At 41.4% G+C, this 288,358-nt stretch overlaps 2 protein-coding genes across 2 annotated transcripts in view; one reads left to right on the plus strand and one right to left on the minus strand.

The window, feature by feature from the left end:
* Positions 1–16,410: 16,410 nt before the first annotated feature.
* Positions 16,411–138,296, minus strand: MMRN1 (multimerin 1). Its single transcript, XM_075849775.1, has 8 exons — positions 137,803–138,296; positions 95,284–95,403; positions 90,185–90,291; positions 46,114–46,215; positions 44,500–44,676; positions 41,262–43,226; positions 39,472–39,618; positions 16,411–17,740 (listed from the first exon to the last, which is right to left on the minus strand). Exons 1-8 carry the CDS (start codon positions 138,282–138,284, stop codon positions 17,319–17,321), a joined length of 3,522 nt encoding a protein of 1,173 aa, XP_075705890.1. The 5' UTR covers positions 138,285–138,296; the 3' UTR covers positions 16,411–17,318.
* Positions 138,297–195,262: 56,966 nt separating this feature from the next.
* The window catches only part of SNCA (synuclein alpha), a 97,725-nt gene continuing 4,629 nt past the window's right edge, over positions 195,263–288,358 (plus strand). The window contains exons 1-6 of the mRNA XM_075849776.1: positions 195,263–195,295; positions 195,477–195,515; positions 196,526–196,671; positions 200,802–200,843; positions 206,324–206,469; positions 267,390–267,473. Of these exons, the coding sequence (XP_075705891.1) occupies positions 196,551–196,671; positions 200,802–200,843; positions 206,324–206,469; positions 267,390–267,473 (393 nt within the window). The 5' untranslated portion in view covers positions 195,263–195,295; positions 195,477–195,515; positions 196,526–196,550. The remainder of the gene's footprint in view (positions 195,296–195,476; positions 195,516–196,525; positions 196,672–200,801; positions 200,844–206,323; positions 206,470–267,389; positions 267,474–288,358) is intronic.

Below are 288,358 nucleotides of genomic sequence, written 5' to 3' on the forward strand. Positions count from 1 at the left end.
GAAGGAACAGTCTCGGCCATTTCATTGATTTGGTCTGTGAAACAACGGACTGCACACGGAAGTCATCTGTGTACGGTCCATATTTCACGGATCCGTCATTAGCGGCCATACAACGGCCGACGGATGTGTGCATGAGGCCATAAATTGGATATATATACATACACACAGCTTATAAATTGCCCATTAATATAAAAACAAAATACTGAAATGCTGATGAGTGCAGGTCTGACGTCTAGGACACACACTGATCTGGAGAATAGGGCCGGGTGACCCATGTTAGCAGAATTCTCATTGAACGGTATGAAGAGTGCAGAGCTGTCCCATAGACTTCAATAGAAAGGGCTACTAACAAGTGTAGCTACCTCATTATTGAATTGTCTGGAGAGTTCAGAAGCCAGGAATCTTTAAAGAGGATTTACTAGACCCCCTTTCTCCCGATAGATGAGGATCCCAGAGGTGGACCAGCACCTATTAAACATTTTTGTTTAATATGCCATAAATGCTGAAGATGAAAATACCATATAACACAATAATTGGCAAGAGGAGGCAGAGCAATACACGCCCATCTGCATCTTTGAAAATTGTGAAAAGAAATCATCCAGGTCAAACTACGTGAGCAAAAAGAGAGTCATCTTAACAGGACTGCCAAGAATTGCAAGAATACAGGGGAGGTGTGGGCCAGTAGTATGGGCAAAACACAAAATATATTTTAACTATGGCTAAATTTGGACAAAACTCCTTCAATGGCATCTATCAAAAATGTATCATAAAAGCTAATATACAGGGTGGGCCATTTATATGGATACACCTAAATAAAATGGGAATGGTTTGTGATATTAACTTCCTGTTTGTGGCACATTAGTATATGGGAGGGGGGAAACTTTTCAAGCTGGCGGCCAAGTGTTGACCATGGCGGCCATTTTGAAGTCGGCCATTTTGTATCCAACTTTAGTTTTTTCAATGGGAAGAGGGTCATGTGACACATCAAGCTTATCGAGAATTTCACAAGAAAAACAATGGTGTGCTTGGTTTTAACGTTACTTTATTCTTTCATGAGTTATTTACAAGCTTCTCTTTGTTTACAGCCATTGACATATCGCAGAGGTTAACACGTGAGGCGCGGATAGAAATTGTGTTGATGTCTGGTGAACGCAGTACCCGGGTCATTGCAGCAGATATCAATGCAAGACACCCTACGAGACAACCCATCTCCCATGCTACAGTTTGCAAACTGCTTGCCAAGTTTCGTGAAACTGGTTCAGTGTTGTATTTGCCCAAATGTGGACGCATGAAAACTGTCACTAATGAAGAAACATCAGTGGCTGTCCTAGCTTCATTCAGCAAGAGCCCACAGTGTAGCACTCGCTGCATGTCACTGGAGAGTGGCATCAGTCGAACATCCCTTCGGCGGATATTAGCTACTCACAAATGGCACCCTTACAAACTCCAGCTGCTGCAGCATCTCAACGAGGATGACCCGGATCGGCACACTGAATTTGCAGAATGGGCAGAACAAAAATTGGAACAGGACCCTCAGTTTACACAGAACCTTTTGTTCAGTGATGAGGCAAACTTTTATGTGAATGGTGAAGTTAACAAACAAAACCACCGCTATTGGTCTGACACTAACCCACATTGGATAGATCCCTCCAAGACTGTTGGAACACAAAAATTGATGGTATGGTGTGGTATATGGGGTACAAAGATAGTGGGGCCATTCTTCATCAATGGAAACCTCAAGGCCACGGGATATCTGAAATTGCTACATGATGATGTGTTTCCCTCTTTATGCACTGATGCTGGCACGTTCCCTGAGTTTTTCCAGCAAGATGGTGCACCACCACATTATGGGTGTCAGGTCCGAGCATTCCTAGATGAACAGTTTCCTGGAAAGTGGATTGGTCATCGTGGGCGAGTTGAATGGCCCCCTAGGTCTCCCGATCTGACCCCCTTAGACTTTTACCTTTGGGGTCATCTGAAGGCAATTGTCTATGCTGTGAAGATACGAGATGTGCAGCAACTGAAACTACGGATACTGGACGCCTGTGCTAGCATTTCTTCTGCGGTGTTGCTATCAGTGTGTGAAGAGTGACAATCCAACACAATGGGCAGCACTTTGAACACATTTTATAAGTGATCAGAAACTTGTAAATAACTCATGAAAGAATAAAGTAACGTTAAAACCAAGCACACCATTGTTTTTCTTGTGAAATTCTCGATAAGTTTGATGTGTCACATGACCCTCTTCCCATTGAAAAAACTAAAGTTGGATACAAAATGGCCGAATTCAAAATGGCCGCCATGGTCAACACCCAGCTTGAAAAGTTTACCCCCTCCCATATACTAATGTGCCACAAACAGGAAGTTAATATCACCAACCATTCCCATTTTATTTAGGTGTATCCATATAAATGGCCCACCCTGTAGACAAAAAAAATCTGTAAATTGCAAAAAAAAAATAAAAAAAAAATGACATTATATTATATAACATAATAATATTAACATGTTGCTGTTACACCAATCCATGTAATGAGCAATTAAGCTTTTACTTTAAAGATGTAAATTTAAAATAGCAGTGGCAGTCATGATAATATCACAAGACACATGACATCACAGATCACACAGTATCACATGATTTCACAAGGCTCATGACATCATAATTTTTGCAGGGTGTACAAACTTCTAAACCTAAAACCGCTTGCATCAATTAAGTTTGACAGCTTGAAGAGGACAATTCTATAAATGTAGTGCTGCTCCTCACCCAATGCCATTAGGTATAATTCACACATAGTATAAGCCTAGATACACACGAACATGTCCGTTTTGCAAGTGTGAAATACGCACAGTTGTTCATGTGTTGCCAGAAAACACTAAAAGTATGTAAAAAAAGAACACCTGAAAAAAAAATGATGAAAAAACAAGTTTTTGTTTTTTTGTTTTCTTTTTTTCATTCCCAGCCTTCCAGCCTGCCACCGGTCGTGCCCCCCCCCCCCACCCCTAACTGCCGGGGAAAAAAGAAAAATGGCACACGCATGTGCTGTCAGTGTAAGGCAGCTTTTCTGCCTGTAAATAGAAACTAATCAGGGACCCTTATAATTGGTCATTGATCAGATGGTTACTGTGATATACCTATCACAGTGACCATAGTCCCATATTTTCTAAATACAGCACAGGATTTGTGCTCTTTCCCTCCCTCCTCTCACTGTAGTTGATCTGTGAGAGGAGAGAGAGAAATACTATACAAATCTTGTGCTGTATTATACTGAGAAATACACCACATATTTGCCAGTGTTCCTATATTACCTGTAATCACCCCCCCAGATTACCCGTAATCACCGCAGATTACCCGTATTACTTGTTATCTTCGTAATCCATTTTTTTCTTCGCTGATTTCGTTTTAGTTGCTGTTATTAACTGCGGTTTACCGTATTTTTTTTAATTTTTTTCTGTTAGTGTTGTGTCTATATTATATATACAAAAAAATTAAATATACAAAAAAAAAAAAAAATTGTTAGTTTAGTGTTACAAAAAATTGAACCGTAGAAGCCGCAGAATGTTCTCTGCAGAGCATGCATACACCATGCTGTGCTCTAGCAGTTCCGGGAGCGGTACGGACACTGCGTCAGAAGGAGAACTTGGCTCAGAAAGCGACACAAGTTCTGCTTCTGCCACTGGACCCCCCAGCCATATGGTGGTGGACACAGCTGTCACCGGTGAAGGGAAGGAGCAGGGCCTAGTAATGCAGTCCCTCCCGCAATGTGGGATCCTGAAGTTTCTTTCTCCCCCCAAATTCCACCATTTACAGCGACTCCAGGCATCAACACTGATGTCGAAAATTTTACCACCTCTAATTTTTTTAATTTGTTTATAGGCGATCAGGTTTTGGAACCAATTGTCCAGCAGAAAAATGTATACGCCAAGCAATTTGTCACCCAAAATCCCAGGTCTTACTACGCCAGAGGATGGATCCCCACAACCGTCTGTGAGATTAAACATTTTTTGGGAATTACACTAAACATGGGGATAGTAAAAAACCTTCTATCCGCTCCTACTGGGCTACCAGCGCTATCAACAGCACCCCTGTATTTGCTGCTGTCATGGCCCGAACGCGCTATGAGACTCTAATGCGTTTCATGCACTTCTCAGACAACTCCCAAATCCCTCCAAGAAGTGACCCAGGCCATGATCGCCTCAACAAGTTAAGACCTCTCATCTCCCTCCTATCTGAGTCATTTCTAAATTTGTACACCCCAGGCCAAAGAATAGCGGTAGACGAGTCCCTTATGTCCTTCAAGGGCCGTCTACAGTTTTGCCAATACATCCCCTCCAAAAGAGCCCAATACGATGTTAAACTTTATAAGGTGTGCGAGAGCACAACAGGCTACACCTGTGCCTTTTTTTATATATGATGGCAGGGACCGCCACCTTAATCCCCCTGGATGCCCAGAGGATGTTGGCATTAGTGGGAAAATTGTCTGGGAACTCATGGTGCCATTCCTACAGAAAGGGTACCATGTGTACACCGACAATTATTACACAAATGGTCCCTTAGTCGTATCCTGTTCCCAGTGTTCCCGTGCCCTGCAACCCATATCCCGTGCTGTGTTTGTTCCTGAGCCACTTCTAGTTTTGGAGTCGTGTTTTGTCATCTGCCACGTCTGTTGCCATACACCACGTCTGGTGTCATCTGCCACACCAGCTGTCATACACCACGTCTGGTGTCATCTGCCACGCCTGGTATGGTTCGCCATGTTTGGCGCCATGTACCTTCAAGTCAATCTGTGTCTAAGCCTCTGCTACTGTCTAGACTATTACAGGTACTCTTGTGCTAGGACTTTGCATAGAGTTTTGTAGACTGTTGTTTGGCCAGCTGCTACTCCGCTACGACGGTGTGGCTTAGCGGATGCACATACCCACAGATCGTGACAGTACACTCAAGCCATTATATACTGTCCACAGCCAACATCCGTGAATTCCTCTTCCGGTTCCGGCTACATCTTCGTTACCCACAGCTGACTCTGCATTTGGGGACTTTCTACAAATCTGGCAGCAGACCCGGTCCTCTATTCTACTGGCAGTCAATCGCATGAAGCAAAAAGCCTATACACGAAGAAGAGAGCCGTCTCAGTTTCTTCTGTCTCAGGATGGTAAATAAAACTCCTAGTCCTGCAGTTGCTCCCAGGGGTTCTTCTGATGTGTTTGAGGTAAAGGAGATCCTGGAATGCAAGAGAGTAGGAAGAAGGACTCTTCCGGTTCCGGCTACATCTCAGTTACCCACAGCTGACTCTGCATTTGGGGACTTTCTACAAATCTGGCAGGAGACCCGGTCCTCTATTCTGCTGGCAGTCAATCGCATGAAGCGAAAAGCCTATACACGAAGAAGAGAGCCGTCTCAGTTTCTTCCTGAAACCAAAGTCTGGCTGTCCTCAAAGAACATTTGTTTGAAGGTCCCTTCATACAAATTTGCTCCCAGGTTACTCTGACCCTTTGAGATTCTGCAAGAAATAAACCGTGTCTCCTATCCTCAGAATCCCAACTCCTTTTATGTGGTTCTGAACCGCTATGGTAAATAAAACTCCTAATTCTGCAGTTGCTCCCAGCGGTTCTTCTGATGTGTTTGAGGTAAAGGAGATCCTGGACTGCAAGAGAGTAGGAGGAAGGACTTTCTATTTAGTGGACTGAAGAGGGTTTGGCCCTGAGGAGTGGTCTTGGAAACCAGAGGAGAACCTTAGTGTCCCTACCCTCGTTAAAAGGGGGGGGTACTGTAAGGGCCGCGGTCGCGGACCACCGCATTCCCTTACCTGCTGACGGCTGCGATTGCAAAACTCTCTCTTCCTGCCGTCTCCCTCAACGAAGACGCCAGGACATGCATCCGCTGCGCGCTGCAGCAACCACTAGGGTGCGCGCGCTCGTTCGCGCACATGTAAATAATTAATTAATTATTCCCAGATCATCCTGGACTATAAAAAGGGCCCTGCCCTTTCACTCCTTGCCTGAGTGTTGTTTGTATTCCTATGTTAGTCTTGAAAATGGTCCCTTAGTCGTATCCTGTTCCCAGTGTTGCCGTGACCTGCTAACTGTATCCTGTATCCCGTGCTGTATTTGTTCCTATGCCCTCTCTAGTGTTGGAGTTGTGTTGTGTCGTCTGCTATGCCTGAGGTCATACACCACGTCTGGTGTCATCTGCCACACCTAGTACCTCTTGCCACGTTTTGCATCACCTGCCGCCAAAGTACCATCTAAACCTAGCCTTGACACTGTCTGGACTAGTACAGGCACCCTTGTGCTTTGTAGAGACTTGGTACACTGTTGTTTGGCCAGCTGCTACTTCGCTACGGTGGTGCGGCCTAGTGGGTCCAAAAACTCACAGATCGTGACACTGAAGTGTTCAGGGATATACTTTCTGCTCAGATTCAACCAAATGCAGCAAGGTTGATTGGACGTTGCTTCACAGTACAGATGGACAATGACCCAAAACATACTGCGAAAGCAACCCAGGAGTTTTTTAAGGCAAAGAAGTGGAATATTCTGCAATGGCCAAGTCAACCACCAGATCTCAACCCAATCGAGCATGTATTTCACTTGCTTAAGACAAAACTTAAGGCAGAAAGACCCACAAACAAGCAACAACTGAAGACAGCTGCAGTAAATGCCTGGCAAAGCATCACAAAGGATGAAACCCAGCGTTTGGTGATGTCCATGGGTTCCAGACTTCAGGCAGTCATTGCCTGCAAAGAATTCTCTACAAAGTATTAAAAAAAAGAAACATTTTATTTATGGTAATGTTAATTTGTCCAATTATTTTTGAGCCCCTGAAATGAGGAGGCTGTGTAGAAAAATGGTTGCAATTCCTAAACGTTTCACAGGATATTTTTGTTTTAACCCCTTGAATTAAACCTGAAAGTCTACACTTCAATTGCATCTCAGTTATTTTATTTCAAATCCAATGTGGTGGCATGCAGAGCCCAAATCATGAAGATTGTGTCCCTGTCCAAATAATTCTGGACCTAACAATAGATAGATAGATAGATAGATAGCTAGATAGATAGATAGATAGATAGATAGATAGATAGATAGATAGATAGATAGATAGATAGATAGACAGACAGACAGACAGACAGACAGACAGACAGACAGACAGACAGACAGACAGATAGATAGATAGATAGATAGATAGATAGATAGATAGATAGATAGATAGATAGATAGATAGATAGATAGATAGATAGATAGATAGATAGATAGATAGATAGACAGACAGATTTTTAGAAACTAATATAGAAATAATCTCTGGGGACAAGATACATTTTGGTGAGCAGTCCCTGACAGGAGGTGATATTTTACAATCTTTATCTTGGTTTCACCATATGCCATTTGAAAAAAAAAAATCATCTGGAATAGCTGAATAGATGCTTGTCATTGTATCATATTGAATCTTTGTATAAAAGAATGACACAGAGGCTATGTACTTCCAAAAAAATACAAATCAAGCTTCATATTTGATCTGATCATTTTTAATATTTCACAAGAAGAAAATTTGAGCACCCTCAGAAATGATGTTATTAAATACAAGGAGGCAAAGTAAAACCATGGCACATATACAGTGCTGCTTTTACTATAATAAAATATATATATATATATATATATATATATATATATATATATACTATCTTCACATTGAAACTGATTACATGAAATGCAGGAATTATTTTCACAACAGCTGATACACCAGTTTATTGGAACACATTCAAAATAGTCTGTAGTTTGATTAAACAGTTAATGACCATGCATGTAAATGTATGTTGCGAGGCCTCTGCTCCTGCAATCAAGTAGGTGCACGTCTGGTGCCTGGCTATGAGAAACAGCTGGACACCCTGACATTTAAAAAAATAAAATAAATATATATATATATATATATAGCAACAATTCCAAAAGACAAGACAGCACTCCAAATTCAGTGATAGATAGGATCACTTTAATCACCTCTTGCGACGTTTCAACCCTACTCAATGGGGTCTTTCTCCAGCATGATTGCTTGAGAAAGACCCCATTGAGTAGGGTTGAAACGTCGCAAGAGGTGATTAAAGTGATCCTATCTATCACTGAATTTGGAGTGCTGTCTTGTCTTTTGGAATTGTTGCTGGCTATTTGGGACACTGGTCGTGTCTGAACAAGAACCTGTGCACCCGATACTAAAGAAAACGGTGCTGCTTCTATTTTGCTTTATATATATATATATATATATATATATATATATATATATATATATGTGTGTGTGTGTATAATTTTTTGTTATGTGTCAGACATGTAGCCCAATCATAGCCCAAACATAGCCCAAACATAGCCCTTGCTACACATGGGTTTATGCATTACCAAAACTAGTCCTGGATGACCCCATAAACTGCAGCATTGTTTATTCATATATTCATATTTTTAGCTTATGGCTAAACCAGGGGGCAGAGTCTAAGGGATTTTGTGATTTTTGCCTTAAAATTCCACTCGCTGGGGTAGGAACTTTTCACAGGGAATTCCTAGGATGTGTCGCCAGAGTAGTCTGGGTCAAACTCGAAATAGCAAACAAAGTACCTTCACAAATGGACAGGAACCAAGGAACAATGGGGCAGATTTACTATTCAAAATGTGGCAGAATTCTAGCTCATATTGAGCCAGAATTGTGGCACACATGCCATGCGCCACATGTTTGACTGTTCTAGACAGTCAAGGGAGAGTGCTGTAGCCTAATAGACCACATTGTGTAAAACAATTGGTGTAAAGTAAGCCAACCAAGAGGTGGCATAAAGTTAGAAAAAAGTGTCTAAAGAAGTGCCAAATTTATCATACATGAGCCACCATGATAAATTTGGCGCATCTTGTCTAATTCTAAGCTGTCTAAATTTAAGACAGTATTAATTAATCTGCCCCAGGCAAAGTGTGGCAGATCAGAACAGGTTTATATAAGCAGGTGATCAACCACAGGCTGAGACCCAACCAACTGGCATAGGACTCCCCCTGACACTTGGGGTGCCGCTTCGGAGAGCCAAGTAGTGGTGGCGAGACAAGGGGAGGGTCGTGAGCCATAGGTATCCGTGGCGGCTGGCATCAGGTTATTATTTTATTTGCTTACACACCTATCCTTTGACATTCCACTGTCATCAAAAGATGCTTTGAACATGGATTTTTTCCTTTAAATCCAGTTTTGTTTAATATTTGTATTAGGCCATTAGAATTTTACGTTCTGTGATCTCAATGGCTTTGTATTAAAAAATGCTTATAAGGATGTTAAGCGATGAACTCTTTAACATTGGGTTGTCCAAGTCATGGAATAAGTGTTTTTTAATGAATGTGTCTTTAGTTATTAAATGCATTACTATTAGTAAAATTGCACTCAGAATAATGCATTAGAAGCCATTGACTCCAATGATTGCCTAATGAAGGAGAAGGGAACTCACAAATTCATACACAGCGGGAGAGTCTGGATCAAATCAGGTAAAAAGAAGAGATTGCATTTTAAGGGCTTTATTGCTTCAGAAACTGCTGAGCAGTAATTACATTGTAATTAGATGTACAACATATAGCAAACATATAGCAAATGAAACAGATATACTGTACACAACTAAAGACATAAACAAGAAATTCACTGTAGAATTTCTTCTACTTTGTGAGCTTATTGTAAAAGGAAAGAAAAATAGTTTATATTCAGTGTCTTAGGGTCCTTTTACACGGGCCTTTTATCAGGCAAACAAACGTTCACAGACCGGGGCAACAGGGCAACGATCAGCCGATGGAAGAGCAAACGCTCGTCCATCGGCTGATTGTATAGTTTCTGCAGCCGAAAATATTATCGTTGTAGGCAGCACATCTTCCTCGTGCTGCCGACATGATAGAAATGTATGAGGACAAGCGATTGGAGTAACAAGCGCTCGCCCACATACATAGCTCCTTGTGAAAGGAGAAATCGAGCCCACGTTGGGCCGTGTAAGAGGATCTTACTGTAGGGTTTCATTAAAATTTTAATTTCACCTCCAAATGATTTATTGCAACGATTACTGTGAAATTGCTGTGAAATGCTGCAATTTTGCTGCACCTAACTAAAAGACGTCTGACTCAGAAACTGGGCCCAACATGTTAGGGCCTATTCACACGAACTTGGGGAAACTCGGACGTGAAAACGGGCCGTTTTTCACATCCGAGTTTTAACCGTGCGGGACCCGTTTTCACAGATTCCCATAGACTTTGATTCTATCGAGGGATCCGTGAAAATGGAACAAAAAACATGTTCTATTCTTCAACGGGCTCTTCACGCGGTCCATTGAAACAACGGCCATGTGAATGGCCCCATGAAATACATGCGTCCGTGTGACGGCAGCTGTTTTAACGGTGGTCACATGGACGTATTCAATGTTCATGTGAATAAGCCCTTAGTGGTAGTGATAATGTTATGTGATATTGGGCATTTCTAAAAGGCAGTGGAAATTGTTGGCTTTCCATAATGTAAAAAAATATAAAAATCATTGAGTAATACTGCAAGTAAAAAAATAATACTGTAGCGTGAGAGAATAGGACTGACATCTCTGATCTGCCACATTGTCCCATGGGATGGTTAAAGGTCAGAGCAATGAAGAAGCCGATGAGTGAGATATTACTGTCTTTCTTTTATATTGCAATATACAAAGATATAGTAAGGTATTGTCTTTTCTTAAACAGTTACTAGGAAGACGTTTATTAACCTGTTCAGTGAAAAGTCCCAAAAATGTTAGTTATTTGTTAAAAAGTTTAGAATTGTTAACCAATGGTCAGTACTTTGTTTTATACGGACAGGGGTGACGCTATAGGGGTGCAGAGGTATATTTTAATATTATGCACATGAGCAGCGTTCCTGTATAAATCGGCCCCTAATGAGGTACACAACAAAAAAACAAAAAAACATCTGCTGGGTAAAAACGAATCAGATGTAAATCATCTGTATTTCCCAGTCAACTTTACTAAATTGTGAAGATAGATAGATCATGCAGCATTAAAAAGTGTTATGATATGTTCCAATTGTACTTACCTGTACGTAGTGTTCTGTTCTGCCCAATCGGGTGCGCGCCTCTGACGTGTGCGACCGGGACTGGGTGAGGCCACGCCCGTCTCTCCCAGAGTGCGGTGCGCATGTCCGGATCATCTGGTACGCGACCAGAGACCGGATGTGCGCCGCAGCACTGGAGGACGGAAGTGGGGCATGCCACACTTCCGGTTTTGCCGTCGGATGCGCGCCGAGTGCGCATGGACGGGACAGAACGCAGATAGAATACACCTGGGTAGATAGGGTATATAGGGCGCCTTCTGGTCAGACACACTACACCCCCTTGAGGAAGCGGACATTCGCGAAACGCGCGTCGGGGCGCACACAGTGACCACCAGGACTCATCCTAAAGGACTTTTTATGGGTAAGACCATCCTAGGAATCCTTCACACAGGGTCTGTTTCAGACCCATTACCTTCATTCTTTGATGTCTGTTTTCAGGACCATTTATGCCCTTTAAACAGCATCAAAAATTATAAATAGATCTAACTAGTTTCATGCTACACTAGTGTTAGTCTTACTCCAAACCTATACTTCAAAGGTTTATTACACATACCTTGGCTTTCCTGATGTGTCTCTATGTCATTCTGTGATTGAGTTCTCCTACTGTTATACTTCTTTTAAATGTTTGTCCATTATGTATATTTAAATAAAGTTTTGTATTGATACTTTTCGAATATATATTGGCTATAGACTCTGTTCTTCTCATGTTTATATAGGGGTGCAGAGGTAGCAGTTGCACTAGTGCCCCGAATCTTGAGGGGACCCAAAGGCCCCACCAGTATTATGTGGAGTACCAATTCACCTCATTTGTATCTGTATGAACTGGTCCCATGCAGCGGGTTCACACATTTTCACACATTTGAAATATACAAATAAAACCTGAATTATACAAAAAAATAAATCATATTATACCTACATACCCATGGGCACCCTTATGCAATTTTGCATATAAGCAGAACGTTTTGTAAAAAATACATACAAATTCATGTTTGTGGCTAAAAGTTTGACCGAAGCAGAGCCTTAGATACACAATTCCACCTAAAAATACAAAAGTACAAGATGTGCAGAGTTATGCATATGTCTACAATCACATAGCTGCACAAATCACGAGAACTGTGTCCCAGATACCAGTAAACATTTGAGTCAGGGTCGTGACAAAATGCCAGATGGGCACATTAAGTGATTATATGAACAATTGTGCATCTTCACACCTTTTAGAAGAAAAAAGCCCCCCCCCCCCAGTTCCCCCTTAAAAGTGACTGTCAGAGAGCACCTATCCTCTCTTATTGTTAAGGGAGGGTGATAACAATAAGGGCACGTTCACGTGGCGGAATTTTTCCGCTGCAAATGTTGGTGCAGATTTAAGGGCAATTACGCAACGAATCTGCACCAACATTTGCATATTTGACATTTAATTCAGACGTTGCAGATATCACAGTGGACTTGCCACAGATTTCAGTTTTTGCATTGCAAAGGCTGAAATCTGCAATGAAATTCCACTTCTTCTTCGCAACGTCATGAGCATGCTGCGGAGGGAAAATTCGGCACCGCAGCCTGATTTCCGCAGTTATTTTCTGCAACATCTGAACTAACTTTACAGCAATTCCGCCACGCCTGAACGTGCCCTTAGGGTATGTTTACACGGCTTATTTTCGGCCGTTTTTCGGGCCGTAAACGGCCGAAAACTCAGGGGCAGAACACCTCCAAGCATCTGCCCAATGGGAAAAACGGCAGTCTGTTCTGACAGGCCGTTTTTTTACGCAGCCGTTTTGTCACTTCTTGAGCCGTTTTTGGAGCCGATTTTTCATTGACTATATAGAAAAACAGCTCCAAAAACGGTCATAAAAAACGCTACGAAAAACGCGAGTTTGATGAAAAAACAGCTGAAAATCAGGAGCTGTTTTCCCTTCAAAACAGCTCCATATTTTTAGACGTTTTTAATTAAGCATGTGAACATACCCTCAAGAGCCTTTTACACCGGCCGACAATGAGACATCGTTGATCAGCGCTCGTTTGCTCCTGTCACGCGGAGCTTTGGATGGGGACGAGCAGTCGTTACTCCGATCGCTTGTCCCCATACATTATTATGATGTCACAGGGCAATTATCGGCAACGAGTGTTATATGAACAGCGTAAAACCCCCTTAACACAAGTTCCTGTATCCCCCCTGGGTCACTGGAAGGCTCTACAGATGAGAGATTACTATATTAGACTGTACTCTTCCTCCCCCTCTCTTAGGCCAGTGTATCCACTTTTGGCTTTGGCTAAAAAAACTGATCCAAAAAATGCACTAGAAACTGCATTAAAACTGCGTGTGTCACCCTGGCCTAACAAAGACAAAGAACCAGGGAACGTAACTTTTCAACCTGCTACTTCAACTTCAAATGAGAGCTGCACCCCGAATGTTTGCACCTACCGTACAGCTTTGATCCTGGTATTATTTGAATACGAAGCGTCTAAGCTCTATATCTTATATTCTATATTACTGGCAGTGAAAGAGTTAAAATGTATATGGTTTAACGGTGTGCCAGTATTTCTCTCCTGTGCAACAGGTACCACATTCATAAACAGGGCACACACCCTTTTGATTAATGTGGCGCAGGCTAATAGCAACACTAGAGAAGACCTTTATCAAGAAGTGGCAGTTCGCATTCCGTTTTTATCCGACACAATTGCATTTGTTAAGAAAAGTGCTGAAGGGGAAATTGGCCAAACTACATTGATAAGTAAACCCAAGAATGCCTATTTATGGCCCTTTGATACTGAGGTACGTTTGGCTTAGGAAAAATGCATGCAATATCTGCACTGTATGAATAAGGCCTACGAGTTGGGTCTCAGCTGCACCTTTAGTACTAATAAGATTGAAGCCAGAGCTCCAAATAGGAGAAACTTTTTTTTATATGTGAAGCTTACATGCTTTGGCATTTGGCTTTTCTTGTAGTGTATAGTACACCTCCATTTATTTTTTCTAAATATTCTTTAGCTTCCCCAGTCTTTGTTTGCTGAGAGTCTTTTCTAACAGCTTCCTTGTTATTAAAGCTGTTAATAGCACCACCTACTGGCAGATGTGTAAAATGAATGACCACTCTGTAAAAATCACTGCATTAAAATGTAACAATTACCATTTCGTTTTCATTTCGTGGCAAAACCAAGAAAATTTTAATTGTAGAAACTTAGGGTTTAATGAAAATAAATACATGTAATGAGATTATCTTTTTGTAAAAGTTAAATATTATAGTAAATTATATTTGCAAATAACTAAAGAAGTGTTAATAGATGGAGCTGTAAAATATAATTTTCATTAATAATGTTGGGTTTTCTGTTTATTATTTTTCGGCATATATGATCGATTTTTAATTATTATTTTTTTTACTAGGGGGTTCATACTATACATGCAGCTGCCATGTAGGGAGAAAGGGTATCCTAATAGAGGCTGGTAAATGTCGGAAGAGCATTAATTTTTGTTACTACTATTGCTCTCAATACTGAAACATGGAAAATGACATAAAAGGGAACTCAAATCTAATAGAGTTTGTACCTCTTCATCTAGGCACCCTGCATTGCCTTGTTACAAGAGGTGCCAACTCCCTCGGTATAACCAGGAGACATATCAAATGCTTGAGTTGTCATCTCATGAAAAATCATGCACACAGCCATGCATCTCGGTAGCAAACATTGGTAGTAGTATAGGTCGTAATGAAGCGCTCAATTACTTCTGTGAAATTTTGTGGAGAAACGATAATGGTCTGGTGCTGTTTTTCAGGGTAGGCCCCTTATTTCCAGTGAAGGGCAATGTTATTGCTATGGCAAACAAAGACATTTTAGACAATTGTATTCTTCCAACTTTATTATACAATTACCTGTACCAGCATGACTGTGCCCCTGTGCACAAAGCTAGGCCCATAAATACATGGTTTGACAAGTTTAGTGTGGAGGAGCTTGGGTGGCCTGCACAGAGCCCTGACCTCAATCTCATCGAACACCTTTGGGATGAACTAGAACGGAAATTGTGAGTCAGACCTTCTCGACCAACATCAGCTCTCTTTTATATGAATGGGCAAAAATTTCAACAAACACACTCCAAAATCTTGTGAAAAGCCGTTCCAGAAGGGTGGATGCTGGTATAACTGCAAAAAGGTACTCAACTCCATAGAAACACCTGTGGTTTTGGAATGGGATGTCCAACTAGCTCATATAGGTGTGATGGTCAGGTGTCCACATACATTCGGCCAGATAGGATATCCTTCTCAGTCATTTTGTCTGTCCATGATTTCTCATTAAAGAGGCTCTGTCACCAGATTTTGCAGCCCGTATCTGCTATTGCAGCAGATAGGCGCTGCAATGTAGATTACAGTAACGTTTTTATTTTTAAAAAACTAGCATTTTTGGCCAAGTTATGACCATTTTTGTAGTTATGCAAATGAGGCTTGCAAAAGTCCAAGTGGGTGTGTTTAAAAGTAAAAGTCCAAGTGGGCGTGTATTGTGTATGTACATCGGGGCGTTTTTAATACTTTTACTAGCTGGCCGTTCTGATGAGAAGTATCATCCACTTCTCTTCAGAACGCCCAGCTTCTGGCAGTGCAGACACAGCGTGTTCTCGAGAGATCACGCTGTGTCGTCACTCACAGGTCCTGCATCGTGTCAGACGAGCGAGGACACCGGCACCAGAGGCTACAGTTGATTCTGCAGCAGCATCAGCGTTTGCAGGTAAGTAGCTACATCGACTTACCTGCAAATGCCGATACTGCTGCAGAATCAACTGAAGCCTCTGGTGCCGGTGTCCTCGCTCGTCTGACACGATGCAGGACCTGGGGAAGTGACGTCACAGCGTGATCTGCCAGAAGCTGGGCGTTCTGAAGAGAAGTGGATGATACTTCTCATCAGAACACCCAGCTAGTAAAAGTATTAAAAACGCCCCGATGTACGCACATAATACACGCCCACTTGGACTTTTACTTTTAAACACACCCACTTGGACTTTTGCAAGCCTCATTTGCATAACTACAAAAATGGTCATAACTTGGCCAAAAATGCTTGTTTTTTAAAAATAAAACCGTTACTGTAATCTACATTGCAGCGCCTATCTGCTGCAATAGCAGATAGGGGCTGCAAAATCTGGTGACAGAGCCTCTTTAAGTTGTCCCGAAAACACAAAAATGGTCATAATATAATGATCATAATCATGTATATGTATATACTAAATATATGATTGTCTATATTTCTATTATTATATTTTTCTAGAAATGATACAGTTATTGCAACAAAAGAGGTTAAATAATATTTGATCATAAAAAAATTATTGAGAAAATGTTGAATTATTTATTGCAATTTTTCTTTCTGGAAAATGTTGATGTATATGCCTGACCATTTTATTGCAATATTAACATACATTTCATGCAGAGATGTAAAAATGTTATGGAAATTGCATATTGTTATACATATTTGCATTCTGGGACCAGGCACACAAAATCTGACCCCATATTTCATATATTTATTTTTCTGTTTTTGCTAATATTATATAATAAAAGTTATGTTTTAGCTTTATATAGTACCCTTCTATTGTATTACATTAAATCACAGGCCACGGTGGTTTTTTTTCTTCTTAACTTGATATAAACTGCTAATGTACTAAATAAATTAGCAATAACGATAATTTCAATATGAGGAGAGGACCTCCTTCTTAAATTTAGGCTAATTTTGAAAAAATTCGGAGCTCTGGGCAATAAGAAAAGTAGGACAATCTGCTTGCCATTTTTAGACTGTTTTTTTTCCAATTGTTATTACAGCTCACATAATACCACCATACCACCAAATAGTGGCAGGAAAATACTGCCATAGTGGGAAAATAATATGCATTATCCGAATGTTACTCACTTAGCCCACATAATACTGCCATATAGTTCTCATATAATGCTGCAATTCAATTCCCAAATTATACCACTCTATACTACTAAATAATGATTTTACTTTGCTTTTAGGGTCCTGCCCTTTGGGCCCCTAGTAAACAGAGACCCTGGGCAATTGCCCATTTTGCCACCCATTAAAAGCAGCTCTTCTTGCATTGTTAAATGTAGCCTCCATCTGTTCAACTGTTACAACCTATTGTTTTTCCACTGTGACGGATCTGTCCTCCAACAGAATAATCCATATTTTTGGGTATTTTGGCCCTAAGATTTACATTAAAATCCTAATATACTGTACATATACACACACAGTTTCAATTGCGTCAGTAAAGCTGCTGTAATATGCATTATGTACGGTATAACAGGTAGCCACTAAATGTTGTAACAGGCGGGTACTGTGCTGGAATGGAGCCTGATGTTAACCTGAGCCACACTTCCTGCCCATAGTTCAATTCCAACAAAGTATCTCCTGTCACCATCCTATCACTGTACATGTTACTATTAATATTTTCAGATTGAAATGCAATCTTATCTACCCCATCAACCACTAAATAACCAGAAACACGATGACTGTATGATTCAATGGTAAACTTAAAGACATACACTCCAAGGTATGGCACAAGAAACTTCCCAGTGCTGGGTGCATAGGAGGAGCCATAATTTACATATAAATTGTTGAATCGAATTGGACCAGGAGATGTCATCCCGTATGTGTGAGAGGCTGAAAAAGCCACCATTGGTGCGTAGCGGTATGATCCTTTTGAGAAATCTGTGGAAACATACATTCATTCTATTATAGAGAAGTTCTGTCTATATTTTGTCAAATTCTCAAGATTCTTTGTTAAACGCTAACAATAACAACTACTAAGCAAGAATCATTTTTAAGTAATAAGTGCTATTCATTTTTGTAACAATGGAACAGAATTCCATTGGTTCAAAACCAATCATCAGCAAAGTAACCACTAAATCAGTATCATATAAGGAGTTAAATCCTTTACTGTTCCGTTTAAGCACAATGGGAGATATTTATCAAAATTAGTTCAAGGAGAAAGTGGACGCATTGCCCGTATTAACCAATCAGATTTCAAGTCTGACGTTTAAAAAAACATTTGGAGAATGAATGTAGCAGTGTTATTGGTTGCTGCGAGTAGTTGCTCCACTTTTCCTTGCTCTAGTTTTGATAAATTTCCCTGAATATTTTTTAAAATGAAAAAATGATGCCATTGGAAAAGGATGTTGATGGAAGTTGTTAATTTAAAAACATGTTTATGTCATATGTTTAGATTTAGCAAAAGCACTTGCTAGAGCACAGGGAAAAACGCTTTTGTATGGGTGAAAAACTAGCCAGCACATTATACATACCTGTCCCCGGCATCCACGCGTCCTCCCTTTGTCTCCTCATTCGATATCTGGAGGCTGCTCCAGCCACCGACATTCTCCTCTGGGTCTTAGCGCGGGCTGACCCTTTGTATTCTTAAAGGGCTAACGTCACCAATTTTCAAAGTCCATCACCTAACTAGCTTTAAAAGCCTGTCTGCTTTGCTACACATTGCCAGAGCAATTTGGTTCCTAGTGTTCCTGTGTGTTTCTTGCAGTCTTGTCTTATGAAATTCCTGTGTACCTGTCTTTACCCATTTTTGACCATTCGTGCCTGCCGCCTATAAATAGGTGAGCAAGAGAGGGTTTAACCCCTTCCTGTTCCTGGACGAACTATTGGGTCATGGTAAATGCATCGTTCGTGCTCCATGACCTACTAGTACGTCACGAGAGGATCAACCATTTTGGCTGTCCTCGCAACACATACAGGAGCTGTGACCACTGTTGTCTCGTACAGCAGTTGCCGCAGTTCCTTCAGCGGGACTAATCGCGGTGTCCCCGCTGATTAACCCCTTAGATGCCGCGTTCAATAGCGATTGCGGCTTCTTAGGGGTTAAACCACCATTGTCGGCCCACTACATGATAGCGAGCGGCGATTGGTGCTATGGCAACTGGAGGCCTAACAATGGCCTCTGGCTATGCCATCTACGGAAGCCTAGTGGGTCCTGACAAAGTAACCACTAAAGTGGCAAGTAGCTGACAGCTCTAATATGCTGCATTATGCATGTAGTGCAGTGTATTAGAATAGCGATCAGGGCCTCCTGCCTTCAAGTCCCCTAGTGGGACAAAATAAAAAAGTTATAAAATAGTTGTGTAAAAAAATAAAAGATTAAAAGTAATAAACGTAAAAATCCCCCTTTTTCCATTATCAGTCCTTTATTATGAAAATAAATAAACAAATAAACTATACATAATTGGTATTGCCGCGTCCATAATGGCCTGTACTACAAAAGTAATTTGTTATTTACCCTCGCAGTGAACACCATAAAATAAATAAAAGTGAATATATCACTTATAGCGCATGGTGAACGCTGTAAAAAATTTTTTAATAAAAAACAATAGTAGAATTGCTGTTTTTTAGTCACCATGCCGCTTAAAAAATAGAATAAAAATTTATCAAAACGTTGCATGCACCCCATGGAAACTACAATGAATTCCTGAAGGGGTCTAGTTTCCAAAATGGGGTCACTTTTAAGGTGTTTCCCCTGTACTGGTACCTCAGAAGCTCTGCAAATGCGACATGGCGCCCAGAAACCAATCCAGCAAAATCTACATGCCAAATATCACTCCTGCCTTTCTCAGCTCTGCCGTTTGTCCAACCAGCAGTTTATGACCACATATGGGGTATTGCCGTAATCAGGAGAAATTGCTTTACAAATGTTGGGGTGCTTTTTCTCCTTTATTCCTTCTCAAAATTAAAAATTTGTACCTTTTATCGGAAAAAAATTATTTTCAATTGCACAGCCAAATTCTACAAAATTCCGTTAAAAAAAAACCAGTGGGGTCTAAATGCCCACTATACCCCTCGAAAAGCTTCTTGAGGGGGTGTAGTTTGCCAAATTAGGTCACCGTTGGGGGGCTTCGACAGTTTTGGCACCTTAGGACTTCTTCAAACCGGACTTGGTGCCTAATAAAAAGGAGGCCTCGAAATCCACTAGGTGCTGCTTTGCTTCGGAGGCCTGTCCTTCAGTCCATTAACTCACTAGGACCACATGTGGGATATTTCTAAAAACGGCAGAATCTTGGTAATAAGTATTCAGTTGTGTTTCTTTGGTAAAACCTTCTGTTTTACAGAAAAAAATTAATAAAAAGGATTCACCTCTACATTGCTTCAAATTCCTGTGAAACACCTAAAGGGTTAAGAAACTTTCTGAATGCTGTTTTGAATACTTTGAGGAGTCTAGTTTCTATAATGGGGTGTTTTATGGGGGTTTCTAATATATAGGCCCCTTAAAGCAACTTCAGATCTTAACTGGTACTTAAAAAAAAAGAGGTTTTCGAAATTGTATTCAAAATACGAGAAATTGCTGTTTATGTTCTAAGCCTTGTAATGTCCTAGAAAAATAAAATAATGTTCAAAAATTGATGCCAACATATAGTAGACATATGGGAGATGTGAACTAGTAACTATTTGGGTGGTATAACCATTTGTCTTACAAGCAGATACATTTAAATTCAGAAAAATTTAATTTTTTCCAAACTTCCTCTCAATTTTGCTGTTTTTCACAAATAAACACTGAATATATTGACCAAATTTTACCACTAACATAAAGCCCAATTTCTCATGAGAAAACAATCTCAGAATCGCTTGGATAGGTATAATCATTCCGAAGTTATAAAGTGAAATATGTCAGATTTGAAAAATGGGCTCTGAGCCTTAAGACCAAAACTAGGCTGCGTCCTTAAAATATATTAATAAAAGGAATGGAAACATTGGGCTTGTTTAGCCTGTTAAAAAAAGATTCCTTAGAGGTGATCTTAATATATACACCGTTCAGCCATAGCAATAAAAACCATCTGCCTTCTATTGTGTAAGTCCCACTCATGCCTCCAAAACAGCTCTGACTCATCAAGGCATGGACTTCACAAGATCTCTGAAGGTGTCCAGTGGTATCTGGCACTTAGAAGTTAGCAGTAGACCCCTTAAGTCCTGTAAGTTGAAAGGTGAGACCTCAATGGGTGGGACTTGTTTTTTGAGAAAATCCCACAGATTCTCGATCAGAAAAAAAGAAATTGGAAGTCAACACCTTGAAACTCTTTATTATAATCCTCCAACTATTGCAGAACAAGGCTGGGTGCATTATACTGCTGAAAGAGGCCACTGCCATTAGGGAATATTGTTGCCATGAAAGGGTGTACTTGCTCTGGAACAATGTTTATGTAGGTGCTACATGAATGCCAGGACCCAAGGTTTCCCAGCAGAACATTGCCCAGAGCATCAAATTGCCTCCGTCGGCTTGCCTTCTTCCCTTAGATCCTTAGTGCATCCTGGTGCCATCTCATCTCCAGGTAAGTGACGCACACGCACCAAGCCATCCACATGATGTAAAAGAAAATGTGGTTAATCGAGCCAGGTCACCTTATTTCATTGCTTCAAGGTACAGTCCTGATGCTCACAAGCACATGTGTTCACTGCTTTCAGCGGTGGACATGGGTCAGCATGGGCACTCTTATCGATCTGCAGCTTTGCAGTACGAAACACAGCAAGTTACGATGCAGTGTGTGTTCTGACACATTTATATTATAGCAAGCATTAGGTTTTTCAGCAATTTATGCTACAATAGCTCTTAAGTGATTTTGGTCCAGATAGGCTAGCCTTCGCTCCCTGCGTGCATCAATGAGCCTCAGGTGCCCATGATCCTGTCGCTGGTTTACCAGTTGTCCTTCCTTGGACCACTTTTGGTAGGTACTAACTACTGCAAACCAAGAATACCCCACCAGACCTGCTGTTTTGGAGATGCTCTGACCCAGCCATGTCGCCATCACAATTTGGCCCTTATCAAAGTCGCTCAGTGGCACAATATAGTCAAGGTTCCCCTATAACTGAACGGTGTGTGTGTGTGTGTGTGTGTGTGTGTGTGTGTGTGTGTGTGTGTGTGTGTGTGTAAGTTTCTAATGTATACAAACTAAATTTGAGAAATGATTAACTTGGTGGTTAACAGGGCTTGTGTCACGATCTAGGGGTATGTAGACACATTAGGCCGCTACGCCATAGCAGAGAGGCAGCTAGTCAAGTCACAGTCTATGCAAAGTCTATACAAGAGGTTCGTAGCACAAGGGTACCTGAGATATTCCAGATGGTGGCAGAGGCTCTGGCACAGATGGGGCTAGATGTGGCAGGTTGCGTCAGACATGGCGGATGGTACCAGGAGTGGCAGATGACACCAGATGTGGTGTATACCAGCAGGCATGGCAGGTTGCGCCAGACATGACAGATGATACGAGGAGTGGCAGATAACACCAGACGTGGTGTGTAACAGCAGGCGGCACAACACGACTTCAACAATAGACAGGCTCAGGAAATAGACACAGCACTGAATACAGGATACAGGTAGCAAGGCACAGGAACACTGGGAGCAGGATAACACTAAGGGACCATTTGCAATAAGAACATGGGAAAACTACAACAACACCCAGGTAAGGAGTGAAAGGGCAGAGCCCTTTTTATAGTCCATGGTGATTATGGCTAATTAACCATATTTTACATGTGTGCGCACTGGCCCTTTAAGGCCGGGCACGAGCGCACGCGCACTACGGGACACTGCAGAGTGGAGCAGAAGTGAGTGCTGGCGTCTCCTAGGATGGAAATGCCGGCCAGCACTCACAAGTCCATGGTCGCGGCCGTCGAGGGGTAAGTAGGAAGTAGAAAGGTTCTTTTCTGGTTCCCAGGACCTCTCCTCAGGACCAAACCCTCTCCAGTCCACCAAATAGAATGTCCTTCCTCCTACCCTCTTGCAGTCCAGGATCTCCTCCACCTCAAACACATCAGATGAACTGCTGGGAGCAGCTGCAGGGCTAGGAGTTTTACTGTAGTGGTTCAGGACCACAGGTTTCAGGAGGGAGGAAATTTGTATGAGGGCACTTCAAACAAATGTTCCTTGAGGATAGCCAGGCCTTAACTCCAGAAAAGAACTGAGGAGGAACTTTTCTTCTTTTATCAGCATGCTTTTTCATTCGGTCCTCTGCCTGGACGATCGCAGACTTAGTTTGCTGCCAGATATGAATAAAAGTCCCAAATTAGAAATTTGCTGCTGGTACTTTAGTCATGGCTGGCCCAGGAAGAGGAGCTCGAGGATGCTGGCTGTACACAATGTAGAAAGGAGGCGAGGCAGTAGATTCACTTGTGTGATTGTTATACGAGAACTCCGCCCAAGGCAGAAGTTGTACCCAATTGTCGTGTTGGGCGGAAACTAAATGACGAAGATAATTCTCCAAAATTTGATTTATCCTCTGCACTTGACCATTGGACTGTGGGTGATAGGCGGAAGAGAAGTCCAGTTTAACGTCTAGCAGGTTGCACAGGGCTCTCTAAAACTTGGATGTAAACTGTGCACCCCGGTCCGAGACAATATGCAGAGGAAGTCCGTGTAGCCAGAAGATGTGCAGAATAAGCAGATTTGCCAGACGAGGAGCAGAAGTAAGACCGGTCAACTGAATAAAATGTGCCATTTTAGAGAAACGATCCACTACTACCCAGATCGTAGTACATCCAGCTGAGAGGGGAAGGTCAGTGATAAAGTCCATAGCTATATGCTGCCAAGGGGCATCAGGAACAGGCAGGTGTAGTAACGGACCATCAGGTTTGGAGCGGGTAGACTTGTTCGAGGAAACAGTTCATACATGAAGAGACATAGTCCGCAACATCTCCAGGTAGAGTAGGCCACGAATAGTGACAAGCTATTAAGTTTTGTGCCTTACGGACACCAGAGTGCCCAGCAAGTTTAAAGTTGTGTCCCCAGCGGAGAATTCTCTTCGGGTCAGCAAGACGGACAAAAGTTGTTCCAGGAGGAATGTCTCTAATTTGCAGAGGGTTAGCGGCAATAATCCTAGAAGAATCTATGATGTATTGAGGAGTTTCCTTAGCGTCATTGGTTCCAAAGGAGCGAGACAAGGCGTCAGCCTTCACATTCTTGTCTGCAGGACGGAAGTAAAGCAAAAACTGAAATCGGTCGAAGAACAACGACCATCTGGCTTGGCGTGGATTTAAACATTGAGCTGACTGTAGGTACGTGAGGTTCTTGTGGTCAGTATAGGTGATAATAGAATGGATAGCACCCTCCAGCAAGTGTCTCCACTCCTCTAAGGTCAAATTGATGGCCACCAATTCCCGATCCTCGATGGAATAGTCGCGTTCTGCTGGAGAGAATAATTCTGAGAAGTAGCCACAGGCCACCATCTTGCCTTTAGGGTTAATTTGGCATGGTAGTGCTCCTGCACCTACGGAAGAGGTATCCACCTCCAAAAAGAACTGCAGAGAAGCATCAGGGTGATGGAGAACAGATGCTGAGGTGAAAGCGCTCTTGAGATCAGTAAATGCTGATTTTGCCTCCGGAGGCCAAACCTTGGCGTTCACTACCTTCTTGGTGAGGGCCGAGATAGGAGTAGTCAGAGATGAGAAGTTCGGGATGAATTGCCGATAGAAGTTTGCAAATCCCAGAAATCGTTGTATGGAACAAAGACCCTGTGGTCGTGGCCATTCTAAGACGGATCTCACCTTCTCTGGATCCATCTTGAGACCACGGTCAGATACGATGTAGTCCAGGAAGCACAGAGAGTTCCTCTCGAACACACATTTCTCGAATTCAGCATATAGGTGATTCCCCCTTAACCGCGAAAGAACTTGGCAAACATGCTTCCGATGTTTCATCAAATCAGGTGAGTAAATCAGGATGTCGTCCAGATAGACCACCACACAGACATACAGCAGGTCTCGGAAAATGGCATTTACAAACTCCTGGAACACAGCTGGATCGTTACATAGTCCAAAGGGGAACATCACAAGGTATTCGTTAAATGCGGTTTTCCACTCGTCACCTTTGCGGATAGTTATCAAGTTATAAGTCTTGCGTAGATCCAGCTTTGTGAACACCTTGGCCTCACGTATTCTATCGAAAAGTTCTGAGATAAGTGGCAGGGGATACTTATTTTTAACAGTAATTTGGTTCAGGTCCCGGTAGTCGATACATGGACGAAGAGATCCGTCCTTCTTTTTCACAAAGAAGAATCCGGCTCCGGCCTGAGAGGATGACTTCCAGATGAACCGTCTCTCGAGGTTCTCCTTAACATATGCAGACATGGCTAGGGTCTCTGGCAGGGAGAAAAGATAAACTCGACCTCGAGGTGGCGAGGCGTCAGGAAGTAATACAACATGGCAATCGTAGATGCGATGGGGAGGAAGAGTCTCTGCTACCTTCTTACTGAAGACGTCCGACTAGCATAATGTGATGGTAGATTGGAGAGTGACTGATGCAGTGGAGGTGAAAAAGGACGAACCTGTGGCAGGCAACGGCTAAAGCATCTGGGTCCCCATTGGAGGACCTCTCCAGAACTCCAGTCGAGAACCGGATCATGTAGACAAAGCCCAGCAGAACTGGGTTAATTGCATTAGGTAGAACGAGGAAGGTAATCTGTTCCGAGTGGAGAACTCCGATTTGTAGTGTCAGTGGTTTAGTGACGGACACAATAGGATCAGGCAATGCTAGTCCATTTACAGAGGCAACAGCCAGAGGTCTCTCTAGAAGAACTGTAGGTAGATGTAGACAATCCACTAAATCCTGTTGGATGAAATTTGCAGCTGCTACGGACACCAGATAGGCAGAGGAGAAGTGTGATGTCTCTCCGGAGATGATGGTCACAGGAATAGATAACTTGGGAGAGGCTTTGACATTTGGCGTTGTCCCACCTAGGGTTATCTTTCCCACCAAACCTAGGTGCTGGACTTTCCCGACTTTTGTGGAGATTTATGCACGAAATGGCCTTTAAGGCCGCAATACAGACAAGAGGTTCGTAGCACACGGGTACCTGAGATAGTCCAGACAGTGGCAGGGGCTCTGGCATGGATGGGGATAGATATGGCAGACGTGGCGGATGGTGGTGGATGGTACAAGGAGTGGCAGATGACACCAGACGTGGTGTATACCAGCAGGTGTGGCATGTTGCACCAGACGTGGTGGATGATACCAGGAGTGGCAGATAACACCAGATGTGGTGTATAACAGCAGGCAGCACAACACGACTCCAACACTAGAAATGCTCAGGAACTAAACACAGCATGGAATACAGGATACAGGTAGCAGGAACACTGGGAGCAGGTTAACATAATTGAGTAGGAATGACGGTCAGCGGCCATGGACGTTACAGATTGCATTGGGTGTGCAACCTGCACTTGGTTCCTGATCCTATGAAAAGGCAGCTTCATTAGCTAGATTATTAAATTGGTGGTGCTATTTAGGCAACTGACTGACAGTGTTATTTGAGCTCTGTATGAAAGTATTATTTGGATACTCTAAGGTATATCATAAGAGGGAGGATGTCCACAGAAGGTACTGCATTGGTTCACCAACCTAAGTCTCACCCATATAATCATGTGTCTATCAACCAATGTAACTATGATAATTAAATACCTGAAAAAACTAAATATTTGAAGAATTTTACATTTTATGTCCAATTGTTTACAGAGATAGATATATATATATATATATATATATATATATATATATATATATATATATATATATATATATATATATATATTTATTTCATTTTCACGATTTTTATTCTTACAAATAAAGCAACATCCATAGAAAAAAGGAGCTACAAAAAATATACAAAGCAGTATTACACTGTGACTGTCCTTGTGATGTGTAAAACAAGACATTGTGACTCTACTGGAACTTTATCTTAGTAAATTAGTATGTCACCTTGGAATGCTATCTAACCTCTGCTTTTTCAGGCTCAGAAAATTGGATTATATATTGAAAAATCTGTTTCAAAATGTGCTGAGCACAAGTGTCAGCACTGAGAATGAATAGAGGTAATCATAATTAGATTTACTCCTGCCAATTTTGTAGTCAAGATGCAGCAGACAAAATACAATAGTCTGAAAGATCATTATCATATTTCAACACTTCTGGAAACCGGCCATAGAAATCGGTTAAACTCACTTGGGCTTAGATAAATATACATTCTGCTCATGGTGAACAGAATAACTGATACTGCTAGTCAAAATTTCGATAGAACCATCATTGAAAGCCAAAAAGATGCATGTACATTCTTCTGTTGCTAGGAAGCACACTTCCCACATCAGCATTGAAATGGGGTACACTTGGCCTACCAGAAAAAATCATTCTGCTGGTAAAATGCATTCACTATTGCATTGAAGACAGTGGGCTAAATTCTCTGGTGTCCAGGGAGAAGGGAATTTATATTCCTTGGCTTCTTAAGGATATTGGGGCGTTGAAATTCCCTTCGTCATTTGGAGCAGTTGGAAGTTAAAATTCCTCATGGGAATTAGGAAGAGGGAGGTTAAAACTCCTGTTATCTCATGGAAAGATATGTTTGAATTTCCTATTGTCTGGTGAAGAGGGGGTTAATTTAGCTGTTGTCAAGAACAGGATATTCTGGCATTCCAATTCCATAAATCACTGCTTTATCTATTAACATGTGAAATCCACATTGAAGCATTGACACGGTTCAGACTTCTGTTCATAGCTGATATCAAATTATGAAAAGGAAAGTTTAAATTCTGTGGTGTCCAGTGGGGGCCTGGAGAGAGTGGATCAACTTTTCTAGTGTCCAGTGATGTGCGGAAGATAAATTATTTGGTTTAGGAGAGGATGGAGGAAGTATGGTTACATTCCCTGTTGTCCCATGGTGAAAACAGGTTACCTTCACTGGTCACTAAAAAGGGTTGACCAATAGGGTAAGAGAATGTGTTTGTTTCCTAAAAACCGGTGCCAGTACTAGTGGGGAACTTTAACTTCTTGGTACACAAAATAGGAGGATTTGAAGTCTCTGAAATCCTTTGGGAAGGAGGGTGATTTAGTTTACTGAACAGTGGTGTAAGGATTTAAAGTTTCATCAGAAGGAATTTTATTATTGCTCTTAAATTCTCTGATGTTCAATAGTGAACTGGGTGCAGGGCCAGCTTTAGGGGTGTGCAAACCTGTGCGAGTGCACAGGGCACTGCAGCCTCCAAACATGTAGGGGGCACTTGAATTCTGTATCCTCTGCTCCTGCTTACACACACAGAGGAAGCAGGGGCAGAAACAGAAGAGAAGGAAGCTCTTCCCATAGCCTACCCCTGTAAAAAGCTTGTTCAGCGAGGAGAGATGGTAAGTGCAGGGACAGCATCAGCACCCGGCGAACTCAGGCAAGTGCCAAGGCCCACTGCCTTTGGGGTGCCCACTCGGTCGCCGGGTGCTGACGCTGCTGTCATGGCTTTTCCAGAAGTGGAATCCCTGGCCAGAGCGTTGCTGACGCTCTTGCCGGGGATTCTGCTCTTAGTGGGAGCCCCTGATGTCCCTGTCCATATATGTGACCTGAGGGGCTCCTCCAGGACCGGAATCCCCGGCCAGAGCGTTGCCGACAGTCTGCAAGAGAAATCTGTTCCTAGGGTCCCCTGACATCACTATCCATATATTGATAGTGACGGTGGGGGGCTCCCTCAGGCGCGGAATCCCCTGCCAGAGTATTGCTGACGCTGTTGCTGGGAATTCCGCTGCTAAAGGGAGTCCCTGTCTAGGAGTCGAATCCCCAGCCAGAGCATTACCGACGCTCTGGTCCGGAGATTCCACTTCTAGAGGGAGCTCGTGATGTCCCTGTTCATATATGGACAGTGGCACCAGGTGTTTCCCCGGACTGGAATCCCCGGCCAGAGCGTCAGCAACGCTCTAGCTGGGGATTCCACTACTAGGGGAGCACCAATGGTGCTATCTACAGGGTGGGGTGTGTGTGACGCTATCTACAGGGTGGGGTGTGTGTGGAACTATCCACAGGGGGTTGTTTGTGGCACTATCTGCATGGGGGTGTGTGTGGCACTATCTACAGGGTGGGGTGTGTGTGGAACTATCCACAGTGGGTTGTGTGTGGCACTATCTGCAAGGGCGTGTGTGACACTATCTACAAAGGGGTGTGTGAGTTTTCATGGAAAACACAAAATTGTCTGGGTGACCCCAAACTTTTGAACGGTAGTATATATATATATATATATATATATATATATATATATATATATATATATATATATATACATGTATATTTGTGCATGCGTGTGTGTGTGTGTGTGTGTGTGTGTGTGTGCATGTGTGGGTATAGTTATCAGAGTGTGGTATCTGTGGTGTTACATAGGACTGCAGGTAACACTACTACATTATCTGTAATCAGGTAACATCTATTACATTATCTGTACTCAGAGAGTTATCACTGTGTGTTAGCTGTGGTGTTACATAGGATTGCAGATAAGGCCTCATTCACACACAGCGTATAAGATTCACGCGTGTGAAAAACGCGCGTGAATCTGGTTCGTGTGTGTTGCATTATGCATCAGTGTGCTTTGCGAGTGGCATGCATTATTCACGCACTGGCAAAGCACATCTTTTATAAAAAATATATATTTTCAATCGAATTGATGTGCAAATCACCCGTGTGCAGTGCGTGTTTTTCACGCACGCACAGACTTCAATGGACGCGTAGGTGTATAAAAACACACCAATATAGGATATGCAGTGAGTTTCACGCAGTGGACTCTCGCTGCGTGAAAACTCACGCATGTGTGTACGGCCCCATTGAAATCAATGGGTCCGTGTTCTGCTCGTGATTTCCAAGCACATATATATATGTATATGTGTGTGTATATATATATATATATATATATATATATATACATATATACAGTCCAACGGCAGATGAACACAGCACTCCAATGGTTTCCAGAAAATCAGGCCATGTGCTCGTTGCCTGGGGGTGAATCAATTCCCCAACATCAAATAGAAAGAAGCATAGAACACAGCAACGGCACCAGGACTTCAGAGTAGATGAAAGCAAAAGTGGATTTATTCACCTCAGTAAAGCAACGTTTCGGTTCAACAGGAACCTTTCTCAAGCCATAGCAAACTGAACAAAGTGTCAAGTATTTATAGGAGGAGTATACATAAATCGACAATAAAACAATTAAATGCATAATTCCATCAAAACATATACAAAAGTGTATGCCATTATTATAAAAAGACATTCATATATTGCACATAGTTCATGATAGGCTATCACAGTTGAGATTCAGAGTCATTGATTCTGTGCCTCAGCTGAGACGTGGCGGTGACAGGGGTCGGATACTCAAAAGAAAAGAGCTTGAGTGGATTTTTAAATTAGAAACCATGTCTCCTAAGGGATTGAATATAGAATATCCCTGTGGTCCACATATTTGAGATATGGATGGGTCACCTACTCTCTCCCAAAGATCTATAGAGATATGATTGGTTGACGTTCTCAAAGGTGTAATTTGTGTCTTAGATGTATGTTTTATCTGAGGTCCTATTTTGACCTTTTTTGAATATACATATTTTATATTTGTTTTTATATTTCACATATATTGTATATTAATATGTATTTTTTTCTCTCTCTCACATTTTCTTTCTCGCATGCTTTAGACACACAACTGCATGTCAAGCAATTTTTGAGAGATATTGGAAAGCGGCAGAAGTCTCCTTGTTCTAAAAACGTTAATGCCACGTTTGGTATATATATCTACTGAGCTTATATGAGATAGCTTATTGAAAAAATAGCATTGGTCCAAAAGAATTGCATATTTGGACTATATAGTTCTTATGTTGTGGATGTTTGTATTTCCTTTTTGGTATTTTTTAATTTATGTCTATTATTGTCTCTTTCTAAGTGTGGGCTTAGCATTGATATTTAACGCATACTGCCTTATCTTGGCAGATGCGTTTTTCTTTGCAATAACATTTATTGGGAATATTTGATATCCTTGTTGGAGTGTTAATGTTCCCTTTAGTACAATATCTCTATTTTGCCCCATTGGTGACTACAGTCAAATTATATTGAGCTATCATGACATATATATATTTATGTTCCTACCACTAGGGGGTGTCAAACTACACTGATAGCAGTGTTTTTGTATTTTTATTGATTCAATCTCCCGATTCGTGGAAAGTGTGGTCCAAAACCCATGTAATTTTCTGGGGGATGGACCATATAATCCATTATATCATGTGGACTATGTCTAATTATAGATTTGATGCTATTATTAGGAATCTCTGCTCTCTATGTATTCAAATCCCGGCTGGCACGTGCGCAGTAGGGGTGGAACGCAAGTTCCGTCGTGGCGCATGCGCGGTGGTGATTTGTTGCCTGATGCGTTCCACCGGACTCAATATCCGGTGTGGGCGCCATCTTGGGACATGCGCAGTAGACACACACGAGTGTGTCGGGCGCATTTCTCTATCTTCTGTATGACCGAACGTTTTTACAGTAAGTACATTGCTGTTTAAATATAATTAGCTTCTGCCTGCTTCCAATCATCTTAAAGGAACAGTGTCATCACAAATTATTTTTTTATATGTTAAAGATGTTAGTGCTTTATTAAAAACGTTTATATACATTTGTGTGTTTGTGTTTTACTTTTTCTTATTTTTACACTTTTTCTTCCCTATGGGGGCTGCCATTTTTTGTTCCATTTCTGTGTGTGTCGATTAACGACACATACAGACATGGAATACGGCAGCCTAAAATCCACAAGGATTCCACTCGGCCCCCTGGACGTCCCATTGTCTCAGGGAGTGATTCCCTATTTGTCCCAGCGGCAATATTCTTAGACAAAATTCTTAGGCAGTTTGCCATTGGTGCAGACTCCCACGTCAGGGACACCTCGGACTTCCTGGTCAGGATTCAGGATCTTTTGATCCCTGACCGGTCGGTTCTGGTTACCCTTGATGTGGGTAGTCTGTATACCTCAATTGCCCATCAGGAGGGTATTGATGCCTCGCTTTTCTATTTGGGACTGCGAACGGCTCCCGTCCCATTGACTGCAGTGTACGGCGTCTGTGTGGGAACTGCGCATGCGCCGCTCCCACACAGTCCTATTCGAAATTGGCGCCGTCCGGCGCCATTTTCCTGTGGACCGGAAGTCGCAGCCGGACAGTAATATTACTACTTCCGGTCGCGGCTTCCGGATTTGTGCACTTGCACCAGCGGCAGCAAACGGAGCGGACGGGCCGGAGGGAGCCGCGGCGGCAGGAGCAGGTAAGAGATTTCAATGTATGTTCGTGTTTGTGTGTGTTTACTACTGTATGTAAACCTACTACACTGTGGGTTAGCTCAAAAAATGGCGACACACAGTGTAGGAGGTTACACCGTTCAAACCCCTCGTTTATCCCGGCACTAGCCAGTATAAAGGAGGGGGGGATGCTGAGAGCTCACTAGAGCGAGGGCTTTTAACCCAATGTTGCAATGCTGCAATTTTGGGAACAGCTCCATCTAGTGACCAAAAATGGGTAGTATTATAAATTAGAAATAATTTATAATATTTCCTGACTCGTGCAAAAAAAAAAAAAAAAAATTTGAACAATGTTTAATCACCCACACACTAAATGTTTAATTTTTTTAAAAAAAACATGTTTTTCTGGCAACACATTCCCTTTAAATTGCCCCTACTTACAGTGTTTCTTACGATTATCACTACACTTTTTATGCATATTGTATTGCCCTTATATGCCTTACAGTGGAAGAACTATGTGCACTCTATGAATGTCTTTTTATAATAATGGCATACACTTTTGTATATGTTTTGATGGAATTATGCATTTAATTGTTTTATTGTCGATTTATGTATACTCCTCCTATAAATACTTGACACTTTGTTCAGTTTGCTATGGCTTGAGAAAGGTTCCTGTTGAACCGAAACGTTGCTTTACTGAGGTGAATAAATCCACTTTTGCTTTCATCTACTCTGAAGTCCTGGTGCCGTTGCTGTGTTCTATGCTTCTTTCTATTTGATGTTGGGGAATTGATTCACCCCCAGGCAACGAGCACATGGCCTGATTTTCTGGAAACCATTGGAGTGCTGTGTTCATCTGCCGTTGGACTGTGTTTGTTTGAATCGAACGCGTGCACCCATTGCTAATAATGTCTACTGAAGATGAGCTGGATATAGGTGTGATTACATCTCAAGTTTTCACTTACACCAGAGAGGACGCCGACCGTATCCTACAGGGTCTATCGGGAGATGTCACCTTCCTAAGTGTTCCTACCGTTGAAAACGTAAGGAGAAAATGGGAGGCAGACTCTAAAAGATTTATCTCCCTTGAGCTACATCTGTCAACACTTGGCGAGTACTACAGATGTTCCCGTATACCGCGTGGCATGCGCTCACATCTGAGACCCAATCTCTTCCCTGCAAATACAGCATTTAAGGAGAGGTTTGAGGCTATCTCGAATAAATATTCGCAGGATCTTCTGCTGCTGAATTTGGAGTTTCTACAGAAAGAAATCGACCTGGTTAAAATACGTCTGAGCGAAAGAGTGGCTCAGTTGAAAGAGATGATGTCTATATAAGATTTCTCAACCCTGAGAGAAAAAGTTGTTTTATATCTACAGAAGTTTCGTAGCGACATTGAGAAGACCAAACGCCAGAAATGGCAGCGAGATCTAGATGACTACGCTACTGGTAAAATCTACTGCTGGCAGGGTGAAGATGCTGACCCAAGGGGTCCAAGGAGGATCGAAAGAGGACCCAGGAGAAGATACAGAGGAGCTGAACCATACGTCACGGACTCAGAATTCTCTGACGATCAATATAATGTTCCTTTTTTAGGGGACAACACGGACACCCCTATCATAGGAGAAAGCGAACCCGCAGGGGCGAGAGGAAGCATAGGAGGAAGAATGAATGCCAACAGAACCAGAGGCAGGTTGACTCCAGCACGGGGGATACGGCAATATCAGACCAGGAAGAAAAACCCTCAGACCTAGTGGTGAATATTTCGTCATGTATTTTAACTGACCCACAGGTCAAAGTGCTTAACCGTGGTCTGTCTTTTTGTCCAAATAACCCCATAGATTGGTTTAGATTAAATTTAGATCTTGAATGTTTTTTTAGGTCATTGAGACTTAAGGTGCATTTTTCTGAACAGTCTCAATCTGGTAATGATATCTCTATAACTCCAGCTAGTGAAATGTTTCATCTTAGGGATTATGGGCTATGTAACAAGAGTAAATGCCAACCTCCCCAAAATATACATGCTGTTGAAACATATATTTTATTTGTTAAAGAACAGATTAATTCATTGAGGAAAGTGCAGAGTGGCCAATTTAGTCAGAGAAATTTGACACGCATAGAACACATGGCACTTAAAGAATTAATGGATAATAAGGATCTTACAATCAAACTGGCAGATAAGGGAGGTGCCATAGTTGTTATGGACACCTCCCTTTATCTGGAAGAAATGACAAGACAACTAAATGATACTGATGTCTATGCTGTTCTATTGGGTGATCCTAAGTTCACGTATTTACGTGAATTGGATACCCTGATAGGTAATGCGTTCAAGAGTAAAATTATTGATAGAAATCTACATGATTTTTTACAGGTGAAATTCCCTGTGACTCCTGTTCTTTATCTCTTGCCTAAAATCCACAAGGATTCCACTCGGCCCCCTGGACGTCCCATTGTCTCAGGGAGTGATTCCCTATTTGTCCCAGCGGCAATATTCTTAGACAAAATTCTTAGGCAGTTTGCCATTGGTGCAGACTCCCACGTCAGGGACACCTCGGACTTCCTGGTCAGGATTCAGGATCTTTTGATCCCTGACCGGTCGGTTCTGGTTACCCTTGATGTGGGTAGTCTGTATACCTCAATTGCCCATCAGGAGGGTATTGATGCCTCGCTTTTCTATTTGGAAAGGTCTGGCTTCTCTGAGGACAAAATTGGGTTTGTACGATCATTACTGGAATTCATTCTAGAAAAAAATTACTTCTTGGTGGGTGATACATTCTATCTACAGAAGAGAGGAACGGCAATGGGGTCCAATATGGCCCCCACATATGCCAATATTTTTATGCGGCGGATTGAGGAGGGCCTTGTCTATGTGTCCCACCACTTCAGTCATGTACTGCGGTGGTGGAGATACATAGACGATATCTTCCTCATCTGGACCGGCTCAATGAGTCAACTACAGGAATTTGTCACATTTCTTAACGGTTTGAATTCCACAATTCTATTTACTATGTCATTTTCTACAAGTTCTATTGAATTTTTGGATACTCGAATCTCTATTGTCAATAATAGATTGGTTTCTGATCTGTTCTCTAAGAAAACGGACAGAAACAATCTCTTACACTTTACCAGCAGCCATCCAAGAACGCTGTTGAAATCACTGCCCTATAGTCAGCTGATTAGAGTTAAGAGGGTGGTTAGTCAGGAGGATGAAGTATCCCCAAGACTCGACCAAATGTGCAAAAGGTTTTCTGATCGGGGTTATCCGGACTATGTTTTCGATTTTAACAGACGGACGGTTGAACTGCTGGATAGACAGGATCTCCTCGCTGCTCAGGTGGCTGGGAATAAGAATGTCCGTTTACCATTCATCTCCACTTTCTCCTCATTAAGCCCACAGATTGGTGGGATTCTGAGGAGAGATTGGAAGATGTTAGAGAGAGCCTTTCCGAAGGTTATTGAATTTCAGGAGGGGCCCATGATGGCGTATAGGAGAGGTAAAACTATTAAAAATAGTGTAGTTAAGGCCGATATTGGGTCACATCGGAAAAATCAGATGTTTTTGGCACCTCCGAAACATGGGTGTTTGCCATGTCTTGGCTGTAACATCTGTGACAATATGATTAAAGGGGGTGTCTTCAATCACCCACAAATTGGCCAGCCAATCAACATAAAAGGTTTTTTTACGTGTCAGTCTTCTTATGTCATCAATATGTTGAGTTGCCCATGTGGCCTTCACTATGTTGGTGAGACCACTACAGAGGTACGTCTCAGGATGAGAAATCATAGGAAAAAACATAGCCTATTACAGTTGAGATTCAGAGTCATTGATTCTGTGCCTCAGCTGAGACGTGGCGGTGACAGGGGTCGGGTACTCAAAAGAAAAGAGCTTGAGTGGATTTTTAAATTAGAAACCATGTCTCCTAAGGGATTGAATATAGAATATCCCTGTGGTCCACATATTTGAGATAGGGATGGGTCACCTACTCTCTCCCAAAGATCTATAGAGATATGATTGGTTGACATTCTCAAAGGTGTAATTTGTGTCTTAGATGTATGTTTTATCTGAGGTCCTATTTTGACCTTTTTTGAATATACATATTTTATATTTGTTTTTATATTTCACATATATTGTATATTAATATGTATTTTTTTCTCTCTCTCACATTTTCTTTCTCGCATGCTTTAGACACACAACTGCATGTCAAGCAATTTTGGAGAGATATTGGAAAGCGACAGAAGTCTCCTTGTTCTAAAAACGTTAATGCCACGTTTGGAATATATATCTACTGAGCTTATATGAGATAGCTTATTGAAAAAATAGCATTGGTCCAAAAGAATTGCATATTTGGACAATATAGTTCTTATGTTGTGGATGTTTGTATTTCCTTTTTGGTATTTTTTAATTTATGTCTATTATTGTCTCTTTCTAAGTGTGGGCTTAGCATTGATATTTAACGCATACTGCCTTATCTTGGCAGATGCGTTTTTCTTTGCAATAACATTTATTGGGAATATTTGATATCCTTGTTGGAGTGTTAATGTTCCCTTTAGTACAATATCTCTATTTTGCCCCATTGGTGACTACAGTTAAATTATATTGAGCTATCATGACACATATATTTATGTTCCTACCACTAGGGGGTGTCAAACTACACTGATAGCAGTGTTTTTGTATTTTTATTGATTCAATCTCCCGATTCGTGGAAAGTATGATCCAAAAACCATGTAATTTTCTGGGGGATGGACCATATAATCCATTATATCATGTGGACTATGTCTAATTATAGATTTGATGCTATTATTAGGAATCTCTGCTCTCTATGTATTCAAATCCCGGCTGGCGCGTGCGCAGTAGGGGTGGAACGCAAGTTCCGTCGTGGCGCATGCGCGGTGGTGATTTGTTGCCTGATGCGTTCCACCGGACTCAATATCCGGTGTGGGCGCCATCTTGGGACATGCGCAGTAGACACACACGAGTGTGTCGGGCGCATTTCTCTATCTTCTGTATGACCGAACGTTTTTACAGTAAGTACATTGCTGTTTAAGTATAATTAGCTTCTGCCTGCTTCCAATCATCTTAAATTGCCCCTACTTACAGTGTTTCTTACGATTATCACTACACTTTTTATGCATATTGTATTGCCCTTATATGCCTTACAGTGGAAGAACTATGTGCACTCTATGAATGTCTTTTTATAATAATGGCATACACTTTTGTATATGTTTTGATGGAATTATGCATTTAATTGTTTTATTGTCGATTTATGTATACTCCTCCTATAAATACTTGACACTTTGTTCAGTTTGCTATGGCTTGAGAAAGGTTCCTGTTGAACCGAAACGTTGCTTTACTGAGGTGAATAAATCCACTTTTGCTTTCATCTACTCTGAAGTCCTGGTGCCGTTGCTGTGTTCTATGCTTCTTTCTATATATATATATATATATATATATATATATATATATATATATATATATATATATATATATATATATGCGTGTGTATATATATATACACAGTATATATATATATATATGTGCATGTGTGTGTATATATATATATATATATATATGCATGTATGTCTATATTTGTGCCTTTATATATTTGTATATGTTCCGGTATGTGTGTACATATGTGCCTGTGTGTATATATATATATATATATATATATATGTATATATATATATATATATGTATATTTGTGTGTGTATATATATGTGCATGTGTTTATATATATATATAGATATATATATATAGATATATGTATGTGTGTGTATGTATATCTATATATATATATATATATATATATATATATATCTACTGTATATCTATATATATATATATATATATATTGTGAGACAGTGACAGGTAAAGTCATTGAGGGAAGGTATATTTCCCCTAGAATCCTGTCATATGTATCCTAGGCTCCAGGGAATGAGTAGTTCTTGCAATAGAAAGCTCTAGTTTTCCAATCTCGGCTTAAGGAAAAGCCGGAAAAAAGGGCCTGGAGTTGGATTGGAGAAGAGCAGGGCGGGTTCCCCAATCCCTAGTCCATCTCTGTTTGTAGGACAAGGTTGCTGCTCAATTAGCTGCACCTGTAGCCTGTGTATAAAAAGGTGCAGACACAGTGTGTGGGAGTCTCACCCCTGACTCAGACTGGAGACTACTAAGGCTGGAGTAGCCTGTATGCTATGTGAGTAAAGACCTGTGTTACTTTGTGTCCAGTGCCTGGTAGGAAGGCACTTGGTATAGTTAGATAATATCTTGTTTAGTTAGTGCTCAGACGAGCAGGATTTATTTTGTATTTTGCCTTGTTGTACAAGAGGCTGTTTCTTTGACAAGAATAAAAACACAGGCAAAGCCCTGTTATGACTTTTAATGCACGGTGTCCCTGTCTCTGGCTACAAAGAAACCGCTGTACCAACTTCTCCTGATGCTAAACCCTCACAATATATACATATATATTTGCCTGTATGTCTATATTTGTGCCTTTATGTATTTGTATACGTTCCAGTATGTGTTTATATATGTGTTTGTACATATATATATATATATATATATATATAGGTGTGTGTGTGTGTGTGTATGTATGTGTGTGTGTGTGTGTGTGTGTGTGTGTGTGTGTATATATACATATGTGTGTGTGTGTGTGTGTGTGTGTGTGTGTGTGTGCTTGTATATAAATATATGTGTGTGTGTGTGTGTGTGTGTGTGTGTGTATAGAAGGGCCATATGTGTGTGTGCTTTATATATATGTGTGTGTGTGTTTTTATAAATGTGTGTATGTGTGTGTATATATATACATATATATATATATGCTGCGTGTGTATATATATATATATATATGTATGTGTGTGTTCATACATGCCTCGTTTGTGTGTGCGTGTTTATATATATTCCTTCGTGTATGTGTGTTTATATATTTGCCTGTATGTCTAAATATGTTTTTATGTATGTACAGTATATATGTTCCAGTATGTGCGTGTCTATATATGTGGTTAATTTCTATTTGTAGAGGGAAGAAATAGAGAGTCCCGCATAGGGCGCTATCCAACCTAAGAACGACCCTGGCTGGCTGTAAAAAGCAGAACGTCTATTCAAGGAACCTCAACTGTTTCCTTGCTGCTGAAAGTGAGAACTAATCCAGCTCACTGTCAGTTTTTGGTCCTTTAGTCTAGCAACCACTGATAATCCATTGTAAGAGACAACTTAGATACAACTTGGTTACACCAGAAGAACCCATGATTCTCTAATGGACCAGTCCCATCCTGTAAATAGAATAGTGAACTGCAGCTCAAACTTTTGTCCTCATTCATACTTTATATTCTCATCTTTCTCGTCATTATGTACAGTAGGTATCAACAGGGTCATAAATGCATAAAATAATACTTACCTAATGACTGAGTATTGTCATCAGACATCTTTAGACTACAGTTTACTCCTCCGAAAGGATGACGGCAGGCGCATATAAAGCCCTTTAAGTCATTAATGCAGGTTCCACCATTTAAACAAGGTCCACTGTTGCAACTGAAATATTCATCTGTGAAGCAAAGAGCAGATTATTTTTTGTCTTACAGTGTGCAGATGTAGCAATCTTTAACTTGACACTTAACACATTAAATACACTGTGTCAAGAAACTTTACCTTGACTTTTCCAATGGCTAAATAAGGTAATGGCAGCATTAAACCTCATGCACATGATAAAGCCATGTGACGTGTACAGGATGACGGTACAGGGGAGGATATTGTAGGATGTTTTTTTTAAATATGTATTATATATATTTTTAATTCTTATGTTAGTACAGATGTAGTGATCTATAATTTGACTTTTAACACCTTAAATACTCAGTGGCAAGAAACTTTAACTTGGCTTTTTTAATGGCTTTTCAATGAATTTAGTGATAAGTTATCACGCTGCAAGAAATTATCAGTCAAGATAAGGATTGCTACATCTGTATGGTATTTAGAAAAACATATAACAAAACTCTGTGGTGACTTTTAATATTCTTATAACTCACAGGAGGGGATAGATTATCTCATATATATACTTGTATTTGTACTTTGCTTGTCAGTAATATTTGATGATCTTCTACCAATGGGATGCTATTAAAGCCAGTTTAACTGGATGCCGACACAGGATGATAATACTCGTCCTGAGAGGTGGGTGCTTGCCATATTAGGACGAGCATTCTCGTCCTGTGTGACAGCCAGTGTGCGCGTGCGATCAGCAGCGGGTTAATGGCTGTTATACACAGCTACAGCACATCTTTAACGGCGGAAAGAAGAGAAACCTCTTTAATCGGTCGTTAGCCAGATGAATGCCGCGATCAAAGCTGATCGCGGCATTCAAAGTGAATTTGAGAAGGGGGACTGCCCTTTGATCGCGTCATAGGAAATCCAAGTGACAAGATCAAGGCTCATACCTTGTATGGCCAGACAGCCAAGGGTCCATTGAAGGACCCCAGGGCTGTCTGACCATATTCCCTGTTGTTAGGGCATACTGAGGTACAATCAGTACACAGGCTAAGGTGCTGGCATATAGATATATGCCAGTACAATACAGTTAAAAAATGTAAATGAAAAATCCCTCTATGGGATTAAAAAAAAAAGGTACAATTAATTTAAAAATAAGTATTGTTAAATAAAAAAATTTGTAAAAAATACACAGAAATATATATTTTTTACAATTAATAAACTTTTTTTTAAAAATCTGAAAACATGACATAATATAGACATATTTGTTATTGCCACAACCATAAGAACATGTACAACAAATATATAACATTATTTATGGTTAGTGCATTTTGTAAAAAATAAAAATGAAAACTTCAGCGGAACTGCTTTTTTTCTGCATTTTTGCCAAAATAAAAATGTATATCAATTTAATGATAATGTATTTCTACCAAAAAATTGTACCTACATAAAGTACAACTTGTCCCACAAAAAACAAAGTCTCATACAGCTACGTCGTACAAAAAAATAAAAAAGTTATGAGCGCAGGGATGCAAAGAGGGAAATATAAAAAATAGTTCTGTCCTCAAGGCCAAAACTGTCCGTAACCTTAAGGGGTTAAAGGTGTTTTACTGTATAGTTTGGTAATGAAATAGTTGATGACGTGGTGAATTTGGCTGGCCTGAAATCACCTTGTTATCAAGCAGATACTTTAATACGTATATTACTCACCTTGATCTGCTATATCTGTGTTTCTCTGACTACGTCCAATGGCAGATGCAGTTGGATTTATCACCATCTTTTTAGGAGGAACTGTCTTCTTTACAGGAGGCTTCATCTGTTTTTGAAGTTTAGCAATGTTATTTCTTACACCAGAAAAAGAACTGTCAATGTAGGAAGTCAGATTTGACAGAACTGTTTCCATCTTTATTTCCACTAAGAAATGAATCAACTCCTCAAAACCTTTCTGTAAATGTGTAATATTTGGCTGGGCGGCTTTAATTAAACGGGGCACACTGTCGTTGACTTTTTTAACAGTGATGAAAATGGTTTGACACAAGACCTTTGCCTCATTGGCTGTTTTATTTAGTTGCGGTATACCCGATGACATCCGTACAGATTTAAACTCAAGGGCCTTAAGTCTTGAGTTTACGTCCTGCTGGGTATTGACTTTTGAGGCTGCCTCATCCATTCTATTCTTTGGAGAAAGAGTCGGGTTTGCCAGGATCATATTTACTTGGGATTCTATACTTTGCACATGTGATTGACAGCTGTTTGCCATCATTTCTGAAAGTTGCAGTTTTTCCTCCATTTGAGTTATGTTTAGCTCATTTTGCTCTAACCTGACTTGCATGGCATTTATCTTTTGAGAAAGCTCAACATAGGTCAACAAGTTGATATTATTTGCATTTGACTCCTTAGTATAGTGTATGGTATGTCCACCATCCTGTTGACGTGATCCTGATGATCTGACCAGGTTCTGCAAGGTATTATTTAACTGTGGAATGGCTATTATAACCTTTTCCAGGTTCTCTGTTGTTGCATTATAGTAGAGCTCTGCTACATTTTCCATGTCAGATATAGTTGATTTCATTACAAAATTATCATGGATAGAATCAACAGCATTATTTATTATATCCATAGTGCTATTGAGACCATCTTCAACTTCCATGAGACACTCACTAAGGCGCCTTTCGAACATCTCTTCACGAGCTACTGCTTTGCTACGCAGTTCCTCCTGGCCTTTAAGCAGTTCTTTCATTCTAGAACCTAGATCATTAAGGAATTTGGTGATATTCTGAATCTGGTTGTCGACTTCAGCTATATCAGTCCTATGATCATTTTCAGCTGTCATGCTAAATGGTGCCCCCCTTTCTATTAAAGGTTGCAGTATTTCCATGTCATAACACAAATCACTTATTTGCTCATTCATCTTATCGATCTTGTTATCCAGAGGAAGGACTACATCAGAGACAGTTTTGTTTAAGACCTTCATGTTCTCTTCAGCTCCTTTTAATTGTTTCTGAAAATCATTCTTGCAAGAGGAAAATCTGTCTTCACAGGCTTTCTCAATTGATTTCTTCTGAAGATCCAACATTAGGGTAAGGTTATTGATTTTGCCATCTTGTGAATTTATATCATCATACAGTTGAAGCATCATTACATTCTGTTTTTTTAATCTTTCTTTCAAAGCAGTAAGGTATTCATTTATGTTATCATCCATTGGACTATTTACTACTGTGACCGTTGGTTCCTTTGTATGTTCCACAGTTAACATCTGACTATGGATTTCCCTTATTTTGCTCAATGTGTTATTCAAGGACTCAAAATAATCCCTGTTTCTTGATTTCTCATGTTCTAATTCCTTCTCTAGAGCTAAATGCTTATCTTCCATTTCTTTAAAAGAAGTTGTGCAAACAAAAGCTGTATTTTTTAAAGTCTCAACTCGATTTTTGAGTTCTACCACATCTTCCATTGTCGCCTTTTTCTCTTCGTATAGTGCACACTTCTCATGGGTAGAAATGATAGTATGATTCAATGTTTTCACAAATTCCTTAGTCCTTTCAACTTCTAACGATATTTCAGACATACTTTTATACAGTTGAGCTACTGTTTCCTTCATGTCTCCCTGTAGCACTATCAACTGATCCTTAACAATTTCTTTGATTAGTTCTGTAATACTCTTGGATTTCAAATCTATAAAAAAGCAAAATGAAGGAAAATATTTAAGCTTCTTTTATTTGTTGAAATTTCAATCTGAGAATACTGTATGCTTTAGTGTAGTCAACGCAACAGAAAATAGATTTGATGAGGATTTATTTGTTTACTGTTTTTTGGAACAGAATCAAAAAAGAAACTGGCATAGAATAAACTGGCCATAATAACAATATTTTATACCAATAATAACCAATGACCAATAAAGACTCTTCATAATGATACATGTTACATAGTATAAAAACTTTCATATAATCGGTACATTATCAAACATTTCTCCATTTTATTCATACATTTTATTGATGTACTTAGCATTCCGTTGAAATGTGTGTGCATGTCTATCCCTACAAGGCACACTGAAAATATTAATAGGATCTCCTTAACAGACGATCAATCGTGTATAAATAAGAGACTTTTCTTTTTCACAAAACATGCACCTATATGGCTAGTGTAAACAGTAAAAGGAAAATGACTAGGATTTGCTCTAAAAAAAAGGATGAGCATTATATGAAGGGTTGTGTTACAGTAAGATTATCTGCTTAACATACTTCTTCATGCTAACTTTTTTTCACAATGAAGACGTGCATGTTAAAGACATTGTCTGATTTAGAGAACCCATAAAATACCCTATTAGGAAATACTAAATTAATAAAGGGGAGTTCCTCATTCATAAACTCCATAAATTAGAGCAGAAAGCAACAACAAAAAGCATATATTTTGCTCTCTCTCTATAGTACCCAATGGGCATTGTGCAAGGCTTCTACTTTCATGTGGTGGTGGCTACAGGGGATTTAAATACTTGCTGCTTGGTTCCCCTACAGAATACAGCTGGTGGTCCCAGCAATTGGACACCTTGTGATCAACTTTCGGGTCCTTCTAACAAAAAAGATAACCCATAAGGAGATAATCCATTAAAGCCTGCACAATGCCATGGCAGATATTCAACAAGTATGACATTGCTGTAGCCGAAAATAAGGTCTAATTGAGAACTTATGTGGGAGCTGTAATAGTGGTCTTATTAGTTGTCAGCCAGCTTTCCAAAAAATAAAAAGGGATATAGTTAAAACATGGTTTGACAGAATTAAATCAGGGAGAAGATTTAAGGACTTGTATTAAGATGTGAAATAAAATTTTAGGAAATTATCCTTAAATAAAATCTCATACAGAATGCCTAACAGCTGAGATAGAAATAAATAGTTTAAAATCTTCTATCTAGAGGGACATACAATTTTTATGAACTGGTTTGCATATTTACCTTTTAGGAATGATGGCAGATTTTTCTCCTTATCAGCTGCATTGATTTTTTCTTCTAGAGAATACAGTGTTCTATGTACATTGTTCAGACTTGATGAGATATTTTCAGCATTCCGCTGGAGAAGAATTAGCTTCATCTCTTGGTTGTCAATCTGATCAGTCAGTTTTTGCTGCAGAACTTTATATCATGTTGTATAACAATAAAACAAAAGCTATTAGTTTAATTTTATGGCTCTAGAAACTCACCGAATCATTGACAGTAATTTTTTGGCTTTATCTTTAGCTCTTTATCACTTTAGAGGGGTATTCGCCAAAGTGTTTGTGCAGAGATAAGTGACTGATGATCAGGCTCTGCCAAGCAAGATATTTGTAGACACTTTCACTTGAGTTATTGCTAACAAACTACTGGCAGAATCACTAGAAGCAGAGGCATTAAAAAGCACATTGGACCTTATGTATCAAAAGTTGCTGAGAAAATTTTTTTTAAAAAAACCCTTGGATTTTTAATGGCGTACGTAACTTAAAAACAGCACATTTGGCTACTATGAGGCTCCTGGAAAGAGGGAGCTCAGCTGAGATTAGCCTTATAACTTATTTTAATGGGTGGTGAGAATTTGTTCAGGGATCCCCACTCTATAGTCCCTTTAACGTTGGCAAATGAGGGGGTGTGGAATCAACCAAGGATCATGGAAAGATTGGGGAAGATTGGTGCAAACACGCACCGTCCTCAAGTGGGTAGGTGTATAGTGTCATCAACAAGCATCAGAAAAAGGTCCTATTCCAAATTTTTGCTATGGTACCCGCTTTCCTCTATCTTAACTCATGCTTGATATCCATAGCTTCAGCTTTCATTATTTAATTTACTCAGGAAAATAAAAGCTGATTTGTTGTTGCTTGCTGTAAGCAACATGGCCACTTGTTCTCATAAACATTTAAATAATACGTAATTTTCTCTTTTTACATTCCCTTTAATTATTCTGTCACGTCTTCTTTATAAGGGGTAAGTCATTTACTTTGTGAGCAGATTAGTTGATTATTTTCTTTATGTTGAATTTGAGTTTATGGCTTTACTTGTTAAAGGATTTCTTTGGTTATAGTGATTTATTATGCTGCAATAGTGGCGTTTTAAGGGCCAGTTCACACTGAGTTTTGTGACGCATTTTTTGACGCGGGAACAGCGTCGGAATACGCGCCAAAAAATGTCAGAAAATGCCTCCCTTCAATGGGAGGCGGAGGCGTTCTTTTCCCGCGAGTGGAAAAACCGTCTCGCGGGAAAAAGAAGCGACATGCCCTATCTTCGGGCGTTTACATCTCTGACCTCCCATTGACATCAATAGGAGGCAGAGAAAGCGTATTTCGCAGCGTTTTTTTGCCCGCGGCGCTCAATGGTCACGGGAGAAAAACACAGCGAAAAACACGGCAAACGCAAAAAAACTCTGTGTGAACATAGCCTAAAAATAGTTATGTGATTTATACAATGTATGACCTTTTCTCTGAAATGAACCACATAGAAAATAATGTAATTAACTGGTGACCTAAATATGTCAGGGTTTTAGGCAAAATAAATATATCATTATTTATATTTGGAAATCACATTAACAATGTATAAACTTACCTGAGTCATATGTTGATGTTCTCTGATCTCCTTGATCTACCGCATTAACGGCAAGACTGCTCTCCGCTTGGTTCCTATGCATCTGTTTTTGAAGCTGCTGAGCTAAAACCAAAGTAATAGCATTACTCTTAAACCACTTCTGACCTCTGAACATGTATCTAGAGTATGTAACAATATGAATGGAATGGGAAAAGAATAATAAATTGAACATACCCTTTAAATGGGTGGACACACCCTTTTAATAAACTTATGTGGTTCTACACCAAGAGTCTTTAGTTCCTTAGGACTCCAACTAAACATCATATATTTGATCGACTTTCTCCTGTCTAAAACCTCTAAAAGCAATGATGAGATTTTTATGCTCAGGATTGAGCTATTAAGAGAAAACATATCTACAAAAGCTGCAGGCTGATTTGTTGCTATATACAGCAATAAGTTAATGTGTAGTTTCTAGAATTGTTACTTCAGATATTATGACTGTCACAGGGGTTTCATCGTTTTGTAAGCCCTGCAACCTGCTTCAACTAAAGAAACAATGAGACCCTGAACAATCTGAACTTCTTTTTTTTTTTGGGGGGGGGGGGGCACATATCTATCAGTTCCCTGTCTTGCCATTCATCGCTTTAGCAATGATGCAGTCGGCACAATGACGTCATCGTTTCGTCTGTATCATTCCGCTGGATGAGGCCTGGTTTCTGACCAGACCTGCGTTGCTGGAGGACAGCGCGGGAACTGGGTCAGGTGAGCATGTCATGTTTTTTCAGTGGCAGTGTTAAAGGCACTATCTACAGGAGGCATTATCTACAGGAGGCACTATCTACAGGGGGCACTATCTACAGGGGACTCTCTGGGGGCACTAGTTACAGGGGACTCGATATGGAATACTATCGACAGGGGGCTCTATAAGGGGCATGATCTACAGGGGGCTATATATGGGCACCGACCACCGCCTAACTTACAGTGCCGGAGGCAGCCTGACCAGCTGATCAGTGCGGGGTATGTGTGTTGGGCCCCCACCGATCATATACTGATGATCTATCCTGTGGACAGGTCATCTGTATGAAAAACCGCCTTGAAAAACAGAATTTGCAAATAATCTCTGTACTGAGCTATATTTGTGCTGATGTTGTATATAGGTACTGAGCTTTGTTCTGGTGCTGTATATATGTATTGAGCTTGCTTCTGGCGCTGTATTTATGTACTTTGTTTGGTTCTGGTGGTGTATGTATGTATTGTGCTTGGTTCTGGCACTATATCTGTGCATTAGCCAGGAGATTTGTCACGGCTTAGGCTCATGCACACGAACCTAAAAAGCCCGTAATTACGAGCCGTAATTATGGCCCGTAATTACGGGCCCATAGACTTCTATTGGCCACGGGAAGGTGCCCGTGCCATTGGAAAATATGGAACATGTCCTATTTCAGGCTGTAATAACGGCACGAGCAGGCCCATAGAAGTCTATGGGGCTCCCGTAATTACGGGTGGCTACGTGTGTGCACCCGTAATTACGGGAGCGTTACTAGGCGACGTCAGGGGATAGCCACTGTCCAGGTTGCTGAAAGAGTTAACTGATCGGCAGTAACTCTTTCAGCACCCGGGACAGTCACTACCGCTGCAGTTAATAGTATTAAAAGTTAACTTACCTGCTTCTTCCTCCAGTCCGGCCTCCCGGGATGACGTTTCATCCCATGTGACCGCTACAGCCAATCACAGGCTGCAGCGGTCACATGGACTGCCACGTCATTCAGGGAGGTCGGACTGGATGTTAAAAGAGGGATGCGTCACCAAGACAACAGTACGTATGAACTTCTTTTACTTTCAATCGCTGCGGAAACTCTCCCCAAAAGGGCTTCTCTCTGTCCAGGACTGATAGAGAGAAGGGGTGCCGATTAGTGCAGAGAAAATGGGTCTGTAAATACGGGTGGAATACTGGTGACACCGGACCCGTATTTACGGGCACGGGTCCATAAATGCTGGTGGAATACGGGTCGAATACGTGTGACAAAGGACCCGTATTTACGCCAGTAATTACGGGAGGAAAAAAATAAGTTTGTGTGCATGAGGCCTTACTGTGCACGCCGCACTGTCCTCCACCCTTCTCACAGTTCACAGCCTTACTAAATGGGCTGAACACACTTAGGATATTTAATGTGAATATATGGGTCTATACATAATAGGTGAGTTTAATATAATGAGTGTGGGTAGGTAGGTATGTTTGTTATGTAATTATATACCTAGTGTGGTTTTATTTAGCGTCCACTTTAATATAGGGTGTGTTTGGCATATTGTAATCTTATATCGTAATATTTATTTGATCATTAGAATCCTTTTCCATGACGCGATACACCGCGAACCACACCTTCACGGACGCGTCTTTGTTGGCAAAACAGAGAACCTGTTGTTAAAAATTTGAATCCCACCTACATATTTTAACCCCTAGGCACACCACGACGCAACTGTACGTCCATGTGGCCAGAGTCTTAGCGAACAGGGACGTACAGTTACTGTGTGGTTCCAGATGCACACTGTCGGCGACAGTGTGCACCGGGAACGGGAGGCCAGCTGTCCCTGACAGCTGACACTCCACTGTATGCCGATCAGCGGCTTATTTCCGCTGATTTTGGCAATTAACCCCTTAATTGCGGTGATCGATTGCAATCACCGCATTTAAGGGTTTCTAGCACATCGGCAGACCTCACAATTAAATCGTGAGGTTTGCAGATGGCTAGCATGGCGATCGGAGGCCAAGTAATGCCCTCCGTGTCTGCCATGTACGGAAGCCTATGAGGACCAGCCTCCTGATAGACTTCCTGTCAGAGTGACAGGACGTCACTGCCGTTCGCGATGCACACTATCGATGACAGTGTCTGTGAGAGTGTAGGCGACAGTGTGCATCGGGAACCGGGAGGTCAGCTGTCCCTGACAGCTGACACTCCACTGTTGCCGATCAGCGGCTCATTGCCGCTGATTTCAGCAATTAACCCGTTACATGTGGGGCTCGATTGCGATCTCCGCATGTAGGGGGTTTGTAGCAAATCAGCAGCACCTCCATGCAATTGTGGGGGCTGCTGATTCTTGTGATGGCACCCGGGGGCCAGACAACGGCCTCCGGGTCTGCCATGTATGCAAACCTATGAGACCAGCCTCTGCTGGTCCTCATAGATTAACTGTCAGAGTGACTGTGACGTCACACTGACAGTTGGAATACGTTACACTACCTAGGTAGTGTAATGTATTCTAGCAGCGATCAAAGCTGCAGGTAAAAAAAGAAAGTGTAAAAAGTAAAGAAAAAAGTAAAAAAAATGTTAATAAAAATGTTTTACAAAAGTGTAAAAATAAAATATTTTTTTTTCCTATAATAAGTCACTTATTATAGGGAAAAAATGAAATCTTTAAAAAAATAGTACACATATTTGATATCACCGCATTCGTAACGACCCAATCTATAAAACTATAATGTTATTTTTATCACACGGTGAACAAAAACAAACTAAAAACTATGCCAGAATCACTATTTTTTGGTCACCACCCCTCCAAAAATATAGAATAAAAAGTGATCAAAAAGTCACATGTACCCGAAAATAGTACCAATAAAAACTACAGCCCGTCCCGCAAAAAACAAACCCTTAAAATAAATTATTTTATAAAGAAGTGATTTTATTGTGCAAACGCTGAAATACATAAAAAAAACTATATACATATGGTATCGCCGTAATCGTACCGACCCGCAGAATAAAGTAAAATTGTCATTTATAGCGCATTATGAACGCCGTAAGAAATAAAGAATTTAAAATGCCAAAATCACTGTTTTTGGTCACCGAAGCTCTAAATAAAATGTAATAAAAAGTGATCAAAAAGTTGCATGTACCAAAAAATGATACAATCAAAACTACAGCTCGTTCTGCCAAAAATAAGCCTTCACACCGCTCAATTTATGGAAAAATAAAAAAGTTATGGCGTTTGGAAGGCGGGGAGTGAAAAACTAAAATGGAAAAGTAAAAAAGGATTAGTCCTGCAAAGGTTAATTAATTTATATTAAAAAAATATCACATATGGGGTATTGTCATACTCGGGAGAGATTGCGTTACAAATTTAGGGTGACTTATTCTCCTTTACCCCTTGTGAAAATGAAAAAATGCAACATTTTTGTGGACAAAAATGTTTATATTCATTTTCACGGCCTAATTCTACTAAATTCTGCAAAAAACCTGTATGGTATAAATGCTTACTATACCCCTAGAAAAATTCCTTGAGGGGTGTAGTTTCCCAAATGGGGTCACTTTTGGGGAGTTTCCAGTGTTTTGTTCCCTCCGGGGCGTTGCAATCGCGACATGGCACTAAAAAACAATCCAGCAAAATCTGCGCTCAAAAATCCAAATGGCGCTCCCTCCCTTCTGACTGCTGCCGTGGGTCCAAACAGCAGTTTATTACCACATATGGGGTATTTCCGTAATCGGGAGAAAATGTTTTACAAATGTTGGGGTGCATTTTCTTCTTTATTCCTTGTAAATATTAAAACTTTCTATGTTATTTCAGAAAAAAAGTAGATTATCATTTTCACAGACTAACTCCAATAAATATAGCAAAATACCTGTGGGGTCAAAGTGCTAACTATACCCCTAGATAAATTCCTTGAGGGGTCTAGTTTCCAAAATGGGGTCACTTTTGGGGAGTTTCCACTGTTTTTCAAACCCAACATGGTGCCTAAAATATAATCTAAAAATAGGCAGGCCCCCAAATCCAGTAGGTGCTTCTTTCCTTCTGAGGCCGGTGTTTCGGTCCATTAGGGCACTAGGGCCACATGTGGGATATTCCTAAAAACTGCAGGACCTGGACATTAAATATAAAGTTGTATTTCTCTGGTAAAACCTTCTGTGTTACACAATTTTTTTTATTACAAATGAATTTCGGCAAAAAAAAGAGAAATTTGTAAATTTCCCCTCTACTTTGCTTTATTTCCTGTGAAACGCCTAAAGGGTCAAGTAACTTTCTGAATGCTGTTTTGAATACTTTGAGGGGTGCATTTTTAAAATGGGGTGATTTATTGGGGGATTCTAATATATAAGGCCCTCAAAACCACTTCAGAACTAAACTGGTCCCAGTAAAAATAGCCTTTTGAAATTTTCTTGAAAATGTGAGAAATTGCTGCCAAAGTTCTAAGCCTTGTAACGTCCTAGAAAAATAAAAGGATGTTCAAAAAATGATGCATATATAAAGTACACATATGGGAAATAGTAACTAGTGACTATTTTGTGTGGTATTACTATCGGTTTTTCAAGCAGATAGATTTAAATTTAGAAAAATGCACATTTTTGCAAATTTTGGTGTTTTTCACAAATAAACATTGAATTTATCGACCAAATTTTTCCATTATCATAAAGTACAATATGTTACGAGAAAACAATCTCAGAATCGCTTGGATAGGTAAAAGCATTTCGGAGTTATTACCACATAAAGTGACACATGTCAGATTTGAAAAATTCAGCTGTGTCACAAGGCCAAAATAGGCTGCGTCCTAAAGGGGTTAAATACTATTTATTTTAGGGGTTACTATTTATTTGTTTTTAAATTCTGATGGCTACTGTACTCCAGCCATAATAGAATAGCCAGACACAAAAAGACTAGAGTTGGTAGTTCCATGATCTACTATGAGATTTTTATATTGTAGGTCTTTCTTGGTTTTATTGAGTTTTCTTGAAGGCACACATCTGAAATCAAAACTTTTACTTCTATAACCAAAGGGGAATAGCATAGCTGTAAATATAAATAAATATGATAATAATAAATATAAATATACACATGTATATACACACACACAATTTTGACAGCTACTATACTCTATCCATAATAGAATAACCAAACAAAATCACTAAAGCCAGACACAAGAGTTGGTAGTTCCATGATCTACTATGACGTTTTTATACTGTAGTTTTTCTTGGTTTTATTGAGTTTTCTTGAAGGCACACATCTGAAATCAAAACTTTTCCTTCTATAACCAAAGGGGAATAGCATAGCTGTAAATATAAAATAAATATGATAATAATAATAAATAAATAAATATATATATATAAATATATATATATACACACACACATGTATATACACACACACAATTCTGACAGCTACTATACTCTAGCCATAATAGAATAACCAAACAAAATCACTAAAGCCAGACACAAGAGTTGGTAGTGCCACGATCTACTATGACGTTTTTATACTGTCGTTTTTCTTGGTTTTATTGCGTTTTAGGATTCCAATTCCCATAAGAATCGTGATACACATTCTTTTTCAAGAAAAGATCTTATTTAATTTAAAATCAATTTTGTCTTCATAAAAGTTCATAATGTTTTATGTTATTTCATATTCTTCTGCTGCACATTCACACCCTGAAGTCATTACTTTTAAAGCTACTACATCCATCATGTTCACAGGTACAAACTCACTATAAAAAATATAGTGGCCAAGATCCATAATCTTGTAATCCTCTTAGCCATTTTATTAACCATTACCTTATATTCGTTAAAAAAATGGCATTTCTAGGATTAAATACAAGAATAATTCTTAAATATAATGTAATACATTTAGGTATTATGCTCAAAATTATAGCAAATGCAGACCTGTCTGGTCATACAAAGTGAGACATTGTTGACCTCCCTTCCAAGCATTTCGCTAAATGTTTCAGTACACAACAGGGTAAGGCTGTGTTTGCTTTTGATGTATATATGTGGTGTGTGAGCATATATATACACTACCGTTCAAAAGTTTAGGGTCACTTAGAGATTTCCTTATTTTTGAAAGAAAAGCACAGTTTTTTTCAATGAAGATAACATTAACTTAATCAGAAATACACTCTATACATTGTTAGGCTGGGTTCACACGACCTATTTTCAGACGTAAACGAGGCGTATTATGCCTCGTTTTACGTCTGAAAATAAGGCTACAATACGTCGGCAAACATCTGCCCATTCATTTGAATGGGTTTGCCGACGTACTGTGCAGACAACCTGTCATTTACGCGTCGTCGTTTGACAGCTGTCAAACGACGATGCATAAAAATACAGCCTCGTCAAAAGAAGTGCAGGGCACTTCTTTCAGACGTAATTTGAGCTGTTCTTCATTGAACTCAATGAAGCACAGCTCAAAATTTACAGCTGTCAGAGAAGCCTCGCAAAATGCGAGGAGGAGCATTTACGTCTGAAACGAGGCAGCTGTTTTCTCCTGAAAACAGTCTGTCTTTTCAGACGTAAAAGCCTGCTACCGTGTGCACATACCCTAAATGTGCTAAATGACTATTCTAGCTGCAAACGTCTGGTTTTTAATGCAATATCTACATAGGTGTATAGAGGCCCATTTCCAGCAACCATCACGCCAGTGTTCTAATGGTACATTGTGTTTGCTAACTGTGTTAGAAGGCTAATGGATGATTAGAAAACACTTGAAAACCCTTGTGCAATTATGTTAGCACCGCTGTAAACAGTTTTGCTGTTTAGATGAGCTATAAAACTGACCTTCCTTTGAGCTAGTTGAGAATCTGGAGCATTACATTTGTGGGTTCGATTAAACTCTCCAAATGGCTCGAAAAAGAGAGCTTTCATGTGAAACTCGACAGTCTATTCTTGTTCTTAGAAATGAAGGCTATTCCATGCGAGAAATTGCCAAGAAACTGAAGATTTCCTACAACGGTGTGTACTAATCCCTTCAGAGGACAGCACAAACAGGCTCTAACCAGAGTAGAAAGAGAAGTGGGAGGCCCCGCTGCACAACTGAGCAACAAGACAAGTACATTGGAGTCTCTAGTTTGAGAAATAGACGCCTCACAGGTCCTCAACTGGCAGCTTCATTAAATAGTACCCCCAAAACGCCAGTGTCAACGTCTACAGTGAAGAGGTGACTCCGGGATGCTGGCCTTCAGGGCAGAGTGGCAAAGAAAAAGCCATATCTGAGACTGGCTAATAAAAGGAAAAGATTAATATGGGCAAAAGCACACAGAAAATGGACTGAGGAAGATTGGAAAAAAGTGTTATGGACAGACAAATCGAAGTTTGAGGTGTTTGGATCACACAGAAGAACATTTGTGAGACGCAGAACAACTGAAAAGATGCTGGAAGAGTGCCTGACGCCATCTGTCAAGCATGGTGGAGGTAATGTGATGGTCTGGGGTTGCTTTCGTGCTGGTAAAGTGGGAGATTTGTACAAGGTAAAAGGGATTTTGAATAAGGAAGGCTATCACTCCATTTTGCAACGCCATGCCATACCCTGTGGACAGCGCTTGATTGGAGCCAATTTCATCTTACAACAGGACAATGACGCAAAACACACCTCCAAATTATGCAAGGGAAGAAGCAGGCAGCTGGTATTCTATCTGTAATGGAGTGGCCAGCGCAGTCACCAGATCTCAACCACATAGAGCTGTTGTGGGAGCAGCTTGACCGTATGGGACGCAAGAAGTGCCCATCAAGCCAATCCAACTTGTGGGAGGGGCTTCTGGAAGCATGGGGTGAAATTTCTCCCGATTACCTCAGCAAATTAACAGCTAGAATGCCAAAGGTCTGCAATGCTGTAATTGCTGCAAATGGAGCATTCTTTGACAAAAGCAAAGTTTGAAGGAGAAAATTATTATTTGAAATAAAAATCATTATTTCTAACCTTGTCAATGTCTTGACTATATTTTCTAGTCATTTTGCAACTCATTTGATAAATATAAGTGTCAGTTTTCATGGAAAACACAAAATTGTCTGGGTGACTCCAAACTTTTGAACGGTAGTGTATATATATATATATATATATATATATATAGAGTGTGTATATATGGTGTTTACATATATTTGTGCAAATTTGTACATACAACTAGGTGGTAGGGAAGGGGCGGCGCCGCAAAGCAGCAGATGATCGCTGCTGATAGGCGCCCTGTATGTCGGACACCTGCAGCAGCTTTAGGAAAATCACACAGCGGCGCTCTGACTGGGGTCTGTGACGACTAGGGAGTGGACCAGTCCAGTCACTTTACCTGTCACCTGACCTCACGTCAGTGGCATGAGGTCAGATGACTCAGGTCAGGAGACTGGACTGGTCCACTCCCGTGCTGCACCCTCCCAGCATGTAGGGGGCGCCACTGGGCTCTGCCTCTACTCTGTGCTCTGCTGTTACACACACGGAGTAAGTAACAGCCGAGAAGCAGAGGAGGAAGCTCCGCCCACAGCCGGTCCTGAAAGAAACTTGTGATCCTGCCAGCAAGGAGACATGGAGAGTTTCTGTGTGTATAGTGTGTATACAGTGTGTGTCTCTGTGTTCGTGTGTGTGTGTGTGTGTGTGTGTGTGTGTGTGTGTGTGTCTCTGTCTGTCTGTGTCTCTGCATGTGTTTGTCTCTTACATCTACTACATTATATGTACTCAGAGAGTTATCATTGTGTTATATGTGGTGTTATATAGGACTGCAGGTAACATCTACTACATTATCTGTACTTAGAGAGTTATCACTGTGTTATCTGTGGTGTTACATAGGACTGCAGGTAACATCTACATTATCTGTACTCAGAGAGTTATCACTGTGTTATCTGTGGTGTTACATAGGACTGCAGGTAACACTACTACATTATCTGTACTCAGAGAGTTATCACTGTGTTATCTGTGGTGTTACATACTGCATGTAACATCTACTACATTATCTGTACTCAGAGAGTTATCACTGTGTTATCTGTGGTGTTACATAGGACTGCAGGTAACATTGTCAGGGATTATTACCATGTATATTGTTTGAAAAATATTATCCTTACATATATATATATATATATATATATTCAGTATATTACACAAAGAGATTGGATTCATGGAGCACAAAGAGCCTGCATAACACGCCTATGGAAGACACCGCCCCCTGGAATGCAAAGAGGAGTGTGCAGGAGAATGTACTGGAAAACTTACAACAGAGGAGCCAATGGGACTTAAGCAAGTCCCACATCTCGAGGGAGGGGCATGTGTCTCCTCTGTCTGTTTCTTTGTTCTGAATGAAATTCAGTTCTCCTCTTTTCTGATGAAGGGAAAGTGTGTAGCGAACATTTCTGACTTGTTCACTTCTTTCCAGGCATGCCTTCAGCTTTCAATTTACAGAGGTGGTTATTCTGTGTGGGCATGCCTTCTGCTTTCAATTTACAGAGGTGGTTATTCTGTGTGGGCATGCCTTCAGCTTTCAATTTACAGAGGTGGTTATTCGGTGTGAAATGACAGGGAGAAAGGAGCTTCCCTGATATACGGACCTGACATTTGGCGCCCGAACAGGACCTCACTCGAGGAAATATCAAAATTCGGACAACCGACAATCACAGGGTGAAACAGAGGACTCAAAGTTGCCCACTGAAGGAATTTGATCACCTCCGCAATAACACGGTAAGCGAATTGATTTTATAAATCTTCGTCTTATCTGTGTTAGTGGACAGTCTTGTGGCGATCTGTAGAACCCTTTTGTTGATTTCCTGGATTATCTCAGGTGACAGAGGTGATATTTTCCGCTGTGAGGGTAAAAAAACCTGTGAGACCTTAGTCGCGTCCGGCTAACCATCCTCTGGGTAATTAGGGACTAGATAAAAGATTATATAAGAGACCGGAGAGCTAGACTGTGAAATTTTAATATTTCCAGCGAAGCCGGAGAGTCTAAATAAAAATTATATTTCGGCGGACCGGAGGCTGTAGACTGAGGAATTTTAATATTTCCGGCGAGGCCTGGGAGTCGTTGACCGAAAATTGTTATATAAATTACGTGTATAATATAGACTGTTAGGCATATGATTTAATGAAGAGAAGAGAAGGGAAGCAGTATGTGAGTAAAATGAAGAAATTGATGGAAAGTGCTTTAGAGGGATTTGCAGAAGAGGAAGTTAGGAATAAGAAAGGTATTGTATGTATTAGAAAACAGGACCAGCCGACGCCCGGTAATGGCTTCCGTACCTCATGTTGAGTGTGTCCTCATTGTTGGTGGGAAACCCCCCCCTTCACAGCTGCGCACTGTGTTTCCAATTGGAGAGGCTGCCCCCCACCACCCACCCCTGATGTGGCCACGCCCGGCCCAACCAAATCAGTATGAAATAATCGCCTTGTTAATTTTGTCATTTGTAGTGTTTTTTCTATTTACAGAAGTTCCAGTCTAGTTCACTGATGAAACAACACGTCATCATAATATAGAGATGGTGGCCGACAGATTGGATACTGTTACAAATTATGTGGTTGATGTTTTGAACGTAGATAATTCCTATACAATAGTGTGATGAATGATTGCAGATACGTATGTTGTTTTGCCGGCATTGAAAGTGTTAAGATTGTGAGACTAGACGCTGTGAGAAGCTGTGAGTGTGTGACCCCCCTCCCTCCCCCATGTAGTGTGCTGTGTTTGGGTGGAGGAGGGGGGCTGACTGGGTGCAGTCTGCAGGGCTGATGGGACAAAGGGATTACAATATGCACTGCTAGATATATATATCAGTAATGTCTACAAACATAAATAAATTTCTTCTCTTTGCGCATGCGCTGTTGTTTATAAAAGTTACGATATTTATGTGTTATGATGTGATCAGATTTCATGTGTTTTGATAATTCAGATGTATTAAACGACAGATACTGTGAGACACGGGGTTTTGAAAATGTATGTGCCCCCACCGTTCCCTATTTTTATATACAGTTTATTGGTTTGCAGTAATTAATGTTATCAGATATAATATTTTCTGTTTTTATTGAATAACTAACTACAATTGTTTTGTTTTTTTATTTCACACATGAGTTATATCATTGTAAAGATCAAATGTATTTGTCAGGAAAAAGTCATTTTTGTTTCAGGCTGTTGTACATTACAGGGGGTTAAACTAGTGTTATGTTGAGATGTAGTTTTGAACTCTGCTACATTACTTTCGCAGAGCCCACAAAGGGGGGAATGGTGAAGGAACTGATCAGGTACAATTTTGGTTTGTTTTGAGTTAATTAATTTGGTTTCAGGAGATCTAAAATGTGTAAGAGACCATCCCCCTCCAGCAAAGTTACACAGGAGGCAGAGGTGACGTCACTCAAAGATGAGTCTTTACAGATTTAGATGGGGAGAAGGAAAAAAATAAAAAACTTGTCTGGACATTGTTAATTTGATGTAAAGTTTTTAGGAATGTTTTATTTTTATTTGTTTTTGTATTAATCAAGTATTTGCAGAACCTGATAAAAGTGAGATTCTCAAAGTATTCTGGATTATCAGATGAGTGTGGAGAAGTGTATAAAATGTGGTTTTATTTTAGAGGATGAAGACGCCACCCCTTTGAGATGTTATATATATATATATGTGACATGGGTTTCTAATGTAAATTTGTAATAAAGAGATATTTTATTATACAGTATGTACAAGACAGGATACGAGGCACCAGGTAATTTACCCAGAAACCACTCTCACCTTCTTGTTCATCTCAAGGAGCGGAGCTGAAGGTGTTCGCTGAGGCTTGTAACCTGGCAGAAGGTAAGACGGCCGACATTTACACTGACTCTAGGTACGCTTTTGGCATCGCCCACAATTATGGGCCCATTGGTAGTAGGAACTTTATTGGATCATCGGGTAAGCCAATAGAGAGAGCGAGAGAAAACAGACCTGACAACAAGGATATGTGCAGCCAGGTGTCAGTAAATTGGCTTGTCCCTGGATACAATAATGCCACCACTAGGTTTGTAGCAGCCGGCATGATGTGCGCACGGCATGACATAGGTAAAACAACAAAGGTACCTGTGAATAGTGCAGCCCGGCCAGATTAACAGTCCCAGCGACTGCAGAACATACAACTACCCGAGGTAGAAGTGTATGACAATGTGCTCGTGTGTGTAGACCTGTTCTCGGGGGGGGGGGGCCTGAAGCCCGGCCTGTGTTTTCACCACTGCAGACGTTGTGTGTAAGTGACAGGGGAACAATGTTATCCCAAGTATTGACCTGATGTTTGTACAATAAGATGTTAGCAGTTCTCTAGACGTTGTCCCAAAGTTAGTTTGTTTAATAACTGTATTTAAGAAGTGTTGTGGGAATATTAAATTCTGAAGTTAAGTTTTATGTAAAGTTCTAGACCAGCCTTAGCATTGGACTACTAGAGTCATGCGTCAGATAAAAGGTACAGAAGCGGAATATTCCCATTCGAAAACATTTGTATTTGTTTATTTTTGTTGTGAAAGGGAAATTTTAGAGCAGAGAATTCTGTGCAGTGTATATGTGTATGTATAGATATGTATATAAAGAAGAATAATCAGTTTGTAAGTTTTAGTTACTGACCAGTGTGAACGTTTAAAATAAATCTGTCATTGTTAATGTTCTCCTTCAAGTTAATTATCTGATTAAGATCAATTACTGATTAGGCTATGAAAAGCTTGTTCTTCACAGGAAGAGTCCAACTGGGAGCGGAAGGCGTGAGAACCAGATTCTAACAGAATGTGGACGGATAAGGGAAGATGAACCGGTAACACCCAAGGCACTCTTGATGGCACTTGCATTGATGGTGTATGACCTCACATATGCCCCAAGACTGCAAGGATCAACGTGGTAAGATCTAATTGGTATGTCCCAGGCATTACAGCTGATGCTGCTAAATTCTGTTAGAGCTGTTTGATTTGCCTACAGAACAGTCCTGGCAGACCGGTGCCAACCTTATCATACCCGCCTCCCCCGAAGAAAACCGACCTTGAGAGGCCTTCCCAGGTAGAACGAACCAGATTAGAGTAAGAAAAATAGGTTTAAGACACTTGTCAGATAAACATGTGGAATCTGTGTATGTTTCTGTGAGGTGGAGATGTTCTAGGCAATCAGCTGAGATCATGGTACAAATCCTGCTGAAAGGGTATCACCAAGTGCAAATGAAATGTACCCAATAATTACACATCTTCTAGGTGCCCTGTCCATTGTAACAGAGAAGTTTTTCCTTATATAAAGGTGTTTGATGTCATTTAAGGGCCTGACATTATTGTATGTACTTAGAACAACGTTTATAATGTATGCGGATGATGTTATCACCAGATTAGTATTTATTTTAACAATTGAAAAGAGTTGGGGGTCCCCAGCAAGTGCCAGTAAATATGAACTAAAAGACTTTTAACACGATGAACTCCATCACTGAGATGCGGCATGCGCAGCCTGAGCCAGTACAACGCGTTTATCATGAACTGACGGCAGTGTCACAATTCTAAGCAGCCGCCCAGACAAGTAACTTACCGGAGGAAGAGGACAGATACGGAGGGTTTGTGGTAGTTACAATAAAACTCCACTAATCCGTCTACGTGGGATTTCACCCCAGGCTCACAACATGAGGTGCTATGTACAGCCTGATGACGTAAACTAAAGGAGACGGTGTCGGACAGATGAGAAGGACCAAACCAAGTCCTGATGACATCAGCAAAGATCAAAGTAAAGACCAAAGACCTGAGTGAATCTGTCAGCAGGATCAAGTGTTTTGATAAGTAAGTGACTAGGAGGGGGTAATAATAACTCCCCCACTGGACACCAACGTAGTCTGACTCCACAATTGTGTGGGTTACCCTGAGGGTGACAGTCAGTGAAGAGCAGAAGACAGGAGAAGAAGAAGACGATGGTGTACAGGACTGGCAATGAACTGATGGGACCCGAAACCTGAGGGTGATAGCATTATGATTATTAGTTGAGGCCCTATTGTTTATAATGTCTGAGGTTTATAATTATAATGTGTGTAAATATGCCACGGTGCTGCAAATTACAATCTGAGGAGTTTTATGTGGAGGTGTGAGGTGAAGGTCACTGTGCTGCCCATGACCTGTTATATCTGCAGGGGTAAAAGTCCCATTAGGACAGTAAGTGACAGTGCGACAGTTGTTACCATTAATAAAATGTAGACCGGATTAATTATATATATATATATATTACAACCAGCAGCGGTTTGTAGATTATATCAAGACAACCATCCTGTATCCAGAGGAGAATAGGGAAAGTTAGGACCACTCCGACACCTTGGAAGTCCAGGTACAAAGGGGGGTTACTCATCAGGAGTGGCTCGTCTCAAGCTGGTGAAGAAATCCAAAACCCCTACCCGCCTGTTTCGAGTGGTCAGTGGTAGGTTGCTAGGCAAGACTCAGGGATAGAATAATATTTTTAGGGGGGACTGTCAGGGATCATTACCATATATATTGTTTGAAAAATATTATCCTTACATATATATATATATTCAGTATATTACACAAAGAGATTGGATTCATGGAGCACAAAGAGCCTGCATAACACGCCTATGGAAGACACCGCCCCCTGGAATGCAAAGAGGAGTGTGCAGAAGAATGTACTGGAAAACTTACAACAGAGGAGCCAATGGGACTTAAGCAAGTCCCACATCTCGAGGGAGGGGCATGTGTCTCCTCTGTCTGTTTCTTTGTTCTGAATAAAGTTCAGTTCTCCTCTTTTCTGATGAAGGGAAAGTGTGTAGCGAACATTTCTGACTCGTTCACTTCTTTCCAGGCATGCCTTCAGCTTTCAATTTACAGAGGTGGTTATTCTGTGTGGGCATGCCTTCAGCTTTCAATTTACAGAGGTGGTTATTCGGTGTGAAATGACAGGGAGAAAGGAGCTTCCCTGATATACGGACCTGACAACATCTACTACATTATCTGTACTCAGAGAGTTATCACTGTGTTATCTGTGGTGTTGCATAGGACTGCAGGTAACATCTACTACATTATCTTTGCTTAGAGAGTTATCACTGTGTTATCTGTGGTGTTACATAGGACTGCAGGTAACATCTACTACATTATCTGTACTCAGAGAGTTATCACTGTTTTATCTGTGGTGTTACATACTGCATGTAACATCTACTACATTATCTGTACTCAGAGGGTTATCACTGTGTTATCTGTGGTGTTACATAGGACTGCACATGAAATCTACAACAATATATATACTGTGCATATATGTGCCTGTGTGGGTATATATGGGTCTGTTTGTGAATGTGTATTTGTGCTTGTATATTTATGCCTTTTATGTATTTGTATATGTTCCTGTCTGTGTATTTATCTGCCGGTGTGTGTGCGTATATGTGTCTGTACGTCTATATATTTACCTGTATGTATATATTCCAGAATGTGTCTATGTATATTTGCCTGTATGTCTAAATATCTATCTTTATGTATGTACAGTATATATGTTCCAGCGCGTCCATATATGTGGTTAATTTATGGTTTGTGTAGGGGGCGGAAATAGAAAGTTCCAAACAGGGCGCCATCCAAGCTAAGGCCGGCCCTGGCTGTCACCAACCCTAGTCAGAAGCTACCTGCGCCGAATGACCTTCTTGGCTCCTCAGGTAAGTCACACCAGGCAGAGCGAAGAGTGGTAGCGGTAGGCTACCGATCACCGCTCTGTTTACAGTGTGGCACTAAGTACAATGGGGGAGTGTAGCACTATTTAAAAGGGGGGATGTGGCACTATTTACAAGGGGGGAGTGTGGCGCTATTTACAAAGGGGCAGCGGGCTGTATGTGGCACTATCTACAAGGGGGGGAGTGTGCCACTATCTACAAGGGGGGAAGCGGGCTGTGTGTGGCGCTATTTACAAGGGGGACTGTATGGCACTATTTAGAAGGGGGGCTGTGTGTGCGCTATCTACAAGGGGGGATGTGAGTTTAAAATTTAGCAGAATAGAGACATCTGGTGGTTATATGGGCACACGCAGAATACAATAAAACTGATTTACTGCTATTTTGATGTTATTATTTTTTAATCATAGATAGATGATGTATGTAACAAAGAAAAACTTAGTAAGTGTAATGTCGGGGTAAGGAGACGGACAGGTGAGCCCTAATCTACCCGCCACTCAGTCCCTGCCTACTTGCACAGACCGTCCTAGGCCTACGGCATACAACTGGGTGACGGTCCCTACGCTCACTATGTGCACGACAAACAAAACTAGACAAGGGAACACAGAAGCAAGGGAAGAAGGGCAGTTGCCCACGGCAACACCGTGAACAACAGAGTAGTGGACGAGCCGAGTCAAACCAGGAGTGTACAAGGTAACAAATGCAGAGCAGGAGAATAGTCAGTCAAGCCAGGGTCAATATGAAGCAGAGGTCAATGGTAATAGCAGGAACCACAGAGCCAGGAAACACAAGAATCACAGGCAAAGGACAGGCAGTAAATAAAGGTATAAATAGACCAAGGGCAGGAGCTAGAACCGTCTGGCCAGGCTGTGATAGGTTCTCCCACTCCTCAGCCTACCAGCCTGAGTGGTAGCAGATCGAGTCACCCTATCAGACCTAGGGACAGATGCAGACTGATTATCCACGGGCATCGACACAGAAGCTGTGTCTGGCAGATCCTTTATATTACCCCCCCTTTTATGAGGGGCCACTGGACCCTTCCTAGGTGGACCTGGCTTATTGGGGAACCGAAGATGGAACCTCCTGAGCAATAACCCAGCGTGAACATCCCGGGCGGGTACCAAAGTCCTCTCCTCAGGCCCGTATCCTCTCCAATGAACCAGGTACTGGAGGGAGCCTTGGACCATCCTGCAGTCCACAATCTTGGCCACCTTGAATTCTACCCCTTCAGGGGTGAGAACAGGGACCGAGTGTTTCCTTGAGGTAGCCAAGGACGGGAATCAGCGTTTAAGGAGGGAGGCATGAAACACGTCGTGTATTTGAAAGGACGGGGGTAACTCCAGCCGGAAGGAGACAGGGTTTTAGGACCTCAATGACCTTGTACGGCCCTATATACCGGGGAGCAAACTTTTTGGACGGAACTTTAAGGAGCAAGTTTTTTGAAGACAGCCACACCAGATCCCCGACCACAAACAAGGGGTTAGCAGAACATTTTTTTTATCTGCCTGAGTCTTTTGTATGCTCTGGGACGCCTCAAGGTTCTTCTGAACCTGGGCCCAGACTGTGCACAGTTCCCGATGAAAGACATCTACCTCGGGATTGTTGGAACCACCAGGTGAAACGGAGGAGAACCGTGGATTAAACCCAAAATTACAGAAAAAGGGGGAGACCCAGTTATTAAGGGAAAATTCGGCGAGGGGAATGAAGGAGACCCAATCATATTGACAGTCAGAGATAAAACACCTTAAATATTGTTCTAGAGACTGATTTGTCCTCTCAGTTTGGCCATTAGTTTCAGGATGGAAGGCCGAGGAGAAGGACAGATCAATCTCCAACTTCTTACAGAAAGCTCTCCAAAACAATGAAACAAATTGTAACCCTCTGTCAGAAACAATATTGATAGGAACCCCATGGAGACGCAGGATGTGTTTGACAAACAAGGTAGCTAAAGTCTTGGCATTGGGTAGTTTCTTGAGGGGCACAAAGTGGCACATCTTACTGAAACGGTCTACTACAACCCACACCACCGACTTGCCTTGGGATGGAGGCAGATCGGTGATAAAATCCATGGAGATATGGGTCCAAGGTCTCTGAGGAATGGGAAAAGAACATAGTAAGCCCGCTGGTCGGGTCCTGGGAGTCTTGGACCTAGCACAAATTTCACAAGCAGCGACGTAAGCCTTAACGTCTTTAGGCAACCCAGGCCACCAATAGGTTCTAGAAATGAGGTGCTTGGTACCCAGGATGCCAGGATGGCCAAATAGTGCAGAGTCATGATTTTCCCTGAGTACCCTAAGCCGGAATTGCAAGGGAACAAACAGCTTGTTCTCAGGAAGGTTCCCGGGAGCTGAACCTTGATCATCCGCAATTTCGGAGACTAAGTCAGAATCAACAGGATATGATTATACCTGGGGGCAAAACACAAACAGGATCCTCCTCCGAAGGAGGGCTGGCCATGAAGCTACACGACAATGCATCAGCTTTAATATTTTTAGACCCAGCCCTATAGGTGACCACAAAGTTGAATCTAGTAAAAAAACAACGCCCATCGAGGTTTAGCCTCCGGGCAGGTTCTAGGAAGACAAGATTCTTGTGGTCGGTAAGGACCGTTACCTGGTGCCTAGCCCCCTCCAAGAAGTGGCGCAACTCTTGAAATGCCCATTTAATGGCTAAGAGTTCGCGGTTGCCAACATCATAGTTACTCTCAGTGGGCGAGAACTTCCTGGAGAAGTAGACACAGGGACGGAGATGGGTGAGAGAGCTGGTACCCTGGGACAAGACAGCACACACTCCCACCTCGGAGGCGTCAACCTCCACGATGAATGGCTCCATTTGGTTAGGCTGAATCAGCACTGGGGCAGAGATAAAGCACTTCTTAAGGATCACAAAAGCCTGGACCGCCTCCGGAGGCCAGTGGAGGAGATCAGCACCCTTGCGAGTAAGATCCGTAAGAGGCTTAGCGATGACAGAGAAGTTAGCAATAAATCTCCTGTGGTAATTAGCAAACCCCAGGAAGCACTGTAATGCCTTCAGGGAGGCAGGTTGGACCCATTCCGCCACAGCCTGAACCTTGGCAGGGTCCATGCGGAATTCATTAGGAGTGAGGATATGACCCAAAAACGGTTTTTCCTGCACCCCAAACACACATTTTTGGGTTTTAGCAAAGAGTTTGTTTTCCCGAAGGGCCTGGAGCACCTTCCTGACATGCTCAATGTGGGAGGATCAGTCCCTGGAAAACACAAGTATGTCATCAAGGTACACTACAAGAAATACCCCAAGGTAGTCTCTTAAAATCTCATTATTAGAGAAATGCAAATAGAACAAGCGGATCTACAACGGCGCTGCTAATTGATGTGGACGAGATAAATCCCGAAGTCAAGTAGTAAGTTTGAATAAACTCTTTTATTCGCAACGCGTTTCAGCGCCGAACTGGCGCTTTCATCAGGCATAGGGATACAGAAAGCAAGACACAAGTTTATATAGGGCCAGTTCAGATTGAGCAATTGGGTAAAAAACCGCGAAAAACAAATCGGAAGGTCAAAGTTCACATTTAGCAATCCGATCTGCTATAAATAAATGAAAGTTTTAATACATAAGTAAAAGGGTATAATTAATAAGGGACTATACGTCCTATCGGGAAATGATAATAGAACATAGTAAAATACAACTAAGTGCAGTATATAAAAGACAGTTTATCATTCAAAAGTTTAAAACAATAGTTAGGAGTGAGTGAAAACTTGATTTTATTAGTGTATTCATGAATGAAAGGTATGTATGTGGAATACTATAGTATGTCAGTGGAAATGTTTATGTTTACATGTTGCCACGGAGACCCAATGTGTTACGGAAGCCGAGGCGTTCCATACCGGATGGAACGCATGGTGTACCGCATATGGTGGAACGCAAGGTGAACCGCATTCCGTCTCGGGTCGTGGATTTACTCGGACAGGAACGGGACCTTGGAGCGATTGTTCCAAAGAAGGAAGGAGAAGGGAAATATAGAAGTATGGGGATCGGAGGACAGGTGAGTGAGGATGGAATATTAGATATAAACTAGGGTCATGATGCGGCCCATATGCTAATTTGTCACCTGTCGGCGTCTACTTGTATAGAACGCCTACATCTATGGCGAACACCCCTATAAAAATAACATACTATTTTACAAACGCTACATCGATGACCTGTTTCTAATTTGGAAAGGCACTGAGGAGGAAGCTATGCGCTTCATTGAAACCCTTAACAAAAACAATTACGATCTAACATTTACATACACATTCTCCCCCACATCCATAGACTTTTTGGATCTCACGATCAATTATGATAACGTCAACAACAAATTCACAACGAGAACACACTTCAAACAAGTTGACGTTAACAGTTATATTAACTTCAGAAGCGCCCACCACCGCCCCTGGTTGAAAAACATACCTTTTGGCCAATTCAGAAGGATTAGAAAAAATTGTAGCACTGACAAAGATTTTAACAAAGAATGCTCAATCCTTGAAAAAAGATTCAGAGATAAAGGTTTCCCAACTAACCTTATAAAAGGGGCACGGTCCAAAGCTTCAGAACTCAATCAAGTGTCGTGTCTGAATCCATCTACTAAGAACTCCAAATTAAGCACTAATAGCACTAATCTTAACTTCATTACGACTTACAATAGAGGCAATAAAACAATTAGGAACATTCTGTCCAAACATTGGCACATCCTTAAAAGCGACCCCTTCCTAAAAGATACATTATCATGCAAACCGAATATCACCTTCAGACGATCCCTGACGTTAAAAAATATTCTGGCTCCTAGCAGAGTAAGGAAGCATCTTATACCACACACTAACTTTCTTTCTGATATAAAAGGGTCATATAAATGTGGACACTCGCGCTGCTTGTGCTGCAATTCCATTAGTCATAAAAAATATAACTATACATCCACAGTTACCAAAGAATCCTTCACTATACAAACTTTCCTTAACTGTGGCAGCTCATACATTATTTATCTATTAGAGTGCCCGTGCCAATTGCAGTATATTGGAAGAACAACCCAATGTCTGAGAACCAGGGTTAACAATCATCGGTTTAATGTAAACACTGGCTACCTTAAACACAGCATTTCCCGACATTTTCTCCAAAAACATGACTGCCAATTTAACAAAATCAAAATTACACCAATAGAACACATTAACGTTGATGTCCCAAACAGATTTAGCAAGCTGAAACAGAGGGAGAACTACTGGATCTTTAAAATGAATACACTTCATCCTCTTGGTTTAAACGACATCGCAGAGTCCTCATTGGACTAATTAATACACTAGCTGCCTAATAAATCATCATTGTAACACCTTATGTAATCATATATCTTCCTTAAAATTAATTAAATAAATTAATTAAATAAATTTGTTGCGGTACCCCGTCACACCTCATCTCCAAACAGTTTCCTGGTATTATCACTATTTTTTGCGCTTACTTAGTCATTCGTTCCGTTCAAATGAATAAAAAGCTTAATGTGCATATATTGTTATATTTGTATATTTTTGCTCTTTGAATATTGGCTTAGACTACCGTACTACTGTGCTCATTCTTTAAAACTGCCCAGCGTTCTATACAAGTAGACGCCGACAGGTGACAAATTAGCATATGGGCCGCATCATGACCCTAGTTTATATCTAATATTCCATCCTCACTCACCTGTCCTCCGATCCCCATACTTCTATATTTCCCTTCTCCTTCCTTCTTTGGAACAATCGCTCCAAGGTCCCGTTCCTGTCCGAGTAAATCCACGACCCGAGACGGAATGCGGTTCACCTTGCGTTCCACCATATGCGGTACACCATGCGTTCCATCCGGTATGGAACGCCTCGGCTTCCGTAACACATTGGGTCTCCGTGGCAACATGTAAACATAAACATTTCCACTGACATACTATAGTATTCCACATACATACCTTTCATTCATGAATACACTAATAAAATCAAGTTTTCACTCACTCCTAACTATTGTTTTAAACTTTTGAATGATAAACTGTCTTTTATATACTGCACTTAGTTGTATTTTACTATGTTCTATTATCATTTCCCGATAGGACGTATAGTCCCTTATTAATTATACCCTTTTACTTATGTATTAAAACTTTCATTTATTTATAGCAGATCGGATTGCTAAATGTGAACTTTGACCTTCCGATTTGTTTTTCGCGGTTTTTTACCCAATTGCTCAATCTGAACTGGCCCTATATAAACTTGTGTCTTGCTTTCTGTATCCCTATGCCTGATGAAAGCGCCAGTTCGGCGCTGAAACGCGTTGCGAATAAAAGAGTTTATTCAAACTTACTACTTGACTTCGGGATTTATCTCGTCCACATCAATTAGCAGCGCCGTTGTAGATCCGCTTGTTCTATTTGCATTTCTCTCGTACCCAAGCGGTCACCTTGGTGACCGGCCCGGATCTGGCAGCAGCTACCCCGTGGATTCCAGTGCTGAACTCCTCCAACCTCACGGTGAGAATATATATCCCCTTCCCTATCTCACCTCCAATTTCCTTGATCCACACATAGTGGCGCCGTGGCTTTTTTTCTCCGTATTCTACCCCAGATCGGATTGCATCTGCCCCGCAAAGCAGTTACTCCGACTCCAGGAGCACCGCACCAACTACTCCCGGTGACCTCTCCGGTCTGTTTTTGGTCAGCGATCAGACTCCTGCACTGGCAGCCGCTACTTGGGATCTTTTACACTTGATCAGTCTTATCCGAATAACACCATTTGACAACTATTTGGAGCTACCATCACTACTCTTGAACGACGTCTGAGAACATCTACAAGCATCTGCAACTACCACCCATGATGTTGGATTTCGTCAATGAAAGGAGCCTTCTTCGTGAACGTCTCATCTTCGAATCTATTGGGACTGACATCCTGCCGGGACACTCTCACGTAGTGAGTAATACCTCATCATTTGAGGAAACCCAAAAGATGACAAGTTTGTACCTTTCTCTTGAGGACCTCCTGAAAAAAGAGGCCCTACAGAATATTGACTGCCAGTTTTTATTGTTGTACATCTCTGGCAATATTACTCCTAGGGGTCTAAGGCTTTCGATCACTAACCCCTACCCTACGGACACAGATTTCAGTACTGACTGGAAGGCCTTTATAGATGCTTGTCATTTAGGCTTCCTGGAAAGATTACTCACTAAACGAACATCACTCAGTAATACCTTATTATCAGAGATCTCTGTTATCAAGGAACAATTACTACTCTATAGTGATCACTGTGATTTCCCCAAATTGGAGGAATCCACCAGCAAAAGATTAATCTTATATGAAAAGGATCTCATTTGGAGAAAAGTCAAAAAATTCAAAAGAGACCAATCAGATTACGCCAGTAACCCTACAGGCGATTGGAAATCAAGTACCATTCCTCCGGCACACAAGGACACTACCGTATCCGATCACAACATCATTGCTAATAGGAACATTCCAAGCTTATCCATTCATACCACTCCTCGGAATAGGGTCACAACCCACAGCAGGTCCTTCAGGAATAGCTCCAAGTCTAGACCCAATTTAAATGACAGAACTATAGCACACAGAAGAGAGGATATTTTGGAGATCCAAAAACACCCTCTGAGAACAAACACCCCAATCATGGTCCCAAGCTTACTGTGTGCTAACACAGCCACAACTCACACCCCTCATCACGGTTCACAACCTAACTTACCATTAAAGTGCATTCACTTTAGCCCCAAAATACCCATGAACGCATTTAAATCCTCCGAGTTAGCAATACACTTATCTAAGCTCCCTTCCGTATCTGAACCAATGGAAGTACCCCCAACCTCCATTGACCTTTCCCACACATGTTTGATCAACGATTCCATTGACGAGGAGGATGGTAACCATTTTCCATCCCTCCTCGAACTATCAATCCATGACCCCCCCTTTTTTTCCAACCCCAATTCACCTGACGATCATTCCTTTAGTCCCACAGAGGAGCGCAACGTCACCCAGGGGTCCAATAACCCCAGCACTGATTTGGCTACCTCGGCTTTTGACATCACTTATGCAGCGGCCTCTTTTTTAGGACTACCCTCCCAACTAGTCAGACCTCCATTAACTCCCACTGTCGTGAGCAAGGATATACTGATCCCTTACATTATGAGCCCCAAAGCTCAAACTATCACCAGTTTCTTCCCCAAAATCCAGAAAATCTCTACCAAAAGGAAACTAGGTACAGACCCAGAGGACGAAGAGGGGGCAAAAAACGACACAAAACTACATCCATCCCTGAACAAAAAGAGGAATCTTGTCCAACAATAAAAATAAAAACTTTCAATCTGTCAGTACATACTTTGAGCAGTGATGAACACAGTCTTTTGAACAAAGGCCTTTCGTTCTGCCCTACATCGTCAATTAATAACTTTGAGCTTTTCATGGACCTCAATAGATTCACAAGAAAGCTTACCCTCACCAGACATTTTGCCATGACTAAACCCATCCCCACATCCAGCACAACCATAGAATTATCTGAAAACCCAACCTCACCCAGAGCCATTCCAGTGGAAGTCCACCCCAAATCCAGTTTTTATCCAACCCACCATCAAGGCCCTATGATTGAAACTTTTACGTCCCTTGTAAGTAATGAATTTAGAACCCTAGACCTACCGTCCCATTACCCTGACAATTTAAATACACACGAAAGGAAGGCCATGAGGGACCTCCAAAGAAATCAAGATATCATAATTCGCCCGGCTGACAAAGGAGGGGGCATTGTCGTTCAGGATAAAGAAAAATACCTCAAAGAGACTATGAGGATTCTTAGCGACACTACATTTTATAGTAAATTGAGCACAAATCCACTATCCACTTACATACTGGAATACCAGAATTTGATTGAGTCAGCATCCTTATCAGGATTGATAAATAAAAAAGAGAAACGGTTCCTTTCTGTTACATTTCCAAATATGCCCTTCATTTACCACCTACCTAAGATCCATAAATCACTTACAGATCCCCCCGGGCGTCCCATCATTTCGGGAATAGGTTCCCTCACCAGCAACCTCTCACACTTCATTGACCTTCATCTTCAACCCCTAGTTCTCACCCTACCATCCCATCTCAAAGACTCTACACAACTGATCAGGGACCTTAATGTTCTAAAAATGGATCCTTCAGCATCCCCAGTTTGTTTTTTGACAGCAGATGTAACCACCCTATACAGCAATATCCCGCACAATAAAGGCATAGAAGTAGCCCATTCATTTCTTTCCTTAATTAACACCATCTCCAAACCCCAGGTTGACTTTCTAACAAACTGCATTGATTTCATTCTCAAACACAACATCTTCAGCTTTGACAATAAATTCTACCATCAAATAAAAGGGTGTGCAATGGGAAGCCGCTTTGCACCATCCTATGCAAACCTCTATATGGGGTCGTTTGAAAATACCTACATCTATGGCGAACACCCCTATAAAAATAACATACTATTTTACAAACGCTACATCGATGACCTGTTTCTAATTTGGAAAGGCACTGAGGAGGAAGCTATGCGCTTCATTGAAACCCTTAACAAAAACAATTACGATCTAACATTTACATACACATTCTCCCCCACATCCATAGACTTTTTGGATCTCACGATCAATTATGATAACGTCAACAACAAATTCACAACGAGAACACACTTCAAACAAGTTGACGTTAACAGTTATATTAACTTCAGAAGCGCCCACCACCGCCCCTGGTTGAAAAACATACCTTTTGGCCAATTCAGAAGGATTAGAAAAAATTGTAGCACTGACAAAGATTTTAACAAAGAATGCTCAATCCTTGAAAAAAGATTCAGAGATAAAGGTTTCCCAACTAACCTTATAAAAGGGGCACGGTCCAAAGCTTCAGAACTCACTCAAGTGTCGTGTCTGAATCCATCTACTAAGAACTCCAAATTAAGCACTAATAGCACTAATCTTAACTTCATTACGACTTACAATAGAGGCAATAAAACAATTAGGAACATTCTGTCCAAACATTGGCACATCCTTAAAGGAACAGTGTCATCACAAATATTTTATTTATATGTTAAAGATGTTAGTGCCTTAATATAAACGTTTATTTTCATTTGTGTGTTTGTGTTTTACTGTTTCTTTTTTTCACACTTTTTCTTCCCTATGGGGGCTGCCATTTTTTGTTCCATTTCTGTGTGTGTCGATTAACGACACACACAGACATGGAATACGGCAGCCACAGTCCCATAGGGACTGCGAACGGCTCCCGTCCCATTGACTGCCGTGTACGGCGTCTGTGTGGGAACTGCGCATGCGCCGCTCCCACACAGCCCTATTCGAAATTGGCGCCGTCCGGCGCCATTTTCCTGTGGACCGGAAGTCGCGGCCGGACAGTAATATTACTACTTCCGGTCGCGGCTTCCAAGTGCACATGGAACAGCGGCAGCAAAGGGAGCGGACGGGCCGCGGCGGCAGGAGCAGGTAAGCGATTTCAATGTATGTTAGTGTTTGTGTGTGTTTACTACTGCATGTAAACCTACTACACTGTGGGTTACCTCAAAAAATGGCGACACACAGTGTAGGAGGTTAAACCTTTCAAACCCCTCGTTTATCCCGGCACTAGCCAGGATAAAGGAGGGGGGGGATGCTGAGCGCTCACTAGAGCGATAGCTTTTAACCCAATGTTGCAATGCTGCAATTTTGGGAACTAGCTCCAAACAGCTCCATCTAGTGACCAAAAATGGGTAGTATTATAAATTTGAAAAAATTTATAATATTTCCTGACTCGCGAAAAAAATAAAAAAAATTTGAACAATGTTTTATCACCCACACACTAAATGTTTAAATTTTAAAAAAAAAACATGTTTTTGGGGCGACACCATGCCTTTAAAAGCGACCCCTTCCTAAAAGATACATTATCATGCAAACCGAATATCACCTTCAGACGATCCCTGACGTTAAAAAATATTCTGGCTCCTAGCAGAGTAAGGAAGCATCTTATACCACACACTAACTTTCTTTCTGATATAAAAGGGTCATATAAATGTGGACACTCGCGCTGCTTGTGCTGCAATTCCATTAGTCATAAAAAATATAACTATACATCCACAGTTACCAAAGAATCCTTCACTATACAAACTTTCCTTAACTGTGGCAGCTCATACATTATTTATCTATTAGAGTGCCCGTGCCAATTGCAGTATATTGGAAGAACAACCCAATGTCTGAGAACCAGGGTTAACAATCATCGGTTTAATGTAAACACTGGCTACCTTAAACACAGCATTTCCCGACATTTTCTCCAAAAACATGACTGCCAATTTAACAAAATCAAAATTACACCAATAGAACACATTAACGTTGATGTCCCAAACAGATTTAGCAAGCTGAAACAGAGGGAGAACTACTGGATCTTTAAAATGAATACACTTCATCCTCTTGGTTTAAACGACATCGCAGAGTCCTCATTGGACTAATTAATACACTAGCTGCCTAATAAATCATCATTGTAACACCTTATGTAATCATATATCTTCCTTAAAATTAATTAAATAAATTAATTAAATAAATTTGTTGCGGTACCCCGTCACACCTCATCTCCAAACAGTTTCCTGGTATTATCACTATTTTTTGCGCTTACTTAGTCATTCGTTCCGTTCAAATGAATAAAAAGCTTAATGTGCATATATTGTTATATTTGTATATTTTTGCTCTTTGAATATTGGCTTAGACTACCGTACTACTGTGCTCATTCTTTAAAACTGCCCAGCGTTCTATACAAGTAGACGCCGACAGGTGACAAATTAGCATATGGGCCGCATCATGACCCTAGTTTATATCTAATATTCCATCCTCACTCACCTGTCCTCCGATCCCCATACTTCTATATTTCCCTTCTCCTTCCTTCTTTGGAACAATCGCTCCAAGGTCCCGTTCCTGTCCGAGTAAATCCACGACCCGAGACGGAATGCGGTTCACCTTGCGTTCCACCATATGCGGTACACCATGCGTTCCATCCGGTATGGAACGCCTCGGCTTCCGTAACACATTGGGTCTCCGTGGCAACATGTAAACATAAACATTTCCACTGACATACTATAGTATTCCACATACATACCTTTCATTCATGAATACACTAATAAAATCAAGTTTTCACTCACTCCTAACTATTGTTTTAAACTTTTGAATGATAAACTGTCTTTTATATACTGCACTTAGTTGTATTTTACTATGTTCTATTATCATTTCCCGATAGGACGTATAGTCCCTTATTAATTATACCCTTTTACTTATGTATTAAAACTTTCATTTATTTATAGCAGATCGGATTGCTAAATGTGAACTTTGACCTTCCGATTTGTTTTTCGCGGTTTTTTACCCAATTGCTCAATCTGAACTGGCCCTATATAAACTTGTGTCTTGCTTTCTGTATCCCTATGCCTGATGAAAGCGCCAGTTCGGCGCTGAAACGCGTTGCGAATAAAAGAGTTTATTCAAACTTACTACTTGACTTCGGGATTTATCTCGTCCACATCAATTAGCAGCGCCGTTGTAGATCCGCTTGTTCTATTTGCATTTCTCTCGTACCCAAGCGGTCACCTTGGTGACCGGCCCGGATCTGGCAGCAGCTACCCCGTGGATTCCAGTGCTGAACTCCTCCAACCTCACGGTGAGAATATATATCCCCTTCCCTATCTCACCTCCAATTTCCTTGATCCACACATAGTGGCGCCGTGGCTTTTTTTCTCCGTATTCTAAAATCTCATTATTGAAATTCTGGAAGATCGCGGGAGCATTACACAACCCAAAGGGCATGACGAGGTATTCGAAATGACCTTCGGGCGTGTTAAATGCAGTCTTCCACTCATCCCCTTCTCTGATTCGGATTAGGTTATAAGCTCCCCGTAGATCAAACTTAGAGAACCATTGGGCCCCTTGAACCTGATTGTAGAGATCAGGAATCAAAGGAAGGGGATACTGGTTCCTTACAGTGACCTTATTCAAGTTTCGGTAATCGATGCACGGCTTAAGACCACCATCCTTCTTCCCTACGAAGAAGAAGCCAGCACCTACCGGAGAAGTAGAGGGGCGAATGTAACACTTGGCCAGGCTTTCCTGGATATATTCTCTCATGGCTTCACGTTCTCGACAAGAGAGATTAAATATCCTACCCTTAGGGAGCTTAGCTCTTGGTACCAAATCAATAGCACAATAGTATTCTCTATGAGGAGGTAACTCTTCAGAGGCCTTTTTAGAAAAAACATCAGCGAAGTCCTGAATAAACTCAGGTAGAGTGTTCACCTCCTCAGGGAGAGAAATACAATTAATAGAAAAAAAGGACGTCATGCATTCATTACCCCATTTAGTAAGATCCCCCGTATTCCAGTTAAACGTGGGATTATGCCTCTGCAACCAGGGAAGGCCTAAAACCAAATCGGACGATAATCCCTGCATCACCAGTACAGAACACTGCTCCAAATGAATGGAGCCAACAATGAGTTCAAAAACAGGAGTATGGTAAAATAACCATTAGCAAGTGGAGTGTAGTCGATACCCACTACCGGGACAGGTTTAGGTAAATCAATCAATGGCATAGCTAGAGACATAGCAAATTCCACAGACATAATATTAGCAGAAAACCCTGAATCCACGAAGGCACTGCCTGTGGCAAACCTACCCTCAAAAGAGACCTGAAAGGGAAGCAAGATCTTATTAGGTTTCATATTTACGGGAAATACTTGTGCGCCCAAGCTACGCCCCCGATGGTCACTTAGGCACGGAAGTTTTCCGGCTGGAGTATTCTTACGCCTAGGACAGTTGTTCACTTGATGCTTGTCATCCCCACAGTAGAAGCAGAGACCATTCTTCCTGCGGAGCTCTCTAAGTTGTTGGGGAGACACGGAGGCCCCGAGTTGCATTGGTTCATCCGAGTTTTCCGTGGAAGAACAAAGCAACGTCATAGGGGAGCCAGAGGAGAAGGCACAAAAATGTTCAAGTCGTCGTTTCCTGAGACGTCGGTCAAGACGTACCGCTAAAGTCATAACCTGATCTAGAGAGTCAGAAGAGGGATAGCTAACTAACAGGTCTTTCAGGGCGTTTGACTGACCCAATCTAAACTGGCACCTCAAGGCAGGGTCATTCCACCGAGAAGCTACACACCACTTCCTAAAGTCAGAACAGTACTCCTCAATGGGTCTCTTACCCTGATGTATGGTCACAAGCTGACTCTCGGCAAAGGCAGTCTTGTCAGTCTCGTTATAGATGAGCCCGAGAGCAGAAAAAAAAAAGGTCAACAGAGGAAAGCTCAGGGGCGTCAGGAGCCAAGGAAAAGGCCCATTCTTGGGGCCCGTTCTGGAGCCCGGACATAATTATACCCACTCGCTGGCACTCAGAACCTGGGGAGTGGGGCCTTAGACGGAAGTAGAGCCTACAACTCTCCTGAAAGGAAAAAAAAGTCTTGCGGTCCCCTGAGAACCGGTCAGGCAACTTGAGGTGGGGTTCAAGAGGTGAGGTGGAGGGCACTACCTGGGTAGCATCATGCTGGTTGCACCTCTGAGCCAGGTCTTGGACCTGTAGGGAGAGACACTGCATTTGCTGAGCCATGGCCTCAAGTGGGTCCATAGTAGTGTAGGAACCAGGGTAGAAAAGGTATATGGCTGTAATGTCGGGGAAGGGAAACAGACAAGTGAGCCCTAATCTACCCGCCACTCAGTCTCTGCCTACTTGCAACGACCCGCCCTAGGCGACGGGGTACAACTGGGCGACAGTTTTTACACTCAATAGGTGCACGACAGACAAACAGACAAGGGTACAAAGAAGCCAGGGAAATGGGAGTTGCCCACGGGAACACCGTGAGCAACAAGCGAGGTGAACGAGCCGAGTCAAACCAGGAGATGAGCGAGGTACAAAAACGCAGAGCAGAAGAGTGGTCAGAAAAGCCAAGGTCAAACACAAGCAGAGGATCAGTAGTACAAGAAGCTGCAGCAGGGCCAGGAAACCAAATGAGAAGAATCACAAGCAAGGAGGAACAGGAAAGGCAGGTATAAATAGACAGAGGGCGGGAGCTAGCTCCGTCTGGCCAGGCTGTGATAGGCTCTCCCACTCCTAAGCCTGCCATCCTGAGTGGTGGAAGATGGAGTCAGTCTCACAGACATAGAAGCAGGTGCAGACTGATTACCTATGGGCGTTGACACAGAAGATGTGCCTGGCAGATCCTTTACAATGGGCCTGTGATTATTTAATGTCTGGGTAGGGAGACAGACAGGTGAGCTCTAATCTACCCTCCACTCAGTCCCTGCCTTCTTGCACAGACCATCCTAGGCCTACGTCGTACAACTGGGCGACGGTCCCTACGCTCACTATGTGCATGACAAACAATACAAGACAAGGGAACACAGAAGCAAGGGAAGAAGGGCAGTTGCCCACGGCAACACCGTGAACAACAGAGTAGTGGACGAGCCAAGTCAAACCAGGAGTGTACGAGGTAACAAATGCAGAGCAGGAGTATAGTCAGTCAAGCCAGGGATAATATGAAGCATAGGTCAATGGTTATAGCAGGAACAGCAGAGCCAGGAAACACAAGAATCACAGGCAAAGGACAGGCAGCAAATGAAGGTATAAATAGACCAAGGGCGGGAGCTAGATCAGTCTGGCCAGGCTGTGATAGGTTCCCCCACTCCTCAGCCTACCAGCCTGAGTGGTAGCAGATTGAGTCACTCTATCAGACCTAGGGACAGATGCAGACTGATTAACCACGGGCGTCGACACAGAAGCTGTGTCTGGCAGATCCTTTACAGTAAGCACTAAAATACAGTTTTTAAATGATCATTTCATTTACGGAACAAAAAAGTTATCCAATACCATGTGGCCTTGTGTAAAAAAGAAAAGTAATTATCCTGCAAACAGGGCGTAGTAGAGAGAAGTTGGCACCACTCGTCAGTCTGTTTTGTATGAAGCAGGCATATAAAGAAAAAAGTGGGGCAGGAGTTTCTTAGCCAACACTATGGGCTGTGCTCAGCAAAGAGAAGTATAAGTAATCAGTGAACAACATGTAGTGAGAGAGATGAAATTACGGCACTCACCCGTTTGGCTTGTATTCTTTCTTTTAGGCTGGGTTCACACGAGCATGTTCGGTCCGTAAAATACGGACCGTATGTCAGCCGCATTTCATGGACCGAATACACTTCAGGGAGCTGGGCTCCTAGCACCATAGTTATCTATAACGCTTGGAGTCCCTGCCTCGCTGTGGGAAAACTGCCCCGTACTGTAATCATGTTTTCAGTACGGGACAGTTGTCCTGCAGCGAGGCAGGGACTCCTAGCATTGTACATAACTATGATGCTAGGAGCCCGGCTCCCTGCACTGTGTTCGGTCCGGGACTTGCGGCCGAAATACGTCCGTCAATTATGGACGTAATTAGTGTGTGTGCACATACCCTTATTGTGGCATCAAGCAAAAATAAAAGCGTACAAGGGAGGACATAGCATATTGCAGGTTACAGCCTGTTTCGCGCTAAGAGTTGCTTCTTCTGACCTGAAACATCATTCATGGCAGCGTTTTTTAAACTGCCGTCAACTGTAGCTTCCTTAGTAACGCGTTTAGCAACAATGAACAGCCCCTGTCACACACCCCTTTACGCTAATTAATCTCAAAAGAAGAAAAACGTTACGTCAGAAGAGGGGCGGGTAATGAAAATTAAAATCATTCTATTATATCAGCCGCTGGAGAGAGATCTTCTCTATTTGCGGCGGTATTGAAGCTGTGGCCCAGGCATAGATTTCTCTATAGAGAAAGGTACCTAAAATAGCATGGGGTAGTGAAATCGGAACAGTGCATAACTATTTGGTCCAACCATCATGTTAAATTACCCTTATTTTTTTTTATTTATATAGACCGTTTATTGTCCTTTTACAGTGCACAGAGTACCAAATAGTTATGCTTCTATGCCTGCGGATACAGATGTTACGTCACTAATTGTTTTGCATATATCTAATTGCTAATAATAGTGCTACCAAAAATTGGCGTATTATTCTGCATCAAGCAGTTATGCAGCACCGTTACACACCAGTCTGTGTCCAATTGTTTTTTCAAAGAAATATATTTTTAATTTTAATCCTGGTGGTGATACAGACGTCATGTACGTGATGTCACTCATTGTTTTGCATATATCTAGTTCCTAAAAGTGCCACCCAAATTTTACATATTGTTGTGTGTCAAACGTAGCTAACAATGACAGCAGCAGCAAGCAACAATACAGTGCACTTTTAATAGACTGTGTGATTTATGAATTTTTAAACAGGCTGATATTTACCACTGGCTACCATCTGTTTATCCATAGCTATACACTGTATATGTGTCTATCACTATGACATTACTAATGCTGTCTTGATGTTAAAGAGCTTGAAACGGGTTGGATACAGACCTAGAAGACCTTTTCAGGGCAATCGTGTCACTTTTGATTCACAACAAATTTATTCAGACCGACTTGAATCTGGCGGCCGATTCCATAGAATCGGACCCTAAACTAATTTTGGGAAATTCGCTCACCTTAGCCCATAAGGCATGTTGATCACTCAGGTGTTATTTAGCAAATAATAGATAAGCTTTCCTATACGCCTTGCAACTCTTACATCTTTCTAATGGTGGAATCATTAATGTTGACCCTAGTTCTATAGATGTTTATCTGGGATCTTTTGGGCGGGTTCACACGTGGCGGAATTTCACTTAAATTCCGCTGCGGACACTCCGCAGCGTTAATCCGCAGCGGTGCCGTTTGTCCATTGACTTACACTTTAATTTAGCAGTGTTCGTTTAGACGAGGCGTAAAATTCCGCTGCGGAGCATAGGCTGCGGAGCGGAATTTGGTGTCCGCAGCATGCTCTGTCTGTTGCGGAGCAGTGGCGGACTCATGGCGGAATTTCTCCATTGACTTCAATGGAGAGTCAAAATTCCGCAATGAAGTCCGCAGATCTTATGTGTGCTGCGGAGCGTATTGTTTTTACTACCATGACATTTCTTCATTCTGGCTGGACCTATGTATTTCTAGGTCTACAGCCAGACTGAGGAAGTCAATGGGGCTCCCGTAATGACGGGAGCGTTGCTAGGAGACGTCTGTAAATAGTCACTGTCCAGGGTGCTGAAAGAGTTAAGCGATCGGCAGTAACTGTTTCTGCACCCGGGACAGTGACTACCGATCTCAATATACATGTATCTGTAAAAAACATATAAGTTCATACTTACCGAGAACTCCCTGCTTCTGTCTCCAGTCCAGCCTCCCAGGATGACGTTTCAGTGTAAGTGACGGCTGCAGCCAATCACAGGCCAAGCACAGGCTGCAGCGGTCACATGGACTGGTGCGTCATCCAGGGAGGTCGGGCTGGATGCCGAAAGAGGGACGCGTCACCAAGACAACGGCCGGTAAGTATGAAATTCATTTACTTTCCCTAGGGAAAGTGCTGTCCCTTCTCTCTATCCTGCACTGATAGGGAGAAGGGAAGCACTTTTCCCGCAGTCCGCAGCAGCTAGTCCGCATCAATTTTCTGCACATTTTGTGCAGATCCGCAGCAGAATCTGCAACGCAGATTCTGTGCGGCATTGATGCGGACAGTTGCGGAGGAATTCCGCCACGTCTGGCCGTGCCCTTAGGGATTTCCTGGATAGGTCGCCAATGCACTGTTGGAGAGATTTTCTTTGGAGGTCCAAAGCCTTTGAAATGGCTTTGTAACTGTTAGGAAACGTCTATTCCTTTAATGATCTCTATGACTGCTGTTCTGTCTTCTGGGCAGTTCTGTTTTTTCCTTGAGCCTATCTCTTTACTCTAGGTAGTGTCAAGTATTCTAGCAGTAATCAGTGCTGCAGGTAAAAAAAAAAGTGTAAAAAGTTAAAACAAAAGTTAATAAAAATGTTTTATAAAAGTGTAAAAATAAAAGTTGTTTTTTCCCTATAATAACTCTTTTATTATAGGAAAAAAATTAAAATGGTTAAAAAAAAGTACACATTTGGTTTTACCGCGTAACAGCCCAAACTACAAAACTATGTTATTTTTTCCCCACACAGTGAACACCGCATAAAAAATCAATGAAAAACAATGCCAGAATCACTATTTTTTTGGTCACCACCCCTCCAAAAATATAGAATAAAAAGTGATCAAAAAGTCGCATGTACCCCAAAATAGTACCAATAAAAACTACAACCCATCCCGCAAAAAAACAAAACATTACATAGCTTTTTTGACTGAAAAATAAAGAAGTTATGTCTCTCAGATATGGTGACACAGAAAATAAATAAAACTATTTTATTGTGCAAACGCTGCAAAACATAAAAAAACTATATACATATGGTATCGCCGTAATCGCACCGTCCCGGAGAATAAAGTAAAATTTAATTTTATAGCACACGGTGAACGCCGTAAGAAATAAAGAATTTAAAATGCCAAAATCGCTTTTTTGGTCACCTTAGCTCTAAATAAAATATAATAAAAAGCGATCAAATAGTTGCATGTACCAAAAATTGGTACCAATAAAAACTACAGCTTGTCCAGCTAAAAATAAGCCCTCACACCGCTTAATCGACCAAAAAATAAAAAAGTTATGGCTCCCAGAATGTGTTGATACAAAACAATTTTTTGTTTTTAACAAATAGTTTTTCTTTGTAAAAGTAGTAAAATATTTTAAAAAAACTATTCAACTTTGGCATCATCGTAATCTTATTGAGACGCAAAATAAAGTTAAGTTGGAGGAATGGAGGAATTTCAATTTCATCACGCAAATTTGTTTTTCAGTTTACTTGTACATTATATGGTACTTTAAATTGTGTCAATAGAAACTACAACTCCTCCCGCAAAAAATAAGCCCTCACACTACTCTATTGATGGAAAAATAAAAATGTAATGGTGTGGGGTATTGCCGTAATCATGAGAAATTGCTGTACAAATGTTGGGCGGCTTTTTCTCCTTTGCCGCTTGTGAAAATGAAAAAATTCAACATTTCAATGGACAAAAATGTTGATATTCATTTTCACAGCCTAATTCCACTTAATTGTGCAAAAAAAACTGTGGGATCAAAATTCTAACTATACCCATAGAAAAATTCCTTGAGGGGTGTAGTTTCCAAAATGTGGTCACTTTTGGGTGGTTTCCACTGTTTTGATCCCTTCAGTGCATTGCAAACGCGACATGGCACTGAAAACCAATCCAGCAAAATCTGCGCTGCAAAATCCAAATGGCACCCCTTCCCTTCTGAGCCATGCTGTGGGTACAAACATCAGTTTATTACCACATATGGTGTATTTTCATAATTGGGAGCAGATGCTTTACAAATGTTGGGGTGCATTTTCTTATTTATTCCTTGTAAATGTTAAAAATTTCTATGTTTTTTCATAAAAAAGTTTTTCATTTTCACATATTAACTCCAATAAATATAGCAAAATACCTGTATGGTCAAAATGCTAATTATACCCCTAGATAAATTCCTTGAGGGGTGTAGCTTCCAAAATGGGGTCACTTTTGAGGGGTTTTCACTGTTTTGGCACCACAAAACCTCTACAAACCTGACATGGTGCCTAAAATATAGTCTAAAAAAAAAAAGGAGGCCCCAAAATCCACTACGTGCTCCTTTGCTTCTGAGGCCTGTGTTTCAGTCCATTACCAAACTAGGGCGACATGTGGGATATTTCTAAAAACTGCAGTATCCGAGCAATAAATATTGAGTTGTGTTTCTCTGGTAAAACCTTTTGAGTAAAAAATGTATTACCAATGAATTTTGACGAAAAAAATGAAATTTGGAAATTTACCCTCTACTTTACTTTATTTCCTGTAAAACGCCTAAAGGGTTAAGAAACTTTCTGAATGCTGTTTTGAATACTTTGAAGGGTGCAGTTTTTAAAATGGGATGATTTATCAGGGGTTTCTAATATATAAGGCCTTCAAAATCACTTCAGAACTGAACTGGTCCCTGTAAAAATAGCCTTTTGAAATATTTTTGAAAATGTGAGAAATTGCTGATAAAGTTCTAAACCTTTTAACATCCTAGAAAAATAAAAGGTCGTACTAAAAACGATGCAAACATAAATTAGACATATGGGAAGTATTAACAAGTGACTATTTTGTGTGGTATTATTATCTGTTTTACAAGCAGATTCATTAACATTTAGAAAAATGCATATTTTTGTTTTTCAATAATAAATATTGAATTTATCGACCAAATTGTTCCACTAAAATAAAGTACAATGTCACGAGAAAACAATCTTAGAATTGATTGGATGGGTAAAAGCATTCCCAAGTTATTGCCACATAAAGTAACACAAGTCAGATTTGAAGAAATCGGCTGTGCCACAAGGCCAAAACAGGCTGCGTCCTGAAGGGGTTAACCCCTTGTTTGTTGATTTGGATTATCTGCTCCCGGCTGGCTCTGACCTATGCTTTATCTGGTATCCACTTGCTTATTGATTTGGACTTTCTGTTTAACTTCTGGCTGTCTGGTTATCCTGTTTAGGTTTGCCTGCATTGCACCTCTTATCCAACACTGAACTTTGCTAAAACAGCCTGGGTTCTATGTAGCAAAAACCATCCTGCCTTGCGGTGGGCTCTGGCGAATACTGTAGAGTAGCCTTAGACTCTGTTGATCAAAGTTGTGGCGGATTTGAGGTTGCGGATTTATATGCACGCTCTCCCCAGCAGTCTCCAGCAGCCTTTGTGGACTCGTTCTCCTAGCAATTGCAGAACATAATTACAGGCCCATTTATATTTTTTCAGGATGGAACCTATGCAGGCCCTGGGGGAACGGATGACTCAGCTGGTACAAGGTCTGGTTGTTAGGATTCAACAGCATGAAACTGCGCAGGCCCAAGCAGTCATCCCAGCCGCATCTCCGGTGGAACCTAAAGTGAACTAACTTGATCGTTTCTCTGGTGATCGTAAGTCTTTTGCTAATTTTCGAGAGACTTGTAAATTGTATTTTCGACTGAGACCTTTTTCCTCTTGAACTGAGCAATAGCGAGTGGATATCGTCATTTCACTTTTGAGGATGATCCTCAGACCTGGGCCTTGTTTATTGGGACCTGTTACCCCTGAACTTTTTTCTGTGGAGACCTTCTTTGCCGCCCTGGGTTTAATTTATGGAGAACCAGATATCACTGCAGTGGCTGAGGCCAAGCTGTAATCTCTCCAGCAAGGACTGCGTCCTGTCAAGGATTATTGTTCAGAGTTTAGACGATGGTCCATTTCTTCACAGTGAAATGATGCTGCACTCCGTTGTCAATTCCGCCGAGCCCTTTCAGAAACCTTGAAAGATCTCGTAATAAATTACCCTCCACCGCTGACTCTAGAGGACCCTTGTAGTGCATCTGGACAGACGACTACGTAAGCGCAAAAATGAAAGATCTTTGATGGCCGCTCCCTTTCCCTGCGCTGAGAGCCCTTCATCTGATGAACATGAGCCCATGCACTTGGGCTCCACTATGTCTTCTCAAGAATGGAGACTTTTTCAGAAATGCAAGGGGCTGTGTTTCCATTGCAGGGAAGCTAGTCATACACTCAAGAACTGTTCCAAGTGCCCAGAACGTCAGCTCCGGAAAAACTTCAGAGTCTAGATGGTCCCCTGAAATGCCATCTGGGCAGTCAGGTTTTTCTCACATTTTCTAAAAAAGTACCTTTGCCTGTTAATGTATGGTTTAATAGTATTTGTGTTTCTGGTCAAACTTTGTAGATTGTGATTCTGCAGCTAATTTCTTATATTTTTAGGTTGCAAAGAGATTGGCTATCCACCTTGTTCAGTTGAGTACCCCAGTCAAAGTTTCTGCTATTGATAATACCCCTCTCTCTCAGGGATCGGTCAAGTTCTCTACGCCGCCTATTACTTTGGAAGTGGGTACTTTGAATACTGAACAAATCACTTTCTTTCTTCTAAAAAATTTGCCTTCTGAGGTAATATTGGGTATTCCATGGTTGCAGACACATAATCCTGCTATTGATTGGGTAAAAGCAGATTTGATTAAGTGGAATACTAAATGTTTTGATTCTTGCATGTCTTTGTCTACTACTAATGTATCTTGCAACGCACCATCGTTGCCTGAGTGTATTCAAGATTTTGAGGACGCCTTTCTGAATCGGTTATGAATGTCTCCCTCCTCATAGCCCGTACGACTGTCCCATTATACTTCTCCCTAATGCTAAACGGCCTAAGGGGCGGATTTATAATCTTTCTACTCCGGAGAGACAGACCATGAAAGATTATATTAAAGACAGTCTCTGTAATAGTAATATTTGTTCATCTGCTTCTCCGGTAGATGCCGTTTTTTTTCTTTGTTGAAAAGAAAGATGGCAGTTTAAGTTCTGTATTGACTATCCTGAATTAAATAAAATTACAGTTAAAAAACAATATCCTTTTCCACTTATCCCGGACCTGTCAGATCTCAGTAGCCAGGTGGTTTTCTAAACTAGATTTACGCGGGACCTACAATTTGGTTCGGATCCACAAAGCGGATGAGTGGAAGACAGCATTTAATACTCCAGATGGTCATTATGAGTATTTGGTCATGCCTTTTGGTTTAAGTAATGCTCCAGCGGTTTTCCAAAACCTGGTTAACGATATTTTCAGAAATTTTATTGGACGCACTGTGGTTGTGTATCTGGACGATATTCTTGTGTTTTCTTCCGATTGGTCCTCTCATGTTCAAAATTTAAGGTCCGTCCTTCAAGTAGTCTTTATGCGAAAATTAGAAAAATGCCTTTTTGGAGTTTAGGACGTTAATTTCTTGGGTTATGTGCTGTCTCCTCATGATTTTCGTTTGGACTCTGCTAAGGTTCAGACAATTCTTAATTGGGTCCAACCCACTTCACTAAAAGCTCTGCAGAGGTTTTTGGGTTTCACTAATTATTACAGAAAATGTATTTATAATTTTTCCTCCATTGCCAAACCTTTAACTGATCTTATGAAAGTGGGTTCTGATTTTGTAAATTGAAAACCTAGTGCAGTCTCCGCTTTAAAACCTTAAAACAGGGTTTTATGGAAGTGCACTTGTTCAACCTGACCTTTCTAGTCCCTTTATTGTTGAGGTTGATGCCTCAGAAATAGGTGTAGGGGCTGTGTTGTCTCAAGGATCTTCTATATTGACTAATTTGCGTCCCTGTGCTTTTTTTCCTGCTGGGAAGTTGTTTGTACCTCCTCAGTTCAGATTTTGTTTTCTCAATGAGTTACATGATTCTGTTTTGTGTGGCCATCCAGGGATAACGGGTACTAAAAAAATTGTTTTGTGGCTCTATTGGTGGCCGTCTTTGTCTCGTGATGTGAGTTCCTATGTCTCTGCTTGTGATGTCTGCGCTTGCGCTAAGACCCCTCAAACTCGTCCTATGGCTGAACTACTGCCACAGAAACCTTGGTCTCATCTGTCTATGGATTTTATCACCGATTTGCCTCCCTCTGAAGGGAAAACTGACATTTGGGTTGTGGTGGACCGTTTCAGTAAAATGTGTCATTTCGTCCCGTTGCCTCAATTCCCTGATTCCAAAACTTTGTCTGAATTATTTATTGATCAAGTGGTTCGTCTGCATGGTATTCCGAGCGCTGTCAATGTTATAATAACGTTGGCAGGGAGATGTGACAATGATAATATTTCACTTTTTTAAAACGATACCATCAGCAAATGATCGAGCATTTGCTCATTCATCTGCTGATAGCTGACCTGTTTACACAGGGAAATTAGCGGGAACGAGGGTTCTTAGAACGCTTATCTACCCTATAATCGCCCAGTGTAAAAGGACCTTAATGGTCAAACTGAGCGCTTTAATCAATCCTTGGAACAATATCTTAGGTGTTATATTGCTGATAACCAGGTTGAATGGGTCTCATATCTTCCTTTATATATATAATCGCCACCATGTTTCTCTTGATACCTCGCCGATTTTCTGTAATTATGGTTTTCATGAGGTACAAGTAGTCTTCATGACTACTGTTCTGGTTTCTGGACGGTTCTGTTATTTCCTTGAGCATATCTCTTTTCTCTATCTTTCTGCCTATCAGATTTGGTTTAGTATTTATACCTGTCCTACTCACTCAGTCTTTGCTTGTGATTTTCCTTACCTTCAGGTATCTTGATCAAGATTCTGACTGAACCCCATACGTCTGACTTTTAAACTTCTTGGAATACTGAGCTCGGCTTGTCTCTAGTTGACCCCTTGTTTGCTGATTTGTATTATCTGCTCCCGGCTGGCTCTGACCTATGCTTTACCTGGTATCCACTCCGCTTATTGATTTGGACTTTCTGTTTAACCTCTGGCTGTCAATTCCGAATACCATACAGTAGCCTTAGACTCTGTTGATCAAAGTTGTGGAGGATTTGAGGTTGTGGATTTATTTGCACGCTCTCTCCCAGCAGTCTCCAGCAGCCATTGGGGAATTGCTCTCCTAGCAATTCCATAACAGTAACTCTTTCCAGGCTGGTATAACATTCCTTTTGAACTCTACAGGAATTTCTTTGATTGAGGTATATTGTACTTCTTGCTAAGACCTTTTGGCCTATTTGAGTAATATTTAGATTTAACAGGACTGGCAGTGATAAAGCCTAGGTGTGTCTATTCTAATTTAACCAAACTATCAATTAATTTTGGTTAATTGGTGGACTGAATAACTAAGGGGTCAATTATTTTTTCACACACGAACACACACAACGAGAGAGGGAGAGAGAGAGAGATATAGAAATGTTTCCCTAAAACTGAAAACATTATTTTTCATAGAGTACTAGGTAAAGATATATAATTTTGGATGTTTAGCTGAAAATAAATAATTGAGTAAAGAAAAAAATATAGAGAATGCTAAACTAAAACTACTGGTATTCTATTAGAGGTGACACTCTCAAGTCCCAATATTCTAGTCAATAAACTACACACACAAGTCTCTCAGGCTATGTTCACACGTTGATGCAGATTTTTTCATCCAGATTTCCGGGTGGAGAATCTGCAGCGTATTACAATGGCAGGAAATTTAGTTCAATAGGAAGGTAAAAATCTGGAACAAATGACAAATGTTGTGGAATAGCTGAATTTCCGAGACAAAAATCACAACTAAAAAAAAAATTTAAAAATATTTCCATTTTAAAATAATAGACCATTGTCACCTCCCCTGATGCGTCCCTGCATCCCCAGCTGGTCTCTGTACAGTGCAACCAATCACAGGCTACAGCGTCACAAGGGACGAAACATCATCCCAGAATGCTGGCTGCACAGAGAACAAGGGGGGAGTGAGAATAGATTTTTCTTTGTTTATTCCTTCTTCTACCCCGCAGTGGCAATTTTTGCAAAACGCAATTTGGTGCAGGCATTCGGCCACAATTGTCTGCAGATTTTGGGTCAGATTTTCAACAGCATTTTCGGCAGCAAAACCGACCCGCATGAACTTACTCTTAAAGTTCAATAAAATTCCCATAAACAAGCCTGTCCTGTGTTACATTCTTTATCCTAGAAAAACGGTCAAGGAACTAAAATTACACTTGTATTACTCACATCACTGTATTTAAAGTATTTACATTGTGCAATCTATCTATAAAAAATTACTGTAACCATTATAATAATTAGTCCAAATTTATTCTGTAGTGACAATGACGCAACAATGTTAGCCATAGGGTTGCAGCTATAGGGGGTGAGAGGTAGTAATCACACCCAGACCCTGGTGCCAGAGTAGGCTTAAAGAGGCTCTGTCACCAGATTTTGTAGCCCCTATCTGCTATTGCAGCAGATAGGCGCTGCAATGTAGATTACAGTAACGCTTTTATTTTTAAAAAACGAGCATTTTTGGCCAAGTTATGACCATTTTTGTAGTTATGCAAATGAGGCTTGCAAAAGTCCAAGTAGGTGTGTTTAAAAGTAAAAGTCCAAGTGGGCGTGTATTGTGTGTGTACATCGGGGCATTTTTAATACTTTTACTCGCTGGGCGTTCTGATGAGAAGTATCATCCACTTCTCTTCAGAACGCCCAGCTTCTGGCAGTGCAGACACAGCGTGTTCTCGAGAGATCACGCTGTGTCGTCACTCACAGGTCCTGCATCGTGTCAGACGAGCGGGGACACATCGGCACCAGAGGCTACAGATGATTCTGCAGCAGCATCGGCGTTTGCAGGTAAGTAGCTACATCGACTTACCTGCTAACGCCGATGCTGCTGCAGAATCAACTGAAGCCTCTGGTGCCGATGTGTCCGACACGATGCAGGACCTGTGAGTGACGTCACAGATCTGCACTGCCAGAAGCTGGGCATTCTGAAGAGAAGTGGATGATACTTCTCGTCAGAGCGCCCAGCTAGTAAAAGTATTAAAAACGCCCCGATGTACGCACATAATACACGCCCACTTGGACTTTTACTTTTAAACACACCCACTTGGACTTTTGCAAGCCTCATTTGCATAACTACAAAAATGGTCATAACTTGGCCAAAAATGCTCGTTTTTTAAAAATAAAAACGTTACTGTAATCTACATTGCAGCGCCTATCTGCTGCAATAGCAGATAGGGGCTGCAAAATCTGGTGACAGAGCCTCTTTAAAGGCACCTCTGCCACATAAGAAATCACCAGTATAATAATTGCCACATGGTAGGTAGGGGACCTTTTATAACTACTGTATTGGGGGCCAGAAGCTTCAAGTTATGTTTCATGATACTGGTCAGCAATACAGCTCCATGTTTTACTTCACAACTGCTTACTCTTACCATAGTAAGAATAGTGTAAGATATCATCGTATAGCAAAAAAGATAGCATAAACAAAAACCAAACCTGTGACTCTGCACTGTTCACCACTGTACCCTGGGCAACATTTCCATTCCAAGGATGTCACTATTTTATGTTTCAGTCTGTACGCTGGCTGGGAGATCGCTCGGCTTCTAAATCATAAAAGGAGATTAAAAAAAAGTATTGTTAACCCCTTAGTGACCAGCCTATTTTAGGCCTTAAAGGGGTTGTCCCACAAAACACATGTATCCCCTATCCACAGGGGGTTAAACCAGCGATAAGGAGAACACGGAACCAAAAGTCCCCCAAACTGCTCAATGAGAAGCTTGGGACTTCCGGGATCTGTGCCCGGCTTGTGTGTCCGGCAGCGCCATAGAAATAAATGAAGCGCTGGTCACGCATGCGCACAAGCGCCACCGGCATTCCATTCATTTCTGTGGAGCTGCCGGACACACAAGCCTTTCCCAGACGCCAGAAGTCCCATACTTCTTATGGAGCACTTTGGGGTACTTTCGGTCCCCCGTTCTCCTTATTTCTGGGGGTCCCAGTGGTCTGACCCCAGCGTTCATAAGTATCCCCTATCCTGTGGATATGGGAAACATGTGTTTTGTGGAACAACCCCTTTAATGACCAAGCAATTTTGAACATTTTTTCCATCGTAGCTATAACTTTTTTGTTTTTGCATCGACAAAGCTGTATAAGGACTTGTTTTCTGCGGGACGAGGTGTATTTTTTTATTAGCACCATTTCAAGGTACATATAATTTGTTGATTAACTTTTACTAACTTTTTTTCAGTGGAATAGAAAAAAACCAGCAATTTCGTTTTTGCATCCTAAATTTACGCCATTTGCCGTCTGGTATAAATAACATAATAACTTTATTCAGCGTGTTGTTATGATTGTGACAAAACCAAATTTATATGGTTTTATTATTATTTGTTTTACTTTTACACAGTAAAACACTTTTTTTTCCAAATTATTTGTTTTTGTGTCTACATATTTCCGGAGCCATAACTTTTATTTTTCTGCCGATGCAGCTGTATGAGGGCTTTTTTTTTTTTTTGCTGGACGGCATGTAGTTTTTATTGGTACCATTTTGTAATACATACAATTTTTTGATCACTTTTTGATCAAAATTTTTTGAAGGAAGGATGAACAGAAAACAGCAATTCAAGCATTGTTTTTCATTTTATTTTTTACGGCATTCACCGTGCGGGTTCAATAATGTAATAGCTTTATAGTTGGGGTCGTTATGATGCGGCTGTACAAAATTTGTGTAACTATTTTACTTTTTATTGTTTTTTTTCATAATAAAGCATGTTGTAAGGGGAAAAAGGGGGGTTTTCCATTTTTTTTTTACTTGGGATTTTTATTTATTTATTATAAACTTTATTAAACTTTTTGAAACTTTTTTTAGTCTGACTAGCGGACTTCACTATGCAATTATTTGATCGCTTTTATATTACACTGCAATACTTCTGTATTGCAGGGTATTACTGCCTGTCAGTGTAAAACTGACAGGCATCTGTTAGGCCATGTCTCTGGCATGGCTTAACAGGCATTAACTAAAGGCAGACCTGGGGGCCTTTGTTATTGAGCGCCGCATTTGAGTGCTTAAACAGATCAATACTGATTTTGATCCCGCTTATTCGAGCAGGTCTGCTCCCAGCCCTCAGCTACCGAAGTTAGCTGAGAGCAGGGAGTTTTAACTGCTCCCGTTTATATATTTTAATGCACCACCATAAAAAGGCTACTGTATCAGAGTAAAGCCCTTTAGTGGCCACCGTAAAAACACCTATGGGCGGTCACTAACTGGTTAAATGTGTTTTCCAGTTTTATGTAAACAAAACTTAATCACTGTATAAATCAAAAGTTCTATAACTTCTAATACTTTATGTTTCAGTTACTCATAATTTTCAAGATATAAGTTTGCTGTCAGTGATTGAGAACACTCTTGTTACAAACCTGCTGCAAACCTGTACATATCTAATCCTGCTCTCAGCAGATCACAGGCTGCAAACCTGTACATATCTAATTCTGCTCTCAGCAGATCACAGGCTGCAAACCTGTACATATCTAGTCCTGCTCTCAGCAGGGAAGTGCATACAATTGTATTCAGTCTGGGTAATGCTCTGTGAGATAAATATCATGGACGCAATACTGATACATTGTAGAAAACTAGCAGAGAGATTTGTTTAAGGGCCTGTTCACTTCACCGTTCGTTTCCGCTGAGGATAGTCAACTGTGCTATTGATTCCGTCCAAAACAATGGAACCCTGTCACAACGGTGACAGACGGAAACCATTAGCTAGGTTTCCGTCACCATTGAGTTCAATGGTGAGGGAAACGGAAGCTAAGGTTTCCGTTTGACTTACCGCTGAGGGGTTAACCCGACGGAAACCTTCTACGGAACCCCTCAGCGGAGACGAACGGTGATATGAACACACCCTAACTGCTGCTGATACATTTATAGAGCACTGTCTAGACTGGATACAATTGTAACCTCAGCTCAGAGCAGTATGTAAGGGGTTTCCTGCTTCAGAATGTAAACAGTATTCTCATTCACTAACAGCAAACGAATAACTTGAAAATGGCAAAGAATTGAAATATAAAGTATATTAGAAAGTTGTAGAACTTTTCCTTTATACAGTGATTAAACATTAGTTACATAAAACTAAAAAAGTCTTTAAATAATAATAATAATTTACTTAGTTTCCAAAATTATGTAGAGAATAGACTCATGCCTATTTCCCACCACATTGTTTTTCTAATGCAGTGGCTTAATCAAAATTAAAACATACAGGACGTTATTCCTAATTTACCCTATTTTTTCTAAAGGCCAAAAAGTGCAATTTCGGCATAGGTTCTGCAATACAACAGGGATATTTTTATTTATTTATTTATAGTAAAAATAATTTAGTGCTTTGTGTAGTACTTTTCTTTTATAATTGGAGTCAATGATGTGACATATGCAATTTTATGCCCTACTTTGGTATACGTAAGCATACATTTTGGCTATCATTTTTTTTATAAACTTGCATAAAACATACCAATTTCACCCATAGATCAGAGAGGAAATAACATATGCATCAAACGTTAGTGTCAAATGTATACAGTCATTTACCATATGCCTACCAAAATATACACTTTTTTTTAGGACACTTTGTTGACTTTTGACACACTAAATTCTCTTTAGAAAATACATTAAAAACTTGTAATGCAATATGGTGGAAATTTGCCCATGTGGTCACGCAAATACTGTATTAAAAAAATGAAAACTGTTTAATGCTGCAGCTTCATGCAGAAAAGCGTTAAACACTGTTAATATGCTAACTCCTCTTCTTAAGACAACATCATAAGACCCAAAGTGAATTTTATTATTGCATTTTTTATTAATCGCTAAAAATGTGATTGAGTTATTTGTACATCACTTTAATATATGCTGCACAAGCAGAGAAATAGCTGTCAGGAATCTGATGTGTTCATTACTCTGAGTCTCTGCCATTATGATGTAGGAAATCTGTCCCCGAAGTCCATGTCTGTGAATACATTACTGACAAAGTTCAAATTCCATGATCAGTGACTACTTTACCTGTCCGGGATGACTATTCACATTACATACAAAACATGCTTGATATAAGGAAAAAAAAAACAAAAGAGAGAAACGGCGCTCCTCTAAGGTGATATCGTATAGGCAAACGATATTTTAGTAAAAGTGAGTTTGGATAGACTCCCCTGATCTGGTTGTGCAAGATCATCAGCACAACTTAACTTTACTGCTCGTCAGGTGTATTCACCTTGGTCTCGGACACACTGTGCAAGCCCCTGGAGCAGACCCACAGTTGATAGCTCCAATGCAGGGGTTTCTTTACCGTGGTCACTTAGAATGAAGAACCTAGGAAAAATACACCTTGTATCGGGCGCTCTTGTGTGGGTGGTTCAGTAATTCCACAGAACCATCGGATGAGACTTAAAACAATTTATTTATAAACATGCTAAAAAACAATAAAAATTACTGCTGCAACGCGTTTCAACCTCGTGCTGAGGTCTTCGTTAGGCAACTTTGAATTGCGTTGCAGCAGCAATTTTTATTGTTTTTTAGCATGTTTATAAATAAATTGTTTTAAGTCTCATCCGATGGTTCTGTGGAATTACTGAACCACCCACACACAAGAACGCCCGATACAAGGTGTAATTTTCCTAGGTTCTTCACATACAAAACATGTAATTTCTTTTTACAGCACGGAATTGAGCCTTTCTTTTAGTTAAAGGAGTTGTCCGCTTTTAATTTGTTTTATTAATTAATTTATAGAATAGGAAATCATGCAGATTTCTAATATATACTTATTTAAAATTCGAATCACACACACCTTTCTTATACCAGTGTAGTTGCCATTGTCTAAAAAAAATAGTAAAGCCCACAGATTAGTCCATTGAAATGCATCTATAGGATAACGGAATGGACTAAAGATGGTTGCAGTCATGTGACCCACATTATGTGACCACTGGCATTCAGGTAACACTGTCCAGGTATATAACAGGTATATAGTAGATTATCGCAGAGCAGAAGTTATAACGTATTTCTAACTACAGCAACATCTCATCATCATGTCTGTCAGTGTCCGTGAGGAGCAGTTCTTAAATTCTTCTCCCGATCTCCTCATTATTCCACCATTAGTCATTTTCACTTAGCCCATGGATGTTTTGTCTATGTGGTCCCAACACATGTATGTCATGAAACCATGTTGCTAACTGAATGCTTTGGGTGACATGATGTGTGTGTGTGGGGGGGGGGGGGTCGCATGACAGCCGAAATGTTTAGTCATATTCAGTTATCCTGTGGATACATTACACAGGACTAATCTGTGGACTATAACATTCTACTGTGACAGTAGTAGTCTGATGCACTATAAGAAAGGTATGGGAGAAGAATTTATTACTGCATGTATATTAGAAAATGGTAGGATTTCCTATTCTACAAATAAATAAATAAAATAAAAAAATAAAAACTGGACTTCTCCTTTAACTTTGTTTACTAAGTTTAGTTTAGTTTGGCTTATATATGAATTATAATAAAAGTCAATCTACATAAAAATCATATGATATTATATAGAGCTATAACCTTCTAGATAGTGAGCATGTACCTCACAGAGCAGGCTCCAATATTCCAAGCACAGGGATTTGCTCCACTAGATACATATGTTTCCATGTTTTCCATCACAACAGTGGGTGACAGTCTTGTATGTACATAGGCACACCAGTTTCTGTGACAAAATAAACATAAATAAATACATAAACATTAATAAATACATAAACATACTGTACAATATAAGGGTACAATCACATGTCTTGAAGAAATCCATACACATTCTGTAGAAACAACTCCATTCAGTTGTATGGAATGGATTTTTTATTCTCCTACATTTTTGCAACAATTTTCTACATATGACTTAAAGTGTATCGCCACGCAAAAACTGATAATTCCACTTTGGACCAGACGCATGGAGCTTTATTTGCCCCCAACGTTTAATTTACTGGAACAGTAGATCCTCTGATGTCCTCTGTAATGGAAGATTGAGTTGGCCACAACAATGTAGCATCTCATTCAAATTCATGTAATATCTGGACGCTGCAAGAGGAATCAACGATATACATCTAATTTGACATTTTTTTCAAACAGGAGACACAGTTAAAGAGACGTTGTCGCCTCCAAACCCCCCCCCCCCCCAAAAAAAATAAAGTGATCAGTATATATCTTAAAAGTAATTGATTCTGAATCTGCAATTTTGATCTTTCTACTCCCTTGCATTCCCCCACTGTACGCCTGCAAATGAGCCATGCGCTGGAGGTGACAGAGTCCCTTTACCGTGTTTGACAATAAGATCTACACGTGGCTAAATTATAGTAAATCATAGTAAAATGATTCGGCTACGATGGCCATCCTTCCACTTTTTTTTATTTTTTTAAGTGGCGAAGGCGCCATAAAAATAGAAAAGTTGCAAATTTTTACTTTTTTTACACTAGAAATCTGGCATAGATGGCTTCATAAAGCCCCCCATCTTTTGTCTTATAGTACTAGAAATGGGATCCTTACGAAGTCATATTTTCATGGTAATATGAAATATGTCTTAATTATATTGCTCTCTACTTGACAGGCAGTTACTTTGATTGCAGAGACATGCAAGGCATGGACAACAAGAAATAAAACAAACGTGAAATAGGTATTCCTCACCAAAGACAGGGCTTCCTGACTTGGGTCAATCCCATTATTGAGTATCTATTAGGGCACATTCAGACGTGGCGGAATTGCTGTTGAACAGTCCACAGTGGAATTCTGCAGCAGCTGTTTGTTACATTTCTTTCTATACATTTTTAGGAAAGTTAGTTCAGATGTTGCAGAAAATAACTGTGCAGAAATTAGCCTGTGGTGCAGATTTTCCCTCTGCAGCATGCTCATTACATTGCGGAGAAGAAGCTGAATTTCACTGCGGATTTCAGCCTTTGCAAAGCAAAAACTGAGATCTGTGGCAAGTCCGCTGTGATATCTGCAACGTCTGAATTACCTGTCAAATAGGCAAATGTTGGTGCAGATTCGTTGCATAATTGCCCTGAATCTACACCAACATTTGCAGCGGAAAAACTCCGCCACTTCTGAACAAGGCCTTACAGTTAGGGGGGATTCACACGAGCGTGATTTGGCAGCGTGTAGGGCGCGTGGTTTTCGCGCGGCACGCAATGCCCTATAGAAGTCTATGGGGCAGTACACACAGTCCGTGTATTTTGCGCAGCGTTTGTTCGCTGCGCAAATACGCGATAGGTTCAATAACTCTGCGTATTTCACGCATCACGCACCCATTGAAGTCAATGGGTGCGTGAAAACCAGGCAGGTCGCACGGAAGCACTTCCGTGCGAACAGCGCACGAGCTGTCAAAAGGATGAATGGAAACAGAAAAGCACCACGTGCTTTTCTGTTTCCAAGCATCCAAACGGAGTGTCTTTGCGAGGAGCGAACCCCGACAACCAAAGCTAACTTCACCGGGTTCGGCCAAACTCGTTTTGGCCGAACCCGGCCAAAAAATTTCCGGTCCGCGACGTCGGGAGACATTCACTGTGCATGGTGCTGAAAGAGTTAAACTGTTTCAGCACCATGAACAGTGACTTGCGATCCCAAAATACATGAACCTGTAAAAAAAAACGAAGTTCTAACTTACCGATAACTCCTGTCTCCTTCCTGCAGTCCGACCTCCCGGGATGACACTTCAGTTCAAGTGACAGCTCCAGCCAATCACAGGCCAAGCACAGGCTGCAGCCAATCACAGGCTGCAGCGGTCACTTGGACTGCCGCGTCATCCAGGGAGGTGGGGCCCGATGTCAAGAGAGGCGCGTCACCAAGGACGCGTCACCAAGGCAACGGCCGGGAAGTTCTCGGTAAGTAGGAACTTTATCTTTTTTTTTACAGGTTTTTCGCTGTTGTGTTCGGCATTCACTGTCGAGGGTGCTGAAAGATTTAGCTCTTTCAGCACCTTGGACAGTGACGGGCGTCGACAAGCCTCATCTCTATGATGCCGGCTGCGCGAAAATCACGCAGCCGCGCATCAGACACGCATGACACACGCAGCTGTCAAATGTTTTTTGCGCTCGCAAAACGCTGCGTTGTTTGCGCGCGCAAAAACGCAACGCTTGTGTGAATCTGCCCTTACATTAAATCTTGAGTGGCCTCCTTTGCATATCTCTTCAGTCAGAGGTGTAACTTCAGTTCCTGGTCCCCAATGCAAAATAAGTCACAGGGCCTCCCAAATGTCACATGTCATTTAGGGGGGATTCACACGAGCGTGATTTGGCAGCGTGTAGGGCGCGTGGTTTTCGCGCGGCACGCAATGCCCTATAGAAGTCTATGGGGCAGTACACACAGTCCGTGTATTTTGCGCAGCGTTTGTTCGCTGCGCAAAATACGCGACAGGTTCAATAACTCTGCGTATTTCACGCATCACGCACCCATTGAAGTCAATGGGTGCGTGAAAACCAGGCAGGTCGCACGGAAGCACTTCCGTGCGAACAGCGCACGAGCTGTCAAAAGGATGAATGGAAACAGAAAAGCACCACGTGCTTTTCTGTTTCCAAGCATCCAAACGGAGTGTCTTTGCGAGGAGCGAACCCCGACAACCGAAGCTAACTTCACCGGGTTCGGCCAAACTCGTTTTGGCCGAACCCGGCCAAAAAATTTCCGGTCCGCGACGTCGGGAGACATTCACTGTGCATGGTGCTGAAAGAGTTAAACTGTTTCAGCACCATGGACAGTGACTTGCGATCCCAAAATACATGAACCTGTAAAAAAAAACGAAGTTCTAACTTACCGATTACTCCTGTCTCCTTCCTGCAGTCCGACCTCCCGGGATGACACTTCAGTTCAAGTGACAGCTCCAGCCAATCACAGGCCAAGCACAGGCTGCAGCCGATCACAGGCTGCAGCGGTCACTTGGACTGCCGTGTCATCCAGGGAGGTGGGGCCCGATGTCAAGAGAGGCGCGTCACCAAGGACGCGTCACCAAGGACGCGTCACCAAGGCAACGGCCGGGAAGTTCTCGGTAAGTAGGAACTTTATCTTTTTTTTTACAGGTTTTTCGCTGTTCGGCATTCACTGTCGAGGGTGCTGAAAGATTTAGCTCTTTCAGCACCTTGGACAGTGACGGGCGTCGACAAGCCTCATCTCTATGATGCCGGCTGCGCGAAAATCACGCAGCCGCGCATCAGACACGCATGACACACGCAGCTGTCAAATGGTTTTTGCGCTCGCAAAACGCTGCGTTGTTTGCGCGCGCAAAAACGCAACGTTCGTGTGAATCTGCCCTTATAGTAACAGTCTCCACCTCCAACTTTTGGGCCCCCTCAGGTTCCAGGTACGACCGTAACCACTTACCTCCCTATAGTTTCACTCCTTACTGTACTGCTATTGATGCTTGACTTGGAACTTGGAATAAGTAATATGCTCAAGACATTTTGCTTTTTCTTTCCAAGCTACTTATTATTTATATCCCATACAAAAAAAAAAATAGTCATTAAAATTAAATTTACAATTAAAATGCTGTGTATAATGCACAAATTCTTAAAAAAATATATTTATATATATATATATATTTTTTTATATATATATTTCTTTAAGGTGACCTTTCATTTAAGACGGGCTATATTTTTAATAAAGTACATTTTTAAAAAATAATTCATACTCCAAAAATGTGCAATTATTGTTTAGTATATTGTGTAAATTTCATTTTAGTAGAATATTTAAAGACTTAAACTAATGAAATTAGATGTAATATAGAAATATTATATATATATATATATATATATATATACATACATACATACATACATACATACACACATATATATAATGAAATTAGATGTAATATAGAAATATTATATATATATATATATATATATATATATATATATATATACATACATACATACATACATACACACATATATATAATGAAATTAGATGTAATATATAAATATTATATATATATATATATATATATATATATATATATATATACATACATACATACATACATACATACACACATATATATATATATAGTGAAGGAAATAAGTATTCGATCCCTTGCTGATTTTGTAAGTTTGCCCACTGTCAAAGACGTGAACAGTCTAGAATTTTTAGGCTAGGTTAATTTTACCAGTGAGAGATAGATTATATAAAAAAATAAATAAAAAAATCACATTGTCAAAATTATATATATTTATTTGCATTGTGCACAGAGAAATAAGTATTTGATCCCTTTGGCAAACAAGACTTAATACTTGGTGGCAAAACCCTTGTTGGCAAGCACAGCAGTCAGACATTTTTAGTAGTTGATGATGAGGTTTGCACACATGTTAGATGGCATTTTGGCCCACTCCTCTTTGCAGATCATCTGTAAATCATTAAGATTTCGAGGCTGTTGCTTGGCAACTCGGATCTTCAGCTCCCTCCATAAGTTTTCGATGGGATTAAGGTCTGGAGACTGGCTAGGCCACTCCATGACCTTAATGTGCTTCTTTTTGAGCCACTCCTTTGTTGCCTTGGCTGTATGTTTCGGGTAATTGTCGTGCTGGAAGACCCAGCCACGAGCCATTTTTAATGTCCTGGTGGAGGGAAGGAGATTGTCACTCAGGATTTGATGGTACATGGCTCCATCCATTCTCCCATTGATGCGGTGAAGTAGTCCTGTGCCCTTAGCAGAGAAACACCCCCAAAACATAATGTTTCCACCTCCATGCTTGACAGTGGGGACGTTGTTCTTTGGGTCATAGGCAGCATTTCTCTTCCTCCAAACACGGCGAGTTGAGTTAATGCCAAAGAGCTCAATTTTAGTCTCACCTGACCACAGCACCTTCTCCCAATCACTCTCAGAATCATCCAGATGTTCATTTGCAAACTTCAGACGGGCCTGTACATGTGCCTTCTTGAGCAGAGGGATCTTGCGGGCACTGCAGGATTTGAATCCATTACGGCGTAATGTGTTACCAATGGTTTTCTTGGTGACTGTGGTCCCAGCTGCCTTGAGATCATTAACAAGTTCCCCCAGTGTAGTTTTCGGCTAAGCTCTCACCTTCATCAGGATCAAGGATACCCCACGAGGTGAGATTTTGCATGGAGCCCTAGATCGATGTCGATTGACAGTCATTTTGTATGTTTTCCATTATCTTACTATTGCACCAACAGTTGTCTCCTTCTCACCCAGCGTCTTACTTATGGTTTTGTAGCCCATTCCAGCCTTGTGCAGGTCTATGATCTTGTCCCTGACATCCTTAGAAAGCTCTTTGGTCTTGCCCATGTTGTAGAGGTTAGAGTCAGACTGATTAATTGAGTCTGTGGACAGGAGTCTTTTATACAGGTGACCATGTAAGACAGCTGTCTTTAATGCAGGCACCAAGTTGATTTGGAGCGTGTAACTGGTCTGGAGGAGTCTGAACTCTTAATGGTTGGTAGGGGATCAAATACTTATTTCTCTGTGCACAATGCAAATAAATATATATAATTTTGACAATGTGATTTTATTTTTTTATATTTTTATAATCTATCTCTCACTGGTAAAATGAACCTAGCCTAAAAATTCTAGACTGTTCATGACTTTGACAGTGGGCAAACTTACAAAATCAGCAAGGGATCAAATACTTATTTCCTCCACTGTGTGTATATATATATATATATATAAAATACTATTTGTTGTACGGCTACATTTCAAAAAATTGAGGCATAGCTAAAAATGAAAAAGCAATGTCTTTTTTTCTATGAAACCTAGAAAAATACTATATAATGGAAAACAGTTCAGCCTCAAAGAAATATAACTTTGCAAGTCATTTTCTTCATGTGAGTGATTTCTAATAGGAAGATACCCCAAGGCTTTGTAAAATTAATTCCATTAAAACTGTTAAATTATTCAGGAGGGCATCATGAAATCTCCTGGTATAATGATTTCACTCTAATTTGGTATACTGTCTTATCTCTTGGTAGACAGTATTATTACATTCATTATTAACAAATCATGTTACTGGCACACCCGAGATCAATGGGAATGCAGGCAGTTCTTTGTCTTCAGAGCACCTGCCACACAAAATGAAATTGTAATCTCAGTGTTGCAGACTATTTTATTTTATTTTTTATCTTAAAACAGAAGTTAACTAGAAATATTGTATTACATTTTATTCCCAACATTTTGGAAGTTCAGTTTTAGCAAAGTTCAGTAAATAAAGTCACATTTTTAGTTTAGTCCAATAATTGACCACTATTTAATCAAAGTCTCCTAACAGGAATAACCACTAGGATCTGTAGCAGTGTCATTAATATGCAGTGGTATATAACATGGCAGTAGTGTAAAAAATGTGCCCATAAAAAGAATATTATATAGTGGCCATAAAAGGAAAAGTTAATTCAGAACAATGATTTTTGCACTGTACTAGAAAATCTTTAAGAATATCTGTTTGTGAACCAAACCTTGGTTTGGTTGTTTTTCTGAAACCACTAGACCACCAGGATATAAATACACACTTGAACCACCAAGATTAACTACTGAATGGCTAAAGAACTGTAGTCTGCTTTTATTCAAAAAAATAGCACTACTCTATTCCACTGGCTGTGTCTGATGTGCCAAATTTATCACAGTGGTGCACGCCGTATGATAAATTCGGTACATTTTGCTAGACATGTTAGACACTTTTCTCTTCCTTATACCAACTATTGGTTTGCTTACTTTTGGTTTGGCGCACTTTGATGCAATTTAATTCAAGTCCCCCTTCCCTGTTGAGCCACACTCCCTTTTCTAGACACTTTTTAGATGTCTAGTGAGTCGCAAACATCTGTTCTTAAATTAGTCTAAGATGAAAAAAAAAATTGCTGCATTTGTGACCCATTTTAGACACAGACAGAGTAGTAATTCCAACCCACTGCTTCAAAGTGTTTTTTCAAGGTGCGGTCCGACTGTGGGAATACACCCTTGAAACAAGATGCATGTAGAAATATGATTTCTAAGATTTTGGCCCTAACAATGTACTATCTGCTAGTTCATGAATGGGTCACTGAATATTAGCACATCAGCTGCCACATTGGTGTATATGTACAGTCTAATAATATAATTAGTATATTCAGCTTTTACACAGTTACCGTATGGTGATCAGAATTTTATTTTCCAGAAGTTGTCATAAAATATCTTTATCTTCATGTACACAATTGTAGGCACTAATCATCTAAAGCGAAGCTTCATTGTTTTATTTTCACTGGCTATTTAGTCAGCAAATGTAATCTCCAGAATCCTGATAGCATAAATTTATTAACTGTTTTTGCTATTTTTACAAAATATTTTGTTTTTATTCTGTGTAGTGTAGAAAAAGACATATCCTGTTGCTATGTAGAGACAGTAAACAAGTTACAGTTGACTAAACGGTTATTTCTATTAACTGTTTAATATTTAAAGTGCATAATGATATTCTGTTGTGTATGGGCCAGTGGAGTAACTACTGCTGTAACACCCGGCAGCGGCTGCTACGGAGCCTGCGACTTGAGGGGGCCCGTGCCGCCCACCGACATGCCCCCCATATGCCCGGTGGTGCCGCTAGCAGCCATTATGGCTCCTACAGCAGTAGCGACGCTACTACGGGGCCCGTGCCGCCGAGCCTATAACAGGCCCTTTCATGCCCGGGGGCATTGCTAGCACCGGAGGGGGCCCCGGTGCTAGTGACAGCCACCCCCTCTTGCAGTAATTGTACCTGTGTCTATAGCACGCAGATACAAATACATGCATTAGCGCTGAATAGCCGGGCACGTTCTGTGCCCGACCATTCAGCGCCTCACAATGATGCTGATTAGCGGGGCAAATTTACTTGCCCCGCCAAACAGCGGCTTCAACGACGCTGTCATCATCGCATCGCTTCTGTGCTTGAAAGACGCTAATTGACGGGGCAAGTCATTCTGCCCTGCCAATCAGTGCTTTTAACTGACGCGCCACTTGAGTCGTTCAGCTCCAGCAGACCTGCTCAGAAGAGAACAGATATGCATTGCCGCCGGACAGCGCGAGAACGGGATCAGGGTGAGTATGTCTTTTAAAAAAAAAAATTATACTAAAACTGTGAGTGGCGTTATCTACAGTGGGGGCTCTACCTACAGGAGGGAGTCGTCTATATGTGGGGATGTGGGCCACTATATACAGGGGGCTCTATATGTGGTGATTTGGTTCACTATCTACAGGGGGGTCTATATGTGGGGATGCGGGACACTATATACAGGGGTGGGCTATATGTAGAGCACTATCTATAGGGGAGCTATTTGTAGGGCACTATCTATAGGGGTGGGCTATATGTGAGACACTATATACAGGGGTGGGTTACCTGTTGGACACTATCTACAGGGGGGCTACATGTAGGGCACTGTCTACAGGGGTGGGCTATATGTGAGGCATGATCTACAGAGGTGGGCTTTAAGTGGAGCACTGTCTATAGGGGAGGCTATATTTAGGGAAGCATGGTGGCTCAGTGGTTAGTACTATTGCCTTGCAGCTCTGGAGTTCATATGTGGGCACTAACTACAGAGGGCTGTATGTGGGGCACTATCTACAGGGGCTTCTATGTAGGGCACTGTCTACAGAGGCTCTATGGGGGTCACTATTTACAGGGGGCTATGGGGGCACTATCAACAGGGGGCATGGTGTGTGTGTGTGTGTGTGTGTGTGTGTGTGTGTGTGTGTGTGTGTGTGTGTGACACAGTGTATGCTACTATTATAATCAGGGACACAGTGTATGGCACTATTATAGTTAGTGGTGCAGTGTTTGGTGCTTTATTATATTTAGAGGTGTTGAGAATTGTAACTTCGTTTATAGGTGCAGAAATGTTTGAAAAGTGAAAAGCTGAAGACATCTGAGCGGAAAACTGCAGAAATAGGTCGTGGCCGGGAGAAATCCATCATAGAGGTCTGGACCGGATGGAGAAGAAAATAACTAGAATCTAATACGTCACTGTTGAGTCACTTAAGGTAAATGTTTATTCTGCCCCAAGTCAGTACTGTAGTCACTGTATGATCTGCAGCGAGATGATGGGTGGTATGATTTTTTTTGTGAAACAGCATCTCCCAGCATATCCTTACCATTGTTCAGGCCATGCTCGGAGCTGTAGTTTTACGCCGTACAAACCTATACGGCAGGGGTTGCACTAAATTGAGCTGTATTTGTTCTGGTGTTGTATATATGTACTGAGCTTGGTTCTGGGGGTGTATATATGTACTGATATTGGTTCTGGTGATGTATTTGAGTACTGAGCTTTGTTCTGGTCCTGTATATATGTATGAGCTTTGTTCTGGTGCTGTATATATGTACTGAGCTTTGTTCTGGGGACGTATATATGTACTGAGCTTTGTTCTGGGGCTGTATTTATGTACTGAGTTTGGGTCTGGGGCTGTATTTATGTACTTATCTTTCTTCTGGTATTGTATTTATGTACTGAGCTTGGTTCTAGTGCTGTATTTATGTACTGAGGTTTGTTCTGGTGATGTATAAATGTACTGAGGTTGGTTCTGGTGCTGTATATATGTATGAGCTTTGTTCTAGTGCTGTATTTATGTACTGAGCTTGGTTCTGGCGCTGTATATATGTACTGTGCTTGGTTCTGGAGCTGTAATTATATAGAATAGATTTATAATAACAAAATTGCAGGGCAGATGGAGTTGTTTTCCATTCATTATATATTTCATGGGAACCTGTCTGGTAGTTTTAACCCCTGAAACTGCCACCATGCGGTAATACATGACCTGACAATATTTCCAAATGTTTTTGTTTTTTTGAGATGCAGCAAAATCTTTAAAATCCACTTTTAAAACGGCGCACACTATATGCTAATTACTCATTAAATGGTCATGGGGCGGTGCCGCTATCCTGAATAGTCACATAGTCCTGCCTCTAAATCCACCTTTCCATGTTTGATTGAGATCCCGCTGGCCGATACAACTTTCTCGGATGTGCCATTGCCTTGTGGCACTATATATAGTGGGGGCTGTGTGGCACTATACACAAGGGGGGCTGTGTGGCACTATACACAATGTGGAGCTGTGTGGCACTATACACAAGGGGAGCTGTGTGGCACTATACACAAGGGGGTGCTGTGTGGCACTATACACAAGGGGGAGCTGTGTGGCACTATACACAAGGGGAACTGTGTGGCACTATACACATGGGGGAGCTGTGTGGCTTTATATACAAGGGGCTGTGTAGCACTACTAATGGGGGGCTGTGTGGCACTATCTACTCAGGTGGCTGCATGGCACTATTTACAAGGAGGAGGGCTGTGGCGCAATCTAAAGGGTTCTGTGTGTGGCACTATCTACTAAGGGGGGCTGTGTGGTACTATCTACTAAGGGGAGGGCTGTGTGGCACTATATACAAGGGAGGGGGCTGTGTGGCACTAAATACAGTGGGAGCTGCATAGCGCTATATACAGGGGGGATTTATGACGATATCTACAGGGGGGCTGTATGGCACTATCTACAAGGGGGAGGTGGGGGTGCTATCTACAAGTGGGTTGTGACACTGTCTACAGGGGGGCTGTATGGCACCTTCTACAGGGGGCACTATCTATAAGAGCGGCTGCTTGCGGCACGTGAGGGGGGGCAAAGTCAAGAGTTTGCTATGGGGCCCAGTCTTTCCTAGTTACGCCCCTGGTATGGGCTTAACTATAGCTAGAAATGGCTCATTAACTTCATAATTCCCCCTGCAGGCCTTTATATTAAAGTGGTTTTCCAAAGAGAGAAAATTGATGGCCTATCCTCAGGATTGAATGTTCTCCCTTCTGGCCGGCACCGCTTCCATTCTCCTAGGTCAGCGCCTGGTGGCTGCCAAAGCTCTGCTCTTGGTCCTAGTCCATGCAGGCGCTGACTCTTGTTCTCTTAAAGGATCGGCTTGGGTCTGGGGCTGTATTTATGTACTGATCTTTCTTCTGGTATTGTATTTATGTACTGAGCTTGGTTCTAGTGCTGTATTTATGTACTGAGGTTTGTTCTGGTGGTGTATAAATATACTGAGGTTGGTTCTGGTGCTGTATATATGTATGAGCTTTGTTCTAGTGCTGTATTTATGTACTGAGCTTGGTTCTGGTGCTGTATATATGTACTGGGCTTGGTTCTGGAGCTGTAATTATAGAGAATATATTTCTAATAACAAAATTGCAGGGCAGATGGAGTTGTTTTCCAATCATTATATATTTCATGGGAACCTGTCTGGTAGTTTTAACACCTGGAACTGCCACCATGCGGTAATACATGACCTGACAATATTTCCAAATGTTTGTTTTTTTGAGATGCAGCAAAATCTTTAAAATCCACTTTTAGAACGGTGCACACTATATGCTAATTACTCATTAAATGGTCATGGGGCGGTGCCGCTATCCTGAAGAGTCACATAGTCCTGCCTCTAAATCCACCTTTCCATGTTTGATTGAGATCCCGCTGGCCGATACAACTTTCTCGGATGCGCCATTGCCTTGTGGCACTATATATAGGGGGGTTGTGTGGCACTATACACAAGGGTGGGCTGTGTGGCACTATACACAAGGTGGAGCTGTGTGGCACTATACACAAGGGGGAGCTGTGTGGCACTATACACAAGGGGAGCTGTGTGGCACTATACACATGGGGAGCTGTGTGGCTTTATATACAAGGGGCTGTGTAGCACTACTAATGGGGGGCTGTGTGACACTATATACTCAGGGGGCTGCATGGCACTATTTACAAGGAGGAGGGCTGTGGCGCAATCTAAATTGTTCTGTGTGTGGCACTATCTACTAAGGGGGGGCTGTGCGGCACTATCTACTAAGGGGGGGCTGTGTGGCACTTTATACAAGGGAGGGGGCTGTGTGGCACTAAATACAGTGGGAGCTGTATAGCGCTATATACAGGGGAGCTTTATGACGATATCTACAGGGGGGCTGTATGGCACTATCTACAATGGGGAGGTGGGGGCGCTATCTACAAGTGGGTTGTGACACTGTCTATAGGCGGGGCTGTATAGCGCTGTCTACAGGGGTGCTGTATGGCACCTTCTACAGGGGGCACTATCTATAAGAGGGGCTGCTTGCGGCACGTGAGGGGGGGCAATGTCAAGAGTTTGCTATGGGGCCCAGTCTTTCCTAGTTACGCCCCTGGTATGGGCTTTACTATAGCTGGAAATGGCTCATTAACTTCATAATTCCCCCATCAGGCCTTTATATTAAAGTGGTTTTCCAAAGAGAGAAAATTGATGGCCTATCCTCGGGATTGAATGTCCTCCCTTCTGGCCGGCACCGCTTCCATTCTCCTAGGTCAGCGCCTGGTGGCTGCCAAAGCTCTGCTCTTGGTCCTAGTCCACGCAGGCGCTGACTCTTGTTCTCTTAAAGGATCGGCTTGTGCAAATTATTCCATTCTGCTTTCCCTAGGTATAAAGGATCCTCTCTTTTCTGTGCTCTTTGCCAAAACAATTTGTTTTCTCCTAGTGTTTCTTGTGTACTTTTGCTATATCGTTTATTGGATTTCCTGTGTTTGACCTCTGCCTGTACCTTTGACCATCCTTGCCTGCCTACTGCCCTGACCTCTTACTAGTGATCCCTGATGAACCTTGCCACCTGCACTGGCGTTTTGCCAGACCTGACTCTGCTTATCGATTTCAGCTTGCACTTCATCAGTTACGTTGGCTGTCACCAAGGAAGACTACTCTGGGGGTAGCAACCTGGGGTTTCCCTGGAGCAAAGTCCAGATCCCAGTATAGGGTTAAAAAGTGAATACAATGGGTTCCCTTAGACTGATCCCTGGTTTATATCTATGTCAAATCCCTTGGTGACAATGTGGGTTTACAACACCCTCTGCTGGCCCCATGTCAGATTGTCCTATGTTCCCCGGGACACCATCAATATCTGATAAGTGGGGGTCTGAACCTAATCAGCTGTTTTGAAGAGGCCGCGGCACTTGTGCGATCACTGCTTTCCCTTCATTCCCCTAACTGCTTGATAATGTCTGCCTGTAGAGTGGGGGTGGTTATGATGTGATGGTAGGGCCCCCACAAGAATGCCACAGAAAAGGATGAAACAAAGCAGGAAGTTAGCCTAACCCCTTTAACCTTCATTTCAGCTTAACAATATGTGATAAGTGGGTGTCCAACTCTCAACACTCCCACTGATCAGCTGCTTTTAAGAGTCCGCGCCACTTGTGTGAGCGCTGCTACCGCTTCATTCCTCGCGCTGCTCAATACTGTGAAACACTGTTACACTTGTTCACTTGAATGGGATAAGGCTGCAATGTTGTGAACTGCTGCTACAATATGACAATCTGAGTCAGCCAGAACCACTAGACATGGTCAGGATCAAGTTCGAGAATCAAAAATCAACTAAGAGCTGGGTAAGTAAATAGCATAGTGAGTAGCAAACACCAATGGTCTGGTACATTGCTCCTACAAAGAATCAATAACTGCAGTCTCTCCAGAGCTTCTGCTTTGCATTTTTAATAGATACAAATATTATACTGCCCTTTAAAACCCTATAATAAGATTTATCAAAATACTTTATACTAGTATTGTACTGTATAATAAATTTTGACCGCAAATACCAAGAGCCCAGCCCTCAGTTTATTATAGATCCTAAACATATTATGATCGCTGCTCCAGCTGAAGTGATACACATTCCCCGAGGAAAGACCTACGTACCCCCTAAACAAAGGGATTGTGTTCTTCTCTGGGGTCATGCCTCCAGGGTTTCTGGGCACCCTGGCATCAAGAAGGCTCTCAATTTGATTGGCCGTCAGTACTGGTGGTCTTCCATGTCCCAAGACACTAAAGACTTTGTTTCAGCCTGCTCCACCTGCTCTCAGAATAAAGTCTCCCATTTAAGTCCTGCTGGCCTTTTGCATCCTCTACCCGTGCCTGACTCTCCCTGGTCGCACATTGCCATGGACTTAATCACCGATCTGCCTAGTTCTGCTGGATGTACAGTGATCTCGGTTGTAGTGGATCGCTTTTCCAAGATGGCGCACTTCGTACCCCTCTCAGGCCTTCCGCCATCTTCCCGACTGGCAACGCTGTTTATCAAGCACATCTTTCGCCTTCATGCTCTTCCTAAGCTATTGTTTCTGACAGAGGAGTACAGTTCACATCCATGTTCTGGAGAGCCTTGTGCAAACTGCTGGAGGTCAAACTAGACTTCTCTTCCGCTTACCATCCTCAATCCAATGGTCAAGTAGAGCGGATAAACCAAATACTTGAAAGTTTCCTCAGGAATTTCGTGTCTCCACGACAAGACGACTTTGGCAAGTCTACTTCCATGGGCCAAATTTGCCTACAACAACCATACGGGGGAATCTACCCGCTCTTCTCCTTTCTTCTTGGTGTATGGCCAGCACAGAGGAATTCCCCTACCAGTCTCTGCGCCTTCTGAGGCTCCAGCTGCTAACACGGTCCACCACGACTTTGTATGGATATGACAGAAGACTAAGGACTCCATCCACAAAGCCGTAGCCAGGTTTAAGAGAGACACGGATAAAAGACGCAGGATACCTCCGCAGCTCCTTCCTGGGGATAAAGTCTGGCTGTCCACCCGGTACATACATCCGAAGACCCCTTGTTACAAGCTAGCTCCTTGGTTTCTGGGTCCTTATGAGATAACAAAACAAATCAATCCAGTAACTTTCAGACGCCTTGAGAAAGCTGACGGCGAAACGTGCGTCGGGGGCGGTCAGTGTGGAGTGTTCCTGCGTGCTTCCTATCATGCAGTCCATGGGTTTGTGCAATATCTTTTATTTATAAAGCATGGTCTTTGTTTTGGGTGCAACTTGGAGCTCTAGCTGTATACTTTTATATGCATGCACAATTGTGTGCTCTTCTGTCAGGTGCTAAATATATGTATGTGCTTCTGTTGTCCAAATACTTGATCTATATGATTATCTTTTCTATAGATATCTGCATTTGTTACCACATCACAGGATGTTTTTAGTATGGTAGCATATATATTGGATTATTCACGCAGCTCCTCCATACTCTCCTTTTTAACTGTGTGCTATATTGTTTTTATATTTTGATGGCCAATGTGTTATGTATATTTCAATAAAGTTTATTTTATATTGTCGTGGTACATGACTTGTGCTATGTGTGTTTCATTTTCTGGATATACTAGTAGTCTTCACAGTCTGGTATAGGTATTGAGATTGGAACTTTCAGACTTCGCCTTCCTCAGTCTATGAAAATCTCTAATTCCTTCCACATGTCTCTGCTGAAACCCACTATACTAAACCGATTTTCCAAAAAAATTCCTGTCCATCCTGCTCCTGCGGCTGATGCTGAATTTGAGATTAAAGAGATCCTGGATGTCAAACGAACATGGGGGAGATTATGGTACCTAGTGGACTGGAAAGCTTATGGTCCTGAGTAGAGATGAGCGAACTTATGAAAAGTTCGGTTTGGCAGGTTCGCCGAATTTCATGAAAAAGTTTGATTCGGACCGAACTAGTTCTGACCGAACCTGTAATACAAGAAAGCCCCTAAAAATCATGTATAACACTGTTTAAAAGCCCTAGAAGCCCTGTATAACACTCTTAGGTCACCCATGAGTGTATCCAAGTACTTTTGAGCTGTCTTTAAGGCAAAGTTAGTGTCAAAGTTACTCTGACATGTATGGCTATAGGAAAATGGATGGGACACGGTGATAACTAACAGAAACCACTGTACTTGTGCATGTTGTATGCTTAATGCATTGTTAAAAAAGATACAAAAATTAACCATTTTAGGCGGCTGATGCCTGCCAGGGTTCATACATATAAGGTGGTAAAAGAAGAAGCAATGGCTTTTGACAAGCCCTCAAAAAATTTACCCTGCCGGGGTTCATCCATACATGGATGTAAAAGCAACCAGAAATGGCTTTTGAGTGCAAGCCCTCCAAAAATGTACCCTTGTTATTGGCAGATGCCTGCCAGGGTTCTTCCATACATGGATGTAAAAGCAACAAGCAATGGCTTTTGACAAGCCCTCAAAAAATGTACCCTTGTTATTGGCAGATGCCTGCCGGGGTTCATCCATACATGGATGTAATGTAAAAGCAACAAGCAATGGCTTTTGACAAGCCCTCCAAAAATGTACCCTTTTTATTGGCAGATGCCTGCCGGGGTTCTTTCATACATGGATGTAAAAGCAACAAGCAATGGCTTTTGACAAGCCCTCCAAAAATTTAGTCTTTTTATTGGCAGATGCCTGCCGGGGTTCTTCCATACATGGATGTAAAAGCAACAAGCAATGGCTTTTGACAAGCCCTCAAAAAATGTACCCTTGTTATTGGCAGATGCCTGCCGGGGTTCATCCATACATGGATGTAATGTAAAAGCAACAAGCAATAGCTTTTGACAAGCCCTCAAAAAATTTACCCTTTTTATTGGCAGATGCCTGCCGGGGTTCATCCATACATGGATGTAAAAGCAACAAGCAATGGCTTTTGACAAGCCCTCCAAAAATTTACCCTTTTTATTGGCAGATGCCTGCCGGGGTTCATCCATACATGGATGTAAAAGCAACAAGCAATGGCTTTTGACAAGCCCTCCAGGCCTGCTTGTAGCAGATGGGCGGCAGTGGAGGTGTATTGGTGGTAGTAGAGGTAGCCAACACAGACAGCAAGGGTGGTAGAATAGTAGTAGTAGTAGTAGCAGCACATTAAAAAAAGAGACTGGACGACAGCCACAGGACAAAGCCCTGTGGTGGGGCAGGCCTCGGGCCTGCTTGTAGCAGACGGCAGTGGAGGTGTATTGGTGGTAGTAGAGGTAGCCAACACAGACAGCAAGGGTGGTAGACTAGTAGTAGTAGTAGTAGCAGCACATTAAAAAAAGAGACTGGACGACAGTCACAGGACAAAGCCCTGTGGTGGGGCAGGCCTCAGGCCTGCTTGTAGCAGCCGGCAGTTGAGGTGTATTGGTGGTAGTAGAGGTAGCCAACACAGACAGCAAGGGTGGTAGACTGGTAGTAGTAGTAGTAGCAGCACATTAAAAAAAGAGACTGGACGACAGTCACAGGACAAAGCCCTGTGGTGGGGCAGGCCTCAGGCCTGCTTGTAGCAGACGGCAGTGGAGGTGTATTGGTGGTAGTAGAGGTAGCCAACACAGACAGCAAGGGTGGTAGACTGGTAGTAGTAGTAGCAGCACATTAAAAAAAGAGACTGGACGACAGTCACAGGACAAAGCCCTGTGGTGGGGCAGGCCTCAGGCCTGCTTGTAGCAGATGGCAGTGGAGGTGTATTGGTGGTAGTAGAGGTAGCCAACACAGACAGCAAGGGTGGTAGACTGGTAGTAGTAGAAGGAGCACATTAAAAAAAGAGACTAGACGATAGTCACAGGACAAAGCCCTGTGGTGGGGCAGGCCTCAGGCCTGCTTGTAGCAGGCAGCAGTGGAGGTGTATTGGTGGTAGTAGAGGTAGCCAACACAGACAGCAAGGGTGGTAGACTGGTAGTAGTAGTAGCAGCACATTAAAAAAATAGACTGGACGACAGTCACAGGACAAAACCCTGTGGTGGGGCAGGCCTCAGGCCTGCTTGTAGCAGACGGCAGTGGAGGTGTATTGGTGGTAGTAGAGGTAGCCAACACAGACAGCAAGGGTGGTAGACTGGTAGAAGTAGTAGTAGCAGCACATTAAAAAAAGAGACTGGACGACAGTCACAGGACAAAGCCCTGTGGTGGGGCAGGCCTCAGGCCTACTTGTAGCAGACGGCAGTGGAGGTGTATTGGTGGTAGTAGAGGTAGCCAACACAGACAGCAAGGGTGGTAGACTGGTAGTAGTAGTAGTAGCAGCACATTAAAAAAAGAGACTGGACGACAGTCACAGGACAAAGCCCTGTGGTGGGGCAGGCCTCAGGCCTGCTTGTAGCAGACGGCAGTGGAGGTGTATTGGTGGTAGTAGAGGTAGCCAACACAGACAGCAAGCGTGGTAGACTGGTAGTAGTAGTAGCAGCACATTAAAAAAATAGACTGGACGACAGTCACAGGACAAAGCCCTGTGGTGGGGCAGGCCTCAGGCCTGCTTGTAGCAGACGGCAGTGGAGGTGTATTGGTGGTAGTAGAGGTAGCCAACACAGACAGCAAGAGTGGTAGACTGGTAGTAGTAGTAGAAGCACATTAAAAAAAGAGACTGGACGACAGTCACAGGACAAAGCCCTGTGGTGGGGCAGGCCTCAGGCCTGCTTGTAGCAGACGGCAGTGGAGGTGTATTGGTGGTAGTAGAGGTAGCCAACACAGACAGCAAGAGTGGTAGACTGGTAGTAGTAGTAGAAGCACATTAAAAAAAGAGACTGGACGACAGTCACAGGACAAAGCCCTGTGGTGGGGCAGGCCTCAGGCCTGCTTGTAGCAGACGGCAGTGGAGGTGTATTGGTGGTAGTAGAGGTAGCCAACACAGACAGCAAGGGTGGTAGACTGGTAGTAGTAGTAGTAGCAGCACATTAAAAAAAGAGACTGGACGACAGTCACAGGACAAAGCCCTGTGGTGGGGCAGGCCTCAGGCCTACTTGTAGCAGACGGCAGTGGAGGTGTATTTGTGGTAGTAGAGGTAGCCAACACAGACAGCAAGGGTGGTAGACTGGTAGTAGTAGTAGTAGCAGCACATTAAAATAAGAGACTGGACGACAGTCACAGGACAAAGCCCTGTGGTGGGGCAGGCCTGCTTGTAGCAGACGGCACTGGGGTTGGATTGGTGGTAGAAGTAGTAGCAGCACCAACAGCGGCACATTAAAAAAAAGAGTGGACATGACAGAATCCCGTAGTAGCAGGCGGCAGTAGTAGGCGGCAGCGGCAGCAGCAGCAACAATGTCAGATCTAATCAGTGGCATCAAGCACAGGGGTTTTAAAATCCTCACCGATCCACGCTTGATTAATTTTCAGAAACGTGAGATTTTCCAAGCTGTTGGCGGACAATCTTGTTCGCTTAGGGGTGACGAAGCCCCCTGCCGCGCTGAATACCCTCTCTAACGCTACACTGGAGGGTGGACAAGACAGTACACCCATGGCAAACTGGGCCAGTTCTTGCCAATGATCCAATCTGCTGACCCAGAAGTCCATGGGGTCTGGGATCAGCATTTCTGACGGAGAAAGGGCACAGTCCAGGTACGAGTGAACCTGGTTGTTTACGTGCTGCACCTGGTGATGGTGAACATCCCTTTGGTGACTACGAGGTGTGTCAGGTCGGGGTATTGGATGTAAAAATGTTGTCATCATATTTTCCAAACTGAATTGGCTGCTGCTGCTGCCGCTGCTGCCGCCTATTGCAGAGGTAGCTCTGCCAGAGGTGGTGGAATGATGAGACAGTGGGGAGCGGAGAGTGGCCCCCCGGTCAGACATGCTTGCAGCAGGTGTTTGCCGTTTGAAAGCCGTGACAAGCTGGCTGCATAGCTTCTCTCGATAAAAAGCCAATTTTGCCTGCCTCTCGGAAGGCGCAAAAAACTCCCCCATTCTGGCTTTATACCGAGGGTCTAAAAGTGTGGCTATCCAGTATTCATCTCTTTGCTTCATGCTTACAATACGACAGTCAGCGCGCAAGTAACGAAGCATACAGCTCGCCATCCTGGCCAGCGTTTCAGAGGGCCCGGTTGGTTCCATCTCCGCCCCATACTGCCATGGTTGTCCATCATAAAGGTCGTCGTCAGACTCGTCATCACCACCATCACTGTCATGTTGTGCGGCTGCCTCGTCCCCTATCCCTTCCTGTGATTCCATCTCCAAATCCAGCTCCTCTTCAGGTCCTGTTTCCTCATCCTCATCCTCCTCCTCCTCCTCAACATCTATCGCCAGATGTGATCCTTCCTCCATCCTTTGCTGAATCATCACTGTGAGCGTTTGCTCCATAATGAATATCAGCGGCATAACATCGTTCATTCCGCTAGCGTCACGGCTCACAAATCGTGTGGCCTCTTCAAAGGGCCTCAAAACGCGACATGCGTCTGTAACCAGCTGCCAGTGCCTGAGCTCGAAATTACACTGGCTCCAAACGCTGCCCGTCTGCTGCATCAGGAAATCATTCACGGCTTTCCGCTGTTCGTACAGACGGTCCAACATGTACAGGGTGGAATTCCAGCGTGTTGGAACGTCACAAATCAGGCTGTGTTCTGGGAGATTGTTTTGACGCTGCAAGTCCAGGAGGGCGTGCTTAAATGCATACGAACGTCTAAAGCGAAAGCAAACCCTCCTGGACATGGCCAGCACACCCTTCAAACCAACATATGACTTTAAGAAGCGTGTTATGACCAGATTGATCACATGTGCCATGCAAGGAGCGTGTGTCAGGTGACCTAGACGCAGTGCAGCCACAACGTTCTTCCCGTTATCAGAGACAACATTGCCCAGTGTGAGTTTCAGAGGAGACAGCCAGTGTGCGATTTCCTCCTTGATGCACAGCAGCAGCTCCTGATCTGTGTGGCTTTTCTCGCCCAGGCTCAGCAGGTGTAAGACAGCGTTGTGGCGCTTCACCTTGCACCTATGAAAAGAGGAGGGAGGAGGAGTGGAAGATATGCTGTGTCCTGTCGGGGACGGGAAGACCTCCAAGGAGGAAGGCAAGGAGGAGAAGGAGGAGTAGGAGGAGGAGGATGGTAGGCGCCTGGTGTCCGGAGTTGAACTAGAAAGATACAAGCGTGGAGGTGGTAATACCTGGCATTGCTGCGGTGGTGCATCGGACTGCAAAATATTGACCCAGTGGGCCGTGAAAGACATGTACTGTCCCTGCCCATAGTTGCTGCTCCACGTGTCGACGGTGGCATGTACCCTGCTGCACACGGATAATTGCAAGGACTGGCACACCTTTTCCTCCACATGCTTGTGCAAGGCAGGGACAGCTGTTTTGGAGAAGTAATGTCGGCTAGGCATTCGCCACCTAGGCTGAGCGCACGCCATCAATTGCTTGAAGCCGGCGGAGTCGACAAGGTGGTACGGCAGCGACTGCACCACCAACAACTTAGCCAGGTGTGAATTAAGCCGCACGACAAGTGGATGACTGGGTATATATTGTTGCTTATTGCACAACGATTCCGTAATGGATAACTGACGGGACGTAGGAGGAGCACTAGATGACAGTGATGATGACAACGACATTGTGGATAAGGCCTGGCTACTACTTAGATGGCAGGGACTCGGAGCAGCAGCAGCAGCAGCGGCAGAGGGATCTTCATTAGATGTACATGATGATGGTGGGGCATGTCGATTGTCCCACATGGCCTTGTGATGCCACTCCATGTGTTTACGTAGAGCGGTAGTTCCTACATTGCTGCCCTGCCCACGCCTTACTTTCTGCTTGCAGATACGGCACTGTGCCATGTTTTCGTCCCGCGGGAAGGTACAGAAAAATTGCCACACGGCAGAGTACCGTAAAGAGGTAGTACCACGTCCACCACCAACACCACCACCATCACCACCCGAGCTTGCCCCTTGTCTGGCAGGCTTTTTTCGGGAGCCTACACCAGCATCAGTGTCGCCGTCACCGGCTCCTGAGCTGACCCTACCGCTGCAACGTTTTGCAGATTGACTTCTGCCCCTACCTCGGCTTTGCTGTTTATCACGGCCAGTGCCGCCACTACTTCCCTCCTCCTCTGACGCCGTCATCACCTCGTCACCTGGTTCCCACATCCTGTCTAAAACAACATCATCATCATAGCCTTCCTCATCATCCCCGCCACTTCTGTCACTGTGTTGTGAATGTGATGTGACATCATGGCGGGCTCCATGCCCCCTCTCATTACTGCGTCTGCCACCATGGCTACCACCACCAACACCCCCACTACCGCAGCTATGCGTCTCGGACACCGCTTCCACCTCCACCACCGCCGCAACACGCTCCGTTGGCTGACTCGCGGAAAACAAATCATCATCATCATCATCACTATGTTGTTCAGTATCTTCCTTCGCACCCGATGAGATGTCTCTTAGGACTCTCAGGAAAGATGGCTTCCCGCTAGGAAGGGGGAGCGAAGACATAGATGATGGAATGGAAACGCTAGAAATACCTATATTACTACTGTCACTGTGCCAAGGAACTGTAGAGGATCTGGAATCCAACGAAACCTGGCTTGAAGCCAGATCATCAGAGTCTTCCTGCTGAGATGACCGCGAGCCAGCCAGCCAGTCCACAATGGCCGTACTGTCTAAAGTAACCCGCCCACCGGAGGAGATGGACAAGTCTGGCTTGCTGATACTGCTACTACTACCAGCAGGCACATGGCTGCTGCTACTAGTGGAACTGGGCACATGTCTTGTGCCACAAATGCTGGTACTGGGTCTGTCACCAACAGATCCAACATTTGGACTGGAAGAGGAGACGGCATGGGTGTTTTTCCTCTACCCCGTCCTTTCACAACCTTTTTTTTACCAGACATTTCACTGCTGGAGTTCAGCAAGTTGAATCAAAACCCGGGCAATGAGCCCCTTCTAAAAGCGTATTCACACTGACACTGGCTTGGCAAATGGCAATGAATGAGAATTTCTATCAGTCACGCCGCGGTGCACTCAGGGAATGCTGGTCGTTGTAGTACTACTACCACTACTACAAAGGCTGCCTGTATTGCAAGTTAGATTGTTATTTGTTTGTTATGTTAACGGCCGGGGATGAGCCCCTTCTAAAAGCGTATTCACACACTGACACTGGCTTGGCAAATGGCAATTAATGAGAATTTCTATCAGCCACGCCGCAGTGTACTCAGGGAATGCTGGGCGTTGTAGTACTACGTCTACTACAAAGGCTGCCCGTATTGCAAGTTGGATTGTTATTTGTTTGTTATGTTAACGGCCGGGGATGAGCCCCTTCTAAAAGCGTATTCACACACTGACACTGGCTTGGCAAATGGCAATGAATGAGAATTTCTATCAGCCACGCCGCAGTGCACTCAGGGAATGCTTGGCGTTGTAGTACTATGTCTACTACAAAGGCTGCCTGTATTGCAAGTTGGTTTGTTATTTGTTTGTTATGTTAACGGCCGGGGATGAGCCCCTTCTAAAAGCGTATTCACACACTGACACTGGCTTGGCAAATGGCAATGAATGAGAATTTCTATCAGCCACGCCGCAGTGCACTCAGGGAATGCTGGGCGTTGTAGTACTACGTCTACTACAAAGGCTGCCTGTATTGCAAGTTGGATTGTTATTTGTTTGTTATGTTAACGCCCGGGGATGAGCCCCTTCCAGACTTGGGAGAGCCGTTTGCAAGGCATTATGGGGTAGCCTGATGTCAGGTGATCTTGTGAAATCCTCCATTTTAGATGTAACATGTGGCAGGCGCCAAAATGTAGCCGGGTTCGGTCAAAACGGGTTCGGCCGAACCCGGTGAAGTTCGGATTCGCTGCGAACCAAACTTTTCCGGAAGTACGGACCGAAACCGGGTTCGGTTGTCCCGGTTCGCTCATCTCTAGTCCTGAGGAGAGATCATGGGAGCCCGTAGAGAATGTCAACGCCCCAGCTCTCATCAAGGACTTTGAGCGAAGGTTTCCAAGCAAGCCAAAAAAGAGGGTGCTTAAAGGGGGTACTGTAATGGCTGCTGCGCCGTTCTACGTCTTCCCCACGGCCTCTGCTCCGGTACCTGCGCCCTCCATTACCCCATGCTCATCCCGAGCTCCACTTACCAGATCCGGACGCTCTGATGGCTCTGGGCGGCGTCAGGTAAGTGCATCCCTTACCTCCCTCCTCGGCCATCATCCTTGATATGCGGCTGCAGTCACTAGAGGGCGCGTGCGTCTTAATTCAAAAGACTTCCTATTTAAGGATCCTCCTTCCTTTAATCCGTGCTTGTTCAACCAAGTTCCCTGTGAGTTTTCCTGTACCCTGGTTCTCCGTTCCCTTCTGCCTTTGTCTGGATTTCCTGTTGTTGACCTCTGCCTGAACTTGACTATCCTTGCCTGCTGCCTGCCTTGACCTATTGCTATCCATACCCGTTACACCGCCTGCCGCCTGCCTCGACCTATTGCTATCCATACCCGATATGACGTCTGCTGCCTGTGCTGACTTCTGCCTACCAACCGACCGCCTCTAACCCGCTGTGCCAAGCGTTGCACTGGGTTTCAAGCACCATCTCCCAGACGACACAGAGGATCCACAAACAAACCGATGAGAACTGTTATAGGGAGCTGTGTGTGTCGCTATCTACAGGGAATGAAGCTGTCTACAGGGGGATGTGTGTGGCGCTATCTACAGGGGCTGTGTGGTGCTCTCTACAGGGGGACTGTGTCACTATCTACAGGGGGTCTGTGTGGAGCTATCTATAGGGGCAGTGGTGTATTGAGGGATTCTTTCATTGATGCCTATAATTGGTGTTTATAACTGTCTATTTTACTGCTGGACTTGTAATATTCTATATATTTTTTTAAGTTATTCAAAACTAATTTAAAATATGTTTTCTTATTCTCTTATTTAGTCGCTATATTAGCGTTTACTGGGGGTATTACTTTTGGTCTTCAGATCACCCACCATTGATGGAGACTTGCCCTGCTCCCTAACTGCTCCGCTCAGGAGCTGCCAAGACTTAGAGGGAACATTGCTGGGAAGCTAGTCAGTGGCCTGAAAGAGAAGGGATAGAGGAGGTTTGGCGCCTAAAAGAGAAGAGAGCGGAAGGATCGTGTAAAGTACAGAGAAAGTTTTGCTGGAGATCTGGTGACCAGAGCCCGCTTGTCTTGCTGCAAGAGGGCAGTAGAATGCTGGAGGTTATAGCTTCTGACTGTGGGTGCCAGAGTGTTACATTGGCCTGTGCGAAAGGAGGCAGAGACTGCTGTGGTCAGTAGTGCAGTAAGAGGCTGGAGTCGCGGAGCAGATAGTGAGTTATCAGACTATATTTATAGTTTACAACAGAAAGAGGTATGCTATGGAAGAGGGTGGCCTGGTGAATATAAGTGTGCCATTGCTGAAGCAGTGCTGGTAGCAGAGCATTTGCTGGTATAATAGCTCTGGTGGTGTCTGCTGGGGCTGTAGAGCTAGTCAGCCTGGGAGTGGGGACCAGAAGTGAATGAGCGCTACTTTGCTCAAACCCGGGGGAAGTCTGTAGTGGGCCTAGTAGGGGAATATAGTAGTTCCCTGACTAGATGGGCCTGGAAGGAAACTACAGTGGATCTGGTTGCCTAGAGTCCAGAAACATAGCCTATTTGTATTCCTAGGAATGGCTGGAATATGGTGGAGTCATTGGAGTAGGTAGTGGTCGGTGACCCTTGAGAGCATCGCCCTAGTGGATAGGCTACTTGGATCCTGGAGTGACTGGAAGAGAAAAAACCTGAGTGGGGCCTAGTGAAAGTGCCTGTCCGGTATGGTCAGAAAAATATTGGAGGACGGTGTCCTAGAGTGAATTGCCCCAAGGGGTGGAAAATACTAGGTAGCAAAGGCATGGACAAGCAGGGTCGGAAAGGTGTAGAGAGGCGCTTAGACATTGCAGAAAGAGGGTGAATGATGTCTTACAGAAAAGACGGGAAACCGAGTTAGAAGCGGAGAGCTGTGTGAAGGAGCTAGTATGCAGAAGGAAATTTACTTGTAAAACTGTTACAGTAATGTGTTAAGATTGTACCACTTTAAGTGTTCTAACAATGTTGTGCCATGTCACTTAAAGATAAAGTAACCATAAACTTGTGAGCCTCTGTAATAACAGTTGTGTGTTCAGTAAAGATAATTGTTCAATACTCTTCTGGTCTGCAATTGTGTTCCTTTAAATGGGTAGTACTCAAGAAAGCCGACGTTGCACTGTACTAAATGGCAACATCCTGATATACGTTGTCCAAGCAGCAACAAATTGTGTGTTGTAATTTTTGTTACATTTTTTTGAAATATTAAATAGATCCTTTAGGGAAGAGTGATTTAAAACTTTTCTTTGTATGTCTGTTTTACATTTAACCCAAACCTGGTGGTTATATTGGAGTTTAATAAACAGAGACCAAAACAAAACACCTCCAGCAGCATCGCTACAACAGAGCCATGATCTCAAATACAAATCAAAGGTACGGCGGTGTCCGAGATTCTCAGACCCCACTGAAGAATACTGACGAAAACCGGGGACCCGGCTCTGCTCATCTCACACCAGCACTATATTGCTGTTGTTGTATATACAAGCAGTCTCTGAGGTGCAGCCTACAAACCACAGGCAAGCCACAGAAGAAATTTCTGTGCCCAAACCAGTAAAGCTCTTGTTGCGAAAAACATTGCCCTAACATCTGAGCTGCTGACAAACTTACCAAGTCTGGCAGTTGGCTGCCAGTTTAATTTGCTGAAAGATTCTTTAAACCCAGATGTCCCGGTCTCTGGTATTAACCAGCAGCATCGCTGTGGCAGATGCTGCAGCAGCGGCACGCGCGACCTTCCATCCCCACTCCATGCTGAAGGAGGTGGTGCATTGGGGAACAGTAGACCCTAAGAGCACTAGGATTTACCCCATATATTATAAAACAGACATTCAGATGAAAGGAGGACATTAAAATAAAAATCCAGCCAAAGAAATATAGTATCTACAGCTCCTAAACGGCCACTGGCCCAATTTTTCAGGACAATATTTACTATCCACTAACCAATTATATAGCTTTTTTAAAGTCTCTGACCTAATGTGTGCATTAAAATGCAGTGTAATGTAGCTCCAGAATCAGAAAGCTCCACACCACATTATATGACCCGCATATGATGACAGCTATTCTTATGTGATTTGCTATTCAGCTGCTCCTTTAACATTCTCCTTAAAAAAAATGTTAAAGGGGTAAAGCAGAGATCAGGGATTCTTCCAAACAAAAAACTCACAACCGGAATCGGACAAATTCTTGAGGAAAAGATCTCCTGCATCAGACAAAGCTGAACACTCACAACCCCTGACTGCTGATAGGGCTGAAACCTCTAAGACCGAGTTCCCACGTAGAGTGAACGCTGCAGAATTTCTGCAACGGAATTGTATATGGAAATTCCGCAGCATTTACAGTAGCAGCAAAGTGGATGAGATTTAGTAAATCTCATGCCCACACTGCCTACAAAAACCACAGTGTAAACATTAATAAATTGACCTCCGGTGCTGAATTTAATCTTGCAGCATGTCAATTTATACTGCGTTTTTGTTCATTTCCTGTTGCAGGGTTTCAATGGAGATGTAAAACCTGCAACAGAAAGCCAAGTGTTGTGACTTTTGAGACGTAATTGCAGCGATTACGCCGCAAAAATCGCAACTCCGAAAAAAAAATCATACTTAGAACGCCCTCCTACTTCCTGCAGTCCGACCTCCTGGGATGATGTTTCATCCCATGTGACCGCTCAGCCAATCACAGGCTGCAGCGTCACATGGCCTGAAATGTCATCATATGAGGCCGGAGTGGACGTCAATGGAGGGAGGGGGTAAATATGAGCGTTTTTTTATGCAGCGAAAATTCTGTCCGAAAAACCGCACCACAATGTGGTGTGATTTTTTTTCGTACGGAAGGTGCTGCGGATTCCAGGTCGGATACACTGCGTGATTTTGACACACTGTATCCTACCTGTGGGAACACAGCCTAACACAGAGAATTCTGAAGATAAGGGAGCTATAATGGCAACATTTTCAACCATACAGCTTTTCCACAGAGTCCTCTACAGTGAGTTAGATGGAAATCTCCCCCCCCCTGCTGTAAAATAAATACTGAAATACTGAGGGCTCTATGGGGGACGGGGGGGGAGGTGTTATTCCCCCCTTCATAGAGTCCTCTGCAGTGAGTTAGATGGAAATCCCCCCCCGCTTGCTGTATAATTAATCCCTCTTTAGCGTCTGACGATTGTTGCTTGGGGCAGGAGGCGAATAGCAGACTAACCTTCTTCCTCACCACTCGACCACCGCTCTTCTCTTCTGTTCCTCACTGGCAGTACGTGCAGCGTCAAAGAGGGGGTGTGTTTTACCACCTAGCAGACGCATGTCTGCTAGTCCTATCCAGCCCCTGCTTTTACTATCCCTCCCCATCAGCACTGAGCTGACGGCTCTATTCCGTTCCAGTCCGCCCCTCCTTTCCCTCCCTCTCAGCAGCGGCCATTAGCGGCGCTGACACGCCGAGAGATCTTAGAGTCTCTTAAGTGATTTTTAAAATGATGTGCGGTTCGGGCCCATATGATAATCCGCCACTGGTATGTGGAGCCACTAGGGCGTTATTAGTCTTCCTGTGTTCGTCTATGCAAATGGTCCCTTAATTGTATCCTGCTCCCAGTGTTCCCGTTTCCTGCTTCCTGTATCCTGTTGCTGTATTTGGTTCCCGTTCCTAGACTACTTTTCGAGTCCTGTAGGCCTCATCTGCCATGTCTGATATCATCTGTCACTTCTGGTATCATCTGCCACGTCTGGTGTCATCTGCCTCGTGTGGTATCATCTGCCACGTCAAGCATCACCTGTGCCACGTGTCTGCTACTCCGAGCATCTGCCTGAACATCATCCCAGGTACTCTTGTCCGAGAGACTGTTATTGACTTTTGTTTGGCCAGTTGCTTCTCCACTACGGCGAAGCGGCTTCGTGTGTCCACATATCCCACAGCAGTGACAGTTTGAAACTAACTCTGACGCCCTCTCCGCTAATAATAATTTCTGCCCAGTCTCAACGAACTATTAACCCCTTCCCGTACCTGGACATACTATTAGGTCATGATAAGTGCATCGTTTGCGCTCCATGACCTAATAGTATGTCACGGGAGGAACGGCCATTCCGGCCGTCCTCCCGGCATATACAGGAGCTGTGACAACTGCTGTTTCATACAGCAGTTGTCACAGCTCCTTCAGCAGCGACCGATCGCGATGTCCCCACTGATTAACCCCTTAGAAGCCACGTTCTATAGCGATCGCTATAAAACACCATCGACGTCCCGCAACATGATCGCGGGAGCCGATGGTTACTATGGCAACCGGAGGCCTAACAATGGCCTCCGGCTATGCCATCTACGGAAGCCTAGTGGGTCCTGACAAAGCTGCATATAAAGTCACATCATCCAAGAAAATAGTCAGGACCCAATGTGCTTGCTGTCAGTGAGCAGCTGTCAGCTCTAATACACTGCACTACACATGTAGTGCAGTGTATTAGAATTGCGATCAGGGCCTCCTGCCCTCAAGTCCCCTAGTGGGACAAAATAAAAAAAGTTAAATAAAGTTGTATAAAATTCAAAAAATAAATGTAATAAAAGTAAATATCCCCCTTTTCCCTTTATCAGTCCTTTATTATTAAAAGAAATAATAAAATAAATAAATAAACTATACGTAATTGGTATCACCGCGTCCATACTGGCCTGAACTACAAAAGTATTTCATTATTTACCCTGCGCGGTGAACACCGTAACAGAAAATACTAATAAACCATATCAGGATCACAATTTTTTGGTCACTTCACATCCCAAAAAATGGAATAAAAAGAGATTAAAAAGTCGAATGTACCCAAAAATTGTATTGATCGAAACTGCAGTTCGTTATGTAAAAAACAAGCTGTCACACAGCTTTCTTGATTGAGAAATAAAAACGTTATGACTCTTAGAATAAGGCAACACAAAAAGTAAATGATTTTTGATAAGAAGGTATTTTATTGTGCAAACGCCATAAGACATTAAAAAAACGATAAACATATGGTATCTCCGTAATCGTATCGCCCCGCAGAATAAAGTGAATATCTCATTTATAGTGCACAGTGAACGCTGTAAAGAAGGAATGAAAAACAATAGTAGAATTGCTGTTATTTAGTCGTAAACGCCTCTTAAAAAATAGAATAAAAACTGATCAAAAACTCGCATGCACCCCATGAAAACTACAATGAATTCCTGAAGGGGTCTAGTTTCCAAAATGGGGTCACTTTTAAGGGGTTTCCCCTGTACTGGTACCTCAGAAGCTCTGCAAATGCGACATGGCGCCCTGAAACCAATACAGCAAAATCTACATGCCAAATAGCGCTCCTGCCTTTTTGATCCCTGCCGTTTGTCCAACCAGCAGTTTATGACCACATAGGGCATATTCTCGTAATCGGGAGAAATTGGTTTTCAAATGTTGGGGTGCTTTTTCTCCTTTATTCCTTGTAAAAATTAAACATTTGCACGTTTTATCAGGAAAATATGTGATTTTCAATTTCACAGCCTAATTCCACGAGATGCAGAAAAAAAACCTGTGGGGTCTAAATGCTCACTATACCCCTCGATAAATTCCTTGAGGGGTAAAGTTCGCCGTAAGGGGTCACTTTTGGGTGTTTCTACTGTTTTGGCACCACAAGACCTGGTAGGAGCCTAAAATATAAACTAATAAAAAGGAGTCTCCAAAATCTTCTAGGTGCTCCTTTGCTTCTGAGGCCTATGTTTCAGTTTATTAGCACACTAGGGTCATATGTGGGATATTTCTAAAACTGCAGAGCCTGGGCAATAAATATTGAGTTGCATTTCTGTGGTAAAACCTTTTGTTTTATAGAATAAAATTTAATATCAAGGATTTTCTGCATAAAAAATAAAATTTGTAAATTCCCCCTCTACTTTTCTTTCAATTGCTGTAAAACACTTAAAGGGTTAATAAACGTTCTAAATGCTGTTTTGAATACTTTAAGGGGTCTAGTTTTTAAAATGGGGTGATTTATGGTGGTTTCTAGTATATAGGCCCCTCAAAGCCACTTCAGACCTGAACTGGTACCTAAGAAAAAAGGCTTTTGAAATTTTATTCAAAATATGAGAAATTGTTACAGCACAGCACAGCGAGATCTCGCTGTGAATGACAGATTACAGCGTAATCTCACGAGACTACGCTTGCTATGCTGTAAATCGCAGAGACGCTACAGAAGTCGTCAGGAGAATGAATACACGTAACGTCCTGGCTGGAGGTAATGTATATTCATTATCATGACACATGACACATTTATAAGAATAGCCGTGTGCCTTCCAAATGTATTACCTTACAATAAATGAACTATAAACTTATCTCAAGGTGGTATAAAACCCCAATGCTATTAAACTAATTTAATTCCTCGGCGCTGGAGATAGCCTACCCCTAAGCGGTCATACCTACATATATGGTGGGAATGTGACATCATTAAATCATACTGGACTAGAGTATTGACTATTATTAACCAAAAATTGCCACAGGCTCTGCCTATTTCACCCAAGTTGATATTTGTTAACCTGATTCCACAGAATTCTACTAACTACAATAGAGCATTGTGGTTTAAATTGATCACTACAACTAAAGCAATTGTTCTTCTGTACTGAAGAGAATCGAGTTCACAACCTATCTGTATCAAAGCAGCTTTGTGATATTTATACACTAGACAAAAAGCAATATTATAAACATTATAAACTATTTCAAATTGATTGAATTGATTTATTTTGCTTTATAAAAATAAATTACAAATTAGATTTCTAGTAAATAGACTGTAACGCAGAGGAGCATATATATAATGTACATGTACTGTAGCAATTTTCCACTAGATGGCAGTGTTTTACCACAGAAAAAAATGCAACCCACTGTAGAAGTCACATAGCTCAGAACAACTAATTTCACCCATAAAAAAATCTATTTCTGTTTAATTGTGAAAATATTAGGTGCTAAGCTTGTGATTGCATTGTACTGACCATATGAATTATACAGGGGCGTCGCTAGGGGGGGGGCAGGCGGGGCATGTGCCCCGGGCGCAACTTAGAGGGGGCGCCAGGGCCGCACCATCCATGACGGTGGCCTGCTGATTCTCTGAGGGGTCGGCGGCGCAACTGAAACAAGCTGCCGCCACCCCCTCCTGCATTTTAATTGTACCTGCATCTATAGGACACAGGTACAATTAGAAGCAATGAATGGCCAGGTACGTTCCGTACCCGGCCATTCAGTGCCCTTCTACGAGTGAAGCGGTGCGATATTTTGCGCCGCTTGCGTCGTTGAAAGGCTCTGATTGACAAGGAAAGTCATTCTGCCCTGCTAATCAGTGCCTTTCATAGACGCAAGTTGTGCGATCACGTCATCGCGCTGCTTGCGTTGTTCAACCCCAGGAGACCTGCGCAGAAGAGAGCAGGTCTCCATTGCCGCTGGACGGCGCGGGAACAGGATTAAGGTGAGTTTGTATTGTTTGTTTTTTTATCCTAATAAAAAAGTGTGTGGCATTATCTATGGGGGTTGGCTTTATCTGCGGGGGAGGCTTTATCTACAGGGGGCTTTATCTACAGGCAGGGGGGCTCTATCTACAGGGGTGGCTATATACTGGGGTGGCCTATATGTGGAGCACTATATACAGGGGTGGGCTATATCTACAGGGGGCTAAATACAGGGGTGGGTTATCTGTGGAGCACTATAGGGGGAGCTATATGTGGGACACTATATACAGGGGTGGGCTCTATGGGGGACACTATCTACAGGGGGCTCTATGGCAGGCACTAGCTACAGGGGGCACGGTGTGTGTATGGGACACGGTGTATGGTGCTATTATAATTAGAGGTGCAGTGTATGGCGCTATTATAGTGAGAAGCTGAAGACATCTGAGCAGAAAACTGCAGAAATAAGCTTTGACCGGGAGAAGTCATCATAGAGGTCTGGACCGGGTGGAGAAAAGGAACTAGAATCTGAGACGTCACCGGTGAGTCACTTAATAATGGGTAGTATGATTATGATATGATTTTTTTTTTGTGAAACAGCAACTCCCAGCATATCCTTTCCATTGTTCGGGCCATGCTGGGAGCTGGAAACAATTTAGTGCAAACGTATACGGCAGGGGTTTCAATAAATTGAGCTGTATTTGTGCTGGTGTTGTATATATGTACTGAGCTTGGTTCTGGTACTGTATATATGTACTGAGCTTGGTTCTGGGGTTGTATTTATGTACTGAGCTTGGTTCTGGAGCTGTATTTATGTAATGAGCTTTGTTCTAGTGCTGTATATATGTAATGATCTTTGTTCTGGAGCTGTATTTATGTACTGAGCTTTGTTCTGGTACTGTATATATGTAATGAGCTGGGTTCTGGTGCTGTATATATGTATTTTGTTCTGGTGCTGTATATATGTACAGAGCTTGGTACTGGAGCTGTATTTATGTACTGAGCTTGGTTCTGATGCTGTATTTATGTACTGAGCTTTGTTCTGGTGCTTTATATATGTAATAAGCTTGGTTCTGGTGTTGTGTATAGAAATATATTGCTTGTAAAACGTACAAATGTTTTTATGATCGAGTTACATAAAACAAATGTGGAAAATAAATGGCACGTGTAATGTCCGTAGTCCGTGACCACGAACTCCTTCCATCCAGTCGACGCCCTTCTCTGCAGAGATGTCTGGCACATGCGGCCGTCCTGTTCCGCAGTGACCACCAGGGTGCGGTCACGAGCTAAGTCCAGACTTGAGAAGCCAAAGCACACGCATGTGGGAAATTGAGCTGATTGCTACCAGAGCACCCTGGGCTATAAGAAGGCCCCAGTCCCATGCTTCCATGCCTGAGCATTGTTTGTCGTATCCTAGATTGTCTTGCAAATGGTCTCCTAGTGTTTTCCAGTTCCAGTGTTCCTGTGTCCTGTATCTCGTGCTATCCTGTTGCAGTGCCGTGTTGTGATGTAGCCGTGCTGTGCTGTACCTACGCCTGTCCTGCCGCTCTACGCCTGACGTCTGCCTGCTGCCTAGTCCCAGCCGAGCCTGCCTTGCTACTGTCCGAGCTGCCACAGGTACCTTATACGAACTTTGACCTACACCCTGTTGGCCAGCTGCCATACCGCCAAGACGGTACGGCCCAGTGGGTCCACGAACCCAACGTGACAGCACGTCATTGATTGGTAGAGAAAACAACATGGCGACGGGAGAGGAGATGTCGGGAGAGAGGTTTGGGGGGGCGCCAAACTGAATCTTTGCCCCGGGTGCTGGAGAACCTAGCTACGCCTCTGAATTATATTATCTACTTCATAAAGACCAATTTAATGCACATTAAGCAAACAGACTCTACTGACTGCACAAACAGTAACAGAAAAATTAGCATCTCCAAGACCCCATAATGATGCTCATTGTCCATATTATATGTGTATATAAATGCATATTATATGTGATGCTCATTGTCCATATTATATGTGTATATAAAAAAAATAACTGCAATATTTCAAATACACTGTATATTAATGCAAAATCGAAATAAATCTTTGTGTATGTATCAGTAATATCCTATAAACTTTCCAAACTTGTGTGGCTCCCTGTACAGAATGTTTAACTGGAATGACACAATATGTATATAAAAACATAAGCATACAAATCGGAGAATGTGATTGGTTTATGTGCAGGGTAATGAACATACAGACAAGCGGAAGAAGACTGAATTCAATGAAATGCTCAGCCCTTAGTCAGTCTTCTACTGCTTGTCTGTATGTTCATTACCCTGCACATAAACCAATCACGTTCTCCGAATATTCACAGCACAACCAATCTGAAAGTTTACAGTGCTTGGGAATAAGTGACTGGGGCAGAAGAGGATGGAGGCGCAGCCTTATATAGTGGATCGAGCGGGTTCCCTAGCAGCATTTAAAAGAAACAGGATCCTGACTTGTCCACAGAGTTTAAGGCAGCACAGAGTATTTCAGCAGATGAGCGTGCGGATCTTGTGCGGGGTGGTGACTTGCCAATCATGTGAAGGTGTTATTGAGGACAGGAGTGGAGGAGAGATAATAGACTGAGAGCTACGTAATGGTAAGAGCAGAGTTCACAGCAGCACAGAGTATTTCAGGAGATGAGCGTGCGGATCTTGTGCGGGGTGGTGACTTGCCAATCATGTGAAGGTGTTATTGAGGACAGGAGTGGAGGAGAGGTAACAGACTGAGAGCTACGTAATGGTAAGAGCAGAGTTGACAGCAGCACAGAATATTTCAGGAGAGGAGAGTGCAGATGTTGAGGAGTGTATGACGCTGACTGGTCACTGATTGGTCAGCATCATGCACATAAACACGCCCAGTTAAAAACACAATGTGTGTCTCTACGGTAACCGATTACAAACAAACCCTGTGATTGGCTGCAGAGGCCGCGGCAGCCTGTGATTGGCTGCAGAGGTCGCGGCAGCCTGTGATTGGCTGCAGAGGCCGCGGCAGCCTGCGATTGGCTGCAGAGGCGGTCACGTGGCTGGGAAGCTGAAGACTTTTGAGCAGCAAACTGCAGAAATGGGTAGTGGCCGGGAGAAGTCATCATAGAGGTCTGGACCTGATGGAGAAGAAAAGAGAAAAAGAACAACTGGAATCGGAGAAGAATATTCTTTAAAACAATAGCAAACCAGTTGCTACTTCCCAAGAGGGGATAATTTTGGGAACACATTTTAAAAACCGTTGCTTCTTCCGATACCACCGTGTGTGTATATACAATGGCAGGCATCTGCCTCAAGAAGGGAACATTTTTGGAACTTTTATTTATCTGGTTCATCTGAGCCATTTTTTTTCTTTAAAAAATCTAGAAAATTGATATAGTGCATTGCAGTGTCACATGTAAAACACTTATTAATGGTGACCAACTAAGATATTATGACATGTAATAAATCATGTAATAAATCACCATCAACCTTCTCATATATATAGACAGACTCGATGATGTTCAGATAAGGGCTCTGTGGGGGCCATATCATTATTTCCAGGGCTCCTTGTTCTTCTTTACGCTGAAGATAGTTCTTAGTGACATTGGCTGTATGTTTAGGGTCGTTGACCTGCTGCAGAATAAATTTAACGCCAATCAGACGACTCCCTGATGGTATTGCATGATGGATAACTACAGTATTTGCCTGTATTTATCATTGAGGACACCATTAATCCTGACCAAATCCCAACCTTAATTTGCTGAAATGCAGCCCCAAACTTGCAAGGAACCTCCACAGTGCTTCACTGTTGCTTGCAGATACTAGTTAATTGCACCATTTTTCAGCGCTTCGGCAAACAAACTGCCTTCTGTAACAGCCAAATATTTAAAATTTTGACTTATCAGTCCATAGCACCTGCTGCCATTTTTCTGCACCCCAGTTCCTATGTTTTCGTGCATAGTTGAGTCGCTTGGCCTTGTTTCCATGTCGAAGTTAAGGCTTTTTGACCGCAATTCTTCCATGAAGACCACTTCTGGACAGACGTCTCTGAACATTAGATGGGTATACCTGGGTCCAACTGGTTTCTGTCAGTTCTGAGCTGAGGGCACTGTGGACATCTTCCGATTTCGAAGGGAAGTAAGCATGATGTGTCTATGATCTCCTGCACTAAGTTTCCTTTGGCCGACCACTGCGTCTATAGTCCTCAATGTTGCCGGTATCTTTGTGCATCTTCAGAAGAGCTTGAACAGCACATCTTGAAACCCAAGTCTGTTTTGAAATCTTTGCCTGGGAGAGGCCTTGCTGATGCAGTATAACTACCTTGTGTCTTTTTGCTGTGCTCAGTCTTGCCATGGTGGACCTGTGACATGAAATTGTCTTCCACAACCTCACCTTTGTAGCAGAGTTTGGCTGTTCCTCACCCAGTTTTAAGACTCCTACACAGCTGTTTCTGTTACAGTTAATGGCTGTGTTTCAACCTACATATGAAAATGATGATCATTATCACCTGTTTGGTATAATTGGTTAATCATACACCTGACTATAATCCTACAAAATCCATGACTTTGTGCAAGTGTACCTAGAAAAATTGATGCTGCTTTGAAGGCAAAGGGTGTTCACACCAAATATTGATTTGATTTAGATTTCTCTTCTGTTCATTTACTTTGTACTTTGTTAATTTGTTAAAAAGCAATATTAACACTTCTAGTTTTGAAAGAACTCTTACTTTGCAGCATTTTTCCACAACTGTCTAAAACTTTTGCACAGCACTGTATATATATTTATTTAACAGCACTGTACACACAACTTATCACAGTACCCAGCTCTGCAACGCATAAATCACTGATGTCATTTTATATGTAGTATCAGGTAATTCATCATTATCTCGATTAACACAGTTTCTCCTAACTGCTATTACTGCTCTACTACTAAATAATCTAGATTTCTTCGTGTTGTTGCTATTAAACTACTCTATATATATATATACAGCAAATCACTGCCGAGAGCCGGAGGAGGTCTTGTAATGAGGCAGCTTGAGGCTGAATAAATTAGGGCCACAAACATTTTTTTACTTTTTTAGTTTAGTGTTGCAACCCAATTCTGAGATACTAAAAGTGTTTACTTTGTTCGAACTAGTTTTGAACAAGGACATGACAGCTGGATCTGTATTCAAATGGATAGTGACAAATACTGACAAACTCATCTGACTTTACTTGGGTCTGTCAGAGGTTTTTGATTTTGAACGCTAAGAATAGCAGTGCAGACATATCCTATTAACACATGTGTTAATAGATCTAAATTATTACATTTTTATTTTATTTTATGGGTGATGAGGGCAATGGATAGCGCATGGTCACAGTCATTGCGCCACAATTGTGGCACACGGCCTGGCCAACAGATGCAACCCATTTATTAAGTGGCTTTCGCCTGTGTCACAGTTTACTCTAACTTTTCATTCTAAGACTGGTCAATCAACAGGAGTGAGTGACTTCTTGGTGCTGGGCTCCCCTAGCCCACAGGCTCTATCACAGTCGCATTCATTTTGTCTTCATTGGTGGTGTGCCACTGTTTGTTAGGCTACAATTTAATGCTTTGATTTTGTCTGACTATTGCCAGTGGCGCTATTGCCTTACAGTTGCTGGGCTTAATCTAACTGAGCAGACAATTTGGGACTAGCCACTTTTATATTTCTTTCATAGAAACTAGGCTAATCTGTTGGCACAGTTTGGACCAGTTAGAGAGCTGTCTGTACCAGTGGGTATGGAAATATTTTGTATTCACAGGATATGGAGGGCGCTGACTCTGATTTTCCATTTTTGGATAGCATAATAGTGTTCCTCTCTCGTATGCTCTTTTATATGTTCATGCTGTTATTTTAATACAAATGGCTTGTGGCAGGGCAAACATTGAACCAATTGCATGTGCAGTTAGGCACCATTCCCTTCAGGAGGCACACAATATGAGCTTTAATCCACAGAAAGGCGGTAGTAAAAAGCACGCTGCAATCCCAGTAGGGCACATTATATCTTAAAACGACTGTCAGCGGCAAAACACAGCTATGAGCCTCCTTACAGCTCCGTTACCATGGAAACAGAATTAACTATTATTGTAGTATAACAATAAAAATTCACATGCCAGCACTGCGCTCCAGTACACCCTCAACACACACACTGTAAATAATAATCAGCCTTATCATTGTTAATATGAAATTATTTAGTATAATTGATAAAATATTTGGCTTTATGTTTTATGAAGTATTGTTCAGCCCTACTGCAGTCAGTGCTTGCATTGCATGTGATTACTTATTTTCCTCTTATGTCTACTTTCCCTAGAGATCTGTATGTTGGTATTATTATTTGCTTCCCAAAAGAATGTCCCTCATAAAGTGAAATTATTATACATAGAATCCCAATACATTATGTGTAATGTGTCTCATGTAGCTGCCTTACAGGGAACAATTATATCTGTATTGTCTATCGACAAATCTTCTCTATGTCTTATACGCTAATATCCATAGAAGAACAAAACATTTTTGCTTCAGCCACTGGTTTTCATGCATTCATGTTATAAATGTTAAATGCTTAAGAAAGTCCCTTCTGATATGCCCTCCTAGAGCATGTTTGGCTAATAGAAGCCCTTCAACTGCTTGGGAATCTCTTTGTTAGCCAAAGTCAAAAGCCACATCAAAAGCAGCTCCCAAAATTGAAAATGATGGATGTTCATTGATTTGAATTGGTGACCTGCCACACTTTGGGCAAAGACCAGCAATTTGTAGTTGTACAGTACATAGATGGCACCATTTTTTTTCTGCGGAATTGGACCAGTGTGGTTAATTTAGCCAAAAGGCTCAACTACATACATCACTGCCACTATAAATTGTCATTCCTAAACTCTGGTTCAGTTGGGGGATTTTTGGATGTATACAATAAGTTAACTTACTGTATATCGAACCACTTTGGTTAAAAACAAAAACTAGCTTTTATCATTCATTCAAATTTGGATTATAATTACATTTTAGCTTGGAGAGAGTAAATATATAATATACTACAACTAAACTAGACATTACACCAAACCAAAAATATTAAAAATAAACTCTAAACTCAAACATCTTTTGTGGTGAAAGCAAAGGAAGGTCACTACCTGTCATGAAGTGTAAATTTAGAAAAAAAAGCTTTCTTCAAAAGCCTCGCTTCCTTTATTTGTTTCATACGGGAAAGCCTAGCAAGCAACAATCATCACATATAGCATTTAGCTTATTAATAAGTAAGGCCATAAGATATTATAGGAATTACATCCTCATTGGAGCTCATCATGAATAAGTTCTGTCTGCACTTCTGGTGTTCATTGCTGACATCTGAGATGCCATCTGGTTAGCATGGTGAATACAAAGAAGCAATTTAAAGTTTCTTGTCAGAGAGCAAACATGTGGCCTTCACAGAGAGAAGTGTGCACTGAATATATATAGTTGCATGGTACGGTCGAAAAAAGACATATGTCGAGTTCAACCAAAGGATGGGGGAATGGGAAGGGATGGGGGAAATTATAGAACTTTGTTTTACCCCTATTGATCCTGATGTAGATTTAATGGATCAACATTCAAACAAGAATTCTTTACATTACATATGAGCTGGTATTTTTTTGTTCTAGGAAATGATCTAAGCCTTTTTTAAAGCCATCTACTGTCCCTGCTGTGACCAGCTCCTGCGGTAGACTATTGCATAAATTCACAGTTCTCACAGTAAAGAAGGCTTGTCGCCTCTGCAGGTTGAACCTTTTTTTTCTCCAGAAGGAGGGAGTGTCCCCTTGTTTTTTGAGGGGGTTTTACATGGAACAGGATTTCACCATATTTCTTGTATGGGCCATTCATATATTTATGCAATTTAATCATGTCTCTCATTAGTTGTTTATTTTCAAGGTTAAATAGGTTTAGTTCTTTTAATCTTTCCTCATAACTTAGATTCTCCATGCCCCTTATTAGTTTAGTTGCTCTTCTTTGTAGTTTTTCCAACTCCAGGGCATCCTTTCTATGAACTGGAGCCCAGAACTGAACTGCATATTTTAGATCAGGCCACACTAACGATTTGTAAAGTGATATTATTGTATCCTCGTCCCGCGAGTCCATGCCTCTTTTAGTGCACAACAATATCTTGCTGGCCTTTGAAGCAGCTGATTGACATAGCATGCTGTTTTTAGTTTATGATCTACAAGTACAACCAGATCCTTCTCAACAAGTGACTCCCCCAGTATAGCTCCCCCTAGAACATATGATGCATGCAGGTTGTTCGTACCCAGGTGCACAACTTTACATTTATCTACATTAAACTCATTGCCAAGTGGATGCCCAAACACTAAATTGGCTTGTAATTCACGAACATCTTCCATAGACTGAACTATATTACATAGCTTGGTGTCATCTGCAAAAATATAAACAGTGTTCTTAATCCCAAACCTCTATATCATTAATAAATAAGTTGAATAATAGTGGTCCCAGCACTGAACCCTGGGGTACACCACTTATAATCAGGGACAATTCAGAGAAGGAATCATTTACCACAACTCTCTGGATACGGTCCTTGAGCCAATTCTATGTGTGCAAGTCTTTTAACATTAACATGCCCTGCACACATATGGTCATGTTACCTTATAACTGCAGATCATTTGGAGGTACTGCGCAAAGCATTTTTACCATGTTTTTTGCCACGATTCGCAGCAAAAACCATGACAAAAATGCAATGCGCTTTAACTCTTGAGACAGCCATGGGCTCAAAACACCCCTGTAAGAATCTGCTACTGGCTGCAGGCCGCAATAATCAGCTGATCGCTGGAACAGTTGGCTTCAAAAAAGCAGTTGTCTTCATGAGACAACGCTTTTAAGAGTGAAAATGAAAGCAGAAAAGTAATGTACAAATATAGGAACATGCACATTAGAATCAAATGTTTTCCTAGTTAAGAGGTACTACGGACACAAACACCAGTGTCTGTCTTTCTCATAGATATTAGTATTGTTAAAGGGGTATTCCGGTCACAAACAGATATCACTAATCCACTGGATAGGTGATAAATATTAGATCGGTAGGGTCTGACTGCTGAAACCCCCAACGGCAGCTAGAATGGGGGACCCTCAAAAGATGTCCCCACCAGCCAGATGATGGGTGCAAGGAGAATTTTAAATGTAGTTACGTTCGAGCATGCGCTCTCCATTCAAATTGACCGGACCTCTACCAATCTAACATTTAACACCTATTAAGTGGATAGGAGATAAATGTTTCTGGCTGGAATACCCTTTAAGAATATTAATATCTATTAGAGACATACACTACAGACACATATACTATTTTTGTGTAGAACAAAAGTATAGCTATATTATTTAAAAATCCAATCAGTATTAATGCTGTTGATTTCTAAATGTCAGTAATATCCAACATCATTTTTATAGACAAAAGTGAAGTACATTACGTGGTATGTCTCAAGATATTATTTATTAAATGTAAAAAAATTTTATGTCTACCTGTGAAGTGTTCAAAAAAATCTATGAAAAGAGAAGTAAAGTACGGAAAATGTATAAACAATGTGCCCCATACAGTATTTTGGCACGTATATGCAAGCCAAAGTATGCCAGCCATGAGGTGGTGTAAGAAAGTGTCCAACATGCCTTGTGTGGTGTGAAAAATTGATGATGCCACATTCTATAATTTTAATACAATTTGAATAATTTTCACCATCTTGCAAATGTATGAACCCTATGACAGTATTAATAAATCTCCCCCACTGTTTCTTATTTTTGTCATATAAAATCCAATAAATATAATTTCCAATTAAAGTATATTAATCGTTTGATGTATGATAACACATCTTTAGAAATACTAGGAAAGCTTTTCTATTATTTTAGGAAACGGCAATTTAGCAAGTAACATGTACACGGCACTGTAATATTTACAGAGGGAAATGGGTCTTACAGAACAGTTAGAGCTGAATAACTCTAGCAAAATACAATTACTTAACATAATGAATTCATTCTATTATTTTGTATAGTGTCTAAAATTTTAGAAAAAAATAGCACATTGAGTTGCTTAGCCCTCTGCAAAATATGTTCACTGAAAACTTGCAGCCTCAAATTACCCATTTTAGATGCAAATTTTGTCAAATGTTTATATGTCAAAGATAAAAAGTATCTTACTTTCCTCGAGTTGTTTCAAAATTGGGCTTCTGACTGTTCTTATTGAGGTAATTCTGTCTGGAAGAATGATCTGGTCCTTGTTGGACCTTCTCAACTTGTATAGTTGCCTTCCCTGTGGTTCCAACCTGTTCATCACTGGATTTCTTAAGCTCTACTTTTTCAGTTGTTGGTGTTTTTATTGGCATCCTTATAATCTTTTCAAATATTTTATACTCTCTTCTTTTTGTATTGGGTAACACAGTGGGAGTTGTAGTTGAAAACTGTGCAGTAGTGAATTCATCTTCAAACAAAGTAGTTTGCTCAGTGTTGCTTTGAGTGGTAGCTTTGGGTATTTTACCATCAATCTCAGAGAGGAGCTTCTTCAGATTGGTATCCACAGGTACTGTCCATGGCTCCTCAGTAATGTCGAATGAATCCCCTCTTGTACTTCCACCTTTAATATGTAAAAGGAGACAGACGGTCAGTAGCAAAATTGATTTCATCTTCAAGATGAAATTAATATCTTTGGTTAATTAAGCTCTATTATGCCTCTGTACTCATGACATCTGTTTTTGCTCTGACCCAACTCTAGGTGTGCATGCCAATTATCATTTTGGATAGAAAGGAAGCATGTTGTAACTTGTCAGTCATGGACTGAGGAAATGGTGTTTCCTGTTTCTGAGAAATCCTCTGAGCTTCTCACCTATCTTTATAGAAGTACTAGAGAAAGATTTAGTATTGGAAATATTATAACTACAGAAGGGAACGTGGAACATTATTGGATCATACTTGGCAATTTTCGTCAGAGTAATAACATGTAAACACAATTAACAAGAAACTTCTAAACCTTAACTCCTTAATGACCGCCCAACATCTTTTGACGGCAGGCGCTGCACGTCCTTAGTCTACAGCGACGTCTTTTGGTGTTGAGTGAGCGCTCATCCTCTAAGCGGTAGCTATAACTAACAGCTCCTAATCTTAGAAGAGCCTGCTGAATACAGCTGGGGTCGGAAAACATTCGGACCTCAGCTGTTTAACCCTTTGATCGTCACAGGAACTCCCCGCTTTGATCTCGTCATCGAAAACCCGATGACGTGATCAAACACTGGGCAATCCCTCTGCAGTCATCCATGGGGACCTACAAAGGAGCCCAGGGCTGTCTGTTCAGTAAGCCTGCTGTTCGGGCACACTATGTGCTGCCCTAAAAGCAGCCTGTGTCATAGTGACGAAGTATGATGTATTAGCATACAGGAGTATGCTAATACATTACAGGTAAAAAATAAAGTTATAAATAAAGTTATCCCTTAATCGGACTAAAAAAAAACGTAACAAAATGAATAAATTAAAAAAAGGTCCCACATTTTTTTTTTATTGCCCCTACACTAAATTAAACAAAAAACCTACACATATTAGATATCTAAATGACCATAATAACCCGATGAATTAATCTAACGGGTTATTTAGTGTGAAACGTGAACAGTATATAAAATAAACAAGCAAAACTATGCTGAGAATCGCCTTTTCTGATATTCACGGCGTAAAATTTTATTTTTCGACCTCCAAACTATGAAAAAAAATAACACAATTTTTCCCGCATAAAACAAGGCCTCATACGGCCACGGAAATGAAAAAATAAAAAAGTTATAACTGCTGAAATGCAGATAGGTAAAAACTGAAAAATGTAGCTGGTCATTAAGATCTTTTCAGGCCCGGTCATTAAAGAGGCTCTGTCACCACATTATAAGTGCCGTATCTCCTACATAAGGAGATCGGCGCTATAATGTAGATGACAGCAGTGCTTTTTATTTAATAAAACTATCTATTTTCACCACTTTATTAGCGATTTTAGATTTATGCTAATGAGTTGCTTAATGCCCAAGTGGGCATATTTTTAATTTAGACCAAGTGGGCGTTGTACAGAGGAGTGTATGACGCTGACCAATCAGCATCATGCACTCCTCTCCATTCATTTAGGCAGCGCATAGGGATCCTTTTAGATCGCTATGCGCTGTCTTATACTAACCCATTAACAATACTGAAGTGTTTAGACAGTGAATAGACATTCCACGGGATGTCTATTCACAATCTCTGCACTTCGTTACGGTTTCTGTGGTAGTTACAGCAGAGGAAGCGTAATCTCGCGAGATTACTCGGTAAATGAGAGGTTACCTCCCTACAGGGGGCTGTGTGGCACACTCTACAGGGGGCTATGTGACGCTATCTACAAGGGGGCTGTGTGGCGCTATCTACAAGGGGGCTGTGTGGCGCTATCTACAAGGGGGCTGTTTGGCGCGATCAACAAGGGGGTTGTGTGGGACTATCTACAAGGGGGCTCTGTGGCGCTACCTACAAGGGGGCTGTCTGGCGCTACCCACAAGGGGGCTGTGTGGTGCTACCTACAAGGGGGTGTGTGGAACTACCCACAAGGGGCTGTGTGGTGCTACCTACAAGGGGGCTGTCTGGCGCTACCCACAAGGGGCTGTGTGGTGCTACCTACTAGGGGCTGTGTGGCGCTACCTACAAGGGGCTGTGTGGCGCTACCTACAGGGGGAATCTGTGAGTGGGGGGTCTGATGGTCATTTTACTGAGTGGTGGGCTGATGGTCATTTTGCTGTGAGTGGGGGGCTGATGTTCATTACTGTGAGTGGGGGGTTGATGGTCTTCAAGTGGTTTCCACCTCTGACCTCCAATTGAAATTAATAGGATGCAGAAAATACGTGTGGAGCTTTTTTTCCTGCGTATTTTGCATTCGCTTCAACAGCTTAAGAAAAAACACAAAAAAAAGGTCACCTAATGCTGTCAGTTGCTGAAGGAATTTTGAGGCAGATTTTTTTTGCCTTACAAAAAACGTGTGTGAACATGCCCTACGAGTGGAGTGCTTGTTCTTAGCCGTTTTCTGTCTTTCTAATAACAATTTTTGGTAGGGGGGGGCCTGAGGAAATGTTGTTATTCCAGTGCTGCCTCGAGTCCGAAAAGGTTGGGAAACTCTGTACTAGGCTACAGGGTCCCCGTCATGGAGCAGCTCAGTTTGTCATGGGAACAGGTTCCTAGGTGAGTACAATTTTTGTTTTTGTTTGGGGGCACTGACTACAAGGGGGAGGTGTGGGGGGCTGTATGGCACTGTCTACAAGGGGGAGGTGGGGGGCTATATGGCACTGTCTACAAGGGGGAGGTGGGGGACTGTATGGCACTGTCTACAAGGGGTAGGTGGGGGACTGTATGGCACTGTCTACAAGGGGAAGGTGGGGGACTGTATGGCACTGTCTACAAGGGGGATGTGGGGGACTGTATGGCACTGTCTACAAGGGGGAGGTGCGGGGACTGTATGGCACTGTCTACAAGGGGGAGGTGTGGGACTGTATGGCACTGTCTACAAGGGGGAGGTGTGGGGGGGCTGTATGGCATTGTCTACAAGGGGGAGGTGGGGGACTGTATGGCACTGTCTACAAGGGGGAGGTGGGGGGCTGTATGGCACGATCTACAAAAAGGAGGTGGGGGATTATGGCACTGTCTACAGGGAGGCTGTATGGTAAAATCTACAGGGGGGCACTATACTATGTGGGGGCCGCTAAGCGGACATTATACTGTGTAGGGGTACTACAGGGGGCATAATACTGTGGGCACAATTAGAGGACAAAATATTGTGTCCTTGAAGGGGTTGTAATATATTATATTATTAAATATTATTATTATACTGTATGGGGGCATTAAATGCGCATTATAATTTTTTTATGGGGCATTTTTTTTTCAATGATGGGGTGGGGCGCCGAAAGATCATTTCGCACAGGGCGCCATCTATCCTAGGGCCGGCCCTGTCTGCAATGCTGTAATTGCTGCAAATGGAGCATTCTTTGACAAAAGCAAAGTTTGAAGGAGAAAATTTTTATTTCAAATAAAAATCATTATTTCTAACCTTGTCTTGACTATATTTTCTAGTAATCTTCCAACTCATTTGATAAATATAAGTGTGAATTTTCATGGAAAACACAAAATTGTCTGGGTGACCCCAAACTTTTGAACGGTAGTGTATAATGTGGTGACAGAGCCTCTTTAAGGGGTTAAAGGCTATGGACAACTTTTACATGTAAACATTATTTTTACTTATGTTAGCGGTTGCCTGGATTTAAAAGAAAAAGCTTGCACTAAGTTTCAGGCTACAAGCTTCATTCCTTCATTTATTTTCAGCCCCTGGATATGCAGTTTGTAACCTTCTCCTAGTCTGAAGCTTTTCTCATATGGGTTGTCCTTTTAGTAATACATGCTGTAAATCCAGGATGATTCTGACTTCACCAGCTTTCTTGTATCAGCATAGCTTTATTTCTGTACTGCTTTCTTCTTCTACAGTCCATGAAGAATCTCCTCTGCTCTGTACATACACTTACTCTGGTGCTGAGGAGTGTGTGATTCCTCCCTTCACCTGCGGAGTCTCTGTGGGTTCTCTCCTCTCTTTCTACACTGATAGATTGTGTGATTCTCCCTCCGCCTATGCTTTCCCCCTTGTTGTCTGATCTCCAATACAGGTAGGTGTAGGTTAGAGTGCACTAGACTAAAGGAGGTGCACGTGAGCTCTCAACAGCAATGTGCTGTTGGATTTATGTTAGAATTTGTCAGAATTTGGGCAGCACGAAGGCTCAGTGTTTAGCATGGTTGCCTGGCAGCGATGGCCTCCTGGGTTTAAAACTGACCAAGGACAACATCTGCATGCAGTTTGTATGGTCTTCCATTTTTATGTGGGTTTCCTCCGGCTACACCAGTTTCCTCCCACACTTAAAAGAACTATACTGATAGTATTTATGCACCTCTATGGGGACAGGGACCAATATAAGTGATGACAATCTTTGTACAGAGCTGCGGAATATGTTTGTACTATATAAATGAATAAAATAAGGATAAATAAATACATTTGCATAGCAACTAGCTAGGTGAAGGTGTTACACAGACTCTAGCTGTAAAGTGTTAAGGTACGTTCACACGCAGAGTCAAAAACGTCTCAACATACGGAGCTGTTTTCAAGAGAAAACAGCTCCTGATTTTCAGATGTTTTTTGTGCCACTCGTGATTTTTGCGGCGTTTTTCGTTGCGTTTTTTACAGCCATTTTTGGTGTTTTTTTCTATAGAGTCTATGGAAAACGGTTCCAAAAACGTCCCAAGAAGTGTCCTGCACTTCTTTTTAGCGGCCGGTTTTTTACGCGTTAAAAAAAGCAGCGAAAAATGCTCCGTCGGAACAGAACGCCGTTTTCGCATTGAAATCAATGGGCAGATGTTTGAAGGCGTTCAGCTTCCGATTTTTCTGCCATTTTTCGGGCGTTTACAGCCCACAAAATGGCCGAAAATAGGTCGTGTGAACATACCCTTAGGCAATTTTTATTGAAGACTATTTGAAAAAAACTGCCTAATTTAGCATTTAGGAAACAAATGAATTAAAAAAAAAAAATCAGTTCATGGTCCCCTAAAAACAGGCCCCCTAAAAACAGACCCCACACCAGACCCCCTAAATACAGTCCCGCTAAATACAGTCCCCCTAAATACAGACCCTTTATACAAATCCATCCCCTTATACTTACATAGCAGCTCACCTCAGTCTTCTCTGTGAAGTCTTGCTGCTGCTCATGGACCTGCGGTCATGTGACCAGCAGGTCTCTAAGGAGTAGTAAGAACTTCAGAGATAAGGCCAGGTGACCTTATGTCTAAAGGTCCTTTTGCAGGACATACACAATGTTGTTTCGTGGCGGTTTTTGCGACGATTCGCGGCAAAATCGTGACAAAACTACAATGTACTTTGGGCGACCATGGGCCCCCCAGGAGCCTCAGGTCCCGGGCGGCCGCTCAAAATGCCCTATGATAATCCACCATTGGCTCTTGTTACTGTAGACATTTGTGATTAACTTTAAACACATTAGCTATTATTTTTACATTGTATTTGTGCGTAAACCTCTGCTTGTATGCAGATTTAAATAAAAAAATAAAAAAATTCCTGTGTGTCACAAAGTTAGGTAAAGTTGGACTAGGTTGCCAAGGCAACTGCAATTGTAAAGTTGTCTGTTTTCTTTTTTTTTTTTCATCAGATACTTTTTATTGAATTTTTTTTATTTTCCAACAATGCAAAGACATAGAAAACACAGGCACAACTATTCCAAACAGATAAATAACCGACCCCATTACATGTGAGAGAAAGCCAGATATACATGGTATTACCGTTAGGTCCTGAATTATTTGCACAGTGACACAAGTTTTGGCATTTTAGCTGTTTACCAAAACATATTGAATATACAATTATATAATCAATTCATCAACATGGGCTTAAAGTGCAGACTCTCAACTTTAATTTGAGGGTGTTCACATCCTAATTTGAGGAAGGATTTCGGAATTACAGTTCTTTAATATGTAGCTGCCTCTTCTTCAAGGGACCAAAGGTAATTGGACAATTATCTCAAAAGCTATTTAATGGGCTGCATATTTTGAACACTTCCCGCGTTTTTCGTTGCCTGCCATTGTTGTCAATGGGAAGTCAGAGACAGAAACGCCCAAAGAAAGGGCATTAGGCTATGTTCACACAGTATTTTGACGAGTTTTTTGATGCAGAAACCGCGTCGCAAAACTCGTCAAAAACGGCCCGAAAATGCCTCCCATTGATTTCAATGGGAGGCGTCGGCGTCTTTTTCACGCGAGCAGTAAAAATGCCTCGCGGGAAAAAGAAGCGACATGCCCTATCATCGGGCGTTTACACCTCTGACCTCCCATTGACTTCAATGGGAGGCAGAGAAAGCGTATTTCGCTGTGTTTTATGCCCGCGGCGCTCAACGGCCGTGGGCGAAAAACGCAGCGAAAATCGGCGTGCAGGGAGAGGAAAATCTGCCTCAAACTTCCAAACTGAATTTTGAGGCAGATATTCTGCCTGCAAAAAACTCAGTGTGAATATAGCCTAACGCTTCTTTTTCCCGCAGGCGTTTTTTACTGCTCGCAGGAAAAATGTCATGGATTTCAATGGGAGGCACTTTCCCCCTAACACCTATACTGAAGCCTGAGGGCGGATTCAGACGAACGTGTTTGGCGTCCGTGCCGGCCGCGTGGTTTTCACCTAGAGAAGTCTATGGGGCAGTGCAGACAGTCCGTGAGTTTTGCGTAGCGTGAGTCCGCTGTGTAAAACTCGCGACATGTTCTATGTGTCGGAATTTTCCGCATCTCACGCACCCAGTGAAGTCAATGGGTGCGTGAAAATCACGCATGCCCCACGGAAGCACTTATTCGCGCAATAACAGTAAAAGAATGAATGTAAACAGAAAAGCACCACAAACATTCAAACGGAGTGTCATAAAAATGGCGGCTGCGCGAAAAGAACGCAGCCGCGCATCCATATGAACAGGGCACATGGAGTCAAATGCATTTTGCGCACGCAAAACGCCGCGGTTTTTGCGTGCGCAAAAACGTCACGTTCGTCTGAATCAGCCCTTAAGGTCCTGTTCACACAGAGTTTTTTGCAGGCAGAAAAATCTGCCTCAAAATTCCTTCTGTAATTTTGAGTCCGATTTTCACAAGCCTGCACGCCGTTTGCCGTGTTTTTTGCTGCGTTTTTTTGGCTGCGGACATTGAGAGCCGCAGGCAAATTTCTCTGCCTCTTATTGTCAATGGGAGGTCAGAAACGTAAATGCACGAAGATAGGGGTAAGTCGCTTGTTCCGGTAAGCGGTTTTAGCGCTCGCTGGAAAAATTGCATCCGTATCCGTCTGTTTTTTTACACGTTTTTTCGCGTCAAAAAGCATGCTGAAAAACTCAGTGTGAATTCCCCCTAACACATATACTGATGCCTGCCTGGCCCTGCCCTCTGCCACGTTATATAACTTCACACACATTACATTAAAGAAAGGGGTCCTCTGGGCATTTTATATTGATGGCCCATCCTTAGGATAGACCATCAATATCAGATCAGTGGGGGTCCGTGATTGATGGGACCATAGCGTTCGTCTGACTTTTCCCAGTTAACAAGCACAACACCATGCACACACGGGGCGACTGTGCATGGGATTGCATTCAAGTGAACGGGACTGAGCTAAAATCCCAGGCGCAGCTGCTACCGATGTGTACGGCGCTGTGCCTGGTAAACACTGAAGTGGCCAAGGCGACGAGTACTACGGCCCATCCAAAAAAGCTGATCGGCGGGAGTTGGACCCCCGCCGATCTAATATTGATAACCTATCATAAAGATAGACCATCAATAAGAAATGTCCAGAGGACCCCTTTAACACTCTAACGACATGCCACGCACATGTACATATAGCAGCCATCATGGGGAAGTATGGAACGGGCTGAGCGCCCCCATACTCAGCAGGTGTCGGCTGTATAATACAGCCCAGTGTCGCAGTGTAGCTATAGGGGTCGCAGTAGTCACAATTGCGACCTGGCCCCGAAGGCAGTGGGCCCGTTGCCCAACGCGCCATGACTATTATAAATTACTATAGTAACCGGGGCCCTATGTAATAAACTACAAGGACCCCTGTCAATATACTTACCCTCCTCGTTCCCGAGCGCAGCTTTGGTCCTGACGTCTTTTTCACATCTTGACATCGCGGCGCTGGATGGCGTCAGGACCTTTGGTGTGCCCAGAGCCGAAGAGAAGGGTAAGTGAAACATTACTATCTGTGGGGCCCTGTATCTAAGCCTACCACATGCGTTACTAATGGGGTGTTTTTGTGTTTGTGATTTTTTTACATATTCGGTTGTTGGACTACGTCGGATTTGAGGACTACTTCAATAACGACTTTTTTATTCTAAATAAAATGGTTAACGAGGGTTGTGTGTTTTTGTTTAATTTCAATAAAATATTTTTCTATGTCTTTTTATTTTTTAAACATTTTATTTCTACCTCTTTAGTAATGGTCACTGGCTGAATGACAGTGTTCATTACTAAGGAGGGACTTAGTGTTAGCTGATGCAGAGGCTAACACTAACCCCCATTATTACCCCGATACCCACCGCCACCAGGGGTGCTGGGAAGAGCCAGGTATGATTCAGTACCTGACCATCTGTAGCGATGGTCGGGCACTGGGGCGGCCGCAGGCTGGTATTATTAGGCTGGGAAAGGCCAAATACAGTGGCCCTTCCCACCCTGGTAATGCCAGGCTGCTGCTGCTATGCTGTATCTGGCTGGTTATGAAAATGGGGGGGGACCCCACGTCATTTTTTTTTTTGAATGGTAAAAAATCCCCCGCACCCCCCCCCATTTTTCATAACCAGCCAGATAGAACACAGCAGCAGCAGGCTGGCATTACCAGGGTGGGAAGTGCCAATATTGTTGGCCTTTCCCAGCCTATTAATATCAGCCTGCTGCCGGCCCAGTGCCCAACCGCCGCTACAGATGGTCGGGTACTGGATCGTACCCGACTCTTCCCGGCACACCTGGTGGCAGATGGTACCCGAGTAATAATGGGGGTTAGTGTTAGCCTCTGCATGACTAACATTAAGCCCCGCCCTTAGTAATGGACATTGTCAATCAGCCAGCGGGCATCAGTAAGGTGGTAGTAATAAAGTTTAAAAAAATGCAAGGACATAGAAAAAATATTTTATTGCAATAAAAAAAAAACACCACACAACCCTTGTTAACCATTTTATTGAGAATAAAAAGAACTCTGTCATTGACGTAGTGCGACAATCGAACCTGTAAAAAAAACGGCAAAATTTTTTTAGTAACACATAAAAAAGAAAAGCAATTATTATCTTAAATGTCCTGGTTCAGCACTGGAGCCGCAATGTCAGTGAGCTGAGTCCTATACTGACTGCTGAGCTGTGTATCTAATCCTATCATGTTTTTTTAAATTAACTATGAAATAACATAATTAAGTGATAAAAAAATGTTTTATAATATCAGTGCTTAACTGTTTGTTACATTATTTGTAACCCAGTAACTAAAAGGTTAATAAGAGTACACTTGGCACACAGAACTGATAAATGTTCATTGTCGGGAAGGCGGGAGTTGTGGCGCCGTTGGTTACCGGGGGGGGCCCAGTCAAAAGTTTGCTATGGGGCCCCGTATTTCCTAGTTACGCCCCTGTATATACATCTTATGTTTCTCTCTCTCTCTCTCTCTCTCTCTCTCTCTCTCTCTCTCTCTCTCTCTCTATGGAATTTCATGAGGTCTTGGTAAGATAAAGATGGATTCTTTCTCAACTATGTCTGCTGCTTCTCCCTCCTTTCGGATGAATAGCGGTGGAGGTCATACTGGGATAATATTTGAGGTTGCTGTAGATTGACTAGATGTTTGGACGACATGAACTTGTAAATAAGAATGATGTGTTAAACTTACGCAATTCTTGTTGGGCAATAGCTTGTGAGGTGGTTCCTTGATGGCACTTAGCCAGAAAAGACCTTTAAAAGGTTAATCTAGAATTGAAACTTTAGGTCTTCTGTCTAAACTCTTGACAGGACCTCCATGGCCATGTCTCTCTTATTTTCTTACTTCTCTATTTCATTAATGTAACTTTTCTTCCTTAATAAAGATTTAATTTAATTTCACTGTGAGATAAGAGAGTTGGTTTAAGATTTCCTTATCAGTTGGTGGAGAATGCGAGCAAATCTAGCAGCATTAGCCTCCCTCGCAAGTGACCCGGACGGGAGGATTTTCAGGACAGACTAAGCGGCCGCAGGTGAGATTTCTTACCAGTCCCTCCTCTCCTCTTCCTTTGTGGGTCTGGCTTCAGGGACTCTGGCTACAAGCGACAAAGCCGATCTCTCTCTCACAGGTGATCTTTTTTACTTTCCCTTTTAATTGTTTGTCTTTGTGTCTCACTAACTTGGTTGCAAAGTGTGGGGTTGGGACATCCCTCACACACTGTGGCTGTCTAGGACAGGCAGTAATGTGTCTCCAGGCTGTGTTTTGGCAAGCGGTCTCGGGCGTTCCTGAGATGTCAGTGAGTACTACAGTCCCGTAATGTACTAATGTTGCCTCCATATGTTAAATAAGTAGCTCTCCATGTGGTTAGTATTCCAGTGTAACTGTTTGCTTTACTCTCTAAACAAAAGTTGGCATAGATTTCTGGGAGATCATTACTCCACATGCAGGTGGAGTTCCCTGCCTGAATTGCGCGCAAAAAAGGAGACATGGGAGATATGTCTGGGACGTACACTACCGTTCAAATGTTTGGGGTCACCCAGACAATTTTGTGTTTTCCATGAAAACTCACACTTATATTTATCAAATGAGTTGCAAAATGACTAGAAAATATAGTCAAGACATTGACATGGTTAGAAATAATGATTTTTATTTGAAATAATAATTTTCTCCTTCAAACTTTGCTTTCATCAAAGAATGCTCCATTTGCAGCAATTACAGCATTACAGACCTTTGGCATTCTAGCTGTTAATTTGCTGAGGTAATCGGGAGAAATTTCACCCCATGCTTCCAGAAGCCCCTCCCACAAGTTGGATTGGCTTGATGGGCACTTCTTGCGTACCATACGGTCAAGCTGCTCCCACAACAGCTCTATGGGGTTGAGATCTGGTGACTGCGCTGGCCACTCCATTACAGATAGAATACCAGCTGCCTGCTTCTTCCCTAAATAGTTCTTGCATAATTTGGAGGTGTGCTTTGGGTCATTGTCCTGTTGTAGGATGAAATTGGCTCCAATCAAGCGCTGTCCACAGGGTATGGCATGGCGTTGCAAAATGGAGTGATAGCCTTCCTTATTCAAAATCCCTTTTACCTTGTACAAATCTCCCACTTAACCAGCACCAAAGCAACCCCAGACCATCACATTACCTCCACCATGCTTGACAGATGGCGTCAGGCACTCTTCCAGCATCTTTTCAGTTGTTCTACGTCTCACAAATGTTCTTCTCTGTGATCCAAACACCTCAAACTTCGATTCATCTGTCCATAACACTTTTTTTCCAATCTTCCTCTGTCCAATGTCTGTGTGCTTTTGCCCATATTAATCTTTTCCTTTTATTAGCCAGTCTCAGATATGGCTTTTTCTTTGCCACTCTGCCCTGAAGGCCAGCATCCCGGAGTCGCCTCTTCACTGTAGACGTTGACACTGGCGTTTTGCGGGTGCTATTTAAAGAAGCTGCCAGTTGAGGACCTGTGAGGCGTCTATTTCTCAAACTAGAGACTCTAATGTACTTGTCTTGTTGCTCAGTTGTACAGCGGGGCCTCCCACTTCTCTTTCTACTCTGATTAGAGCCTGTTTGTGCGGTCCTCTGAAGGGAGTAGTACACACCGTTGTAGGAAATCTTCAGTTTCTTGGCAATTTCTCGCATGGACTAGCCTTCATTTCTAAGAACAAGAATAGACTGTCGAGTTTCACATGAAAGCTCTCTTTTTCGAGCCATTTGGAGAGTTTAATCGAACCCACAAATGTAATGCTCCAGATTCTCAACTAGCTCAAAGGAAGGTCAGTTTTATAGCTCCTCTAAACAGCAAAACTGTTTACAGCGGTGCTAACATAATTTCACAAGGGTTTTCAAGTGTTTTCTAATCATCCATTAGCCTTCTAACACAGTTAGCAAACACAATGTACCATTAGAACACTGGAGTGATGGTTGCTGGAAATGGGCCTCTATACACCTATGTAGATATTGCATTAAAAACCAGACGTTTGCAGCTAGAATAGTCATTTAGCACATTAACAATGTATAGAGTGTATTTCTGATTAATTTAATGTTATCTTCATTAAAAAAACTGTGCTTTTCTTTCAAAAATAAGGACATTTCTAAGTGACCCTAAACTTTTGAACGGTAGTGTATATATATATATATCTCAATCACTAGAAAGCAGCAGCACTCTGTAGCAAATCCCACTATGGTATCGGGTGCACAGCAGACAATCCTGATCCAAGGATTACGTAATATATCAAAAAGAAATTCTGCAGCACTCCAATATGAGCAAAATAAAATGATTTATTCAATCAATGCAGAGATGTGACGTTTCTGTCCAGCCTTAGGACTTGAGAAAATATATATAATGTATATTGGAGGCAGATACCTGTTTCATTTTGGCCACAGAATATAAAAACAGCCTAACATGATTTCCTAGTTAAAATAATACAAGACACCACACAGATAGAGATTCTTGAAAAAAAAATTTGTTATCTTCTTTTTACAACACCTACGCATTTGACCAACCATTTTTCTTGTGAAGTGTTCCTTTGCAAGCACAGAACTGTATTAGCTATTATCCACAATGGCTGACCCTTTCTGTAACTTATACAATACCATTACACAAATTTATTAAATTCAATGATATGCTGATTTTTATTTATGAGATTTTACTTTATTCTTCTTCAAATAAAGTGAAAAGCCAATATGTTTCTGCTGTGGATAGAACATGTGATTGTTGTATTATATACTACATATTATTGATGCATTAATCATGGCTCCAGCATTCAGCTTTAAAGAGGCTCTGTCACCACATTATAAGTGGCCTATATTGTATTATATATATATGTATATTTTAGAGGTATTTTAGACGTAAGCCTGGAAATGGGTGCTCATGTGGGTAAAAAAAAGTTTGAAACCATGTTAGATCTCTCATAATTTGTTATTTTTTTAATAACGGATTAAATATTTTATTTGATTTGAACATAGTGTAGATGGTTGTTATTTACATAAAGGATGGTCCGGTACAAGTCAGCTAATGACAGTGAAGCAACATCCTCCAAAATATTGCATATGGAAATGTTTCCTATCTGTGTTGGTACAAAGTAAAAAGCTACTTAAGCCCCTTAATGGCAAAGCCTAGTTTGGGCCTTAAAGAGGCTCTGTCACCACATTATAAGTGGCCTATATTGTACAAGATATGATCGGCGCTGTAATGTAGATTACAGCAGTGTTTTTTTTTTAGAAAAACGATAATTTTTGACGGAGTTACGACCTATATTAGCTTTATGCTAATGAGTTTCTCAATGGACAACTGGGCATGTTTTACTATAAGACCAAGTGGGCGTTGTACAGAGGAGTGTATGACGCTGGCAATCAGTGACCAATCAGCGTCATACACTTCTCTCCATTCATTTACACTGCAGATAGCGATATAGCTATAACGCTGCTCGTGTCATGACAATGAATATATATTACCTCCAGCCAGGACGTGATGTGTATTCATTCTCCTGACTACTTCTGTAGCGTCTCTGTGATTTACATCACAGCACAGCGAGATCTCCTGGCCGTTTAACCACTTCGATGCCGCAGTCAATAACGACCACGGCGTCTAAGGATGACCCCCTTTGTCAGTATAAAAAATAATAAAAAAAAATATTCAAAAAAACACCCCTTTTCCTATTTTTCCTCTAAAGTAATGTAAAAAAAAGTAAAAAAAAACAAGTACATAAATGGTATTACTGTAAAAGTCCAAATTAAAATATCAGGTTATTTAACCTGACGAATAAATGCACTAAGAAAAAATTAAATTCTCACTACCATATATGATGTTGTTTGTTTACCTAGCTTCCCAAAAAATGGAATAAAAAATGATTAAAAGTCGTATATACCCCAAAATGTTGTTTGGCAAAAATAAAAAAAAGCTAGTCTCTCAAAAAAGAAGCCCTCACACTACTCCATCAATGGAAAAATAAAAAAGTTATGGGTCTCAGAATATGGCAACATACAAGAATTTTATTTTTTTTAACAAATTGTTTATCTTTGCAAAAGTAGTATCACATAAAGAAAACTATAGGATTTTGGTATCGCCATGATCATATTGACTAGTACAATAAAGTTAACACATTGTTTTTACCTAACAGAGATTTTTTTTATAGTTCCCCAGTACATTTTATGGTACTTTAGATGGTGACATTAAGGGTATGTTCACACGCTGAGAGGCAGTTACGTGTGAAAAGACAGACTGTTAACAGCTGCCTCGTTTCACACGTAAAAGCTCCTCTTCGTAATTTACGAGGCGTCTGAGACGCTCGTAAACCTTGAGCCGTGCTTCATTGATTTCAATGAAGAACGGCTCAAATTACGTGGCAAAGAAGTGCCCTGCACTTCTTTGCCGAGGCAGTAAATTTATGGGTCGTCGTTTGACAGCTGTCAAACGACGACTCGTAAATAACAGGTCGTCTGCACAGTACGTCGGCAAACCCATTCAAATGAATGGGCAGATGTTTGCCGACGTATTGTAGCCATATTTTCAGACGTAAAACGAGGCATAATACGCCTCGTATACGTCTGAAATTTGGCCGTGTGAACATACCCTAAAGACTACAGCTCGTCCCACAGAAAACAAGCCCTAACACAGCTATGTTTGACGAAAAAATAAAAAAAGTTTGCAATTTTGGAAGGTGAAGGGGTAAAAACTAAAATGAAGAAACTAAACACTATATCACTGGCTATATCTATGTCTACTTTAATTGAAGATTTTTCCACCCTTCACAGCGGGTCGCAGTCAGGTGAGTATTGTGCACATGTGAATGTCATTTCTAATATCCTATGTCAGATCAATTTTGTTTGTGCTAGTGATAGCACTTCTTTTGGGACAATGAATATTTAAGTAAATAATTTTGGACACTTCTCTTTATTTATGTGTGAAAGCCCAACCAGATACAATATATAATAACAAGAGGGCATGGGGGTAATACTGCCATAATCATGGAAAAAAAAAATGACCTGGCAGTACTAATAACGAACAAATCTCTACTAAAGATTCTGACAAATTTACAGGAGATGTGGCTAAACTAGACAAATTTGCAAGACTAATAGACGATCCTGGGATCTTTGGAGCCCAGAAAAGTATTGAAACACTTTACAAACACCTAGTAATGATTTTGGTAAAAACAGACAATGCAGTGGAAAGCACCCCTGTTACAGCTTGTGAGTTTATGGATAATATTGCTGATGGGAAGATGATAAATGGTAAAGAGTCTTTTAAGGTAATTTTGAATGCAGTTAAGCATTGTAGTTCCTCGTTTCTGATTTATTCACTCAAGTGAATATGTCTAATGTGAAAAAAGGATCTTTACTATTGAAACAAGACAGTGATAATGAGGACAGATTTGGTTAACTCAATAAAGCTATACTATATACTGGTAGCCTCAAAAAAATATCTGGATGGGGCGGAGCCTCACCTCTGTTTATGATTGACGTTTGTGCCTGCAACTCCTTCACACCCATGCATAAAGATCACCCTTTCAGCAGCTATACAAGCTCCATCAAGGAAAGGACCACTCTAGACTCTTTCATGCTATACATCTGGCCTATAAAACCAAGACACCTCTGTTCCTTCTAGGCATAAATGCCAAGAAGGCCTTTGATAGAGTTGATTGGCGGTTTATGAAGAATACACTGCTTAGGTTTCAATTTCTCCTGGACTTGGTGCAAGCCATTTTTTCTCTCTACGCCTATGCCCAATGCAAGACTAAAATTTAATGGTACTCTTTCCCCATCCTTTCCAATCACTAATTGCACACAACAAGGATGCCCTTTATCCCGACCCTTTTTTATCCTTGTAATTAAATCTTATTACATTTTGTCAGACAGGATCACATGATTAGGGGTATGAAAGTTGGTTGCAGCAAACTCCAAGCAACGGCTTTCTCCAAGGATCTGTTATATCTCCCTACAAATCAGACTGAGGCACACCCCCGTTTGACACAATTTCTTGACAATTTGGCACGCTGTCTAGTTTATAAAGTAAACCTGAGTAAATTGGAGATAGTAAATGTAACCATCCGTCATAAAGAAGCACCATCTCTCCATTTCTGTGGTCTGAGATATTGATCAAATATCTTGGTATCCACTTTTCTAAGAACCTATAGTATCTGACCTATACCACTTCAATTACCCCCCCCCCCCTCCATTACTGGATATTAAAAATCTTCAAAAGTATGATACAGATGTAGCGCTTTTTATCTTGACTTAACTTTTTCAATGGCTGTTTAAAGGCTTTTGTTGTGTGATATCACGCTGCAGCAAGTTATCAGAATCAAGATAAACGGAGTTACATTTGTAAAGCATTAATGTTCTGGATTGGTAGGAAGAATTTACTGCAAACATATATTATGCCTAAACTTCTATACGCCATGCAAATGGTCCCAATTTGTTTTCCCTCGTAGGTTCTTCAAGTCCATCCACAGCCTTTCCTCTGGAAGATAAGGAGAACATGCCTTGCCCATAGTCTATTAATAATAATTTAAAAAATTCTCAGATGACTTAGGCCTTTCAAATGTACACATGCATTACAAAGTTATACAGCTAAATGACTGGAACTAGTCAACCTTTGTAAGAACCGGATTATGGTTACTTTGGCAAAGACCATACATGGACTAACTTTCCTTTCAAATTTATGACTCCCAGAACCGAAAAAAATAGAAAAACGGCTTGTTTGACCCTTTACTAAGAGGCCCTTTAAAACACTTGGCATGCAATGCGCTTCACCCTAAGGGTATGTGCACACACACTAATTACGTCCGTAATTGACGGACGTATTTCGGCCGCAAGTCCCGGACCGAACACAGTGCAGGGAGCCGGGCTCCTAGCATCATACTTATGTACGATGCTAGGAGTCCCTGCCTCTCCGTGGAACTACTGTCCCGTACTGAAAACATGATTACAGTAAGGGACAGTTGTCCTGCAGAGAGGCAGGGATTCCTAGCATCGTACATAACTATGATGCTAGGAGCCCGGCTCCCTGCACTGTGTTCGGTCCGGGACTTGCGGCCGAAATACGTCCGTCACTTACAGACGTAATTAGTGTGTGTGCACATACCCTAACACTATATTCCTCTTCTTGACTTCCAGCAGGCCTCATTCACACAGATGTTGGGCGAGTTAATCTGACATACAAAAACATGTGGGATTTGTTAAGCTCACACTTTTGTAATTTACTAGGTAATACAGTAATACCAGACGAGCAGTCCTTCAGTGCCTTTTTCACCAGCTTCCATCCGTCCTTCCTACACCATAGTATAGCAAAATCATGTTTTTTTTAAAAGCTGTTCATCTCACGCCACGCATCTCAGGATATGTTAAGATAAGAGAGAAGGTACGGAACAACACATCTGTATCTCAGACCCCTTAGATTTCTCAGGGATATCCATAATTCTGACATTATTTCTCCTTAAGTGGTCCTCCATACTCTCCAACCTTTCCTCTAAATACTTTTTATAAAATCTCTTCTTATTCAAACCTGCAAATTTGATTTACTTTGGAGGGTAGGTGGCATAGTTTGAAGCCAGTGAAGAGGAATTAAAGATTTGTCTGCCGCGATGAGGTGGGTTCCCAGAGTGTAAATTTTATCAGGTTTAGCAAGGACAATCATGGGTTAGGATAAAGTCAAGGTAGTTAAAAATTATGATATTGTCATAATAGTCTGCACTATTGGTTTCCAAAAGTAGACTAATAATGGGCAAAACCACCAGATATGGGAAGAGCCAACATGATACACAAATCTAATGCCCTAGAATACACGGCTCATAATCACTTTTCAATTCTACTATGTCTGCATCACATCCCCTAGCCAAATACCGAGATGTGTCCACTTATTTTCATTTTTACAGCAGGTACTCTGACAACTTATAGTAGCACTTAACTTCTGACCTCCAGACCACTTTTTCCCATTTTTTTTAAAACTTATAGACACATCAGCCATTGCTTTTATTATGTCAAATTGCCTGAGGAAGGAGCAGGTATGACTCCGAAATGCGTTGCTTGTCTCACTGTATAAATAAAAAGGTGAATATCTTGGATGACTCCAGAGATTTTCTTCCAATGGTGATACACAAAAAGATACTACACGGGGGGAACTTGTTAATGATCTCAAGGCAGCTGGGACCACAATCACCAAGAAAACCATTGGTAACACATTACGCCGGACGTGTCAGCGATTCACAGTGTGAGAAAGTGAGGGAAATGAAGGGGAAGTTTAACAGCCCAGGGCCCATCGTCTACTTAATCCGCTACTGTTAATATGGCGTAGTAATGTAGAACCAAAATGTCTGAACCCAGCACCACTGAAAGAATATTTATATGTAGGTTTATACTACATATCCTATTGGTACATTCAGGAAAGAAATCTTGCCAGTGTACACATCTAAAGTGTATACTATAAACCATATGAGGACAAGAACGTATACAAACCAAGTATATCTTGGTGCATTGACCCACAATACTTAGTATATAACCTACAGAATGCGGGATACAATTAACACAATAAATGTATAATAGAAAAAGACAAATTTTATTAGAAATATCAACAATAAAAATGAGTCATGCAAAGCATGAAAGAGACGTCTGTCAATGCAGAAAACATGTACAAGCATTGATGCAAAGAAGAGGGCATGAAATATGCAAAGAAATACACATAAAATATGAATATATCTGGAAGACCATGTGAAACCCCAAAACAAGGGGTAAAGCAATGTATGAGGATACAAGTATAATACTAAAGTGACAATCGAATCATGAATGGCTGAAGGGCCTAAACAGAGCTGCATAAAGAAGGTGAAAAAACATACCCAATTTGTTCATACTGCAGAGAGAGAGACGTCAGACACGATGCGCGTTTCGGCGGGATGCCTTCGTCCGGGGGTGGCGTCTCTCCAGCGGAGGCCTCCATTTTAGGTTGGTCTATCCAATCAGGTAAGTGTAGAACGATATAACAATGTATTGGGCTTGCCTGTTCTTGCCTCTTGCGTCATCGAGATGTGCGTGGGTCAGCGGCGTCTGATGTCGCGAGACCACGCCCACCGCGATAAAGACACAGACTGCAAGACAGCTCAGCCACTCCCCCTGACGTAAGCGCAAGGCACAGCACACTTTAATATGTGAGGTAAGTAAATGTGAATGTAAATAAATGCCTGATTGGATAAACACACCAAGGAGACAATATGTAAAGTTGAGAAGGGGATGGAAATAACCATTGAGAGTGACGATACAATTACTACTGTTATCGTATACTGACACAGAAATAAGATACGAAAACCTTTGATACATAAGAAAATTCTGTGTAAAGAAGAACAAGCAAAATTTTTTATATAAACAACATATGAGATAATCATATCTTATATGATACAGTGCGTGAAATGTGCAAAAACTAATAGTAGTGTAAGTGAATCGATGTGTGAGAAAAGATATATCTGAAAAATATATGTGTATATTTACTCAAAACAAATAAATACATTTTTGAGGATTAGGAGGATTTGCTCCTCAACTGAGGTGTTTGAAAAGCAAGCATATGACCTCACAAATCGTTTTCTGGCCCGTGGATATAGCAAAAGATCTTTTTAAAAAAAAGCGTACCAAAATCTGAAGTCCAGGTAAGATTTACAACTGATTACCATTCACGGTGGTTTCAGATGAAGGAAATCATGAGACAATTTTGGCCTATCTTGCTTACAGATCCCACCATTGAAAAATACATTACTAAATACCCAAGTGTCTCTGCTCGATGATCGCGAAATCTTAAACATCATCTTGTTAGGAGTTACTATCAACGTAACAGCCTGAAGTTTCCTTTTGGTACCAAGGGCCCGAAGTGGGGTTGTAAGGCATGTAGACGCTCGATTGCGTGTCCTAATATTGAGAGGGCAACTACATTCACTGATTCAGCGGGTAAGAGAACTTTTACTATTACACATTCCATCACTTGCTCAACTAAAGCAGTAGTTTATTATGTCACGTGCCCTTGTCCCAAAATATATGTTTGCCTCACTGCCAGAGAGTTCAAAGTACGGGATAAACAAGAGTAGAAAAAGGAACCTCCAGCTCACCTTTGTTGCATATATGATTTTGAATGTTCATGCGCGGATTCTTGTGTCGGCACACGCTGAGTAGACAAAACTGGGAAGATCAAGGTTGGATCCAGCATGAAAAAATAGAATAAAATGGAAAGGATTTTCCAAGTTTAATGGGCCAATAGATTGGCTGTATAAAAATCAGGACTTGGATACACTGCGTGACATCCTGGAAGTGTAAGGAAGGTTTAGTGGTATTGATGAAAAAAGCTTTTTTCATCAATACCACTAAACCTTCCTTACACTTCCAGGATGTCACGCAGTGTATCCAAGTCCTGATTTTTATACAGCCAATCTATTGGCCCATTAAACTTGGAAAATCCTTTCCATTTTATTCTATTTTTTCATGCTGGATCCAACCTTGATCTTCCCAGTTCAAAGTACGGGTTAGAGAGCATGTATGAGATATTTTGGGAGCAGCAGAGATAGAAACACTGGAGACTCTGAAACCTGTAGCCAGACATTTTAAGATCCATCACTCATGTGATCCAATGAAATTAAGAGTAAGGGGTATTGATTGCATTGAACCTAACATCTGAAAGGGTGATATTTCCAAAAACCTGGCACAATGCGAATCTAAGTGGATTTGGACTCTGGGAACGTTGCGCCCTCTTGGATTAAACGAGAATTTAAATTTTGCTCCATTTCTTTGACCATTGACCTCCAGCGGGTCGTTTTATATATGTTTCATGTATTTTTAAATCTGTGATCTATAATGGCATTAATTTTTTCTAATGGCTTCCTTTTTTCATCATAGATTGTGTTGGTTCCATCGTATGTGAAGACAATGGAATTGTAAATACCAGATGAAAATAATTGATAAATCATTAATATTCTATGTGTATTTCTTTGCATATTTCATGCCCTCTTCTTTGCATCAATGCTTGTACATGTGCTCTGCATTGACAGACGTCTCTTTCATGCTTTGCATGACTCATTTTAATTGTTGATATTTCTAATAGAATTTGTATTTTTCTATTATACATTTGTTGTGTTAATTGTATCCCGCATTCTGTAGGTTATATATATATATATGTAGGTTTATAGGCTTGTTCATACAGCTAGCATGTAGCATATGTGCATAGAAATACATTAACATATCATATCCATCTATACACACTACATGGATGAGGGCTCAAGGAGTAGGTGCCCCAGGATCAGCTCCCAGGAACCATGTTATTAGTGCCTATTCACACAGCCATATTTTGGTCATGTTTTATTTGTATATTCCATACCAAGAATAGGAATGGATCACGTTGCTTTCATCTTCTTTTTCTATATCAGTTGCTTTAGAAAGGCTTCCATTAAACTGTGCCTTTGCTGATTTCCCAAAAATTCTGTTATTGCTTCTTTCTTCCTTTAAAGGCTATGTACAACTTTTAAATAATTTTGAATTAAAATATCTATCAGTGTGATTGGTGCAACTTTCCAAATACTTTTTATTAAAAATTATTTTTACTTTTTGAGATACAGCTGCTTTGTATCCTGTATACAGAGCAGCGGGTCCTGCGTGTCTCTGACATGCAGGATCAAACTGCTTTTGATCGCATTTAAGGGGGGCGAAACATATCTGAGTGGGCCCAAACCAAGTAGCCCCCCCAATGCAATTTTACAACTGCAGAGGCACAACCTAATCATAGTGGTTATCATTGTGAATGAGCAGGATTGCTGTACTGTATATGCTGCTCTATTATCCATGATGAATAAAAGTTTGAGGGCAGTATAAAGGGCTGTCTAAAGTACATTACACATGTATCGCCTCGTTTAAATGCTGTCTACTTCATTATGCAAAACAGTAGAAAAGAATGGGACTATTACATTTAGAATGATTAACAGGAGAAGACACGGCAGCCGTCTCAATATCAGAGACACATCCTAATCTATAGAAGTTTAATAGCAGACTATAATACCAGTTCAGCGGTATATCAAAAGAAAATACACATCCAAACCAACTTGATACTTGAAAGCAGTAGACTAGCTAAATATAAGCAAGGAGAATATCGGCTCTAATCCATCACATAAACCTTATCATACACAAATCCCAGAATCAGAGCAGGTGAGCGGCTAGAAGTACATTCACAATTAGGCCCACAGCATGCAACTATTATAATTCAGATAGAAAAACACTTTAATATACTCAAACAAAATACATTTAAAAAACATGTTACTCTGTATATACAGGGATGATAGGGGGTTGTGTACAGGGATGATGGGGGTTATATACAGTTATATACTGGGATGATAGGGGGTATTGTACAGGGATGATGGGGTTATATACATGGATGATGGCTGCTTCAGCTATCATCCCCGTATATAACCCCCATCATCCCTGTATATACCAGCCATCATTCCTGTATATAACTTAGATTATCCCTGTATATACCAGCCAATGATGATGATATACAGTTATATACAGGGATGATGGCTCGTATATACATGGATGATAGGGGGTTGTGTACAGAGATGATGGGGGTTATATACATGATGGTTGCTCCAGCTATCATCCCCATATATAACCCCCATCATCCCTGTATATATCAACCATTATCCCTTTTTATACCAACCATCATTCCTGTATATAACCTCCATCATCCCTGTATATACCAGCCACGCTGGTATATACAGAGATGATGGGGGTTACATACAGTGATGATGGGGGTTATACACAGTTATATACAGGGATGTTGGCTGGTATATACAGGGATGAAAGGGGGTTGTGTACAGAGATGATGGGGGTTATATATATGGATGGTGGCTGCTCCAGCTATCATCCCCATATATAACCCCCATCATCCCTGTATATATCAACCATCATCCCTGTGTATACCAGCCATCATTCCTGTATATAACTGTATATAACCCTCATCATCCCTGTATATATCAACCATCATTCCTGTATATAACCTCCATCATCCCTGTATATGCCAGACAGGCTGGTATATACAGGGATGATGGGGGTTACATACTGTGATGATGGGGGTTATATACAGTTATATACAGGGATGATGGCTGGTATATACAGGGATGATAGTGGGTTGTGTACAGAGTTGACGAGGGTTATATACATGGATGATGGCTGCTCCAGATATCATCCCTATATATAACCCCCATCATCCCAGTATATGCCAGACAGGCTGGTATATACAGGGATGATGGGGGTTACATACTGTGATGATGGGGGTTATATACAGTTATATACAGGGATGATGGCTGGTATATACAGGGATGATAGTGGGTTGTGTACAGAGTTGACGAGGGTTATATACATGGGTGATGGCTGCTCCAGATATCATCCCTATATATAACCCCCATCATCCCAGTATATATCAACCATCATCCCTGTATATAACACCATCATTCCTGTATATAACCTCCATCATCCTTGTATATACCAGCCAGGCTGGTATAAGCAGGAATGATGGGGGTTATATACAGTTATATACAGGGATGATGGCTGATATACACAGGAATGATGGGGTTTATATACAGGGATGATGGGTAGTCCAGCCATCATCCCTGTATTAACCCCCATCATCCCTGTTTAAAGCAGCCCTTATCCCTGTATAAATTCAGGACGGGATACATCGGGGAGAGGTGCTTGCTCACCCTCTCCTCACACGCAGGCAGGCTTCTTCTGTTCCTGGCGGGCAGCGTTAGAAGCAATCACTAACAGACGTGCCTAGCGTGCGCGCACGTCTGCTAGCTTCAATGACTGTGTAGCCGCGCACAGTCATGGTGAGTGCGACGGGGGCGTCTAGAGAAGAGCGGAGCGGCGGAAGAAGAGCAGATCGGCGGGAGCGGCGGGAGCAGAGCAGAGGGCCCCACCATTGCCGTGAGTGGGCTCCACCAACGCAGTGGGCCCGGAGCCACCGCACCCCTGCCCACCCGCTAGCTACGCTGCTGCTTAGATGTGATTGATTATTGGTGGATCACACGCAGAAACGGCTGACACTGAACACGTCAGTCCTGCGGACCTGACAGATTCAGGTCTTAGCGCATGGTAGAGCTGATCTGCATTCAGGATACAAAGCAGCTGTATCTCAAAAAGTAAAAATCGTTTTTTATAAATAGTAGTTTGAAAGTTTCACTAATCACACTGATACACACATATATATATATATATATATATATATATATGTAAATTTTTCAAGCATCAAGGTCCTATAGCAGGACGGAAACATTGCAGGTGTTGACTGAATAAAACTACACGCTTTTTTTTGGAATGCTGTGGGATTTCTTCTATTTATCTCTCATAATCCACGGATCTGGATTACCTGCTTGCTCCCATTACTGTGGTGGAATTTGACGCAGATTGCTGCTTATATCTATCTATCTATCTATCTATCTATCTATCTATCTATCTATCTATCTATCTATCTATCTATCTATCTATCTATCTATATATATATATATATATATATATATATATATATATATATATATATATATATATACAAGAAATAGAGCCCAGAAGCAGCACTCAATAGCAAAAAATGTGAATTTATTCACCCAACACAACGTTTCACTTCCTCCATGGAAGCATTTTCAAGCAATTAATAAAAACCACACACTGACATATATAGGAAGAGCAATAGCTCAATTAACAAGTGTTCTAAATCGTAGCAATTATACAATACATGTAAAAATATGATAATGTGTAACTGTGTATCAAAACACCAAGAATATACGTGGATGAGTCAATCACTGACATTAGATATAGAAAATTTAAAATTCTGATAAGTAAAATAGTGAAACACATTGATTGCATATTAATTAATAATCACAATACAATACACAAAAGCTGACACTCACCAATCTGGATAAACAAGGAAATTCTGGCCACGAGATGTGTAAACTGAAATTTCGGCGCCATCGTCGCCGATCTGCGCATGCCCCAACAAAAATTCACATTTTTTGCTATTGAGTGCTGCTTCTGGGCTCTATTTCTTGTATATTCATGAGGAGTACGTCACTCCTTGATATTTGAAGCTAGCACCAGCCATTTTTGTTTTTTTACACTGTGCTGCTCCTACTATTTGCTTGATCCTATATTAGTGTGACGAGGAGACTTTAGCACGTGTATATCACAACATGGAGCCGTCGGGGGCTCTGAATATTTCACCCAACATTTTTTCCTACACCACAGATGATGTGAATAGGATTTTGAATGGTTCATTAGGAGATGGGACTTTCCTTGGAATTCCAGCGAAGGTTGACATCAAACGATGTTTTGAATACGAGTCTAGGAGATATATCAACTTGAGATTACATCTGTCTATCCTGGGGGAATACTACAGACACCAGATTATTCCACGAGGACTAAGGTCACATTTGAAGCCTAATCTTTTTCCGAATAATGTGGACTTTTGTACTAGTCTGGAAGGTCTATCCAATAAGTATGCCTTAGATGTTATTTTACTTAATATTGAATTTCTCCAGAGGGAGATTGAGTGCTGCAGATCCAAAAAAGCCGAATTGGAAGAAAAATTGCATACGGTTATGGAAAGTGATGAGCTTTCCGGATATCATAAAAAATTCCAAGGTATTCCACAAAAATTTTAACGTGAACAGGAGTAAGTTAAACGGCATAAATGGTTTTGTGATAGAGATGATTATGCTTCAGGCAAGATCTACAACTGGAAGAAGGATCAACAACCACAACAGAAGAAATTCGCTTGGAGGGATACAAAAGGAAGATTCCCAAGAAATAAGGACTCTCCTATATCTGATTTTTTAGGGGAGGCGACAACCACACTAGAGTCAAATCAGCACGCACAAGGAGAGGTGGCAGAAGATACAACCGAGGATACAAGAGCAAAGAATGTGAAACAGTTAAGATCAACAGCGCAATTAAAAAAGAGGTTTCCTCTAACTACCCACTAGTGGTAAATATTTATAACCATACTCTTTCTGTTGATGAATTGTCGGTTTTACACAAAGGGCTATCTTTTTGCCCCATTCAAAACATGGATTGGCTGCAACTTGACATTGATCTGAATAATTTTTTCAGATCAGTTAGAATCAAGACATGGTTTTCCCAACAGCCTAATCCGGTAAATATTACTAACCCAGAGCTAGATATAGAATTGTGTTTAAAACGTTGGGGTTTATTTAATAAGAGCAGTTTTCAACCACCTACCTGTATGCAGGTGGTTGAAACATTTATTTCATCTGTACTCAAAAATGTTGCAGAATTTAAACGTGAATGCTGCTCTGGCCTATCCTCATATGCTCAACATAATTTGTCTGTCAGAGAAAAGGTGGCTCTGTATGGATTGGTCCGTAACGACGACCTTATCATCAAACCCGCTGATAAAGGGGGAGCGGTCGTCGTTATGGACCGAACCCTGTATTTAACAGAAGTTTATAGACAACTGAATGATATGGTTGTGTATAGGAGGATTCCATCAGATCCTGTTAAGGATATCCAGAAACGAATTAGAGTGCTGGTTGACAATGCTTTCGCAAATGACATGATTGATAGAGATCTGTATAACTATTTAACACCGTCACATCCGATAACTCCTATACTGTACTGTCTGCCCAAAATACATAAAAGCATTACGAATCCCCCAGGGAGACCCATTGTCTCGTGTAGGAATTCGCTCCTTAGTCCTCCTGCTGTTTTTCTTGACAAGGTCTTGAGAAATTTTGCCGTGTCAGCTAGATCTTACATTAGGGACACGGACGATTTTTTTAACAAGATTAGGGACATTGTTATTCCCACTGGGGCCTTGCTGGTCTCATTTGATGTGACCAGCCTTTATACCTCCATCACTCACACGAGGGGCATGACTAGTGTGGATAGAGCATTAAGTGGAACTCAATTCTCCTGTGAATGCAGGGAATTCCTGATGGGTCTTCTCGATATAGTGTTAACCTGTAATTACTTCCTGTTTAACGATGAGTACTATATGCAACTCCGTGGCACAGCTATGGGGTCCAATGTGGCCCCTACGTATGCCAATATCGTTATGGCTGATATGGAGGAGACGTCGATCTATGTATCCCACCACTTTACTTCGGTACTTGGGTGGTGGCGATACATAGATGACGTCTTCCTCATTTGGACAGGTGATCTGCCTAGTTTGAATAAATGTTTTGACTATCTGAACTTGATTGATTCTGATATTAAATTCACTATGGTGGTGTCTGATACCTGTGTCCAATTTCTTGACACTATGGTCTATATACAGAACAACAAATTTATGACGGATTTGTATGTGAAAGAGACTGATTGTAACAACTTGCTTAGTTTCGACAGTCATCACCCTAGGGTTATGATCAAATCTCTAACGTATAGCCAGCTCTTGAGGGTTAAGCGGATTGTTGATGATCTGACATGTTTAGAACATAAACTTGATATGATGGTAGGGAAGTTTCTTGACAGAGGGTATCCAGAAAGACTTTTGAGGAAACACACTATTAGAGTGCAGAGAGCTGATAAGACACAATTGAGACAGGGTAGCAGGAAGAACCAACAGACCGCTGCTAGACTCCATATGGTCTCTACATTCAATATATACAGTTCAAATCTGGCTGGAATTATTAAAAGACATTGGAGGATTTTGAGTAATTTTTATGATGGAGTGGTAGAATTTCAATCGCCCCCCTTATTCTCGTATAGGAGATCTCTGAATTTAAGGGATAAACTTGTTAGGACGGATGTTAGTATAAAGAATAGTCGGGTCAAAGGTGGACCACAGGACACGTAATGGATGCCTCCCCTGTATGTCCTGTGACAGTTGTGCGATTATTCTGAAGGGTAGTTCATTCATACATCCCACCACTGGTAGAACCTTTAAAATTACTTCACACTACACATGTAGAAGTGACTTTGTCATATATATCCTACAGTGCCCTTGTAATTTGATATATGTGGGCGAAACCACAACTGAATGTAGGCTAAGGCTAAACAATCACAAATCAAGCATACGGATGGGACACAATGTACAACAGCTTAGATTTTGTATTATTGACAGGGTTCCCCCCTTAAAGGAACAGTGTCATCACAAATTTATTTTTCATATGTTAAAGATGTTAGTGCTTTATTAAAAACGTTTATATTTATTTGTGTGTTTGTGTTTTACTTTTTCTTATTTTTACACTTTTTCTTCCCTATGGGGGCTGCCATTTTTTGTTCCATTTCTGTATGTGTCGATTAATGACACATACAGACATGGAATACGGCAGCCACAGTCCCATAGGGACTGCGAACGGCTCCCGTCCCATCTACTTCTGTGTACGCCGTCTGTGTGGGAACTGCGCATGCGCCACTCCCACACAGTCCAATTTGAAATTGGCGCCGTCCGGCGCCATTTTCCTGTGGACCGGAAGTCGCGGCCGGACAGTAAGATTACTACTTCCGGTCGCGGCTTCCGGACTTGTGCAATTGGACCAGCGGCAGCAGACGGAGCGGACGGGCCGGAGGGAGCCGCAGCGGCAGGAGCAGGTAAGAGATTTCAATGTATGTTCGTGTTTGTGTACGTTTACTACTGTATGTTAACCTTCTACACTGTGTGTTAGCTCAAAAAATGGCGACACACAGTGTAGGAGGTTAGACCGTTCAAACCCCTCGTTTATCCCAGCACTAGCCAGGATAAAGGAGGGGGGATGCTGAGAGCTCACTAGAGCGAGGGCTTTTTACCCAATTTTGCAATGCTGCAATTTTGGGAATAGCTCCATCTAGTGACCAGCAATGGGAAATATTATAAATTAGAATCTAATTTATAATATTTCCTGACTCGTGAAAAAAATAAAAAAAATTTGAACAATGTTTAATCACCTACACACTAAATGTTTAATTAAAAAAAAAACAAACATGTTTTTCTGGCAACACATTCCCTTTAAGCGAGGAGGGAATAGGGAACTGATCCTCAAACAACAGGAGGTTCAGTGGATCAATAGATTGAATTATCTCCACCCAAATGGCCTTAATATGGATTACCCTTTGAATGTATTCAAATGACGATTTCATGTTTATTTTTAGGAAAAGTGAGTCCGGTTACTGTTTGAGAAGCTTTCCTTCTTCTATTCATGTAATGTGTTTAATCTGACCTTTGCGACCCTTGGGGATTCTCTCGCCTGGTGATACCGTTCTATGATCCATTTAATACTCTGAAAAATATCTGTTTTGATGTATGGGAATAGGAGTAATTATATTGTAATTGATTTTAATGTACTTATTTGCCTTCCCTCTTCTTTTGTAGATTGAAGGTTCGAAATTATCATTGGAAGACGTTTGCCAACTGGAACAAGGAATGCTGTACACATATGATATTCTTTTTTCTGTCTAAGAGATTGACTTTGAATTAAAAAATTGTTTTAACCGTGTGTATGACTATGGTGTGCTGACTATGCACAATTTCACTGTATCTATTTGTTAGTACATTTGACTTTTTTTATATTGTTGTAGCCGTGAATGCTTGCTCTATTGTTGGGGAGTTCTTAGAGCTGGATGTGTGGTATTGAGCTTCCTTTTTTCCAAAGATCCCGATATGAAGTGACATCTCGTACCTTTGTGCTGATGATACATCGATGCATCGGTGGAATAGCGCTTCGTGAGACCTGAGATTTCTGCATTGTGTATGCGGGTGTTCTCTTGTCCCAAGGGACGTAAGGAGTTAAATGTTGCAAAACCTACTACTTATATCTATTTATAGCTTTTACATACTTCGCTTGTAAATCAAGGAGCATGATATTCACGACTTTAATATAAGTCCCTTAGTCGTAACTATAGCCTGACCATAGATGTAGTATATTATAGATGTAAATTCACATTTTTTGCTATTGAGTGCTGCTTCTGGGCTCTATTTCTTGTATATTCATGAGGAGTACGTCACTCCTTGATATTTGAAGCTAGCACCAGCCGTTTTTGGTTTTTTACACTGTGCTGCTCCTACTATTTGCTTGATCCTATATATATATCGTGGCAGGTGGGCTAACACTTTTTGATCAAAATGGGCACTAAGAACCTCCCTATTTGTAGGTAGATTTAGCTTTAGTGCATATCTATTTATATTTAGTGGTTTAGGTGGCATTAGTGTTGCAGGGTGCTGTCGCCATTTTTTTATATCTGCTGTATATCTGCAGTCATAGGTGTTCTTGCACCTGCGTATTTTGTATCATTTAGTTGGAATGTGCTGTTCAATTTTTGTTGTGTTTATGGGATCCATATATGTGGGGTTAGTGACTGCCTCCACTTGTTGTTCTTGCACTCCTCCCACTCTGCCCTGGGTGATTTTAATCAGTTCAATGCTGGATCCTACCATCCCCAGGTATATATGTAGGCTTAGTCCCAGTTCTGGGTGTATGTGCAGCGTAGGTTCCCACCTTACAGAGGTCGCCTTGTCGTGGCAGGTGGGCTAACACTTTTTGATCAAAATGTGCACTAAGAACCTCCCTATTTGTAGGTAGATTTAGCTTTAGTGCATATCTATTTATATTTGGTGGTTTAGGTGGCATTAGTGTTGCAGGGTGCTGTCGCCATTTTTTTTATATCTGCTATATATATATATATATATATATATATATATATATATATATATATATATATATATAAATTATTTCAAAGGTGTACACAGGCTTTAAATATTTTTTAAATAAGCATTACCACATCAAACATGAATAGCTGAAGATGTCAAATGAAGTTTCATCAGTTCACCAGCTGTATCAAATGTATTATATTATTGCATTATGAAAATCTTAAGGGAGAGCTCAGTGTTAGTTACTAATCGTATTTCATTTATAAATTTGATTGTACTACAAAACGTGCAGTTAAAATTTTTACTTAACAGCACACTAAAATTAATAACTGAATGAAATTCACATGCAAAATCCATTATACAACTGTAAGGGTACTGTATGTTCATACCAATACACAGTTCAGTATCCTATAATTTCCTTGGCTACACGCAGAATGATAGTTAAAGGGGTACCAAGTATTTTCAATTAATGGTCTGTCTTTAGGCTAGGCCATCAATTTATGATGGATGTTATCTGATCCCCGACCACTTCCAATCACCAGAACATAGGGGCTGTGACATGAACAGACTGAGCTGCAGTGCCAGGCATAATCAGGCTCCTATGTACAATGATGTACCTAGATAAACAGTGGTTTATCATACATTTATTTATAGAAAACACAAGAAAATTCTGAAGTCTCCAAGAAGTTCAATGCAATTAATTTTATTTACTGTAGGAATACTTAGGACAATATTCCGTGAACATTTTCAGTCTTCCAACTTTTTTCAGACCATCTGTGTAAATAATACATATGTATCTGCATTTTTTATTTCAGAGAATGTAACAAAATAAATAATATATAAAAAATAAATAGTGCTAAATTGTTATTCCCATTCCAATGTCCATTAATAGAAATGTAAAGTTACTCGAACAGCAAAGTAAACAATAAAACAGACATTAAAAAACAAAAAACGATATGATGAATCACATGTTAGTAAGGTAATGCTCTACTAAAGTCCCAGCGGTTCTAATGATTTTGATGAATGATGACAGGTATGATTTTGATGAATGATGACAGGTATGACACAGGTGTGATGAAAGTTGGAAGACGTTCATGGAATATATGTGGGTTGTCCTATGTTTTCCTAAATAAATTGAATGACATTGAAGTTCTTAGAGAGTGCAGAGTTTAGGCGATAAATTGAAAAGTTTGCATAACCCATTTAAATATGGGGGCCATTACACACCCACCCTATCCAGTATGCTAGTCATATACCCCTTGATTTAAAAGAGAATCCCAGTTGAGGAATTGATCCTTTGGATCGCAACGGATGTACAATGGCATGTTCGAGAGCTCTTAAGCCACAGTGGCAAGCATCTTCTTTCCACTGCATCTTCAGCTACTGCTTCTTCATTTTATGCTTCTTCCTTCTGCACTCAATCCGCATCCACTTCTCTTTGCCGCCTGTACTTTTGATTAACCCTATATTGATTCACTATCTAATTCATGTGGTCTAGTGTGAGTGATATAACTGGAAAGCGGTACCAATTGATGGCACCCACACAAAATTAATTCCTCCCTATGCTCCAAATAACCAACTTCTAGCTCATTTTATACAGAATTATATTGAAGTTTTTCTTTCTCATGAATTTAATCAGAATCTTTAAGAAAAAAATTTACACGTACCATCGCATGTCATGTTGCAGAATTATTCTCCCTTAAATGATTCCTTCTAGGGGAGAATACAATTCTGTGCACAGACACCATTTTTAATGCAGTACCATTGGCAAACCTTGCCACCATATAGGTTGTTATGGGAATAAGGCCTAAATAAGAATAGTAAATGAAGGTAGGGGAACTATGGGAAAATATTACAGAACCATATGCTATAAGAGTTTGGCTATTAGTTCACAGTTTGTTTTTTCCTACTTTACAATAGTGCTTGGCACTCACTACAAAAATGTAATAACATCAGAAGGTCACTAAACATATTTCCTGCACATAGATCTGTGTTGATGACTATAAATAATGATAATACTAATGAAGTTTTAGTAGAACTCAAAGAAACACCTAAACTATTTGAAACATCCAAAAATAATATATATATATATTTCTTTAAATCAAATAATTTTTATTAACAGTTTTCAGGGAAAATACAAACAAAAGAAACAATAAATACAAAAAGGTAAATCATACAGACAATACCTCACAGTACAAATATAAATGTCAGACCACTCTTTGTATGTCTGTTTTTATGTTTGTATATCTGTTAATACGTCAGTATGTCAACGCCCGAGGCACGTTTTTGATATCTAAAGGTGCAAGCTTTTTCTGTGTTATGTATACAATACTGTGAGACTGTATCATTGGGATGTTGTATACTTTTGTATTGTACTTTGGAAAAATAAAAACCAATTGAATTTCAAATATAAATGTCAGTTTCAATAGAGCAGTCAATGGCAGATCATCCACATAGCCTAAAATCCTCACTAAAAGAAGTACGAGGAGCTGTAATTGTTAATAGATTCAAAAATAAAAATGTAATGACGGGGTAGGGAGACAGACAGGTGAGCCCTAATCTACCCGCCACTCAGTCCCTGCCTACTTGCACGGCCCGTCCTAGGCGACGGCGTACAACTGGGCGACGGTCCCTACGCTCAATATGTGTAAGGCAGACAAACAGACAAGGGTACACAGAAGCTAAGGGAAATGGGGCAGTTGCCCACGGCAACACCGTTAGCAACAGGAGTAGTGAACGAGCCGAGTCAAATCAGGAGTGTACGAGGTACCAAACGCAGAGCAGGAGCGTAGTCAGTAAAGCCAGGGTCAAAATGAAGCAAGGTCAATAATAATAGCAGGTGCAGCAGAGCCAGGAAACAGGAAAGAATCACAGGCACAGACAAGCAGGAAATGAAGGTATAAATAGACAGAGGGCAGGAGCTAGAACCGTCTGGCCAGGCTGTGATAGGTTCTCCCACTCCTGAGCCTACCAGCCTGAATGGTAGAAGATCGAGTCATTCTATCAGACCTAGGAGCAGGTGCAGACTAATTACCCATGGGCGTCGACACAGAAGCTGTGTGTGGCAGATCCTTTACACAAAATACTCGATCCCAAAAATGTTGAATGACTGGGCAACTCCATAGCATGTGCATTAAATCAGCGTGGCAATCTGCGCATCTCGAACAGTTAGCATCAGACCGAAGACCCATCAGCTGAAGAAGTATCGGAGTCAGGGTTGCCAACCATCCATAAATTTGCGGGCAGTCCGCAAAATTGGTTGTTTTTTTCTGCTGTCCATAGAGTCCGGCAGAAAAAAGTACCGTCCGGGATTTTTCTGCAGTCTCCCGGAACTTTGCACTGTGCATGCGGCAAAATGTACATGCACAGAGCAAAGGAATAGAAGGCCGGGCATTTTTTCAGATTCCCCTTGACTTCTGCACAATCTGAAAATATGCAGGCCGGCCGCTAACAAGTGAGGTCAGTGCCGGGAGTAGACCAATCCAGTCACCTGACCTGTCACCTGACATGAGGTCAGGTGACTCAGGTTAGGTGACTGGACTGGTCCACTCCTGTGCAGTCACCGACCCCAGTCAAAAGTGTTCTGCCGGCGCTTCGCCGTATAACCACCTCCTCCTGACGGCGAGTCACGTCAGGCAGAGCGGAGAGTGGTAGCGGTAGGCTACCACTCTTTGCTCTGTTTGCACTAAGTACAAGGAGAGGGGGGCTGTACAGCGCTATTTACAAGGGAAGGGGGGCTGTTCGGCGCTATTTACAAGGGAACGGGGGGCTGTGCGATCTACAATGGGGGTTGTGTGGCGCTATCTACAAGAACGGGCTGTGTAGTGCTATCAACAAGGAGGGGCTGTGTGACGCTATCTACAAGGAGGGGCTGTGTGGTGCTATTTACAAGCGGGGGCTGTGTGGCGCTATCTACAAGGGGGCATGGTTACTGATGGGGAACTTTTATTGTGTCATGTGCTGAGGGCTCATTATTACCATCTGGATCACTGGATTACAAATTTGTTTAGAGGATGGGGTATAGGTGTGGAGGATGCTGGAAAAGCGAGAAGCCAACATGTTTTTGTGTCAAATTCTGCAGAGACAAGTCGTGTCTGGAATAAGTCGTCTCAGTGGTCTGGGCCGAATAGAGAAAAAAGGGAAAGTGAACGACTCTAATAAGAGAAATCATCACCTAAGTTAGCGGGGTAAAGGTGCAAGCGGAGCTGTGATTGGTGAGTCACTCCTGGAACACTGCACACTGCACAGGCAATGATTTTGTAATGTGTTCGTAAAATTTTGGTCTTTCTGGGAATTTTAGCTCAGTCGTCAAGAAATTCCTGAAGTGGAGGTTGGCAAACCTGATTGGAGTACGATATACCCAGGGATACAGTTGCGATCGGCGATGAGCCATATGAAGTGATATTGTAGGAATCGCAGCCAGAAAATGACGCCATGTTTCAGCTGAAATATCACCCCCATCCTGTGACAAACTTTCCCACAGACGAGCCATTGTGGTTGGAATCAAATGACCCAAAATCTGATTATACGTGGAACCTACACCCTCAAGTATATTTATTATAACTCAGAAATGCACTTCCAATGAGGAAACCTAAGCCTGAGCTCCCAGAGCAAGTCGTAATTGAAGATACCAATAAAAAAATGAATTAGGCAATGTGAATTTGTCTTGCAATTGTTGAAAAGTCTTAAGGATCGAATCGCAATAAAGATGGGTCACAAATCTAATACCACAACATTGCCATTGCTCAAAGCAGAATAAAAATATGAAATTGTCAGTTTTTCCCAACATGTAACTCATGTTCATGGCCAGATTAATGCCACGAGATGTTAAACAAACATGTAAAAAAATGTATACCTCTAACAGATCCGACCCAACAGATGCCATCCGCTGGCTGCCCAAAGAGGTATACCTTCTGTCACCTATCCGTTGCTCACAGACTCCCATATTTTAAAAAAAAGTATGCATTACACGTATACATTGTTTTACTGGAAAACGTGAGATTGTGTTGAATTGATATCATGACAACTTGCAAAACAATACAATTCAAGAAAAGTCAAGCGTGGACGTATTTGTAGAACTGCAGCTAACAAACTTTATTTGTAAACTAATGTTTAAATGATTTTAAGTAGCATTGAAGAGTTCTAATTTTGATTTGCAAGAAGGGCCTACCTAGTAGATCTGCAAGTATTACATGTTACGTCATGAGATTACAAGGAACAGGGCTCTTGATAACTTGGACACCATAGTCTACCACTTAATCACTGGGTACATATCTGCTGGCCCATTAAGGAGTGGAATAACCAAGGAGTGAGCGATCTGTGCCCTACTAGGAAACCATGGAGTAGATATTAATCTACTAGATCACTAGTGATTGGCAAGTGTTGCTGAATTTGGAATTAGGGTGTATTAACACAGAAAACATGTGAACACTCTACTGTGTGAATACATCCTTTGTAAGCGTGTTCAATGCATATTAGGCCTAGTTCACACAGAGTTTTTTTACGCTGATTTTGATGCAGAAACCGCTTCGGAATCAGTGATAAAAGATTGATTTCAATGAGAGGCGGAGGGATTCTTTTTTCTGAGCGGATTTTTGGCCGCTTGAGGGAAGGAAAAGCGGCATGTCGTTTCTTGCCGCAGTCCCGCCTCTGACCTCCCAATGAAATCGATGGGAGGCAGAAAAAGCAATCTTCGATGCCTTTTTTGCCAGCAATGTTTATTGTCCGCGGGCGAAAAACGCTGCAAAAAACGAGAGAAAGTGCATGAAAGTAAACGCAGGAAAGTGCAGGCAGATCAAAATCTTCCTCAAAATTCCCGAAGGAATTTTGTAGCAGATTTCTTCTGCCTGCAAAATACTCTGTGGGAACGAGGCCTTAGGGTATGTTCACACGCAGTGTTTTCAGGTGTATTTCAGGGTGGGGGACGGCTCGAAAAACGCTAGTTAAATGGCGACAAACAGCTTCCCGTTGAAATCAATAGGAAAAACGGCGTTTAGTTCAGACAAGGTGTTTTTTACGCAGCTGTTTTAAAAAACGGCGCGTAAAAGGATGCATCATAAAAAGAAGGAGCACGTCCCTTCTTGAGCCATTTTTGGAGCTGTTTTTCATAGGGTCAATTGAAAAACAGCTCCAAAAACGTTTTCTGCTTCAAAAACGGCGGAAAATCAAAGGCCGTATTCCCTTGAAAACAGTTCCGTAATTTTCACCGGTTTTTAATTGTGCGTGTGCACATACCCTTAGAGTTGTTACAAGCATAAACTTTGTATATGTGGGGGCATTCATTTTGTAGTGGTTATGCATGTGAATAATAAACCTGACATACTAAAAATATAAATATTCAGCAGCTCCTAATTTGCAGAAAATTTCCTTGCAAGTAAATTTTTGACCTTAGAAGTTGTCATTTCAAAATTCTCTAATTTAGGGTGAAAATGCTTTTAATTGAGCATTTCTTCTAAGATTATATATATGCTTCTAAACGGTATTTTTCAAGATATCCATCACAGCATAAAACACTTTGCAATAAAGTTGCATTAAGTTTTTTCAGTGGAGATAATCTATTTTATCATTATATTCACTGCTTTGTGCAATAGCAATGTCATGCTGCTTTTAATACATATTTTGTGATAACTTGTAAGGAGGCATGTATGTGAGCAGCAAACTAAGCACTGCTGTCATCTTTTTTGTTTGAAGCTTTTTCTCTTGGACTATTTATTAAAGGGACGTAGTTTTTTTAATGCACAGTAGTAACCAGAGAAGAGATAGCGTCATGTAGAGCAGTAGGCAATACTAGCTGTCCAGTTCACAAGCCAAGATTAAGGTTAAGGTTAAGAGAATCTATGGGGTATTGTCAAGATGAGAGACACCAGATCCAACAATGCAGACGAGCTGAAAGCTGCTATCAAAGCAACCTGGGCTTCCATAACTCCTCAGCAGTGCCACAGGCTGATCGCCTCCATGCCACGCCGCATTGATGCAGTAATTCATGCAAAAGGAGCGTCGACCAAGTATTGAGGGCATATGCTGTACCTACTTTTCAGTAGGTCAACATTTCGGTATTAAAAATCATTTTTGAAATTGGGCTTATGTAATATTCTAATTTTCTGAGACACCAAATTTTGGGTTTTCATTAACGGTTAGCCATAATCATCAACATTGGAATTAAAAAAATGCTGGAAATAGATCACTCTGTGTGTAATGAATCTATATAATATATGAGTTTCACTTTTTGAATTGAATTACTGAAATAAATGAACTTTTTGATGCTATTCTAATTCATTGAGAAGGACTAGTATATGCACACTCCACAACATTGAAATTGCAACACCAAGAAGAAAACGTTTTGGAATTGTGGAAATCACAGGGTCAATAGACATGTTAATGATATGCAAATGATAAAAAAAATGGAAACAAATATTACAAACATCTTAATTTATTGTGCATCGGGTATCAGTGCCACATGCAGTAATACACACACTTACATGCCTTGGCATGCTATCAATAAGGTTATTAATGGTTGTTTGGGGAATGTTATGCCACGCTAAATGCACTTGGGCACGCATATCATCAAGATTGGCTGCTGGCAGCTCCCTTTGCAATTGCCAACCAGTGATCTCCCAGAAGTGCTCGATGGGAGACAAGTTCGCAGATGCTGCAGGCCATGGTAGCACATTTAGACCACGCAGGCTGCTCACAACAGCACTAGCAACTTGTGGTCTGGTGTTGTCCTTTTGAAAAACGGCTTCTGGGACACTTTGGAGAAATGGCCATACCACTGGTTCCACAACCAAATCAATGTAACGCCGAGCTGTTAGTGTACCTGAAATGACGACTAGAGGGGTCCAGTTACCGTACATTATGCCACTCCACACCATAATCCTGGGAGTAGAACCGGTGTGACGTTCCCTTGTGAAGGCCTCTTCATGACGTTGCCCATGTTGTCTCAAGACCAATCTCCGGCTATTATTGCGTCCGAGACAAAAGCGGGACTCGCGCGAATGAGACCTCCTTTCCTGCCTCCATTTCCGTCTCGCTGTGGACCATGATATCCTTTGAGAGCGGTGGCGTGTGATTGATGAAACACCTATAGCTGGATGTCTGGCTCATAGCCCAATGTTGTGCAAACGCCTTCTGATGGTTTGTGTCGACACAGGTTGCTGCCCTAGGCTTGGGATGTGATGTCCAATTTCACTTGCAGTACAGAATGGATCACTATGCGCCATTCTTCCAATCAGATGATCCGTCCATGCAGAGGTTCGCCTCCACGCACCTCTTGCTGTCATTCCCATTTGTTGTTCTCCCAACTTCTGGGACACGCAATGTTGAACAGTGCTGACATGTTGGCCTAGGCGCATATGCCGGAGTGATAAACGAAGGTCTCTCAGTTCAATGATTGTGTCCCTCTCAGTTTGTGACAAGTGTCGATAACTGGCACGTCGACAAACAGGAGGCATCACACAATCATCCCACACCACTTGATCCGATTTTTGAGGTTTCATGTGGCTAAAAAACTTTGCTTTCAATCTGGCTTTTATGTCCCTATCACATGCCACAGATTGGAGCCAAGTGCTTGAAATGTTGATCATTTGCAGATCTTAGCGACACCTGCTAGTTCCTTGATTTGCATAATCTTATGGCTTGCCCTTCTTGGTGTTGCAATTTCAATGTTGAGGAGTGTACTACTGGAGGCCGAGATAAGGTAGGATAGTAACACTATACACTATACACAAACAGATACTGCTCTACATGCATCTCCCCTGTGACTCCCTGGTCTCCGATAAGGGTGCTGTTCTCCATCACTTACCTGAGATTGTAATATTCTATGACATTTCTCTGTCAATTGATTCCCCTTAATTTCAGTTGCCATAGCCTGTTGTATTGTGTATACAGGATGTACGGGAAGGAAGGGTGTGACTTCATATGGCCGCCCCGGGGAAGGATTTCTAAATAAAAAATAAATAGCTTTAACATTAAAAAAAATGAACAACCACAATATTTAGCAGTTGTATTTTTTTCTTCAAAGATAAAGAGAAAGATGATAAAAGAATAGAAGACCGAACAGTTCAAATCAGAATGCCTACTCCCTTCCTTTGTGGGTTGTCATTAGTAGAAACATTGTGTGTGGTTCGTCCAAGTGACACACATACATTCGACTTCTATCAGCAATCGAATGAAAATTTCCAACACAGCCAACCTGATTTCCAGAAGATGACTGGAAGCTCGTTCATCGGCTGATTGTTACTCTGTTTATACAGGGCAATGATCGAGAATGAGCTGTCATGTGAACACTTATTTTGCCCGATCATTGGCCTGTGTAAACCTTTGACATTCATATTATAAGTGACAAAATAGTATTATCATAAATACTAATTTGTTAACTCTCTGAACTGACTGGAAAGTACTAATAGCTTTAAAATATTAATGTCTACTGTATTGTGTAATGTATTCAAATAGGAATAACATGAGTAATTATTACAATATTGCTTTTTTAATTGCCCAAATACCAAAATATTAGAAAAACTAAATAACAAATGATATATAATAAAACACCTTAGTGATCTAAAAAGGTGAATACAATTAATGTTTTAAATATTTATTTTTCAAAATACCAAAGGTTAAAGTAAATAGGATCTGACAAGAAGAGTTTTTCTGCATGTGTCAACACGACAAAATCTCCTGCTCTGTGCAACATTTCTATAGTCATTGTGGGCCTCCTAGCAATTAGTCAGAATCCAGATTTCATTTTTCTAATAGGGATAAAATGCAGATTTCGATTGGTTTCTACGAGTCCCAGTGTTCCACTCCTTATGATTACAAGGAGCTTCTGGAGAACAGAGGAGAAAGTGGTGGCACATTGCAAAAGCCATTCTCACAGGATGAAAAATATCATAGATCTGAACACTTTAATCATCAACACATCTGATCTGACACATGGAGACTCATCTGAGTAGATTTTACACAGAACTTTCTATCGAAAATTAATGCAAGTGGTCACAGAATTTAAGAATATTTTGAAGATATGGCTCAGTACGGTGAAATAGATCTTTTCCCACATGCAACTTTTTGTAATCTGAGTAGTAATGACATACGAGTCTCTTGTATAATATAATGTGACACAACAATGGCTCAAGATAGAAAAAAACATTGCTCGCAGAAACTGTGGTAATCGTTTCGGCAAACGCAACAGAATCCTTTTAATTAGCCAATCTGCATAATGTCCTTAGGAATTATAATCATCAGCTATAAAATGACGTGGAAGCTAACTGCACTTAATGAGGCTGCGCCAATGGCTTTCATGGGACTTCATTGTATGCGTCCTTTCCAAATAACATCATTCTATGTGAGCAGAAATGTCGCTTTATTTCTCTCCCATCCTGTGCTCTTTGGAATAAATACATGTTTCCAAGCTGTCTGTCAGGTCTTCTCCTTTTTGTACTTATCAGTGGTAGCAAAAGCTATAAATTAACCCAGGGTGTGCAGCCGATTATGGAACATCATTAGCATTTCATTGATCTGTGTTTTCTTTAAAGGCTATGTAAACCTTTGACAGGCAAAAACATTTATGCTTGATAAAAATGTGTATCAGTGTGTTTTGTGTAACTTTGTAAATACTTTTTATTAAAAATTATTTGTACTTTTTTTAGATACAGCTGCTCTGTATTCTCTATACAGAGAAGCTGTATCCAGCGCTATTCACTGAATCCGTCAGTCCCATGGACTAACGGGTTCAGTGTCGGCAGGTCCTTGGTGTCTCTGACACGCAGGATCCACCTGTAATCTATCACATCTAAGATCATAACATGCAGGACCTGCTGTCACTGAAGTACTCATGTCCGCAGGACTGATGGATTAAGTGAAAATCACTAGATACAGCTGCTCTGTGTAGAGAATACAGAGCAGCTGTATCTAAAAATGTAAAAATTATTTTTAATAAAAAAGTATTTACAAAGTTACACAAAACACACTGATACACCTTCTTATTAAGAATGTTTTTTGCCTTTCAAAGGTGTACATAGCCTTTAAATTCAAGATGTGTAAATTAATCAATTGTGCGAAGATTTAAATAACACTGGGGATATTCATTTCTACAGCAATTGTTATTAGCAAAATATTGTATGAAAGCTACAGATTTAATTTTTCTACCTGTTTTAGCCGCAACTTTGACAGAAACCGTGAGAACTGGTTTTCTTTTTCAATGAAGACTTTCCTAATATGATGTCACAGTAGTTCAAAACTGACCATGGCAGAATCTTCATGAAGTTTGCATGATCTCCAGTGTCTGTGTGGGTTTCCTCTGGGTATTTTCCGGTTACAGTATGCCATGTCCGTGGCTGCGGGCCGTCAGTGCCACTCTCCCCAAGACAGCCACAGCCACGAGTCAGCGAGCGCTGGCCCCAGTCTTCTCCTCAGGAGACGCCAGCGCTCGCTTCCACTCACCTCAGCCAGATCCCGTAGGGTGCGTGCGCACGCTCGTGCCCGCTCTTGAAGGGGCAGCTCGCGCATTGGAATTTGATGAACCATCAGCCCATTAGTCCCTGGACTATAAGAGGGGTTCAGCCCCTTGCTTCTATGCCTGAGCATTGTTGTTGTTCCCTAAGTTTGTCTATGCAAGGGTCTCCTAGTGTGTTCCTGTTCCCTGCATTCTGTACTATCCTGGTCGAGTACTGTGCTGAACCAAAGTCGTGCCGTGCTGTATACCACGTCTGACCTGCTTCACCACGCCTGACGTCTGCCTGCTGCCTAGTCCCAGCCGAGCCTGCCCTGCTACTGTCCGAGCTGCCACAGGTACCCTATACGAACTATAGACTTTGACCTGCACCCTGTTGGCCAGCTGCCATACCGCCAATGTTGTACGGCCCAGTGGGTCCAGAAACCTTTCATGACACAGTACCTACCATTCTTCTACAAAAGCACAAGTTAATTTGGCTTGGGCCGCTTTCATAGGGCCGTAATACAGAAGCGTTATAGCGTCTATGTGATGGCCGCAATGACCGGACTTCCTGTGGTTCTACTGAATCAAACTAAGATCCCTATATGATATTGCAGCTTAATTTGGATACTAAAATTATGGCCTTCTAAAAGTTAGCTTATATTATGAACCCCACTGAGGTTAGGAATGGAGTGAATAGGTAAATTTTTTGGGGGCGGGTTTGACATTTACTACAGCCCATTATTGGAGCAACACCCCAGCCAAAGTGACCATTTCTGGTACCAACATCATATTAGGAAATTATTATGTAAGTAATACCTAGAGATGAGTGAATCTTTTCCAAATGCAAATCACTCAAAGGGAATTTGCCTATAAGGTCATATGGACGTCGACATCATATATAGGCGCAAAAAATGTCTCTCATGTTTGTGGACTCATCGTGACCATGTATTACATCGTGAAATATGTGACTGGGGTTTGTAATACATATAATAATAAATCAATGTAAAGGGATAAGCAACCTAATGAAGTGGGTAATTTGTGTATATGCCTGAAAATCCCAACCTCAAATCCATGCTAGAGTTTTATGGACATGTGTGACATGGCAGCAATTCTTAAATAAAGGATGTTAAATTTACTATATGATAGGCCATCAGATTTTGTACAATTTCTTTTTTATTGACTGCACCATCTTTACTTTCAAGTCATACAGGATAATGTGATTGATAGCTATGAAAGGATCATGCTCATAAATATAGTATCATAACATATCCCTAGGATACTGTAAGTATAAAATATTAAGCTCATGCTTTCCGTTCTCTGCCATGGTAAAGCTACATGATATAACATGTCAAAATAAAGTGGACTTTTTTCTTATACATGCACAGGGGAAATTAGAGTGAGTTTTCGATATCTGTTGCTGGATTTTTCTAAGCAAATAAATTACTGAAAACTCTAAGTGAATAGTCCTGTTTTATTGATTGCTAAAAAAATCATAAATAAGTTTTGCCTTTATCCTAGTCTTTTCCCATGTAATTTTTTTTTTAAATACTGTCCAATTTGCACAAACCCTTTTTGTTAGAAGTATCCATCAAAAGTAAATTATTCAGAGTGTTTCACTGCAGGGATCCCCAGTGATCAGCTATAATCTGTGGGAGAGCCTGACAACAAGTGTTCAATTCACCTTTAGCACCACCACAGGGGAAATTAAGCATTACACAAGTCCCATTAAAATCAATGTGCGATAAGTGTAATGCACAGACAGAGTGGGTTCTCCAGAGCAACAGATGGTCTTTGTATGTGTACTCTGTTCCAGGTATTAGACAATGGTCTAAACCTGAATGTCCTAATAGGGTATTTGAAAATGGGATTTCTAAATCAGACAACACTTTAAGACAAATATTCTGTGCTAATTAGTTTCTTAATACATCAGTAGTGGTTTGTGCTCCATTTTTCTGATACAGAGCTTGTAAGAGGGTTCTCCTTTAAGGACACAGACTATTTACTTGCAGTCAAACAGAAAAGTCTGTTTAGAAACACAGTAACACAATCTTACTGGGCAGTCCTAGAACCTGACACGCTGACCATGCAGGAGTCCCCCAAGCTGGATTGCACCATAGTGATTGTCATCTTACAGCCCTACATAAGGGCGTAGCTCGGGATGGGGCAGGTGGGGCATGTGCCCTGGGCGCAACTTAGAGTAGGGCACCAGTGCCACCCCCTCCTGCACTATAATTGTACCTGCGTCTATAGGACACAAGTACAATTAAAAGCAATGAATGGCTGGGTAAATTCCGTGCCCGGCCATTCAGCGTTTTTTTACGAGTGAAGCGGTGCGCTACTTTGTGCCGCTTGCATAGTTGAAAGGCGCTGAATGACAGGGAAAGTCACTCTGCCCTGCCATCAGCGCCTTTCATAGACGCTTCATTCAACCCCAGGAGACCTGCGCAGAAGAGAGCAGGTCTCCATTGCTGCCGTATGGCGTGGGAATGGGATTAAGGTAAGTTTGAATAGTTTGCTATTTTATTGTAATAAAAAAGTGTGTGGCTTTATCTACGGGGGAGGCTTTATCTACAGGGGGGGCTTTATCTATGGGGGGGCTTTATCTACAGGGGGGCTTCATCTATTGGGGGGCTTTATCTACCGGGGGGGGCTTTATCTACAGGGGGGCTTCATCTATGGGGGGACTTTATCTACAGGGGGGCTTTATATATGGGGGGGGCTTTATCTATGGGGCGGGGGGCTCTATCTACATATATATTGGGGTGGACTACATATGGAGCACTATATACAGGGGTGGGCTATATCTACAGGGGGCTATATACAGGGGTGGGCTATCTGTGGAGCACTATATACAGGGGTGGGCTATATCTACAGGGGGGCTATATACAGGGGTGGGCTATCTATGGAGCACTATATACGGGGTGGGCTGTATCTACAGGGGGGCTATATACAGGGGTGGGCTATCTGTGGAGCACTTTATACAGGGGTGGGCTATTGTGGAGCACTATATACAGGGGTGGGCTATATCTACAGGGGGGCTATATACACGGGTGGGCTATCTATGGAGCACTATATACAGGGGTGGACTATATCTACAGGGGGGCTATATACAGGGGTGGGCTATCTGTGGAGCACTTTATACAGTGGTGGGCTATTGTGGAGCACTATATACAGGGGTGGGCTATATCTACAGGGGGCTATATACAGGGGTGGGCTATCTGTGGACCATTATATACAGGGACGGGCTATATCTTCTACATTGGGCTATATACAGGCGTGGGCTGTCTGTCGAGCACTATATACAGGGGTGGACTATATGTGGAGCACTATATACAGGGGTGGGATATATCTACAGGGGGCTATATACAGGGGTGGGCTGTCTGTGGAGCACTATAGGGGGAGCTATTTGTCGGACACTATATACAGGGGTGGGCTATATGGGGGCACTATCTACATGGGGCTCTTTTGGGGGGCACTATATACAGGGGGCTCTAGGGGGGCACTATCTACAGGGGGCATGGTGTGTGTGTGTGTGTGTGTGTGTGTGGGGGACAGTGTATGGTGTATGGTACGCTATTATATTTAGGGTCTCAGCATTGTGAGAAACTAGACATGGACCGCACAATCCACAATATATACGTTGATCTGAGCCACTAGGCATAATTTAGAAACATGAACATGAGGTTCTTTGTAAACATTTTGATCAAACTGTATAAGCCTACTTGCCACTTCACAGCGACCTCTTTTAAGTGGGTCCCTACTCTATTGGCTGCAGCACCGCATGGCGGCGCCCGCCACCGCAGCACCGCTCCCGCAGAGGGAGCAACCCAGTGGTCCAAAAGCACCCATGCTAACAGACCGTGCCAAGCCTCCTTGGCTCCTGGCCACGTCCCCCCACAAGTGCAGCACTACAGCAACAGACACCACCATACAGCACCACAACATGAGAACAGATGGAATGAGCTCACCTTGCAATTATATTTAGGGGCGTAGTGTGTGGTATACTGAGAACTTTATCTTTGTTTATAGGAGTAGAAATGTTGGAAAAGTGAGAATCTGAAGACATCTGAGCGGCAAACTGCAGAAATGGGCTGTGACTGGGAGAAGTCATCATAGAGGTCTGGACCGGATGGAGAAAAAGAACTAGAATCTGAGACGTCACCAGTGAGTCACTTAATGTAAATGTTTATTCTGCCTCTGATCAGTAATTTAGTCACTGTATGATCTGCAGCGAGATGATGGGTGGTATGATTATGATATGATTTATTTTTTGTGAAACAGCATCTCCCAGCATATTCTTACCATTGTTCGGCCATGCTGGGAGCTGGAAACAAATTAGTGCAAACCTATACGCCAGGGGTTGCGCTAAATTGCGCTGTATTTGTGCTGGTGTTGTATTTATGTACTGAGCTTGGTTCTGGTGTTGTGTAAAGAACTATATTGCGTGTAAAATGTACAAAATGTTTTTATGCTCGAGTTGCATAAAAAGAAATGTGGAAAATAAATTACACGTCATTGATTGGTAGAGAAAACAATCATGGTGAGGGTGAAGGAAATGTCGGGAAAGAGGTTGGGGGGGGGGCGCCAAACTGAATCTTTGCCCCGGGTGCTGGAGAAGATAGCTACGCCTCTGGCCCTACCTATTGTGCCGCTTTGGGTTCCTGAGATGTTATTCTCTACCACAGCCTGTCCCGCCTACTCGCAACTATTAGGGTTTCACTAAGTAAAGGAATTGTTCTGTGTCTCCGTGGGTCCTTGTGGCCTCTTCGCCACTAGCTTTTGTAAATTACCCGACCTCCTTAGGCTGTGAGTGCACAATGTGTACATCACATATTAGTCCCAGGTCACAGCGTTTCCAACATAGTTCTAATCCAAGTCCTTTTTTAAAATGCAGTACTATCTCTTTAAAGGATCGCTTAACACAGATTTTAACAATAATTCAATGGTATACTTAACATTTGTGGAACACAATTCAATACTTGGACTTCCACTCTGATACGCTGAGGAGGGAATAACTCACTTTAACTTTGCTAAACTAGTCCCTCTTTGCCTTTTCCTCACATTATGTGGATTAATAATTATGCCTTGTTCTACTGTCTCTATAACTTTTTGTATGTGTAAGATATATGGGCTATTTATACTTATATGTAACAAATGCACTTTGGTTGTGTCATTCAGTCCGTGAATTTTGCATAATATTTGTATAATATATATATATATATATATATATATATATATATATATATATATATATAACCTTCACACTGTGTTAGTTGCTTGAGAAAGGCTCTATGGTAGAGCTGAAATGTTGCATTGGATGCAAGGATAAATAAAGTACCTGTCACACCTGTGGGGTATATGGACCCACTAGGCCGCTCCGCCGAAGTGGAGTAGCAGCTGGCCAACCGACAGTCAATAACAGTCTCTAGGGTAAAAGTACGTGGGAAGATTGTCTGGCAGATACTCAAAGTAGCAGACACGTGGTGTAGCAGACACTTGGAAAAGATGATGCTTGGCATGGCAGATGACACTGGACATGGCAGACGACACTGGACATGGCAGAAGACACTGGACGTGGTAGACGACACTGGACGTGGCAGATGAGACAAACACGACTCCAACAATAGACTTCAGCTCAGGAAAAAACTCAGCAACAGGATACGGGAAGCAGAATATGGGAACACTGGGAGCAGGATACAACTAAGGGACCATTTGCTTAGACTAACATGGGAATACAACAACAACCCTCAGGCAAGGGGTGGTAGGGCAGAACATTTTTTATAGTCCAGGGTGAACAGATACTCAGAGTAGCAGACACGTGGTGTAGCAGACAATTGTCACAGATGATGCTTGGAATGGCAGATCACACTGGACATGGCAGACGACACTGGACATGGCAGAAGACACTTGACGTGGTAGATGACACTGGACGTGGCAGATGAGACACACATGACTCCAACAATAGACTTCGGCTCAGGAAAAAACACAGCAACAGTATACGGAAAGCAGGATACGGGAACACTGGGAGTAGGATACAACTAAGGGACCATTTGCTTAGACTAACATGGGAATACAACAACAACAACACTCAGGCAAGGGTTGGTAGGCCAGAGCACTTTTTATCGTCCAGGGTGATCTGGGAATTGTTTAGGTAACTTTTTACTGGTTACCCTAGGAGAGGGATTAAAAGAGCTTTTGATTTCTGCAAATATGACCTCCTGATGCTGCAAATTCAACAAATTACCATTTTAGTTCTCTTTACAACCTTTAAAATGTTTTGATCTCTGTTGTGCATAATAATTTGAAACAGTGCATTTTGATTTTTTTACTTCTAAAAAAAAATCTGTTATCATTAGGAGATTTGTTCAATAAAATTTGCATTATACTCCAACGGTTGATGGCTTGAAGATTATACTGACTGTCATTTTCATCGACTATTTAGGAAAATCAGCGAAAAATAACATTTGCATAATAATTTGGAACGCGGTGTAAATCTTTGTCATTTCTTATTTTCTACTGAAAATGTTTTCTTCATTGGCACATCCTTTCTCACCAAAAGGGATTATAAATTGTTTATGTGGTTTGAGTCTTGTTTTATTTGATTTTTTTTATTTGATTTTCCATTTTAGTGGAACTTTGAAATATATGTCTTGCAGTGAAACATCTTCCTAGAGTAGCCTGGACATCTCAGAAGCAGTAGCGAAGCTATCGGGGGGGGGGGGGTGCCCTAATTATAGCCCCCCCTGAAGATAGTGTCCATAGTGTGCAGGGGCGGTGGCCCTGCCGTGACCGCCACTCCCGTTGCCCCCGCCATGGCCATGTCACACAGGGCGGCCTGCCGTGCAACTGAAGCCAGTCGCCGCCACCCCTCCTGCACTAATTGTACCTGTGTCTATAGGACACAGATATAATTACATGCATAAGCGCTGAATGGCCGGGCACATTCCGTGCCTGACCATTCAGCGTCTAACAATGACGCTGATTGGCAGGGCAGAATGACTTGCCCCGCCGATCAGCTCCTTTCAATGACGCTAGAGTTTCCATTGCAGAATGACTGATTGGCAGGGCAGAATGACTTGTACCCTTAAATCAGCACCTTTCAACAACGGAAGTGGCGCGATGACATCATCGCGCCGCTAGCGTCATTGAAAGGCGCTGATTGGCAGGGCAAGTCATTCTGCAATGGAAGCTCTAGCGTCATTGAAAGGAGCTGATCGGCGGGGCAAGTCATTCTGCCCTGCCAATCAGTACCTTTCAATGATGCTAGCTGCGCGATGACGTCATCGCGCCACTTCCGTTGTTGAAAGGCAAAGATTGGTGGGGCAAGTCATTCTGCCATGCCAATCAGTGCCCTTCAACAATGCAAGCGTCGTTCAGCCCCAGCAGACCTGCTCAGAAGAGAGCAGGCCTGTATTGACACAGGACGGTGCGAGGACGGGATCAAGGTGAGTTTGTAAAGTTTGGGGTTTTTTTTCACTTAAAAGTGTAAGTGCCATTATCTACGGGGGGAGCTATATGTGGGGCACAATCTACAGGGGAGGCTATATGTGGGACACTATCTACAGGGGGGCTATATGTAGAGCATGATCTGCAGGGGGCTATGTGTAGAGCATGATCTGCAGGGGGCTATATGTGGGGCACTATATACAGGGGGTGCTATATGTGGGGCACTATCTAAAGGGGGCTATGTGTGAGGCACTATCTACAGGGGGCTGTATGTGGGTACTATCTACAGGTGGGATCTTTGGGGGCACTATCTGCGGGGAGCACTATGTGTGTGTGTGTGTGTGTGTGTGTGTGTGTGGGTGTGGGACACAGTGTATGGTGCTATTATAATCAGGGACACAGTATATGGTGCTATTATAATCAGGGACACAGTATATGGTGCTATTATAATCCGGGACACAGTGTATTGTGCTATTATAATTAGCGGGCAGTGTATGGCGCTATTATATTTAGGGGCATAGTGTGTGGCACCATGAGAATTTTATCTTCGTTTACAGGTGCAGAAATGTTTGAGAAGTGAGAAGCTGAAGACATCTGAGCGGCAAACTGCAGAAGTGTGCTGTGGCCAGGAGAAGTCATCATAGAGGTCTGGACCGGATGGAAAAGTAAAGAGAAAAAGAACAACCAGAATCTGACAAGACATCACCGGTGAGTCACTTAATGTAAATGTTTATTCTGCTTCTAATCAGTACTGTAGCCACTGTATGATCTGCAGCGAGATGATGGGTGGTATACGTTTTTTTTGTGAAACAGCAACTCCCAGCATGTCCTTACCATTGTTCGGGTCATGCTGTGAGCAGTAGTTTTACGACGTACAAACCTATTCGGCAGGGGTAGCCTGGTTGGTATATACAGGGATGATAGGGTTTATATACAGGAATGATGGTTGTTATATAAGGGGATGATGGATAGTCCAGCCATCATCCCTGCATTAACCCCCATCATCCCTGTGTATACCAGCCACCATCCCTGTATGTAACCCCATCATCCCTGTATATAACCCCCATTCTCCCTTTAGATACCAGTCATCATCCCTGTTTATAACCCCCATTTTACCTGTATATACTATCCACGCTGGTATATACAAAGATGATAGGGGTTATATACAGGGATGATGACTGGTATATACAGGGATGATGAAGGTTATATACAGGGATGATGGCTGGTATATTCAGGGATGATGGGGGTTATATACAGAGATGATGGGTGTTATATACAGGGATGATGGCTGGTATATAATTAGAATGCGCCTCTTCAGTTGTAAACATGGGTTAGGGGGGGCACAATGGGTTGGGGCCCACTCAGATATGTTTTGCCCCCCCCTGTGCTAAACCCCTAGATATGCCTCTGCTCAGAAGCCATCAAATTATTTAGAAAGAATATTATGTGTGTTGTTAAATATTTATATTATAGATAATGTCAGAACTTGGAAATACTGACATAATGCAAAATTAAGTGGATACATGGCAGTAGTCAAACATTTAAGTGTCTATTTCAGTAATGATGAAATGAAATGTGAGCTACTCTCAATCCTTTAGTTTAATCTGGTCATTACAGGCACAATCCGATTCCCCAGGCAATAAAACCACACGGTTATAATTTATAAATTCAGACTATGATCTAGTAACAGGGGACACCATCATCTCTCGATGCTTCTAACAAAATCCAATGTTACCACTCACATTCACTAGGAATGATGATGCCATGAATACATATGGATACCCACAGTACAATCTGGAAATCGAGTTCTGTTGATTCAATAGTTTGAAACAGCTGAAACCAAAACAATCCGGTTCGGCGATTCTCAATACAATTGAAACACAAAATGTCAAAAATGGTTGGAACAGTTCTCACCACAGGGTTATTTAGTATTGAGAAATAGGATGCTCTGTTCTGAACACGTTGTGTTGGCATGGATCCTGCATTGTTATGAGTAATACCAATGCATACTACTGGCCGTACTTCGACAATCCCTAGAACAGAGAATGGAAAATACCGGCCTCCGATGGTGCAGCACAGCAAGACTCAGTTTAAAAATACTTTTGTTTGTAACTAAGCGGAGTCTTGCAGCACCATCGGAAGCCAGTATTTTCTTTTCTCTGTTACAGAATTGCATATGAATTGCATTTGTATTCTGCTGATGGTGCCAGGGACAGCAAGCATATAGAATGGGATTTGACCACTAATATTCTCCCTGTATACTCATAATCTCATATATATATATATATATATATATATATATATATATATATATATACATTACCGTTCAAAAGTTTAGGGTCACTTAGACATTTCCTTATTTTTGAAAGAAAAGCACAGTTTTTTTCAATGAAGATAACATTAAATTAATCAGAAATACACTCTATACATTGCTAATGTGGTAAATGACTATTCTAGCTGCAAACGTCTGTTTTTTACTGCAATATCCACATAGGTTTATAGAGGCCCATTTCCAGCAACCATCACTCCAGTGTTCTAATGGTACATTGTGTTTGCTAACTGTGTTAGAAGGCTAATGGATGATTAGAAAACACTTGAAAACCCTTGTGCAATTATGTCAGCACCGCTGTAAACAGTTTTGCTGTTTAGAGGAGCTATAAAACTGACCTTCCTTTGAGCTAGTTGAGAATCTGGAGCATTACATTTGTGGGTTCGATTAAACTCTCCAAATGGCTAGAAAAAGAGAGCTTTCATGTGAAACTCGACAGTCTATTCTTGTTCTTAGAAATGAAGGCTATTCCATGCGAGAAATTGCCAAGAAACTGAAGATTTCCTACAACGGTGTGTACTACTCCCTTCAGAGGACAGCACAAACAGGCTCTAACCAGAGTAGAAAGAGAAGTGGGAGGCCCCGCTGCACAACTGAGCAACAAGACAATATTAGAGTCTCTAGTTTGAGAAATATACGCCTCACAGGTCTCCAATGGCAGCTTCATTAAATAGTACCCGCAAAATGCCAGTGTCAACGTCTACAGTGAAGAGGCGACTCCGGGATGCTGGCCTTCAGGGCAGAGTGGCAAAGAAAAAGCCATATCTGAGACTGGCTAATAAAAGGAAAAGATTAATATGGGCAAAAGCACACAGACATTGGACAGAGGAAGATTGGAAAAAAGTGTTATGGACAGACGAATCGAAGTTTGAGGTGTTTGGATCACACAGAAGAACATTTGTGAGACGCAGAACAACTGAAAAGATGCTGGAAGAGTGCATGACGCCATCTGTCAAGCATGGTGGAGGTAACGTGATGGTCTGGGGTTGCTTTGGTGCTGGTAAAGTGGGAGATTTGTACAAGGTAAAAGGGATTTTGAATAAGGAAGGCTATCACTCCATTTTGCAACGCCATGCCATACCCTGTGGACAGCACATGATTGGGGCCAATTTCATCCTACAACAGGACAATGACCCAAAGCACACCTCCAAATTATGCAAGAACTATTTAGGGAAGAAGCAGGCAGCTGGTATTCTATCTGTAATGGAGTAGCCAGCGCAGTAACCAGATCTCAACCCCATAGAGCTGTTGTGGGAGCAGCTTGACTGTATGGTACGCAAGAAGTGTGCAAGAATGTACATACATACAATCAGGGGTTCCTCAAAAATAAACCTTTGCTTTTAAGGGTATGTATACATTTGCAACAGATTTTTTTACAGCTCTAACGCATCTAAAACAAATAAAAAATATTCTACCATTTTGTGTCTACAGCTGATATGCAGACATATGTGTCTCCATGGTTACAGACTACAAACAAACCCTGTCGAAACTGCAAGAACAGAATACACAGGGTCTGTTTGTAATTGGTTACTAACTGTGAGGAAGTCAACTTAATAATTTATTTTCTACTTTTTAATGATTTGTATTTGACAGCATTCCTTACAAAATCTGGGAAAAAAAATAAAGAAATGTTATAGTATACCTCCAATTTTGTTGACATGTTTATTGCCTGCCAGAAGTTGATATTTAACGGCAGGAGATGCAGCCAGATCTGAACCTTTGGTGGAAGATAAAAACAACATTGGAAATACACTTTAATTTGAGTAAGGTATAGGTTGAACATAATTATTCAGTCCATTGGCTGTACTATGCTGTGTCTATCTTCTTAAATCTTGCTTTATCATGAAAATGATTGCCCTATGAGGGGCTTTGGGTGGCAGGTGGATTAAGGCAATAGATTACCACACATTGGTGGTCTCTATATTATCTATTAACTAATTATTTTTATATTTGGTAAATTTAAGGAATTTATTTCCAGTTTTGCTGGAACCAAGTCAGCCATAAACATAAATATTTTAACAAACAGACTAGAAGCACCATAGAGGGGCACAGCAATTCTTGAGGTGTAAAAAAAAAAACAAGGAACAAGTGTCTTTGCTATAAAAGAAGAAATCAATATGTGATTTATGGTTGACAGAATGATTAATGCCTATGAGTAAAAACCTGCACAATGGAGCTGTTAACATATTCATCTCCTTATGTTTGTTTTTTCCATACAATTCCATTAAAGCGAAAGTCAGAATGATCTCTTCTAACTTTGGGTAGATCAGACAATACTAACTTTAATAAAGTCATATAACATCTCTCTGCGGATGTCATGTGTGATATGAAGATGTTTAACCCGTCTTTTGCTTATTCTGGTGTGCGAGTTAATTAAATATTCACATTTGAATATATAATGTTATATAGTGGTACAGCTACAATTACATTCTGCTTAGTTGCTGTCTGAAGCATGGAGAAGCTTTGCTGGGTTGTAATTAAACATGATTATCGGGGATACAGTCAGATCCAACACTATTATTAAGCTGCTGCTATTTCTTGACTATAAGGATATGTATACAGTAAGCATATACTCTATGTTTATGTTTCAACATAGCAGAGCTGAATTTTCCTTTTGATTTTTTTTCTTTGTCTAAATTATATCAAGTCTGTATATCTATCCTTGGATAACTTAGTAGTTTTACCTTACTGTTCAACACACCATGATCACCACACTATAACAATCAGTCATGCCAAGTGACAAACTCATCTCTACTACATTGACCAAGCAAGCTTTGCTTCATCTATATGCCATTTTTATACATTTGTGCCTCATTTATCAAGACTATCTATCAAAAAAAGTGGCTTTTTTTGCCCAAACCAATAAAACACAATAGTCAGTAGGAGTTACAGGTAATAGCGTCATTCTTTCATAAATATGGAGTAAATTATAAGTCATTCTTATATAGTTTCATGGTATAAATAGCAAAAATACTTGTGTAGCATATCCTGTTTCATCCTAAAATCTCATGAGTGTGGCCTATACGTGTATGGCAGCATTGCTTCTAGAGGAGAGTACCTCCATTATCAGCATGCAACATGATTTTTTTTGGTCTTACAGATTCATGTGGAATCTATACAAAAAGCCTATGTGTGCCTCTATATATGAGGGCCCTATTACAGATCTAATACGGCCCTCATATATAGAGGCACACAGAGTTTTTTTGTATAGATTCCACATGAATCTGTAAGACAAAAAAAAAAAACACTTGCATCTGTTATACGTCCATCCATGTGTATGTAACTGTGTACTCTTTGTACTACCTTAACATACACAGAGTATGACATATGATTATCTATAGACAGTAGGAGTCCCAGATAATGCTGCCATTAGATAATAAATATGACGCACAATGTAAATGCCCATCTTACTACCATAATTAATACGCGTCTCATGTTTTTATTCTTTATAAGGCTCAATGCACACTATGTGTATTATGTGCGGTTTTGCAGTGCTGCAAATCTGCAGTGTAATAGTTAATAAGATACCAGGAAATCTCATATACACGCTTCAGTATGTTTCGGGATTGAAATTAACCTGCGTTGCGTATTTTAAAGTCTGCAGCATGTCAATTTATCGTGCGTTTCCGCTTGTGAATTGTATCTGCCATAGACCGGTTTCTCACGAGTCGGATACTCTGTGTAAAAACTGCGGAGCGTATCAAACATAGAACCCGCAGTATATTTTGTCCGAAAAACTGCACCGTGTTGTGGTGCGTTTTTGTTGGTCGGATTTTCTGCTGCAGAAAGCAGCGGAAAAAAAAGGTCATACTTACCTAGGCTGTTGTTATGGTGACGCGTCCTTCCTGTGCAGTCCGGTCCAGACTCCCTGGTTGACACTGCAGTCCATGTGACCACTGCAGCCTGTGATTAGTTGCAGCGGCAGTCATATGGGATATAATGTCATCCCAGGAGGCCGGCCCTCTGACATCATCCAGGCCGGCCTCCTGGGATGACGTTTCATCCCATGTGACCGCCGCTACAGCCTGTGATTGGCTGCAGCGGTCACATGGGATGCAACGTCATCCTAGGAGGCAAGACTGGACGAAAAAACACATACTTCTAGGTAAATAAGTTGTTTTTTTCTTTTTCCGTAGTTGCGATTTTTGCGGCGTAATCACTGTAAATACGCCTCAAAAGTCAAAACACTTGGCTTTCTGTTTTGCATCCCTATTGAATTCAGGGGGGAAAACCCACAATGCAAAATAAAATAAAACGCAGGTCAATTAACGTTTACGCTGCATTTTTTTTCCGCAGCGTGGGCATGAGATTTTCTCAATCACATCCACTTTGCTGGTACTGTAAATGCTGCGGAATTTCCGCACAGAATTCCGTTGCAGAAATTCCGCAGTGTTTACACTATGTGGGAACCTGCTGTGTAGAATCGTACCAAAACACGTAGCATGAAAATGCACTGAAAAATGCATCAAAACTTAAAAAACGCACCGAAAAACGCACGATTAGGTGCGGTTTTTACCTGCAAATTTACTGCGTATTGCTGCGGTTTTGGTGCGTATTTTCCGCAGCAAAATACACAATGTGTGCATGTAGCCTGGAGCCTTGGACATCATTGAAAGACCTCTTTAATATTACCCGGTGGGCTGAGCTGAAGGCACCCAAGTGACTGTGGTTAGAATATATTTATAATGCAATCATATTAATTTAGCAATGAATAATTCAGCACAGCGTGACTACCACAGCTGCCGGGATGAGGAAGCTGTTCATAGGAATTGTGTGTAGTTGACAAATGCACCTTTCCTAAAGCTGCTGCCTCTCGACAGATGTGGTTGCTGCCATTCTGCATCTGCATGGCTAATTAACGTGATCCATGCCATCATTTTCTATTGTGACCTGAATCTGGAGGAATCCTGCTGATAATGGCTCTCATTGTTTGCCGGGGAAGCAGCGAGCTTACAAGTGGTCCAGCTTGGGAGGCTGCCTGCAATTTTTCAGTTTTCACACTGACAAATCAGGCATGTGGAAAGGAAAGAAAGAGGAGGAGGGAGATAAAGAGGGTGTTGGGGAAGAAGGGAGGACGAGTCACACGAAGGAGCTGCTCCTGTAGAGTAAAAGTGATCTCTTAACCATTTTTCTCTTTTCCATCCACTTTTTATTGATAGTATTTTATGTTCATTTCTCACCGAGTGCCTGCTACTAGATCTGAATAATTTACATTCTAGCAGGGATTTGCACATGAATATATATGGGATTTATTTAACCGAAATGTACTGAATTTTATTTAACTTGTTACAGAAGATCAGATATCATCCCTCTCAATCAACTAAGGTGTATGTAAGTATTACTATATTTATATATCTATATGTATAAATTTCACACAATCGATAGCTACACATTATTATGTTACCCTATTAGGGTTATTAATAAATAGCTACACAACATATTGTCACTGTGTCGGTATTTGCCAATGGGCAGCTTATGTACCTGTGCCATCTCCGATTGAACAACGCTATGTGTAGGTAAATTGCTGATACTGAATTTATCTCAACTGAGATACATATTACTTGAACCTTTAATGCTCCAGGTAATGAAGATCTATCTATCTATGTATCTATCTATCTATCTATCTATCTATCTATCTATCTATCTATCTATCTATCTATCTATCTATCTATCTATCTATCTATCTATCTATCTATCTATCTATCTATCCATCTATCTATCCATCCATCCATCCATCCATCCATCCATCCATCCATCTATCTATCTATCTATCTATCTATCTATCTATCTATCTATCTATCTATCTATCTATCTATCTATCTATCTATCTATCCATCCATCCATCCATCCATCCATCCATCCATCCATCCATCCATCCATCCATCCATCCATCTATCTATCTATCATCTATCTATCTATCTATCTATCTATCTATCTATCTATCTATCTATCTATCTATCTATCTATCTATCTATCTATCTATCTATCTATCTATCTGTCTATCTATCATCTATCTCCTATTTATCAATCCTCTAATATCATCTTTATGTATCTATTGATCTCTATCTTTAGTTAACTTTAAAAATATAAACTTATTAATATTATTAGACTTCAGAATATTATGCTTGCAATGATTACAATCACACACTGTACAAGGGTTGACCTGAGTCCTAAACAGGTTGCCCATGAAATAGGTTGTTGGTTGACTACATAAAATGTTATCAGTTACAATGCTCAGAACCAATTCCTGTTGTTAGATTCATATTTTAGAATAGAAAGCAGAAATGTTTGATTGAAGGTAAATTAACAACTATTTCCCGTGAATGGCATATATTTTCTAGCACTTGTGAACCACAGTGGTTAGCTATGGATGTATTCATGAAAGGGCTTTATAAAGCGAAAGACGGAGTCGTGGCAGCTGCAGAAAAAACCAAGCAGGGTGTGGCGGAAGCAGCAGGAAAGACAAAAGAGGGCGTCCTTTACGTAGGTAGGTAAAAACGGATCATTAAATTGTCAGCTATGAAATTAGGATTCTGATTTCCCTCAAGAGTAACAGATCTTAAAAGCCCAAAGGTGTGTTTTGGTCCTTTAGTAAGGTCTTGATACGAAGTTTGTATTTTGTATATTCTGCATAAATATGATTCGTTTTAGCTAAATAGCATTGATTCTAGTGGATGACTTAAATGGGACTCTGTTTATTAATCACAACAAAGATCTATAGATATCTCTATGAGAGTTTTTTGTGTTGTTATATCAATTAAGGCATGAATAGAGATGGTAAAATTGTTTCGCTAGGTTTGAGATTTGCAGTGAATAACAGTGACCTACATTATGGAGAACCAATGGAGAATAGAATTTGTAAAGATTCACTCATCTGTATTTATAGATTAACAGGACAATACCATTTAGTATATAATGACTTAGAACTTAAAGTGTGTGTTCAACTTTAGTGATGTTACACCATTTAATATAATTTATTTTATTGGAATATACATGTGCCAAAATGTTGACATTCGCACAGGCTTGATTCTGGCACACTTGTCTAGTCATATATTATAGTGTAAACATATTTTTTTTTTACTCTTTTTGAGTGCCCCCCATAAAGAGTAAGCCACTGGTCCCCACATTTAAAACAATCACAGTGCCCCCATTAGAAACAATTATTGCCACCAGTGCACTACATACAATACCAACCAGAGCACCTATAGGAAGTCAACTTCTTTCCACAAAATTTGCCAGTGATTGTTCCCCAAAAGTGGCCATAGTAGCCTGATCAGTACTGGTGGCAGGGTCCCCATAACAATACAGAAAAATCTAAGTTTATTAATGTGGAAAATAAAGTAGCACTTGCTTTGAACGGATCAGTGCTTTACAAATTAGTAATTTTAAAGGGTCTTCATTGGATACTTGTTGGTTAACACAGCAAACTGCTTCCCTAACAGGCACATTTGCATGTTAATTTAAACAGGGTATCTGCCAGGTACTTTTGGTGCTGCTATTGTCCATGAAAAAGTCCATCCGGAGTATTACGCTTATAACGATGCAAGTTATTCACATTTTATGTGCATTGGATTGTGGACTGATCAAACTAAAATCGATGAAAACTACTTATAGAAATTTAAGGTCTACGAAAAGAAGATAAACAGAAGGCAAGCATTACTCATTAGTGGGGCATTTTGAGCCCACTAACTTTTTTTTTTCTCACATGCAAAATTTCATCAGGACAGTGCTGAAAGATTTAGATGGTAAAAGAGCACATACTGAAGCTATTCTCTTTGTTAATTGAGAGTATACTTATCATAATGATTCCTAGAGGCAAACCGTGCCCACTTCGGGTTTCATTACATACTTCTTTCTCTAAATACATTTTTGGGTGTGCTGGAACATTCATCCTGATCTGAAATTATTGCCCTACAAGGGGCATTGTGTAGCAAATTGCTGGTATAGATAATATTACTTAAGTTCTCCCTCTCTCTCTCTCTCTCCCACCCCCTTCCTTCCTTCCTTACTCCCCCATCTTTTTATTCCCCTCCATCATTCTATCTCTCTATTTCAGTTAACAGAGATTTGTAGCTTAGCATCAGCGGCGTAACTTGAAGCTCCTGGGCCCCAATGCAAAATTTGTAACAGGGCCCCTCACTTACCATGTGCTATTTAGAATACCGGTGTCTTCTTATGTGGCCCCAGGGCCCGGGTGTGACTGCTAACTCTATACTCCTTATAGTTTTACCCCGTCCAACATCTATGCAAAAGGAAGCAACTTTAAAGTAATTTCGTAATTTCATGCCTTGATAATGTTTTTTCCTTTTTTACATCTTATTGATTCTAATGATATGCTTGCCTTAGGCAATGTGGAGTCAAACACCAATCAGGCAGCCTGTCTGAGGATTTCCCCTGGAGTGGTAAAGCTTGTAGATTCTCCATTCTATAAAACATGAAATCAGATGTGCATGTTCTTAAACCATACATCTCAAAATATAAAATATATCAATATCCTCAATGACTAATGATCCTCAAATGCTCACAGGTTTTATCTATATTAGGTCTACTGTTTTTGAGATCTTTATGGAAGTTTGCAGGGTATCGGTTTGTCAAGGGCGCCTTTCTCTACTATAGTAGGCAGTATATAAACAGGAATCAAAGAAAAGGACTGCAGTAATCTAATTGTTTTCTGTAACCAACTTCTCCACTTTGCACTCGTTTTTAGAAATGTTACCCACTGATGTCATGCCTTTCTATGTAGGGGTCACCCACACACACCCAGCTGCACCAACATAATTGTATAATAATTTTTCTATTTTAGGAATTACTAATAAAAGTTAAATATTATTTGTACTTAGAGACCACATCCTTCCCTCTCTTACCTGCCCCCAAAAATATACAGATGTAGCCATCTTTAACTTGATTGTGATAACTTTCTGGATTGTGATATCACACAACAAAAGGCATTGAAAAGTCATTGAAAAGGTCAAGAGAAGAGATCTAGCCATTGTTTATTTAAGGCGTTAAAAGTCAAGGTAAAGACGGCTACATCTGTATATATTCAATTTAGGTGGTGTACACCAGTGTGGTCTACTTATTCGCATAACTTGCTGTGATTGGTGACTACCTTTTTATCACTACATGCTTTCCTTTGGCATCCAATAGGAGTATTTTGTTATACCCCGGAAAGTATTTCTTTAATAATAATAAATTATAGTAGAACTGTTATCAATAGAGTTTCATGAACTTGGACCCTCTTCAGTACCCACATTAAAAAGCCTGTGGCAAATGTTTGTCCAACATAGTAATTGAGGAGATATCGCTAGGATATGTCATCACTATCTGACCAGCCTCTTTCTGACCTCTAGGATCCCAAACAAAGGTAAATGGGGCTGAGTAAGGCTACATTCACATGAACGTAGCCCACCTTGGACGTGAAAAACTGCAGTTTTCCACGTCCGAGGTGGACCCGTGCTGGACGCATTGACACAGATCCCCCACAGACCAGAGTCTATGGAGGGATGCGTGACATGCAGTAAAATAGGACATGTCCTATTTTTCAACGAACCGTTCACACACAGTTAAAACAACGGTCGTGTGTACGGCCCCATTGAAGTACATGGGTCCATGTGACATCCATTGTTTTAACGAGATTCACGTTTCTGTGAATGAGCCCTTACAGTTCACGCACAGCAGTTGATCAGGAGTGGTGCTGATAAAACATCTAAGAGGGCTGCTGAAAATAGCAATATGTAATCACTTCCTATGGTGGGTAGGGCTGGATTAAAGGGAGGGCAAAAGGGGCGATTGCTAAAAGTTCTCCATCACCTCTGAGTGTCCACCACCCAATTCTCTCAATATCGCTTCACAGACATTCCTAATAGCAAGACATGGGAGTTGGAAAAGATTTCAACATACCCAATAATGTAAACATTTAAATATTTGACAGAAGAGAAGATTAGAAATTAATAATATTAATTACTAAGGGTCGGAGCTCTCCTCTCCTGCCTGTTAACTAAAAGAAAAATGGTGGTCAGGCATGCATGTCTTCTGCTATAGGAAAAAAGGGATAAGTAATTGTTAGACTCCACCAATTTTTTTTGGCCAGATGCCTCCACCAACCTTGTTTTGGCCATGATGGAGGGAAACCCATTTAGAATTTTTTTTCCATAAGTAGGTTTGTAATACAGTTTTGGATTCATTGCAGACTATCCTCTAACCCATAGTGTGATACTACTCATGTTTTAGAATGATTATTATCTTCTGAAATGTAAACGTGCCAGAAGGCAGGGATTGAATAAGGCACAATTCTAGCACCACAGATGGAGTGCACTTGTGCTTGTTAATCTGATTCCGTACAAAAAGTGAGAATGACAAATGAGTCATGAAATGAGATATGAAGTGTGATACTAAGAGCTAATACAGAATTCCAGGCATCAAGCTGAGAAGGAATGGTAAAGACATCGTTTTCACAAAGATTACAGGACTTCAGTATAAGTAGCAACTGCTGATATCTATTTCCATTTTCTTTGTGAATGGTCAGTGAAAAAAAACCTCTCATGAAGGGAATTATTGAATGTGTTCCAGTTTATCAAGCAAAATAATTAAAATGTATATTTCCTCCATGGTTTGCAGGCTCCAAAACAAAAGAAGGTGTCGTACATGGAGTAACAACTGGTATGTGATATTTGATTTATCATGCAATACAACTTATCTAGAATGTTCATGTACCTAAAAATTCTAATGTTTGCCTGGCTTAGGATCAATCTCTCGTCCATCAAAAAACATATTTGGGTTTCCATGATGTGAAGCTCTCAATGATTAAGCTTGTCTGCCTATTTTGGTTCATGACACCATCAATACAGTAATATCATGGTCCATACCATCTTATATATCAATAAACAATGTCCCTGATAGATATTATGGATAATGAGTGGCTCATGACAATGCTTAGTTTAGGCCATGATCTGGAAGTAGCAGGAAGGAGGAAGTCCTGACATCTCCTCATTGTAATACCCGCCAAGATTTGAGTGGCGGATGATCTACTTTAACCAGTTATTTCCCGGAGTTTCACTTTTTTAAATAAGCAAACCTGTCATTTCCATATGCATCTCCAAATGGCTGGCAGCATAACATAATTGACTTATACGGAATATATTAGATAGTTTATTCAACTATTGTAAAGTACCTCAGTAATCTGGCAAGAATGTTATTTTTCCAGAAATGCAAATAAGCTGTAGCAAATCTACCGGTTGTTCAGCAGTGTAGTGAGTCAGGCATATTTAAATGATTAATTATAGGTAAGTTTCTACACCCATTAATAGGCGGTCATTGGAATGAAATATTGTAATGTCTGCTGCCGCCCGCTCCCGCCGCCGTGTACTCACCAATCAGTGGTGTCTTCTGGATCCAGGCCAGCGCCATGGCTCTCCCCCGCTGACTCTTCTGTTCTTAAAGGGCGAGCGGGCACCCAATTCCCCCAGCTTTTCTGGGTACTTAAGGTATCCTCCCCCACTCTTCTTTGTCTGAGCATTTAGGTTCCATAGACTAGCTTGCTAGTACTGCTCTTCTGTGACAATTGGATCTACTGACCCTGCTTGAACTTGACCATCCCTAATAGCTGCCTGCCATGACATTTTTAGCCTGATCACTGTGGCAACTGTCTGCTGCCTGTCCTAATCTACGCATTCTTCGGACCTACCATGTAGTCTGCTGTCATTGTACCTCGCCTGTCCATGTTGCCCATTTCCAACATAGACTACTCTGAGGGTAGCAGCCTGGGAATACTAGCGGCCAAGTCCACATCTCCGTAGGGAGGTTAAAGGGTGAAAACCTATTTATCTCTTAGACTCTGCTCCCCAGTTAAGACCTACGCTAAATCCGTTGACAACACAGTGGGTCCACAACATCCTCTGTTGGCCCAGTGACCGTGTCTAATATCTATGGCCCCCATTCAGGCCATGGACCCTGCTGACTTTTTCCTGCATGAAGTTCATGACCTGGCCAAGAACTTTAAAGACAATGTGTCTGCCAAGATCAATTGTTTCAGCTGTTGGAAAATTTATATTTTCGCCTTATTAGCTTGGCCTCTCCAGCTGTAACTTCCTTCATCCTTACCTGTGGCACAATTGCCACCACTTCAAGCTGCTGTCTACAGCCCTGGATTGTATCCACCGACTACCTTTGGCTATGATGGAGACTTCAAGTCCTGCAGAGGATTCTTGAATCGGTGCACAATCCATTTCCAAGTATTGGCGCATCAGTTCTCTCACGATCGGGCCAAGGTAAAATGCATTTTGTCTATACTGTGTGAAGAAGTGCTGGCCTGGGCATCACCATTATGGGAACAGAATGATTCAATCATGTTTGATATTGAAGTGTTTCTATCCTCTTTTAAAAAAGTATTTGAAGAACCATGTTTGGCATTATCTGCAACTTCCTCTCCATTAAAACTCCACTAGGGCACTTCATCTGTGGGACATTATGCCATCCTGTTTAGCAACCTGGATACAGAGTTACAAAGGAATAAAGAAGTCCTTGTCACTACATCTTGGAAAGTCCTGGCAGGCCGCACTTAGGATGAATTGGCACGTTGGAATCTACTCACTTCTTTGGCTGATTTAATCTTCTTAGCTAACTGTATAGACATCTGGTTTCATGAAAGACAATGTGAAACGGACCATGTCCATCGTGTACCACGGCTGGCATTTACTTTCAGAAACCTCTTCTTGCCTCCACTTCTGCTCGTCCTGACAAACCTATGCAGTTAGAAAGACTTAAGCTCTTCACAGAAAAACAACAAAAAACGCGCACTAATAATCTGTGTCTGTACTGTTGCGGCAAGAGTGATTATTCGGTGAGGCCGGGAATCTCCAACACCTAGGGCAAGTAGGGGAGGCTACCCTAGGCAGGGAACCTACCTTTCAAAAAATGACTAAACCAGTTTATATGTCCACCTCTGGAGCACGCTTTACAGTTAAAGCATTTCTGGATTCTGGCTCAGCAGGAAATTTTCTTTGTAAATCTCTAGTCACTCATGGTCGGATCTCTGTGCTCCAGTTGGACAAGCACCTTTTTAGTGCATCAGTGGATGGGGAATTATTGCCAGAAATCATCCGCCAGGCTACCAAGCCTATGTCTATGCAAGTGGGAGCACTCTATCGTGAACACATTTTTTTCTATCTTTTGAGAAATTCCCACAGTACTCTTCTCCTGGGCCTTCCCTGATTACAGAAACATGCACCAGTTATAGATTTGGCTTCTGGTCAGATATCTCGATGGGGTGAAGCTTGTCATCAACAAAGTCTTCCCGTTTGATCTATTCCCCTAGGCCCTGGTCTGTGGAACAAATTCTGTATACCAGTTTTTCTGTAATACTCTGTAAACACCAAACGGGGACTCTTCTACCTCACAGACATTATGATTGCGCAATTGAATTGATACCGAATTACACTCTTTGACGTCAATGAAGGCAGTGGCGCGCTATCAGCACCAGGATTAATGTTAATGAAGAAGTTTTGTGAATGATGTGATGAAGATTGGTGATTCACAAATTAATTTAAGAATGAATTAAATAGCTGCAGCAGCACTCACTGACAGCAATGACTGTCTGTCTGTGCCTGCCTAATAAATAACACACTGACAGTGTCTGACTCTTATATCACTCTAAAATTTATCTCTCTATCAAACTGTTGTAAATCTAACTCTTTTTTTCTCTTCTCACTATGAAACACATTTACTGACACTAATCCATTATCTATCTTTATCTGTGGTTTACTGTCTCTTTCTCACTCTGTCTGACATCCTCTCTCTCTCCACATTGTATCCCCACAAAGCAGCGGCATTTCCTGGTTGTACTGTTTATAGTGGCTATGATGACTAAAATGACTGTCATCCACCGAGTCATCAGTGACTCACACCCTATATTCCTCATGATTGACTGTGTTAGAGGCAGAGCTGTCTGCAAGGCATTATGGGCCTCCGGGCCGCTGCCCAAGGTCATGTAATTTTTCTTCACTGTCTCTTTCTAATCTGTTAAATCGCAGCCGCTATTTTGAGTGATATCCTCACTCTCTAAGGGTATGTGCACACACACTAATTACGTCCGTAATTGACGGACGTATTTCGGCCGCAAGTACCGGGCCGAACACAGTGTAGGGAGCCGGGCTCCTAGCATCATACTGATGTACGATGCTAGGAGTCCCTGCCTGGCTGCCGGACAACTGTCCCGTACTGAAAACATGATTACAGTACGGGACAGTTGTCCTGCAGCGAGGCAGGGACTCCTAGCATCGTACATAAGTATGATGCTAGGAGCCCGGCTCCCTGCACTGAGTTCGGTCCGGGACTTGTGGCCGAAATACGTCCGTCAATTACGGACGTAATTAGTGTGTGTGCACATACCCTAAATCTCCCAAAGAGATCCTGACTTTCTGTCACATAGTCCAACTCCATGGAGCAACTCCTACATGCGTAAATGCTGACCAATCGATATACCCCTTTTTAGGTCAAGATGATGGTTGCTCTCCTATAATAGAAGAATATTGTTTTTTTGACATTTTTTGTCTGAATATTACATATGTCATCAATCCAGATGGAGAGGTCAAGGACATTAATTTGTTTATCATTAATTTCGGATGTAAACATCAAGCCTAATGTATTCTTATTTAATATTTTGACAAATTAAAAAAAAAGTTCTCTTGTGCCCTCCCACAAAATCAAAATATCATCAGAATAAGGTGCCCAAAAAATAATATGGTAAGTTTAAAAAGCTAAATCATCACAAAACCTAGTGTTCCCACCAGACTAAGGGTATGTTCACACTCTTTTTACGCTGATGTCGACGCATTTTCCACGTCGGAATCAACGTAAAAAAAACTTCCCAAATTGGCCTCCCATTGATTTAAGTGTGAATCAGAGGCTTTTTTTTTTTTTCCAAGACAGAATTTTTTCTGCTCTGAAAAAAAAGCACCCTCCTGGAGCGGATTTTACTCTTGAACATTCCATTCAAATCAATTGGAGGCAGAAAAAAAAGCGCTGTGCAGTTTGACGTGATTTTTTTTTTTTGTCAAAAAATCTAAAGCAGATTTTATAGAGCAATGTAGTTTCCAACGGAAAAAAAAAAACTTTCAAAATCTGCCTCAAAACCTGCCTGCGATTAAGCCACCTCCAAACTCCTGAAGGAAATTTGGAGGCAGATTTTTTTTTCTGCTTGACAAACTCTGTGAACATATTCTAAAAGTAAAGAGATCAAATAGTGTATGTATTAATTATATATTGTAGTTTGGGAGTATGTTTGGAAGTTACTGTGATGCTTTAACTTTAAGACTCTGTTCACACTTGCGCTACAAGCCTCCATCAGGGGTTTCATGGAGGATTTCGGCACTCTCATGGGAAGAATGCTGCAGCATGCAGCGCTATTTTTAACATCAAATCAATGGAAACCCCAAAGGAATCCATTATAAGAACAGCTTCATGGCTTCCGTTATAACCAGAATACACCAGAATGAATAAAATCGAATTGGATATTAACGTTTTTCATTTATCAGTCTTTTAAAATATGCTGTGTTTTTCATTGACATCATTTACTCTAATTTATACTATAATCCATTTCTAAATTAACTCCATACAGCTGATAACTATATAGACAAGTAGATTTTAGTCATCTGTCAATTTTTTAGACAGGTTTTAGATTATGATGTCTTTTCAAATCGGTTTTGAAATGCTCATTCACTTCAGACATGCATGGAGTTTTAGAACACATGGAAAATATTAGGTACATTTTCAGATATTACAAAAAATACAATATGTTACTTTCCAACAAGTTTAGGTATTCATATTAGAACCATTTAGTTGAGATATTTTCAGAATATTTACATTATTTGAATATTTTAGGTCAAAGGGGGCTCTGCACCTAAATGTATTGTTACAAAAATATTTTGAATGTGTGTAAGTTTAAAGGGTTGACATCAACAAAATGGAAAAATTAGTGCGGATTAAGTATATATTATATTCTTATTGACTATAAGACAATGTTTCTTTCCAGTGCTTACTAACTAAACTGTCAACTGCAATACTTATTAAACGTTAGTCATTACATAGTGTTATTATATATTATGTCATTTAGTAATGTTTGTTATTATTGGGTTTCCAACTAGTGGCTGAAAAAACCAAAGAACAAGTTTCTCATGTTGGTGGAGCAGTAGTTACGGGAGTGACTGCGGTTGCACATAAGACAGTAGAGGGCGCTGGAAATATTGCTGCTGCCACAGGTCTAGTGAAAAAGGATCAGATGGGTAAACAGGTATGTTATAACTGGTGAGACCTATTCAGTTTTAATGTCAGAATGCAAAAAGCTCTTCTTTTATTCTAAAGTAAATGTAGTAAAATAATCAAATGTAAAAATTAAATAATGTGCAGAATATTATAATAAAGATTAGTAGAAGAAAATATTCCAAAAGATCAGTTAGTGTTGCAATTTCTACTTTTACAATTGGATTTTCTTTTAAATTTTACTATCAAAACCACTATGAGAGCACAAATTGGATGTGTAGATGAATGAAATCCGTGCTGGGTATGGCTTGTGTTTGATCATATGCACAACAGTAAAACTAAGATAAAAAACGTGTGTCTAAATTATATATATATATATATATATATATATATATATATATATACATATATATACATATATATAAATACATATACATAAACACATATATTTATACTGTCCTGTAAGTGTTGCTTTTGTGCAGAAATTTACTGAATACTTATTTTCCTTATTATAATCTTTATAAGTGCCCATAGCTTGTCATAAATGTAAAAATGTAAATAACTATATGCTATATAATGAACAGCTTTGAATTTCACACATAAACCTTTGAGGTCTGAAAAATAAACATTGGGGCAGAAATATTGCACCACATTTTGGCGCAATTTTGATGTATGTACCTCACTAGACACATTTGTTTAAAAAAGTGTTCTGAAAGGGGCGTGGCTCAATGGAAAAGGGGTGTGGTTTAAAATGCATGCCAAAAAACTAACACAAAATTCTGGCGCAAAATAAGCCTAATCAAAACTGGTATAAATAAAAGAATAGAAACAAAAAGAGAGAGAGAGCGAGAAAGAGAGAGAAAAGACGGCGCTCATCCAAGGTGATAACGTTCTGGAGTGTGTATATATTGTGTAAAAGTGAATCTAGATCGACTCACCTGGTAGAGTTGTGCGGGATCATCGGCACAACTCAACTTTGGAATGTATCAGGTTATATTCACCCTGGTGTTAGCATACTGAGCAAGCATACGGAGTGGACCCTGGGTGTGTAGCTCCAAAGATAAAGAGATTACCCTGTGGTCTGATAATTCTCAGGTAGAAAACGTAGAAAAAAGTACTCCTTATGTTGGGTGCTCTTGTGCAGGTGGTTCAATAAATCCAAGATTGGAATTCCAAAAATATGGATTTATTCATATATATGCGTAAAATACAGGTGCAATGCGTTTCGACCTCGTACTGAGATCTTTGTCAGGCAAATCCTGACGAAGACCTCAGTACGAGGTCGAAACGCGTTGTACCTGTATTTTACGCATTTATGTAAATAAATCCCTATTTTTGGAATTCCGATCGTGGATTCATCAATCCATCAATGGCTTCCTGTATTGGTAACCACACAGTCTACACACAAAAGATACAAAATACCTGTGGTCAACAGTAAAATTCCATCCTACAGTAATCAAACTATCATTACACATCAATGAATGGCCTACTAATAACAGGCTCTTCTTTCCAGTGTTACTTTATGCTATCATGCCATCCCTCAATCGTACTGCTGGCAATTAGGAATTTGTAGCACTCCTCCACTTCTTCCCTTTAGGCTACATTCAGACGAGCGTCAGCAACCTCGGACGTGAAAAACTAAAGTTTTTCACGTCCGCGGTGCACCCATGCAGTAAAATAGGACGTGTCCTATTTTCTCAAGGACCCTTCACACGCTCCTTTGAAACAATGGTCGTGTGAACGGCCCCATTGAAATACATGAGTCTGTGTGATGGCTATTGTTTTAAGGGCCGTCACACGGACGTTATACACGCTTGTCTGAATGAGCCCTTACTTTGAGGAGGTAAATGGTAATCGTGCCTTAGGCCAATTCACACCTTGATTCTCCTGTCATTTGTTTGCTAACACTGGAATGTCTTTATAGATGGGAGGCACTGTGTGTATTAACACTGCTGATTTGGCTTATATACAGTATTTTACTACATTAGATAAAATTATAATTTTTTCCTTTTTTTTTTCCTTTTTTCTTTTATCGAGGATTGTGGGTTACTCGCATTAGGTTCCTAACTTGCGCTGCAATTGTTTGGTGTCTGATAAAAATGACTTGTCAGAATGTACATGACTAATGAACCATATAAAAAAATGGATATAATATCCTGTACTGATGATTAAAAAAAAAAAAAGATGACAAAGCCTCGAAGCTGCAACTTTCACACATGAAATGATTAAAGCACATTGAAAAAGCTGGCACAGTAGCTTATTATTCAGATGAAGTGTCTGGTGTGAGACATGGCATGTCTCTATGCCTGGCAAAACAATGGCGAGCCATTCAGATCCATGTCCATTGAACTACTGTACTGAGCAGATGAACAGCCCTGAAACATCTGTAACCCCATCATTAGCAGCAGCGACAACAGGAGCCTGCCATTTGGCCTTGCAAAATATCACAGGGTGATACTAATAGCAGTTGTGATGGGATTGAACTGAACAGATGCAATGATTCAATGCAGAGTATTTCAAGGTGTTAGAGGATATGCTTTTTTTTAGACCAATATTGGCTCTTCATTAATTGAAGATTGCGTCCTTGAATTTGTTTTTTGAATCCATCAGTCTAAAGAACCTATATGCTGGATATGAGTCAGCCCTGACAAATACATTTGTTTTGGACCAAAGCTGATATAATGACCTTCCGCGACCAGGCCTGTAGCAGTAGCTGCTGATGTTGACCTGCTGTTATCATGTTTTCCCATTGTGCAGTGTATAACAATTATAAAAGACTCGGGGAAATTAGCTGCCAGGATTCTGTAACATGGAAACATTATGGTGGATAAATAAAGCATTCATGTTAGTTTAAGTACAGGGGAATTAAATGGCACTTTAATAGATGCGTTCTTAAGTAGTATTTTAATCTGCGGGTTACAATTTTAGCTAGAAGTTACCATCTGTGCTTTCAACCTTACCACTGATTTGGATACAATTTACTAAAGTACATGACTAAGCAAGAACCCACATGAACGTGTACCTTGTTGTATATCCATTGCATTTTCCAGAAGTGGATTAAAAGCTGATTTTATTAAGAAGGGCATCCTTATGGATAAAAAAATCTCTTGTGGTAGAAAGTTCTTGGCGTAGACCATTGAAAATTGCAATAATAAATATAATCATAACTCTTAAACAGTTTTATATAATTATGTCTATATGCATACAGATATATATATATATATATATATATATATATATATATAATAGTAAAATAGTACAATTTATGTTACACATCACACCACAAGAATGGATAGAAGATATTCAGCTGCACAACCAGCATGAAAAAAATCCCAACTGAAGGGAGGTGCAAGCAGCAAAATATTCCCCGCACCAAAGGAATTCACGAGTGCATAATAAAAGAGAGAAACTGCAGCACTCCGGTAGGAAAAGTATTTCTTATTTATTCTCCAGGCATGACCTTGCAACGTTTCAACCCTGTCAGGGTCTTTCTCAAGCAAAAAGAACAAGTGCACCATTTATATAACAGACATCTCATGACATCGTCCCAAGTTGCCCAATGTTCATCTACTATGTCACAGAACCTGTCACACCAGAGCTCTGCATATCGCGCTTAGTGTTTCCAATGTGCATGTCCGGCCGCGCTTAGAACCCCATTGCGCATGTCCGGTGGCTAAAGCAACCTCCGACGCCAGAGTATAGTCTACACGAACTAATTCTAACTACGCATGCGCAGTTGTGTCCGCCACCATGTATAGTAATGACAGTTAACTCATTACAGGGCAGAAAGTTCCTGTACTGTACATTATTATTATCAAAGATACTCTGTCTCCATTACCTCATAGGCCATCAGTAAGGACTACATTAAACAAGGGGCTACATGATGTCATCTTTATTAAAAAGCTGCCTAAACATCCTCTGTTACAAAATGGCATTTTATGGCCATATTTTAGTTTATACTTTCACCCTAAGTATTCATCACTATAGGCCCACTCACTAACCATCTTTATAGGGGCTCCACCGGAATCGTAGCACATTTTACTTAATGTAGTGAGGTTATACCTGACAAGAGTTTTTCACTCAGCAACATTTTTTTACTCAGTGGGGGATTATAAACAGATCCCATATGAGCGTGGTGGTAGTAAACAATGGTAAAAAATAATATCAGGCACGGTCTTTAATAGCTGGTATAATCTCGCCATGTGTACATGGTCCAATAGACCCATAAGCCATAGAAAATTCATATTAGTGGTCACCATGCAACCTATCATCCTATATCAGGATGCAGAGTCGCACCAATAAACCACAGATTATTTAACTACTAACTAATAATCCCGTCCAGCTAAATCCCAAAATCAATGGGGCCAGATGTCAGAGACAAGCAACAAAAAAAACACTACCCAAACATCCAATCACATCTATCCCCACCGCAGAGGTAAACCCCACTTTAAATAAAGACCAACCAGGTCATACATTAGTACTGTACTGCGGGAATAGTAGAGAATCCAAAACAGATGGAAAATAAATGAGACTTCAATTCTAAATCCAGGAATAAGTAGACTCAGTTGTATAGCATATTCAATGCATTCATGGTTCTCTTTAGTGCTTTAGTGCTCCGTGTAGACTATACTCTGACGTCAGAGGTTGCTTTACCAACCGGACATGCGCAATGGGGTTCTAAGCGCGGGCGGACATGCTCATTAGAAACACTAAGCGCGATGGTGTGACAGGTTCTGTGACGTCGTAGATGAACATTGGGTAACTAGGGATGCTTTTCTCTAGCTACCACTGCACCCTGGGCATGCTCTGTTGATAGATACTGATGTTGGAGCGATCAGTATAAGCTGTTTTGCGATATTAAAATGTATTAAATACCTTTACTAAGTATTTTTATATGTGTCACTAACTTTATATAATTATGTGTGTATTTACATTATATGAGCTTTTGATGTTAAAATGATTTTACACTTTGTATACTAGTTAACGCACAGGATGTGATGTCATGAGATGTCTGTTATATAAACTGTGCACTTGGTTTGTATTTATGCTTGAGAAAGACCCTGACCTTTCTTTTTTGCAGCGGCCATTTTTGCTAATTAATTTACAACTAAACTGGCTGTCACTTAGCTTCTCAGCAACTAGCCACAAACCTTCACTTTATCAGCACAAAGTAATTATTGGTTGTGAGTTTCTGATGACAACAGGGGCGTAGCTAAAGGCTCATGGGCCCCGATGCAAAAGTTCTTATTGGGCCCCCCCCAGTAAACTCCTCATGGCCGACGGTCCGCAGCTTTCAGCTGCATCGCTGAGTCTCCTAAGTGACCCAACAATGCAGCACTAGCAGTCGGCGCGACACTAAGGCTGGGTTCACACACCCTATTAACGGACGTAATTCGGGCGTTTTAGCATTGAATTACGTCCGAAAATGCGGCTCAAAAGCGTTGGCAAACATCTGCCCATTCATTAGAATGGGTCTTACGATGTTCTGTGCCGACGGTCATTTTTTTTACGCGCCGCTGTCAAAAGGCGGCGCGGAAAAAAAACGCCCGCGTCAAAGAAGTGCCTGTCACTTCTTCAGACGTAAATGGAGCCATTTTCCATGGACTCCATGGAAAAACAGTTCCAATTACGGCCGTAATGGACGCAGCGAAAGACACCTGCACATGCCTTTACGTCTGAAATGCCAGAGCTGTTTTCTCCTGACAGCACCGTAAATTCAGCTGTAATGGACGCTGCCATGTGAACATACCCTCAGGGCTTAAAATGTCAGGGGAAATAGCCCCAATACATATGTGTCCGCCCCCAAAAAAATGTGTGTATAGGAGACATCATAGCATATCTATAGCACTGCGACCCTATAAACTATGGATAGGATTAGATACAGTGGCTGAGAGGACAGTATCACTCATGATAGGATTAGATACAGTGGCTGAGCAGAAAGTATCACACATGATAGGATTAGATACAGTGGCTGAGCAGACAGTATCCCACATGATAAGATTAGATACAGTGGCTCAGAATTCAGTATCACACATGATAGGATTAGATACAGTGGCTCAGCAGACAGTATCCCACATGATAGTATTAGATACAGTGGCTCAGAAGGCAGTATCACACATGATAAGATTAGATACAGTGGCTCAGCAGACAGTATCACACATGATAGGATTAGATACAGTGGCTGAGCAGACAGTATCACACATGATCGGATTAGATACAGTGGCTCGGAAAGCAGTATCACACATGATAGGATTAGATACAGCGGCTTAGCCGACAGTATCACACATGTTAGGATTAGAGATAGGGCCCAGCAGACAGTATCACACATGATAGGATTAGATACACAGCTCAGCAGACCGTATCACACATGATAGGATTAGATACAGTGGCTCAGCAGACAGTATCACACATGATAGGATTAGATATAGGGCCCAGCAGACAGTATCACACATGATAGGATTAGATACAGTGGCTCAGTTTACAGTATCACACATGATAGGATTAGAGATAGGGCCCAGTAGACAGTATCACACATGATAGGATTAGATGCAGTGGCTCAGCACAGTATCACACATGATAGGATTAGATACAGGGCTCAGCAGACAGTATCACACATGATTGGATTAGATACAGGGCTCAGCTCGCTGACATTGCGGCTCCAGCGCTGGTCCCAGGAAAGGTAAGAATAATAATTTTTCTTCTTTATGTGTTACTGATTATTTTTGTGTGTTTGTGTTTTTTTTACAGGTTCGGTTGTTGGACTTCGGATTCGAGGACTTCAATGACGGCATTTTTTTTATTCTCAATAAAATGGTTAATGAGGGTTGTGTTTTTTTTATTTCAATAAAATATTTTTTCTATGTGCTTGTATCTTTTTAAACTTTATTATCACCGCCTTAGTAATGGCCGCTGGCTGATTGACAACCTCCATTACTAAGGCAGGGCTTAATGTTAGCCGGTGCAAAGGCCAACACTAACCCCCATTATTACCCTGGTACCCACCGCAGCCAGGGGTGCCGGGAAGAGCCGGGTACGAACCAATACCCGACCATCTGCAGTAACAGTCAGACACCGGGGCGGCTGCAGGCTGGTAGTATTAGGCTGGGGAAAGCCAAAAACAGTGGCCCCTACCACCCTGGTAATGCTGCCTGCTGCTGCTGTGTTGTATCTGGCTGGTTATGAAAATTGGGGGGGGGGGGACCCGACATCGTTCTTTCCAATTATTATTATTTTATTTATTTTTTTTAAATGACGTGGGGTCCCCCCATTTTTCATAGCCAGACAGATACAATAAAGCAGCAGCAGCCTAGCATTACCAGGGTGGGAAGGTCCACTGTTTTTGGCCTTTCCCCTCCTGATAATACCAGCCTGCGGCCACCCCAGTGGCCGACCATCACTACATATGGTCAGGTACTGGATCGTACCCGGCTCTTCCCAGCACCCCTGGTGGCGGTGGGTACCGGGGTAATAAAGGGGGTTAGTGTTAGCCTCTGCACCGGCTAACACTAAGCCCCGCCTTAGCAATGGATACTGTCAATCAGCCGGCAGCCATTACTAAGGCGGTAGTAATATAGTTTAAAAAAAAACACAAAGACATAGAAATAATATTTTATTGAAATTAAAAAAAAACCCACACAACCCTCATTAACCATTTTATTGATAATGAAAAAAAAAGCCGTCATCGAAGTAGTCCTGGAATCCGCCGTAGTCCAACGACCAAACCTGTAAGAAAACACACAAAAAACGATTAGTAACACATGTGTTAGGCTTAAATACAGGGCCCATGTGTGATACTGTCTGTGGGACCCTGTATCTAAGCCTACCACAAGGTAGGCTTAGATACAGGGTCCAGCAGACAGTAATCTTATACAGTATAAGATTACTGTGTGCTGGACCCTGGATCTAAACCTACAGTGTGGTAGGCTTATATACAGGGCCCAGCAGACAGGATCTCACATGGGCCATGTATCTAAGCCTACCATGTGATTGGCTTAGATACAGGGCCCAGCAGACAGGATCACGCATGGGCCATGTATCTAAGCCTAAAATGTAATTGGCTTATATACAGGGCCCAGCAGACAGGATCACAAATGGGCCATGTATCTAAGCCTACCATGTGATTGGCTTAGATACAGGGCCCAGCAGACAGGATCACGCATGGGCCATGTATCTAAGCCTACCATGTGATTGGCTTAGATACAGGGCCCAGCAGACAGGATCACACAATCTGTGATCCTGTCTCATGGGCCCCCTAAGCCTGCTACATCGTAGGCTTAGGGGTTGCGCAGTCCCTAAACATTGATGGCCTGTCCACAGGATAGGCCATCAATAGCTGATGTGTCTCCCGGGACCCGCAAATCAGCTGTTTTGAAGGGGCCGCAGCACTCGCACGACAGCTGCTTCCCCTTCATTTCACTACTCGCTCACACTGTGAATCGCCGACACCGATTCACAGTGTGACCGGAATGAAGGGGAGCAGCTCTCGTACGAGTGCTGTGGCTTCTTCAAAACAGCTGAATGGTGGGTCCCGGGAGTCGGACCCCGCCAGTCAGGGCTAATCTTACCTTCCTCTTCGGCCGCGGCGGTAGTTCTGTCGTCTCGATGCTGTGCGCGGCGCATAGCGCTGTGACGTCATGCGCTGCGCACAGTGCTTGATGTCAGGACCTCCGCTGCGATCCGGAACCAGGAAGGTAAGTAAAGTCTGTTACTATAGTAACAGGGGCCCGCGGCCCGAGTTACTATAGTAACTTTTTATTGATGTGGTGCGGGGGGCTGTGGGCCCCCTGGCTTCGGGGCCCGGTCGCAATTGAGACCGCTGCGACCCCTATAGCTACGCCAGTGGATGACAACTAAGGCCTCAGGCACACAGCAGAGCACGGAGGCTTTTCAGGGGTTGCAGAATCCCTGCGACTGCAACACTGGGGACGAGAGTTCTAATCTAACAAAGGGCAATTTTGCATGGAGTTTGCATCCTCTCCCTGTGTATGTTTGGGTTTTCTCCCTCACTAAAAAACAAACAAAATAAATAAGGATATGTTAATTCCTATAAAATTCCTTCTAGGGTGTGTGAGCCCTTAACCTCTGTACAGCGCTATGTAGTATGTTGTTGCATTAAATAATAAATAAAATGCTTCCAGGGTAGAATCGCTCCATAATACGGCTTCTGATTGAGCATTGCAAAATGTATTTTAGGTCACATTCTGTATATATTTGATTTTAAAAAAAAACTCAGCATGACTCCATATGAAATCAGAGACCAAGCAATGAATATGATAATCATAATTTTTTCCATATCTTAAACACACTCACTGCTGACGATGGTCATTGTGGAGTGAGGCTTTCTTACAAGTTTTACTATGGAACCCAACATTTACTTGTAACACTCATTACACACAGTTCTGTTACAAATATAGGCAGTGATGGAAAAATGGTGCAAAGTAAGAATGCTTAAAAAAATACAATGTGAATGAACAAAAGAGAAATCTAAATCAAATCTACATTTGGTGTGACCACCCTTTGCCTTTAAAACAGCATCAGTTATTTTAGGTACACTTGCACAAATTCATGGATTTTGTAGGATTATAGTCAGGTGTATGATTAACCAATTATACCAAACAGGTGATAAAATTATCATAATTTTCATATGTAGGTTGAAACACAGTCATTAACTGTAACAGAAAAAGATGTGAAGGAGGCTTTAAACTGGGTGACAAACAGCCAAACTCTGCTACAAAGGTGAGGTTCTGGAAGACAGTTTCATGTCACAGGTCCACCACGGCAAGACTGAGCACAGCAACAAGACAATCGGTAGCTATTCTGCATCAGCAAGGTCTCTCCAATGCAAAGATTTCAAAGCAGACTGGGGTTTCAAGATGTGGTGTTGAAGCTCTTTTGAAGAAGCACAAAGAAAGGGGCTACATTGAGGACCATAGACAGTGATCGGCCAAGGAAACTTAGTGCAGCAGATGAAGGAAGCATCATGCTTACATCATGCTTACTACACTTTGAAATTGGAAGATGTGCAGTAGTGCCATCAGCTCAGAACTGGCATAAACCAGTAGGACCCAGGTTTGCCCAACTACTATTCAGATAAGTCTGGCCAGAAGTGATCTTGATGGAAGAATTGCAGCCAGAAAGCCACACCTTCAATGTGGAAACAAGATCAAGCGACTCAACTATGCACGAAAACATAGGAACTGGGGTGCAGAAAAATGGCAGCAGGTGTCCTGGACTGATCAGTCAAAATTTGAAATATTTGACTGAAACAGAAGGCAGTTATTCGCCAAAGGGCTGGTGAGCAGTACAATAATGAGTGTCTGCAGGCAACAGTTAAGCATGGTGGAGGATCCCTGCAATTTTGGGGATGCATTTAAGCAAATGGAGTTGGGGATTTGGTCAGGATTAATGTTGTACTCAATGCTGAGAAATACAGGCAGATATTTATCCATCATGCAATACCATCAGGGAGGCGTCTGATTGGCTCTAAATTTATTCTGCAGCAGGTCAACGACCCTAAACATAAAGCCAATATCACTAAGAACGATCTTCAACTTAAAGAAGAACACGGAGCCCTGGAAGTGATGATATGGCCCACCCTGATCATCTCATCATCGAGTCTGTCTGTGATTACATAAAGAGACAGAAGGATTTGAGGAAGGCTACATCCACAGAAGATTTGTGGTTAGTTTTCCAAGATGTTAAGAACAACCTCCCTGACGAGCTCCTTCAAAAACTGTATGCAAATATACCTAGGAAAATTGATGCTGTTTTGAAGGCAAAGGGTTATATTGATTTTTATATTGAAATAAAAGGGCAAATATTAATTTTCATTAGATTTGTCTTCTGTTCATTCACTTTGCATTTTGTTAACTGATAAAAAAAATATTAACACTTGTATTTTTGAGACCCTTATAACTTTGCAGCATGTTTCCATCACTGCCTAACTTTTGCACAGTACTACATATGTATATATATATATATATATATATATATATATACAAGGGTGAAGGGTGAGTCATAAATTATGCTAACTCCGGTTATATTAAAACGTCTGTTGGCCGCACTCTCTTAACAGTGCTTTCCGTACCAGGTTGCTGTCTCCCCAGTCACTGCTGTGTAGGTTTGACCTTACTATGTCTGTTTGTTTGTGACTGCGGTGCGAGAAACAATGGCTGCCCCACTTGAGATTTGCATGAAAGAAGAGCAGCGTGCAGTAATTAATTTTTTGTGGTCTGAGGATGTGTCTGGTGCCGATATTTATCGAAGACTTTGGAGAAAGCGTTTTGTTGCGAAGAAGTGTATATGACTGGATAATGAAGTTTAAGGAAGGTCGCACAAGTGTAAGCCATGAAGAAGGAGCTGGACGCCCATCCACATTCATGACTGATGACAACATTGAGCGTGCACTTTAACTAATCTGTTTGGTCCCCTGAAAGAAGCCCTACAAGGACGAAGATTCACGTCTGATCAAAAGGTGAAGACAGCGGTGCATTCGTGGCTCGCAACTTAGCCTAAAACATTTTTTGATGTGGGAATACGAAAGCCTGTTGGCAGATGGATAACGTGTATTAAAAAGCCGGGAGATTATGTCTAACGCCTTTTCCGAAAGTTGATTAAAATAAATACTAGAGCCAGAGTGCGGATAATATTTGACACAACCTCATATTTATATATATATATATATATATATATATATATATATATATATAAAATATATATATGTATATATACACACAAGCACACACACACACACTGCATTCGGAAAGTCATTAGACCCTTTCAATTTTCCCCATCATTCTGCACTCAGTACCCTATAATGGCAAAATGAAAACAGAAAGTTAGAATTTTTTTAAATTTATTGAAAAAGGAAAGCTAAAATATTGCATTGACGTATGATGACGCAAGGTTTGAAAACCTGGATTTGGGGAGTTTCTGCATTTTTTCTCTGCAGATTCTCTCAAGCTCTGTCAGGTTGGATGGGGACCGTCGGTGGACAGACATTTTCAGGTCTCTCCCGAGATGTTCGATTGGGTTCAAGTCAGGGCTCTCCCTGGGTCACTCAAGGACATTCACAGAGTTGTCCCTAAGCCACTCCTGTGTTGTCTTGGCTGTGTGCTTAGGGTCATTGTCTTGTTGGAAGTTAAACCTTTGGCCCAGTCTGAGGTCCAGAGCACTCTGGATCAGGTTTTCATTAAGAATATCTCTGTACTTTGCTCCATTCATCTTTCCCTCCACCCTGACTAGTTTCCCTGTCCCAGCCGCTGAAAAACACCTCCACAGCATGATGCTGCAACCAACATACTTCACTATAGGGATGGTATTGGGCAGGTGATGAGCAGTGCCTGGTTTCCTCCAGACATGAAGCATAGAATTGAAGACAAAAGCTCAATCTTGGTTTCATCAGACCACAGAATCTTGTTTCTCACAGTCTGAGAGTCCTTTAGGTGCTTTTTTGCAAACTCCAGGTAGGCTTTTGTAACGTCTATGGCCACGGACCGTCGTCCTGACTTACCCTCTGATGGCCTCGGACATGGACGAGCGTGTTCCTGGCGACATCTCCCCCCCTGGGAGACACCAGCACTCACTTCCTTGACCAGACACTGTCTCCTGCAGGGTGCGCACGCCCGCGTGTGCAAGGCCTTAAAGGGCCTGTCTAATGACGGGGGGTAGGGAAACGGACAAGTGAGCTCTAGTCTACCCGCCACTCTGTCCCTGCCTACTTGCAACGACCCGCCCAAGGCAATGGGGTACAACTGGGCGGCGGTCCCTGCGCTCAGTAAGTGCACGACAAACACGACAAACATACAAGGGAATACAAGCAAGGGAAAGGGGCAGTTGCCCACGGCAACACCGTGAGCAACCAGAGTGGTGAACGAGCCGAGTCAAGCCAGGAGTGTGCGAGGTACCAAACGAAGAGCAGAAGAGTAGTCAGTAAGCCAGGGTCTGTATGGAGCAGGATCAAAATAGGAGCTGTAGCTGGGCCAGGAAACCACACAAAAAGAATCACAAGCACCGAGGGACAGGAAGGGCAGGCTTAAATAGACCGAGGGTGGGAGCTATCTGAGTCTGGCCAGGTTGCGATAGGCTCTCCCACTCCTAAGCCTGCCAGCCTGAGTGGTGGAAGCTGGAGTCAGTCTCAGGGATGTAGATTCAGGTGCTGACTGATTAATTATGGGAGTTAACCCCGAAGCTGTGCCTGGCAGATCCTTTACAGTACCCCCCCTTTTATGAGGGGCCACCGGACCCTTTCTAAGTGGACCTGGCTTACTGGGGAAACGCAGGTGGAACCTCCTGACCAATACCCCAGCGTGAACATCCCGGGCGGGTACCCAAGTCCTCTCCTCGGGCCCGTATCCTCTCCAATTGACCAGGTACTGGAGGGAGCCTTGGACCATCTTGCTGTCCACAATCTTGGCCACCTCGAATTCCACCCCCTCAGGGGTGAGGACGGGAACAGGAGGTCTGCTCGAGGGAGCCAAGGACGGGGAGCAGCGTTTAAGGAGGGAGGCATGAAACACGTCGTGTATACGAAAAGACGGGGGTAACTCCAGCCGGAAGGAGACAGGATTGAGGACCTCAATGACCTTATACGGCCCAATAAACCGGGGAGCAAACTTCTTGGACGGAACCTTGAGACGCAAGTTCCTAGACGACAACCACACCAGATCCCCGACCATAAACAGGGGGTTAGCAGAACGTTTTCTATTAGCCTGAGTTTTTTGTACGCTCTGGGACGCCTCTAGGTTCTTCTGAACCTGGGCCCAGACTGTGCACAGTTCCCGATGAACGACCTCTACCTCGGGATTGTTGGAACTACCAGGTGAAACGGAGGAGAACCGTTGATTAAACCCAAAATTACAGAAAAAGGGGGAGACCCCTGACGAGTTACTGACCCTGTTATTAAAGGAAAATTCGGCGAGGGGAATGAATGAGACTGAATCATATTGACAGTCAGAGACAAAACACCTTAAATATTGTTCTAGAGATTGATTAGTCCTCTCAGTTTGGCCATTGGTTTCAGGATGGAAGGCAGAGGAGAAGGACAGATCAATCTCCAACTTCATACAGAAGGCTCTCCAAAACAATGAAACAAATTGTACCCCTCTGTCCGAAACAATATTGACAGGGACCCCATGGAGACGCAGGATGTGTTTGACAAACAAGGTAGCCAACGTCTTGGCGTTGGGTAGTTTCTTGAGGGGCACAAAGTGGCACATCTTACTGAAGCGGTCTACTACCACCCACACCACCGACTTGCCTTGGGATGGAGGCAAATCGGTGATAAAATCCATGGAGATATGTGTCCAAGGTCTCTGGGGAATGGGCAACGAACGCAGTAAGCCCGCTGGTCGGGACCTGGGAGTCTTGGACCTAGCACAAACCTCACAAGCGGCGACGTAGGCCTTAACGTCTTTAGGCAACAAAAATAGGAGAAGAGGGGGGAGGAATCCTCCAGCTCACCTGACACTGTGGGTTGTGTCACAATAGCGCCCGGATCCTCGTGTCGGCACACGGTCTGAAGCAGGGAAGAAGAAGAGTATTTGGATCCAGCGCTGCGTGCTGTAATGTCATTACAGCCAAGACTAAGGACGCAGAAGCGTCCGAAACGCGTAGGCTCTGAGGACACCACCGCCCGCTTACCTCCACACCTGGACTTTATACCTCTGGACTACCTTTTAAATCAAGAACCATTAAACTTGGAATTTTGCTTCCGTTTTAAACTGCACGCAGCGCTGGATCCAAATACTCTTCTTCTTCCCGTCTTTAGGCAACCCAGGCCACCAATAGTTTCTAGTAATGAGGTGTTTGGTACCCAGGATGCCTGGATGACCAGATAGTGCGGAGTCATGATTTTCCCTAAGTACCCTTAGCCGGAATTGCAGGGGAACAAACAGCTTGTTCTCATGAAGGTTCCCGGGAGCTGAACCTTGATCAGCAGCAATTTCAGAGACTAAATCAGAATCGATCGAGGAAATGATTATACCTGGAGGCAAAATACAAGCAGGATCTTCCTCCGAAGGAGGGCTGGCCATGAAGCTACGCGACAGTGCATCAGCCTTAATATTTTTAGACCCAGCCCTATAGGTAACCAAAAAATTGAATCTGGTAAAAAATAACCCCCATCAAGCTTGTCTCGGGTTTAGCAGATTCTAGGAAAACCAGATTCTTGTGGTCGGTAAGGACCGTTACCTGGTGCCTAGCCCCCTCCAGGAAGTGGCGCCACTCTTCAAATGCCCATTTAATGGCTAAGAGTTTGCGGTTGCCAATATCATAGTTACTCTCAGTTGGCGAAAACTTCCTGGAGAAGTAGGCACAGGGGCGGAGATGGGTGAGGGACCTGGTACCCTGGGACAAGACAGCCCCCACTCCCACCTCAGATGCGTCAACTTCCACGATAAATGGCTCCATTTGGTTGGGCTGAACCAGCACCGGGGCCGAGATAAAGCACTTCTTAAGGACCTCAAAAGCCTGGACAGCCTCAGGAGGCCAGTGGAGGAGATCAGCTCCTTTGCGAGTGAGGTCCGTAAGAGGCTTAGCGATGACCGAGAAGTTAGCAATAAATCTCCTGTAATAATTAGCGAACCCCAAAAAACACTGTAACGCCTTCAGGGAGGCAGGTTGGACCCATTCCGCCACAGCCTGAACCTTGGCGGGGTCCATGCGGAATTCATGAGGAGTGAGGATTTGACCCAAAAATGGTATTTCCTGTACCCCAAACACACATTTTTCGGTTTTGGCAAACAGTTTGTTTTCCCGAAGGACCTGGAGCACCTTCCTGACATGCTCAATGTGGGAGGACCAGTCCTTGGAAAACACCAGTATGTCATCAAGGTACACTACAAGAAATATCCCCAGGTAATTTCTCAAAATCTCATTTATGAAATACTGGAAGACCGCAGGGGCATTACACAACCCAAAGGGCATGAGGAGGTATTCGAAATGGCCTTCGGGCGTGTTAAACGCAGTCTTCCACTCATCCCCCTCTTTGATGCGGATAAGGTTATACGCCCCCCGTAGATCCAACTTAGAGAACCTTTGGGCCCCCTGAACCTGATTGAAGAGATCAGGAATCAAAGGAAGGGGATACTGGTTCCTTACCGTGACCTTATTCAGGCTACGGTAGTCAATGCATGGCCTAAGACCACCAGCACCTACCGGAGAAGTAGAGGGACGAATGTAACCCTTGGCCAGGCATTCCTGGATATAATCTCTCATGGCTTCACGTTCGGGACAAGAAAGATTAAATATCCTACCCTTAGGAAGCTTAGCTCCTGGTACCAATTCGATAGCGCAATCGTATTCTCTATGAGGAGGTAACACTTCGGAGGCCTCCTTAGAGAAAACATCAGCGAAGTCCTGAACAAACTCGGGTAGCGTGTTCGCCTCCTCAGGGGGAGAAATAGAATTAACAGAAAAACATGACGTAAAACATTCATTACCCCATTTGGTTAGCTCCCCAGTATTCCAGTCAAACGTGGGATTATGCAACTGCAACCAGGGAAGGCCTAGAACCAAATCGCACGATAATCCCTGCATCAACAGTACAGAGCACTGCTCCAAATGCATGGAGCCAACAAGGAGTTCAAAAACAGGGGTATGCTGTGTAAAATAACCATTAGCAAGAGGAGTGGAGTCGATACCCACTACCGGGACAGGTTTAGGCAAATCAATCAGAGGCATAGCAAGAGACATAGCAAATTCCACAGACATGATATTAGTAGAGGACCCTGAATCCACGAAGGCACTGCCGGTAGCAGACCTACCACCAAAAGAGACCTGAAAGGGAAGCAAGATCTTAGTACGTTTCCTATTTACGGGAAATACCTGTGCGCCCAAGTGACCTCCCCGATGATCACTTAGGCGCGGAAGTTCTCTGGCTGCCTTCTTACGCTTAGGACAGTTGTTCACTTGATGCTTGTCATCCCCACAGTAAAAGCAGAGACCATTCTTCCTGCGGAATTCTCTACGTTGTTGGGGGGACACGGAGGCCCCGAGTTGCATAGGTATCTCTGAGTCTTTTGGGGAGGAACGAAGCAACGGAACTTCGGGAGGCATCATGGGGGAGTCGGAGGAGAAAACACATAAACGTTCACGTTGTCGTTCCCTGAGACGTCGGTCAAGTCGTACCGCTAAAGCCATAACCTGGTCTAGGGAGTCAGAAGAGGGATAGCTAACTAGCAGGTCTTTCAGGGCATTCGACAGACCCAACCTAAACTGGCACCTTAAGGCAGGGTCATTCCACCGAGAAGCTACGCACCACTTCCTAAAGTCAGAACAATACTCCTCAACAGGTCTCTTACCCTAACGTAAGGTCACCAGCTGATTCTCGGCAAAGGCAGTCCTGTCAGTCTCGTCATAAATAAGTCCGAGAGCAGAAAAGAAACAATCAATGGAGGAAAGTTCAGGGGCGTCAGGAGCCAAGGAGAAGGCCCACTCTTAGGGCCCTTCCTGGAGCCGGGACATAATTATACCCACCCGCTGGCTCTCAGAACCTGAGGAATGAGGCTTTAAACGAAAGTAAAGCCTACAACTCTCCCGAAAGGAGAGAAAAGCCCTCCGGTCCCCTGAGAACCGGTCGGGCAACTTGAGGTGGGGTTCAAGAGGTGAGGTGAGGGGAACTACCAAGGTAGCATCAGGCTGGTTGACCCTCTGAGCCAGGGCCTGGACCTGTAGGGAGAGACCCTGCATTTGCTAAGCCAGGGTCTCACGGGGGTCCATAGTGGTGTCAGGGACCAGGGTAGACTAGGTATGGGCTTGTGATTATGTAATGATGGGGGGTAGGGAAACGGACAAGTGAGCCCTAGTCTACCCGCCACTCTGCCCCTGCCTACTTGCAACGACCCGCCCTAGGCGACGGGGTACAACTGGGCGGCGGTCCCTGCGCTCAGTAAGTGCACGACAAACACGACAAACATACAAGGGAATACAAGCAAGGGAAAGGTGCAGTTGCCCACGGCAACACCGTGAGCAACGAGCCGAGTCAAGCCAGGAGTGTGCGAGGTACCAAACGAAGAGCAGAAGAGTAGTCAGTAAGCCAGGGTCTGTATGGAGCAGGATCAAAATAGAAGGAGCTGTAGCTGGGCCAGGAAACCACACGAAAAGAATCACAAGCACCGAGGGACAGGAAGGGCAGGCTTAAATAGACCGAGGGCGGGAGCTAGCTGAGTCTGGCCAGGTTGCGATAGGCTTTCCCACTCCTAAGCCTGCCAGCCTGAGTGGTGGAAGCTGGAGTCAGTCTCAGGGATGTAGATTCAGGTGCTGACTGATTAATTATGGGAGTTAACCCCGAAGCTGTGCCTGGCAGATCCTTTACAGCCTGTATGCGTACATTTTCAGAATATCTGCAATTAGCACAAAATGCCTCTGATCATTGCCTGAGCATTGTTGTGTTACCTTAAGTTTTTCCTTGCAAATGGTCTACTAGTGTTTTCCGTTTCCCGTTCCTGCTGCCTATACCCTGTATGACGTGCAACAGTGCCTTTATGCCTTCAAGAGTTGGAGTCGTGTTGTGCCCTCCGCTGCATCTATTGTGTTGCACCCTGCCGGGTGTCTGTCTACTGTCGGAACCTCATCTTAGCCTGAAACCACCGCTACTGTCTACATTGCCTCAGGTACCCTCTCAGAACTATAGAAATTGCATTATACCTGTTTTGCCAGCTGCTATCCCTATACGCGGTACAGCCCAGTGGGTCCACACCCCGCGCCGTGACAGCTTTCATGTATCTTTTACTGAGGAGAGGCTTCTTTCTCGCCACTCTACCATAAAGCCCAGATTGGTGGATTGCGGCAGTGAAGGTTGACCTTCTGGAAGTTTCTCCCATCTGCACACAGGATTTTTAGCCAGAGTGACCGTTGGGTTCTTGGTTACCTCTCTTACCAAGGCCCTTGTCCCCCGATTACTTAGTTTGGTGGGACGGCCAACTCCAGGAAGAGTCCTGGTTGTACCAAACTTCTCCCATTTAACCAGCTCAGGACCGGGCTATTTTGAGCCTTCAGGACCAGACACCGTTTAGCCCTTTTGAGAACGTGTTAGTTAAATGGCTATAACTTTTTTATTTGTTGGGCTATCTACATGATTTTTGCGATATTTTTTCCGTAGACAATGCAGGTTTCTTTTTTTATTGTTTTTATACACATAGTTTTTGCTATTTTAGAATTTTTATTCATAAAGTTTAAAATAATAGTAAAAAAATAAGCTTTTTTAAGTTTCAGCTATTTTTTTGGGTGATAACATAGTTTTACCCTAAAATAGACCTTTTATTTGGGATCGTCATTGTCTACCGTAAATTTTAATATATATTACATGTCTATATTAGGGTAATTGGGTCAGCGCTAGCGTTACAACAATGATTGGCGGGGGGGGGGGGAACGTTTTTTTTTTTAGGTGTGGGTATTTTATGTGTATTTATTATAACAAATTTTTGCACTTTACTTTTTTTATTACTATGGTCTGTCCCTCAAAGGTCAAAAAAGACCTTTGGGGAACTTTATATATATTTTTTTCTTTCTTTTACACCATCTTTTCCACTGTAACTGGAGCTGCACAGCAGCCCCAGTTACAGGGGAAATCAGCCCTCTCATTGTGACGACCCAGCAGCAGTCTGTCAGTAACGGCACCCGGCGATCATGTGACCAGTCACATGAACACTGGGAGGAATAGAGACAGCGGCGCGGCCGCTGCCTCTATTCCTATACACAACATTCATTGAGCGCTGTGTAAAAGAGATCGGAGAAGACAGAAGCAACGAAAGCTGCTTCTATCCTCTCCTCAGGGTCCCCAGCAGTCACTGACAGCCGGAGACCCGACATTCAGCTGCTTGATCTCTCGGGCAGCAAGTTAAAACCCGAGCCGTAAAAAGTCTATGGCTCGAGTTTTAAGGACCGTGACCGCTGGCCGTAAAAACACAGCCAGCGGTCGGGAACCAGTTAATAATTATGGAGGCCACTGTGCTCTTGGGAACTTTCAGTGCAGCAGAATTTTTTTTGTACTCTTCTCCAGATCTGTGCATGAACACAATATGTTTTATTTTAGCACAAGGCCTCAACATAACAAAATGTGAAAAAAGTGAAAGGGTGTGAATGCACTGTATATACACTGTACATAGCAATGACTTGTATATGTATATTTTTTATATCTAGTTATGTTATCTCCAGAGAATTCCTCTGGTATACATGCATGCACCATGTTGATCAGGCATATGGTTGAAAAATAGACAGTGTATGTCACTATAATCTTTTCATCTCGCTTGTTATTGAAAAAGCATCACATGAGAAGATTAAATGTGCCAAGCACTAACAAGGCAATAACACATATTTAACAGAGTTTCTCTTCACCTCCTACATAGCGGGGAAATGTCATCTTTGACTCCATCCAAATCTGCTCAGATATTTACAAAAGATATTTCTTCAGCCATTCAGTGCCTGTTTATTTTATTCCATCAGCAAAGGAGAAACATTTACCCCAGTGTCTACAAGACTAAAGATGTAGGGAGGCCTCATATGTTGTTTTACAGTATATAGACACATTAAAGGGGTAAATAAATGTTTACCTTTGGCATGGGCACTGCCATAAACACACAGCCTACTCCCTCTCTGTTATCCATATCCTCACTCACTGAGTCACTCTCACTGTTTGTGCTCGCACTATTGAAAGCAATATTGTATTTATTTGGAACCCCTTTAAGAACATGCTTTATTCCTGAACTATATTGTAGGGTAATGTATAGTATATCACTGGTGTCTTAAACATAGTGGCAGGAAAATTCTCTGTGATGCGCATAGATAAATTTATCTTTAAAGGGATATTTCCATTTTATAAAGTAGTGGCATATCATAATCATATCGCTGTCACTTTATAAAGTTATGATCATTGGAAGATCGACTTCTGGGACCCCCATTGATCCTGAGAATGAACGGGCCGCAGCACTGAATTAGCACCGTTTCCCTTTCTACGTTTTCCCTGCTCAGTGGCACCCCTGGTCATTCGGCTGTACAGGGCTGTGAGGCATTGTCTGTAATCTCCAAATGAATAATAAAAATATAAAAAAAACATGTTCACATTATCTGTTGGTCTGTAGGATTTTTGGCATAACGCTGAAACAAACAACCTTGTAGAAATCTTACAGAGAACATTTAGTGTAAAATTCCTTCTGAAGCTACTCATTTCAGGCTGCCAGTTTGCTAAGGGGCACGGCTTAACTAAGGGACAATGAGTCTGTCAGGTTCCTTATGGCAAATAAAGCAAAAAACAGCGCTGGGTAGAGGACTTAAACATGTGTCGACACACCTTTGGCGCCGCAGATATACTTAACATTCAACAGAAAAAGAACTGTGTCCACAAGGGCGATCGCAAGCCCAGCAGGTGCTTCATGAGTAAAACCTGCCCAATGCTCCTTGGCCTAATGGCTCCAGTATTCAATGACATTACTGTCATTGGCTGAATGCTGGAGCCATTAATCAAGGCCAAGGGGGAGGCATTAGGCAGGGTTTACTATGGCGAGCTGGAGAGAACTTGCCGGGCGTGCTACTGCCCTCTGGGCACTTGTGATCTAATTTGCAAATGCGAACACTGTTTATTTTTTGTAGAAATGCTAAGTCCATCTGCGGCCACAGAAGGTATGTGTGAACTTACAGTATGTTTAAGTCACCTACCCGGCACTGTTACTGGTTTACTTGCCATAAAGGACCTGGCAGTCTCCCTTTAACATTCCTGGCTTCCTATTGTAGAACTGTAGGGGAGGGCTCCTGCTGAAGTCAGTGCCTTACAGGCAGAGACAAATCTGAACTGGTCTTAGGTTTGTGACAAGAAGAGGGGGACATGGTTAAAGGGGTTACCCAGTAGCTACAAATTGATGGCCTATCCTCAGGATAGGCCATCAATAGCTGATGGGTCGGGGTCCGAGTCCCGGGACCCCCGCTGATTAGCTGTTTTGAAAGGTCCGCATCGCTCGTACGAGCACTGCTTCCCTTTCATTTCTTCTTGCTCACTTGGAATCGTCGACACGGAAGTAGCGGCGATCCACAGGTATTGCAGCCTTTTCTCCCATTAACTCCTTCCCGCCGCAGCCCTTGTTCAGATTTTAATTTTCGTTTTCTCCTCCCCACATTCCAAAAGCCATAACTTCTTTATTTTTCAGTCGATACAGTCCTATGAGACTTGATTTTTGCGGGACGTGTTGTCGTTTTTTGTTGCACCATTTATTTTGCCATATAATGTACTAGGAAACGTGAAAATAATTATTTGTGGGGTAGAACATGAAAAAAACTGCAATTTCTCTATGTTTTTTGCGCGCCGTTTTTACGGAATTCACTGTGTAATTAAAAAAACATGCTAGCATTATTCTGTGGGTCAATACGATTATGGCGATACCAAATATATATCGTTTTTTCTATATTTTACTACTTTTACAAGTAAAAACCGAAGTGTAAAAAATAAAATTTATTTTGTGTCGCCAAATTCTGAGAGCCATAACTATTTTATTTTTCCATCGATTAAGTGTTGTGAGGGCTTATTTTTTGCAAGATAAGCAGTGGTTTTTAATAATACCATTTTGGTGTACATGCGACGGTTTGATCCCTTTTTTTTTGTGGGAGACTAGGTGACAAAAAAAATAGAGATTCTGGCGTTTACATTTTTTTTTTTATGGCGTTCACCGTGCGGGTTAAATAATGATATATTGTAATAGTTCAGACTTTTATGGACACAGCGATACCAATTATGTTAATTTTTTTATTTTTTTTCTATGCTCTAGGGGGGAAATGTTTTTTTTTTACTTTATTTTTTTAATTTTTTTTTTACATAAAAAAAACTTTAGTTAACTAATTTTTACTTTTTTTATTAGTCCCCCTAGGGGACTTCAACCAGCGATCATTAGATCGCTTGCACGATATACTGTAATACTAATGTATTGCAGTATATCGTGATTCTGACAGGCTTCTATTAAGGTTCTATTAGGTGCACAAAAATGGCGGACCTTGGGGCCTTTATTAGGCCCCCAGGCAGCCATAGCAACCATCCTCCCCTGCGATTGTGTTGCGGGGGGGGGCGCGATGAGCTGTTAGAGGGGGTTGCCCCCCTCTTTCTAACGAATTAAATGCTGCGGTCGCTATTGACCGCAGCATTTAACGAGTTAAACGAGCGGGATCGCGCTCGAGTGCGATGCCTTTCGTTACTCTGAAGTGTCGGCTGTAACAAACAGCCAACTCCGGCATCGTATGGAGCGGGTTCACTCCGTGAGCCTGTTCCAAACTTCCCCTACCCGACTTTGGTGTATGGATACGTCAAATGTCGGGAAGGGGTTAAAGTGAATAGGAGTAGAAGGCTGCAATATCTGTGAATCGCCGCTATATGTGTGTCAGCGATTCACAGTGAGCAAGAAGAAATTAAGGGGTACGAGCGCTGCGGCCCCTTCAAAACAGCAGATCGGTGGGGGTCCAGGGAGTTTGACCCCGACCCATCATCTATTGACGGCCTATCCTAAGGATAGGTCATCAATTTTTAGCAACTGGATAACCCCTCTTATCTCCTGGGACAGTTTTTAGAGTTGATTGTAATAGGAATTGCTAGGATTATTTTTCGTATTGACTACATTTAGTGATCTTTTAAAAATTTGCATGATGTACCAATTGCCAAACAAAGAGAATCCCAATCACATTATTTTATAACAACAAAGTGTTGCCATGCACCGGACAGCCATTTTAACAAAAAGTAAGAATAGAAAAAAAGAAGGAATGGAATTTTGTATTCTTACATTTCTTTAAATATTATCTTTTCCAAACCAGCCGCCAATAGCAGGTGAATGGAGGAAAGGGTGGTAGAGATACTATTGATTATTCCCTTCCCTCGGCACATCTTCTCCCTTTCAACAGACAATACATTTCTACACAATAGTGGAATTATTCTGGTTTCATCATCTCTGGTATCATATGGGATCTGATAATTTGTACAGATTTTGTAGAAGCATGTAGTGTCTTTTGAAAAGGTGCATAAAGGAGAGAATAATCAATATTCCCCTACTATTGTCAGCTGGTTAAGGATAGATAATATTTAGTGGTATAGCAAAACACAAAACAGATCATTCCTCTTTGTGCTCTAATCCAACAGTTTTTTTTGTTGTTTTTTTTATTATTATTGCTACTGTATTCCTACAATTATTTTAGTGCCAGTGATTTATTTCTTAAAGGTATGCAGTATTGTTGAAAAATGAGGGGCCTGTTAAGATATATAAGCAAGATGGAAGAAATCACAGAAAAAGAGCCGATAGAACGTAAAAATAATTACAATGTTTAAACGGTATCTGTGGCTGGGAATAGAGTTGAAAACATTATTGTTTTTTGTCCAGGGTTCCCAACCAGTGGCTTGTATAATTTTGTTAGCTTGTTTGAGCAGAGATCTCTCCTACAGTTACTGTTATATTAAAGTGCTCCTTCAGCAAAACTAAAAATCCCACTTTCGTCTAGATGGAAGCTGCCCACCCCTAAAGTAAAGTATTTCTGGCTGCACATTTACTAATGTATCTTGAATTGTGTTGTTATACAATCATAATACCTAAAGTATCCAATACAATCTCGCGCCATCAGTAAACAAACGTAAACATACGTTTTTTTAACATGGTAATCTATGGGCATTAGGTGGCCAACTGATAGCACCTGTCAGAGGCATCCATCACAGCCAGTCAACAACAAATAAAGTATACGTTAAACATGTACTTTTATTAACATGAGAGTCTACGGGCGACCGATGGCTAATGGATGACTTCTGTCAAAGGCATTCATCGAAAGTATAAAAATTTTTTACATTTTTTTTAATATCTCGCGCCATACATCTCAAGGTATGTTAATAGATAAGTTAAGAAAAGGAAATAACTCCCTGCACGTGCAAGTACTTGGGAGATCATTCGTTTTTAGCTATTACAATATTTGTCATGGCATGGCAAAGGATAATATATTTGCATAGCACAAAATAGTTTTATCAAATACACTGTAAAATCAACATGGTAGTCCACATCTGCTAAAATCGAATTAAGAAAATAAAGAAGACAGAATTTTGTTTCGTTTAGAACGTTGATAACAGTACAACGTGGAGTTGTCAACGTAATCTGACCCAACCTGTATTGATGAAGCATATATTGATTTTTGCCTTGTTAGTTTGTCACTCAATGCTAGTAGATTGTTACGTGTCTGATTTCAGCATGTGTGTATGAGATTTTTAAGAATCTTAGAATTTTTGCTTTAGTAAATATTTTATAATAGTATATAATATAAAATATGTTATCATTATTTAAAAGGATCAATAATGTTATTTTTATTTTACTTAAATTTTATTCTACAAATGAAAATCCAATTACTTTGAACACATGAACAATTTAATGATGATAAAATGTACAGTATTTTGGCAGAAACCCAATGCTACAGCAATATGTAATTAGATTATAGCTGACAAATGCTTGGCTCCTTTCTCCATTCTACCTGCCTTGTCCCAGCACTAATTAGATGGGTGAATTTCACTCCCTTAAGCCATTCAATTCACCAGGCAAGTGTAAGAAACATTAAAAGCTATTGCATTGCTTGGCACCATGACAGTGATGGATCTTGGCATTTGATGACGCCTTCTGGATCAAATTTATTAGGTTGGAATTCCCACTGCTGCTTTAATTATAGTACTTTGAACAGATACTTAGGTGAGGATTTCAAAAACATGTATATTGTTGGCTTCGTTTTCGAAGATTAATCTGTGATAGTCCATGATATTGTACTGTAGGACATCACTGAATGCAGAACATGAGTGTTAAATAATATTCCTATGTTATTATAGCTGTAAACAATATTAGTAGATGTGTATGTTAACTTCCTTATTGGTCTATATATTTAGCATTTACCACTTGCTATAGTTACAAAACAAGAATTGCTAGTAAATTACAATACAACACTTTGTTATTAATGTTGTTTAGCTTAAAGGGAGTGTCAACTTTTTAGCGCCATGATTTTTTAGGTCCAATATTTTGCACTGATTCATTTCTTAAAATATCTTTATAGGGCAGTTGTTTTTTTTTTTGTTTTTTTTTTTATCTAGAGCTCCAAATCCCCTGCATAAACAAAGAAATAAAAGATAAAGATTTGGCTACCCGCAGCAGCCACTGCGGAGATCTTAGGAGCTTGAGGTATACTGTTTTATTATTAGAATGTGCAAACAGTATACAGTAAGCTCCTAGTCTCCCTCTAGTGGTGACTGCAGGAAGCCGGAAAGTAATGAATGATCTCCTTGTACACATATGTAAAACTTCTTTATATATTTCTGATTTTATTGCAATATGAAAAAAGATAAGTTTGAAGAAGAGGAGGATAATAATGGAGGAAGTGCCTAGATTTTCCCTTTTGTTGTGTATGCTGCTTTAAAGAGGTATTCATTTTTCAGCAAATGAATTGTCTTTTTTATATAATGAAAAGTTTATTCTCTGAAACCTAAATACCGTTTTAACCAATTGCAACTAATGTGGGGGATGCTCCTCATGAGCAGCAGATAGTATCCGCATGATAACAAGCATATAATTGTCATGTTGATCACGCCGGCACTGTTACTGTACCCACTCCAATAGGCACACGGTGACGGCTCTAACACACAGCTGCAGCCCATGATTTCCATTATTTAACCCTTTATATGCCACAATCAACTCTGATCTGATCAGCATATAAACGGAGAGACTGAGGGGAACATCAATGATCGTGTCACAGGGAATTTCTTTAACGCATTCTTAGCCCATACCTTGTATGGGAAGACAGTGTGGGGTCCATTGAATCACCCTTGGGCTGTCTGCCCATATTCTCTCTTACTGAAGCATATTTAGGTATGCTATAACAACTGTCTGTGTACTGTCAGTAGATAGACTAATGAACGGACATATAAATATATGCTAGTACATTACAGTGTATAAAATTAAAATTAAAATTCCTCATATTGGATTAAAAAAAAGTTAAATAAAGAAATAAAAGAAAGTAATGTTAAAAAAATTGGGAAAAAAACAATTTTTTTTTACAATAAATAAACCTTATAAAATTTGTGTCCCAAGACATAAAATAATATAGACATAATTGATTAATTATAACCGTTCAATCAGTACAATAAGTTTGTAACATTATTTATGATGGTCAGTATATGTCATTGAATTTTTTTTGAAAAACAGCCGCAAAATTGCTTATTTTCTGCATTTTTGCCAAAATAAAAATGTATATATATTAAGCACAAATGCATACGTACCAAAAAAAATGGCACATAAATAAAGCGCCACTCGTCACGCAATAAATAAAGCCTCATATAGCTACTGCACATTGAACAAAATTGGCCAATTCTTAAGAAGTTAAAGAGGTTGTTTTTCCAGTTTAAATGATTTACGAGTTTTCTGAACAGTTACAATTTGCCATTATTCACTGGCCTTCCCTACATTCCCAAATATGAGTAGACCTTGTTTGGGGATATGGCCCATGCAAGACTGAAAATTCTGACAGCATACCTGCTCTCTAGTATGCCATCTCTGCAAATCTCCCCGAACATTGATAAAACATATTTGTTTTTCTTGGCATCATACACATTAATCTGCTAGTCAATTTACTCATGGCCTAAATATAGTGTCGGTTTGATGTGAGAAAAAGATTTTCTTCCAGAAATATTTGCACATCACCACATTGACATATAAAGAGAGATTTCCAAAGCTAATTAAATATTTTTGTTTAAGATTCCTTGTACCTACAATATATGTACTGGTAACATTATGGGCTAGTTTAACGGAGTGGCCCACTGATCAATTGCCCAAGGCCCCAGTTTACTAGGGGGCCTAAAAATTAGTCCACGCAATGCAACTTTTCTTCCACAATCATTAATATTTAGCAACAAAATAAAGTTATTAGCAACAATAGATCTGTCAGGGTTAAGATAACATTTCCATCAGCAGGTGATTACATTTTCTGCTGAGACAGATCTTGGTAAACAAAAAAAAACAAAGGCAAATATATGCTATTTTGATGTTTTTACCTTTCTCAGCTTGAATATATTAGTGAAGGCTCCGAGGTGAAGATAACGCAGTACACAGTATGCCAGTATGCTATGTCTGCTATGTGTGTCATGACTAGTTGTAACAAGTAATAAAACAATGGTTGAATTTATTGATATAGTTGGAAACTGTGTTGCTCTTTTATAGGCTAGTATTTAATATATATTAGGGTATGTTCACACAGTTTTTTGACAAGATTTTTGACGCGGAAACCGCGCCGTGAAACTCGTCAAAAGCCGGCCAAAAATGCCTCCCATTGGAGGCGGAGGACATGCCCTATCTTCGGGCGTTTACGCCTCTGACCTCCCATTGACATCAATGGGAGGCAGAGAAAGCGTATTTCGCTGAGTTTTATGCCTGCAGTGCTCAATGGTGAAAAACGCAACGAAAATAGGAGTGCAGGCAGAGGAAAATCTGCCTCAAACTTCCAAACGGAATTTTGAGACAGAATTTCCGCCTGCAAAAAACCCAGCCTTTCAGTGCATAACTAAATAATAACAACATACAGTGCCTAACAAAAACGTAGGGTTAACAATGCTTAACTTAGTTTTAGCTTCATGTTATGTACAGCTGCTGGCTTGAATTCTTCCCAGCCACCATATGTTGGAGGCCCTTATGTCGCTTTCATATGGCCATTTTATGGGCACATTTTAGTATCCAAATTACAACCGCAATGCCTTGACCTCCCGGAGTTTTATTGAATCAGACTTAGATCCCCATAGAATAGTAGAAATGCAGAGGTCGGGGTACAGTATTGCGGCTGTGATATGGATGTTAAAATGCACCCTTGTTACAGCCATCTGAAAGAGGCCAAATATCAGGAGACACCGTGGTTATTGCCCTTTTGTCTCTTCTTAACCCCTTCCCACCTTCAATCTGTAGAATTATGTCCTAGTTACCGATGTGTTGTGCAGCTAGGGTGTATATCTACAATACTAACTTTAATGGCACATCACGCTATATAGCACTTTATTATTAAAAAGATCGTCATGAGGTAACATGGAGCTGTTGCTTTGGAAACTCGTGATGCCACGATGACATCACGGGGGCCTCCCACTGTCACATGGGGAGATGAAGATACTGGGAGGACATGATCTGTGTCTTCCAAATTTTCCTCTGTAAGCAGATCACTGCTAATAGTGATCTAATGCCCAGCAGTCATTAGATCACTAGTATATGTAATATTCAAACAGAGGCATGCAAATACAGTTAATTAGTTAAATAATTGAATTAACATACAGTATATAAATAATAAATACATGTAAATTTAAAACAATTCAATAAAAAATAAAATGTTTTGAATAAATTACTTTTGAAAACCTTCCCCCAACCCCAATGCATCATCAGGAGCACCTTCGATGATATGGATGCACCTGCACCTATGCATCATGCAGTATGTTAAGTGGTCTCTTCAGCCCCATCTAAGAAAATATTTGTGCACAATTTCTTTGCGTCCATTTACAGATCTCATAAACTAGCTAACGTTGGGAGACAAGCTAGAATAAGACCTTTGCTCTCGGATGATGTATGATGTGCAAATTACACATATTTATTATTGCTACACACTGGACAGTGAGACACTTATATTGTGTTATAAAGTTTTTGGGTTATAATAATTATATTAAGGGGATTGTCCGACGAAAAGAGAAAAAAATGTTTATTTAGTTTTTTTGAAATGTAGAAACTTTCTATTATACTTTCCTTTTCAAATCTGCACGCATCGCAGGTTTTCAGCCCTTGTCACTTGTCCTATGTCGCAGCTGATTCAGAGACCGAGAAGGGGGCTGGCTTAGCTTATGAATTGAACCAGGCAGCCAGCCGCTTCATCGACACAAAGAGAAGGGGGAGCTCCCTCCCCACTGAGCCTGTGTCAATGCATCACGGCAAGAACAGCAGCTCCGAACTTTCGGGTCCACATGACAAGAGTAGAAAACGTGCATTAGAAAGCATCCGTGCAGGTTTAAAAAAGAAAAGATATTAGAAAGTTTCCTCATTTTAAAAACGCAAAATAATAAATCTTTTTTTTTGTCAGACAACCCCTTTAAATAATAAAAGGAAAAGAAAAGTAGCATTTTAACTCTTTTTGACAATTTTTCCACTATATAAAACGAAAAAAATTAGAAGATACTGGTTGTGTTTGGTACAATATTAAAATCCCACCTGTGCCACAAGAAAAGAAAAAAGAAATTAAACAAAGAGTAAAACAATAAAAAATATTCTCTCTTAGGCCCTAAGCACATGACCATTGTTTTCATCCGTAATTATGGATCAGGTCATTATGGATGAAATTGCGGTCCCTTTTATTTCCATTGGACACAAACACCTTTTCCGTATATTTACGGATATGTGTCCATGTCGTATAAATGATCCGCAAAATATAGAACATGTCCTATTCTTGTCCGCAATTACAGCACGGACATGCCCATAGAATTCTTACAAGGTTTAAATCCCATCCATGTGAGTTTACATTGGTTGATTATTTAACAATACATTTCACATGACATTCCATAGTTCTTTGTCAACCAGTGATTGCTTTCTATTCTTAAAGTGGTTGTAAACTTTTTGTAGATGTTAAAGGACTAGTATTTAATGGTATTCACTGGGCTAGTGTCCCCCACTATTACTACCTCCTTTTATTAGGGTCACTAGGGTTATGCCTAGCTCCTCTACCATTTCCCTTGTATTACGCTTTCTATTTACCTTATTAGCTAAGTGTGTGGGTGCGCAGTGATTCACACCACAATTGTATAGTAAATAAAGGTTTATTACTAAGGCTTCGTTCCCATCTACGTCAGGGCTCCATTCATGGGTTCCGTCTGAACTTTCCGTTAGGGGAACCCATGAACGGAACCCTGACTGAAACAAACGGAAACCATAGGTTTCCATTTGCATCACCATTGATTTCAATGGTGACAGATCCAGTGCAAATGGTTTCCTTTTGTCTCCATTGTGCAATGATTCCATCGATTTGACGGAAGCAATACCATATAATGGAACCCTTGCACAACAGAGACAAGCAGAAACCATTAGCACCGGATCCGTCACAATTGAAATCAATGGTAAACCTATGGTTTCCGTTTGTTTCAGTCAGGGTTTTGTTCATAGGTTCCCCTGAGAGGAAGCTCCAATGGAACGCCTGAACAGAGGCCTGGCACAGATGTGAACGAAGCCCAACACAAAACCACACTCAGCTATAAAACACAGTATACACAAAAATTATATATATATATATATATATATATATATATATATATATATATATATATACACATATATATAAAATGTCAGTCAGTGTGTTTTGTGCAACTTTATAATTCGTTCTTATTTTAAAAAAATTACTTTTTGGGATACAGCTGCTCTGTATCCTGTATACAGAGCAGCTGTATCTTACGCTGAATCCTGAACACGTCAGGTGTGTGGGACTGACGGGTTCAGTGTCAGCGTGTCCTGTGTGTCTCTGACACACAGGTTCCACGTATAATAGATTACATCTAAGTTACTTAAATGTGTTAGATTACAGGTGGATACTGTCGACTAATCTATTGATTCCGCCAAAAAAACGGAAACCTTGCGAAATGGAGACAAACTGAGAGACGCTTTCTATTTACCTTATTAGCTAAGTGTGTGGGTGCGCAGTGATTCACACCACAATTGTATAGTAAATAAAGGTTTATTACTAAGGCTTCGTTCCCATCTACGTCAGGGCTCCATTCATGGGTTCCGTCTGAACTTTCCGTTAGGGGAACCCATGAACGGAACCCTGACTGAAACAAACGGAAACCATAGGTTTCCATTTGCATCACCATTGATTTCAATGGTGACAGATCCAGTGCAAATGGTTTCCTTTTGTCTCCATTGTGCAATGATTCCATCGATTTGACGGAAGCAATACCATATAATGGAACCCTTGCACAACAGAGACAAGCAGAAACCATTAGCACCGGATCCGTCACAATTGAAATCAATGGTAAACCTATGGTTTCCGTTTGTTTCAGTCAGGGTTTTGTTCATAGGTTCCCCTGAGAGGAAGCTCCAATGGAACGCCTGAACAGAGGCCTGGCACAGATGTGAACGAAGCCCAACACAAAACCACACTCAGCTATAAAACACAGTATACACAAAAATTATATATATATATATATATATATATATATATATATATATATATACACATATATATAAAATGTCAGTCAGTGTGTTTTGTGCAACTTTATAATTCGTTCTTATTTTAAAAAAATTACTTTTTGGGATACAGCTGCTCTGTATCCTGTATACAGAGCAGCTGTATCTTACGCTGAATCCTGAACACGTCAGGTGTGTGGGACTGACGGGTTCAGTGTCAGCGTGTCCTGTGTGTCTCTGACACACAGGTTCCACGTATAATAGATTACATCTAAGTTACTTAAATGTGTTAGATTACAGGTGGATACTGTCGACTAATCTATTGATTCCGCCAAAAAAACGGAAACCTTGCGAAATGGAGACAAACTGAAACCATTAGCAATGGAAGTGTTACCATTGAAATCAATGGTAATGGTAACAGAAAGCTATGGTTTCTGTTTGGTTTCCATTCATGGGTTCCCCTGACGGAAAGTTCTGATGGAACCCATGAACGGAGTCCCGACGCTGGTCTGAATGAAGCCTAATTATTACTGTATGATCTGTACAGATGATGGAGGGTACTATTTTTTTGGGTATAAGCAACTCCCAGTATATCATTACCATTGTTCTGTACTGAAATGTATTTGTACTGAGCTTGGTCCTGGTGCTGTGTATATGTATGAGCTTGGTTATGGTGTTGTATATATGTACTGAGCTTTGTTCTGGTACTGTATATATGTAATGAGCTTAGTTCTGGTGCTGTATATATGTACTGAGCTTCGTTCTGGGGTTGTATATATGTAATAAGCTTGGTTCTGGTGTAGAGCAGATGGCATTGTTGCAATTCATTGTATGTTTAATCAGAACCTGTCTGGTAGTTTTAATCCCTTGAACCGCCACCATGTGGTAATACATGACCTGACAATATTTCCAGACATTCCCCTGTATGTTTGTTTCAAATGTAGCAAAATCTTTAAAATCACCTTTTAAAATAGTGCACGCTATATGCTAATTACTATATAAAGGGTCATGGGTCGGTGCTGCTATCCTGTAGAGTCACACAGTCCTAACTGCAAACCCATCTTGCCATGCTTGGTTGACATCCCCTTGGCTGCAACTTTCTTGGATGCACCATTGCCTTGTACTCCATGAACACGCACCGTTCAGCGAGTTTTACTCTGCCCGGTTTCATCACTGCACCGCGCATGCCAGGGGAGTGCAAGGCAAAGGAGAAGGCTGGTAGTAATGTAGAACAGTCAGAGGGATGACAATCAAGATCTGGGGGGCGCCATTTCAATTTTCGCCTCAGGCAGCAGAAAAGCTAGAATTGGCCCTGGGGCAGCGGCGTCACTGAAACCAGCTGCCGCCACCCCCTCATGCACTAATTGTACCTGCCTTACAATGACGCTGATTGACAGGGCAGAAAGACTTGCTCCGCCAATCAGTGTTTTTCAACTATGCTAGCGGCGTGATGATGTCATCGCACTGCTTCTGTTGTTGAAAGGCGCTGATTGACGGGGCAAGTCATTTTGCCCTGCCAATCAGCGCCGTCGTTCAGCCCGAGCAGACCTGCTCAAAAAAGAGGGTGACGTGGGAACAGGATCGAGGTGAGTATGTAAAGCTGTGTTTTTTTTGGTATTTTTTTTCCACTTAAAAGTGTGAGCGGCATTATCTACGGGAGGAGAGCTGTATGTGGGGCACTATATACAGGGGAGCTATATGTGGGCCACAATCTACAGGAGGGGCTATATGTGAGGCACTATCTACAGGGGGGGCATATGTGGGACACCATATACAGGGGGGATATATGTGGGGTACCATCTACAGGTAGGGTGCTATATGTGGGGCACTATAAAAAAAAATCCTCTAGAATAATGAGAATGTACATTATTCTCTTGGAAAAGCAGTGGATTTGTTGGAGTTGGGGCTATCAAGAACTATTCCTCTTTTCATTTACACCTGTTTTAATAAATCTCCCCATGTCTTGTATAGATGAAAGGTTGTCCCATGTACTCCAGCCCAACACTGGTTGCTGTGTATGGCCTTCAGTGGGCTTGTGTGCTTAAAAATGCCAGGGCTGATTTTAAGTTCCAGTCCGGCCCTGACTATTACCCACCCACGTACCTAAATACACATATAAAATATAATACACTCACTCACGCTTATTTCTGTGACACTCCCCCAACTGGCTCTTACTGTCCCTGTAACTAAGTGGTTAATACAATAAGGGCTGCAAAAAAAAGTATAAATAAATATATAAATAAAGGAAACCATCGGATGAGTAACAGCACCTGGACTTCAGAGTCGATGAAACAAGTTGGTTTAATCACCACTCGTCCTATGGTTTTCTCTTTTAATTTAATTTGAGGAATTGATTCATCCTCTGTTTGGTAATGTGCATATGGCCTGATTATTAGTTGTATATGGGGTGCTGTGTTCATCTTTTTATGGACTGCACACACATATGTACAGTATATCCTTAGACACGCATATAGATATAAATACATAAAACATATAGATATAAATACATAAAACACTTCCCTTTACAGAAGATAAAGCTATTTAGTCGAATATATGAAATTAGAAAATAAGTCACTTTGCAATATAAATCTTACTGTTCTCTGATTTCTATTTCTTTGGATGCAGCCAGATATGTAAGCAATAGATGTTCTCATTTTGGTTGCTATGGCTACCTCCAAGTACGTGTACTTATGTACATGTATGAGGACAATTTATCTACAATTTCCACTCTATACCAGATATACCTCTATATATATATATATATATATATATATATATATATATATATATATATACATACACTGCCGTTCAAAAGTTTAGGGTCACTTAGAAATGTCCTTATTTTTGAAAGAAAAGCACAGTTTTTTTCAATGAAGATAACATTAAATTAATCAAAATACACTCTATACATTGTTAATGTGCTAAATGACTATTCTAGCTGCAAATGTCTGGTTTTTAATGCAATATCTACATAGGTGTATAGAGGCCCATTTCCAGCAACCATCACTCCAGTGTTCTAATGGTACATTGTGTTTGCTAACTGTGTTAGAAGGCTAATGGATGATTAGAAAACACTTGAAAACCCTTGTGCAATTATGTTAGAACCGCTGTAAACAGTTTTGCTGTTTAGAGGAGCTATAAAACTGACCTTCCTTTGAACTAGTTGAGAATCTGGAGCATTACATTTGTGGGTTCGATTAAACTCTCAAAATGGCTAGAAAAAGAGAGCTTTCATGTGAAACTCGACAGTCTATTCTTGTTCTTAGAAATGAAGGCTATTCCATGCGAGAAATTGCCAAGAAACTGAAGATTTCCTACAACGGTGTGTACTACTCCCTTCAGAGGACAGCACAAACAGGCTCTAACCAGAGTAGAGAGAGAAGTGGGAGGCCCCACTGCACAACTGAGCAACAAGACAAGGACATTATAGTCTCTAGTTTGAGAAATAGACGCCGCACAGGTCCTCAACTGGCAGCTTCATTAAATAGTACCCGCAAAACACCAGTGTCAACGTCTACAGTGAAGAGGCGACTCCGGGATGCTGGCCTTCAGGGCAGAGTGGCAAAAAAAAAGCCATATCTGAGACTGGCTAATAAAAGGAAAAGATTAATATGAGCAAAAGCACACAGACATTGGACAGAGGAAGATTGGAAAAAAGTGTTATGGACAGACGAATCGAAGTTTGAGGTGTTTGGATCACACAGAAGAACATTTGTGAGACGCAGAACAACTGAAAAGATGCTGGAAGAGTGCCTGACGCCATCTGTCAAGCATGGTGGAGGTAATGCGATGGTCTGGGGTTGCTTTGGTGCTGGTAAAGTGGGAGATTTGTACAAGGTAAAAGGGATTTTAAATAAGGAAGGCTATCACTCCATTTTGCAACGCCATGCCATACCCTGTGGACAGCTCATGATTGGAGCCAATTTCATCCTACAACAGGACAATGACCCAAAGCACACCTCCAAATTATGCAAGAACTATTTAGGGAAGAAGCAGGCAGCTGGTATTCTATCTGTAATGGAGTGGCCAGCGCAGTCACCAGATCTCAACCCCATAGAGCTGTTGTGGGAGCAGCTTGACCGTATGGTACACAAGAAGTGCCCATCAAGCCAATCCAACTTGTGGGAGGGCCTTCTGGAAGCATGGGCTGAAATTTCTCCCGATTACCTCAGCAAATTAACAGCTAGAATGCCAAAGGTCTGCAATGCTGTAATTGCTGCAAATGGAGCATTCTTTGACGAAAGCAAAGTTTGAAGGAGAAAATTATTATTTCAAATAAAAATCATTATTTCTAACCTTTTCAGTGTCATTTTGCAACTCATTTGATAAATATAAGTGTGAGTTTTCATGGAAAACACAAAATTGTCTGGGTGACCCCAAACTTTTGAACGGTAGTGTATATATATATATATATATATATACACACAATAGATTTGATCAAGGACTTGTTAGGTAACTTGAACAGAATGTGGTAAAATTTACTTTTATTTTAGAACTAATTACTATTGAAATTTCAATCGAGCAGTGAAAGCATTGCAAGTATAGAAACTTATACATTCAGCCTATAGTAAAAAATCAATCAATTGAACCATGTCTTCTTGTAGTTACATTTTTTCTACATTTAAATAAGTAGACAATAAATAAACATTTCCATTATGTTGACTACAGCTTTACCTTTCCAAAAAGAAATTCACTCTATCTTATGTATTAACCAACTTAAAATTATAGCTCACCATTAATTTTTTTACTTATTCTTTCTTTTTATAATAAATTTGTATTAAAAAAATGTAAATACAATAAAACAATAACATCAAAGGGAACATACAATGGCAACAAGGCAATTTGACACCATGAAGGCATAGTGGCAAAAAAATACCATAGAAAAGATGAAAAGTGTCCAAGTGGTAGGTAAAATATTAATAGTTTGCAAAGAATAAGGATTCTTATAGACAGGAACTACTAGGCCCAGGTCACAAATTTAATGCTGGTTTTGTATGCCAATTTTTTTTAGCCTAAATTAAGAATGGATCTAAAAAAGTAAAGACTCATAAGGTAGAATGTATCATACATGGGCTCACAGGTGCCACTCATATAATAAACCAATATAATAAGGATAATAAACATAAATAAATAAAGACATAAGAAATAATTTGGAATAAATAAGGCTGCTGCAAACAAACATAAATAGCAAATATTTGAAACTCATAAACCAAAGGGCTTAGTCATCAGACTCAAGCCAAATAGACCAATTCAAATGTATTTTTATTATTAATATACCCAGTCCACCCATATTTAAATGGGCGACAACCCACTAAAAAATACAGCGACTTGTTGTAAGAGAGGGAGGGTGGGGAGCTGCTCCAGATCCTCTTCTAGTCGGACTGACACCTCTTCAGCCGAAGCTCAGTTTTTTATAGAAGAAACCTTCCCGCCGAAAACAGCTGCTGTCCAATCAAGGAGATTCACAGCTTGCCTCGCCCAGATTCCAGAAGAATCCAGCGTTTTTCCTGGTAACAACCTAGGCCAATAAACTCAGAGAAAAATGTAAGTACAAAGAAACCCCTATAAAAAGGGAGGGATAGAGAGGGAAACACAGGAGCATACCACTTGAATAATAATAATAATAATAAGGGGGAGCACTGTGATACCATGTGGCCCTTAGGCTTAAGGCCCCATTGCCTTACATGGGATCACAGGCGCCACTCATTTAATAAACCAAAATAATAAAAATGATATACATAAATAAATAAAGACACACAAAATCATTTGGAATAAATAAGGGAGCGGTATTTATTAAGGGTTACTAAACAAACAAATAGCAAATAATTAAAACTCATAAACCAAAGGGCTTAGTCATAAGACTCAAGCCAAATAGACCAATTCAAATGTATTTTTATTATTAATATACCTAGTCCACCCATATTTAAATAGGCGACAACCCCACAAGACATGGCAAGTTACACTTGCCATGGCCCCCCAAACACCACAGCCTTTTCAATATAACTCTGGAAATCTAGATTAAATATATTCAAAGCTACATCAGAAAGATTGACTAAATCAGCTCTATAAAAGCCTGAAAAAAAAAACTCTAAATAGGTGTGGTGAAAAGAAAAGCCACCACAAGACGGCATAAATTTAATTAAACTCCTATTTATGTGTTTCCTGATTTTTTTCAAGAAATAAACACTCAGGAGATAACCACAAAAGTCTAGGAATTATTTCTGAAAAGCCAATCACAGTATCTGGAAAATTGCCCTTAATTGTAGCAATGGTGTTTTTCATCTCCCAAAGAAGGTTCAGCGTGCCTAATTTTCCAACATTCCTCCCGCATGTAAGATCAAAACCTTAGGGGATGGCCAAAATTATTTCCTATCTAAAACTCTACCTACTAATTCTCTCCATTTTAACCTCCTAATGCCCAACCAATAAACCTTGAATTCTTCAGTGTCAAATGACAAATTCTCTGTGTAACTTCTTTCTGCTGCCCTCTTCCGGGTCCAAAAAACATAAGAATGCCCGACTATTCAAATGAACATGTTCTCAGAACCTAAAATAGATCAAACCACAGATAAGTCAGGCCTTACATAAATTTTAAAATGGTTAGATTCCCATCTACCAATGCGACGAATCATTGCTTCATTCATGCATAAAATTAATGCTTCAGTGGCAGCGCCAATACTAAATGAATGAGAAGATATCTTAAAATTATCTAAATTTAAGAATTGAAGACACCTACGGAGGGCAAAGTTAAATTGGTATCTCGACAGCTGGCTACCATCCTTATGAACTAGAAATTAACCATCCACTAAAGGCCTCAGCTCCCATAACCATTTCTGAAAAAATGCAATCCCAGCCAAGATTTTAGATATGTAACTAAAATCGGAATCTATCAGCGATAAAACGAACCATAAGAAAACACCAATATCAGAAATATTTATATCTAGACTTTGGTTGACACAGAAATCTAACCACATATTCCAGGCCACAGAGTAGGCTTGCCAAGTCTCGGGAGCCACTGATCTTGATACCAGGTCCAAAAATACTCCCATATCAGACCCCACAGATGATCTGGGCAAGAGATTCCTTCCACATCTGCGGAGGGGGCCAACTCCCAGAACCGATGCATCTGATGACGACATAAGGTGTCAGCCACATCATTCTTTGAACCACTTAGATGCTTAGCTTTTAACAATATATTGAACTTCAAACAAAGTAGAACTAAATGTCTAAGAAGTTTGACCACAATGTTGCATTTTGAAGACACACAATTGACTGCGAAAACAACTATGATATTATCCGAGCTTAAAACTATCCACTTATTGGCAAAAAGAATAAAATATAAACTGTCCCAGATAACAATCGACACAACTGGAAATAATTCTAATAGTATTATATTTTTGTTTACTTTATTAGCAACCCAAGATTTCTGCCATTTTTCTGCCGACCAATGTACTTTCCAAAAAGCACCAAAGCCAACTAAACCAGAGGCATCAGTAAATAACAAGACTACTTAGCTTTGAACCAGAGACCTTTCATGTGTAAGGCAAATGTGCTAACCAATACCCTACAGAAACTGAGATAATCCTAACTCAAAGGAACTTACAAACGCTGCCTGACACAAAGAATGACTATTAAAGTGATTTAAAAATTCTAACCAGAGCAACAAATCATCTTTCAACAATCTAGTGAGCCTCACATGTGAAAAGGGGATTTTAGACCCCTAGTCGCTATAAAGAGCCTCCTTGAAAATATTCTTCCCATAGGAAGAACATGTGTGGCAAATACCAGTAAACCTAGTGCAGCTCTTTTAATGTAACCTTTTTACGCCTAACCATGACACTCAATAAACCAATAATTCTGAATATCTTCTCATTAGGTAATCTAATTTCCATAGCAGCTGTATCTATGGTGATACCAAGAAATTCAAGGCATGTGCAAGGATGCACAGTCTTCTCAACTGCAAGGGGGATACCAAAGAAACTTGTTACCTCGTATAATATATTTTTTTCTCGAATTGGAAGCCCAAAGTGTTGAACCCAGAAGGGGAAACAGGAAGAATTCTGAAGGCAGACTTGACATTAGCCTTTGCTAATAAAGCAGCCTGACTAAAACGCCTTAATAAGTCTAAGGCCAAGTCAAATAAATTATATTCAATTGGAGATAAAAATGTATCAATAGAATCATTTATAGATGAGTTTTTTGGAAATCAGAGATGATAGATTAGTCGGTAGGTATTCAGCTCTTTTTTGGCGACTATGCCTAAAGGTGAAAGTCTGAAATTTATAAAAGGTTGGACATTAAAAGGGACGCCTATTCTGCCTTCAGAAATCTATTTTTCTATTTTAGATCTAACAATGTCCCTATGGTCATCCACAGACTTTAAATTGTTAACCCATATGCAACCATCCCCTGAGAACTCAGGAACATAAAAACCTTGGCTAAAACCTGATCTAATGAGATCCTCTCTCTGGCTGTCTGGATAAATTTCTTGCCAAGGAAGCATTCTTGAGAGCCTCACTGGAGTCAACGCTCTTTGAAATGAACACTTTTGTGGTGGGCTGCTGTGCATTGGACTGATTAGCTTTTTTAAAACATCTCGCCATGGCATGTGACCCACCACAAAACGAGCACTTGTGGCGATATCTACAACTGGCAAACCATTTGCACTGACCTTCATTGTAGGCAAAACAAACGCCTTTACGAAAATTGCTAGATTGAGTTGTACTAGCAGGCTGTTGCCTAAAAGTAGAAAAAGATCTCTGGGGCAACATAAGATTGAGCCATAGGCCCACATCTTTAGCACCCCACTTCATACCTGGATGTACAGCCAATTTTTGTCTAAACAGCTCGTCATATGACAGCCATGACATTCCTCCAAAATGCCTATAAGCCTCTACTATGATGTCTATATGTTGAAAAAGACCACCTACATTAGCTTGCGGCTTTTCACATAAAACAGCTGAGGAAACACAAAACGCTTGAAGCCAATTTTGAAAAGACCTTGGAGTAGCTTTTTTCTTCTCATCTTCTTTATCAACCTTTTTATCACTCTTAACAACTTCCTTAGCAGAAGGCAACAACGAAAATTAATCAACTTATTTGTTCCTCCAGCGATGGAGATGCAGGAGCTTCTATCAAGCAGCGCCTCAGCCATTCTTCACCCCCGTTCTTTCCTGCCTTCAGGATGAGCTGTCTGAGGAAATTTTCTATGGTTACGCGCTGCTCCAGATCCTCTTCTAGTCAGACTGACACCACTTCAGCTGAAACTTAGTTTTTTATACAAGAAACCTTCCCTCCAAAAACAGCAGCTGGCCAATCAAGGAGATCCGCAGTTTGCCTTGCCCAGATTCTAGAAGAATCCAGCATTCGTCCCAGGCCAATAAACTTGAAGAAAAAGGTAAGTACCAAGAAAACCCCATAAAAAGGGGGGGATAGAGAGGGAAACACAGGAGCATACCACTTAAATAATAATAATAAGGGGGGGCACCGTGATCCCATGTAGCCCCTAGACTTAAGGCCCCATTGCCTTACATTCTACGTCAGTTTCCCGGTGCAGCATAGGCGTAAAAAGTCACAATTTCCCCCGAAAAATTGCTACATTACCACTGTGCACGCCACTTTATTTTTAAGCCTAATTTATTAAGAGGCGTTACATTATAATATCCTTTTAGCATCTTGAAATAAAAGCAGTACAAATGCACAAAGACTCCTGATTACCATATAAAAAGAGGTCGCATTCACACCTAGGCCATAGGACCTGCCACATAAGAGATTGCCAGTGTTAATTCTCTGTACTGTGACATCACTGTTTATTATTCCTGTACTCTGACATAATGCAGTGAAACTTCATGAATTTTTCACTGTGGTTCCTCAAATGCAAGTTTCCAAGGTTAACTGTACAAAATAGGTCTGTTCAACAGTTAAGGGAAGGTGGCATTAACAAGCCACTCTGCCAAGTCCAGTGCATTTAGATGCATTGCTTTTGAAAGGAAAGCCTAGCTATTACTTTGCTTTCAATTATACTTCTTCTAGGTTTAGTCTCCGCTGGGAGACTAAATGTAAAATGGGCATTACACCATTAGTGGATGGTTTCCTACCTGACTAAGCAGTTAATTTCTATCTACCCTGTTTTATACCTACCTTGTGTCTAGCAAAAAATGAAAAATGTGGTGCCTGTCATAATGTACTAGATCTCTCTCTGAACGGTTTTGATTAAATAAAAGCATTGCATGGTAGAAAAGACACAGTGAGGTGATAGCATTTGAAAATAACAGTTTTATTATACAGACGTAAGCTTCGTGTTTTGGGTAGATGATATGATCCACTACAACGTGTGTAATTATGGTTTGATCAGTGGGCTGTGTGACAAAGAGCAAAAACCTTGTCTATTAACAGAAGCTGCTTTACTCCACTGTATCTTCTTTCTGCGGGAAATGTTAAAGGGCTTCTGAAAGTAGGACGTTTTAGTAAAGGTTGAGGTATTGATGGATTTTTAATTGGCTGGAATGGAGCGATAGAAACATTCTCCGCCATAGTCCACCAGGGACTATCTTGTCCAGAAAGCACGTGTAAAATGTAATTCACTTGTGCAGCTTTCAAATATAATAACAGATTAGGCACATAAGAATTAAATGCACTGGTAAACATCTTTCTTTGATGTATTTTAGTGCTGTCTAAACCTGAGATCTAAAATTTACAATGTTGGGATCAGAGGGGTCTTAAATAAATGAAATAATTTGTGTTAATATAGACATTGCTGTGTCTTGAAATAAAAACAGTACAAATGCACAAAGACTCCTGATTACCATATAAAAATAGGTCACATTCACACTTAGGCCATAGGACCTGCCACATAAGAGATTGCTAGTGTTTATTCTCTGTACTGTGACATCACTGTTTATTATTCCTGTACTCTGACATAATGCTGTGCACTATCTTTAAAGTGAAACATTAGGCAAATTAACATACTATGTGAATTTTTCACTGTGGTTCCTCAAATGCACATTTCCAAGGTTCACTGTACAATATAGGTCTTTACAACAGACAATAACAAAACTACTGTATGTTACTGGACTGTACAGCAAAAATGGCCAAAATAGGGCCTTATTCTCTGACATCACTTCCTCCTTTGCAGCTATTGGCTGAAACTTCACCACACAGACTTCCTGCTCTGTCCATCCCCTTTATGTACTCTACGTATAATACTGGTAATACTGAGAGCTATATTCTTAATTTTAGCTCTTTCCTCATGCACTTGGACCAGAAAGCAAAAAGAACTACCGCAAAGGAAGCAGAGCGCTCTCAGTATTACTAGTGTTATGTGCAGAATGAATTCAAGAGGCGGGCACAGCAGGAAGTCTGTGTGGTGAAGCTTAAGACAATAGCTGCAGAGTACTGAGTGATGTCAGAGAAAGGGGTGTGGTTTTGGCAACTTCTGCTAAACAACCTAGGATATGCAGTACCTTTGTTATTTGACAATCATGGCACAGAAGAGGCATTTTTGCGTGATGACTAGTCATCATCCTTTTTAGCATTAGCTCACATTAAAGAAAGACAAGATAAAACTGGAAGAAATCACAAACATAAAAGATTTAGAGCTTCCTTCTAGTTTACTAAGAAAGAGAGCGATCTGTATGAGGTTCCTAATCTGGTCAAAACGAGACTTATACAAATGTAGATTAGGTTGATATATGTAATGTATGTATGTAAACGACATTGGGCATCATAGTCTTATCACGTATATTGGGAAAAAATGCTTAAATCATTATGCTAAATTAAAAATATACTGTATAAGGTAATGTACAAATATTGTATTTATAATATAATAAAATGCAAGACAATATAAATCCACAATTTTCAAATATTGGGTAGTGTATTTAAAAGATATTGCGCAGATGTAGTATTTCTTTTATCTTGCTGTAAGGAGACTGTGTTGTTTTTTATTTCAGTGACCATTACATTTACAGTGTTTCTATTTTGAGGTCTGGAAGTAGATATTTTCTGCTATTTTCACCTAATGTCTTGGTAATGTCCAATTATATTACATCTCAGTATAGTTGTCCCAGGGCTGGTCAGTTTGCAGAGTATTTCTTCATTTCTCTTGCTATTTTTTTTCATATCTGCTTGACTTGGACTGGTATTATCATTTCACTTCACATTTATTGTAACACTAGTTGATACACAATGCTCATCTCAGCCTCAGGCCTGACACTTTTGGATCTCAATATATCAGGACTGCATTGTTGTTTCTCAGTATCTGTATCTGTGTCCTGGCAATGTGCACAGTTCTTAAAAATAAATACTCCAACCCTTCAACACATGTTTAGAATATTTTTATTATATACTCCACCCGCAGCAGCATAGTAGGGTAGGTCAGCCAGGGGCTTGAACGACAGCCATGATGCTTCTAATTTGTTCCTAATACTGAGGAATTTCATAGTGGAATGACCCCTATGGATTCTCATGGAATTCTAATAAATCTAACATCGTTTTCACAATGGCATTATCAATTCTATACTTTTACATACTAGACATTTGGCAGTGGAGAATTTTTAGAATATTTTACAAGATATGATCAGTGTATCTTCTAACAGTTATTGTATTCAGCAATGTCATGCACTGCATAATCTGCCATGCCACCAAACTTAGTAAGACATATTAACAATGAAGAATACAACACTTTACATGCTTTCAATGAAGTTGCCTGCTGCACTAAAAACACAGGGGGGGGGGTGATTTTTTAATGGCTATATGACAATATTATGGCCTAAAAAAGTTTCAAATTATGGCACACGTCATAACATGCGACTTTTTGCTGTTTTGCGGCGCCTCCGACACTTTTAAAAAAAATGGGTGGGGCTTAGAGTAACGGGGAAGGGCCACCCACTGCCTAAGAAATTCACTTTAATTTACTAGTAATTTAATAGCCTTGTCCTGGTGCAAGCTTATTATAAAAGAGCCAGGGGGCAGTGTCCCCATAACAGAGACAGCAACTAGGCCCCCATGAGAGATAGCCACATTTGAGGTCTCTGAATGGATAGCCATAGTTCTGTCATAGAGCCCGCTCCCTACTTGCCCTTGCTGTCTGTGATGTAACCATACGTCAAATGTCAGCAAGCGGTTAAAGGGATTTTTCCACTAAAGTAAGTGATGGCATATCATTAGGATGTGCCATCACTTACCATTAGTGATAGTCCAACCGCCAGGATCCCCACCGATCCTTTACTGACTTCTCCTTCAAATCACTGCTCCCAGTCTTCCGCTGTGCAGCGAACTACAACACAACTTCATTCACTTGAATCTTTGTTTTCTGGATCGCCAGGGGTCCCAAAGGTTGAACTCCCACTGAATGGAATGTTATAGCATATTCTAGCGATATACCATAACATTTCAAGATGGGTATACCCATTTAAGATAAGCAAGTCAAACCAACAACAATTAATTAGCCGTTTCCGTGTAGCAACCAGTTTTTTATTTCCTTATAGCACAAGAATGAACAGAAGAATCGTCAGTTAGGATCCCCCTCCACCAATATCAACAATGGCAGATCCTTCTAATGTTGCAAAGCATATTTAATGTAAAATAAGCGTAGAGTAGCTCAGTTTGGGCTCTGTCGCTAATTTGTGTTAGAAAATGCTTGAACATATTGTTAACCTAAGAGCTGCTTGGGTTATATTACGTTATGACATCTTTCTCTAACCTATGTGCCTGTAATAGAAATAGCAAAACGGACAATAGACCGACTAATAAATAATTCATGATTTTATCACATTCACTAAAGAATCTTTTTAATTTAATTTGTCATCAATGGGGGCAATTTGGGGCATTTCTTGGCATTGATTCTGACACGGTTTCCGCGTCAAAATTAGCGCCAAAAAACACAATGTGAACTAGCCCTAAAACATTTAAGGCATACCAAAATAATATGTCATAAATGTCTAAAAGCTGTGGGTCCTAACAGGGGTTTTAAAATTCCTCAGGCTGTGTTTCCCCACTCTTAAAATTATTTCTTAACATAATTACTATAAGAAGTACAAGGAAAAAAGTTAGAGGTCCAGCACACGATATGATGTGAAAAAATACAAAACTGTTTATTAAAACAAGAAATTGAAAAATCCCGGCAGAGAACGCCTACGCGTTTCAAAATTTTCAGTTCTTAATCATAGCTACTCTCTGCTGTATAGAGTCTGCTTTTATGGATCAGATATTGGGAAAAACAAGGAAGTGGGAGTGCTTAGAATTAACCCCTTCAAGTTGATTGGCTATTGGGTACACAATTTCTTTGCACCTTTTTATCAGCATACTAAACAGAATCACAGAAAATCAGACAAAGTACAATGCAAACAATTGAATAAACAGTATAAGTGAAGCACTATATTATATTAGATGCATATGTACTCACCTCTTTAGATTAAAAGATACAAAAAATACAATCTATTTATCTGTCTCTTGGAAAGTTGTGTCTTTTCACAAATTAGTCCATTTATAAATCAGGTGCTTGGATAGTGAGGCAAAGGGTGAATGTGCTGCCAAATCAAGCAATTAACCCTTTATGGTACTGTTGTGGAAATCAATGGCTCAAAATAAATTTATACGAGTCCAACAGACTCTTAGGCCAGGCCCCATTATTCAGCATCCTAATCAGGATATTTCACCGATATATATCGAGAGAGGAGAAGAAAACACACAGACACTGCTGATATGCTCAAAATACTCCTCTGAAGGTTTATTTCCAAACTCAAACTATAATACTATCATTCAAAAAGGGTGTAGGCTTGAGGTTAACCAATCAGAGACAATGTGACAATATTTGTTATTCAGTATAAAGCAGATCATAACGTACATCCCAGATACATCATTATAATTCTTCACACATTAGGTTTGCAGGTGGCCTTATCTCTCTTGGGAAGAAAGTTCCCGTAAGGTGGCTCTCCCACACGCATATTTGCCACCCTCCCTTCTCACTCCCTGTTCCTTCTCTGCAAGCTTCGTATGGGAGCCAAGGTCAAAGATAAAACATATGAAATCAACATTACTTGTGTTAAAGGAACAATGACTCTCCTATTCACTACAAAAGAATCAAGATGGGAACTCCAGATAAGATGGCTGCTGCACAAAACTAAATAATTTAAACATTATTATAATCACTTTCACATAATACATAGCTTAGTAATTCGGCATCCTGCTTGATAATTCATAATGTAATATCACAAACCCCCCTTTTTCTCATATTAAATTACAGAAATTATATATTATGATTATAAAACTCAAACAATATATCAATAGGGCCACAACTAATATGATGCCATCACCAATGTCCAGTTTGGGTATAGGGTCCCACCAGTGTATTGACAAGTCCTGTAGATCATTGTCCTCTTCTTCTCCTGTCTTCTGATTAAAACACTAGGATGCTGTTGACGAATTAACTCCGTTTTTTTCTTCCTTTGCTTTACTTTGAACTTTGCTGATGTCATCACGACTTGGTTGGGTCCTTCTCATCTGTCAGACACACCGTCTCTTTTAGTTTACGTCACCGGGCTGTACATAGCACCTGATGCTGTGAGCCTGGGGTGAGATCCCACCAAGACCGATTAGTGGAGTTTTATTGTGACTACCACAAACCCTCCGTATCTATTCTCTTCCTCCGGTAAGTTACTTGTCTGGGCAGCTGCTTGGAATTGTGACACTGCAGTCAGTTCATGACAAACGCGTTGTACTGGCTCCAGCTGCGCCTGCCGCATCTCAGTGATGGAGTTCATCGTGTTAAAAGTCTTTTAGTTCATATTTACTGGCACTTGCTGGGGACTCAATTTTACATGCTACCAGTTCTCACCCTAAACATGTTACTAGAAACCTACCTATCGGAGAATACAACAGGGCTAAAAGAATCTGTACAGACCATAACGATTATTTACGAGAATGCACTAACATTAATTTAAGATTACAGACGAGAGGATACTCTATTGGCACATTAAATAGAGCTAGGCATATTGCGGACACCAAGTCTAGGGGACAATATTAATATCCACCAAAAACAGTAAACAAACAAGAATCAAACAAAATAATATCTTCCACAGATTTTAGCACTGACTTCAATCAGATAACTGCTATTGTTAAAAAATATCTGCCTGTTCTTTTTGGGGATTATTCGTTGCGGAAAATCCTGGAGCCAGGCTGTGGTTTTGTGTCCAGGAACCCCATGTCTATAGGAAAGATGATTTCCCCTAGCGACTTTAATAGCCGGGTCAATAATAAGAAAAAAGAAAGAAATTGGCTTACTATTTCTGGTTCATATAAATGTGCAGGTCTACGATGTGGCCTAGAGAGGGGGCATTGGAAGAAAATTCTTAAAAATGGAGAAGCTATGTGGATACTTAAACTGGAAACAAGATTCCCCAAAGGTTTAAATTATAGAACAGACTTAATGTATATCTATTGATAATAATTCTATTGGAATTATATTTCCTTCATGTGCAATTTTCTTTACAATATCATAAAATATTAAATACATATTTTTGCAATACCACCAAAGTAGTGAGGTGACATGTAACTTTACATGTAACATTTAAGTTTAAAATGGACAGAAGATATTCTAAAAGTCCAAATTATATAACTGATCCAATATATATCCAATAGTATAAATTTGATTGAAATTTGTTTACAATATTTTCATAATATGTTCGTTAACATCTAATTCAATTCAAATTCGTTTGAACTTCGTTTATAATATTTTCATAGCATATTTATTAATATCAAATTTGATTTAAATTAGTTCAAAATATTCTGTGTTAATAGTTGCTATAGGGGATCATTTTTTCACTTTTCGGAGCCTTCTGAAATTAATTCTGTATTTCAAAATATTGTCATATTGACCTTAAAACGCATTCATGAATTTATATACATATCTTGAGATGGCTTTATACTAAATACTACATATTTACATAAGTGTGTATGTATAGTTTGAAATAACGTTATACTGATTTTGTATTGAGTTTATGCCTATATTTCCAGTAAACTGTTATGTATTCTCTGGATAGGATTGAGGCATCCTATACATGTTAAATATTTTCCTATGTATATATATGTCTTTGTATACTTGTCTCTGGATCTTCTGTGCTTTATTCACATATAGGGATGTGTTTGGACAGTGTGGAGAAACGGTTTGGTATTTTTCTGTTTAATATATCTTTCCTAGGTGATTATACGCCCGTCACAACTTTCTTTCCAAAAGGTTGTATTCACACTTGCCATATAAAAACAAGTTAATCAACTCCCTAGCCTTATAGTTCATTGGAAATAGATATAAATCTAATTAATATTACCATCTATAGCTTTTTACATTAGTTTATCTAATGTACTTCCCTTTCCATATTATTCCAATTCACATAGATACCTTAAACGTGATTTCAAAAAAAGCTTAATGATATTGCCCATATAATAATACGTTTGTGTACCATAAAGGGTTAATTGCTTGATTTGGCAGCACATTCACCCTTTGCCTCACTATCCAAGCACCTGATTTATAAATGGACTAATTTGTGAAAGGACACAACTTTCCAAGAGACAGATAAATAGATTGTATTTTTTGTATCTTTTAATCTAAAGAGGTGAGTACATTTGCATCTAATATAATATAATGCTTCACTTATACTGTTTATTCAATTGTTTGCATTGTACCTTGTCTTCTTTTCTGTGATTCTGTTTAGTATGCTGCTAAAAATGTGCAAAGAAACTGTGTACCCAAAAACCAATCAACTTGAAGGGGTTAATTCTAAGCACTCCCACTTCCTTGTTTTTCCCAATATCTGATCCATAAAAGCAGACTCTATACAGCAGAGAGTAGCTATGATTAAGAACTGAAAAGTTTGAAACGCGTAGGCGTTCTCTCCCGGGATTTTTTATTTTTTTGTTTTAATTCTGACTTAAATAAACAGTTTTGTATTTTTTTCACATCATATCGTGTGCTGGAACACTAACATTTTTCCTTGGATTTCTACCTACTCCCGACGTAGCTCTCTTGCCTGTGCACCGAATAATCATGGAATGTGGTGCCTTTACTTCGAATGAGTGGTGAGCGGACCAATTTTTCTTGTATCTTTTTTTACTATAAGAAGTAGCCATTGAAGCTCAGTTTATCAAACTGAAAAAGTCTAATCAAAACCACTGTGATTCACACTTGTGTTAGGAGCTGCTGTCTTTCCGTAAGAAATAATCTTATCCTGAATGACCCCATTAAAGTTAATGGGGTCTGAGTGTCCGTTTGGATTCATTAGAAAGAAAATCCTTCACAGTGTCAAACCTTCTATTACAAACGGAACGGAAGACATGATGCTAGTGTGAGCAAAGCTTAAACATGGAAAACGCCAAGGTGATGAATACTTTCTATAAACACTGGATAAAGTAAGAATTCAATCTTAATCACATCTTTCCCTTAATTACTGCTGGGATTAAAGGGGTTGTATGAGATTAGAAAACACGTCCGTTTCCTTCCAAAAACTGTACCATTCTTGTCCATGGGCTGTGTTTGCTATAGCAATTTAGCCCCGATTACAACTATGTTAATGTGGGTAGTCAAGGACGATAGTACCTAAAGGATCATTTGGTCATTAGTTTTCTATGGCCTGCTTTAAACTGTACAAAGTGTTTATACAGATGTATACAACATACAAAATGTAGCTCATCCTTAAACCAATATGATAGCCAAAGTTATACTAGGTTATGGTAAAAACTGACTCGCTAGGATATGCCCTTATTTTATGATTAGTGTTGGTCCAACCTCTGGCACGCCACCTATCCTAAGAATAATGGGGCGCTCTCCCTCACAGTCAGATGACTGAAGGCAAATTTGTCAATGAAAAACTTAGAAGGGGACGCTTCGCTAATCTGCGCTATGCCCCTTCAATCTCAGGATTGGTGGGGGTCCCAGAGGTCGGATTCCCACTGATCATAAAGTGATGGCATATCCTAGTATAAGATGGTAATACATTTTTAACCCGTTAGTGACTGCCCATTAGTGTTTTTACGGCGGCCACTAATGGGCTTTATTCAGGTGCAATAGCCTTTTTACGGCGCTCCATCGGAATAAAGAAATGTGATAAAAAGTGATCACAAAGTTGCATCTACTCCAAAATGGTACCAATAGAATCTACAAGTCGTCCCGCAAAACAAAAGCCCTCACACAGTTGCATCGGCGGAAAACGAAAAAAGTTATGACTCTTGAAATATGGAGACACAAAAACAAATAATTTTGAAAAAAAAAAGTGTTTTTACTGTGTAAAAGTAGTAAAGCATACAAAATCTAAATAAATTTGGTATCGTTGCAATCGTAACAACCCGCTGAATAAATTCATTGAGTTATTTATACCACACGGTAAACGGTGTAAATTTAGGACGCAAAAAACACCCTGCTAGTCTTGGTGGGGTTTGGTCCCCTGATACTTTGGAACATCCAGCAGTGTTGGTCCAATTTTGGAAGGAATCAGCAGGGATCCGAGCGGTCCTAGGTTTCGCGGCCTATGTGTGCCCTTTGCCTCCTGTGTTGCAGTTGAGGCTTTGCGGAGTAATCCTTCTCAGACGGCAACAATCAGCGGTGGATGAGGAGGTGAGAGGAGATTGCGCAGAATACACTGCACCACATATTTGCCAGAGCTGAGGTATTCATACATATAGGAGCACATCTCCGCTTCCAGCTTCTTTTTAATCGAATAACCGCTGAGGCGGGAAGACAAGTCGGTACCCTCCGCCATCTTAGATGTTACAAGGACACAATTATACAGAAACATAACACTAGAAGGTGTCTCCTGGTCAGTAGAAAATTGAGTTTTTCTTCTCTGGCAATCTTCTGAAGGACATTTCTGATTGCAGATAATATACACTAAGGGAAACAAAGGAAAAAAAACCAGATAAAAACAAAACACTCCTTTGCTGCATTACGAACTTAACATTCTTGAAGGGCTATACATACTCCCTTTGCACATCTTCCTGTTGACACAGGATGGGTGGAACATCAAAAAGAAATGCTAAAGCTAAGTACTGGATCTTGAAGACAGGTCGAGGAGGAATAAGGTAAGGATTAGAGGTATCCCTGAATCGCGCCTGATCAGTTGTTTCAATATCTCACAGATCTAATGACTATAGTGTTACCTCAAAAATCTACTTTGGATCTGACAATAGATAGAATTCACAGGATTCCTAAGCCAAGATATATAGCGTCTCATCTACCCAGAGACATGACCGCTCGCATACATTTTTTCATCTTAAAGATTAATTCCTCAAAGCTCTGAAATATTCACCAGATCTACCAGAAAGATTTAAAGACATTGCAATTTATCCAGATCTCTCTGCTGCAACTATGCTACGACGCAAAGAATACGTAACACTGACTAAGATATTGAGGGAAAACGGCATCCTTTAAAAATGGGGCTTCCCTGTTAAACTCATCATCAACAAAAATGGTGCTCAAGATGTTTGCTTGTCCCCAGACACTGCAAAGGACCTATTACACTCTTGGAGTTTGATCCCTTCTCCTCCTACAAGTCCTCCTCGTAAAAACGAGAACCGTTCGGAGATTATCACACCACTATGGACCGAAAAAACCCGAAAGAACAGATAGAAAGTCGGGGACTGATTTCATTGGACTTCACCTTCAGGTTTTATTTTCGTTCTTGGAGCTTCTTTCTGGAACTTGATGAGTCAAGTTATTTTGTTTTCAGAGTCGGTGTGACTCTGCAATGTGTAATTGGCTGGACTGTTGCCTCTTTTACCCTTTCCCTGAAAGAGGGAATCTGTTATCGTTTATAGTTACTGCATATTTATTTTCATTTTTATTTTCTGTCAAATTGCTAACTATTCTTACTGTGTCATTTACGGTTTTTATGAGTAGATGTTGTTTTAAAAATTTGCCCAACATACCTATGTACCTTAGGATGCAGACTTTTGACAATGGGGGTTAAATTCGTGTCTATTAACGCTCATGGGTTGAATTCCCCCTTCAAAAGATCTATTTTATGGAAGGAAGCATTTAAATCTAGATGTGATGTGCTATGTGTACAGGAATCTCATTTATCCTCTAAAGATAATCATTTATTTAAAATTAAAAATTCCCCCATATTATTCATTCTTCAGCGAATGTAAAAAAAATCTGGAGTTGTAATAGCGATCAAAGACTCAGTTGCATATGAACATTTAGAATACCTTTGGGAAGATACTGAATTCTAGTGTGTGAAATTGATAATGTGATTTACACGATTGTTTCACTGTACACCCCAAACAGATGACAAATTCAGTTTATCAAAAAAGTAATAACTAAAGCTAAACATATGCAAAGAGGGGGTTTGCTTTTGGTTGGATACTTTAATGTGGTTAACGACTCAGAAATGGACCGAACTACAGGACCAAATAGACTAAATATTGACCTTCAGAACCTGATATCAGAGGAAAGCTTGCACGATATTTAGAGATATCAACACGCCCCAGAGAGGGACTTTACATTCTTCTCTTCCCTTCATAATACCTATTCCAGAATAGATTTCTCTCTAGTGGACAGGGAGATCTTATTGAACTCGGTTAAATCAAATATTGGTGTGATATCATGGTCAAAACATGCACCAACTGATCTCACTCTCGCTGACAAATATAATAGATCCCCTAGTTTTCCTTGGAGTCTAAATACCTACTCATTAAGCACTGCTTCCCTACAAGCTTCTGTAGGAAAGGCCTTAAAAGAATTATTTTTGTTTAACTCTTCATCGGCTTCTTCACCTGAGCTCTTGTGGTGTACTCTTAAAGGCATGGTGTCGCCCGAAAAACATGTTTTTTTTTTTAAATTTAAACATTTAGTGTGTGGGTGATTAAACATTGTTCAAATTTTTTTTATTTTTTTCGCGAGTCAGGAAATATTATACATTTTTTCAAATTTATAATACTACCCATTTTTGGTCACTAGATGGAGCTAGTTCCCAAAATTGCAGCATTGCAACATTGGGTTAAAAGCTCTCGCTCTAGTGAGCTCTCAGCATCCCCCCCTCCTTTATCCTGGCTAGTGCCGGGATAAACGAGGGGTTTGAAAGGTTTAACCTCCTACACTGTGTGTCGCCATTTTTTGAGGTAACCCACAGTGTAGTAGGTTTACATACAGTAGTAAACACACACAAACACTAACATACATTGAAATCGCTTACCTGCTCCTGCCGCCGCGGCTCCCTCCGGCCCGTCCGATCCCTTTGCTGCCGCTGTTCCATGTGCACAAGTCCGGAAGCCGCGACCGGAAGTAGTAATATTACAGTCCGGCCGCGACTTCCGGTCCACAGGAAAATGGCGCCGGACGGCGCCAATTTCGAATAGGACTGTGTGGGAGCGGCGCATGCGCAGTTCCCACACAGACGCCGTACACGGACGTGAATGGGACGGGAGCCGTTCACAGTCCCTATGGGACTGTGGCTGCCGTACTCCATGTCTGTGTGTGTCGTTAATCGACACACACAGAAATGGAACAAAAAATGGCAGCCCCCATAGGGAAGAAAAAGTGTAAAAATAAGAAACAGTAAAACACAAACACACAAATGAATATAAACGTTTTTATTACAGCACTAACATCTTTAACATATAAAAAAATTATTTGCCATGACACTGTTCCTTTAAGGCCTTTGTAAGAGGTCTACTTATTCAAGCGGCTGCAAGAGCTAAAAGGGAAAGGAACAAACAAATGGACTCCCTTCTTTTTGAACTTCAGAGTCGTGAAAAACGTATGAAGTTGTCCCCTTCAGATGTCCTGAAAAATCTAATTAGAGACCTTAAGGATAAATTACGTTCCTTATATCTTTACGTACGCGTATAAGAAAAACTTGAAGAAACTTAAGTGGAATTTTTATGTCCAAGGAGATAAGCCCAGCAAAGTACTAGCTCATAGAGTTAAACAGCAAACGACAAAAACCAAAATCCCTTTTTTAAAATCTACAGGAGGGACCCGAATATATGATCCTCAAAAAAGAACTGACGCCTTTGCGGAATATTATAGCAGGCTTTATAATCTTAGGGATGACACTTCCCTCCCGCAAATATCTGTGGAGCTGATAAAGTCTTTTCTAAGTAAGGTGAAGTTACCTCAATTGTCTAATACATAACTAGCCCAGTTGAATGCTGATATACAAAGTGAGTAATTAAAGAAATTAGTTTTAGGATCCAAACAAAATACATTCCCGGGACCAGACGGTCTTCCTAATGAATATTTTAAAACCTTTGCAGATATTTTAATTCCATACATGGTAGATACCTTTAATGGTATAGTCTCACTTAAAGGTCCCCCTTCAGAAATGTTGCAAGCAATTTTTGTCACGCTTCCCAAGCCAGGAAAACTTCCAGATTCCCCGGCCAATTTGCGACCAATATCCCTTTTAAATAGCGATATTAAGATCTTTTCCAAATTGCTGGCTTCAAGAATAAACCAATGTTTGCCTTCCTTGATCACTCTAGACCAAGTAGGGTTCGTTAAGGTAAGGTAAGCTAGAGATGGTACACGTTGATTTTTAGATTTAATTAAAATAGCCACTCAATCTCCAGACTCGACTATTTTTCTTTCCTTAGATGCTGAAAAAGCATTTGATAGGGTATACTGGGGTTTTATGGAAGCAGTCTTAGATAAATTTGGGTTCAGGCCCTTTATAAAAACTGCAATACTTTCCTTATATTCCTCTCCATCAGACAGGGTTCTATCCTCCGGTTTTATGTCTAAACTCATTGGGATAACTAATGGGACTCGTCAGGGATGCCCCTTAGCCCCTTTAATTTTTACTCTCTGCATGGAACCCTTTGCAGAAACGATTCGTAGTACCCCAGGGATTTCTGGTATTAAAGTAGGTAACATGGAGCATAAGATTGGACTATATGCTGATGATGTGATTATGACTTGTACTTCCCCTTTGACTTCTTTGACCGAAGTATTAAATGTTATTTCCCAATATTCCCGAGTTTCATATTACAAATTAAATATATCTAAATCTGTAATGTTACCGATTAATATACCTAATTCAATGAAGGTGGAATTATCCAAACGTCAATTTACTTGGGCTGAAGCAGGAATTTCTTATCTAGGTATAAAGTTATTTCCAAGCCCATGCCAAATACTTTCTGAAAATTATTCTGCTCTTTTGTTATCCATAAAAGAGGAATGTGACCGGCTAAATAGGTTTCAATTATCTTGGATCGCTAGGATAAACTTAGTTAAGATGTTCTTATTACCTAAGATCTTGTACTTGTGTAGAACCATCCTATTTCTTATGCCTGTCTCACTACACAATTCCAAAATATCTTACTTAAATTTATTTGGAACAATAAGAGAGCACGAGTATCTAAATCACTATTGTACCGTAGAGTTAGGGAAGGTTGTTTAGGGGTTCCTGACATTGCCTCTTATAATGTTGCAGCTATAATGGATCAATTACGGGAGTTATGGCATTCCTCTCCTATGCATTTATGGTCTAAAATTGAGGATAAACGTGTCCTGCATCAATCTGTCGAAACGCTTATGATCTCCTCTTATATGGGGGGTCCAGTTCCTACTCTCCCCTTACAATCTATGACGGATTCCAAACAAGTATGGTCAAAGTTTGTGTGTAAACAAAAGTGAGTTCATGTCTCCTTAAATCATATTCCGGTGACCTCTATTCAAAATTGTATTCCTGCCACTCCTCTGGTAGAATGGGAAACTGTAGGTTTGAATGCTCTTTCCGACTATTATGATAAAGGGATCTTTAGGACATTTGAAGATTTGGCCGCTTCGTTTGATATTTCTCATAAAATGTTTTTTCAATATCTTCAAATACGCATTTTTTACAAGGTTTAAAACTTCCTACCCAACCAATTACACTATCTACATTTCATAAATACTTGTTTAAATGGCAGAGTTTCCAGAAGGGCCTCACCTTCAGTAGTGACTTGTTACTACATAGAGGGCGATCTGCAAAAGACTCCTATATGTTAAAATAGGAGGGTGAGTTGGGCAACTCATTTTCCGCAGAGCAGTGGATTACAGTTGCCAATTGGATTTTTAAGCATTCTAGATGCATTAATCATATTGAGCTAGTAAAGAAAATACATTTAAGGTGGTACTTCACACCCTCTAGATATTCACATTATGTCACTCTTTAGGTCTTCCCCTGTTGGTTAACCTTTTGGGCTCGGGCCCATTGATGTATTTTATTTTTCAGTTTTTTTCTTTCTTTGTTTGAAAAATTCTAATAAAAACTATTTTGATTTAAAAAATAAATAAAACATCTTTATTTTTTGCGGCATTCACCGTGCGAGTTAAATAGTTCTATATTGTAATAGTTTGGACTTTTACAGACGCAGTGATGCCAATTTTGTTTATTTTTTTTATTTTTACATTATTTTAGAGGAATAATGGGAAAGAGTTTTTTTTTTGGACTTTATTTACCTTTTTTACACATTTTATTAGTTCCCCTAGGGGACTTGAACCAGCGCTCATTGGACTGCTGGTACAATACACTGCAATACTAATGTATTGCAGTATATTATGATTCTTACAGGCTTCTCTAACAGCGCGATCGCTGTTCCTGTCCGTTAGTCCCGGGTGTCAGCTGTAATGCACAGCTGACACCCGCAGGGTATGGCATGGGCTCAATGCATGAGCCCGCTCCATACATAACCCACTTAACCACGACATGCTATTAAGTCATGGTGCGCGAACGGGTTAATGCGCAGCGGATGGTGCAAAGTGAAAATTACGATTTTCCACTGATATGCTATTTTAGTGCACGATATGTTGTGCCCAATTTGTGCTATTGAAGACAAATACCTCAGAAAATGTTAAGCGGTTCTCCCGTGTATGGCGATGCCATATATGTGGATGTAAACTGCTGTTTGAGCACGCTGTGGGGCTCAGAAGGGAGGGAGCGGCATTTGGCTTTTGGAGCACAGATTTTGCTTGGTAGTTGTTCTGTTTGTGGTTTCACTGGTATTTCAGTTTATAATGTAGGGGTATATGTAAGCTGTGCGGAGTACATCAGGGTATAATAAGAGGTTATAACAATTAAATATTTTTCTTTTTGTGTCACCATATTCTGAGAGCGATAATTTTTGTTAGTTTTTTAGTCAAAAAAGCTGTGTAAGTGCTTGTATTTTGCAGGACGGGTTGTAGTTTTTATTGGTAGTATTTTGGGGTAGATGTGACTTTTTGATCACTTTTTATTCTATATTTTGGGAGGGGGAGGGTGACCAACAATATTGTGATTCTGGCATTGTTCTTTACTTATTTCTTTTGCGGTGTTCACGGTTTAGGAACATTAACATTATAGTTTTATAGTTTGGGTCATTACGAACGCGGCGATACCAAATATGTGATACCAAATACTTTTTTTAACGTGATTATTTTTTTCCTATAATAAAAGTCTTATTATAGGAAAGAATTTTTTTTTGTATTTTATTTTTACACTTTTCTAAAACATTTTTTTGTACTTTTTTTTTTTTGTCCCACTATGGGACTGATAGCTGCTGTAATATATTACACTACCTAGGTAGTGTAATGTATTATAAACTGTCAGTGTGACGCTGACAGTTACTCTGACAGGAAGCCTCCAGCCTCCAGCTGGTCCTCATAGGCTTCTGTGCATGGCAGACCTGGAGGCCAATAGCTGGGCTCCGGTTGCCATGACAACCAACGCTACCACCAGCAAAAGGTCCCTGGGAAAGTTTGTTGCTACAGCAAATTCTCCAGTTTGTTGCTAAACATTATTAATCCTTCAAGGGAAATTATCATATATATTGACACTCCATCTCTCACAACATACTACATAACAACAACAATACAATAAATAACATTCAATATCAACCACCATATGGCAAAATATAATACGATAATCTTATACAATTAATATACACTACACCGAAAGATTGTATAGTGCAATGGTTGATGGAAAAAAAACATTTAAATCTATCAATCATGCACCTGAAGTGTAAAAAATACTTACTAAAACAACTACACCTCGCCTCTACAATACCATGTAACGGATGACACATATTCGATATAATTTTATCCATTTTTTATGTAGTCCGTATCACTACTACTTCATCAAACTTTCTACTTCCACGCAAAATATTGCAGCGCCTCTGCGGACTACCTTATTCAACCTGTTCACCTCTGCCCTTCGAATATTCCTCCCCAACACCCAAAAAATTGATGAAAAACACTGATTCATAAAACGTATACAACATTTTGTTACGTACATTAAAGGATATAAGTTTCTGCAGAAAGTACAATAGACTCATAGCCTTCTTTATCTGGGTTTACTGTCCAATTTAACTTGTAGTCTAGGCACTTTTTCTACCTCCTGATCCAAGATGTTAAAGAGGCTCTGTCACCAGATTCTCAAACCCCTATCTCCTATTGCATGTGATCGGCGCTGCAATGTAGATAACAGCAAAGTTTTTTTTTTTTTAAAACGTTCATTTTTGGCCAAGTTATGAGCTATTTTATATATATGCAAATGAGCTTTGAAATGGACAACTGGGCGTTTTTTTTTCGTTGTGTCCAACTGGGCGTGTATTGTGTTTTTAATTGGGCGTGTTTATGTGTATGACGCTGACCAATCCGTGACCAGTCATCGTCATACACTCCTCAACATCTGCACGCTCCTCTCCTGAAATATTCTGTGCTGCTGTGAACTCTGCGCTTACCATTACGTAGCTCTCAGTCTGTTACCTCTCCTCCACTCCTGTCCTCAATAACATCTTCACATAATTGGCAAGTCACCACACCGCACAAGATCCGCACGCTCATCTCCTGAAATACTCTGTGCTGCCTTAAACTCTGTGGACAGGTCAGGATCCTGTTTTTTTTAAATGCTGCTGGGGAACCCACTCGATCCACTATATAAGGCTGCGCCTCCATCCTCTTCTGCCCCAGTCACTTATTCCCAAGCACTGTAAACTTTCAGATTGGTTGCGCTGTGAATATTCGGAGAACGTGATTGGTTTATGTGCAGGGTAATGAACATACAGACAAGCAGTAGAAGACTGAATTCAATGAAATGCTCAGCCCTTAGTCAGTCTTCTACTGCTTGTCTGTATGTTCATTACCCTGGTCAACTCCAGGGTACATAAACAGATCTCCTCCTCTTTTCTCAATTCCCTACCTTCCTGTTTACTACCCTATTTACTTAATTTTTCCCCTTTGTGTCAGAGAATCTATTAAAAGTACTCATTAAGTTCATTGACCCTTTCCTCGCCCCCTTTCTGCATCCCTGTGGTTAAACTTTCCCGCCCAGATGACTTTTACATTATTATTTGCTAATCATAGACTGAACGACCATGGTTAGTTGTGATAAATGTTTGATGTGAAATTATTTGGAAATATTGTATCCCTTTGTTGTGGAGCAGGTTTACATTCACATTAATTAATAGACCAGAACTATATTTATTTTTATCTTGCTGCCCTATTTTTTAAGCCTATTTTTGTTCTATTTTTCGGCAATAGTAAAAATAAAAAAAGCGTATATTTTACCAGCAAATTCACCCTGAAAATATAGCTGGAGCTCTTGAAAAGCTCAGTCTTGCATGGTAGACTGCTGTATTAGAACTTAAAGTACATCAAAGATTTCCCATATTCTATTTTTGTTCCTTTCTGAAATATGCCTAACCACTGAAAAATATTTTAGTCTATAGTATTCTCTGGAGAATAATTCCAGTTATTAATGATTACAAATATTCCTAGCTCTGTGTATCTTATTAATCACTTCTGTCGTCCTGTATATTATTATTTTTCTTTATATTTCAGAATGAAGAAGGTTTTGGCCAAGAGGGTATTTTGGAACATAGAGACAATATGAACCGAGATGAGAAGTATGAAATGCCCCCCCAGGTAACTGTATGCTGTATAGGGTGAGGTATATATTATATGTATGTCTTTGGCAACGCTTCAACGCTTCAAAGGAGACTGTCAGAATCACGATTTACTGCAATACATTAGTATTGCTGTATATCATGCAAGCGATCCAATGATCGTTGCTTCAATTCCCCTAGGGGGACTAATAATAAAAAGTAAAAAACAGTTAAATAAAGATTTTTAGAATGTTCCAAAAAATATATATATTAAAAGTTAAAAAAAAAAACCCTTTTCTCATTTTTTCCCTAAAGCAATGTTAAAAAAAATAAAAGTTAACATAATGGTATCGCCACATCTATAAAAGTCAGAACCATCACAATATAGCGTTATTTAAGCCGCTTGGTGAACGACGTAAAAAATAATATATATAAAACATTCAAATCGCTGTTTTTTGGTCACCTTAGCTCTCCAAAAAAAGGAATAAAAAGTGATCAAAAAGTCGCATGTACCCCAAAATGGCGACACAAAACAGTTTTGTTTTTTTTTAAACGGTAAAACATAACATATAAATTTGGCATAATCAACCTGTAGAATAAGGTGAATATGTAGCTTTTACCGCCTGATGGACGTCGTAAAAACAAACCCCCCCCCCCAAAAAATGGTGTAATCGCTGTTTTTTGCCCATTCCACCCCACAAATAATTTTATGTTAGCTTCCCAGTACATTATGCGTTACAATGTATGGTGCCATAAAAAACTATTACTTGTTCTGCAAAAACCAGAACCTCATATGGCTATGTCGACGAATAAATAGAAAAGTTATGGCTTTTGGAAGGTGGGGAGAAAAATGAAAATGAAAAATGTCAAATTCACCTGGTTTATATGGGGCAAGATCTTTACACAGTGGCAAGATCTTTTATCTTGACTTTTTCAATGACTTTTCAATGGCTTTTGTTGTGTGATATCACGCTGCACCAAGTTATCAGAGTCAAGATCTGTAGCTGAGCTCCCTTGATCCATACATTTTTCATGAAGAGGGAGTGAAATACTGAAAGTAAGGCTGGGTTCACACGACCATGTTACGTCCGTAATGTACGGAACGTATTTCGGCCGGAAGACCCGGACCGAACACATTGCAGGGAGCCGGGCTCCTAGCATCATAGTGATGTACGATGCTAGGAGTCCCTGCCTCGCTGCAGGACAACTGTCCCGTACTGTAATCATGATTACAGTACGGGACAGTAGTTCCACGCAGAGGCAGGGACTCCTAGCGTCGTACATAACTATGATGCTATGAGCCCGGCTCCCTGCAATGTGTTCGGTCCGGGTCTTCCGGCCGAAATACGTTCCGTCCATTACGGATGTAACATGGTCGTGTGAACCCAGCCTAAAGGAGTTGCCTAGGCCTTGGATTTTTTTAAAACAACCTCAAGAACCTGTAATGATTTTCTTATTATCTTATTATCCTAATTATTCCTTTATCCCCTGCTACCAGTATACATTGGTCTGGGGTTATGACCATAGTGATATTACAGCATGTAACCCTGTTATCCATTGGCTTGCATGGGACATTATGTTACTTTTTCCAAGATTAACAGGGTTAATCTTACTTTTACATTTTTTCCCCTGAAACAGCCTGCCCATGGGCTGAATAACACTGCAGCTCAGCCCTATTTTCTTAGATAAGGCTGAGCTGCAATACCAGACACAGCCCATCAACAGGAGTGGCACTGTTTTTGGAAAAAAAAAAACAGACCCTTTTTTGTCACCTGTAACAACCCTTTTAATTAATGTGACCTACAGCTATTGGATGGCGCGGTCATGTGGCGTTATTTTACTAATTGTTTTTTTAAAACACCTGAATCTCAGACAACCCTTTAAATTGCTGTCACACATGAATTTTTTATCTTTCACTGGGGATTTTATTAACATGTTTACACTAAAATCATATGAATAAGAGTTTCTTATTTATGGTGCGTTTAATCCATAGTTTTATCTTGAGTAGTATTTCAATTAATAAAGAATAGTACTCTTGCTTAATTGCCAATTGTTCTAAATTAAATATGATTAATTTTTTTAATGCACACGCCAGTAATTAATACATCAAGACAAATGTTTCTGTATATTGTATCTGTAGCTGTTGCCATGGTGATAAACACAGTACAGAAATTATGCCAAGCTAAAAGTAGGGAAGACTAAATGCTGTGACATATGTGATATTTGATGTAGCTTTTCTACAGAACTCTGCTTATTTGGCTGTACATCAAGCACAGAGAAACTGAAGCACTATGAGGTTTATTCAGGATATGAGTAAAACATCCGATAGACAGTTCAATGTAGATGGCCTTCTACCCCTATTCCCTATTAAATCGTTACCTATGCCTGAACATACTAAAAAGGATCAGTAGTAATACATTCGTTTTTGTTATCCAAGGCTCTGTTCAGACCTTGTTTTTTTACACTACTTTTTACATGTCGTACAGTTGCATATGTTGGGCAACTACACTTTTAAAAACAGTTAAAAAGGGTATGCCAACACATACCACCAAAATTATGCCAAGGGGACACTATTTTGGCTTAACGTTGGGCCCATTAAAGGATATGGATACATTTGGGGTAAATGCCAGGAGCTTCTCTGGCATATAAACCGGTCGTAGTGCAAAGATAAGACATAGCCTATTCAACTGACTATTTCTCAAGGTATACCATTTCCTATAGCATCATGTTTTAAGGATTTCACCTGTAGCAATGACTAATGCACTGACAATAATAAAGTCACTTACACAATGTTGGTAGTACTTCGGTGGACCAGTATTGAGAAACACTGTCTATGGCAATGGAACTTTTAAAAAAAAATTCCTTTTTTTTATTTCGCCATAACATCAAAATACAAAAACGACAAACCAATACATTTGACAATACATGTGTGTATATATATATATATATATATATATATATATATATATATATACATATATATATATACACATAAGTGTGTGTGTGTATATATATATATATATATATATATATATACTACAGATCATTCTTCTTGTCATTTGCATCGCTTTTAAGGCTTGTTCAGACGCACGTTATATACGTCCGTGCAACGCGCGTGATTTTCACGCGCCTCGCACAGACCTATATTAGTCTATGGGGCAGTGCAGACTGTCAGTGATTTTTGCGCAGCGTGAGTCCGCTGCGTAAAACGTATGACATGTCCGTTCTTTGTGCGTATTTCGCGCATCACGCACCCATTGAAGTCAATGGGTGCGTGAAAATCACACGCAGCACACGGAAGCACTTCCGTGGGACGCGCGGGATTCGCGCAACAGCAGTAAAACTATGAATGTAAACAGAAAAGCACCACGTGCTTTTCTGTTTACAAAAATCCAAACGGAGTGTCATAATGATGGCGGCTGCGCGAAAACTCACGCAGCCGCGCATCATACGGGGCTGACACACTGAGCTGTTAAGTGCCTTTTGCGCACGCAAAACACACACGCTCGTGTTAATCCGGCCTAAGCGTAGGAATACACACAGCGTATTCAGGGCGGATACACTGCGTCAAGCTGCGCAGCATATCCGCCCTGATCACCACAGCGAATGCCGTCTGAAAATTCGCACCACGTCGTGGTACGTTTTTCCGGCGGAATTTCTGCAGCGTAAAGTAGCGACGGAAAAATAAAAAAAAGTTCATACTTACCCCCTCCCTCTTCTCGGCGAGCAGTCAGGCCTCCAAGGATGACGTCGCAGGCCATGTGACGCAGCGGTCACATGGCTTGCAACGTCATCCAGGGAGGCCGGACTGGAGAAGAAGCAGGGAACTCTGGGTAAGTATAATTTTATTTTTTTCTTACTTGCGATTTTCACGCCGTAATCGCTGTGATTCCGCCGCAAATATCGCAACACACACCACTTTGTTGCAGGTTTAAGCACCCCATTGAATTCAATGGGAAAACCAGCAACAAAAGAGCTGCAATTCTGCAGCCTTAATTGATATGCTGCGGTTGAAGAAACCGCACCGCAGATCAATTTATGTGCGTTTTTTTTGGCAGACTTTTTCCGCAGACTGCTGGTACTGTAAAACGCTGCGGATTTTCCGCATTTAATCCGTTGTGAAAAATCTGCAGTGTTTACGCTGTGTGTGTGTTCGAACCCTTAAGGCCTCATTTACACGAGCGTATTATACGCGCGTGCGACGCGCGTGCTTTTCACGCGTGTCGTACGCACCTATAATAGTCTATGGGGCTGTTTAGACGATGCGTGAATTTTGCGCTGCGTGAGTGCGTTGCGTAAAACTCACGACATGTTCTATATTCTTGCGTTTTTCACGCAACACGCACCCATTGACTTCAATGGGTGCGTGAAAACAACGCATGCCACACTGACGGTCCTGCGTTGCATGCGCGAAAATCACGCAAGAGCTGTCAAAAGGATGAATGTAAACAGAAAAGCACCACGTGCTTTTCTGGTTACAAACATCCAAACGGAGTGTCAAATTAGAGATGAGCGCACCGAACTTCACCGGGTTCGGCCGAACTCGTTTTAACCGAACCCGGCAAAAAATGTTCGGGTACGCGACATCAAGAGACAGTCACTGCCCACGGTGCTCAAAGACTTAAACTGTTTCAGCACCATGGACAGTGACTTTCGATCACAATATACATATACGTGTAAAAAAAAACAGAAGTTCTGACTTACCGATAAGTCCCGGCTCCTTCCTCCAGTCCGACCTCCCGGGATGACAATTCAGGCCAAGTGACAGCTGCAGCCAATCACAGGCCAAGCACAGGCTGCAGCCAATCACAGGCTGCAGCGGTCTCATGGCCTGCCGCGTCATCCTGGGAGGTGGGGCCGGATGACAAGAGAGGGACGCGTCACCAAGGCAACGGCCGGGAGACCGGACTGGAGGAAGCAGGCAGTTCATGGTAAGTGTGAACGTCTTTTTTTATTCACAGGTTGGTGTATATTGTGATCGGCATTCACTGTCGAGGGTGCTGAAAGAGTTACTGCCGATCAGTTAGCTCTTTCAGCACCTTGGACAGTGACTGGCGTCGACTACCTCATCTCTATGATGGCGGCTGCGCGAAAATCACGCAGCCGCGCATCATACACGGATGACACACGGAGCTGTCAATTGCCTTTTGCGCACGCAAAACGCAGCGTTTTTTTGCGCGCGCAAAACGCACACGCTCGTGTAAATGAGGCCTAAGGCCTCATTTACACGAGCGTGTGCGTTTTGCGCGCGCAAAAAACGCTGCGTTTTGCGCGCGCAAAAGGCACTTGGCAGCTCCGTGTGTCATCCGTGTATGATGCGCGGCTGCGTGATTTTCGCGCAGCCGCCATCATAGAGATGAGGCTAGTCGACGCCCGTCACTGTCCAAGGTGCTGAAAGAGCTAACTGATCGGCAGTAACTCTTTCAGCACCCTCGACAGTGAATGCCGAACACAATATACACCAACCTGTGAATAAAAAAATACTTTCATACTTACCAAGAACTTCCTGCTTCCCCCAGTCCGGGCTCCCGGCCGTTGCCTTGGTGACGCGTCCCACTCTTGTCATCCGGCCCCACCTCCCAGGATGACGCCGCAGTCCATGAGACCGCTGCAGCCTGTGATTGGCTGCAGCCTGTGCTTGGCCTGTGATTGGCTGCAGCTGTCACTTGGACTTAACTGTCATCCCGGGAGGTCGGACCGGAGTTATCGGTAAGTCAGAACGTCTTTTTTTTTTTTACAGGTTCATGGATTTTCGGAGCGGAAGTCACTGTCCATGGTGCTGAACCAGTTTAACGCTTTCAGCACCGTGGACAGTGACTGTCTCCTGACGTCGCGTACCCGAACATTTTTTACCGGTTTCGGTCAAAACGAGTTTGGCCGAACCCGGTGAAGTTCGGTGCGCTCATCTCGAATTTGACACTCCGTTTGGATGTTTGTAAACAGAAAAGCACGTGGTGCTTTTCTGTTTACATTCAGGAGTTTGACAGCTCTTGCGCGAATCACGCAGTTCGCACGGAAGTGCTTCCGTGCGGCATGCGTGGTTTTCACGCACCCATTGACTTCAATGGGTGCGTGAGTGCGCGAAAAACGCACGATTATAGAACATGTCGTGAGTTTTTTTCTGCGCACACGCGCTGAGCGCAATTCACGCATCGTCTAAACTGCCCCATTGACTAATATAGGTGCGTACGACATGCGTGCAAAGCACGCGCGTCGCACGCGCGTATATTACGTTCGTGTAAATGAGGCCTAAGGCCTCATTTACACGAGCGTGTGCGTTTTGCGCGCGCAAAAAAACGCTGCGTTTTGCGTGCGCAAAAGGCAATTGACAGCTCCGTGTGTCATCCGTGTATGATGCGCGGCTGCGTGATTTTCGCGCAGCCGCCATCATAGAGATGAGGCTAGTCAACGCCCGTCACTGTCCAAGGTGCTGAAAGAGCTAACTGATCGGCAGGAACTCTTTCAGCACCCTCGACAGTGACTGCCGATCACAATATACACCAACCTGTGAATAAAAAAAGACTTTCAAACTTACCATGAACTGCCTGCTTCCTCCAGTCCGGTCTCCCGGCCGTTGCCTTGGTGACGCGTCCCTCTCTTGTCATCCGGCCCCACCTCCCAGGATGACGCGGCAGGCCATGAGACCGCTGCAGCCTGTGATTGGCTGCAGCCTGTGCTTGGCCTGTGATTGGCTGCAGCTGTCACTTGGCCTTAATTGTCATCCCGGGAGGTCGGACTGGAGGAAGGAGCCGGGACTTATCGGTAAGTCCGAACTTCTGTTTTTTTTTACACGTATATGTATATTGTGATCGAAAGTCACTGTCCAGGGTGCTGAAACAGTTTAAGTCTTTGAGCACCGTGGGCAGTGACTGTCTCCTGACGTCGCGTACCCGAACATTTTTTGCCGGGTTCGGTCAAAACGAGTTCGGCCGAACCCGGTGAAGTTCGGTGCGCTCATCTCTAATTTGACACTCCGTTTGGATGTTTGTAACCAGAAAAGCACGTGGTGCTTTTCTGTTTACATTCATCCTTTTGACAGCTCTTGCGTGATTTTCGCGCATGCAACGCAGGACCGTCCGTGTGGCATGCGTTGTTTTCACGCACCCATTGAAGTCAATGGGTGCGTGTTGCGTGAAAAACGCAAGAATATAGAACATGTCGTGAGTTTTACGCAACGCACTCACGCAGCGCAAAATTCACGCATCGTCTAAACAGCCCCATAGACTATTATAGGTGCGTACGACACGCGTGAAAAGCACGCGCGTCGCACGCGCGTATAATACGCTCGTGTAAATGAGGCCTAAGTCTGTAGATACAGCCTCTTGTCTACCTTTTATTCCCATATTGGCTCCCAGAATACTATTTACTTCATCCAATGGAATTCGTATTTTACTATTTCTATCCATCTCGGCTATAATTTTTTCCGAATAGACATGGAGTTTGGGGCAGCGCCGTAGCATATAGACCAAGTCCACATTTAGATTTGCACATCTTGGAGAAGGGTATTCATTACCTGGATTGAAACATTTCAGCTTTTTTGGTGTATAGTACGCATCATGTATTATAAATAGCTGCAAAATTCTAAATACATTATTTCTAGTGGTTCATGGGAACATTTTTAACACATTGATTCACTTATCCTTATTTAGTGTATCGACCACATTACTCCACATATTGAAATTCTTCCCCCCCTTGTCTTCTGTATCACTATAATTTAAGATAAAGTATACTTTTGCCAACACCTTTATTCTAGTTACACAGTGTATTAAAGGAGCTGTCCGGGAAGTGTTTTTTTTTTTAGTAGGGTCTGCAAATGAAATAAATAAACCAAAAAAACAATGCTTGCCTATCCTTGCCCCCAGCGATCCAGTGCTGAGGCTCCAATGGCACTCCCGGTGGTCATTTACAGGCATGTAGCATGTAACCGCTGCAGCCAATCAGAGGGCTTAGCAGGGTTCTGTGGTGACAAATCGTATTTCTGTAATACTAGAAATACAACATATAGCAGCTGAGCTCCACTGAGCCCTCTGATTGGCTGCAGTAGTCACATGCTACATGCATGTAAGCAACTAAAGTGAGTGCCACCGGAGTGACAGCGCTGGATCATCGGGGGCAAGGATAGGTAAGTATTGCTTTTTTGGTTGATTTATTTTATATTCAGCCCCTATTAAAAAAAAATTACATACCGGATAACCACTTGTGTGTACTATAAAAAGTGTTTCTCTGACGCCACATATTCTCGTTTAATCTCCTCAAAGAATTTAAAGAGGATCTGTCACTAGTTTAGTAATGCCCAATCTCCTAACTAATCTAATTGGCGCTGTCTCGCTGATAATTCCAGTGAAAATTCTTTCCAAAAATGTTTATTATTTTAAAAGTTCTGAGCTTTTTTCTAAATATGCAAAGCCAAAGGGGCGGTAACGCTGCTCTTTCTTTTTGGGCTGTGTTTACGTTGTCTGTATGACGCTGTCCAATCAGCATTATACAGCTTCTCCCCTTCCCTGCGCAGCGTGATCTCAGCTTCAATCACAAGATTACGCTGTGTTTAGACTTCTGCCTTCATGCCCTTTGAGGGTATGTGCACACACAAACACAAAAACGTTTTTTAAGCCACTCACGTTTTTCGCAGCGTTTTTTATGCCCATTTTTGGAGCTGTTTTTCTATAGAGTCTTTAGAAAAACGGCAGCAAAAAAAATGGCCCGTCGGAACAAAACACCGTTTTCCCCATTGAAATCAATGGGCCGATTTTTCAGCCGTTTTTCAGGTCGTTTACAGCCCGAAAAATGGCTGAAAACACTCCGTGTGAACATACCCTAACACTTCGCCTCAGTGCTCATCCAGAAAGACGGTCCTAGCATTGATTGTCTCATCCAGAAACTGTCTTCGAGGATGAGTGCTGTGGAATTATCAGCGAGACAGCGCTTATTACATTAGTTAGGAGATTGGGAATTACAAGACTAGTGACAGATCCTCTTTAAACACATTATTATAAAACCAGTGTATTATAAATTTAACCCCACTATTAATACCCCCATGTATATCTTTGAGACTTGATATAATCCATTATATTTTAACCCCACAATCATTGCAAAACCTAGCCCGTTGTAGAGTCTCATCATAAACACAAATAGACATATCAAAAGTTTGGCTCAATGGTGGTCCGGATACTGGGACCCCTACCGTTGTTGAAATAAAGGTGCAGATGCGCTCAACTGTGCGCTCATCATCGAGCTGAAGATGGCTCACAGAGTTGTTCTATATGAGCCGTCTTCAGCCTTTTCTGGAATATTTATTCCCAGATATTTAAACTGGTCCGCAATTAGTATACAATGCAATTGGAAAGTCTTCAGACCCTTTACATTTTTTACTCTTTTGTTATGTTGAGGCCTTGTGTTAAAATTAAAAGTTTTTCCCCATCATCCTGCACTCAATACCCCATAATGACAAAGTGAAAACAGAATGTTAGTGATCTTTCCTAATTTATTGTAAAAGAAAAACGAAAATATTGCATTGACATAAGTATTCAAACCCTTTACTAAGTGCTTGGTTGAAGCACCTTTGGCAGTGATAATAGCATCCAGTCTTCTTCGATATGATGTCACAAGGTTTGCACGCTTGGATTTGGGGATTTTTTGCCATTCTTCTCTGCAGATCCTCTCAAGTTCTTTCAGGTTGGATAGGGATCGTCGGTGGACAGAAATTTTCAAGCCTCTCCAGAGAGTTTAATTAGGTTCAAGTCAGGACTCTGGCTGGGCCACTTAAGGATATTCACAGAGTTGTCCCTAAGCCACTTCTGTGTTGTCTTGATGTTGTGCTTAGGGTCATTGTCTTGTTGGAAGTTGAACATTCAGCTCAGTCTGAGGTCCGGAGTACTCTGGACCAGGTTATCATTAAGAATATCTCTGTAATTTGCTCCATTCATCTTTCCCTCAACCCTAACCAGTCTCCCGGTCCAAGCCGCTGAAAAACACACCCACAGCATGATGCTACCGCCAACATGCTTCACTGTAGGGATGGTATTGGACAGGTGATGAGCAGTGCCTGGTTTCCTCCAGACATGACGCTTAGAAGGCCAAAAAGTTCAATCTTGGTTTCATCAGACGACATAATCTTGTTCCTCACAGTCTGAGAGTCCTTTAGGTGCTTTTTTGCAAACTCCAGGTTTGCTTTCATGTGTCTTTTACTGAAGAGATGCGACTTTCTGGCCACTCTGCCATAAAGGCCAGATTGATGGAGTGCTGCAGTGATGGTTGACCTTCTGGAAGTTTCTCCCATCTTCACACAGGATCTTTGGAGCTCAACCAGAGTGACCATTGGGTTCTTGGTCATCCCTTTTCACCCGGATTACTTAGTTTGGTGGGGCGGCCAGTTCTAGGAAGAGTCTTGGTTATAAACTTCTTCCATTTAAGAATTATGGAGGCCAGTGTGCTCTTGGGAACTTTCAGTGCAGCAGAAATTTTCTTGTACCTTTCTCCAGATCTGTGCTTCCACACAATCCTGTTTCTGAGCTCTAGAGGCAGTTATTTCCTCTTCATGGCTTGGTTTTTGCTCTGAAATGTATTGCCAGCTGTGATACCTTATATAGACAGGGGTGTGTCTTTCCAAATAATGTCCAATCAAATTAATTAACCACAGGTGGACTCCAATCAGGTTGTGGAAACATTTCAAAGATGATATAGAGAAATGGGAGGCCCCCGGAGCTAAATTTCAAGTGTCATATCAAAGGGTCTGAATACTTATTTCCATGCAAAATTTAAATTTGTAATAAATTTTGAAAAAAAATCTAAAATTCTGTTTTCCCTTTGTCATTATGGGGTATTGACGGCAGAATGGTGGGGAAAAACTTTACTTTTTATTTTATTTTAGCACAAGGCCTCAACATAACAAAATGTGAAAAAAGTGAAAGGGTCTGAAGACTTTCCAAATGCACTTTATTAGTCTGTATATTTAAGTTAGCTCCCTCTACTTCTATTAGCAATAAAGCTGATTTTGTCCAATAAATTTGTATGCCTGCATGTTTCCCATGAGTCTCTATAATTCTTATAATCTTCGGAACTAGTTTATTAGTCTCCCTCAGAAAGAGTATCAGATTATTGGTGTAGAGCAAGATCTTAGTTTCTTGGTTATCTATTTTCTATCCCATTACATATTTTCTTGCTCTAATAATTTGTGCCAGTGGTTCTATTGCAAGGGCAAACAGCATGGGTGATAGTCGGCACCCCTGCTGTGTGCCCCTGTGAAGAACAAATAGAGGAGATATGTTACAATTAATACTCAGCCTTGTACAGGCTCCATTGTACAACTACTTTAGTAAATAAAACCCTCCCCTAAGCTAAATCTTCCCAGTACTGCCCAAATATATTCCTACTTGACACGGCACCAAGTCTTCTCCACCTCGACACGGCACCAAGTCTTCTCCACCTCGTTGTAGATTCTGCAAACTCAGAAAGACTCTCCTAATATTATAGGCAGCAAACTTGCCAGACATGAAGCCCACCTGGTCTGAGCCTTTTATATCTTTTATAAATAAAGTCTGCCGGCCAGAACCTTGGTCAGAATCTTATAATCCGTATTTAACAGAGAGAGCAGTGGCGTAACTACCGCGGTAGCAGCAGTAGCGGCTGCTACGGGGCCCGGGACTTGAGGGGGCCCGGTGGCGCCGCTAGCAGCCGTTATGGCTACTACAGCGGTAGCGTCGCTACTGTGGGGCCCGCGACGCCGAGCCTTACACAGGCCCTCTCATGCCTGTAGGTGTCGCTAGCACCGGAGGGGGCCCCAGTGCTAGCGGCAGCCAAATACATGTATTAGCACTGAATGGCCGGGCATGTTCCGTGCCTGACCATCCAGTGCCTTACAATGACACTGATTGGCTAGCGGCGCGATGACATCATCGCGCCGCTTCCATGCTTGGAAGGTGCTGATTGGCGGGGCAAGTCATTCTGCCCCGCCAATCAGCGTCATTGGAGGACGCTCGTTCAGCTCCTGCAGACATGCTCAGAAGAGAGCATGTCTGCATCGCCAGTGAACAGCGTGGGAACCGGAGAATGTGAGTATGGCAAGTTTTTGTTTTTTTTCCCTCATAAAAATGTGAATGGCATTATCTATAGTGGGGGGGGGGGTCATCTTTATGTGGGCTATTATATATAGGGGGTCTATGTGTGGGGCAGTAGCTACAGGGGGGGTCTAGATGTGGGGCCATGTATATGTGGGGCCACGTATAGAGCCATTATATACAGGGGGCTCTATACGTGGGCCATTATATACAGGGGGCTCTATATGTTGGCCACTATATACAGGGGGGTCCATATGTGGGCCACTATATACAGGGGGGTCTATATGTGGGCCACTATATACAGGGGGGTCTATATGTGGGCCACTATATACAGGGGTGGGTTACCTGTGGGGCACTAGCAACAGGGTGGCTATATGTAGTGCACAGTCTACAGGGGTGGGCTATATGTGGGACACTATATACAGGGGGAGCTATATGTGAGACACTATATACAGACGTGGGCTATACGTGGAGCACTAACTATAGGGGAAGCTATATGTAGGGCAGCACGGTGGCTCAGTGGTTAGCACTATTGCCTTGCAGCTCTGGAGTCCATATGTGGGCACTATCTACAGGGGCTTCTATGTAGGTCACTATCTACAGGGGGCACTATCTACAGGGGGCACGGTGTGTGTGTGTGTGTGTGTGTGTGTGTGTGTGTGTGTGTGTGTGTGTGTGTGTGTGACAGTTATATTTAGAGGTGTTGAGAATTGTAACTTTGTTTACAGGTGCAGAAATGTTTTAACCCCTTCCCTCTTTAGCCACTTTTGACCTTCCTGACCGAGCCTCATTTTTCAAATCTGACATCTGTCACTTTATGTGGTAATAACTCCGGAATGCTTTCACCTATCCAAGCGATTCTGAGATTGTTTTCTCGTGACACATTGGACTTTATGTTACTGGCAAAATTTGCTCGATATGTTCAGCATTTAATTGTGAAAAACACCAAAATTTAGCGAAAAATTGCAAAAATTAGCATTTTTCTCAATTTAAATGTATCTGCTTGTAAGACAGGCAGTTATACCACACAAAATTGTTTCTAATTAACATCACCCATATGTCTACTTTAGATTGGCATCGTTTTTTGAACATCCTTTTATTTTTCTATGACCTCACAAGGCTTAGAACTTTAGCAGCAATTTCTCACATTTTCAAGAAAATTTCAAAAGGCCATTTTTACAGGGGCCAGTTCAGTTGTGAAGTGGCTTTGAGGGCCTTATATATTAGAAACCCCCAAAAAGTCACCCCATTTTAAAAACTTCACCCCTCAAAGTATTCAAAACAGCATTTAGAAAATGTCTTAACCCTTTACACATGTCACAGGAATTAAAGCAATGTAGAGGTGAATTTTACAAATTTCATATTTTTTTGCAGAAATAAATTTTTAGTACAATTTTTTTTATAACACAGAAGGTTTTACCAGAGAAATGCAACTCAATATTTGTTGCCCAGTTTCTGCAGTTTTAGGAAATATCCCACATGTGGCCGTAGCGTGCTACTGGACTGAAGCACCGGCCTCAGAAGCAAAGGAGCACCTGGTGGATTTTGGGGCCTTATTTTTGTTAGAATAAATTTTAGGCACCATGTCAGGTTTGAAGGGCTCTTGCGGTGCCAAAACAGTCAAAATCCCCCAAAAGTGACCCCATCTGGGAAACTACACACCTCAAGGAAATTATCTAGGGGTACAGTGAGCATTTTGACCGCACAGCTTTTTTACAGAAATTATTAGAAGTAGGCCGTGAAAATTAAAATCAACATTTCTTCAAAGAAAATGTAGGTTTAGCGATTTTTTTTCTCATTTTCACAAAGACTAAAGGAGAAAAAGCACCGTAAAATTTGTAAACCAATCTCTCCCGAGTAAAACAATACCCCACATGTGGTAATAACCGGTTGTTTGGAGACACGGCGAGGCTGAGAAGGGAAAGAGCGCTATTTGGCTTTTGGAGCTCAAGTTTAGCAGGAATGGTTTGTGGAGGCCATGTCACATTTACAAAGCCCCTGAGGGGACAAAACAGTGGAAACCCCCCACAAGTGACCCCATTTCGGAAACTACGCCCATTGAGGAAATTATCTAGGGGTATAGTGAGCGTTTTGACCCAACAGGTTTTTTGCATAAATTATTGGAAATAGGCCCTGAAAATGACAATCTAAATTTTTTCAAAGAAAATGTAGGTTTAGCTAATTTTTTCTCATTTCCACAAGGACTGAAGGAGAAAAAGCACCGTAAAAATTTGTAAACCAATCTCTCCCGAGTAAAACAATGCCCCACATGTGGTAATAAACGGTTGTTTGGAGACACGGCAGGGCTGAGAAGGGAAAGAGCGCTATTTGGCTTTTGGAGCTCAAGTTTAGCAGGAATGGTTTGCGGAGGCCAGGTCACATTTACGAAGTCCCTGAGGAGACAAAACAGTGGAAACCCCCCACAAGTGACCCCATTTTGGAGACTACACCCATTGAGGAAATTATCTAGGGGTATAGTGAGCTTTTTGACCCCACATGTTTTTTGCAGAAATTATTGGAAGTAGGCCCTGAAAATGACAATCTAAATTTTTTCAAAGAAAATGTAGGTTTAGCTTATTTTTACTCATTTCCACAAGGACTGAAGGAGAAAAAGCACCACAAAATTTGTAAAGCAATTTCTCCCGAGTAAAACAATGCCCCACATGTGGTAATAAACGGCTGTTTGGAGACACGGCTTGGCTTAGAAGGGAAAGAGCGCTATTTGGCTTTTGGAGATCACATTGAGCAGGAATGGTTTGCGGCGGCCATGTCACATTTGCAAAGCCCCTGAGGGGAAAAAACAATGAAAACGCCCAAAAAGTGACACCATTTAGGAAACTACACCTCTTGAGGAATTCATCTAGGGGCGTAGTGAGCATTTTGACCCCACAGATGTTTCATAGAATTTATTAGAATTGGGCAGTGAAAATAAAAACAATCCTTTTTCTTCAATAAGACGTAGCTTTAGCGCAAATTTTTTCATTTTCGCAACAAATAAAGGAAAAAAAAGAACCCAACATTTGTAAAGCAATTTCTACCGAGTACGGCAATACCCCATATGTGGTCATAAACTGCTGTTTGGGCACACGGCAGGGCTCAGAAGGGAAGGACCGCCATTTGGAGTGCAGATGTTTCTGGATTGGTTTCTGGGCGCCTGTGGGCCCAAAACAGTGGAAACCCCCCAGAAGTGACCCCATTTTGGAAACTACACCCCTCAATGCTTTTACCTAGGGGTGTAGTGAGCATGTTAACCCTGCAGGTGTTTTGTAGAAATTAGTGTGAACTCGATGTTGCAGAGTGAAAATGGGATTTTTTCCACAGATATGTGGACAATATGTGGTGCCCAGCTTGTGCCACCATAACGAGACAGCTCTCTAATTATTATGCTGGGTTTCCTGGTTTTAGAAACACCCTACATGTGGCCCTAATCTCTTGCCTGGACAGTCGACCAGGCTCAGGAGTGAAAGCGTACCATGTAAAATTGAGGCCTAATTTGGCGATTTACAAAGTATTGGTTCACAACTGCAGAGGCTCAGATGTGAAATAATAAAAATAAACCCCTGGGAAGTGACCCCACTATGGAAACTGCACCCCTCAAGGCATTTATTAAGGGGTGTAGTGAGCATTTTCACCCCACAGATCTTTTCCATAAATGAATGCGCTGTGGATGGTGCAAATTAAAAATTTATATTTTTCCCTAGATATGCCATTCAGTGGCAAATATGTCGTGCCCAGCATATGCCACTGGAGACACACACCCCAAAAATTGCTAAAAGGGTTCTCCCGGGTATGACGATGCCATATATGTGGAAGGAAACTGCTGTTTGGGCACGCTGTAGGGTTCAGATGGGAGGAAATGCCATTTGGCTTTTGGAGCGTGGATTTTGCTTGGTAGTAGTTTTGTTTGGAGTCTTACTGGTGTTTCCGTTTATAATGTAGGGCATATGTAAGCCGAGCGGAGTATATAAGGGGCATAGTCAGGTGGTATAATAACGGGGTAAAAAAAAACAATAAAATAATCCATAGATGTGTGTTACGCTGTGAAGCAATCCTTTCTGCACAGGCCGGTGTCGCACTGATAAATGGTGTCATTTCTTATCCCCCTTTTGGTCCACACTCCGCGCCTTTGTAGTTTGGGGAATTTTGCTGGGAAAGTGTTGTCCTGGTATAATACGGGCACCGTCGCTTCCAGCGGATATGTTTGGGCCCTCCCTTTCCTGGTTCCCTAATTTTAGGTCCTTGAAAAATCGCCTCTTCAAACAGAAGAAATGTTCCCCTCGGGCACAACTGCATATTTTTTTATTTCCTGACTTATTGGAGCCATAACTAATTTTATTTTTCATAGACGTAGCGGTATGAGGGCTGGTTTGTTGCGGGATGAGCTGTAGTTATTATTGGTACCATTTTGGGGTACATGCGACTTTTTGATCACCTTTTATCCTATTTTTTGGGATGCCAGGTAAACAAAAAAACGCAATTCTGGCATAGCTTTTTTCGGTTTTTTTTTATACAGCGTTCACCATGCGTTATAAATTACATGTTAACTTTATTCTGCGGGTCAGTACGATTCCGGCGATACCTAATTTATAGAACTTTTTCATGTTTTACAACTTTTTTGCACAATAAAATTACTTTTGTAAAAAGAATGTATTTTTTCTGTCGCCAAGTTGTGAGAACCATAACTTTTTAATTTTTTTGTCGACGGAGGTGTATGAGGGCTTGTTTTTTGCGGGACGAGCTATAGTTTTTATAGGTACCATTTTTGGATACGTGCGACTTTTTGATCACTTTTTATTCTAATATTTGTAGGGCAAAGTGACCAAAAAACAGAAACTCTGGTAACGTTTTTTACGGTTTTTTTTACGCTGTTCACCGCGTGCAATAAATAATATAATATTTTGATACCTCCGGTCGTTACGGTCGTGGCGATACCAAATACATATGGTTTATTATTATTTTTCAATAATAAAGGACTTGATAAGAGTAAAAGGTGGATTGTGTTTTATTTGATTACTTGAAACTTTTACTGTTTTCAAACTTTTATTTTGTGCACTTTTTTTTACACTTTTTTATACTTTTTTTACACTTTTTCTCAAGTCCCACTAGGGGACTTGAAGTTCCAACGGTCAGATTTTTTTTTTTCTAATACATTGCACTACCTATGTAGTGCAATGTATTAGATCTGTCAGTCATTCACTGACAGCAAGCCGATTAGGCTTCGCCTCCCGGCGGGGCCTAAATCGGCTTCCGTAATGGCAGAGCAGGAGACCATTGTGTCTCCTGTTGCCATAACAGCAGTCGCCAGTCCCGATTGCCTGTCAGGGCTGGCGATCTGCTAGTAACCGCTACGATGCAGCAATCGCTTTCGATTGCTGCATCGAAGGGGTTAATGGCAGGGATCGGAGCTAGCTCCGGTTCCTGCCGTTACAGGTGGATGTCAGCTGTACAGTACAGCTGACTTCCACCGCTGATGACGCCGGATCAGCTCCTGACCCGGCGCCATCTTGCCGACAGCTACGGAAGCCGATCAGGCTCCGCCGCCGGGCGGATCTTGACCGGCTTCGGTGCTAGGCAGACCGGGAGGCCAGTATTAGGCCTCCGGTTGCCATTGCAGCCACCGGAACCCCGGCAATTTCATTACTGGGGTTCCGATGAGCTGCAAACACCTTAAGTGCAGCGATCGCGTTTGAGCGCTGCACTTAAGGGGTTAATGGCGGGGATCGAAGCTAATTTCGGTCCCCGCCGTTACAGTCGGATGTCAGCTGTAAGATACAGCTGAGATCCGGTGATGATGGGACCGGCTCAGCTTCTGAGCCGGTCCCAAACATTTGACGTACATGTACGGCAAGATGCGGGAAGTCAGTACTTTCCATGACGTACATGTACGGCAAATGTCGGGAAGGGGTTAAAAGTGAGAAGCTGAAGACATCTAAACGGAAAACTGCAGAAATGGGTCATGGCCGGGAGAAATCCATCATAGATGTCTGAACCGGAGGGAGAAGAAAAGAACTAGAATCTGAGACGTCACCGGTGAGTCACTTAATGTAAATGTTTATTCTGCCTCTAATCAGTATTGTAGTCACTGTATGATCTGCAGCGAGATGATGGTGATAGGATTTTTTTTGTGAAACCGCATCTCCCAGCATATCCTTACCATTGTTCCGGCCATGCTGGGAGCTGTAGTTTTACGCCGTACAAACCTATACGAAGTGGCGTAACTACCGCTATAGCAGCCGTAGCGACTTCTACGGGGCCTGCAGCATGAGGGGGCCCGTGCCACCCGCCGGCACGGCCCCCTCCCATGGCCGTAGGCTCCGCTAGCAGCCGCTATGGCTGCTACAGCGCGACGCCACTGAAGGGGTTGTTCCTACATAAAGACATGTATCCCCTATCCACAGGATAGGGGATACATGTGTGATCGCTGGCAGCGATGAGGAGAACGGGGGACCGAAAGTCCCCCCTAAGTTCTCCATGACAAACCTTGGACTTCCGGGGTCTGTGTCGGCAGCTCCGTAGAAATGTATGGAGCGCCGGTTGCGCTTGTGCGCATGCGTGACTAGCGCTCCTTTCATTTTTATTGAACTGCGCAGACGCCGGAAGTCCGAGGTTAGTCATGGAGAACTTCGGGGGACTTTCGGTCTCCCGTTCTCCTTATCACTGCCAGCGATCACACATGTATCCCCTATCCTGTGGATAGGGGATGCATGTCTTTTGTAGGACAAACTATAGGACGTTTTTTTTTGGGGGGGGGGGGGCTATATGGCGTTATCTACAGAGGGGTTCTGTATGGCGTTATCTACAGGGGGGGCTGTATGGCGTTCTCTACAGGGGGGACTGTATGGCGTTATCTACAGGGGGGCTGTATGGCGTTATCTGCAGGGGGCTGTGTATGGTGCTATCTATAGGGGGCGCTATGTGGTGGAATCTATAGGGAGGCACTATCTACAAGGGGGGGGGGGGTTGTGTGATACCCAGCAGAGGGGGGGCCCCAGTCAAAAGTTTGCTATGGGGCCCAGTCTTTCCTAGTTACGCCCCTGAGAGAGAGATAGGGCAGAAGGAATCAGCATTTGGTGAGAATGGAACTTTGATGCATACTGGTCTTAATATAGCCTTAAAGTACTACAATTGTAAGTGCTATATGTAAATTAAAGTAGAAAGTTGAAGTCCTTACATGGGACTAAATTTACTAAGCTACATGCGCAGGAATTCTGATCTAATTAGCGCTTTACAAAACGTGTAAATGCCTTGACACTAGACAGTTTTAAAAGTGTCTAGAAAAGGGTGTGTGGCTTAAAATGTGCCAAGATTTCAGTCCTAAGTAAGAAACCAAGAGGTGGCATATGGAAGAAAAAAGTGTCTAAGCTGTCTAGCAAGATGTGCCAAATTTATCATCCAGCATGAACCACTGTAATAAATTTGGTGCATCTTCTGCCTGTCTGGTCTAATTTTAAGCTGTCTAAGGCTTCGTTCACATCTGCGTTGGGGTCCCGTTCTGACGTTCCGTCTGAGATTTCCGTTAGAACGGGACCCTGAGCAGACACAAACTGACACTGACGGAAACCAGAGGTTTCCGTTTCCATCACTATTGATTTCAATGGTGACGGATCTGGTGCCCATGGTTCCCGTTTTTGTGTCTGTTGTGCACCGGACCCGTCATTATAGCTTCTGGTAAAATGGTGCACTACAGACACAAAGGGGAACCATGGGCACCGGATCCGTCACCATTGAAATCAATGGCGATGGAAATGGAAACCTCTGGTTTCCGTCGGTGTCAGTTTGCATCTGCTCAGGGTCCCGTTCTGAAAGAAACCTCCGACGGAATGTCAGAACGGGACCCCAACACAGATGTGAACGAAGCCAAAGTTTAAGACAATAGTAAAAAATTTGCCTCAATGTGTAAATATTTAGTTTCAAATATATTTTAATAAAAACAATATAACATAAAATAACCCCCACATATTTGGTATCCCCATGACCATCGTATACAAAATAAAACATGGCAGACTCAATGGACTTTTTCACTTGCACCTCCAAAATTGAAATAATAAAGTTTAAATAATAATGAAACCAAAAAAAAACTTATACGATCTCGAATCCTAAAATAGAAAAAGAAAAAAAATATGTTTTGTCCTTGAGGCCAAAGATGTTTGTGTCCTTGTTGGGTTATTCTGCATATACAGTACATATACACACACACGTCCATAGTTTTACTGATTTCTACACGTTATATATAGCTTTGAGGTCTAGGAGGCTTTGATACAAAAGGAAATAATATTTATCTACAGTTTGTTTTTGTCCACAATAAAAAGACATCAGATAACACACATTTTAATTACCAGATACAGAGATTTGTGTGTATGGCTATTATAAATGAAAGTCAAGTCATAATGCAACGTGGTGAGACTTGTGTAAATACAGGAAGTAGAATTTTTTATTCTAATAAAGATATACGCATGGATTGTCCTTAGTGCAACGCGTTGGAAAAAAATATTGCTACTTTAAACCCTTCCCGACATGTACCATATATATACAGCACAGTTGGAAAAGTGGTTCCCACAAACCACGTACAGTTACGTCGCGGTGATGGTGTGGGCTCAGAAGATGGTGCGGGCTCAGTATATTACAGCTGACATCCTGCTATAATGGCCAGGACTGGAGCTAGCCTCTGATCCGGTTGATTAACCTCTCAGATTCCGCGCTCAATAGTGATCGCAGCATCTGAGGGGTTTTTAGCCGATCGGCACCCCTGCGACGCAATTGCGGGGCTGACAATGATTGCTATGGCAACCGTAGGCCTAACAATGGCCTCCTGGTATGCCAAGTCCGGAAGCCTGTTATGACCCTCCTCTGACAGGTCCTAATTGGCTTGCTG

Source organism: Rhinoderma darwinii, chromosome 1, assembly GCF_050947455.1.
Source record: "Rhinoderma darwinii isolate aRhiDar2 chromosome 1, aRhiDar2.hap1, whole genome shotgun sequence".
NCBI lineage: Eukaryota > Metazoa > Chordata > Amphibia > Anura > Rhinodermatidae > Rhinoderma > Rhinoderma darwinii.

Bases quoted from the DNA above. Each gene is read 5' to 3' on its own strand.
- MMRN1 (XM_075849775.1), bottom strand. From the start codon at position 138,284: ATGAAATCAATTTTGCTACTGACCGTCTGTCTCCTTTTACATATTAAA. The intron at 46,216-90,184 runs GTTTGGTTTTTG...CTTTGGTTTTAG, and splicing joins TGAACAGTGCAGAGTCACAG to CTCAGCAGCTTCAAAAACAG. The intron at 44,677-46,113 runs GTAAGTTTATAC...CATGATATAAAG, and splicing joins AACATCAACATATGACTCAG to TTCTGCAGCAAAAACTGACT.